Source organism: Cryptomeria japonica, chromosome 5, assembly GCF_030272615.1.
Source record: "Cryptomeria japonica chromosome 5, Sugi_1.0, whole genome shotgun sequence".
Taxonomy (NCBI): domain Eukaryota; kingdom Viridiplantae; phylum Streptophyta; class Pinopsida; order Cupressales; family Cupressaceae; genus Cryptomeria; species Cryptomeria japonica.
This window is the reverse complement of record NC_081409.1, coordinates 177,611,176-177,899,533: the sequence shown is the minus strand read 5'-3', so window position 1 is coordinate 177,899,533 and position 288,358 is coordinate 177,611,176. Positions and strand designations below refer to the sequence as shown.

Genomic DNA, 288,358 nt, shown 5'->3' with positions numbered 1-288,358 from the left:
AGTCCTATTTCGAACTTGGGGGCTTGATTTCGGGGGTCAAAACATCTCAAAATCACCTGTAACTTTGGAATTCTCTCTAAAATCATCATATCCGATGGCCCTGAAAATTTGGTGAAAAGTTGTCGGGACCATGGTGCCCGGAGTGCACATGGTCCCGGACATTTTTCCCAAAATTTTAGGAGCGCGATCCAATCATAAAATAAAGCTTAACCCCAAGAAATTGGCAGGAGATTCAATCTCTAGGTCAGCAAAAAGTTGAAATTAAGACCTAGGGTTTCATATATAAGAGCTCTCTTTCTTCATTTGAAAGGATCTGGATTTTTGGTTTCAAGGACCTTCTATGCAGTGAAAGAGCAGATCTTTGAAGACTTCAATAACATTCAATATCCATCCATCAAGCATTCATCAATTTCATTCATTTAGGGCTTTGAAGGCATTGAAGAGCAATAAGGGATCACCAACTGAAGATTGGCTTGTACTCCTCTCTTGGGGTTGGGTATGATTTCATGTTGTTTTCATGTCTTTGCATAAGCCTCATTATATCATTTGTATTCATGCTTTAGATCACTTTGCATCTTGATTTGGAGCATTTACATTATCATTTACAAGCAATTAGGGTTTACTTTCTAGGTTGCTCTAGTTTGCTTACTCGCATTTTAGGATCTTGCACACACACAAGGTCTGCACACACAATACTTTTTACAATACAACTTGGCTATTCGTGGAGGTGGAAATCACTGAAGCAGGGGTTTGACTAAGGCAAAACCCTATATAGCCACCCAAAACACCTTTTCAGATATAAGTGCAGATTTCGGGATTCGAACGACACCGCAAGTTACAGATCCGGAAGAAGCAGACGGAGACCGGACAACACACCAAATTTCTGGGCAAAAGACCAGGACAGGGGCATGGGGCACCCTGGTCCCTGGGACAGGGGCGCTGGGTGCCTTGGTCCCTCTGTCAGACAACAATTTTTAGCATTTCCGACAGCTTTCCAGGTTGTAAAACAACAGTTTCCGGAGTAGTTTCAGGGGCAGAATCAGGACAGTGGTGCCCGCACCCCCGTCCTGAACATTTTCACTTAGATTTTAACTCCGGGTATGTATCTGCATTCTTGTCTTGTTCTTGTGTTTACAGCTTTCCATTGTTTAATCTCAATTCTGTAATCTTGTTCATACTTGCACTTTGGGTTAGGAATTGAACTTGCATCATTTTATCTTTCAATTACAACAAAGGAATAGAAATCCTAATAGGTAGCCCATGGCTCTCTCTTCCACAAAAAGAAGTAGCCAATTGTGTGCTACCTCTAGGCTCTTTCGTATTCCACAAGTGTGTGGTTGAAAGTGAGATTAGGGCATGTTTGCTTAGTGTCACTTTTTCCCCTACACATTTTGGTGAACCCGACGTGAACTCCAATCTTCTCTAAATTCTGATTTATGTTTTCAAATTTGAGTGTTTATGCTATTTCAAATTCAAATTTGTATTTACAAGTCCTAATTTCTTGCAAGATTCAAAAAAATTAAGAGGAAATTTTTGCTAAAACCCTAAAGTTGGACTTGTGGATAGCTTAATTGGGATCAATAATTTCAAATCTGATTTAGGAACTCATTTGAATCATAAATTTCATTTTCTAAATCTACATTCTAAGTGCTTGCATTGGTTAAAATTAAAACATTTCCTTCTATTTTGCATGTGTTATCATTTGAAAGAGGAAAAGTGTTGTCATGATGCATTCATCTCATAGATGTGATAATGGGTTAGCTTCCCTTGTTTCAATTTTTCCTTCTCCTAAAGAACCTCCCCCCATCTATAACAACATTTTAGTGCCTAAAAGAGTTGCTACCAATCCCTTTGAGACTCTCCCATGCTCTAAGGATGAAGACTTTAAGAGTGATCTTGACAATTCTCCTAAAATGTGCCCTTCCTATTTAGCTATCCTAGAGGAAGAGAATGATATCGTAAACACCTTTCTTAATGTTACTTCACCTTCCCTACAGGATGCCTCTTTAAGTGAAAAGGTATTGATGGACATTGACTTGTTTTCTGCTAAAGTTGGTCCTTCCAATGGGGGCATGTTAGTGCAACAAGAGGTTATGAACACTTCTTTCAAAGATCTCCTTCCTAAGCATGAATCTTTGGAGAAATATGTTCATGTTCCTCCTAAAAGACACTCCCTTCATGAGGATCCTTTTGTGCAAGAAGATGACATTATCCCTACATTTCCTAGTGATGGCATTTCCTTTTCCAACAAAATTCCCACTAGAGATGATGAATTAATGCTAAATGCTTACCCTTCTCCTAAAGTTTGTCTTACCCATAAGCATCCCTTAGAGAAAGAAGATGAAATAATAAGCAATTTCCTTAATTCTCTCTCCCCTAAAGATCATATTGAACATATTTTGAGGAAAGAGGATGATTTTAACACGTCTATTGATGCTCTCCCTCCTAAGGATGAGGAATTAATAAACAATGTTATCTCCTCTCCCGAAATTAACAATACTTCAAACATTCCTTTCAACCACTTCACTATTTGGGATGAACCATTAGAAGAAGGTGTAGATTATTCTCTATCCCATCAGAGAACCCTAGCCAAAGGGGATGAAATCGAGATTGAAAACTCCCTTGATAGTTTCTCACCTTCCTTGAATCTCATTTATTCTCCCTCTAAAAATAAAGCATCTCCCTCTCCTCAACTTGGTTCTACTCATAAGGATACCCTAGTTCAAAGCAAGATGGTTAACATCTCTTTCAAAGATCTCCCTCTCAAAAGTGAGACTTTAGAGAGTAATGTTGATCCTTCTCCTAGAGAGTTTATTCCCCATGTAGATCCTTTGATGATAAAGGATGATATGACCTTTCCTAGTATTACTCTTCCTACTAGAACATCAATGCCTATCTATTGTCTCTCTCCTAAAATTGATTTGATCCATGATAAGATTTTAGTGCAAGAGAAGACTATCAATAATTCTTCCAACACTTTTGTTCTTTCCTCTAAACCATCCTCAATCAATTTGATACATGTGAATGAAACACCTAACAAACCTCTCTTCACTATCCAAGGTGCTTGTCCTTCTCAAAATTCTCAACCTTTAAATAAGCCTATCTTTGTGGTACAAGGTGGTTATGCTAATGATTCCTTTTGCACTCCTAAGAAACCTGTTATTACTGTGCAAGGAGGTTATTCTTCTAAGAGCCCTTATGAGTATGCTAAGCAACTGACTAGAGAGAGTTATAATGCGGTTGCTCATACCTATAACACAAGAAACAATAGGCAACCTAATCCTCCTCCAGTTATCCCAACTTCACTTCATCCTTCCCAACCTATTCTTCCTCAAGCTCCACGTATTTCACAAGTTCTTGGTAAGGAATATGATCTCATAGAACAACTTAAAGCTACTCCGGCAAAGATATCCCTTTGGGATTTGATCCAAACTTCTTTCGCTCATCATGGAATGTTACAAGATGCCTTGAAAGATTTGAATGTTCCTCCACCTAATACATCTAGTAATATAGTGTCTTTGGTTAACTCTGTGATGAATCCTAAAGCTCAAATTGTGTTTACTCAAGATGAATTGCCTACTAGTGAAATTCAACATCAATATGATCCCTTGATGATTGTGGTTATCATAAATGACACTGCTATAAGACGAACACTGGTAGATAATGGCTCTGGCCTTAATGTGTGTAGCATTAATCTATTGCATAAGATGAATGTGGATACATCCCTTATTGAGCCTGCCTCTCATCCCATTCGAGGCTTTGATAATGTGGCTAAGTCTTCATTAGGTATTATCACCTTACCCATCACAGTGGGGCCTGTTACTTTGCCTACTCCTATCCATGTTATGTTGGGAAATCTAACATACAACTTGTTATTAGGGAGACCTTGGATTCATAGTATGCAAGCTATCCCCTCTACATTGCATAGACAAGTTAAATTTATTTATAACAATAAGACATATACCTTGATAGGTGATACTAATTTTCAAGCTTGTTTGCAAACATCTACTTCTAAAGGGAGTTCTTCTAAACCTTCCTCTTCTAGTGATGATTCTTTAAACAAGATACCTATGGACGAATCATCATCTTCTGATAATCAAAATCCTTTGGATGAGCCTAAAGTTCCTGAAGAAGATTCTTCTCAACTTGAATCTACACATGAAAAGGCTTTTGATCTTGAGAAGGTTCTTGCAGAAGACGATTGGGGATCTTTAGACTTTAACCCTACTTTTATAGGAGAATATAGAGTGCCTAAGATTGAGAAGGGAAAATCTAAGAAAGAAACTAAAAATCAATCAATCTCACCTGAGCTTATGAACAATAATTTTGTGGCTGCTTCTCAAACTTCTTCTCCTCACACCTCTAATTCTAAAGGATTTGATTCTTGGTCTTATGAAAAACCACCTTTTTTTTCTGAAATGGCTAATCGTTATGGTCGTGGTTTTCATATTTTGGCTAAGAGTGGCTATAGTGGAAATGGTTGTGGCATAAATGAACAAGGAATTAAAGTTCCTTTAGAACATAACATGCATGAATATTCATTTGGACTTGGATATAATCTTTCTAAGCCTACCAAAGCATCTAATAGACCATCTCTCAATGTGAATGCTATATTTAGTAGTGATGATGATCTCACTTCAACTAAATCATCTTCTACTTCTGTCAACTCTCATTCCCCTCATAAGGAAATCTTGGCGATGAACAAATCTCTTTATGAATCCCCTCAAATTTCTAAATCTACTTATGAATCTTTATCTCCCATTCATCATAAAGTCCTTTCCTCTAGGGATAAGGCTCTAATAAATTACACTCATCCCTCTTCTAAGAGTTCTTGTGACTTTTCTTCTTCAATTTTATACATGTTTTTGATCTCACTTATAGTTGAGCATTTAGCATGTCATATTCAAATACCTCATTCAATCTATCATGTCTTTAAATAACATTAATGGCTATTATGTTGCTCATCATTATGTGACATTGGTAGCTCATTTACTGGGGGCTCATTGTCATTCATGATGGTACAATTTCAAGTGCAATCATATTTTTGAAGCAACATAATAGCCTAATTTTCTATGTTATCTCTTGTTCCTATGGGGACAAGAGTGATTTCATACATCTCTTCTTTATATGGTTAAAATTTCCCTTTGGGGTAATAGTGTGGAAATATTGATCATCTTTTCTTTAGAATCCTCTTTTCCTAGATATGGGAGAAGATGTGTATTCTCTTTCTTATCCTACCCACTTCTTGTGAGGAGCATTTTACATACACTAATGTCTTGCTTGCATGAACTCATATGAGTATGTGGTACATTTTGCTTATGTCTAAATCTCTCCCTAGAAGATTGTGTAAGTCCTTCTCATTGTCCTTATCCTTGGGAGGCAATGATCTTTCCTTATTTTTATCTAAGGATCCACTTTTTCCTATTTCGTGGATGGTGTGAACTTTATTACTTGATGTTATTCCTTGTATGCATTTGTTGTTGTTTGTTCAAGGATTCTCTCTTACAAGAGGTGTAAGTCCTTGACTACAACCTCTTTTGCACTTGGTAAAATACATCCATAATGAATTCACTCTCTCAATTGGGTTAAAAAGAGCGTCATCCTTCATTAAGAATCACTTTCACCTCGCAAAAGAAGGAAGTATTGCATTCTTATTCTCTTCTTTGTCTTATTCTAGAAGATGTTATATTTGTCTAAGACAATTCCTCTCGGGGATAGGTGTCTTTTGTACAAAGATCTCTTCTCCTCTAAGGATCTCCTTTACACATACTACAAGATATCCCTTTTCAACTATCTTATCCTTGCTTAAAGAGTGCAAAACTCTCTTGCTTGGATCTATGACATTGTTTCATTTTTGGGGTATCTTCTTTTGTGATGAAGGTAGGTATCCTTGTTCTACTTTGCTTATGACATAAACATTACACTTTTTGAGCAATGGGTCATTCTCAGAACTAGAGCACAGACTCTTAGAGCGAGATGTCTCCATTTTTCTTTTATGCAAGGTGATTATTCTCAGAACCAGAGCACAGACTCTTAGAGAGAGATGTCACGCTTTTGTACTATACATATACAGGTTGTAGCATACTCAGGCATAGACTCCTATGAGGTGCTTCTAACTTCACTTACACACACATGCATGAGGTTGAGTGGAACTAGCGGCATAAGGCTAGACTTTCTCACTCTCCTCCCTTACATGGATCACCTAGACAGACTCTAGGGGCTAGTTTTCCATGTCCTTTTTCCCATGGATCACCTAGACAAGATCTAGGGGCGAGAAGTCCATGTTTTCTCTCTCACTATTCTTCTCATGGATCACCAATGTGTGTATTCATGCTTTTTTTCCTTTCTTTTCTTCTCTTTGAATTTTGTTTCCATTTACATCCTTCATCTTGTGTTAGAGAACTCTCAAATCCTCACACTCTTTGTTGTGTTGGAATTGAGATTTAGTCCCCTTTCTTACCAAATGATACTCCATTAGTTTTTGATCTCATATCAAATCTTCTTGTGAGCATTTGTCATCAATATTCTTTAACAATTTGAAGTGGTAAACATGATACCCTGTTTCAACTCACTAAAATTAGCAAGCCGAAACAGGGGGGGGCATATAGCTACCCTCAAATTTTCATCACCTTCCTTAGTAAGCATTAGGTGATTTTGTGATCTAACATGTGTTTTGTAGGGTGCGGTTCCTAACTGTGTACTGTAGATACCGCTGGGGGCTTCGTTCGACAGACTTATGGATATATCCTTTTTCAAATAATGTTTACTTTTTTGTACTTTAGCTTGCATATGCACATAATGTTCATATGACCGCTAAAGTGGGGGCTAAATGTAGCGTCGTAAATTGTACGCACTTGCTAGGGTGGTACAATTTCACACCTAGTTTAGCACCCGCCTTGGCACATTTTGTATTTTGCATTGCATTTCCCCTTTAGCACTTAATTAATTAAATTAATTAGGTCTAAGGTTCTATTTTATCATCTCCCATATCATAAAGTTGGGCCCTTTTCATTAAAGTGTGCCCCTTTCATTTTATTCTTCCAATACATCATTTAATCAAAAACCCTAATTAAGTCCTATTTCGAACTTGGGAGCTTGATTTCGGGGGTCAAAACATCTCAAAATCACTTGTAACTTCAGAATTCTCTCTAAAATCATCATATCCGATGGCCCTGAAAATTTGGTGAAAAGTTGTCGGGACCATGGCGCCCGGAGTGCACATGGTCCCGGACATTTTTCCTGAAATTTTAGGAGTGCGATCCAATCATAAAATAAAGCTTAACCCCAAGAAATTGGTGGGAGATTCAATCTCTAGGTCGGCCAAAAGTTGAAATTAAGACCTAGGGTTTCATATATAAGAGCTCTCTTTCTTCATTTGAAAGGATCCGGATTTTTGGTTTCAAGGACCTTCTATGCAGCGAAAGAGTAGATCTTTGAAGAATTCAATAAAATTCAACATCCATCCATCAAGCATTCATCAATTTCATTTATTTAGGGCTTTGAAGGCATTGAAGAGCAATAAGGGATCACCAACTGAAGATTGGCTTGTACCCCTCCCTTGGGGTTGGGTATGATTTCATGTTGTTTTCATGTCTTTGCATAAGCCTCATTATATCATTTGTATTCATGCTTTAGATCACTTTGCATCTTGATTTGGAGCATTTACATTATCATTTACAAGCAATTAGGGTTTACTTTCTAGGTTGCTCTAGTTTGCTTACTTGCATTTTAGGATCTTGCACACACACAAGGTCTACACACACAATACTTTTTACAATACAACTTGGCTATTCATGGAGGTGGAAATCACCGAAGTGGGGGTTTGACTAAGGCAAAACCCTATATAGCCGCCCAAAACACCTTTTCAGATATAAGTGCAGATTTCAGGATTCAGACGACGCCGCAAGTTACAGATCCGGAAGAAGCAAACGGAGACCGGACAACACACCAAATTTCTAGGCAAAAGACCAGGACAGGGGCGTGGGGCGCCCTGGTCCTGCTAGGACAGGGGCGCTGGGCACCCTAGTCCCTCTGTCAGACAACAATTTTTAGCATTTCCGACAGCTTTCCAGGTTGTAAAACAGCAGTTTCCGGAGTAGTTTCAGGGGTAGAATCAGGACAGTGGCGCCTGCGCCCCCGTCTTGAACATTTTCACTTAGATTTTAACTTCGGGTACGTATCTGCATTCTTGTCTTGTTCTTGTGTTTACAACTTTCCATTGTTTAATCTCAATTCTGTAATCTTGTTCATACTTGCACTTTGGGTTAGGAATTGAACTTGCATCATTTTATCTTTCAATTACAACAAAAGAATAGAAATCCTAATAGGTAGCCCGTGGCTCTCTCTTCCACAAAAAGAAGTAGCCAATTGTGTGATACCTCTAGGCTCTTTCGTATTCCACAAGTGTGTGGTTGAAAGTGAGATTAGGGCATGTTTGCTTAGTGTCACTTTTTCCCCTACACAGGATTTTAAGATGGGTTGATTTTGGATCAGTGGTAAGATTGATTTGATTCCAAAAGGGTTGATAATCAAGACCTTAGGCTAACAATTTGATTTGATATGAGTGGTTGATTTCTACACTTAAGATAGGCAAAGTTCTTAAGTAATATTTTATTTAGATTGGATTTTCTGATGGTTAGACAAAAGACAAGCAAGTTCTTAAGTAAGCTTGATTAAGGTTGGTTTTGGTGGCTTGATTTAGTTTGGTTCATTTGATTTAAGTTGATATTCTATTCAAGATAGTCGAAGTTCTTAAGTGATATAGGATTAAGGATGATGGTTGGGTTTGATTGAGGTCTTTATTACAGATGTGATTTTTGATTTGGGTGGATGGGGGTTGTGATTTGAATTGAAGTTTGGAGTATAGTTCAATTTTGTTACTAGTCGTGGACCTTGAATTTGGACATTTATTTTGGTTTCAAGGTACATACAAGTATGCATGCATGAGATCAAATTGATCATGTGCATGGTGGTGTTTAATTATGTGAATTCGGATGAGTTAATCAACATAGATCTTTATGTAATCTATATGCGACTTATGACTTTTTACAACACATGAAGTTAATTTGTTAAGCAATAGAAATCTAAAGTACATTGCTATAAAATTTATTCATTTAGAATTGAATATTATCAATATGTTATTTTGACAATAAATTGAATTAGATTGAATGATGATTCAAATATATTATAATCTCTTGTTACTTAAGCTATGAGTTTCATCATGATTCATTGATTTTCAAAATTGAGTGTGCAAGAAGTCCATGGCCAATGAAATTTCAGTAGATCATATGGTGATCTTATTGTATAAAACTAGTTGAGTTGACCTAGCCTATTTGGAGAGGCTAAATGTACCAACAAATTACTTCCTATAAGACCAAGCAACTGAAGTAGAACTAAGGCAAAAAAAAGTTAAAAGTGGACTTCCCTATGTTAAGATCACCTGCGTGATCTTAGTCAGTGGAGAGTACTATTTATGAAGTTCATGGTGTGTGTTGGTGTAAATAAATATTCATTTTGGATATTATTACACTTTACTTAAGTTAACTTAGGATAATGCATCTCTTCGTAGTTTGGATTTGAGACACTTAGGGAAGTGTGCACATAGGGATAGAGCTTGTAGGAGAAATTCCACCTTTTGTGGTCTTATTTTGCTGTTACACTCCACATTCGGTGGTTCATCCACCTCTTGTGGAATATTATATTATTTCTCCTACCTACCCCTAGTATTTCTTACCTACCCTTGTTTCTCATTGAGCCACATGTCATAATTGTGTGCTCGTACATCTATATGGCCTTGCCTATATAAGCAGGCCTATATTCATTGTATTGGTTAATCCAGTTGATCATTTGCATATTGATGAGAATACAGTTTTTTCTTGTCATTCTATTGTCTCTCTTTTTATGCTTTTCATTGTGCCCTTGATCTTGGCAAAATCCTACATGGTATCAGAGCCATTGGGGCTTCATTGATTAGTTTTTTGGAGACATTTTGGAGGCTTCTATTTTCGGATTTGGGGATCTTCATTTTTTGGGGGCATCGTACAACGATTTGGACATCACCGTTGAATCCGGGAGGCCATTTCCATGAATTTCGACTATAAAGTCAACCTATTTTGGTGAGAAAATTTTTTTCCCCATTTTGGCTATTACCGTATGGATTTCGAAATTTTTTTTTATTATTTTTCGGAAAATAAAAAAATTTGAAAAAAATAAAAAATCATCAAAAATAAAAAATAAAAAATATATTGGTTGTTTTGGGGGTCCGTAGACCCCCCTGTACCCTGCGTGTGTTGCAGGTGTTGCAAGTCGTACCTGCGCTATCGGACCCGCCGTGTACCCGCCATCGCCGTCATGACTCGCACCGCCGTGACCCGCCGTGTACCTCCCATGCCGCTGGGACCTGCGTTGCCCAGCTCTCACGCCACTGGGACCGCACCGGCCGCCCAAACTCCCGCTGACGCCCAGGTTTCTTGCCACCGCTGCCTCCGCCGGCTGTCCAGACCTCCACCTCCGACAACTCCCTCCTTCTTCGGTGACCCCTTCCTTCCGCCGGTGGTCTACAAAACCGGCAGACCCACGCTCGCCACATGGTAGGCGGCCACTGGCCCGTGGTCGACTACCATACGCCCTGTCAGACCGCCACGTCATTAGACCGTACGCACAGTCAGCTACCCAGTCACAACGCCCAATCAGCAGTCCGTACGGTACAGATGCCCAGTCAACAGGGAGGTGAAGTTTTCATGATGGTCATATAGCCATCAAATTTAAGCTTGTGAATTGATGACATCAGCACCACATCAGCAGCTTTTTGAAAATTTTCAACCCCTCTCCATTGAGCTTTTCAATTTTGTAGTCCAACTTTGAAAGGCCATATCTTGCTCATTTTTGCTCCTTTTTTGGTGCAATTTTTTTTGAAATGGGATAAAATTTCATGATCTTTGCAGTGGTGTGGTTATTTTCTGAGTTTGGTGCACAATTTTTTCATAATTTTTGAATTCTCTCAGTTGTACATATCCAATCCTCAATTCTGCAACTTCAAAGGCCTCGTTTGAGCTCATACGACCTCCTTTTCAGGTGCCGTTTTTTTTGAAAGTGCATGTTTTTTCATCTACTTTCATAATATATGATCAGATTTTAAATATTTTGAGTGGAAATTGTACTTTCAGATATTGGTCTTATTTGGCCTATTAGGTACTTGTAAATTGCTTGGATCTTAGTTAGATCTCTTGCATTATCAGTTTGAGCTTTTGGCCTTATTGAGGTAGTTGTAAAATTGTAATCAGAAGTCCACTTTTCCATTTTTTGCAAGTGGCCCATTGTATACGCACTAATTATAAAGTGCCAAATCATCACTTTGGGGGGGGGGGGGGGGTTCTTTGATTGAGTGAATTTGAGGGGGTGTCTTATGTGATTGTGCCTCTCTTTGTGCTCTTTCCATTTTTGTTGCAATTAGTCCTCATAAATTTCCACCTTTAACTCCACATAATTATGCATCATGGAAAATTAAAGTATGGAGTAAATTAATGGAAAAAGGTCTCACGCATTACATAGATGGAACAATAGCAACACCACCTGATCCTAAGGCTGAACCTAATGCTCAGTTAGAATGGCTCACAAAGAATTGCATGGCTCTTGGAACTTTGTGCAAGTATGTCTCAGATGACCTCATCTTTCATATTGAAAAGTGTAAAACAATCAAAGAGGCTTGGGATATGTTTCAGAAATTGTATGGTCAAGTTGATGAAATCATAGGCTATCAGATTGACAATGAGCTCACCAACTTGGATCCTAGGAGTTTTGATACAATCCAAGATTATGTCACCAAAGCAAATGAGCTAAGAGCAAAGCTTAAGGATTGTGGAATTGACAAAAAGGATGCTCAATTGATATTCAACTTGTTGGACAAGCTTGCACCAAAATATGCAGCATTTGTATCTAGCTTCCAAACTCATCGTTTGACAGTGGGGAGTTCCTATGTTATGCCTTCATTTGATGCTTTCACATAAATGTTGATATTGGAACAATCTAAGTTGTTGAACATGGGGCTTCTCAAGTCTTCAAAGTCCAAGGCTTTGGTGGCCAATCAAGGGAATCAAGGAAGTCAAGGCAAAGATTCCAACAAGAAGAAGAAGCAATCCAAGTCTAAGCCACACTAGGAAAAAGGACAATCATCCTCTCCATCACAAGGAGATTTTTCATCCTCTTCCAAGAAGGGGACACCACCTAAGAAGGATAAACCAACTTGTGCATATTGCATGAAGTATGGTCATGATGAGCATCGATGCCATGCAAAGCAAGTTGATGAGTTAACTAATATTCTTAAGAAAAACAACATCAACTTACCATCCACCTACACAAAGAAGGATTCATCTCCTTCCTCTTCCTCACAGTCTAAGGGAAAAGGGCAAGCTTTTGTGGCTACAACAGGTTCTTCACAGCAATGGATACTTGACTCGGGTGCCTCATATCACATGGGTTCTACAAAGGAGCAGTTTTCTTCATTGGAGCCATCTAAGGTACCTCACATTTACATAGTTGATGACACACAAGTAGAGGTTGAAGGGAAAGGTTCAGTTGACATGGATGATGGAACATTTGAGAATGTTCTCTATGTCCCTAACTTGTCTACCAACCTTCTCTCCATCTACCAAATCACTCACTGTGGGAATGGGAAAAAGGTTGAGTTTACACCAGATTCAGTTGTGGTAAAGGAACTTAATGATGATGCCTTGGTAGCAGTGGGACAAGTCAATGACAACTCAAGGCTTTATTCTTTCTCTCACTTTGTGCCAAGTTCTCCTTCTAGAGCCTTGCTTACTCATTCAAATTTAGAAAGTAAGCTATGGCATGAGCGGTTTGGTCACCTCAACTACTGCTATCTTCAACAACTAAGCTCTAAAGACATGGTCACAGGTCTACCTCGAATCAGTTTTTCAGAGGGTGTATGTTCAGGTTGTTCCATGGGAAAGCATCTCGAAGAGAATTTTGATAAGGGGAAAGCTTGGAGAGCTTTGGAAGTTCTTCAACTTGTTCACAACGATGTAGCAGGTCCCTTTCCAGCACCTTCATTTAGTAAGGCCTGCTATGTCCTCACCTTCATTGATGACTACTCCTGCTTCACTTGGGTCTACTTTCTTATTCATAATAGTGAAGTATTTGACAGATGTTAGGACTTCAAGACTTGTGTGGAGAAGCAATTAGGGAAAGTGGTCAAGATTTTTCGCACAGATAATGGAAGGGAATATGTGAACAAAAGACTTGAGGATTTTTGTACATTTGAGGGGATTGATCTTCAGCATTCTGTCCCATACACTCCATAGTAGAACGCAAGAATAGAACTCTCAAAGAAATGGCTAGCTATATGATACATGCACATTCTCTTGATCCTGCCTTTTGGACAGAGGCTATCAGTTGTGCCACACACATCCAGAATCAGATTCCTCACAAAGCTTTGCAAGGTATTACTTCTTTTGAAGCTTGGGCTGGTAGGAAACCGATTGTGAGACATTTCAGAGTCTTTGGGTGTCCAACATGGGCTTGCATACCTCTGCAGAAACGCAAGGCATTGGAACCACAGAGTCGACCTTGCATATTTGTTGGATATCCTGAGGGTGTTAAGGCATACAAATTGATGGATCCAGAGACACATGAGGTGTTCATTGAGAGGAGTGTTCACTTTGAGGAAAGCTCTCCTAGCTTAGCCTCTCTACCTCCTCCACCTTCCTTCATTGTGGATAGTGATGTTAGTGATTCAGATGATGAGACTCCTTCAACTCTGACTCGCAAGGTTACAACTCCGCAGGGTCCACTTACAGTTGAAGAGCCTCGTTCTCCACCTCCACCTCCACCTCGTTGGGCTCGATAGACACTTGAGTCCGCGGGTTCTCTTGTTGGGGATCCTTTAGATATATGGAGAACTCGATCACAGCATTAGGATCTACCACATGCATTCATTGCTACCGCTTCCAATCCACAAACATTTAGGGAAGCATCAGGGGTTCCTGAGTAGGACCAAGATATGGAGGAAGAGTATAGTTCCTTGATGAGGAACAACACATGGGATTTAGTCCATCTCCCTAAGTAGAGAAAGATGGTTCGATGTAAGTGGATCTATCAGACCAAGTTTGCAGCGGATGGTAGTGTGGATAAGTATAAGGCTGGGCTTGTTGCGAAAGGTTTCTCTCAGGTTGCAGGTGTTGACTATACTAAGACCTTTGCACCCATAGCCAAGATGAACTCCATTCGTTTGACACTTGCTATTGCTGCAGCTCATGGTTGGGTTGTACATCAGATGGATGTGAAGAGTGCTTTTCTTCATGGTGATCTTGATGAGGAGATTTATATGGAGCAACCATAGGGTTTCATCCAGGATACTTCCTTGGTTTGTAGACTAAGGAAATCTCTCTATGGCCTTAAGTAGGTCCCCAGGGCTTGGTATGCCAAGATGGATTCCTTTCTTCTCTCAGTAGGGTTCACTAGGTGTCATTCCGATTTGAATGTCTACATTTTGCGACAAGATGACTCTCACTTGATACTTGTGCTCTATGTTGATGACTTGATCATTATAGGGAGTACTTCATCCATCATTAGCAGGGTCAAATATGCTTTGCATGACAGATTTGCTATGACTGACTTGGGTCTTTTGCACTACTTTCTCGGGATAGAGATTTCACAGTCACCTTTTGAGATTACACTATCGCAGCCCAAGTATGCTCTTGATCTACTTGCATGCTTTCATATGGCTGATTGTAAGCCTACCCCGACTCCCTTTCTTTCAGGAGTCAAGCTTGAGGCTTAGTGTTCTTCTCCACCAGTTGATGCCACCTTGTATCGTTAGTGTGTGGGTAGTCTCATCTACTTGACTCATGCATGCCCTGGTATTTCATTTGCAGTTGGCATGGTTTCCCGCTTCATGCAAGAACCACATGAGCTTCATTGGAAAGCCACCAAATGCATCCTTCATTACATCCAGGTTACACATCACTATGGGATTCACTATGCAGCAGGCACAGGACTTTGCTTGGTTGGTTACACAGACTCCAATTGGGCTAGCAATCTTGATGATCGTAAGTCTACTTCTGGTTACAGTTTTCACCTTGTTTCGGGCCCCATTTGTTGGCAGAGAAAGAAGCAACATGCTATTGCTCTCTCTTCGACTGAGGCTTAGTATCAAGGTGCTGTTAACACAGTGACTGAGACCATTTGGCTCCAGCAGATTCTCACTAAGTTTGGGTTCACCACTCCACGGCCGACAGTTCTACATTGCGACAATCAGAGTGCTGTTGCAATCTTGAAGAACCCGGTCCAGCACCAGCAGACCAAACACATCGAGATTCATATGCACTATATCCGAGAGCTCATCCAAGAGTAGGTCATTGATTTGTAGTATTGTCCTACAATAGAGCAGGTTGCTGACATATTCACCAAACCTTTCACCGAGAGTAAGTTCCAGCAGTTGTGAGCTCTCTTGGGGGTGCGGGATGTGTCATTAGGGGGGGTCAGCTGACTTCTCCTTCCTCTCTTATGGGGGGGACTTTTTCCTCTTTGAGGTTTTGTCCTTCTTCTTTGAGAGTCTTTTGTACATTCATCTCTCTTTTGGGGGGGAGTTTTTTTCCCACAGGGTTTTCTCCCTTTCTCCGTTTGTGAGAGATTGCATTGCATGGTTTTGCTTGCATTTGCATTTTGTACATGGGTACCTATCATGGCCTAGTAGCCAGGACCCATCTTGCATTTTTGCCTTGAGTCTTCATTCCCCTAAGTTGCAATTAAGGGGGGGTGTTGGTGTAAATAAATATTCATTTTGGATATTATTACACTTTACTTAAGTTAACTTAGGATAATGCATCTCTTCGTAGTTTGGATTTGAGACACTTAGGGAAGTGTGCACATAGGGATAGAGCTTGTAGGAGAAATTCCACCTTTTGTGGTCTTATTTTACTGTTACACTCCACATTCGGTGGGTCATCCACCTCTTGTGGAATATTATATTATTTCTCCTACCTACCCCTAGTATTTCTTACCTACCCTTGTTTCTCATTGAGCCACATGTCATAATTGTGTGCTCGTACATCCATATGGCCTTGCCTATATAAGCAGGCCTATATTCATTGTATTGGTTAATCCAGTTGATCATTTGCATATTGATGAGAATACAGTTTGTTCTTGTCATTCTATTGTCTCTCTTTTTATGCTTTTCATTGTGCCCTTGATCTTGGCAAAATCCTACAGTGTGTTTGAATGTCAAAATGTGTAGTTCTATAGATATACCTCAAAATTCACTCGGTTTATTTCTAGTGACTCTCATGAGGATCATGGAAAAAATAGGATATGTACCCAACAAAAAAGGTGATATTAGGACGTGTGTGTCAAATACAAGAGACTACCTACCAATTATATATATAGTGGCATCAATTATAGGTGTGGTTCAAGTGGAAGTTAAAATGACATTTGATTCAAATGGTGTAGGAGTTGACTTAAAATTATCCATTCTAAAATGATGAAACAGATCAATGGCATATTTTTTCTAATGAATGGAGATTCTATGAGAAAATTAAAAACCTAGAGACTGAGGAAGAAATGTAGAAACAATGATTTGTCATGTCAATATAATCATCAATAAGTGTTGTATATATTGAAGCATGAATGAGAAGCTACTAGTGAGAATCAAATCGACTCATATATGTATAAAACAATATCATAAGATCAAATTAATGCCTCTAAATATACATAGTGTGATCATGTTGGTAACATGCGAAGCTTGATGCAAGAAATGAACCATCCATATTCACACACTAATCCTTAGAGGTTTGTTTAAGACCAAACACAAAATGTCATAGCTTGAAAACAAGAGAAAAGTCCTACATGAAACCTGGAGAATTTCTCATGTAGATATCCTTCAAAAGGTCATCATGCAAGAAAGAACTCTTTAAATCCATATAGTAAATATGCCAACCTTGAGATACAACCAAAGAAATAATAGGGTCCTTTATATAGGGGAAAAATTATGAAAGTAGTCTATACCCTCAACCTATAAAAATCATTAGAAATAAGATGTGTCTTTTATTTCTCAGTAGAGGCATTAATTACATACTTGGTGTAGTACATCCACTTGTACCAACCCACAATTCTCTTTGGAGAAAGAAAAACTAAATCCTATGGATGATTCTTCATCAAGGAAGAATAGTCGTCCAAAGAATGAACCCACTCTAGAATACTTGAAGCCTCTTAAAAATTATGGATAAATAGATATGGCATGATTAAAAAGTTTGATGCCAAAAGACTAGCAATGTACATGATGAGAATTCATAGGATCACCAACTAAAGACTCAACCTCTTGAACAATAATACTATAATTACACTAAGTCAAAATATAAGTGGCAAGAGGCAAAAGTGGTGGAGTAGGAGTTGGTGGTATATAACCATCATCTCAAGTATCGTATGGTACATATCTATCTTTATGAGATACAAAAGGTAGAGAAATAATTGAGAAAGAAGAAGTGGATGTACAACCCAAATGTGGGAAAGACTCATCAAGTTAGACAACTCTATGAAATTAGAAATCTCTTATCAAAGGATCAAACATTTGGTAAGTCTTCACATCCTAACAATACAAAAATGAATTGTTTACTCTTCTTCTCTATTTTCTTACTTTACAATCCAATATGAATGCCTAGGCCTCACTTCCAAATACCTTGAAGACATCTAGCTTTATATTAGACCAAGCCTCCTTTGGAGTGATATTCAAAACTATCTAGTGGGTTATGTGGATCTAAATGTAGTTAGAACAATAGCTTGCCTCAACCCAAAAGGATGGAGCCATAGATAAAGACTAAGGCATACAACTAGCCATCTCCTCGAATGATTTTCTCTTTCATTCAATAACAATATTTTATGGAGAAGTATAAGGAATTGAGTACTAATGACAAATACCATGCTCAGTTTAGTAGTCCTAAAATTGTTGGTTCACATATTCCCCCATTATCTATGTGTAGCTACCAAATAGAGGAACTCGATTTCTTCTCTATGAACACCCTAAATGTCTTAAAAGTGGCAAATAGATCACTCTTGTACTTGAAAAACTACACCCATGTGTAATAAGAGTAATCATAAATGAAGGCAAAAATACAATTATCTCCTAAAATAAGAGTGGGAAAGGACTTGAGGTCAGTATGTACTAACTCCAATAATATAGAAGCATGATGGGCCTTACCCTTAGGAAAGGGTTTTTGATGATGTTCAAGGGAAGAACATAGCCTCAACAAAAGTGTGAGGCCCTACCCTGAGCCGTCATAACATTTCAGTTATTTTCATGTTGGACCTATTATTGATACTATATTTTGATGCATTATGGACATAGATTTTATATGATCCAGTGTTGGGATAACATTGATATGATTATACCATTTACCTTGATTTGCAGTACTTTATTTTGATGCTTGGAATTATGGATGCATGCTCTATAAATGATTTAATTCTGTGTTTATGACGATGATGCCATTTAATAGATTGTTGTATGTGGATGTTATCAGATAATTGGATACTTGATTTTTATTATTTTAATTTTATGCGATGTTTGAATTGTATTCTTTTTTGATAATATTTTATGTGATTTTTGGAATTACTAATGTGCAAGTGAGATGTGCAGGAAAATTATTCCATGTGACCATGGAAACTATTCGGAGAATCAAGCCTAGGCCTATGTGTGATTGTGAAGCCAGGGGTTGTCTATTTGGAGAGAAACACTTCATTTGTAAATGTGTTTTAATTTGCAAATGTTATGCTTGGATGTGTGTTTAATTTGGAAATTGTTTAATTTATAAATTCCAAAAAAATGGGACATTTGCCATGTCTAATTTAGTGATGTGTAATTCTTTTTGTAGTGTCACTTGACACGTGTTGTAGGATGATTTGGCATTGGCATATCTCTTTTGAGGAAATTTATTTTACCAATGCATATATTTTCAATTATTCTAAAATGGTCCCAAGAAAACCTTGGATAGGGAGCCATTAGAAAGGTCAACTCAAGGTTGACCCGTAGGTAAACTTTGGGTGGACTTCTAGGGGGTTAAACTAACTCCTAGGGTCAAGTTAGGGGCATTTTTAGTGGGCTATATGATGTACCTATAGATGAAGGCCAAATTTAGCCATGTGTCCACTCCCTATGGCCTGTTTAGCCTCCCCAAAAATTGAGTTTCCCAAGTTGATTGAATTTCATCTTTAGAAGAGCCTTCTTAGGTTAGATAACCCTCCTCATGAGTGACATTGCTCTTCCCCATTCCTTTTACCCTTTTTGAGGTGTCTTGGATAGAGAGTCTGTAAGGTATTGGGAAGACCAACCAATGAACATCCTTCACCCTTCCCAAGTGGGTTGGAAAGAGTGAGGAGTGTCTTCATAGGGAATAGTTTGGGAGGGAGAAGTTTGATCACCCACTCTCCATTTTGGAGACTTGGATTTTTGAGAAATTTTTTGGGTAAGTTTTTGGAGGATTTTGGCTAAGTCTTGAGAGGAAAAGGTTGTGGATTTGGGCATCTCTCCTACAACTTCATTTCACCCTTTTGGCAGATTTAAGGTTGGTTGGACTCCTATCTCATGTATGTTGTTGATTTTGAAAAGATTGTTGTTGTAATTGTTTTTCCATTGTTTTTTTTTTAATATGTGTAGGAACATGTTGAGTTCTTCCTTATGTGTTTTTGGTTGAGTTTTTATGTTATTATTTTGGGAGTTTTCAAGGACAAAATCACCCTTGGGAGGGTAGAGTGGCCTTGGGGTGAAGGGTTATTTGACAACCTATGAGAGAGAGGCTCTCTTAGGAAGAGAGTGAATCACAAGGGTTTTTGTGACCCTTGCTGCATAGTGATTTGTTTATGCAATGGGGGTCATAAGGGGAGTTTTGTTGGCTTGTACGCCTTGGGGGACATAAGATATTATAGGGACAATTGGAACTTGTGGATGTGTTTATTTGCAGCCTTGTTATGACATTATGTTCTCTACTTGCAGAATTCTCCTCGAGGTACTTAGTCCACCTTCACCCCACTTGAAAAGTCACATATGTGATGTTGTTTAGCCTTGGGTTAGGAGTGTCTTTTGTTGTTATGAGTTTTTTGCTTATATGTGTTTGAATGTGTGTTTCCCATCTAGCCTTGATTCTCCTAGCTCGGGGGTGGCTTCTAATATGAGCCACAACCTTCAAGTTTTATTGCAGGTTTTGCTTGGGAAAAGATTAGAGGAAAAAACTTGAGATGATCCTATTGTTTATTGTATTTTAGTTGCAAAAAAGAAAAGGAGTTTATTTTTGTATTTTAGTTGTAGAAAAGAGAAATAATTTCTTATTGTATTTTAGTTGCAGAAAAGAAAAAGAGATTCTTATTGTATTTAAGTTGCAGAAAAGAAAATGTATTTATTTGACTAAGTTTTGCCATGAAATATAAAGAAAAGGCATTGTATTGTAACCTGGAGTATTTATCCTTTAAATAAGATGAATGCATTTTTGGATTATTTCTGTATTGATATAGTTGCTGGAAAAAGATTGGAAAATGGTATTTTATTCTGTTTAATTATTTAATGCAGAAAGAAATGAAATCATCTAAATGTTAATAGTGCAGTTTTTAATAAAAGAGGTGTTGGCATTATAACAGACAAAGAGAGATTGTTGGCATTCCAATTACAATGAGAGATTGTTGGGATTTCAATAAGGATATTGAAAAGGTTGTTGATGATTATGGATATAACTGATTAAGGATGTTTACTATCTTAATATTATTATTTTGTCATTGATGTCAAGAAATAGATTTTCTAATTTAGTATGATGTTGCCATATCTTAGGAAGTATGTTTTGAAGAGGATTAAGATGTCGGTAAAAGACATAGAAAGAATGTGATGAATAAGGGGAGAAATAAGTTATTCAATGGGCAACTATTACCGAGTTAGACAATGATGAGATCATGATGTTTAGATTGTTTTGATATCCTACATATGTTGTTGATTGTAAGGTTAATACTATACTATGTTACCAAGCAAAGAACCTAGTCGGTAAACCCTAAGGAACCTTGTTGGTAAACCCTGAGGTTATCGCTATCGGTTAATGAAGGTGGAATGTCTACCAAGTGAAGTTTAGTATTTACCGAGTTGCAACCAAGTAATAACAGAATGAATTGAATGAATAAAAGCATTATTTAATGAAGGAAGCTGATGAGCTAGAACTGATTAAATGATTGGTATGTTGTGCATGAAGTTTGTTAAAGAATCTATGGCAAAGGAAAATCGGCAGGAAGATCTACAACTCAGATTAAACCGCAATACCCTAGCACAAGTTCCAAGAAACGTATGCAAGTTCCAAGCTGGGGTAAAATGTTTTCAGATCGAAGGATACATTGAACTTGGTCAAGTTTGAAGATCTGATGGCTATGATTGATCATGGGAAATTTGATCAAGGATATTAAGCGGTTGGCAAATTGTTTATAAATAAGGAACTGTTGATAAACAATGTATGCGAGCAAGTGTAAGCACATGGATGCTACACAATGTTTATCGAGCACAGAAGCTTGAAGACATGTTTGAGAAACAAAGTATAGAGCCCAACAGAAGGACAAGATAAGTCCTATGACTAGATTGTATTGAGAAAATAAGAATCTGCTTTAGCATTTTAGATGCAAAGTTGCAGATCCTAACAAGGTGAAGATCCTAACAAATCTGAGGGAAATCCCTTAACCGGGTCACATCTAGCAATGTGTTTGTAATCTTTAACAAGATTTGCTTTTAACCGAGCATACTCTAGAAGAGTATATTTCTTAGTGGGTCCAAAATCCCACAGTGGTTTTTCCCTATTTGGGTTTCCATGTTAAATCTGGTGTTATATGTTTTGTGATCTTATTTTTTTATGAGTTTGCATGCTTTACAATTTTTCTAATAAGGTTGCCAAGGTTGAATATGTTGATTTTATGCAAGATTAAGTTTGTATGATTCACCCCCCCCTCTCATCTTGTTATCTTGGCATCTGTACTAAACATTTAGTATCAGAACTATTAATTGGTATAAGAGCTTTGGAATTCGGAAGAAAAAGTTTAAAGGTACTTGAGGCAAAGATCCAAAGATGTATAAGAGGGATGCACCGAAGTTGAACAAGTCAAGTTTCTCTACATGGCAGAAAAGGATGAAGGTGCACCTATCAGGAATTGAAGAATATGCTGTATATTATCTAGAGAATGATTTCATCACATCTAGCACCTATCCATTGACAATGGAAGAGATAAAGGCAAAGCAAGAACATATCCAAGCAATGATTGAAATAACATCTGCATTGACCGACTCAGAGTTTAATGATCTAGAAGGCTACAATGATGCAAAGGCAATGTGGGATAAACTCATATATGTGTATGGTGGAGATGAACATGTTCAAAGAGCAAAAGTGGATAGTCTAAGAGGACAACTTGAATCTATGAGGATGAATGAAGGTGAGAACATAACCCAGTACAGTACAAGATTAAAGGAGATTGTCAATCAAATCAAAGGAGCAAGTGGAACTATTGAAGAAAAGGATATAACAAGTAAATTGTTAAGAACCCTTCTACCAGCTTATGCAATCCGAGTCTCTGCAATCAATGAATTGAGGTCTGTACCCAATATGCCAGTTTCTTTACATGCTACTATTGGTAAGCTACATGCATTTGAGTTAAGTAATTTTGATAACAGTGGGTCATCGGTAAATAAAGTAGAATCTGCTTTCATTATTTTCATATTGGTGAATCTGATGATTACAATGATAGAATGAGTAAGTACACTGAAGGGGATCATAGTGGAGCAAGTGAGAAATTTCACAAGAACATGGAAAAAGTGCACAAACTGTATGAGGAAATCAAGAAGCAAGAAGAGTTTGATGCACCATTAGCCAGAAGGTTACTGAGAGGAAAAGCTAAGTACAAAGGAAAGTTGCCTTTGAAATGTTTCAATTGTGATAAGATAGGACATATGGCCTCAAACTGTCCTGACAAAGAATATAGTGAAAAGAGAGATTACCAAGATGACAGACAGAAAGATAATCATTACAAAGGACACCAAGACTTCAGAAGAAGAGATAAAAAGACATGCCTAATAGCTGATGAGGAATCTAATGATGATAAATCAGATGAAACTGATACAGAGGAAGTTGTTTATGTGGCTATCAAAGATGGATCAGATGAAGAAAGGTATGAAGAAAAATCCCTACTATCTCAAATAAGTAAAAATGATTCTTGGATCATAGATAGTGGATGCTCACATCACATGACAAGTGATAAACACAAGTTTGTTATGTTAGAAGATTATGATGGAGGCTATGTAAGATTTGGTAATGATGCACCATGTCCAGTAAGAGGTAAAGGATCTATAACACTTCTTGACAATGCAAAATGCAATGATGTTTATTAGGTTGAAGGTTTGAAATACAATTTGTTGGGTGTAGCACAACTAAACAACACAGGTTACCGAAAAGAATTTCAGAAAGGAATTGTCAAAGTTCATGACAAGAATGGAAAGTTAGCTACTACCGGGACACAAACAAAAGGTAACACATTTCACCTTGACTGAACTCAGATAAGTGTCTATATGCAAAGATAGATGATACCTAGTTATGACATAAAAGGTTTTGTCATGTAAATTTTGATAATCTGATCAAAATAAGCAAGAAACACTGAGTAAGAGGTCTACCAAGTCTTGAGAAACCTGAGAATGCTATGTGCTGAGGATGTCAGATGGGTAAGATGACAAGATCAAGCTTTACAAGTAAGTCCTACACTTCTAAGGGAATTTTAGATCTTGTGCATACTAATCTTTGTGGTCCTATGAAAGTTCAGAGTTATTATGGTGATAAATATTTCATATTATTTGTGGATGATTACTCAAGGATGATGTTAGTAATGTTTTTAAAAGAAAAATCAGAAGCTTTTCAAATGTTTAAATGGTACAAGGCAAGAGTTGAAAATGAAACAGGAAGACAAATGAAATGTCTTAGATCTGATAGAGGAGGAGAGTTCACCTCTAATGAGTTCAACTCATTCTACAATGATCATGGTATTAAAAGACAAGTCTCTACACCAAGAACTCCACAACAAAATGGAATTGCTGAGAGAAGAAACAAATCTATTGTGGATTGTGCCAGAACCCTGATGATTGAAAAGAAAGTGTCACAAACATTTTGGAGAGAAGCAATAAGAACAACAATTTACATCCTGAACCGAGTACAACTGAAGAAAGGAGCTTTGAAGACACCATATGAAATCTGGTATGACAAGAAACTCAATGTAAGTTATTTTAAAATCTTTGGAAGTAGATGCTATGTTCACAAAGATGATAGAAATGACAAGTTTGATCAGAAAAGTGAAGAAGGAACATTTCTAGGTTATTCTTCTAGAAGCAAAGCATTTAAATGTCCGATCAAATCATCTAACAAAATAGTAGAAAGTGCAAATATGAAAATTGATGAATTTGCAAAAAGAAATGATGAAGGAAATTCCAAGGAACCAGAAGATTATGATAAATTTGTCTATGTTCAACCGACAAGTCTTACTGAGAGATCTGTTGAAGGAAATGAAGAGAATATCCTGTTACCGAGTGATGAAGAAGATCATACAGAGCCTACCGAGCCTGTATTAGCCAAGTATGTTAGAAGGAATCATGCATCAAGTTAGATTATAGGAGATAAGAATGATCCAATGATGACAGGGAACAAAATAAGACAAAACACATGTTTGATATTTGAATTTGAACCAAGGATAGTGAAAGAGGCATTTAATATTGAAGATTGGATAAATGCTATGACAGAAGAGATTGATCAAATCAAGAAGAATGACACATGGACACTGGTCCCAAGACCAAAGGATAAAAATGTAATCGGTACAAAGTGGATTTTCAGAAACAAGCTGAATGAAAAAGGTGAGGTCATTAGAAATAAAGTAAGACTAGTTTGCAAAGGTTATGCTCAAGAAGAAGGAATTGATTATGGTGAGACTTTTGCAATTGTGGCAAGACTTGAAGGAGTAATAACATTGTTGGCATATGCTGCTTACAAGAATTTCATGGTATATCAAATGGATGTCAAATCTGCATTTGTGAATGGCATATTAGAAGAAGAAGTTTTTATTGAACAACCTGAAGGATTTGTTGAAAACAAGAATAAAGATTAGGTATGTAAATTGAACAAAGCATTATATAGTTTGAAACAAGCACCTAGAGCATGGTATGAGAGATTGTACTCTTATTTAATCAAAATTGGTTTTATAAGAACTAGTGAAAACAGTAACATGTACATGAAGAATGATGAAGACAATGGAATATTGATCTCAGCCATATTTGTTGATGACATTATATTTTGTGGGAATGATTCTCTATGCAAAAACTTTGGTAATGAAATGTGCAAAGAATTTGAGATGTCATTAATCGGTGAGATAAAGTATTTTATAGGTTTACAGATTCTACAAATGAAAAATGAGATTTTCATTACTCAATCCAAGTACATAAAGGAAATCTTGAAGAAATTTGGAAAGGAGGATTCAAAACCAGTAAGTACTCCTATGACTACCAACTGTATACTATCAAAGAATGATGAATCTGCATCTATTGATGAGACACTTTACCGATCTATGATTGGAAAGTTGCAATATGTTGTTCATAGAAGACCAGACATAGCACATGTAGTAGGTATAGTTGCAATATTTTCTGCAGATCCAAAGGAAACACACATGACAACAATCAAGAGAATTTTTAGATACCTGAAAGGCACTGAAGATTATGGCTTAGTATATTAGAAAGGAAATGATTTTGATTTAAAAGTTTATACTAATGCTGATTGGGCAGACAACATTGATGACAGGAAAAGCACAAGTGGAGGAGCTTTCTTTTTAGGAGAAAGACTAGTAAGTTGGCTTAGCAAGAAACAAGGATGTCTTTCACAGTCAATAGCAGAAGCTGAATATGTTGCTGCAACATTGAATTGTACCAATATAGCATGGATCAAACAACTGTTGGAAGGACTAAATGAGCAAGTTACCAAGCCAGTAACTATATTCTGTGACAATACTAGTGCCATTAACATTTCAAAGAATCCTGTTATGCACTCTAAGACAAAGCACATCTCTATCAAATATCATTATCTTAGAGAAGAAAGTGGTGTTGGAGTATATTAGCACAAAGGAACAAATAGCAGATATCTTCACCAAGCCACTGCCAAGGGACACTTTTGAGTATCTCAGAAGCAAGTTAGGGGTCCTACCCCTATCTTCTACTCACTGATCGAGTTCGGTGAAAGCATCAGTTCGATGACTCTAAAGAATACCTTTTAAGAGTTGATGCTGATTTACACACTTTAGGGGTTTTCTAAAGGTGTGCAAGAAAAAATATAGGGAATAGGAATTGTAGACATAATGCTCTAACCGAGACTGAGTTGACATATAACAGCAAGGAATTCACTTCTCAGCGGAAGAAATCATGTTTTAGTTCTTTACTTTTTGGCATTGTTGTCAAAGGGCGAGAAGACTAATGTATGGGGGAGAAGACTGATGACAGGAGGAGAGCATTTCAGCAATCTAAGCAATCAATCACAACAATCCAAATCTGAATCATTAGGTCAAATCAATTGGTTTTTCCATCAATGCCAAAGGGGGAGATTGTTGGCATTATAATAGACAAAGAGAGATTGTTGGCATTCCAATTACAATGAGAGATTGTTGGCATTTCAATAAGGATATTGAAAAGGTTGTTGATGATTATGGATATAACTGATTAAGGATTTTTACTGTCTTAATATTATTATTTTGTCATTGATGTCAAGAAATAGATTTTCTAATTTAGTATTATGTTACCATATCTTAGGAAGTATGTTTTGAAGAGGATTAAGATGTCAGTAAAAGACACAGAAAGAATGTGATGAATAAGGGGAGAAATAAGTTATTCAATGGGCAACTATTACCGAGTTAGACAATGATGAGATCATGATGTTTAGATTGTTTTGATATCCTACATATGTTGTTGATTGTAAGGTTAATACTATACTATGTTACTGAGCAAAGAACCTAGTCGGTAAACCCTAAGGAACCTAGTCGGTAAACCCTAAGGTTATTGCTATCGATTAATGAAGGTGGAATGTCTACCGAGTGAATTTTAGTATTTACCGAGTTGCAACTGAGTAATAACAGAATGCATTGAATGAATAAAAGCATTATTTAATGAAGCTGATGAGCTGGAACTGATTAAATGATTGGTATGTCATGCATGAAGTTTGTTAAAGAATCTATGGCAAAGGAAAATTGGCAGGAAGATCTACAGCTTAGATTAAACCGCAATACCATAGCACAAGTTCCAAGAAATGTATGCAAGTTCCAAGGTGGGGTAAAACGTTTTCAGATCGAAGGATACATTGAACTTGGTCAAGTTTGAAGATCTAATGGCTATGATTGATCATGGGAAATTTGATCAAGGAGATTAAGCGATTGGCAAATTGTTTATAAATAAGGAACTATTGATAAACAATGTATGCGGGCAAGTGTACGCACATGGATGCTACACAGTGTTTACTGAGCACAAAAGCTTGAAGACCTATTTGAGAAATAGAGTATAGAGCCCAACAAAAGGACAAGATAAGTCCTATGACTAGATTGTATTGAGCAAATGAGAGTCCGCTTTAGCATTTTAGATGCAAAGTTGCAGATATATTATATTACTGTTATTTTGTAAAGTGATAGAAAATCTCTTAACCGAGTGGACTTAACAGTCTTATTTGTAAATCCTCTAGCAAGGTGACATTCTGATTGAGTGTTTGAAATCGTTTAACAAGGTCACTTCTAAGAAGGTGAAGATCCTAACAGATCTGAGGGAAATCCCTTAACCGGGTCACATCTAGCAATGTGTTTGTAATCTTTAACAAGATTTGCTTTTAACCGAGCATACTCTAGAAGAGTATATTTCTTAGTGGGTCCAAAATCCCATAGTGGTTTTTCCTTATTTGGGTTTCCATGTTAAATCTGGTGTTATATGTTTTGTGATCTTATCTGTTTATGAGTTTGCATGCTTTACAGTTTTTTCTGATAAGGTTACCAAGGTTGAATTTGTTGATTTTATACAAGATTAAGTTTGTATGATTCACCCCCCCCCCCCCCTCTCATCTTGTTAGCTTGGCATCTGTACTAAACATTTAGTATTAGAACTGTCAAGAGGAAAAATATTTATTTCTGTCTATAGTTAAACACCAAAACAAATTAATAGGCAAATGCTTCTTGCTGTTATTAAACCATTTTAGAAAGATTTATATGGCAACTATAAATAGATTAGTTTATGCTGATCTCCTTCTATTCTGTAAATGCATACTAAGTAGAAAAATAACCAAACCTAGATAATGATAATACATTAGATATTGTAGTTTATTGTATTAAATGTTTTTTGTGAAAATGATAGTTGTAGCTGTAAATAGAAATATTTTGTCACATTTTACATTCTGTAATAGCATGTTAGTGAAAAAGATATAAATGTAGTTATAGGATTATTAAATCAGAACAAAAAAATTTAACTATATGTTATTGATATAAAAAATAGGGGAAAAAAGATCTACTCTATTCTGTTATTCTTCATCTATTTAATATTCTTGTTTTAAAAAAAAAAAAAAAAAGAGAAATAGTTTATCAAGTTTGTACAAATGTTCTATAACAATTATACATTCAGGTTAAATATATCAGAGTATTCAGAACGTAATAAACATATTGTGCTTGAGTATAGGTTATTCTTCATATATACCTATAATAAATATTCTTATATTCAAAATTTATATATGCAAAAATGCTCATCTTCCCTTAACTATGCTCCTGTACACACACACACACACACACATATTTATTTTCATTTAAAATTAAAGAAATATATATAAACAAAAAAAAAAATGCATGCTTTCATCCTAGCCGAGACACTGTGGTTTACCATGGTGGACGACACGGGGCTACCACTGTGGGTATCCACAGTGAGCGGCACCGATTACCACTGTGGGTATCTGCAGTGGTGCCCGAGAGCCTCCTCTGCCCTGCACCTTCGGCCTCCCTTCTTCACCACCATGAAACCTTGCAAACACACACACACACACACACACCAAAAGCAAAGAAAAATAGGGATGTGTTAAGATAAGCAACCCTAACCCATTTTCAGGTTAGGGTTAGCATTTGGAAAGAAATAAAAGAATAGGTTAAGTTATAAGAAATAATCCAACCCTAGTTAGGGTTCAAAATTTAATATGATTAAAATTGAAAAGAGGGGGGAAACTCTTTTCAATTTGAGATGAGTAAAACCCATTTACATTTTAATTAATTAAATAGGAAAGTTATTTTAAAACCCATTTTCATTTTAATTAATTAATTAGGGAAGTTATTCCTACATTAGTTTTTGAGGGATTAATTTTTATATGATAAAATTATTCACATAATTAATTTAATTTTATTAACAAGGGTTATTAATGAGAAATTTTATATAGTTAGTTTTCATATTTAAATAAATATGGATGTTTGGGTTAAAATTCCTTTGGGGGATTTTGATAATGAAATTTATTAATTGTATAATGTAAAATTTTAGCCTATGAGGTCATTATTGGCCGAATATTTAAACAGTTGAAATTTAAATGTCTAAGGGGTCTTAAAATTTTGACTTTAGCATAAAATGAATTTATTTGGCAAATATAATAATTGATTTGGTTAACTTTAATAGTTATATTTAAAAGTGTATTTCACGTATGATCAATTAATTATTTTAATATGAGTTAACATTATTTTATTTAGCCTTGAGTATCTTAAATACTGTTGAGATAGTTAATACCTCTTGATTTATTATTGGTGAAATTTTTAATTAGAGAAAATTAAATTAATTTAGTTTAATTAATTAATTAAGTTGTGATGACCCCTTTTAGGGAATAATTAATAGTCTTCTCTAATTATTGTCGCCATATTGATTTAGTCAATTAAATCAACTTTAGTAAACCATTCTTTAATCCCGAGTTAACCCTTAGTTAAGACAAAACTTATTTATTCCATTTTAAATATAGATTATTTAATGTATTTATGTTGTTATAAAAAAAAATTTGTTGCTCCATTTTTGCCCAAAATTTTGGGCATGACAAAAAGCTCTTTGTACATGGAACCTTAGGAATACCAAATATTATATCACGTGTACTCACTTCTATAGATACATATAGTTGAGATTGTTGGAGTTGATATGAACCCCATAGCTCCTAAAAATCACTTGCAACCAACATGCCTATCACATCTGAAGAGAAAAAAGTTATGATTGAGTGCTATGAAACCTTGAGATAGATTGATCCATACAAGCATCTAATATTGATATTAACCTATACTAAATTTATTCACCTATTGGAAGAATGTTTCAAATATGTGCCTAAGAGATATTTGAGAGATGTGTTATCATTGATGTCAACATATTTCTCTGTCTAAGATAGTCATGCAGTGAAGTTCAGTGAGTTAGTTTATTCAGCGTAGTAATATTGATGAAGATTAGAGTTTATGGATTAAAGGGTTTGTAGAGGGTTGTCTGTAGTTGATTTAGTTCAAGTTTCAAAGGTTTGCATGGAGATTTGATTGAGTTATGGGTATCAGTGTTGTGGTTGGTTTTTCAATTGTTCAGTGGTGACAAAGTGACAATATTTTGATCAACATTGCTCCACATTGTAATATCTTGTTTTATGGATTTGGAGGTATGTTTGGGATGTTGGCACATGTCCTCAATTTGAATGGTTTGTGGTTTGGAGGTCCGCAAGTGATTTTTCAAGGTTGACAGTCACTATAGTTAGTGTTCCTGAGGTTTGGTATGAAGATGCTAGTGATTCTCGTAATTTATGTTGGTGCGGATGTTGCTATGGTAATTCATGATGCTTGTGGATGTCTCTAGATCATGTTCCTTTTGTGTTGGTGGTCTGCATTGATCGTTGAACTCATAATTGATGTTTTTATTAGGTATGTTGGTGTTCTTCATAATCTTGGCGGACTAGATGCTTGTAACGAGTTGCGGATGTTCGAGGTGTAATGTGTTCAAGCTGAAAGATTTGGGTTCGTGCTATGTCTTGACTGATATTGCTTGGTACACATGTAATATTGTATTGAGTGTGGTTGTATTTTTGTAATTAGTTCGTGAGTGTTGAGCCAACCTTGATGATTCCTCCAAAGTTGATGTCATGTATAAATAATTATAATAGTTCTGTATTCAAGGGTTATCTGTTTGGGTGAGTGTGAGTGTGTATGTGTGTTGCATGTCTACATCTTTTGAAGGCAGAGAAGAAGTGTGAATAATAAATTTGTTTTGTGCTTCAATGGAACTGAACCAAGCATTAAGGAGATGCTATTTCAATTCATAATTTTCGGAAGTGATCTGTGATTGCTTGTATAGGCAGTGAGCCTTTTTACTTTGAGCAATGAGCTCTAGAAAGTGATCCTTAATGCTTGTGCAATCCCCATTGTAATACTTATAACAAAGTATACCTATATTGTGGGTACATCCCCATTGTGGTTTTTCCCCAAACAAGGTTTTCCACGTACAAAACCTTTGCATTATGGTGTTGTGGTTGTTTGTTTTACATTATTGCATATTTATTTTGATTAAATGTATGAAGTGGTTGAAAGAAAAAAATAATAATAAAGTTTGCAGAACATTGATTCAGCCCCCCCTCTCAGTGTTCCTTAATTCCAACATCAACTAGATGATAGATCCTTATAAAAGGGAGATAGAAACCCTAGATAAGGATTAAATTATCTTGTGACGAGTTTCCTCATCTTATGCAATGAGACAACATGACCTATATTTAGTTTAATCTAATAAAAAAATCCTAAGTTTTACTTATTGAATAAATAGGACCTAATTAATTAATGATTTAATTAATTAACTAGGTGATAATTCTATTACTCGAACACGCACCCTTAAGATTAACTTAGGAAGAAGTTGAAAATGTAATGATGAATGAAACTATGGATGCATGAAAAGAAGAATGGATGTGAATAAATTTGAAATACCTTTCAACTCTGCAAGAATTATGAAAATTAGAGATATTGATGAAATGTTGTGAGATCAAAAGTAGAAAATGAAGATATAACTTTGACTAAGCATAAAATGTATTAGTAGAAAAATATAATGATAAAAAATTCACCAATGGAAATTTCTCATAACCAAATTTTCAACGATATCTAATTTTCCCAACTTTAACTCCATATATAGCCAATTTATGAAAACAAGTTAAAAAAGGCCAAAAAACCTAAGCTAGTGGCTAGTGGGTAGCAACCTAGCAACAACACTTATAGAGGTGGCAACCTAGCAACAACTAGGAGGAATCATGAAATGATGTTAGCATGCCAAAAAACTAAGCAAATCACTGAAAAAACTATTCTCAACAAAAATATCACCAAGTTTGTTGAGAAATCCAGAAAATGGTCAAAAAATAGAAAATGAGGTAAAAAATGGGTGCAAAATAGCCAAAACAATGCATAGAAAAAGTACAAAATAGTGTAACATTGTGAAAACATGGTATGATTATTTGGATTTTTGCCTTGAAAAACATGCAACCCAAAAAAATCACCTCAAAATTTTCCACTCGGATTTTGGTGAATGAATAGTCAATCTTAAGATTTTTAGGCATTCAAGATGTAATGGTGAGGTTTGTTTTTCTCTAAGATGCATCAAATTATTAAGGCTATATTTTGGCCTTTGAATCTTATACCCTTGAATATATATATATATATATATATATATATATATATATATATATATATATATATATATACTTCTTAGATTTGACAATTTGGACAATCGAGCCTTATATTTTTGGTCATTCTAGATCCAATGGTGATGCCCATTTCACTCCAAGATGAGTTGAATTTTCCCTCAAGGTTGGATCTCTTAAAATTTGGATATCAAATCATAGATTTGGCTCTTTGCTAGCATTTTTGAATTGATAATAAACCCCACAACTCATAGAAATCACCTGCAATCAAAACACATATCACATCTAAAGAGAAAAAGCCATGATCGAGTGTTATGTAATTGCGCGAGAGAGAGATTTACCCACACAAGCATATGATATTGAGATTAAACTATATTCAATTCAATTGGATGATCATTGCTTATAAAAAGGAGGTAAAAATCCCAGGTTAGGATTAAATTAGCCTATGAAAAGTGTCCTCATCCTATGTAATGGGACAACATGACCTATACTTCACTCAATATAATAAAAGAAAAAATAACTTCTAAGTTTAGTTTAAGTTAATAAAGTAAAGGAGACCTAATCAATTAATGATGATTAATTAATTAATTAGGTAATTATCCTATTGCTTTTATAGAGATGAACAAAATTTTACAAGGAATCTGCATGCACAATATTTGATGAACCACTGGATGACTCAAATGTATGAACCCTAAATAATCTAGACTCATGATTATCTCTACCTAAGCAATAATTATTTTTGGATGATGAAGCTCATGAATTATAATATCACCATCGATTTACCATCTCCTTATCCATAGCCCCTTTATTCATTGTTTATTTCATTTGCTTCTAGCCTTATCACCATCTTTCCTTTTGAGAGCACATGTGTGTTCTCCTAACCCACCTATGCTCTCGAAGAGGCATATCACCTCCCTATCTTTCGCTACTGGGGCATCCTAGGGCATGTACCATTTGAATTTTCTTTCTTTGAAATAATGTGATAACTACATTAAATCAAAGAAGGGCAAAATGTAGACACCTAAAATTATCCTCAATTAAATAATTTTTTTAATTTATTTAATTAGAATTCAACTATTAATTAAATACTTTTATTTATTAAATTAATTCATTAACCCCTTCTATCTAATTGTAGCCCTCCAACTTATTCACATGGATCATAATCTTAATTCGTAGTCATGTGACAAGTGCCTCCCCTTCACATGTCTAGCTTAAGCCTTAGCACTCATTCATTGAACCTAGACTCCTTTATCTAAATAAAAAGTCAACTCATCCCTTCATCCATTTTAACCCTCTTAATCTTTTTCAATCTCCTTTCATCTCCTAGTCATGACCATTCATCTTTTAACCTCTTAATCTTAGCCCTTGATTCTCTTGGAGATTTTTATAAAAGAGGCTTCTACTTCTATTTTTATTTACCTAGTATCTACCTATCCACTTAGTATCCACTTAGTATTCACATAGTATGCACATAGAATGCTTTTTTAGGGCTTCATAGCATGCATCTTAACTATCATTTCTTTCTTTATTGTAATTGTATCATGCTTGCATCATCAAATAACCACACTTCACTCTTTTATTCCATCTTGTGCTAGTTCTTGCAAATAATAAAAAATACTATTATCCACAAGGTCTTAAAGGATTGGAGAAAAATTATGTCAAGCTTATCATGTGTGTGAAGGTATACATTATTTGTTTCATTTTTATGGGGAGAGTTCCCAATAATGCTTTTACCCATGAAGGAAAAACACAATGGTGAGAAATTTTTTTCGAAGGGTGTTAGTTTGAACTAGGGATATTCCTATGAACTACCCTTTGGGGTTCGAGCGAACCCCCCACTTCGCTCGAACCTACCTTTTCGAGCGAAACCCCTTCAATGGTTATTTTTGTCAATTTTTAATTATATTGGGGGGGGGGGGGGGGGGTTCACTTGAACCCCCTTCGTTTGAACCCCTTGTTCGTATGAACTACCTTTTTTGAGATCTCTCCCCAAATTCTTCAAAATTCTGAAAATTTTTGGCCTTCAAACCTCTGGTTCAAGGCTCAAATGAAAGAATCTTGATAACCCAAAAATATAAGATGGTAGTGCTCAGAGCAATCTTTCCATGAGTATAATTTTATTACATTGTGAATTTATTATGTTCATGTTTTTTTAATTTTATGAAATATTGGTTTTTCACCAAACATGAACTTCTATGTTCAATGCATTGGGAAAAATAGGAATTCTGAAAAATATCTATGCCCTAGGCATTGATGTCTTAGTTCTAAAAAAAATAAAAAAATAATTTTGATATATATAGAACAAGTTATGTGTTCAAACCTAAACCTATATCTGAATTATAACTAGTCGGACTTCAAAACTTAATAAAATGAAAAATATTCAACATATCACTATCAAACCAACAACAAGCCCTAGATATTGATGTTACAGAACAAAATTTGAAAGAATTGAGTTTTTGTCATTTATAGAAAAAAAATTTATGTGTTTCGGGAGGCACATCACTCTTAAAAAATGTAGTTTGCTGTAAAAAAACTAGTTTTTGAGGGAGATGAGAATTTTATAAAAAAAAATCTTCAAAAAAATTTAAAAATATATATATTTAGAATCTATAGACAAAATGCTAAAAATAACTAATTTACATCATCTTCAAATTCTTAATAGTTTAAAAGTTATAGTTGTCGGAAGTTGAAAATTATTTTAAAAATGTTCATCTCAGTGTCAAAAGTGGCAAAAAAGTGGGAACCATTATTGTGAGTTCACCCTATGCAGTTGATTTAGAGCTCTATTGGTGTTTTTTATTTGCTTGTAGATTCTAAGCTCGTGGTTGGGATTTTAATGAGTTTACAATAGAACTACATTTCAAATTTAAACAATATTATATGAAAATAATAATATGTCTTACCCCCTAATATGATAAATATGATAGACGAGAGAAGATTTGCAAAAATCACAAGAATAAGGATAACATCCTTACTGTAATCATTGATCATTTGTAAATTCCCTAATCACAAAATTAAAATCTTGTGAAGAGTTACCAATTGAAATTTGAGAAGTACTTCTCTTGATTTATTATTTGCCGTATATGAAGACTCACTAGAGTTAGAATATTTAGGATTGGATTGAAATATTTTACCATAAATCTCTTGCTTGGAGGAACTCTTAATGCTTGATGTGTACTTCTTCTTAGGCTTCCTTAACTTCTTACCTTTCTCTTGGATGATTGGGTGACCAATGTATTTCTAGAATTTGAAAGTGATTCTAATTGTGCTAGCTTATCTTTCTCATATATCACGTGATCATAAAAGACCTGAAAGAAAGGGCATGTAAATGTATCTATGAATGCATCCATAGTGGAATAAAAATTAGAAGAGAACACTTGAAATGGTCTTCAAAGCTTAGATAAGAGTACAAAAATTTATGTCATCCTTATTCTATCCACAACTTTGTAAAAATGATTTGAGTAACTTGAGTTTTACCATAAAGTACTTAATAGAGGGAAATTGATAAGATGCCATTTTAGTAATTTCTTGTCAACCTGTAATTCTTGGAATCCATGAAATATAACAAATAACTCATTTATTTATCCCAAATCTTTTGTGAAACAATAGGTTGTTTGAAACATGCAATGCAATAAGACCCATAGATTCATTCATATTATTATCCTATGCAAATCTTCCATATTTCAGAGTAAAATCTTGTGTAGTATGTATACATAGTCCCTTAGACATGAGAAATCTAGTCATTTGATGTTTTTTTTTGTGTGATATCATGTGGTGTAAGGTGTTCAATAGAAGAAATTTTTGCCATGTGTGTTTGTTTTGAGTTTTACAAAATTTACTAAATTTGTTTTTAATTATTTTTTGATTCCTTAAGGTACTTTAGGAAGGAATTTAACCTCCCACAACAAGAAAAATTAAACTCCTTTTTGAATTTGACAATGAAATTTTTTTTAAGAAAATGAAAAAGTTCACTTCATATTTGATCTTTGTGTTCCTGGTTATTTTTTGAAAAAATAGATCTGACTACTATGTAGATGGATGGACTATCTTTCTAATATCCTAAGAATCATACAAAATGGAGATGTGAGCCAAAATTTGTAAGTATAGAAGCAAAACAAGGAATACTGACTTCAATGGGATTAAAAAAACTCACCTATAGTGATATATTGGAAAAATACTAGGAACACTAGAAATTTCCTAGAACTAGCTTTCTAAAGACAATTTATTTCTAAACAATTGACTCTATATGCCCAACAGAAAAAAATAAAAATATCCCATTGATGATTAGTGGGTAGTGATCCAATGACTAGGTGGTTGTGGATCTTTAGTGTTTCTTAGATGGGTGTTGACTAGGTTGGGCTCATGTGACTATTAGAGAAAGTTTAGATTAATGCAACAAGAGAGTAGATTATTTGGAAAATATGGCCCTTTATGAGTGGCTACAATGTTTTAGGAAGTGTCACCTATTGGAGTTAAACTTTTTGCCCCCTAGTAATTGAGGTCACTAAGGTTTTTTCAAACCTCTATAAAAACCATAATACCAAGAAATTCATGATTTTTATGGTAAAATAATAATGAAATATCGTGAGACTCTATTGCACTTAGATATTTGTGTGTAACACTAGTATTTACCAATTTACCAATTCTTACTTAAAAAAGCTCTAGACACAAGAAAATTAGACAAGAATAATAGTTGAGAGATCAAAATTAGGATAATTGACAACACAAAGCTAAGACTTTGGCACCATGGGGGAAAGGTTGAAGAAATTGGATAAAATTACCTAAACACAAATTAGGATATGTGGACACAAAAGTAAATACAAAATATAACATGAAATTATCACAATATGCAATTTTTTATGTTACAAAAATTATAGCCATCCACTTAACCTAGAATATTTACACCATCCATTTTTATACATGTGACTCTCACATATGTGTGAAAGATCTCACTTGTTGAATCTCACATCCCATGAGTGGGACAATGTCATGTCCCCTTTTTAAAAATAACACTTACTATTTATAGTAAGTCTAGTAATCCAAAAAAGTAAATCAAGACCTACGAATAAATCGAGAAATATCATCCTTTGTGGTTTAATGATGAAATCAGATTTATTGTTGAATTTATAAATAATATTTGAAATATTTTGGAGGTAAAGTATGGAGTGAAAAATTGGAAAGTACATTTGAGAATGTAAAATGACAATTGGAAGCTTTTGAAAAAATGGCAAATGGCAAGTTATAACCAGAAAAGTTAAGAGGAAGACAAGTGGAGGGCAAGTTAGATTCTTGGAAATGCAAAAAATCTTCCTTCTTGGTAGTGATTTTTGAGTATGAATATTTTTTATTAAACAAAAAACCTTAACTAGGGCACTGACCCTTTACATAGCTAAAGACTATCCAAAAAAAAATTAACCAAAAACAAGGGAGCAAGTCTCGAACAAACAAGGTCAGACAAGAGAAAGAAAAGGCTTGTCTAACCACTAACATCCCAAACCCAACTTAAGGAGGGGAAGCACCCAAGCCTTGACAAGGAGGGGTTTGGGGGGGTCAGGGAGGACATCCCCTTCCGCTTGCGATAAACAACCGTCTAGGCAATACTGGAATTTGGATCATCAGGGGAATGATCAAGTGGTAAGGATTCCTCACACATATCATTAGTAGATCCAACAGAGTGTTGTTGTAGGACAACAACCAACTACCACAGAACAACAAGCTACTATGAAGGAGCAATCATAGGCGTAGATCTAGTAGGTGTAGGGTGAAGTTGTTGGTCAAAAGTGACAGAAGTTGAATCCACAAGAGTAGGAGGAGCCATAAATGTGGAATCAACAACAACATTAGCAGTAGTAAGAGGCACCTCAACATCCTAAGAGGAGCCATCTGAATCAAAATCAACATCATGGATGGTCAAGTGATTAACAGTAGTATCCTTGCACCAAGTAGCAACCTTTGTGGTGAGAAATAGAGAAGTTTGAAGCAAGGTGACTCATATAGAAGCATTTTCGATAGTGAAAGGGGAGGCCCTCAAAATCTAGCAGTTGAGTCCAAGGCCGATCCCCAAGCATAATAACCACATCTCCTACAAGAGGCGAGGACATGTTAATATCAACTAAGATGCGGGCAAAGGTAGTATGGTCCATTAAAGACGTAGAATCATTGACCTTTAAGAAACAACCAATAGAGTTACCGATAGCCTCATAGCAAGAATACTCCCAAAAATGAAGAGGGAGTTTTGGAAGGCAAACCCAAAATGGATGCACATTAAGTGGTTCGGTGAGAGATTTGAAAGAAGTAGTCCAAGGATTAACAAAGAGGGAGTGCACTCCCCTAGCCCACAACTTGCCCAAGACCAAATATTGATCAGTCAAACATGTAAAAGAAGTAATGAAAAAACCTTTTGCATAAGGAAAAAGCTCAATATTATGAGCCACCAAAGGCCTCCAATAGTCACTCACCTAACAATGAAGGTTCAGTAGAGAAGACTAGAGCCCAAAGAATTTGCACACTGAAGCACAACATTGGTAGAACCCAATGTTGTCCACCAGATCCTATCCACAAACCACCACAGGGATGGATTTGGTGTAGGGAAGAGGACAAACCCCCTTGGAGGGCTAGGTAATAGATCTAGCCTCATGAGAAATGCTATGCCTACCTACAAAAGAAGGTATGGGTGGGACCTGAGCATCCACAACATGAGTAGTGGTCAACTGAGAATCATTACTAGAGGCACTCCACTCGGAAGAAAATCCACAGGCGGGTGAGGGCATGAACGAACCACCCTACATGCAGCCACAACATCCACTCGTGAGGGAAAATCCCCATGGGGAACAACAGTAACACCCTCCACTAGGGGAGCATCATGCTCAGACCCAGTGGTAGAAAGCGAATGGAAGGTAGTGGTCAAGGGCACAAAGGAGGAGCCAACCTGAGAGACTACTCCACGACCCATGGGAGGACAAATAGTAGCAACGCCATGCACAAAGACAGAGTCCACAACACCTGAAGGGAATCCACCATGTGTAGGAGAGTTGTTGCGAGTGATATAGGAGACTTTCAAACTTGCAGGTTGGGGGGAGGCATCATTTCTTTTGGTATGAATGTTATTTAGAGGGTTTTACCACCATTTCTCATTCATTGACTTGATATTTTATTCATTGTTTTGCTATTCTTTAGAGGTTGTCATCCTATAGAGAAGGAGACTAAATAATGGGAGTTTTAAGGTTTCTAGGAAGGCTAAGGATGTGAGTTTAAGGCTCTTCGAGGTGCAGATCATACAAATATTTTCATTGTGCACATTGGTATCAATTTCATTAGTTTATTTCAGCAATTTGTTAGGGTTTGGTTGTGGGTTTGTGTGAGTGTGCATTTCTAGATTTTGTTGAAGCTCTAATAACACCAAAGGGGTCATATGCTACTATTATTTCAAGTTAGGATTAGACATTTTATGTTTTATAACTTTGGGTATGATTTAGGTGGATTTTTATGCATTTTGTGTTGCCGAATAGTTTTATGATCCGCAAGTATTTGTGTGATTTATATTTTTAAGTGTGAGTAAACCATTTTTAGCCTTGAGGCTATGGGTATTAATATTATCGAAGTTTTTTATCATGTTATTTTTTTGTTAAGAAGATTTATTAAGAATTTGGGAAGTTCATATGGAAGTTGCAGTGGTTTATCTCTATGTTTCAGCTCCAAATTTTGGGTTCTCTTTGATGTACTCTGTAACAAAAGTATAAAACTATTATCTGATGTATTTAGTAGAATATATGCTATAGAAAATATCTCCCAATAAATAATATAAATTTTTCATTGGTTTCATTGAGTTTTAGATCCATTTCGCAGTGTTTTGATGCACATTTTGATATACTTGATTTCACCATTTATCCATTCTTACATAATTGTAATAGAAGTTCAAGGAAGTCTTCAAATATGATTCAATATTTTAGCAAGTTTTATTATAGGGGTATCAAAGATGTGATCTTTCCAACTTGAGGATTCAATAGAATTTATGCAACCCATAGAAAGAGAAATAAGTATTTATAATGTGAGAGGAATAAATGGCTTTTGGGCAATTCTTCAAAAGAAACTGAAATAGAAGCTCCCAAGAAAGTAAGAATGGGTGATACTGGGCAAATGCATAGAAAGTTCTTTTAAGAACTCCAAAATGGTCAAAGGAAAATTTCAGAAAGCCTAGTGGAAACCAAAGACGTGATGAGATTACTCATAGAGAAAATATAGAGTTTAGTGTTTACTTATGAGAAAGCGAGCTCTTCATAAGTATCTACACTAGTTCACAAAGTATTTTATTACCTGAGGATGAAGTACCCACTTAAAACCCATTTTCCAATCCTATGGAATAAATTATGGGAGATTTGGTTGCAATGAGGGAAACCTATAACTATCTAGATAAATAATGATGAATACTAAGAGAGAGCGGTGGGGGGGGGGGGTGAATTAGTATACCAAAAATTACTGAACTCAAACACTTAAACAATTTAGCAGTAAACCGGTATAATAGTTTTACTAACAAACCAGTTAACACAAATGTAAACCAAACAACAAATAAGGCATTCACCCACAGAAGCACAATCACCATAACACAAAAGATTTTGATGTGGAAACCCAAATGGGAAAAACCATGGTGAGATGAAACTCACAAGTAACTATCTGCAGAATAGTAACTGGACCGGTTAAGGTCATACAATGTTCTTTCTGAGAACAGATCCTGTTAGGAATCTCAATCTCTGTTAGGAGATAAGTCTGATTAAAGACTACCTTTGTGAGAGGATTTTAGGTCCACAGTTGTGAACCACCTTGTTAGAGGATTTACAAAGGCTTTGCCAGGCCTACTCGGTTAAGGGTTTTAGACTTGTCGAAGATGTGAGTAATCAACAAGTGAGTGATCTAAATACTAGCACAATATGCTTGGTTAGATCCTTGATAGCTCATTGTTAATGCATTTCAGCATTACTTCAGTCTTCAAAATCTCCACACTCTATTTCTTCACACATACCTATTCTTCTTCTGTGATCGCACATGCAAAAACCTCATCAACCACCTAAAACCCTAACTCCTTCTAAAACCCTAGACATGATGTCCTTATAAAGGAATCTGATTTCATGTCGGTCCAATAGGATTACATTGCAAGTTCCTAGGTTCAGTGCATCTGGACACATTTGGTAACACAACACAAAATCACCGCCAAAGTATCAGTGGATGATAACTCATCACAAAAATAATACCGGTTGGTAACTCATCGCAGAGTAATACCAGTTCATACATTTTCCTATTACCAGTTCACATATTTTACCGATTATCTGTTTGTCAAAATGAAGACTGGGAAAAAATGATAACAACCGCTTTGTTTCTTCGTACTGCTTTGGGATCCTCGAACCGCTTGAGGTCTTCATACTGCTTGGGTCTTCATACCACTTGAGATCAGTAAACACTTTCTGCAAAACACCAATAGTCTAAAGACTATAATACATAATACCAGTTGGAACAAATACTGGTTGAGCATAACTCCTACATACAAAAAGTGATCTCAAAGCAAGTGTGTGTCCATAAATGACAATCACAACATCATCATCAAAAATGCCAACAAATAATTCAGGAGTTCAGTTCCATTCAGAGATTATGTAGACATGATGAATATCTTTCTACCAAGGTAGGGATCTAAGAAGGAACGAGATAATAGTGAGAAAGAACTCAAGAATTATTTAAATAAATTTTTAACCCTTACCTTTGATGGTTGCACAATATTTTAGCAAGAGCTTGGCTACAAAATTTATAAAATTTCTTCCCTCTCAACATCATTATGAGAAGGATGTTGTTCAATATGCAACTTTACACCTCGAAGTTGTTGCTTATGATTGGTGGTATTATGGTATATCTAATCAAGGTCATAATCAGGTAAATACTTTTGATGAGTTTAGTCAATGGTTGATAGATAGATTTAAACTTTAGGATGAGGAAGAGTATTTCAAGGAGTTGTCAAAGTTGAGGCAAACTAAATATGTCAATGAGTATGTAGAAGATTTCCAAAAAGTTGTTGTTATGGTACGTGACATGTTTGAAAAGATAATTATTTATATTTTCCTTGAAGGCCTTGGAGAACTTTTTAGGGGTTTGGTTAAGTATTTTTCACCTTCAACCATTTAGGAAGGTAACATAACAAGTTTGCATCTAGAAAATTTTATGCCGAAGAGACCAACGACTAGTTAAAAGCCCCCTAATTCTTGGCAACATAAGGGAATTTTTTTAGAAAAAAGACATTTCCACCTCTACCATAAAATAATGTGCCAAATGCAACACATAAGAAGGTGGATGATGAGACAAGGAGTGAGCTTAGAAGTAAAAATCTTTGTTTTACTTATAGAGAACCATGGGCTCCAAGACATATGCTTAGGCAAAGGACAAGGACACTATTGAAGTTATTTCAGTTTTTCAGATGGTAATGAGGAATTGCATGATACTTAAGAGGAATAAGGAGGGAAAGAAAAATAAATTATCTTAGGAGGAGCTCCGAGGTATCACGTTTTCAAGATTAGAGGAGTGCCTATTTGACAAACGATGACTATTCTACTTGATAGTAGGGCTTCCCACAACTTTATAGATAAAGGATTTGTTATGAGAAGAGGACTTAAAGCAGAGGAATTTGAAGGATTCAATGTCACTATTGTGGATAGGTTCACTACGCCTTGCACCCAAGTGATGTGACAACACAAGATGACTTTGGATGATTATGAGCTATGTGATTACTTCTATGTTGTGGGAATTGGAAAACAAGCATTTTTTTAGGTGCATTGTGGTTGTACTCTATTGGAGGCTATTTATGAACTATCAAACCACGAAGTTCAAGTTTCAATCCAATGTCAAATAAGTGTTGTTAAGAGGCCCATCAAATGGAACACGTAGAGTAGTCATTGCAAAGAAGATGGAGAGGAATTTTTGAAGAGGACAAGTACCTTGTGGAACACAAGTCATAATCCATCCAACAAGCTATTCCAAGAAACAAGGTAATTTCCATTTTGAAAATTCAAAACTTCTTGATAAACATAGTTTAGTTTTCAACGATATACCTCCAGTATTGTCTCTAGGTAGGGAATTTGATGATTTTATTGAGTTATAACATGGTTGCAAACTTGTTATAACTACTCCTTACCATCATCCAAGGGGTTATAAGGAGGAGATAGAGAAGACTATCAAGGAGCTCCTTGGTATGGGATTCATAAGCCTAGCTCTAGTTGATTTGCTTCCTAGGTGGTACTTGTGAAGAATAAAGATGAAACAATGAGAATATGCATAGACTATGGGGATTTGAAAAAAACAATGAAAAATAGATATACCATACCTAGAACTTATGAACTTATTGATGAGTGACAAGGTGTAGTGTATTTCTCCAAAATTGATTTGAGATCGGGGTATCACCAAATTTACATGAGGAAAGAAGTGGAGAAGACTAATTTTATGATGTCACTTTGGGAATTTTGAATTTCTTTTCATGCCATTGGTCTCACCAATGATCCAACAATATTCCAATTTTGCATGAATAAGGTATTTAGTAAACATGTTAGGAAATTTGTTTTAGTGTTTTTTGATGATATTTCAATTTATAGTAATATATGGAAAAAGTACTTAGAACATCTAGATATTATTTTGGCCATTTTGGAGCAACAATATTTCTTGCTAAGTTGTCCAAATGTGAGTTTGGTTTGACTGAGATTCTATACTCGGGATGACATAAGTTCTAAGGGAGTGTAGGTTTACCAATAGAAGGTTTAGGCAATACTGGCTTGGCTACCATTAATCAATCTTACTTAGTTGAGAGGGTTCTTTGGTTTGTGTAGTTACTATAGAATATTTCTCAAAGGTTTTTCTTATCTTTCTACCCCTTTGACTGATTTAACTAAGAAAGGAGCTTTCTCTTGGATAGAAGAAGCACAAAAAATATTTGACAAGTTCAAAGAGGTAATGAGCTTATGCCTAGTGCTTGTAATTCCATATTTTTCTCTACCTTTTGTTGGTGAATGTGATGCATCTAGAGAAGGTATAGGGGTTGTCCTAACTCAAAAGGGGCATCCAATATATTTTGAGAATAGAAAATTGAGCTAACTAGAGAGAGGATACTCCATTTGTGACAAATAAATTTTAGAAAATATGCATGCTCTTGATAAGTTTAGGCAATATTTGGTATGTTGAAAGTTTTTGGTTAAAACAAATCATAACGGTTTCAAGTTCTTAAACCAAAGAGATTTGAATGAACACCAACAAAAATGGGTGATTAAATTGCAAGCTTATGATTTTGAGATTGAATATATGAAAGTGAAGAAAAATGTTGTTGTTGATGGTTTTTCTAGGAAGCCTATTCTATATTCTCTATCTTCTATTTCTATTGATAGGAAAGTATCCATAATTTTAGAATATGGTAAGGATTATTTTTCCTCTAATTTATTCGATGAATTAGTGGAGGATGATAAGTATGCAATTATTGATGGGTTGATCTACTACAAGAACAAAGTATTTTTGGTACCAGGATCTAATCTTCAGGAGAGGATGTTAATATTTTTTCATGATACACCCTTGGTTGGTCATCAAAGGTATTTCAAAACATATAGGTAGATTTGAGAGATATTTTTCAAGGAGTGTATGGCTTGTCAACAAAACAAGAGTGAGCATATTTTTCTAGTAGGATTACTACAAGCACTTCCAATTCCTAAAAAAGTGGGAAAACATCTCCATGGACTTTATCACTGGCTGGCCAAAGGCGCAAGGTAAAGATTACATATATGCTATGGTAGATAGATTGACCTAGTATGCACATTTATTTCTTACCACATCTGATTTTAATGCATCCCAACTTGCAGAGTTGTTTTTAAAAGGAATTTTTCATATTGCATGACTTACCCAAGAATATTGTCAGTGATGGAGATAGTAGATTCCTTAGTTCTTTTTAGAAGGAACTCTTTCATTTAGTAGGTATAGAACTTACACCTAGAATAAGTTATCATCCTCAAACAAATGGGCAAACAAAAATAGTTAACAAATGGATAGACGGATATTTGAGGAACTGTGTTTCAAATCAATAGAGTGCTTGGGTAAAATGGTTGCATCTAGGGGAGTATTGCTATAATACCTCACATAATTTATCTATTGGTATGCCTCCTTTACAAGCTCAATATAGTTATGATGCACTTTCATTTGCTGATCTATTAATTTAAGGTAATAGAGTTCCTAGAACAAGTGATTTTGTCAAACAAAGAGAAGGGATTTTGAGGTCACTAAAAGACAATTTGCATCATGCTTAAAATCAATAGAAGATGCATGCTAATAATAAGAGAATAGAGAGATTTTTTTTATGTTGGGGACTTGATTTTTGTTAGATTTCATGAATATAAGTAGAGGTATTGAAGAGAAATAGATTAGAGAAACTCAATCCAAGGTTTTATGGATCCTACAAGATTACCATAAAGGTAGGGGAGGTAGCCTTTGAATTGGAGCTACCATTGACTAGCAAAATACATAATGTTTTCCATGTTTCTTATATTAAGAAGGTTGTGGGACAACAAGTAGTAATTTCATCTAATCTACCACTTTTAGATAATGAAATAAAGCTGATTTTAATTCTTGAAGGGATGTTGGAAACAAGAGATACAAGCATAACAAAGCAATTGATCAAATGAAAAATGTTTGCCTATTGAAGATGCAACTTGGGAAGGGCCAAAAGTTCTTGACCATTCAAATATCCATTACTTTATGAAAAACAATATTTGGGAGGGAGGACTTGCCATATCCTCTTTCCAAAAATAGTACTTACTATTTATAGCATGTTTAATTATCTAGAAATAGTAGACTAGGACCTGTGGATAAATTAGGATATATTGCCCTTTATGGTTAAATGATAAAATTAGATTTAATGTTGTATTAATAAGTAAGATTTGAAGTATTATGGAGGTAAATTATGGAGTGAGAAATTGGAAAGTGCATTTTAGAATGTTAAAAGGCAATTGGAAGGTTTTGACAACATGTGCAAATGGAAAGTTATAACCAAGAAAGTTAGGAAGCAGAAGACAAGTTGAGGGAAAGTTGCATTCTTGGAAATGAAAAGAATCTTCTCTTTTGGTCATGAGTTTGAGCAATGAATGTTATTTAAAAGGTTATGGTACCATTTCTCATTCATTGACTTGATATTTTTCTTATTGTTTGTTGGGGTTTCGAAGGTTTCTAGGAAGGTTAAGGACGGGAGATTGAGGCTTTTCCATGTGCAAGATCATATAGAGTTTGTAATTGTACAAATTGGGATCAAATTCATCAGTTTATTTCAGCTGTTTGTAAGGGTTTGGTTGTTGGTTTCTGCATTTCCAAAAAAAAATTAATCTTTAATAAAAACAACTAGATCGTATGCAACTATTATTTCATGTTAGAATGAGACATTTTATGTTCCAAAACTTTATGTACGAGTTAGGTGGAGTTTCTATGCATTTTGTGTTGCTAAATAGGTCTATAATTTACAATTATTAGTGTGATTTATATTTGTGATTGTGAGTAAACCCTTGGCATCCTTGAGGTTGTGGATATTTCTATTATTAGAGTTTTTTCTCATGTGATTTGTTATTCAGAAAATTTATAAAGAATTTGGGGAATTTATTTGGAAATTGTTGTAAAGGAAGACATTTGTTACCTCTAAGATGAAAAATCCTAGAGAAAAAAATTATATGCCGCTACCTCACTTAAACTGGTGCTAAGGGTGAGCCAAGGGGTGAAAAATGTGAAACTAAACTGATAGACTGCAAGTGAGACTCCCAGACGTTGTTGCTAAGCCTCTGTCTCGAGGACGAGCGCGAAGATCTAGGTCACCAGCACGACGCACTATCGTCCTATACGACCAAGGTACAAAGTGTATGAAAAGTCACAAATACAAATATATTATTGAATAAGTTCAGAAAATGACAAAAATAATCTAGAGGCATAGAGTACGAAATGCTAGCACTAAGTAATAAAAAAGGAGTAAGGGAAACTCACAGCCGGTTAACGTTGAAGCCTCCCACAAGATGATAACTTTCTCACCACTACAAACTTGCACACAAATGAGAAAGAAAAATGTAGGGGGTTGTGTTTTGGAGTCTACCTCAATCAGAGCCCATTTTGGTGTTTGCACCTCCATAGACAACCCAGATAGTAGCAACGGGGAAAATCAAAATGATCGAAATAAAAGAGATACGATTAAGATAATAAATAGATCGAAAATGGGAGACTTTAGATGCACAAATGAACCAAAAAGTGTAATAAAAACTCCCCCTAACACTTGTGAAGATGGCTCTGTGATTTCTTTGAAAGGTTCAACAATGGCGGTCTTGTGATATCTTGTAAGTATTGCCCAAGAAGATTGCTAAAATCTCCAACCTACAAGAATTGATCAAAATTCCAAAAAGATCCTTCAAAATGCCTTCAAACGAGAGAGATATAGGCTCTAGAAGAAAAACTAATGTCGGTGGGCACATCCAGGGGCGTTATGACTCCTTCTAGGCATAGGCATAATGCTCAAATGACCACTTGTGAATTGTCAGATTCACAGGACGTTAGTGCATCACATAGACATCTCCACACCACACTAATGTCTTGAAGATGACAAGTTGACAGAGTTGGTAAAGGTCCATATTGGAGTTGACAAAGTGATCCATGTGGGCAAAAAGACAAAGGTGGTAGTACACGACCTTTGATGATGTGGAAGAAGGTGCCATTTGTTGTGTTGAATTGTACATGGTGTGAATTTTTTATCTTACATTTTGCCCTCACTTTAGCGAGCATGTCTTTACTGAGAGTTGCAAAGCTAAAGTAGAGGAAGATGAAGAAAAGAGTCATGACAAGGAGGCAAAATTTTGTTGATCAGACGATGTTGCCCCCAACAAGATGAAGCTGAGATTTGAAATAGATATTGCTGACCAGTACATTGCAAACACACTAGTTGCAGACTAACATATCAGATGATAAGATAAATGATAGATTTAGATGGGTGATAAGTTAGCATAACTCAAATGAACCTTGCTTTGGAGGAAATCCCCTTATTACAAAAAAGATATAAGATAAGAAGTCGTCGTGATATGAGATGCACCGATATGGATAGCAAAGTGTGTTATGCTAGATATTCATACAATAAGGTGATGATGTATACTAATATGAATACCCATATGATAGAGTGATGATATATGCAAGTATGGATAACCATACGATAGGGTGAGATTTTTGTCAGCATGCATAGCGATACGCTAGATAGCCATGTGATTGGGAAATCAAAAATAAATTTGATAAGTAGTAGATTAGCCCCTACAAAGGTGAACAAAAGAGAGATCAAATGGTTTGGCCCCCATCAAGGGGAAAAAGATCAAGTGGTTTGGCCCTCACCTAGGCAAACATGATAAAGAGGAAGATCAAGTGGTTTGGCCGCCACCTAGGAAAAACATGATAAAGTGATCGACAAGAAGCATAAATGCAAGAGGCTAAATAATAATGTAGATGATGCAGAAATGCAGATATGATGGCCCCCCCTTAGAATGATAGGCATGAAAGGCATGTCAATCTAAGGAGAAGCGGAGTCGTGGCACATCAACATGGAAAAATGTCTTCGTGGAATTCCACCACTAGTGAGTGACAAATAAATGTCGACACCATCAATGATAAATGCAAGAGCATAGAGGGATCCAATAGTTTGGTGTCAAATTCCATAGCAGTGAGAAAAATTTGTAATACAAATGCAAGATGGGTATATTGTCATGGTGCTAAAGTTCTCAGATCTAAAGAAGAGCACATGAAGATAAAGATAAAATAAAAATTCAAGTCAACATGGAAGAAGGCCAAAAATGCCCCCAATGCTTTGCATCATTCTCGAATATTGAAAAGAAAGATACAACATATAGAAGAAGTGGAGAGACAAATATAAGGTGTACGACAGAAAAATATCCTGTATCCAAGAACCTACAGGGTAACTCGGGTCCTCCAGGAGAGAACAACAGATAAAGATAGTCAAAATCCTTATCCAAGCACCTACGGAGTGACTTGGGTCCTCCAGGAGGGAACAAACATATAAAGCAAGAACAGGGGAACACAATCAAGTTCACATGCAAAAAGATGGAGAGAAAACAGAAACATCCTAAAGGTTATCCCTTAGGAGATCATCATCCTCCCAATCTAGATTATAGGGAGAAGGAGGACGAGCTCAAAGAGGGACAACAATAAGAGTAGTACCGGGCATCTCACCAACAACAAGGGTAAGGGACAAAGAAGAAACAATGTATACGTCTAGAAGCTTGGAGGAGGTAAGGGTCAATGATCGTGAAAAGATCATAGACAATGTCAGGATGTCCTCCAAGGAGTCAAACATGCAAGCTTCCGTAGAGGAAGCAGGTGAATCATGTTGAGAAGATGAAACATAAATAGGATTGCAGCACTCTGGAAGAGGGGTTGTAATAAACTCAGGAGAAGGCAGAGCCTTCTCAACCACACATGCAAAAAGAGGCAAAGCAACAGGAATTGAAATAGATAGAGAAAAGGATGAGGAGCATACCTGAGGATTTCCATCACCTAAAATCTAGGATAGGGCCTTGCTCAAACTTGTGTTTGGGTTGAATAGGAGGAATGGGCCACCTATCAGCCGTAGAATACTGAAGGACCCTAGGAAAACTTTGATGTAGGAATGGTTGTAAAATAGGGGGAGCAAATAGAGCTACGTTGGACATCACTTGTGTATGCAACATTTCAATAGGCCGAGATAACAGAGGTACATTCGATAAGGAGGTGATGAGGGGAAAAATCCAAAGGAGCTATGAAAACAAGAACCCACTTGGGGGGAGGTTCATTGATGGGCCCCATAGTAGCAGGAAGAAGAACCAAAGATGATGCAGAAAGAGGAGTCATTGATGAGACAGGAGTTGATGCGACAAAAATGGGTGTTGTAGATGCACCAGTAGATTGTAGAGAAGCATCACACTCTCGAGCCATGGACCGTCGGTAGAGCTTACTCTCACACATACACTGATTACGATGGAGAGGAGGGCCACCAACTGAATCCTGAGAGGACATAGGAGCATCATACTCTATGGGAGAGGTCTCTGAAACCTTGTCAGGGACATGAGAAGGCCTAACCAATGGAACAAGAGGTGCAATCAAGATAGGAACTACATTCACAACAACCGACGCTCTATTCCACTTCACATGGGGAGCAGTGAGAGGAAGAAAGGGTGATGATGCATTCTGTTAAATAGGAGCAAGTGGTGATGAATGAACATGAGAGGAATTCCTCCCTTTATCATAGAAAGAGGTCAAAGGAATATCATCCATGATAGGGAGCTCGAAGGGAGGGCGGGCCAGAGACTTTGACAACATGGGTTCCTTTCCCTTGTTTTCACTTGGTGCATTGTAGGAATAGAAGACACCACCAGAGGTTGTGTATTCCTAGGCTGACGAGATACTCTATTCGAAGGGACAGGCTTAGCCTTAGCCCTGAATGATGAGGGGACATGGGGAACTACTTTCTCTAACATGAGAATAGATGGAGTAGAGGTTGATGCATGGAGAGGAAAGAATAACTAGGCTAAGCCAATTCAGGGGCCAACTTCCCCCTCTTGTATAAATAATATGCATGGTACATCAAATCATCATAGGGAAGCAAGGGCCCCACCAGAGCATGCCAAAAATGATCTATTGAAAAATCCCCATGGGTTACCAGGGGTTAATATCCAGTATCCTAGATGACATGCACCAAACCCGCATGAGGAAACTTAAGAAATTTTATGAATGGATGAAGGGACTACACCCATAGAAAGCAACGAGGGAATGCCTAGTTTAACCTAAAATAAATCTGATTAAGAAATGATCACAAATGTAGAAGACACAACCTTGGGTTCCACGTGGACCATCAAGGTAATGCTACCCAAAGGAGGGATAGAAAAAATATCACACGCCTTAGATTTTCTCGACATTCATCATATGTAGGACTATGCCAACTGTTCACGAATAGAGTCTCCTCCATAATGACATCAACTCTGCATGATGGGTCAACCATCACACCTATGATAGTTTGACCATTCAACCTAGCAGAGATATAAAAAGGAGAAGGCTCTCCACAATACAAGGCATCTAGAGTGGTGAATGATAATGACACATCAAAAACCTTCCCCTTCTAGCTAGGAGGTGAACAAAAAAGAGTGATGGTGACCATGTTCACAAATGGACCATCATCTGAAGGAGGATCTGATGTAGAAATGAAATTTGTTGAATGTGGGGGAAACAAATCAATGTAGATCTACAAATATTTTTTAATCTTATCAACAAACTTGTTCAACTTATGCTTCCGCTCATCAACTTTAATCACACCACTATCGATGTGGTCTTGGATAATATTTTGAAGGTGATAACATTGTTCAATGTCATGACCATGCACACAATGGTAATGGCAAAATTTTGATCCATCGTACAAACGCGGATAGGGTCTATTATCGAATAGTGGTCTAACCTCAGGAAGGGTAATTAGATTATCTTTTAATATTCATTGCATTATGCCTAGATAGGACTCATTCAATTTAGTGAAGAGTCTATTTTGTTGTGATCCCTGCAAGACAACCACAACATTATCTACAACCTTGTTCTTTCTAGATCCTTCCATGTATGTGCATGTAAAAGACCCACCACGAGGATTCAAAGTAGAATATCTGAACTACGTCATGGTGTGTTGGTAGTCTATGAGTGTTGAACACATATTAGCAAAGTTCTAGTAATGATTAAGAGATAGTTTCTCCCTCAATGTTGGTTGCAGATTGCCAATGAACATCCTCTACAGATTGCTATCTAGCAGGGAAAAGGGGATCCTAGTAGAGTGACTAATATCTCGAGATAAAATCCATGATCTCTTCGTTGGGCTTCTGCTTACAGTGAACAAGGTCAATGATAGTAACCTGGGCACCAATATTAGCCTAAAATTGTCTAAGAAACAAATCCATGAGTTGGTCAAAGGTACACATGGAATGATTTGGCAAGGAGCGATACTACTCTAATGTGTTTTCCTTAAGGGACCATGAGAGTGGTTTGAGAAACATAAAGTCTAGGTTTTGCTAATCGCTACACATGGTCATGAAAGAATTTATGTGTACATTAGGGTCCTCATCGCCATTGAACCTATCAAACTTCAATGATTTAGTCGTAGGAGGAAGGATGGTGTTCAAGATAGTGATGTCATGGGGACTCTTCCTATAATATGCAGACATAGATGATTGACCAAAAGCAGAGGCTAGGTTTGTGAGCTGTAACTATAACTACCCCATGTTCTATAAGATAGTGTTCAAGATAGGATTATTAGGCGGAAGAGGTGGAGGTGGGCCAAATGCACCAACACCTCCACTAGCACATCCAAGAGAACTAGTGCCACCACCTCCACCGACACCCCCAAGAGAACCAGTGCCACTAGAAGAGGTTGATAACTCAATGATGAATGGATAGTACCAAACTGGTACTGAGAGGGGGGGGGGTGAATCAGTACAAATAAAAACACAATCTTAAACTGGTTTGTCAGCAGACACTATGCATTGACAGACAAATAATAACACCGGTCTTAAATAGAGTACTATCGGCAAAACCTAGAATAACTGAGACAAGCATAAACCGGTTGACACTTATCTTCTCATAAAATCTAACACTTCATTTCCATTTCACCCTATTGCATGAACAGACAATCTACCATCAAATATATACATATAAACAGCTAGATCAACTTGATTCACCACTTGACAGAAAACAACATAGCATCACATGAAAAGGACATCACATATGACACATATTTTTCACGTGGAAACCCAACTGGGAAAAACCACGGTGGGGATGAATACCCACAAGCTGTTTTTTGAACTCTTTAGAAGTCCACTCTATTAGGAGCCTTGTCCGGTTAAAGACTAATACAATAGGTTCTGTTAGGAACCAATCCTGTTAGAGATCACCCGGTTAAGGGATGGCTAGAATACCCGGTTAAGGGTTAAACCCTGTTAAAGGTTACCTTGTTAGAGGATTTCAAGAACTCAATAGTTTTGAGTCACCCTGTTAAAGGATTTACAGCAAGTCGGTTAAACCTATGCTGTTAAGGGATTTCCCAACTATTGAGGTGGTTAGAGATCAACAGGTATTACAATGATCTTGTAACAACACTCAATGCCAATGCAGATCTACTTTAGCTCCTCTTCACCTTCTGCACTTACACTCTGCAAGTATCACTTCTCTCCTCTGGTCTAGCAAGAATCACGTATCTCTTCTCTTGGATACACACACACAACTTTTGTCAACAACCTCAAGAAAGAAACACAACATCGACCTAATAGGAAAACAAATAGGTCGGTAGCATAAACCCTAAACCCTAAACCTGTTAGGTTAAGGAATTCAAATGGTTCAATCCTGACCATTGTGAACATTGCATTAAATGCAACAATCTTGATCCAATCTCAAGACGTTCTCCATCGTTAGTTTTCCACCGATTTCATGGCGGCTATTAACCCATCACGCGTTATCACTATTTACAAACTTTGCACATTCCCGAGGTAGATGGGAACAATCTCCTTCATGCAAGATCCTTCATGCGCACAAGGCTGACGTGGCAACATGATCTATTCTTCATTACAATGCTAACTCATCACACATAGTCACCAATTGAGCCACACAAACTTGAAGCACTTCAACTGGAAACCCTGAAGTTGAGACTACCAACTAGTAGTCATACAAAGCTACCATGTGTCGGTTCCCATAACCACAAGCTGGTTCACCTTGAACAAACACACCACTTCACTTTGGTACAAATGTCGGTTCGTAGTGTTATACCGATTCTCACATATACCGGTTCTCACCTCTTCAACATATTGACATCAATGACAACATACAATGTCATCATGTCCTCATACCAGTTCAAATAATGCCAACAATCTCCCCCTTTGGCATTGATGGCAATATACAAAGATATCTTTCCGCTTCACATCTTCTCCCCTAATTTCTACAGATATCTTCTCTCTTCTCCGCTTCACATCTTCTCCCCCTTTGATAGTAATGCCAAACTGGAGGCACAAGCTTCCCCGTTCCATTATGCTACTCCCCTTGAGGAGTAGCATCCTTCAACACACCAATCCAAAGAAAAATTTGACTATGCAGTACCTGACTGATGTGGAGCATATACCTTTAGTTCACCTCCTGAAGGGGCAATGCCCTTAATTCACCTCTTAAGTACATAAATGTAGCCTTTGGGAGAGGCTTGGTGAATATGTTTGCTAACTGCTCCTTATTGGAGACATGTTCCAGTGCAATTTCTTTGTTCTGAACCTTTTCCCTCAAGAAATGATACTTAAGTTCAAAGTGCTTGGTTCTTGAATGTAAAACTGGAATCTTAGAGATGTTAATTGCACTAGTATTATCACAAAATATACTTACCGGTTCAGATTTAGGAACTTTGAAGCCATTTAATACATGCTTCATCCAAATTATCTGAGTGTAGTTCATGAAAGCTGCAACATACTCTGCTTCTACTGTAGACTGAGAGATACAACTCTGCGTTTTACTCATCCATGAGACCAGTCTACCACTGAGAAAGAATGCACCACTGGTTGTGCTCTTCCGGTCATCTATATTACCAGCCCAATCAGCATCTGTGAACACTTTTAGGTTAAAATCATTATTGTATGGATACCATAACCCATAGTCAATAGTTCTCTTCAGATACCTAAGAATCTGCTTGACTGCAACCAAGTGGGATTCTCTTGGGCTTTTCTGGAACCTTGTAGTAATGCCAACTACATGTGCAATATCTGGTCTGCTATGCACTACATAATGCAACTTACCAATCATTGATCAGTATTCCTTCTCATCAACCAATGCTAAGTCATCCTCTTTGGATAATTTACAACCAGTCACCATCACTGTACCAACCGGTTTGCTATCTTCCATGCCAAAGGTCTTCAACACCTCTTTGACATACTTGGACTGAGTGATAAAGATTCCATCTTTCATCTACTGGATCTGCATTCCAATGAAGAACTTAATCTCCCCTGAGTGACATCTCAAACTCTTTCTTCATCTCATCTACAAACTCATGACTCATCTTGTCATCTCCACCAAAGATAATGTCATCAACAAATACCTCATAGATCAGGATCTAATCTCCTTCAGACTTCAAGTAGATATTGCTATCTTCACTTGTTCTCTCAAATCCAATCTTCACAAGATGGGAGTGTAGGCATTCATACCATGCTCTAGATGCCTGCTTTAGACCATATAAGGCTTTATATAGCCTACACACCATGTCATTGTCTTCAGATAGGGCAAACCCATCTGGTTTCTCTATATACACCTCCTCTTCAAGTACACCATTTAGGAATGCAGATTTTACGTCCATTTGATATACTTTGAATCCTTTAAAAGCTGCATATGCAAAAAACATATGAACTCCTTCCAATCTGGCTACAGGAGAAAAGGTTTCTCCATAGTCTTCTCCTTCTTCTTGGGCATATCCTTTGCACACCAGTTTGGCTTTTTTTCTAATCATTGTGCCATCCTCATTCAATTTCTAAAAACCCATTTGGTACCAATGACATTTTTATGCTCCGGTCTGGGTACCAAAGACCATGTACCATTTTTCTCTATCTGGTCAAGTTCCTCTTCCATTGCCTTGATCCAGTCTTCATCTTTATGTGCCTCTTTGAATTATTTAGGCTCAAATTCGGAGATCATACATGAGTTTTCTCTGACCTTTCTTCTTGTAAGGATTCATGCATCCTTATCTCCTATGATCTTATTAGGATCATGATTCAACTTGACATACCGAGGAATGGTCTTGATAGATTCCTCTTGCTTTTCTTCTTCATCCTCATCTCCATCAGTATCAGCATCTACATTTACCGGTGTTGGAACACTGTTACTGGGACTCAGTTGATTGACAACTGGTTCATTTACCGCTTGCTCACTGTCGGTTTCCTTAGTTTTCTCAGAGGTTTCATCAACTCTTACATTGATGCTTTCCATAATTCTCTGAGTCCTATTATTGAAACACTTGAGAGCTTTGCTCTTGGTGGAATACCCTAGGAATATTCCCTCATCACATTTTGCATCAAATTTTCTCTGGTGTTTGCTCCTCTTGATGTAACATTTGCTACCAAACACTCTAAAGTAGCTAACCACAAGTGTCCTACCGGTCCAATACTCATAAGGATTTTTATCCTTACCTTTCTTGATGAGTACCCGGTTCATTGTGTAGACTAGAGTGCTCACCACTTCTCTCCAAAAGGTGTGGGAAAACTTTCCTTGAATCAACATAGTTCTAGCTGCTTCAACCATAGTCTGGTTATTCCTCTCTACTAGGCCATTTTGTTGTGGAGTCCGGGGGGCAGACAGTTGTCTCTTGATGTCATGTTCTTCACAGTACTTATTGAATTCACCAGAAGTGAATTCCCCTCCTTGATCAGTTCTCAGGCACTTGATTCTTTTACCACTTTCCTTCTCTACTAATGTTCTAAAAGCTTCAAACTTATCTTTCAAGAATGTGACCCACATCATTCTTGAGCAGTCATCAGTGAGAATCATGAAGTACCTATCACCCTGCACACTTCTAGTTTTCATGGGACCACACAAATCAGTATGCACAAGATCAAGCAAATTGTCAGTAGTGAAAGGTTTACCTTTAAAGGTTGAGGAAGACATTTTCCCCAATTGACACTCTCTGCACAAGGTATTATCTAGTTTTCTTAGCACCAGTAACCGTCTAACTACCTTGATCTTACTAGCCTTCGCAATGTTATCAAAGTTTACATGGCAGAGTCTCCTATGCCATATCCATCTATCATCAAATTTAGCCATAAGACATGTACTTATATTTGCATTCAACTGAAATAGGTTACCTTTGGTCTGCATGCTGGTGGCCACCAATTCACCATTCTTTCCTTTGATTCTGCACACTCCATTCTTGAATTCCAGAGTGAGACCACTATCATTCAGTTGGGCAACACTCAGAAGGTTGTGTCTGAGACCATCAACCCAATACACATTGTCAGCACTACTCTTTCCATTCAGAGAGATGGACCCTCTACCTTTGACCATACATGGTGCATCATTACCAAAGTGAACCACACCACCATCATACTCTTCCAACGATAGAAACTTGCTTCGGTCACCAGTCATATCGTGAGAACAAACACTGTCAATAAACCACTCATTGGAATTATCAAACCGAGAGACAAGAGCCTTCTTGTCTGACACATCTTCCTTGACAGCAACAAACACAATATCTTCATTTTCTTCATCTTTTGATTCCTCATCTGTGACACCTTCATCAACTGCCACAAAACAGTTTCTTCGGTTTCCTCCTTTGAATTTCTTGAACCTTTCCAATTTGTCCTTGTTGTCGCCATTAGGACAGTTTACAACAATATGTCTTATCTGGTTACAAGAAAATCATTTCAAAGGGAGCTTACCTCTATATTTGTCGGTTCCTTTAGGAAGTTTCCAAGCAAGAAGAGCTTCAAATGCCATCAGAATCTCCTCATCATCCATTTCTTTGCTCTGTCTTGGTTCACCACTAGTGCTGGCTTCTTTTCCTTTTCTGGATGGTACAACAGAAGCTTTAAAAGTTGATTCAGTCTTTTGAACACTGCCATCAAACCTATTTAGCTCATAGGCTGTCAACTTTGCAATGATGGAGTCTAGGGATACCTTAGTCTTGTCTATTGATCTCAGCTCCTGAATAGGAGCAACCCTTATTGCATAGACCGGTAATAAGGATCTCAAGACTTTTCTTACCACAGTGGAATCTTCCATTTTACACCTGCACTCTTGATATCTCCAACAATGGTTTTGATTCTTATTCAATACTGTTGAATGGTCTCACCTTCAACCATCCACATGTCTTCAAACTTCCCTCTAAGGCTTTCTTCCTTAGCTTGTTTTACATGCTCATCACCGCCATAGATATTTTCAAGAGTATCCCATACCTATTTGAGATTTACCTTATCTTGAACATCAATAAACTCAATGTCAGATAAACTACTAATTAGGGCTTCCATGACTTTCCCATTCTCCTGCATCTCTCTCTTTTGGTCATCGGTGAGAGTACCAGTAGGAGCAATGTAGGCATTCTCAACATAACTCCAATGTTGAGCACCCATGCTTCTGATGTATATCTTCATTCTATCTTTCCATATACTAAAATTTTCTCTGTTGAACTTTGGACCTTCCCTTTTCATCATTAGGCTGGGATCTTTACCTCAAGCGGTTAAGCTTATAACACAGAGGACCTGGAGGATGCTCTGATACCAATTGATAACTCAATGATGAGTGGATAGTACCAAACCGGTACTGAGAGGGGGGGTGAATCAGTACAGACAAAAACATAATCTTAAACCGGTTTGTCAGCAGACACTGTGCATTGACAGACAAATAGTAACACCGGTCTCAAACAGAGTACAACCGGCAAAACCCAGAATAACTAAGACAAGCATAAACTAGTTGACACATATCTTCTCATACAATCTAACATTTCATTTCCATTTCACCCTAGTGCATGAACAATTAATCTACCATCAAAGATATACATATAAACAGCTAGATCAACTTGATTCACCGCTTGACAGAAAATAACATAGCATCACATGAAAAGGACATCACATATGACACACATATTTTTCATGTGGAAACCCAACTGGGAAAAACCACAGTGGGGATGAATACCCACAAGCTATTTTTGAACTCTTTAGAAGTCCACTCTGTTAGGAGCCTTGTCCGGTTAAAGACTAATACAATAGGTTCTGTTAGGAACTGATCCTATTAGAGATCACCCAGTTAAGGGATGGCTAGAATACCTAGTTAAGGGTTAAACCCTGTTAAAGGTTACCTTGTTAGAGGATTTCAAGAACTCAATAGTTTTGAGTCACCCTATTAAAGGATTTATAGCAAGCCAGTTAAAGCTACCTTGTTAAGGGATTTCCCAACTGTTGAGGTGGTTAGAGATCAATAGGTATTACAATGATCTTGTAACAGCACTCAATGCCAATGCAAATCCACTTTAGCTCCTCTTCACCTTCTGCACTTACACTCTGTAGGTATCACTTCTCTCCTCTGGTTTGGAAAGAATTGCGTATCTCTTCTTTTGGATACACACACACAACTTTTGCCAACAACCTCAGAAAGAAACACAACATCGACCTTATAGGAAAACAGATAGGTCGGTAGCATAAACCCTAAACCCTAAACCTGTTAGGTTAAGGAACTCAAACAGTTCAATCCTGACCATTGAGTATATTGCATTAAATGCAAAAATCTTGATCCAATCTCAAGACATTCTCCATTGTTCATTTTCCACCGATTTCATGGCAGTTGATAACCCATCACGTGTTATCACCATTTACAAATTTCACACATTCCCGAGGTAGATAGGAACAATCTCCTTCATGCAAGATCCTTCACGCGCACAAGGCTGACATGGCAACATGATCTGTTCTTTGTTACAATGCTAACTCATCACACAAAGTCATCGATTGAGCCACACAAGCTTGAAGCACTTCAATCGGAAACCCTGAAGTTGAGACTACCAACCGGTAGTCATACAAAGCTTCCATGTGTCGGTTCCCATAACCACATGTCAGTTCACCTTGAACAAACACATCGCTTCACTTTGGTACAAATGTCGGTTCATAGTGTTATATCGGTTCTCACATATACCGGTTCTCACCTCTTCAGCATATTGACATCAATGACAACATATAATGTCATCATGTCCTCATACCGGTTCACATAATGCCAACATAGGTAGTACTATTGGTGATAGTAGAGATATGAGCTGCAACAGAGGAAGAGGTCGAGCTACTAGACATACCTATATACCCCAAGGGAGTGGTGGAGGTGTTGATGTTGGGAATGGTGGGTTCGGGGTCAACCATGTATACTATGAAACTAGGTATGTCAGTACCCAACTCAGAACCACAAGTTTTAGACTAGCCATCCCGAGGGGTTGCATCTTCCAAGGGTGTATGGCTTTTGAAAATCATAGATAATGCCCTCAACATCTCTAAACCTTTCTTATCTGAGATGATCATGTCTCTTAGAGTGTTAACTACATTCCCATCTTGAGGGAGGATATTCTCCCAATTAAGGAACCCTTCGAAGTCTCTCTGGTTCTCCTCTAGAGACTAAATCTGATCAAAGTCAATAGTGATTGTGAAATCATGGTCAACAATAGGAGGAGAAGGTGGTAGAGAGTTGGTCAGGGAGATTTTTTGAGAACTAGCATCTATCAAGCCTCCCATGAAAAGTATTTGGAGGGTATAAGAGGGGAAAGGCTCACTTGAGTTAGGAAGAGGGTTTTTGTGTTGGCAATATTGCATTATAACAGACAATGAAAGATTGTTGGCATTTCAATAAGGATATTGAGAAGGTTGTTGATGATTATGGACATAACTGATTAAAGATGTTTTACTATCTTGATATTATTATTTTGTCATTGATGTCAAGAACAATTTCTAATTCAGTATGATGTTGCCATATCTTGAGAAGTATGATATGAAGATTATAAAGAAGTCGGTAAAAGACATAGGAAAGAATATGATGAATAAGGGGATAGGTTATTCAATGGGCAACTACTACCGAGTTAGACAATGATGAGATCATGATGTTTTAGATTGTTTTAACATCATACATATGTTGTAAAATGTAAAGGTTAATACTACACTATGTTATCAGGCCAAGAACCTAGTCGGTAAACCCTAAGGTTATCGCTATCGATTAATGAAGGCAGAATGTCTACCGAGTGAAGTTTAGTATTCATCGAGTTGTAACCGAGCTATAACAGAATGCATTAAATGTTTACATGTGATATTCAATGAAAGAAGTTGATGAGCTGGAGCAGATCAATGATTGGTAAGCCGTGTATAAAGATTGTTATAGAATCTATGGTAAAGAAAGATCGGCAGGAAGATCTACAACTCAGATTGAACCGCATTACCCTAACACAGGTTCCAAGGTGAAAATGAAAGTTCCAAGGTGGGGTAAAATGTTTTCAGATAAAAAAGGATACATTGAACTTGGACAAGATTGAAGATCTGATGGCTATGATTGATCATGGGAAATGTGATCAATGAGATTAAGCGGTTAGAAGATTGTTTATAAATAGGAAACTGTTGATAAACAATGTATGTGGGCAAGTGTATGCACAGGGGTACTACATAGTGATTACCAAGCACAAAAGCTTGAAGACTTGTTTTGATAACAGAGTATAGAGCCCAGGAAATAGACAAGATTAGTTCTATGTCTAGATTGTATTGAACAAATAGGAATCTACTTTAGCATTTTTAGATGTGAAGTTGCAGACATATCTTTATTACTGTTATTTTGAGAAGTAGCAGAAAATCTCTTAACCGAGTGGACTTAAAAGTCTTATTTGTAAAATCCTCTAGTAAGGTGACATTCTGATTGAGTGTTTGAAATCCTTTGACAAGGTCACTTCTAACAAAGTGAAGATCCTAACAGATCTGAGGGAAATCCCTTAATCGGGTCACATCTAGCAATGTGTTTGTAATCTTTAACAGGATTTGCTTTTAACCGAGCATACTCTAGAAGAGTATATTTCTTTGTGGGTCCGAAATCCCACAGTGGTTTTTCCCTATTTGGGTTTCCATGTTAAATCTTGTGTTATGAGATTTATATTTTTCATATGCTTTTGAGTTTGTATGTTTGACAGTTTTGGTTATATGACTGGTATATATGTTACCGAGGTTGAATCTGATGTTTTTATGAATGATTAAGTTTGTATGATCCACGCCCCCCCCCCCCTCTCATCTTGTTGGCTATTGGATATGTACTTATATTAAGTATCAGAACTATCAATTGGTATCAGAGCTCTGGACTCCGAAAGGAAAGTTTAAAGGCACTTGAGTTAAAAGATCCAAAGATGTATAAGAGGGATGCACCGAAGTTGAACAAGTCAAGTTTCTCTACATGGCAGAAAAGGATGAAGCTACATCTATCAAGAATTGGAGAATATGTTGTCTATTATCTAGAGAATGATTTCATCACACTGAGCACCTATCCATTGACTATGGAAGAGATAAAGCCAAAACAAGAACATATTCAAGAAATGATTGAAATAACATCTGCATTGACCGATTCAGAGTTTAATGATCTAGAAGGCTACAATGATGCAAAGGCAATGTGGACTAAGCTCATATCTGTATATGGAGGAGATGAACATGTTCAAAGAGGAAAAGTGGATAGTTTAAGAGGACAACTTGAATCTATGAGGATGAATGAAGGTGAGAACATAACTCAGTACAGTACAAGACTAAAGGAGATTGTAAATCAAATCAAAGGAGCAGGAGGAACTATTGAAGAAAAGGATGTGACAAGTAAGTTGTTAAGAACCCTTCTACCTGCCTATGCAATCCGAGTCTCTACAATTAATGAATTGAGGTCTGTACCCAATATGCCAGTTTCTTTAGATGCTACTATTGGTAAGCTACATGCATTTGAGTTAAGTAACTTTGATAACAGTGGGTCATCGGTAAATAAAGTTGAATATGCATTTAGTTCTTTTCATCTTAATGAATCTAATGATTACAATGAAAGAAAGTATAAGTACTCTTAAGGAGATCACAGTGGAGCAAGTGATAGATTTTGGAAGAACATGGAAGAAGTACACAAATTGTATGAAGAAATCAAAAAGCAAGAATAGTTTGAAGCACTATTGGCCAAAAGGTTACCGAGAGGCAAAGGTAAGTATAAAGGAAAACTACCTTTGAAATGTTTCAATTGTGATAAGATTGGACATATGGCTTTTAACTATCCTGAAAAAGATTTTACTAAAAAGAGAGATTACCGAGATGACAAACAAAAAGATAACCATTACAGAGGACACCGAGACTTCAGAAGAAGAGATAGAAAGACATGCTTAATAGCTGATGAGGAATCTGACGATGATAAATCAAATGAGACTGATACAGAGGAAGTTGTTTATGTGGCTATCAAGGATGGATCAGATGAAGAAAGGTATGAAGAAAAAGCCATAATATCTCACATAAACACTAATGATTCTTGGATTATAGATAGTGGATGCTCACATCATATGATAGGAGATAAACACAAGTTTGTTATGTTAGAAGATTATGATGGAGGCTATGTTAGATTTGGTAATGATGCACCATGTCCGGTAAGAGGTAAAGGATCTATAACACTTCTTGATAATGCAAGATGCAATGATGTTTATTGGGTTGAAGGTTTGAAATACAATTTGTTGAGTGTAGCACAGCTAAACAACACAGGTTACCGAATAGAATTTTAGAAAGGAATTGTCAAAGTTCATGACAAGAATGGAAAGTTAGCTGCTACCGGGACATAAACAAAAGGTAATACATTTCATCTTGATTCAACTCACAATAAGTGTTTGTATGCAAAGATTGATGATACCTGGTTATGGCATAAAAGGTTTTGTCATGTTAATTTTGATAACCTGATCAAGATAAGTAAGAAGCACCGAGTAAGAGGTCTACCGAGTCTTGAAAAACCTGAGAATTCTATGTACCGAGGATGCCAGATGGGTAAGATGACAAGATAAAGCTTTACAAGTAAGTCCTACACTTCTAAGGGAATTTTAGATCTAGTGCACAATGATCTTTGTGGTCCTATGAAAGTTCAAAGTTATTATGGTGATAAATATTTCATATTATTTGTGGATGATTACTCAAGGATGATGTCAGTAATGTTTTTAAAAGAAAAATCAGAAGCTTTTCAAATGTTTAAATGGTACAAGGCAAAAGTTAAAAATGAAATAGGAAGACAACTGAAATGTCTCAGATCAGATAGAGGAGGAGAGTTTTCATCTGATGAATTCAACTTATTCTGCAATGATCATGGTATTAAAAGACAAGTCTTTGCACCGAGAACTCCACAACAGAATAGAATAGCTAAAAGAAGAAATAGATCTATTGTGGATTGTGCTAGAACACTGATGATTGAGAAGAAGGTGCCACAAACATTTTGGAGAGAAGCAATAAGCTCAGCTATTTACACCCTAAACCGAGTTCAATTGAAGAAAGGTACTTTGAAGACACCTTATGAAATCTGGTATGGCAAGAAACCTAATGTAAGTTATTTCAAAATCTTTGGGAGTAGATGCTATGTTCATAAAGATGATAGAAATGGCAAGTTTGATTAGAAAAGTGAAGAAGGAATGTTTCTAGGTTATTCTTCTAGAAGCAAAGCATTTAAATGTCTGATAAAATCATCTAACAAAATAGTAGAAAGTGCAAATGTGAAAATTGATGAATTTGTAGAAAGAAATGATGAAGGAAATTCCAAAGAACCAGAAGATTATGATGGATTTGTCTATGTGCAACCGAGAAGTCCTACCGAGAAAACTGTTGAAGAAAATGAAGAAAATATCCAGTTACCGAGTGATGAAGAAGATCATACGGAGCCTACCGAGCCTGTATTAGCCAAGTATGTCAGAAGACATCATGCACCAAGTCAGATTATAGGAGATAAGGATGATCCAGTGATGACAAGGAACAAAATGAGACAGAACACATGTTTGATATTTGAATTTGAACCGAGAATAGTGAAAGAGGCATTTAACAGTGAAGATTGGATAAATGCTATGACAAAAGAGATTGATCAAATCAAGAAGAATTACACATGGACACTGGTCCCAAGACTAAAGGACAAAAATGTAATCGGTACAAAGTAGATCTTTAGAAACAAGCTAAATGAAAAGGGTGAGGTCATTCAGAACAAAGCAAGACTAGTTTGCAAAGGTTATGCCCAAGAAGAAGGAATTGATTATGGTGAGACTTTTGCACCTATTGCTAGACTTGAAGGAGTAAGAACATTGTTGGCATATGTTGTTTTCAAGAACTTCAAGGTATATCAAATGGATGTCAAATCTGCATTTCTGAATGGAATATTAGAAGAAGAAGTTTTCATTGAACAACTTGAAGGATTTGTTGAAGACAATAATAAAGATCAGGTATGTAAATTGAACAAAGCTTTATATGGTTTGAAACAAGCACCAAGAGCATGGTATGAAAGATTGCACTCTTATTTGATTAAGATTGGTTTTATAAGGACAAGTGAGAATAGCAACCTGTACATGAAGAATGATGAAAATGGAATACTGATCTCAGCCATATTTGTTGATGATATTATATTTTGTGGAAATGACTCTTTATGCAAGAACTTTGGAAATGAAATGAGCAAAGAATTTGAGATGTCATTAATCGGGGAGATAAAGTATTTTATAGGTTTATAGATACTGCAAATGAAAAATGAGATTTTCATTACTCAATCCAAGTACATAAAGGAAATCTTGAAGAAATTTGGAATGGAGGATTCAAAACTAGTAAGTACTCCTATGACTACCAACTATAAACTATCAAAGAATGATGAATCTGCATCTATTGATAAGACACTTTACTGATCTATGATTGGAAAGTTGCAATATGTTGTTCATAGCATACCAGACATAGCACATGCAGTAGGTATTGTTGCAAGATTCTCTACAGATCCTAAGGAAACACACATGATGACAATCAAAAGAATTTTCAGATACTTAAAAGGCACTGAAGATTATGGCTTAGTATATCAGAAAGGAAATGATTTTGATTTAAAAGTTTATACTGATGCTGATTGGGCAGGCAACATTGATGATAGGAAAAGCACAAGTGGAGGAGCTTTCTTTTTAGGAGAAAGACTAGTGAGTTGGCTTAGCAAGAAACAAGGATGTGTTTCTCAGTCAACAGCAGAAGCTGAATACGTTACTGCAACACTAAATTGTACCAACATTGCATGGATCAAACAACTATTGGAAGGTATAAATGAGAAAGTTACCAAGCCAGTAACTATATTCTGTGACAATACTATTGCCATTAATATTTCAAAGAATCCTATTATGCACTCTAAGACAAAGCACATATCTATCAAATATCATTATCTTAGAGAAGAAGCTCAAGAGAAGAAAGTGGTGTTGGAATATGTTAGCACAAAGGAGCAAATAGCAGATATCTTCACCAAGCCACTACCAAAGGACACGTTTGAATATCTTAGAAGTAAGTTAGGGGTCCTACCCCTATTTTCTACTCACTGACCGAGTTTGGTGAAAGCATCAATTCGATGACTCTATTGAATATCTTTTGGGGAGTTGATGCTAGAGTTATACACTTTAGAATGTTTTCTAAAAATGTACTAGAATTAATACTAGAATATTACAGAGAATGATACAGGAAATGGGAATTGAAGACAAATGCTCTGACTGAGACTTAGTTGATACACAACAGCAGGAAATAACTTCTTACAGAAAGAAATTATGTTTTAGTTCTTTTCTTTTTTGCATTGTTGTCAAAGGGGGAGAAGACCTACCAAGGGGGAGAAGACTAATATATGGGAGAAGACTACAGATTGGAATAAAGACTGAGAAAACAAGAGAAGTCTAATGTATGGGGGAGAGCATTTCAGCATTTTAGAATCACAGCAATCTGAATCTTTTAAAGGTCAAATCAATAGGTTTTGCCATCAATGCCAAAGGGGGAGATTGTTGGGAATATTGCATTATAACAGACAATGAAAGATTGTTGGCATTTCAATAAGGATATTGAGAAGTTTGTTGATGATTATGGACATAACTGATTAAAGATGTTTTACTATCTTGATATTATTATTTTGTCATTGATGTCCAGAAATTGATTTTCTAATTCAGTATGATGTTGCCATATCTTGAGAAGTATGATATGAAGATTATAAAGAAGTCGGTAAAAGACATAGGAAAGAATATGATGAATAAGGGGATAGGTTATTCAATGGGAAACTACTACCAAGTTAGACAATGATGAGATCATGATGTTTTAGATTGTTTTAACATCATACATATGTTGTAAAATGTAAAGGTTAATACTACACTATGTTATTAGGCAAAGAACCTAGTCAGTAAACCCTAAGGTTATCGCTATCGGTTAATGAAGGAAGAATGTCTACCAAGTGAAGTTTAGTATTCACCGAGTTGTAACCGAGCTATAACAGAATGCATTAAATGTTCACAAGTGATATTTAATGAAAGAAGCTGATGAGCTGGAGCAGATCAATGATTGGTAAGTCGTGTATAAAGATTGTTATAGAATCTATGGTAAAGAAAGATTGGCAGGAAGATCTACAGCTCAGATTGAACCGCATTACCCTAACACAAGTTCCAAGGTGAAAATGCAAGTTCCAAGGTGGGGTAAAATGTTTTCAGATCAAAAAGGATACATTGAACTTGGACAAGATTGAAGATATGATGGCTATGATTGATCATGGGAAATGTGATCAATGAGATTAAGCAGTTAGAAGATTGTTTATAAATAGGAAACTGTTGATAAACAATGTATTCGGGCAAGTGTATGCATAGGGATGCTACATAGTGATTACCGAGCACAAAAGCTTGAAGACCTGTTTTGATAACAGAGTATAGAGCCCAACAGATAGACAAGATTAGTTCTATGTCTATATTGTATTGAACAAATAGGAATCTGCTTTAGCATTTTTAGATGTGAAGTTGCAGACATATCTTTATTACTGTTATTTTGAGAAGTAGCAGAAAATCTCTTAACCGAGTGGACTTAATAGTCTTATTTGTAAAATCTTCTAGCAAGGTGACATTCTGATTGAGTGTTTGAAATCCTTTGACAAGGTCACTTCTAACAAAGTGAAGATCCTAATAGATCTGAGGGAAATTCCTTAACCGGGTCACATCTAGCAATGTGTTTGTAATCTTTAATAGAATTTGTTTTTAACCGAGCATACTCTAGAAGAGTATATTTCTTTGTGGGTCCGAAATCCCACAGTGGTTTTTCCCTATTTGGGTTTCCATGTTAAATATGGTGTTATGAGATTTATATTGTTCATATGCTTTTGAGTTTGCATGTTTGACAGTTTTGGTTATATGATTGATATATATGTTACCGAGGTTGAATCTGATGTTTTTATGAATGATTAAGTTTGTATGATTCACCCCCCCCCCTCTCATCTTGTTGGCTATTGGATCTGTACTTATATTAAGTATCAGAAATATCATTTTGATCATCATGTTGGGTAGAGGAGGACTGCAATGATTAGGAGGGAAACTCCATCTAGATGTCCTCCTAAATACAACTCTTGTGGTCGTTTGGGTCATAAAGCTCATAGACAAGCCTTGTGACGCTAAGACCACACTACAAGGACACGAAGGGTTTTTTATTCTAATAAATTTTGCTAAACATAAAGATGAAGAAACAAATGCTAGATCAAAGATGCAAACTATATTCCTTTTATTATTATTATATTTTAGATTTTAAATGTATGCAATGAACTTAATGATGCAAAAAGAAAACTAGCTTCACATCAGGATCACCAAAATGTAGAGGAGGAAATTTGTTACCTCTAAGATGACAAATCCTAGAGAACAAATTTATCTATCACTACCTCACTTGAATTGGTGCTAAGGGTGAGCCAGGGGATGAAAAAAGTGAAACTAAACTAACAGACTGCAAGTGAGACTCCCAGATGACTCTGCTAAGCCTTTGTCTTGAGGACGAGTGCACCAGTATGCGACATAAGAAGGACGCACTATTGTCCTATACAAATGAGGTACAAAGACCGTACAAAAAGCCATAGATGCAACTATAATATTGAATAAGTTCAGAAAATGACAAAATTAATCTAGAGGCACAAAGTAAGAAATACTAGCACTAAGTAAAAAAAAGGAGTAAGGGAAATTCACAGTCGGTCCACGATTGAAGCCTCCTACAAGATGATAACTTTCTTACCACTACAAACCTACACACAAACTAGGAAGGAAAATATTTGGGGTTGTGTTTCGTAGTTTGCCTCAGTTAGACCCTTGTTTCTATTGGCATTTGATGTTGTTCCGATGGAGATTGGTGATATTTGATGCATGTAGATTCTTAGGATTCATCATTGATGACAACTCGGCCTATTGATTACATCTGGTATGGAGTTTTTGGTGCAAGCCTGTTAGCATTACTCTCTGTACAACCGTTGTGAGCATTTCTCATTTCTAGTGAAGTGGATTTTGGTTTAGGTGATCAGGGTGAGTTGGTTGAGTGTGAGAAGAAGATTATTATCTATTGTTATCCTCTAGTGATGATTCTTTAGCATGTTAAGAGATCTTGTATCTTGTTGAGCAGTAAAATAGGGTTATCTCCATTTTTCGGTGGTGTAACGTGTGGACAGGTTTTCCTTGAGTTCATTCTGGTGGTTATTGGCAAGTTCGAGGTGATTGAACCGACTTATGGGAAGCGTGTGATCATGTGTCTTGGATCTAGAATATGGTTTTGTGAAGAAGTGAGCCAACTTGAAGCTACACGTTTCATATTTTGATATTTTGTGAAGCAGACTTATGGGAGATTAATTTTGCTAAGTGCGGATACATAAGATAATTGGGATAATTCTTTTTTGATGATAACATGATATGTGTGATGATTTTGGAGTGATCAAGCACAATATCACGTGCGCACCTTGAGTTTTGTTGATATGGAAATTAGTAGCAGGGCAAAACAAAGAAGTTTATCAGAGCAGTGCAGTGGATCACTTTGTGCCTAACCTGAACTATAATTTGGCATATTTAGATGCTTCTAATCAGTTCATATATCATTGTAATCATTTTATATTAGCCTATAAGGCATTGAGCCTTCCTCCGGGGTTGTAGCCTTGATTTTGTAACTGAGGAGTGAGCTCTAGGTAGTGTGCCTGAATGCAAGTGCATTCCCATTTTTGTAATATTGTTTTGCTACTGGCCATAGTGGAATAATATTGTGGGTTCAAATATTGTCATGGTTTTTCCCTTTTCGGGTTTCCACGTAAAAATATTGGTGTTATGGTTATATTCTTGATTGGTTTGTGTTTCTGTATTTCAGTTTCTTATTTGTACATCTGGTTGATTAAGAATCAAATTAATAAATTTATAAATATTGAAACATTGATTCACTCCCCCTCTCAGTGTTCATTGATTCCAACAATTGGTATCAGAACTTAGTTCCTTCGAGGAAGACTAACAATGTGAGGAAGATCCAAAAGATTGAATCAATGGACTCTAGTTTGCAGAGATAGCTTGTTGTGGCTCTTGAAGATCTTGATGCAACAATGAAGGAAAATAGTAGCTTGAAAATTGTAATGTCACCAAAGTGCAATGGTGGGTGAAAAATGTGTGAATGAGTGATCAAGAGTTAAACTAACATTTCCCTCCAAGGAGAGATGAGAGTTTCACTAGGGATTTCCCTTTAAACACTTTTCACGCATTACATTGGAAGAGGGGGGAAAATTTACTAGATTCAACCTCCAAAGAAGAAGATAGAATTTTGAATGAAATGGGAATGATAAGTTAATCCCCTCTTCTATCTGGAATGGAAAGGAATTGATTGAATTATGTATAGAGACTAAGTGCAAAAGTGACAAAGAACTAATTATAACTTGAGATCGAAGCATGGGATGAAGTTGTGCACCTGGATCTAGCAGTAATATGTCAAGACGAAGCCGCCCTACAAATTTGAGGAAATGTTGCCCGGACGGTGGCGAAAGTGTTCACGGTCCTTCGAAAAATCCATGAAATGAAAAGGGTTTTTCTACCTCTAAAAATGGAGTCCAAATCTCAAAGTACAGTTGCGCACCTACAACCTACACACAGAAAAGAGAGGAAAATGGGTTGGGATTGGGGGTTTACCTTCAGGTCAAACCCCAGTTTTGGAACTAACCAAGTAATGAAAGAAAGTACTTGCAAGTAAATGTAAATGGAAGACTGAAATGTAAATCACCTCAAGGAAGGTTGTGATAGAAATGTTGATAGAAATGCTTGTATGAAGTTGAATGTTTAAATGGATCTCCTCTTCAATGGTTGAATCCTTGACATGAATGCAACACCTAGCCTTGAAGGGAGACTTGAGAATGCTCAATGCTGGAAAGGAATGCTTGAATGCTCTTGAATGCTTGATCTCATGTAAACTTCCCACTCATCCAACCTTATCCAAATGAGAGGACAAATGCAACTTATATACTTGTCAATTAGGGTTAATGAAACTGATTTTCATCACGAGTCCACATCAGGGAATTTTTCCCACTCACTGTACAACCTTCAATGCAGACTTAGGAGGGGTCCTGCCCCAAAATAGGGTAGGGATAGGGGCACCACGCACCTGTCTTGGGAGGAAATGGGTGCCACACTCTTGTCCTACCCTTTTCTCCAAGGCAGAGTGCAGATAGGGTAGTGCGAAGGGCAAGGGAGAAGCAGTTTTCAGGGGTTGAGCAGTCTCTAGTCTTCGATCAGGCTAGGGGATTCAATTTCACGTGCATGAGGACCCTAATGTGGTCAAAAATTTCTAGGGTCACAATTTTATGACACTACATTTAGCTCCCACTTTAGCATGAGTATGAGTGTAAGCCAATACTGTCAGTAAAGCACAAGGAAACAAGATTGAAAGACTTTTACCACGTCAAGGAGGCAAGATGCGCCATGTGAGGCCCTACCCCGACTCAGTTTGATAGTTTCAATTATTTGCATATTGAGACTATTATGGATGCTTTATTTTATGCTTTATGGATTTAGAACCTATATGATTTCATGATTTGGATCACATTGACATATATTGATGCTTTATTTTATGCATGATGATTATGAAACTTTATATGTTGCTAGAATAGAATTATTTTGAAATGGTGAATATCATTATTGGAATTGCAGGACTTCATTTTGATGATAAAAAAAATGATGCTTATTTATGAATGGTTCAATTTTGGAGAATTATGTTAATTGCTTATGTGGAATCGAATTTAATTGAATGAGATATTGAATTATTGTTGCCAATGTATGAAGTGTTCGATGTGCAATGAAATCCATGTATTTGATTATGTATAATTGTGATTATTTGGAATTACTAATGTGTTAATTGAGATGCGCAGGAAAATTATCCATGTGACCATGGAATTTATATGGAGAACCAAACCTAGACCAATGTACGTTTGTTAAGCCGGGAGTTGTCTATTTGGAGAGACAACACCCCATTTGTAATGTATTTTATTTGTGAAGTGTATGATGCTTGAGTGTTAAAATTAATTTTTATGTATATGTGTAATCCTACAAGAGACAAATTCCATGTGTGATTTTTATATTGTATTTTTATTGTGTCACTTGACACATGTGTTGATTAGTGTCATTGATTTTGACTTGTCTCTTGGAGGGAGTTTTGTTTCTACCAAAGCCATTCAAAAAACATGAGTGTGGTCTCAAATTTGCCTTGGGTAGGGAGTCTTGGGAGTGGTCAACTCAGGTTTGACCCGTAGGTAAACTTCAGTTGGGTTTCTAAGGGGTTAAATGGACTCCTAGGGTCAGTTTTAGGGCTTTTCCAAAGGTCCAAAGGGTATACCTATGGGTTAGGGGTATTTTGAAACATGTGACTACTCCCATGTGACTATTTAGTCACTTCAAAAAGTGGTTTTTTCAAGGTGAGCGAAAATTCAACTTAGAAGGTTCCTCCTAGGATAGACAACCTTCCCTTTTGATGTCAAACTCTCTTCCCCATCTTCTCTCACCTTTTCCCTTTCCAGTTTTAGTAATGTGTAAGAGTTTGGGAAGAGCAACCAATGGGAACTCTCACCTCACCCAAGGGGTTGGGAAGTGTGTGAGAGGCCTTCTTAGGCAAGAATTGGAGACTTAGTGAGTAATCACCCACTCTCCATTTTTGGAGATTATGCTTTTGTTTTGAAAATTAGTAGTAGAATATAATTTTTGGTAAAGTTTGGAGAAAAGTTTGTGTGGAATTGGGTAGCTCATCCCCAACTAAATCTAGCATACCTATTGGCAGAATAAGGTTGGTTTTTATCTCCTCTTATTTATGTTGTTTATGTTTGTTATGTTGTTTTGTTGAAGGAAAGAAATGCTTGTGGAAAAGATGTGTTTATGTAAATTGTTGTTGGAGAAGAAAAATGTGTAGTTTTCATTTCTATGTTTTGTTTATGTGTTCTTATTTGTTTTTTGGGAGTGTCCAAGATCTCCTACTCTTGGGGGAGTAGGATGGTCTTGGGGTGGAAGGAGCATGACAACCTTGGGTGAGAGGCTCTCCTTATGGAGAGTGATCTCAAGGGTGTCCTTTGTGACCCTTGTTGCATAGCCTTGTGTATGCATATGGGGGTCATAAGGGGAGAAAATATGGCCTTTGAGCCTTTGGGGGGCATAAGGTATGGCGATGTATCTTTTGTTGCATTTTGTATTGCCATGAGGTGGCTTGAATTGTAGTTTCTTTTGGCTTGCAATCTCCCCAATGGTACTTGGTCCACTTCCACCCGTGGAATGAACATCACAAAGTGTGGTGAAGTGTAGCTTGGGATGGGAAGATGTTTGTTGAGTGTATGCCCTATATGTTGTGTTGTTCGCTTGCTTGTAACCCGTCTAGTGCTTGGTTCTCCAAGCTCGGGGGTGGCTTCTAGTAAGCCTAGGCTAGGAGGTGAGCTCTCCATGGTCAGTTGTGTCTTATTGCAGGTTGCTTTGGATGGAAAAAGGAAGGAATAAAGAATGTTGCTGCTGTTTTGTGTTGCAGAAAAGTGTTGTAAAAAAAAAAAGAAATGTATTCAATGTTGTAGCTTGTATAAAAGAAAAAGGGATGTGAGCTATGTGGTATTTATTTTCAAGAAAAGAAGTGTATTCATTTTATTCATATTACCATGAAAAAGAAAATATTGTTGGGTTTTCAAACCCATTTGCATTCATATTTACTTGTATCTACATTGCTAAAGAAATATGTATATTTTTCCTACTTTAGTTAGTGTTGCAAAAGAAAGAAGAAATGTACTAGATTGTATTTAAATCTTCATGTTTTACAAAAAAAAAGTAAATGAATTTTTATGAATTCTGCAAATAAATGTATCTTATTACCGCATGTTCTTTATGATATTATGCTGCTGCAAATAATAAATCAGTCATTTATTTTTTTTATGTAAAGCAGAAATAAATCTTATTATAGCTAGTCCATTTATTTTCAAAAAAAAATTACTATTTAGTTTTTTAGTTATTTTGTTATCAAATATATATATATATATATATATATATATATTCCCATTATTAAATCTGCAAATAATATTAGGAAAAATGTTGTATGCATTTTAAAGATACACAGAACTATTAAACTCAAATAAAAGCCTAAATGGGTCATAGATTGAAAAGCAGCATTATATATATATATATACATTTTATTTCCTTAAAAGTTATTCTGATAATCTGTTATTAAACAAATAAAGAAACAGAAATGTATTATACTAAATCTATTTACACACACACACACACACACACACACACACACACACACACACACACACACACATAATCCTATGTTTGTGTGATTTATTTTACATTTTGTAAACACCTTAAAAAAAAAATACATGATAAACGAAGTTAAGAATTTTTTTAAAATTAAAAAAAAAAATACCAAAAAAAATGGTTTTATGCATACTGCAGACCGGGGAAAGTGCCATGAAAACCCCACCCCCGCCGCCTTTCGTAACCCTGCGGGTGCCGCAGTGAGCAGGGCGAAGCCCGCCACTGCGACAGCTCACAGCGGCGGTGACTGCCACTATGGCCACCCGCAGTGAGCGGCAGCCGCCACTTATAGTGAATGGTGGCCGCTCCCTACGGGGTGCCACAGAGGCCACCGCCCGGGTTCCCTCCGCTCGGTCTTCCTTCATCCCTCCGCCACGCCAACAACCAAAAAAAAAAGGGGACGCCTCCGTTTCGGCCCTGCGCATCGCCTCCCATGGCCGTCCTCCAACCTTCACCTGCACACACACACACACACTCACAAGCCCTAACCCAATTTTCGGGTTAGGGCAAAATGATATTAGTTTTAAAAAAAAAGATGTGTATGTTATATCACACTAGCCCTAACCCTAGTTTCGGGTTAGGACAAACATACTTAGAATTTTGAAATAAGGCATTTGTGTGAGTGGGATGTTTTAAAAGGGGTTCAACAATATGATAAAATAAAAATAAAAACCCCTCCCTCCTTTTGAATATATTTATAAGCATGTGTATAAGTTTATTGATAATTATATATATATATATATATATATATATATATATATATATATATATATATATATATATATATATATATATATATATATATATATATATATATATATATATATATATATATATATATATATATATATATATATATATATATATATATATTTATTTATTTATTTATTTATTTATTTATTTATTGGAATCAAAAAGTTATTTGTAAAATAAGAATTATTCTTTTAAAGTTAAACATTGGATAGGATCAACCTTGGGTAAATATAACGATTTATGTAGTGCCTTGTTGGTCCATTTATCTTGAAATTTATTAGACTCTTCTTCATTTATGAATATTTTATTTAGTGGGTTAATTTAATCAAGGAGTTAGGGGGAATTAAATTTAGACCCTAGGTAGTTAAGGACTATAAGAGATCATTAGTCAAATAATCTTGGAAATTATAATTTAAGCTTGAGATTAATTGCTAGAGAGTGTAATTACTTAATATTGGAAGATTAGTGAAAAATTATTTTGGGGAAATATTAGCTCGCTTATAACTTGGAAAATTTTATCGCCCGATTAATTTAATTGTTTGATTCATTCAAAACATAGTTAAGACCAAACTAGTTTGCATTAATTTAATTAAGTAAGTCATACTAAGTTAAGTATTTAAAAAAAAAAAATTATTCTGTTTTTGCCCAAAAGTTTGGGCATGACACGCCAAGCCCCCAATGGACTTAGGATCTTACCACTTCGATTGACAAAGTAAAAGGGAAGATCAAGAAAGGGAAAACCATGACTGCAAGTAGCAAAGTTCCCCTCACTATGAGTCATGAAAGCAAGGATACCTGAAATTACAAAGCAAAACAAAGTTCACTAAGTAATTCTTAAGTATCAAGAAGGAAAATATGAGCGGAGTGTATGCCCCCACATTAAAGAGATCATGCACGCCTTATCGGGAGCGATTTCTTTAAGCTAGGATACACCCAAGAGAGAGAGAAAGATAGGGAGTACATTATTGTAAGGATAATGAATACAAAACACGAGGTAGTTTCACTTTCCTCGGGGTCAGTATGTTGTATGATACCTCATGTATAGCATATATGTATGTGCATTTAATAATTGTCATTCTTGAAAGAAGGACACTACCTTGGAAGAAAGGAAAGAGAGGATGTCTTTCGAGTCAACATGAAAGGGACCAAGAAAAGATCTCAATGCTTTGCATTATCCCCAAATAGAAATTAAGGGAAAAATAGAACAACAAGAATACACATAGAAGAATGGTCACAAAAGAGCAAGAAAGGAGATAGAGAATATCTACAGTGCTAATATTGCTAATCTAGCATGACATCCACCTCTCGATCTTGTTGATCACTATTTCAGGAAGGCAGGAGTCATGGGACAGTAGATTTAGCTATCACAAGATCCAAACAAGGACTATGCTCATGTTGTAAGTCACTTTGTTCGATTCTAGGAGCTAGGATTAGGGTTTGTGAAAATTCAGTTGATAAATGCTTGTCCACATAAACATATTCATACTCACTATCAGAAGCATTAGGACTTGTATTGCCATCATGAATAACATTTTCACCCATTTTTCATCAAAGTTTAGAGAAAGAGGAGCAAGAACACAAATTGGAGAAAAACCATCACATGTTTTGTACAACTTATGATTTGGAGATGTAGGATGAACATCTTGCTTAGGAGAAAGGGGAATCATGTCAACTGTTGGAGTTCTAGGAGATTGAATAGTTTGAGGGATGGTTTTACAAGCTCAAACACAATGTCATTGTCATTGTTCTTTCGCACAAAAATTTCGTCGAGTCCTAGTGGAAGGCTAGGAAGAAGGAGGATCATTTGAAAAAGTAGGAATTTTTCTCTCCTTGATAGTTGAAGGTTTAGGTTTAGGTCTTTGAACAAGAGGAGAAGCAAGCCTCTTCTCTCGATAAGAGGAAGGAGGTGGAACTGCACCATATAAAGAAGGAATGTTAGGTGTAGGAAGAAGACTGGGTCCATCATGAGGAGGAGTTACAGGTCTAACCTTAGGAAGAATATTGTTCTTCTTCTTAGTGGAAGGTATAGTCACATCCATAGGATAGGTTTACGATCTTCCTTAGGAGGGAGATTAGTTCTATCCGTGAGGCGAAGAACTTTATCTTCAAGTATGATAGGAATGTCAATTGTTGGTGATCTAGGTTGACTTAAGGATAATATCATGTCTTTCTTCCATTTTTGATAAGATTGAAAATGAGCATCGCTCCTTGATGGAAGAGATTGAAATTTCTTAGGCCAAAAGAAATCAATAGGAATACTAGGGCTTCTTTCGGATGGACAAAATAAGCTATGGTTCACAATTATGATTTATCCATTGTGAGGAAATTTAAGACACTTGTGGATTGGAGAAGAAATAGTCTTCATGAAAGATAGCCAAGGATATCCAAACTTCACACAGAATTGCTCGGAAGAGGGTATGATAACAAAGTCAACATCTATGGATTTAAAATGAACTTCAACATGAAGGGTGATAGAGCCAATGGTAGGAAAAAAGAATCTAACAAATAACTTCACCACTACATTAGAAGCATCATATATTGGTTTATGCAATTGTAAAGAGAAAAGATACTCCTCGGTGATGACATTAACCATGCAAGAGGGATCAACAAGAGCTCCACGACAAGGGATATCCTTAACCTTCATAACTATGTATAAAGGGCCATTAGGTTCTCTAATGGTCTCACTAGGGTCAAATGTAATACAAGGATCCTTAGGCGTATCTTGTTTTTCTACCATATTTACCAAGTTCGGAGCCATAGAGGTGAATTCCTCAAAAGAGAAATAAGTAGGCACAATCTCAATCACGTTAGAGGTATGAGAAGGTAAGGAATCAGTGAAAATCTTAAGATTTCAATTAGGAGCTACTTATTTATTCCCTTTATCATTCACACCTGCCATAGATATAGTATTATTATCAATCAAATCTTGAATCTTATTTTTCAATGTGAAACATTTATCAGTATCATGTCTAGGCTGACGATGAAATTGACAAAATGAATTGTTCTGAAAATAAGGGGATGCAAGTTAAGAAGGATAAACTGGTTTTATAGGAGGAAGTTTGATAAAATTTCTTTGCAACAACTAAGACATAATACTATGTAAAGATTCATTTAAAGGAGTAAATTGTCTTTCTCTTTGGAAAAATCTAGAAATAGAAGGCATACCTGTTGTAGCATTCACATTGTTGTTGTTGATTGTATCATTGAACTTGATGAAGCTTTTTGTTGGTTTTAACTTCGCAAATGATTGTTGAACACTCACCCCCTTATCACTCGGAGCCATAGGAGTAGATTGCTCCATTTGACTCACAGCCAGTCGATAATTGTGGAGTGTTGTGCACAACTGCGGAAAGGAAGTAAACTCAGACAAAAGAAGCTTTTCCCTGATATCTTTTTGTAAATTAGAAATGAAAATTCTTTGAATATCATTATCAGGTATATGAAAATAAATTTGAGCACACAAATTCTTATATCTACCAATGAAATCAGTCACATTTTCTTTAACACCTTGTTTACAATGCATTAAATCAATCAAAGTGATTTTAGGACCAATGTTGTTCTGAAATTGTTGGATGAAAGCATTTACTAGTTGTTGAAAAGAAGTGATAGAATAAGAAGGCAAAGATAAATACCATTGTAAAACCTTATCTCTTATCGTTCTTATAAACAATTTTGCAAGCAATCTTTGATCATAAGCAAAATCAGTACACAAGGTTTGAAATGTTTTGACATGCATAAGAGGATCATCTTTTCCATTATAGAGTTGTAATTGAGGAACCTCCACATGTTTAGGTGGCATGACTTTAACAATATCAAGAGAAAGTGGGCTCGCAACATCAAAGGTGGGCACACTAAACTTGGATTGACTCATAGAAGCAATTTGTTGTTCTAAGGAAGACACAATTTGAGCAAGACTGTTAATTGTCACTTCAGTAGAAGAATTGATGTTAGACATAGTTGATTGAGAAGGTGTTGTGATGTTATTGAAAGAAGGCATGGATTGAGAATAATGTGGTGGGCCATTATGATAAGTAGGCATAGGGATGATTGGGTAGGAAAAGGGACACTTAAAGGAAGAACAAAGTTGTTGAAGGAATCGCCCCCTTGTGTCACATTGATTGGTTGAGGGATAATAGGAACACTTATTGAAGACATAGGTAAAGATGGAGGATTTAATGAAGAAGAGGGATTTCCCCCATGACTAGTTGTTGTAGAGATGACATTTTGAGTTGAAGTAGCCATGATGTTGGAGGTAAAAGTAGGAATACTAGCCATAAGAGTAGTCAAAGGAATAGAAGGATTGACTTGTGTTGAAGGTTGTGAATAACCTAGGGTTTCGACATAACTCTTGATAGGCATGAAATTAGAATCAACAATATGTGCAATGCCACACAATATATCAATTCCATTCTTATCACTTTGAATTGGGTGCTTAAGGCCTTCGATTAATGGAAGAGCTTCACTATTAGGGTATTCTTGGGACATCTAGTGTTGAAAGTTATCAAATTGATTGTTCAATTTGGAAAGTTGATCTATGGAAACTCTAGTCAAAGCTTCTTCGTGTTCATCATGGGATTCATCAATTGGATAAAGAGGGACATGATTAGGATGGGAGCATGAGCATTATCCTCATTAAAGAAGTCACCCAAATTAGGCTCCATCTCCTCAATAATTAAACCTTGGGAGGCCTTAATTCTAATGCTTCATCTAACGAGGATAGTGTAGGTAGGACTAAGAGTGGCGAAACTCATTCACTAGAGGGAAAATTTTAATTTTGAAATTTGAATTATAGGAACAAAGCTTACAAAATTGAGTAATGCAAAATTTAAGAAAATAATGACTAAACAATTTGAACTTTGTTGGAATAAGAGAATGACACAATGAAAGGAAATTGGATTTTTTAAAATTAGGGCTAAGGGAATACCACGTAATTTTAAAATCAGAATTTTTAAAATCAGGGCAGACTATAATTAACCTCTTAATTTTAAAAAAATTCTTGAAATTTGAAATGTTGAATTTTCGAGGAATTTTTGATTCTAGAGGGATAAAAAATCAGCAAAATCAGCCAATCTTCTGGATTTAGGCTATTAAATATAGTCATAGCAGTCTCCCAAAATTTTGGGAAAAAAGCCAAGAACCGTGGCGGGAATGCACATGGTCTGGCTAACTTTTTTCAAAATTTTTAGGGATGAATATTACGATGATTTCAAAGTTAACCCCAAAAAATTGGCGAATTTTACAATTTCTAGATGGGCGAAATTAAGATTGTAATGTAAAAATAAGACCCTATTAGGGTGTTGAAGAAAAAGAGGAATTGAATTGCAAATTTGAAAAAGGTCAAACCTAATGAATAGGGACACCTTGGAAAATTTTTAGAAATCTGAATTTGAATGAAATTGATTGAAATTTGCACAAAATCCAATTAAATTTGAAAATTAGGGTTTTATGACCTAACCACTTAATTTTGAAATTTGAATTTGGGGAAAAAGGAGGGAAATTGAAATTTTGAATTGTAGGAATGAAAACAAGTCTGAGAACAATTACAAATCTGAAAATTAAATGGAAAACCAATTTTTGCACAAGTTCAAGATGATTTTTGAAAATTAGGGGTTTAACAAGTAACCACTTAATTTTGTAAATTTGATTTGCAAATTGAACAAAACAATGAGGAAATCAAATTTGACAAACAAAACAATTTTCAGATCTAAGCAATTTTTACAAATCACAAGTTCAATTTTAATTTTAAAAACTATGGTTTTTAATGATTTTACCACTAAGTTTGGAGAAAATTTAAACTTGCAAATGAAAAATATGTAATTTTGTTCAAAGGAAAGCATGCAAGACGTCAGGTTCACCAAAATGTAATGTCACGAAAATGTAATGGTGGGTGAAAAATGTGTGAATTGGAGATCAAGAGGAAAACTACCCTTTCCCTCCAAGGAGAGATGAGAATTTCACTACGGATTTCCCTTCAAACGCTTTTCATGCATTACATTGGAAGAGGGGGGAAATTCACTAGATTCAACCTCCAAAGAAGAAGATAGAATTCTGAATGAAATGGGAATGATAAGTTAATCCCCTCTTCTATTTGGAATGGAAAATAATCGATTGAATTATGTATAAAGACTAAGTGCAAAAGTGACAAAGAATTGATTATAACATGAGATCAAAGTGTGGGATGAAGCTGTGCACCTGGATATGGCATTAATATGTCAAGATGAAGCCACCCTGTGAATTTCAGGAAAAGTTGCCTGAACTGTGGCGAACGTGTACACGGTCCTCCGAAAAATCCATGAAACGAAAAGGTTTTTTTTTCCTCTGGAAATGGAGTCCAAATATGAAAGTACAAGTATGCACTTGCAACCTACACACAGAAAAGAGAGGAAAATGGGTTGGGTTTGGGGGTTTTCCTTCAGGTCAAACCCCAATTTTGGAATTAACCAAGTAATGAAAGAAAGTACTTGCAAGTAAATGTAAATGGAAGACTGAAATGTAAATCACCTCAAGGGAGGTTGTGATTGAAATATTGATAGAAATTCTTGTATGAAGTTGAATGTTGAAATGGATATCCTCTTCAATGGTTGAATCCTTGACTTGAATGCAATACCTAGCCTTGAAGGGAGACTTGAGAATGCTCAATGCTGGAAAGGAATGCTTGCATACTTGAATGCTTGATCTCATGTAAACTTCCCACTCATCCAACCTTATCCAAATGAGAGGAAAAATGCAACTTATATACTTGTCAATTAGGGTTAATGAAACTAATTTTTGTCACAAGCTGACATCGGGGAAGTTTTCCCGCTCACTGCACAACCTTAAATGCATACTTAGGAAGGGTTTTACCCCAAAATAGGGCAAGGACAGGGGCACCGCACCCCTGTCCTACCTTTTTCTTCAAGGTAGAGTGCAAACAGGGTAGTGTGGAGGGAAAGGGAGAAGCAGTTTTTGAGGGTTGAGCACTCTTCGATCTCCGATCAGGCTAGGGGATTCAATTTCGCATGCGTGAGGACCCTCATATGGTCGAAAATTGCTAGGGTCACAATTTATGACACTACAAAAATAAATCTGAGTGTAGGTGAAGACTTCATTGAAACCCTGAAAGATCAAGTAAACACTTCTTGGGAAAAGAGAAAGGATCTAATGGACAAACTGAAGGAAAAAGAAGAACAAAGTGTTGACAATCAAATTCTGCAAGACAAGACTGATGAATGTGAGAAATTGGCCAGGGAGAATGCAATTTTGAAGAATGAGATGCAATCTATTGTTATTAAGCTAACTAAGGAGACTGATGACTAGAAGAAGAATGAAGAAAGCTTGACTCAATCCTTGAAGGATAGATCTGATCAATGTTGTAGATTGGCATATGAAAATGATCAGTTTAAGCTTGAATTGGTGCAAACAAAGAATGATGAACATGAACTTGAAAGGCAGATTATAATTCTGAGAGATGAGTTGACTACTGCTAATAAGTACAAAGAAAAGTTCAAAGCTAGTTCAGCCTAGTTGGATGAGATGTTGGATAGTCAGAGACATGGGAAAGACACAAGAGGACTTGGATATGAGAAAGGAGAATCCTCTAGTTCTTGATAGAGCAATGCAAAATCAAATCATCAACAGAAGAACAAGAAACCTCTGGTAAGATAGCCTAATGCCTATAAATTCAATGGCAAATGTTTTACTTGCAATAAATTTGGTCATATGGCAAATAAATATAGAAGTAGGATGAATAATTGAATGATTAATAATATGAACCATGGTTCTACCTTTACTGGTATGTGTTTCATATGCAACAATTTTGGTTGTAAGTCAAACATGTGCAGAGCAGTGATAAATAATTTTCAGAACAAAAGATGTTATGCTTGTGGGATGTTTGGGCATATATCTAACCAATGCAAGATAAGACCAAATCAGATGAACTTTGGGCCTATGCAAAGGAATGTTGTTTGTCATGCATGTAACAAAGTAGGTCATATTGCAAGACATTGCAGAAGCACGAATGCACCGGTGAACAAGAACAAACCTAATGAGAAAGGAAAAGCAAAGGTGGATAAAATCAAAGACCAGCATAAGAAGATGTGGGTGAAGAAAGAAGATCATAATGTGCAGAATGGCTCCACACCTGAATCCGGTGATGGAACCTCATTTGGTAACTAGGGTTTTTTCACCTTAGGGGGGGTTTTTCATGCAAATCAAAAGAACCCCTTCTTCAAAGATCTATAATCGGTTTCAAAAAGTTGTAGAAGATCTAGCTTGTGTATGCATATATTATCCGGAATATCTCATGGAGTTTTAAGGTTATGGTAAGTGATTTCATGAAAAACAAGGCAACCGAAAGCTTAAAGGTTGAAGCATTTATTACAACTTAAAATTAGGTTTTTAGAGGTTAAAAGGGCATCTCAAAAGTTCATTCTTCACAATGCGATCAAGAGAAAAGAGCAGAACTACAGAGTAAAAGAGATTTGACAGCAAAACCGAGCTTGAAGCGATCACCCAACAATTTCCTACGCCCGGTTGAGAATTAAAGGTATTTATCCATTTTTCATGAGCTATCTACTTCAAACCCTAAATTTGATATGGCATCCACGTCTAGTATAGCTACTCCTCTGGTTGTTGATGTTTCTAATAGAGCAAGACCCATTTTTAAGAAACATCCTTTCAAATCCATTGAAGACGATCCAAAAGAAGCTTTTTCTTTGGTTCCATATGATGTTCTTCATAATGAAGACATTAGGGCATATATCCACTGTGATATTGAGGAGGAGCTTGGAAACGCAGACATGTTATCCCTTTATAACAAGTATTTGGTGGATAATTTGGGGAATTTGAAGTCAGAACACAAAATTATTCATGACAAGGGTTTCAAACAATTCATTCATTTCACATATTCGATGAAGCGGAATGGGTCCGGTATGTCCTCAACAAGGTCCATAATGAATTCATATGGCTAGACAAATCTTAGAAAATCACCAAGCAGGCTATTCAAGCAGTAATATGCTTAAGTGCAACCGGTGAAGTGCCTAGGCTAAGAAAATTACATAATAACATAGTGATAGCCATTACCGGTTCTAAAATTGACAACAGGGAAATGACTATTAGTGATATCTTGGAGCATGAGGTTAGACTTTCCTCGATGGTGATAGGTTACAAATTTTATCAATCAAGCAAGCAGAACTCGATCTCCAATACTGCAATATATTTAGCATATCAGATGCTCAAGGAAAATAAATGGTATGATCTGTGCACAGTTCTTCTGAATGAATTGATAAGTAACTTGAAGAAGATTAAAAGGACAAGAAACACACTTTCAAGTTTGGGTCCCTTCTTATTTCTTTGGCATTATACTTCCTAAATGAGATCCCCAGAATAAAAGGGAAAGTTCAATGGGCCTATGATAAACCGGTGGTCATGCAAAACAAGGAAGGATTGTGGGGCATAGGTGTTGCTACAATGAGAATATCTACTTTATGGGGCTATTTCAAGACCTTTCAAGCCTTGATGAAAGCAAAAGATAGAATTCCAAAAGATATAGTAGAGAAATATGAGAAGACAATTTGTTTTATGGTTGACAAAGATCAATGCCATATGGAGGCGGTTGAGCTGAAAGTAGTATGTATCATGCCCATGGGTTATTAGGTTGATGCTATTACGCTTGAAGCATATGCTCAACATCTACTAAGCCAACCAATAGATTCAAAGGAATAAAGATTTTGAACTTTTCAGGAAAAGGACCTTAATCTACATAAGAAATTCACTAAGGCCGGTAGGAAAAGGAAGGTGAGAAAGGAGGTAGAGGAACTGGCTGAACAGATGGGTATTACTTGGGAAGCAGTGCAGAAGGCAAGGGAGAAGAAGATTCTGAAGGAGGAAGATTTGGTGAATCCATAAACTAAATCGGTTCCTACCAAGCAGACCAAGGCCAAGCCTAGAAAATCAGCACCTGCCTTCGATATGCCAAAATCAGTACCTCCACCTAAGACCAAACCAATAGTGTCTACTGGTGGAGCAAAGAAAAGAAAAAAGGAAAAGTGTACAAGACAATATATTGCAATTGAAGAAGAGACAGAGTCGGACGAAGAGGTAAGGAAAGTGAAGAAGATTGCTACATATGCAAGGATAATCTGGAAGCCTACATCTACTGATTCTCCTCCATCTAAGAAAGACAAGTCTCAATCAAATCCATCTAGAAAGGCTAGGGTGGGTAAGAAGAAATCAAAGATTGATGAAGCCCTCAAGTCCGGTAAGATAGGAAGCCCATATGAAATTGTGTCTCCTTTGACCTTGCAGTAGTTAATTGATGAAATTTTGAAAGATGGTAATTTGAAAAATGTTTATGTATATTATGAAAATTTTGAGGACAAAGACCAGCGTGCAGTAGAAGAAGCAATTGTACAATATATGGATTCTTTCAGCAAAACTTTGATTGAATTGTCATCTCTTATTCCAAAACAGTTGTATGATATCTTGGAGGCCCAGCGACACATCACCAGCATAGAAGATGAAAGGTTGAAAGAATTTACATTAGTAAAGATATGTTCAAAAATATCTAGAGAAGAAATACCTAATATTTTGGGACTTGCAAAGGAAAACTTCTGAAGCAAGTATAGAGTGAATAAAATAATGATTGGAAGGGTAGATGAAGTAGTGAAAGACACTGAAGTCATTTTAAGAAAAAAATTGAAAGAAAAAGGCCATCAAGTTATTTTGAAGTAGAATGATACCCAACCTGAAGGACATTCAAGTAAAGACAATTCACCTCCAGCAATTCATGTGCAGACAAAAGTTCAACAAGATCAGCCAACTGTACATATTGATCCGGTTGAATAGGTAACTCCAACTGATGCCACTGAAGATCAAACTGTGGATAACTCTGATGATGCTACTCAAGATCTTCCTAAGATAGAAATAATGGTAGAGATGATATCAAAAGATTTAGGTGAAGCTATAAATATTGCATATGTTGGCAAAGTTGGTGAAAAAGGTGAAGAGGATGAAATGGATAAAAATGCAGATCCGGTGAAGGATAAGGGTGACGAGAAAATAGATAAAGCTCTGGCAACCATGACCAAAGTTATTGTTCCTGACAAGGGAAAAAAAAATTCAATTGAAGATGATCTTTCTCATGGTCCGGTAGATCTAAGCACCTTATCCCCTCTTCAAGAATTGAAGTTGGCCACTCTTGCACAGATCAAGGCCAGTGAGGCTTACAGAAGTCCACATCAGAAGAAAAAGAGGTGATATGTTTGGCCACTATCGCTTTGGAAAAAAAATTGTCTGACCTTAAGAAGATTTCAAATAATTCATCATCCAGTAAGCTTAAGGCTATGTTGAATAAGGTAGAATATGATTTTGTATCTTTAGAGAACGCATCTGACACAAAGGTTTTGAACAAATTCAATGAGATGGAGCTTCAAACCTATCTGAAGGCAATTGATGATGATAGAGAGGTTTTGAAGACAACGGTAAAGAGTGTACAAGATGCATTAAGTGAAGGCAGTAAAATATTTAAATCATGTCTATATTTTCCTAAGTTTACTGCTGACATTGATAAGCAAATAAGAGGTTTTGAAGGGAAGATTGCTAGTATTGGTCATTCTTTCACCCCTCATTCAGTTTTTCCTAGCTCTCTTGAAGCCCAAATAATGGATTTTACTGACAAAATAAAGGGTTTGAATAAAGAAAAAGAGCAAATGTTGAGCAAAGTGGGAGAACTAAGAAGTTTGATTACTCCTCGGATGGACACCTTGCTCGAAGCTTAGTAGGATGCAGTCGATGCACTAGGTAAATAGGTGTCATCTGATCTCAAAGGAGTCAAAGCGCATACATACATGTTTAGTGCTCTGATTAATGTATTAGACTACTTTTTGAGAGGATGGAATGGGTACCTACAATCCCTGAAGGTTACCTATGTAGATACTTTCAATTTCATGTAAATTATTGCATTCTTTTGTACATAAGTTTTGGCAGATTTTTACCCTTTGCCATTGATGTCAAAGGGGGAGAGAATTGGATAGAGAAGTGAAAAATGATGCTTATTCTTATGGGGAGTTAGTTGGTCTCAACTGGGTGTACATATTTCAGATTGTCGGATTGTTTGCAGTTTTTGGAGCTTTAGAACACTTATCATTTTCACAGTGTTGCCATCAATGCCAAAGGGGGAGATTGTTGGCATTTGATGTTGTTTCAGTGATGCTCTGGTGAACATTGGTGATATCAGATGAATGTATATTTTTAGGGTTTGTCATTGATGGCAACTCAGTCTATTGATTGCATCCGATATGGAGTTTTTGGTGCGACTTTATTAGCATTACTCTGTGTACAACCTTTGTGAGCATTTCTCCTTTCCAGTGAAGCAGATTTTGGTTTCAATGATCAAGGTGAGTTGGTTGAGTGTGAGAAGAATATTATCATGTATCGTTATCCTCCGGTGATGATTCTTTAGCATGTTAAGAGATCTGATATCCGGTTGAGCAGTAAAACAGGGTTATCTCCATTTTTGGTGGTGTAACGTGTGGACCGGATTTCCTTGAGTTCATTCTAGTGGTTATTGGAAAGTTTGACATGATTGGGCTGACTTATGGGAAGTGTGTGATCGTGTGTCTTGGATCTGGAATGTGGTTTTGTGAAGAAGTGAGCCAACTTGAAGCTACAAATTTCATATTTTGATATTTTGTGAAGCCGACTTATGGAAGATTAATTTTGCTAAGTGCGGATATATAATATCGATTGGGATAATGATTTTTGATGATGACATGATATGTGTGATGATTTTGGAGTGATTAAGTGTAGTTTCATGTGTGTACCTTGAGTTTTGTTGATCCAAAAATTAGTAGCAAGTCATAACAAAGCAATTTATCAGAACATTGCAGTGGATCACTTTGTGCCTAACTAGAACTGTAATTTGGCATATCCAGATGCTTCTAATCAGTTCATCTATCAATATAATCATTTTATATTATCCTGTAAGGCAATAAACCTTCTTCTAGGATTGTAGCCCTATTTCTGTAATTGGGCAGTGAGCTCTAGGCAATGTGTATGAATGCAAGTGCATTCCCCTTTTTGTAATATTATTTTGCTACTGGTCATAGTGGAATAATATTGTGGGTTGAAATCACACCATGGTTTTTCCCTTTCCGGGTTTCCATATAAAACTATTGGTGTTATGGTTATATGCTTGATTACTTTGTGTTTTTGCATTTCAGTTTCTTATTTGTGCATCTAGTTGATTAAGAATCGGATTAAAAAATTTATAAATACCGAAAAATTGATTCACCCCCCACCCCTCTCAGTATTCATTGATTCCAACAGTTTTGGTGTTTCCACTTTCACAGACAACCTAGATAGTAGCAATGGGGAAAATAAAAATGATCGAGATAAAATATACGATTAAGATGATAAATAGATTGAAAATGAGAGACTTTAGATGCACAAATGAACCAAGAAGAGTAAGAAAAACTCCCCCTAACACTTGTGAAGACAACACTGTGAGTTCTTCGAAAGGTTGTGTAATGGTGAAAATTGGATTTGGCAACTTGCAACATAGAAGGGAGAAATTACCAAATCAATTTTGCATAAAAACCATTACATTCAAAAGAGGGAAGGGAATTCACTAGATTCAGCCACAAATCAGATAAGGACTGAATACTGAGTAAATTGATTAATTTTATGAATGTTTTTCCTCTCTTTTGTAAATTGAAATGATGATTTAAGGTAAAGTGTTGAAAAATGAAGATAAAACTAAGAAAACAACAAGCTATGAATGTGGGATTTTTGTGTGCACCTAGATATAAGTAGTATAAGATGGCTCGGATCTGACCCTCAAAAATGCTCCTAAAAAGCTAGAACCATGACGTGGCACCACGGTCCTTCAAACTTTTTGCACGCCAAATAGGGTTGATTCATCTTTATGAATGAATCTTATTCTGAAGAATATAGCTCGGTACCTGTTTCCTGCACATATAAAGAAAGGGAAATAGGTTGGCAATAGGGGCTTGTCTTAGGTCAAACCCCAGTTTTGGAATTAACCATGAAATTGAAATAAAGATAATTGAAATGACTGCAAGGAAACGTTCTGCTTTTGAGGGAGATTTTGAATTATGACTGAAAATTGAATGATGATACCTCCTTGTAAAGTTTTGCTTGTCTCCACATGGAATCAGAGTTTTGTGGAATAGGATGTAGATCTCCACTTCAACCCTTGAATTTTGACTTTATTGCTACTCCAAGGCTTGAAGGAAGACTAAAAAATGCTCTATTGCTCTAAAGTGCTTGATTACTTGATTTCTTGATGTCATATGTGTACTCTTTCTAATTGATGGATATCAAATGAGAGTACAAATCCTCTTTCTATACTTGTCCATGGGGAAAATTGGCTAATTTTGACATGAGCTGACACAAAGAGGATAATCCTACCCAAATTTGAAATGTTGCATTGGTTTTTGAGGGGTCCCAAATTAGGGTGGACCATGGTGTGCCATGGTCTTGCCCTATTTTGGGGTAGGCTTAAGGTGCATAATGAGGTGCATTTTGAGTTAAATGACATTTGTGATGTGTATGAGCATAATCAAGTCTTCAATTAGGCCAAGGGGTACAAACACTAAGGTAAAGACCCAAATGTGGTCAAAATAGAAAAGGGGTGCAATTTTAGGATGCTACATTTAGCCCCCTCTTTAGCGAGAGTATGAATTCAATCATACTCTTGGTAAAGTACAAAGGGTTCACATTGAAAAAATTTCACCAAGTCATCAAGGAGGCAAGATACACAAAGTCCCCAATGGTCTTTAGGATCTTACAACTTCAATGATAAGGTAAACGAGAAGATCATGAGAGAGAGAAAGAGAGAACTATGACTACAATCTAGTAAGGTTCTCTTACTGTGAGTCATGAAAAGAAAAATACGAAAATTTACAAAGCAAAAGACAAAGTTTGCTAAGTAAATTTAAGTATCAACATATGCAAGAGAGGGAATCATTGAGCGGAGTGTATGCCCCCACATTAAATAAATTGCACACACCTTATCGAGAGAAATTGCTTTAAGGTAGGATACACCCAAAAAGAAAAGCACATTATCACAATAATTTATCCCCCAAGAGAGGAAAAATCAAAGGATAATGATCACAAAACACAAAGCACAGGGTGGTTTCACTTAACTTTGGAGTCGGTATTCTTTTTATGATAACCGATGTATATCACGTGTATATATATGCATAGAATTTTCCTCATCCCCCAAAGAAAGGAAACCACCATGGAAGAAGAGCACGTGTCTTTTGAGTCAACGTAGGAGAGACCCAAAAGAGATCTCTACACTTTGCATTGTCCTCAAGTAGACAACACAAGGGACAACAAATAAAAGAATTGAGAGAGAAATAGAAGATCACAAACAAGAAAGAGAGGAGAGAGAGAATCTATGGGGCTAATCAAGCTAATCAAGCACGTCATCCGCCCCTCGATATTTCTCATTACTATTTTGGGAAGGTGGGCAACACACAAGAGGACCAACATCAAGCATAGTAGATGGAGCTATCACAAGTTCCAAACAACGACCATGCTCTAATGATGGATCACTTTGTTTGCTACTACAAGCTAGGATTAATGATTTTGAAAATTTCTCAGATAAATCATTGTCATTATCAACATATTCATATTCATCATCAGAAATATTAGGATTAGCGTTTACATCATTAACAACATTCTCACCTATTTCTTCATCAAGATTAACAAAAATAGGAGTTGTAATAGGATTAGAACTTGAACCATCATTTGTCTTAATCATTTTGTGTCTTGTAGAATTAGGTTGAACATCTTGGTTAGGAGAAGGTTGAGAAAATGGAATTATGTCAAGAATGGGTGTCTAAGGGGAAGAAATGCTTCGGGAAGGAAGTTCACGAGCTCTCACACAATGTCCCCGTCAGTGTTCTCTCAAACAAAGGTTTCTTTTGGTTTTAGCTAAAGGTTGTGAAGGTTTAGGTTCATTAGGTATAGTATTATTTTCTTCTTTTGAGGAGGGATGCATAGGAGAAGCTCTTTTAGGTCGAACAATAGGAGATGTCGAGTGCTTTCGTTTGTAAGAAGTAGGAGGCAGAACCACACCATATAAAGGAGGAATGGGAGGTGTAGGAAGGAGATCGTGTCCATCCTGAGGAGGAAGAATAGGTCTACCCTTAGGAGGAATAGATTGACGCTTAGGAGGAAGATCATTTCTATCCTTGGGAGGAAGAATAGTATCATTCTTAGGAGAAGAAATAGGTTCCTCTTTGGGGAGAAGATTATTTCTTTCCTTGGGAGAAAGAATAATCTTGTCCTCAAGAAGAGGTATATGATTATCAAGAGGAAGGCTAAGTGTTGGATTTATAGGTTTACTTAAGGATAAAATCATCTCTTTTTTCCATTTTGGATATGATTTAAAGAGAGAATCACTTCTAGGTTGAAGAGTTTAGAATTGTTCAGACCAAAAATAATCAAGACAAACATCTCCATACTTCATCGTAGGCTGATATATGCTATGATTAATAGATGATTTTATCATTATGAGGAAATTTAAAACACTTATGAACAGTATACGTGATCACTTTCATGGAAGAGTGCCAAGGATGTACCAACTTCACACAAAATTGATAAAATGTAGGAATGATAACAAAGACAACATCTAAGCATTTAGTGCCAACATCAATAGGAAGTGTGATAGAACCAATAGCAGGACAAGAGAAGCCATAAAAAATAGTAACTACCACATCAGTTTTATTATATGTCACTTGATGCAATTCCAAATTATAAAGAAATTCTTCAGTTATCACATTAACCATGCAAGTTGGATCAATAAGCACTCCTCAAGAAGGTAGGCTTTTGATTTTTGCAATTATGTAAAGTGGGCTCTCAAGTGCTTTAATAGTCTCACTAGGATCAAATGTAGTGCATAAGTCCTTAGGAGTTTCATTTTTATCAATAAGGTTCACCACATTATTAGACTCAAGGCCAACATCATCAGGAGAAAAGGCAAGACGATCAGTCTCAATCACATTAGTGGAATGGGAAGGTAAAGGATCGGTGAAAACTTGAAGGTTTTCATTAGGAGGAGCTACTAAATTGTTTCCTTTATCATTCACACCAGCCACATATATGGTATTGTTATCAATCAAGTCTTGAATCTTACTCCTTAAGGAATAACATTTTTCAGTGCCATGACTGGGTTGACGATGGTAATGGAAAAAGGCTTTTGCATCATAGGAAGTTGGCAAAGGCTTAGTTGTGTCAATTGGTTTAATAGGGGGAAGCTTCAACACATACCTTTGTAATAATTGCGACATAATACTATGCAATAAGAGAAGTGAATTATTTTCTAAAGTATTTGGACAAAGGAGGCACACCTGTTGTTGCGGTTACTACTTGAGTGTTGTTGTTGTCATTGAATTTGATGAATCCCTTATTTGGTTTGAACTTCGCAAAAGTTTGTTGAGCACTTTCACTTTTATCACTCAAAGCCATTGAAGATGTTGTTCCAATTGACTCACGATAAGTTGATAATTGTGATGTATTGTGCACAACTACGTAAAGGAAGTAAACTCATAAAAGAGAAGTTTTCTCTAATATATATTTTTGCAAATTAGAAATGAAAATTCTTTGAATATCTTGATCAGGCACATGAAAATAAATTTGAGAATATAAATGCTTATATCTACCAATAAAATCAGTCACTTTTTCTTGTAAACCTTGTTTACAATACATCAAATTAGTAAAAGTAATTTTAGGACCAATATTATTGTGAAATTGTTAAATAAAAGCATTGGCCAATTATTGAAAAGAAGTAATAGAAAAAGGAGGCAAAGAACAATACCATTACAAAGCTTTGTCCCTTAATGTTCTAGTAAACAATTTAGCCAACAATCTTTTGTCATGAGCAAAGGCACTACCAAAGTTTGGAATGTTTTAGCAAGAGTCAAAAAATCACCTTTTCCATTATAAAGTTCCAATTGAGGGACTTCCACATGTTTAGGAGGGACAACTCAGACAATGTCATTGGATAATGGTCTCACTACATCAAATGTGGGCACATTATACTTAGATTGATTCATAGTGTTGAGACATGGACCAACTATGACTCAAACCTAGGACCTTCCATAAGTTGTTGGAGTTCTCTACCACTAAGCTACTGGCCCCTCTTGGACCAGTCCATCGTCGGTCTCTGTGTGGCTTATTTCCAACACCAACACCCCCCCTTAAGCCACACCTCTTGTGTGCTTGGGGCTCCTAGCCTGGACCTAGCTCTAATACCATGTTGTGACATGGAATAGCTAGGACTCAAACCTAGGACCTTCCATACGCTATTGGAGTGCTCTACCATTGAGCTATTGGCCCCTCTTGGACCAGTCCATCGTCGGTCCGGGTGTGGCTTATTTCCAACACCAACACATAGAAGCGATTTTTTGTTGCAAGGAAGACACTATTTGAGCTAGACTATTAATGGTAGCTTCGGTGGAAGGATTGAAATTGGACATGTTGGATTGAGGAGGAGTATCATTGTTGAATGAAGGAAAGGGTTGAGAATAAGGAGGGATATTGTTATAGGAAGGAGGTGGAACACTATGATAGGTAGGCATTGGAGAAGACTAGGTAACAAATGGAAGACTTGCTTGAGGAGGGATGAAAGAATTATGATTAGAGGAGTTGCCCCCTTGACTAACACTTGTAGGTATGACATTTTGAGTAGAGGTGGCCATGTTGTTGGATGTAAAAGTGGGAACACTAGCTATAGGGGTAGTCAAAGGGATGGAATTATTAACCTGACTAGGAGGTTGTGTATAACCAAGGACTTCAGCACAACTCTTCAAAGGCAGAATATTAGAATCAATAATATGAGCAATACCACACAAGATATCAACACCAAGTTTATCACTTTGAACCATTCTTTTCAATCCTTCAATCAAAGGTAGAGCCTCACTTTCCAGGTATTGTTGACTCATCCATTGTTGAAGATTTTTAAATTGATTGCCAATCTTCTCCAATTGGTCAATGGAAACCCTAGTTAGTGATACATCCATATCATGAGAATTATGAAAAGAATGAGGATAAATGGGGATGTTTGTAGGATTGCTAGAACCACCAACATCCTCATGAAACAAGTTATCCAAATTAGGCTCCATCTCCTGGGTAATTAAACCTTGGGAAGCCTTAATTCTACAACTTCTTCTCATAGGGATATCATAGGTTGGATTAATAGTAGTAAAAATCATGCACTAAGGGAAGGAATTTTAAATTTTGAATGTTGAAATTTAAAATTTGAAATCTAACTTGCAAGATAATTGAATAATGCAAAATTCTAGAAAAAGATGATTATTCAATTACACAAATTGATTGAAAGAATAAAAAGCAATAATGTAACCCTCTAGGAAATTTAAATTTAAAATTAGGGCTTTTCTAAAATAACCTCTTAATTTAAATTTAAAATTAGGGCCTTATGAAAATAACTTAATTTTAGAATTTAAATTTGAAATGGTTGGAATATAGAAATTGGAAGAATCAATTTAAATTTAAAAATTAGGGTCCTTTTAATTAACCACTTAATTTTAAAATTTAAACTTGAAATTGAAATTTGACCCAAGATTGTAATTTTGAATTGGAATTGAAATTAACAACCAAATTTGAAGAGGGAAATTTCAAATTTAAACAACCCACAAGCTCAATTTTTAAAATTAGGATTTTTGAAATTAACCACTTAATTTAAAAAATTTAAAATTTAAACTTGCAAGTGAAAATTTGAATTTTGAAATTGAAACAAGATACTCGGATCTGAAATTATTATTCAAAATTTAGAAAATTCACAAGTTCAAATTTAAAATTTAAAATTAGGGTTTTTGAAATTAACCACTTAATTTTTAAAATTTGCAAGGAAAAAAAACTTGTAAATGTAAATTTGAATTTTAAACTGCATAAACACTCACATCTGAAAACAAAAATCAGAATTAAGAGTGTAAGGAGTCGGGCTCACCAAAATGTAATGGTGAAAATTGGATTTGGCAATTTGCAACATAAAAGGGAGAAATCACCAAATCAATTTTGCATAAGAACCATTACATTCAAAATAGGGAAGGGAATCCACTAGATTTAGTCACAAATTAGATAAGGACTAAACATTGAGTGGAATGATTAATTTTATGAATTCTTTTCCTCTCTTATGTAAGTTGAAATGTTGATTTAAGGTAAAGTGTTGAAAATTGGAGATAAAACTGAGAAAACAGTGAGCTATGAATGCAGGATTTTCGTGTGCACCTAGATCTGAGTAGTATAAGCCGAGTTGTATTTGACCCTTGAAAACCCTCCTAAAAATTTGAGACCATGACGCAACACCATGGTCCTCCAAACTTTTTTGCATTCGAAAAGGGTTGATTCGTCTCTTTGAATGAAGCTTATTCTAAAGAGTACAACTTTGTACATGTTTCCTACACATAGAAAGAAAGGGAAATAGGTTTGGAATAGGGGCTTTCCTTTGGTCAAACCCTAGTTTTGGAATAAACCATGAAATTGAAATAAAAATAATTGAAATAACTACAAGGTTCTCCTTTTGAGGGAGATGTTGAATTATGACTGAAAATTGAATGATGATACCTCCTTGCGAAGTTTTGCTTGTCTCCACATGGAATTAAGGTTTCATGAAATAGGATGTAGATCTCAACTTCAATTCTTGAATCTTGACTTTCTTGTTGCTCCAAGGCTTGAAGGAAGACTAGAAATGCTCTATTGCTCTTGAGTGCTTGATTACTTGTTGATGTTGTATGTGTGCTCTTTATAATTGATGGATGTCAAATGAGAGGGGAAATCCTCTTTATATACTTGCTCGTAGGTAAAATTGGTTAATTTTTCGACATGAGCCAACACAGAGAGGAGAATCCCACCCAAATTTGAAATATTGCATTGGGTTTTGAGGGGCCCAAAATTAGGGTGGACAATGGTGTGGCACATGGTCCTACCCTATTTTGGGGTAGGCTTAAGGTGCATAATGAGGTGCATTTTGAGTTAAATGATATTTATGATGTGTATGAGAATAATCAGGTCTTCAATCAGGGCAAGGGTCGCAAACACTAAGGTGAAAACCCAAATGCAACCAAAATTCCAAAGGGATGCAATTTTAAGATGCTATAGGTTGCAACAATGGCAGTCTTGTGATATCCTATAAGTATTGCCCAAGAAGATTTCTAAAAGCTCCAACTTGGAAGAATTGATCAAAATGCCAAAAAGATTCTTCAAAATGCCTTCAAACGAGAGATATATAGGCTCTAGAAGGAAAATCGACGTTGGTGGGTGCATGCAAGGGTGTTATAATTCCTTCTAGGTGTAGGTGTAATGCTCAAATGGCCACCTTAGAACAGTCAGATTCGTGCGATGCTAGCAAATCGCGCAAACGTCTCTTCGTCGCGCTAATGTCCTGAAGATGACAAGTTGACAGAGTTGATAAAGGTCCAACCTAGAGTTGACAAAGTGATCCGAGTGGGCGAAAAGACAAAGGTGGCAGTACACAACCTTCGATGACATGGAGGAAGGCACCATTTGTTGTGTTGAACTATACAAGTTGTGAATTTTTTATATTACAATTGTAGTGGTTTATCTCTATGTCTGAGCTCCAAATTCTAGATTCTATTTGATGTACTTTGCAACATAATTTTGTTACTGTTACCCAGTGTATTTAGCAACAAATATAATGTGAAAACAATGTCCCAAGTTGTAATATAAATTCTTCATTGGTTGCATTAAGTTTTAGATTGATTTGGTGGTGTTTTGATGTACATTTCGGGATACTTGATTTCACTATTTTTTTCATTTAAGCTAACCTGTAATAGAAGTTCAAGGAAGTCTTCAAATTTGATTCAATATTTTAGCAAGGGTTATTATAGACAAGGTAATCCCATGTCATAACAAAAAAGAGAGATTTGGATAGGAGATTTTTTTTTTGTTGCCAAATATAATCTTTTGCAAACTTTTGAATTAGACCAAAATATTTTTTAATAAAATTACAAACTACTTTAGATGTAGCTTATTTCACTAGAATAGCTTCTACCCACTTTGTAATATAGTCAATTTCAATTAGAATATGAGTATGCTGAACAATAGAGTGTGGATTAATGGGTCGAATAAAATTGATCCCCCACTATTAAATGGTCCCTCTATTACCACTAGCCATATAGGGAGTTCTACTAATTATGGTTTGCTAGAAAATTGCATACACTTTTCATATTTAGCTATTCATAAGTATCCTTAAACATACCCAACCAACAATAATATTACCTTAATATGTGAAGGGTTGTCATTGAAGAAGAAGAATGTCCAACGCAAGCCTCATGGTGAAAAATTTCCAACTTCTTCACTTACTCTTTATCAACACATCTTAGGAATGTTCCATTAAGACCTTTATTGTACAAGTATCCATTATCTTTGAAATTTCTCTTTTCCTTGGATGAAAAGTGAGTTGGAAGTTCCTTGTATGTTAAGAATATGCAATGTTGGAAAAGAATTCATCATTTAAATCCATGAAAATTGTAAAAGGAATATCATCTACTATATTTTAACTTAGACAATCCTCTACCTACCTCTAGCTAATTTAATTAGTTTAATTTTTTTATATTATTAAAGTTTCAAAAACAAGCTCCTTTTTTATTGCAACCTATCTCTTGTTGAGTTAATATCCTCTTAACTATTGGGTCATGCACATACACAATTATATATGAATATAGGATATACAATTTGTATTGTTTCATTGCTTCGACCACACCAAAGTCTTGCTTTTCAATCTGGGAACAATTTGAATTGTTTAATGAGAGGAAAACTTGTGGAATTTATAAGAGATTCTACACCATGGGCATTATTTTGTATTGATATTGAAGACATTGTATGCTTGGATGTATAATTATAGGTGATAAAATCTTTCTCAAAATTAAGATGAACCAATATTGGTGAATGTGACATGACTATTTTTACATCTCTAGAGTACTAATTAGCTAAATCAATCCATTTAAATCCTTCTTTATGCTTCATCATATCCACCCTATGTTTAGTGAAGTCAAATTATTTAGGTATAAATCCTCTTATAAAGTTAACTTGTTCAAAGAGGGATCTAACTCTAACCTTTTTCAATGGCAAAATGAGTTGTTGAATAGTTTTGATTAATTCTAATACCTTCTTTGAAGATGATATATTCCAACAATTTACCTGCAACAACACCAATATTATTGCTTGGGATTTAATGATATGCCTTGTTGTCTACTCCTTTGCAATATAAGCTCCAGATCCTTGAAATAATTCCCTATTTTTAAAAAAATATATAGTAATATCATTAGATATATGACAATACTTTTATTTATTAAAATATCCAAATGATAGATCCATTACTTGCTAGAATGTGGAAATTGCATTAATTAGACCAAAAGGCATGTGGTTCTAGGTGTAGGTAAACATAATCTAAAGAATGAAGTTAAATGTTGGTCTTCTTTAACCACATTAAACTAATTGTAATTGGGGAAACCATCAAGCATAAGCACCAACTCTAATTTGGATATGATTTGTAGAACATGATCCATCATAAGCAAATGATGGTTATCTTTTAAAGATGACTAGTTCAAATTCTTGAAGTTGCACATTTTTGTCTTTGTATTCTTCTTATGCACTAGAACTATGGTAGCTACTGAAGTGGAATAATGAATAGGATAAATGATTATTTTCTTTAAAATTTTATCTCTATCAATAATGAATAAGAATAATGCTAGAACTATGATCATTAGATATATGACAATAATTTTATTTATTAAAATCTCCAAATGATTGATCCATTACTTGCTAGAATGTGGTAATTGCATTAATTAGACCAAAAGGCATGCGGTTCTAGGTGTAGGTACCCACAATCTAAAGAATGAAGTTTTATGTTGATCTTCTTTAACCACACTAATCTAATTTTAATTGGAGAAACCATCAAGCATAGGGACCAACTCTAATTTGGAGATGATTTGTAGAACATGATTCATCATAAGCAACGGATAGTTATCTTTTAAAGATGATTAGTTCAAATTATTGAAGTCTACACATTTTTGTCTATGTATTCTTCTTATGCACTAGAACTATGCTAGCTGCCCAAGTGGAATAATGAATAGGATAAATGATTATTTTATTTAAAATTTAATCTCTATCAATAATGAATAGGAATAATGCTAGAACTGTGATCATTATACATATGGCAATACCTTTATTTATTAAAATCTCTAAATTATAGATCCATTACTTGCTAGAATGTGGTAATTGCATTAATTAGACCAAAAACATGTGGTTCTAGGTGTAGGTACCCACATTCTAAAGAATGAAGTTCTATGTTGATCTTCTTCAACCACACTAATTTGATTATAATTGGAGAAACCGTCAAGAATAGGCACCATCTCTAATGTGGAGACGATTTGTAGAACATGATCCATCATAAGCAAAGGATAGTTATCTTTTAAAGATAACTAGTTCAAATTCTTGAAGTCTACACATTTTTGTCTCTATATTCTTCTTATGCACTAAAACTATGCTAGCTACCCAAGTGGAATAATGAATAGGGTAAATGACTCTATCAATAATAAATAGGAATAATGCTAGAACTATGATCATTAGATATATGACAATACTTTTATTTATTAAAATCTTTAAACGATAGATCCATTACTTGCTAGAATGTGGTAATTGCATTAATTAGACCAAAAGGCATGTGGTTCTAGGTGTAAGTAACCACAATCTAAAGAATGAAGTTTTGTGTTGATCTTCTTTAACCACATTAATATGATTGTAATTAGAGAAACCATCAAGCATATGCACCAACTCTAATTTGGAGACGATTTGTAGAACATGATCCATCATAAGCAAATGATAGTTATCTTTAAAAGATGACTAGTTCAAATTATTGAAGTGTACACATTTTTGTCTTTGTATTCTTCTTATGCACTAGAACTATGCTAGCTACGCAAGTGAAATAATGAATAGGATAAATAATTATTTTCTTTAAAATTTCATCTCTATCTTAAAAAATGGCATCTGCAACCTTTGGGTTGTAAGGACATTTTTACTACTTAAGAGGAAATGCACCAAGCTTAAGTGGAATGCAGTATTGCATCTTCCCAACCATAAAATTGTTCATCTCATCATAGTATCATGCAAAGACATATTTGTATTTGATCAACAAATTAATTAATTATTTTTCTTTCCTTTGGGGTGCAACACTTCCTAATGAAAATCAATTTAGGATCATCTATTGTTCTAATGTTTAGTTTTTGCATTTGGTAGAAAAACTTGTGGCTTCATTGATCTTCTATTTGATACATCTATCATTTTTCTCAAATAAATATTCTAAAGAAACTACCCCTTTTGGTATATCATTACCCTAAAGCTGAATCACCTCAATTGTATTTATTTTTCAAGATTTGGGAATAAATTCTTTACACTCAGAAGAGCTACCTCAATATATGAGTTGGCACACATTTTGGACACCTCAAGAAATCTATAATTTAACTATCAATCTCAAACACCAACTAGTGATCATTTTTTTTATTAAAATAAGCAACAAAACAAGGGTGTTGGACCTATATACAATAGTCTGTAGGTGACATGAAAGAAAGGCAGCAAAACTAGGGTGCTAGCCCTATACAAGCTTAGGTCTAACATGCCATTAACAACTAGTTATAAGACCATTGTTAAAGGGCCTGCAAAACCAACAATACAATAGCAGAAAGCTATAAACCCAACTCAAGAGTGGGGAGAATCACTTGTAACTCAACATGGAAGAGTTGGGGGATGGGGGGGGGGAGGTCTTACCTTTCTTCTTGTGACAAATAATAGTCCAGGCAATACTAGTGTTAGAGACATCATAGCAAGTAGGATCAAGTAGGGAAATCCCCTCAGAGTTCCCGACAACAACATGAGTAGACTCTTGTTGTAGAACAACACCAAAAGTAGATTGCAGAGCAGGAGCAATAGGAGTAGAAACCTCAAGGCCATCAAAGGCCCCACCAGTAGGAGTAGGATCCAGTGGAGCAAGAGAGGCACCAACAATCAGTTGAAGAGTCATCAAATTCAGAAGCATCAACAATCAAATAAACTTCATTCACATCTTTCCACCATGTCATATAACCTTTATGACGCGAGAGAGAACAATCAGTAGCTAAGTGATCAATTGAGAAGAATCTACAATAGCAAAAGGGGAGACCCTCATAATCCAATGATTGGGTACATGACCAATGCCCAACCATAAGAACCACATCCCTAAGGAGAGGCATAAAGATGTCAATTTCAATAAGGATTCAAGCAAAAGTAGAATGATCAACAAGGATGTGGTATCATCCACCTTTAAAAAGTGTCTGATAGAGTTGCCAATGGCCTCATAATAAGAAAGCTCCCAAAAATGAAGTGAAAGTTTGGGAAGATGAACCCACAATGGACGCACATTGAGTGGTTCAATAAGAGGGTTAAAAGAAGTTGTCCAGGGTTTGATTAAAAGAGAGTAAACTCCCCAAGCCCACAACTTTCTCAGCACCAAGCCATGATCATTAGAGGAAGCAAAAGAAGTAATAAAAAAAAAACCCTTAGCACAAGGGCAAATCTCAATGGGATCAACAACCAAAGGCTTCCAAGAGTCACTCACCCAACGATGTAGATCCGAGAGGGAATGCCGAACCCCAACAAATTTGCACACCAACCCACAACGTTGGTAGAAACCAACATTCTCAACCACATCTTGGCCACAAACCATAATAGGGGAGGTCTTGGCACAAGGAAGAGGATGAGATGTCCCCTTGGGGGGAAGAGTAGTAGCATTGCCACACAAGCAAAGCTCCACCCACTAGAAGTACTAGTGATCATTGTTATTCAATACATTGGGATTATTAAAATTAGTTCCACCTTGTATGAACCCTCTTTGACCTCGAGACGAGGAAGTAACAAAGATGTAGATACAACTAAATGATTATCCTTGGAATTTTCTTCTCCAAGAATTACTTCTATGGAGAAAGAATCTAAGAATTGAGTGTTATCTCAAACCCTATATTTGTAATTGTAGACACATAAATCTATCTACGAATTAAATGAATATTTAATATTTATTTAATACACTAATATTCCTCTATTAATTAAATTTATATTTAATTAATTCACCATTAGCCTCTTCTTCTACCCTAGTTAAATAAATTTAATAAATTTATTTAATTACTAACTATAGTCCCATCTATTAAATAAATTAATAAATTTATTTAATTCCCCTTTCTTCTTATTTAAATAAATTAAACATTTATTTAAAATCCACAAATCAAATCCCCTTTTAAATAAATCAATATTTATTTTAAAATGCCTCATCCACTTGCATTCTCCTACAAAGGCAAGTTGCATATTTTAGTTGAAATAAATGATTTTATTTTAATTAAAATTTCTCTTTATCCTCACCCACTTGCTTCTAGATTTTTTTAACCTCCTTCTAGATTCTTCTAACCCCTTCTAATTTAGCCTAATCTCTCTTCTAATCATTTGCACAATCCTAAACCAAAATTAACCCCCAACCCATCATCTAAACCATTTAAGACTCTTACAAAGTCATAAATGCTTCCCTTCTTCAACACAATAACCCACATGGGTCTTGACCCTTTGGTCAAGGCTTAACCATGGGTAAACTTTGCCCAAGAGTTTACCCATTGGATAAAAGCATTATCCTTGGATAAAAGCATTATCCTTGGATAAAAGCATTATCCTATAGCCCAACCTACATGAGGCCACCCTCATGTCTTCTCAAGCATTAAATGATCATTCCCTCTCCTCTCAAGCCATCTCATGTTGACACTTTTCATCATGGAATTGGGTTGAAAACCATCACATGGATCATGAATCGTGCAATTTTGGCCCTCCAAAAACCAGATCAATTACGACCATCCAATCTTCTATTTTGCATATAAATAGAACCCTTCTCCTCAAACAAAAGAGAAAGCATTAGAGCATTGTTATTATACTGAAATATTGCATAGATACTTAGAGATTTCTCATAGCATCACTACTTGCATTTGCATAGTATATGTTTTTTTTATTTTCAACCATCTTGAGTCTTCATTTGGCATCCATGGTTAGTGCTAAAAGCTGAGAGCTCTATTCATTTGGAACTTGGAGAGGAAGGAAACAAGGGAGGATCAACAAAGGCATCATGGAAGCATCTTAGCGAGACTTTTTTCTTCTTATTATTTTGTTAAGCTTCTTTCATGCTTTTTGAATCTCCTTTGATATGTTTTTGGAATAGTTTTAGTTCATTTTTTTGGTTTTATGGTTGAAACTAACATACTAATATTGAACTTTGTCTTTGGTAATTATCCACATTTCCATGGCATTAGTAATGTGTAATCCTTTCATTCTTAATTGTGAAGATTTTATGAACTTGTTTCACTACAAATTTGACATCTTGACATCTCCTTAAGCTCTTAATTTTCTAATCCCTCTTTCATTTTCTATGTCTAATTCCAATGATAAAGTATCATATTAAATATTATTATTTAAATTCTTGAACTATAGCTTATAAGAAAATGTGGAATTATCATTATCTAAGGATATTAATACAACACCTATCCCAAAACATAGAACAACTATCATTAAATTTTCAAGTCCATAATTTGGAAGATATGTGTAGACAAAGTAAACCCAAGGTTTTATCACTTGCAGTTGAATACAACATATATAATCCATGACCTATCTCCTCATACAAAATTTTAGACATACGATCATCTAATTTAAGTACAACAAATTTAACCTTAGGTTTTGGGTAAATATGAACCTTTTGTTACCAAGAGGAAAATGTGCATGTGACCAATCCATTTAAATTTCCTCATCCAAGTCTTTACAAAAACTTTTACTTAGTAGCATGCCATAACTATTTCATATGCCAGCTACGAAGATAGTTTTAACCTCTTATTAGGACATGTTGCAAGGGACTCTTGAGTGTCTACTGCCTATCCAAATAAAGCTACTTGATTTGATTTTATGCAATAAAATTTTCCCCGGTTTCGTTAAAAAAAAACCAAGGGCTTAGATAACCTTCAATGGCATTATGTTATTGGATGCTCATGAATCTATGACATAATTACTCAATCTATGGCCAACAATATGCGATGGGATATAGAAAGGATTTGGTTTTTCATCAAGATTCAAAGGAACATTATTTTAGGTCTTGGAGGACAAATTAGAAGAGAGTACTTTTGGCATTAGAAAATTGATTAGTAGAGGAAGAAGGTTAGGAATCAAATTTCACTAGGCTTCAACCTTTAGGTATTTTGCTAGGGATGTCAGAATTTTTTTTTTATATTAATGTTATTTATAGGTAAATAAATAGAAACAATGGATAGACATGCATACCTATAAATTTAAGGAGATTGGTTGAAGTAGAGGCAACATCTTTTGAAGAAAAAATTCTTCATAATATATATTTTGAAGCAACACCATCATGCATATTCTTTTGATTTCTAGCTTCTTTTGATTTCTAGCTTCTTTTGGGAACAATTTTTTTTTACTTCTAGTAAGGACGTGTGATTGATCATCCAACATGACATAGACAATGTCTCCTTTCTTTGAATCAAATTCATATTTGAGGAAAATTATAATAGTCACCATAACAATCAATATTTTCTTCTTTAGTTGGTTGTAATTCTATAATTCCTTCATGATTGTCATTTGCATGTGGCAATTCATTTCTAGACATAATGCATCATAATGACCAATTGTCAAGTGATATATACAAAATTACTTTGTGCACTTGTAGAGGGATCTTCCAATGCCAAACTTTACATATAAGTGGGAAAAAAAGGCCTTATAATTGTTATTAGGTTACAACAAAAGGTTGTTACTTTTGTATGGGGAATTCTCTTTTAAATACATTTAAATCATTTGCTAAACTCTAAATTACTAGTTTGAAAGAACTAGTAACATGATATTTACCTATTTGCAATTCTTTCTTCCACTTCTTAATTTTGATAAGATCATCTTCAATTTTTATTACCATAATTTGGGTAGCCTCTAAATTAGGAACTCTTATTATTCTCAAGTGAAAATTAATATTTGGTGGTTGTGAATTAATAAACAAGTATTTTTATATTTTCTAGAGTATGCATGTCTTTCAATTTTGTCAACAATTTTATTAACCTTACCAACAAATTCTAGCATTGGTTTATGCATATCCTTTTTCAATTCAATAAATTGAATCAACAAACAATGTTTATCTTTAGAACTTTTGAAGCAAACCTCAAACTTAGTTTTCATCATATTTCATGAATTAAACCCATTTTAATAAAGTGATAAAACCATTCTATTGCAACATCAATTAAAGATTCAATAAAATAACTATCTATTACATCTTTATGTTGCACCCTTAATATTATTGACTTGGATATTTTATCTAATATCATAAAAAGGTGCTACAGTTTTATGATAAGTCTATATATGAGACTCTAGCTCGATGCTAAATCCATTTATGAGACTCTAGCTCGTCTGCCTATTTTTGTTTTTCTCATAAGACATTCTATATGTTATTTGAAAGTTTATTTCCTAAAAGATAGTTGATTAAGAAGAGCTTGACAATAGTTTCTTAAATATGGTATAAATAAATTTGTATTTAGAATTGTTCATCCATCTAAATAGATCTCCTACCTATTCAAAAACTGGATATAACCTAAAATTGAAACTAAATGATCGATATAATTAGTAATAAGTTGAACAAATTATATGCCAACAATATTGAATATGAGATTCTCTAAACACAATGTACCAATCAAGTGTGGAGACAAGATTGTTAAGTAATTCCAAAACTAATGCCTTATGCATTGTTAACTATGATACCATTAATGTTCCATTATGCATTGTTAATGATGATATTGTTATTGCTCCAAACTTTAGCTTAATAATGTGTGGCTATATTTCCCTTTAGATTCGATTTTATTATTGATATTCATTTGCCTATGGATCATTATGCTTGGGATTCATCCCTAGTGGCTATTTCAAAAAAAAACATAAAAAATTATTGGTTACACTTCTTCAATTCTTTACCGATTCTTTCTTTACATCATTTATTATTTTTTATTCTTTAGGGTTCATTTACTTTGCTTTTTCTTATTAGGAAATCGCACTTTCCAGACCTATTACATGACCACCTTTGCTCATTCGTAGACTAAGTGATTGAGACTAATGAGTATTGAAGTGAATCTTTACTTTAAATGTCATTACTAATACTTTTATTTTCCTATATATGCACTACGATCACTATATTTACATAATGTATTCGAGGCATAAATAATGTGTCTTGTCTTTTCAACAACTGCTGATTTAAACTCTCATATTCATATATTTTACTTAGATCATAATCCTGAGTAAAAAATAATAAGTTACAAAGAAACTATTATAGAAAGAAAATTATTGGAAGCATAGAAAAAGAATGGTCCTCATATTAGTCTTTATCATAGGATTATGACTGCACTCTATTTAATGTAGTCGCAAGAAATTCATCTTGTTAAAATGAAGATTTAGTCATATAAAATTTTGAAAAACCAATGCTTTGGCAACTGCAGTGCCTTTAGTATGTGCATTATACGAAGTAGTGTAGTTACAATGAATGCAAGGCTGCATAGCATATATTAAAATCCTTTCGTAAGAAAATTCATTCACCCACAATGCTAAATTAACAAAGGCACTCTTGTTTTGGTTTTACAAGTCTCTTTCTTCTACACGCCCAATTTCAGAGAAAACATTTAAGTGTTGACTGAGAAAACTTCTGGATGTTACTACTGTGGTAATTTTTAACATCAATGTTTAAAATTATTGGAAGCATAGAAAAAGAATGGTCCTCATATTAGTCTTTATCATAGGATTATGACTGCACTCTATTTAACGTAGTCGCAAGAAATTCATCTTGTTAAAATGAAGATTTAGTTATATAAAATTTTGAAAAACCAATGCTTTGGCAACTGCAGTGCCTTTAGTATGTGCATTATACGAAGTAGTGTAGTTACAATGAATGCAAGGCTGCATAGCATATATTAAAATCCTTTCGTAAGAAAATTCATTCACCCAAAATGCTAAATTAACAAAGGCACTCTTGTTTTGGTTTTACAAGTCTCTTTCTTCTACATGCCCAATTTCAGAGAAAACATTTTAGTGTTGACTGAGAAAACTTCTGGATGTTACTACTGTGGTAATTTTTAACATCAATGTTTTGAATCACACCCTGTGGTCCATAGTAAAGACAAGGAAACCTGGAAAATATTAGTGGATCTTAGAGTGTGATCCAAAATGTTGATGCTAAAAATTACCAGAGTTGCATTCAGAAGCACTCACAATCACTGACATGATCTATGGTAATATTATGTCTCTTTTAATGAATGCTGGTTTCAAACTGTATAATTTATTAAATTTGTATACAACTTAAGTTTTATTATTTTATTACAGTATCAGCATTCTATGCATTTTCATAAACCTTGGTTATTTCTTTAAAATGTAGAAATGTACGGACATCACACCAGCAAGCTCTTCAAACACCAAGCCAAAATCTCATCGAGTTAGTGCATTGTAGCATACTGCAAATTCAGGCACTCCTAGCCGGCCATTTAAATACAAAATGCAGATATTGTATGGCAATAATATCCAAGCTTTTCTGCCCTTGACTATTAATGGGGTAAAGATCTGTGTGTCATTAGAACATTCACATGCAAAAAGAAAATATTACAAGTGATATAAAGACTAATCAACTCTGCATACCTCTTAAAGCATGCTTGCTACTTCAAAACAACACAACAAATCATCTTATGAAGTTTAATTAATGTTACCATTCGTCACTCAAAAATGTTAGCTGAAATCCACTGAGCTGGAGTGTCAATTTAGGCATTTGTAGTATTTCCATTTTGCAACAAAATTCTCTCAAGAGGCCTTTTCTGCGTGTACATATTATATGTGCAGACTTCTACAGTAACTCTCAACCAGATGAAGGGTATAATCAATGAACAATACGATTGTATGACTCAGAAAAGATGTGCTGAAATCCCTCTAACAAATGAATTCTTATAGTTGAACGGGAGCCTAAAAAATAAGGAAGAAAACAATCCCCTCTACAATATTGATACACAACTGAATGGCATTATCTAAACTACATCCTATCCACTTTCCCAACTTACAAAAAAAATCTGTGAGGAGCCAAGGAAATAAGTTGTTACTTCGACACATATTCATTGGTCTGTCTGACTTAAAATTGCTTGCCAAGCTCCATTTTTCTAAGCAAACGCATCCCATTGTACCACACGGAGTCCAGGATACCTGCAACCTGTAAGAAATGTATTCAAAGCAAGCTGAAGTCAGAAGTTGTGAGCAGATAAGCTTCCTATCATAAATATCCAGACACTGGGGAAATGAGGAAATGCCATGTACTGTCCATGAAAAAAGACGTACAGAATTGTTAAAGATAAGATCCCCCTTTTTTCTGATAAAGTTTGATTGCATTATGATAATACTAATCAAAATGCATTTCAATGAGATTAAGGATATATGTCAATGAATCTGTTTTTAACTTTTCTGATTGTATCAGAAGATAATTATCTATCAGCAAGGCCATTACAATATAATGCTTCCTGATCTTAGGAAAACAAAAAATGTACAGGTTAATGAAATATATCTAGTAAAACTATCATAACTATCTGAAAGATCTGAAATCTGCATCAGCTTGCTTGTGGGTTGGGGGACAAGCCTACGATGTCATGATCTGCTGCTTCTTAATCTCAAATTTCTTCCCTTTATAGGAATGCTTCTAATAGCTTCCTGGGTGGGTTTTGTTCGTTTATTTGTTGGGGGTTCAACCAAAAATATTAAGGTTCCATATTTTTTGGGGTTTTGTTCTTGCCTTTAGTGGCCCTAGTACACTTCACTAGTTCAGAATTGGCTAACACTTCTAAAAAAACCTGATTTGTTTTGTAGGCTCTGACAGATTACATGATTTTTACGCTCTTCCTCCAATGTATGTGTTGCAAGTTAAACTCTTAGTGGCTTTTCAACTCCCTTCCCCCTCGTCCAGGTGATTGGAAAGGATTTGTCCCTTGTTCCTAGCTGCTTTGTATACCTTCCATTTTCATCAATCTCCAGATAGTTAAGTGCCTTACAGGATTTGAAGTGCTGACATGTTTGGCTGGCTGAGTTGTTAGCTTGCCTTTCTTTGTGTAGCCTCTATTTTTTTTCCTCACTAACCATTTTTGTATTGGGTATTTTTCCTGGATTAAAATTGATTCTCTCAATTGTCACCTTCTACCATGCTATCTTCATCATCTTTTCTTTTGTTGTTTTTCTCATGATCTGCTGCTTTCATCTGCTTGTGTTCTTGTATGGTGAGGCAAAGACAAGCCCAATGGTAAAGTTGAAGGGAAATCTAATATCTGAAGTGAATGTTCTAATAGTCTAGAAGTTGTTTCACTCAATTCCTCCCATGTCCAGTTATATTTCATCTAGTAATGGTTTCACCAAGTCAATGCTGGCACTTACTCTGGCATATTTGAGAACTCTCGATCGCTTTGTGAAGTCATTTAATGTGATGCATCTTCCAATAGCACTGCCTATATTCTTTAGACTAGTATTGTCGATGTAGACTTGGGAGAAGTGGAAGTCTTAACAACCTGAATCCATACTTGGGAATTCTTCAGCTGGGTTGAAGGCAAGGGACTACAATTTCATAAAAACCCCTATTTTTTTTCATAAACCATACAACATGTTGGAAGACTTGATCTTTCTCTTGTTATAAGGAAGAGATGGCCACAAGTCATCCTTTGGAAGTGATGTGTATGTTGACAAAACAAGCAGGTTTCCAATTCTCACATACCTGTAATCTAAGTATTTTCATTCCACGGAAAGTTCCCATGAATCAGCATATAAGGGCCTTATCCTTAAGCAGCCATAGCCTATTTTCTATTTCATCTATTGAAAATTTGAGCAATAGTGAGGCATACATTCTTAAGTGCTCACTATTTCATTTATGGTGTAAAATTTTAAAAGGGTCATTGTTCAATGAGCATGGTGGTGAATCAACTGGAGTATGTCATCTCTGTGAATTTGATTTTTCTCATTAGAAACCACAGATGTGATATCAAACCCTGATCGTAGAGATGGTTAGCTTTGTGGAGAGGCCTCTCCCTAAGGGTTTGTTTTTAACTCTAGTCAGCCTTTGGCTGGTTGGAGAATGATCTTGCTGGTTAGGGGTGGTTGGTGAGGAATGATGCGAGACTGGAGAGGACATAGCCAGGGAGGTACCAGATGGGAGTTCTAGGAATTTCCCTCTGTTTCCATCTAATGCTCATACAGCATTCTTTAATACAACAACCATAGAATCAATGGAAGGAAGCCGAAGCCAAGAAAAATTATATCAACATTGGTATAATGGCAGGCCAGTAATAATAGCTAGGTTCAACATCTGATTGTTTATATTCTGCTATATGCTATTATGGCTTCACTTTACAACATACATGCCTGCCAATTGAAATTTACAATGTTATCCAATCCTAAGATTACATGCCAGAGTTTCAAACATTAAGAGTATATATAAACATTCATTGCAAACTGCTAATTCCTTCCTAAACAACAAATTTATACAAAAAATTGAAGCTACAATAAACTGAAAAAAACTAAATACAAAGTAAACTAATTAAATACAGGTAAACTAATCAAGTAAAAGTGTTAAACATAATACCGTGAAAACACCACCAATGATTGCACAAACATTGGTAATAAAGTGTGAAAATGACTTCTTGTTTTCTGTCACTAAGACCTGGTGCAAAAATTAGAAAAGAATGTTAAAGACAACTAGCAAAAGATAAAATATTAAAAAGTAAATCTAAGTTCACTTGAGCAAACTTGGATGTAAAACAAATAGGACAACTATTTCAGAAACATAGAAAATAATTCTAGATGACAATAAAGACAGTCCGCTTAATTTTGTATGAAAAATGTGCCCAAACCAAATGAATGACCTGCATTGGTGAGAGTTCAAAATGAAACTTTGCAGCAGGGACAGCTGCAGTTTGCATCATACTGCTATGTGCAGTATATTCATACTCCTCAAGCAAAACTTTATTTTTGTCAATTCTGTTTGATACTAACTCTGTCTTAACAACTTGAAGATAATGATCAACCTGCAATCCAGTAACTTACTATTAGCCAGAAGGTTCAATGTTGCAACGACATCCAAAAATTAAATTCCAAAAGTCAAAGTATGAATCTTGGAATAATTGTGTATATACATTAATTTATTCTATGAATATCAATATCCTATATGCATGTATCATCAAACATTTGTATCCATACAATTCAGCCATTAAATACCATACAAATTTTGATAAGATTACCCTCTAGCTCACTGCACTTTGGTTTCTACACAATTGATGACACTAATTAACATAATCTTGTATAATTTTCAAGTAAATAAAACATTAAAAATGCAAGACCCTTTAAATTTTCAGCAAAATCTTACCCATATATTATTTATTAAAGTCAACCCAACAATCTGAAATTCTTTAGGATACATGTCCATCCAGTATATTAGAATTAAGTAATTTTAGCAACTATCAGCGGCTTCACTGAAGAGATAATTGATGCAGAGGGTTTGGGATGTTATATCAATTGCTTGGTTTTTTCTCAAAAAAGGGTCTCCACTTGGTATCACCCAATGGACCAATGTCTTTAACCTTCTCAAGGTTTCTAGAGCTTGCCCTAGATCCTTCCCAAGGATCTCTTCGCTCAAGACAACTCACAACTGACAAGGAGTCTCCTACCCCTAAGGTTCCAACCCTTCAACCAAGGACACCTAACAACCCCAAACCCCAAGCAATGGGATCTTTACTTAAAAGGTGGAATCTAACCTATGTGAGTGTTTACACATGTATTATATGGTATTTGCACTGATCTTGACCCCTTAGATGGGTGTTTACTAGCCCTTTGTATCTTTTCCCCTTTTGGACCTAGGAAATAGGGCTACAAGCAATTAGCCCTCCATTTGGACTTTCCTTGATTTGTCTCACAACCTACCTGAACAACCTCCTGAATAAATTTGATATTCAAATACCCTTTTGGGCATTCTACAAGATTCCAAAGTTCTGCATCTAGGTTTTGAGTACGGATGGTCAAACCCTACTGACCCTATTTAGTCTCTTCTAGCCGGTATTGGGGTTTAAGCTCTCAAAAGCTTCACCAATCACAAAGGAATGAAAGGATAACACTTGCCAAGGGTCTGCACTTGTCCATGGGTCCTTCTCATGCCAAGTTTGACCATCCTTCAATCTGTTGTTCAAGGTTTCCACCCTCTTTTCCTACTGCACAGGCTTGCCACATGAGCGAAGTCAAGCCTAAGGCTTCATCTTAGGAAAGGCAAATGACACTTCCTACCTCCAAAACCACCAGGAACATCTAGTATACATGTCAAATCAACATCCTCCCAAGTTTCAGGTTGATCCCATAGAGAGATGTTGATTTGTGTCACTATTTGCATCCAAACCCTGGTTTTGAGGGTTTTGTCAAGCCAGTGGGATAGAAAATTCAGTTTCTTCCAAACCTGAAAGGCTTCAAAATGTCAGATCAACTCAAAATGGACGGTGAACCTCTGCTACAACTTGCCAAATGTTTAATTCATGCCCACCATTCACAGGGAATTATGCAAAAACATAAAACTCAAGGAAAATGCAGGAAATCACAATAACCATTTGCTTTGAAGACAAGAAATTCATTCAATATTATCTCCAACGAGTACGCATCGTTCCTCTAGGCTTATATCACGCCAAGGAACTCCTCCAACTACCTCCAACGCATACAATCAACCAACTAACCGTTGGGATAACCACATTTCAAAATCTTGCAAGAAAAGTTGCTTAAGACAATAATGCAACTTTGCAACTTTTGTCAACTTCCTACAATTCGGTCTTGCCTTCACACCAAAGGTCAAGAATGAACCTACCACACATTGCAGACCCCTAAACACCAAAAATACATATAAAATGCCCATACAAGGCCTTTGACCAAGTTGACACACCTTGAAGCCTCAAGGCTTATTACATTGTCTAGACCTAATCAATAGGCCTTCAAACCTACATATTGCACATTCTATTCCTAACATAATCATGAATTAAAATGATGTAGACACATGTCAAAATGAAGTAGACACATGTCCTAGTGCCCCTGCACCAATAATACTCTCAATTGTGGTCAAGTTCCTGGTCGAAAACGTATTGTTAGTTTTCACATAATGTGAGTTGTTAACACAACTCATGTAGCTATTTGTGATAATTTCTTTTGTTTTGTTTGTTTGTTGAGTTGTTAGAACAACTCTAATAATTAGTGAGTTGTTCCTACAATGTAGGAACTAAAACTCCTATATGTAATTCATTAATTGGAGTGTATTACCTTGAGTAATATTACTTTGCTTTTGTCCCATATTTTCTAATATGGTATCAGAGCTATGCTATTCTATGGGCCCATTATTTAGTGAGGGAATATTGGCATTTTGTATGCCTTGAATCTCGTAGCAATCAGGAATTAAGCATTGGAGATCTATACCAGCAATACCTTTGGAGATTGATAACAGCATCCATGCAAGATCAGCTACACCTCTTGGATCCTCAGCGACATTCATCATAGAATGGAGGCTTCAATATATCAGTACACACGACAGTAGCATGTTCTAATTTGAGATCGGTTCTTAACCCATCCATGGAGCACTATGTTACCCCGAGTTTCCGGGACAAGGGGACGGGAGGATGGGGGAACGGGTTTACGGGATGGTTGTTTTTTCTCCCGGAACAGGGGACGGCAGGGGACGGCTATATATATATATATATATATATATAACCATTTGAACTAGACAAATTGACAATAAGCAGATAAGTTTCTGATCTTGATCTTCTTAATATTATAATGGCTATAAGGTTCTTTCAATATTGGCCAAAACTAACATACTGAGCATAAAGGGGAAGCTGCACTTCAAACTAGAGTAATGAATTTTTATCCCGGTTATCCACATTACCATAAAATCATGAACAAAAGCTGCAATTTATCTTAATCTTTTAAAGAATTTTTCTTGGAAATTTCAACACGCAGCACTTGAAACTAGAGTTATTAATTTTTGTCTGTATCATCCACATTACTATAAAAACATGAACAGAAGCTACAGTTCGTATTTTTTTAAGTAATAATACGAAAAAATTTAATCGCTTTCTATCAGCAATTTTCATTAAAAAAATTTAATTGCTTTCCTTAATTTTCAATTGCAGCTACTGGGTTATGAAAAATAATTATTAATTTTTAAAAAAAATGTTTTTTAATTGTGCCTGCTGCTGGAAATGGCCATCCATCCCCAAGACAGCTTGGGCATCCCTAGCCGTCCCGGGGACGGTCAACGGTCCCCCCCAAAAAAGGTTGACCGTTTCTGAGTTTCCGGGACGGTTTCCGAAAATTTTCGGAAATCGGTGACAGCTTGGAAACGTTTCCGGCCGTCCCCAGGTCTTCGAAACGTTTTCCATTTCCGAAACGTGTGCCTGTAGGCCAGAAATGCATTTCCGGGTAGCACTGTTGGAGCATTGACATGGCTTCTATAATCTAGAGATTCATGTTTTTGACTTTGGCATAATGTTAATTTAATGCACATTCTCTATAGTCAAACCAGCCTTTATTGCCGGTGACTTGGATTGGTAGAATCTATTGGGCCGTGATCTAAGTTAAGAGGCTCACTTTTGCCGGCTTCAGCTTTCGGCCTTCTCTCATTCATTGTAGGATTAATTGGCGGTGTTATTTTCTGTGGAGCTCATGATTATCGGTTCATCATCGGATGCATTGTTATGAGGCTCATGTAGATTGTAGTCAACATTATTGTTGTATGCACGGCTTTGGTTTGATATCAATGGTTTGAAGGGATTAATGCATGTAATGGGCTGTGAATTGCTGCATTGTGTGAGAGGCCTGCATATATCTTAAAGCGCAGAATCATTCTCACATTAATCGAGCTTCTATTTTGTGCTCGGCACTTGAGGCTCCCATATTTCCTTATCTCGTGGGTTACTATCATTTTGTAGATTTAAGTGTGGCTATTTGGTTGACAGAGTTATGCTTTGGCATTGCATGCGTGAATTGATTGCGGAGTGCTCCATGCATATGTTGCGAGTGATTTGCTCACGGTGATCTTCGGCGACCTCATATATTCAAGATCTTCTTCAGCTACCCAACCACAACGACTTGGATCCTTTTTTGGTGTGCCTTCGTATATTAATTGGAAGTTTATGTTTTGTGTCATAGTTTAGAAGTTAAGTAACATTATCTTTTTTTAATATGGTCCTTTCTTACAATTCATTAATTATAGTGTCCAATTGATATTGTTCTTATAGTGTCTTAAAATGAGTTAGTGGTAAATCAAGTCATTAGTAATGTCTTAGATTTGCTGTCTAATGATAAGTTTTTTCAATTAAAATCAATTGTTCTTGTGTCAAAAGTGTTATAGTCAAGGTGCATTATCGGTTGAGCCCGACACCTTTGATTAAAAGTTTAGTCATGGATAAATTAAGTTTCATCGAGAAATTCGATGGTAGAGACTCTCATACATGGCAAATACAGATGCAGCTACACTTGATAGAAAAGGATCTTTTGGATGTTGTCAAACCGAACTCAGTCACACCAACTGATGCAGATGAACTTGCTAAGTGGAATATCAAGAATCAAAAAGCTTTAGAAACTGTCGGTCTTGACTTATCAAAAGCATATTTACACCATGTAGATTTTGCGAAGTCGACAAAAGAGATTTGAGAGTCATTAAACAAGCTCTTTGGATCCGAAGCAAAGATTGTACGGATTGAAGATGGAAAAAGGTACAAAAATGGCAGATCATATCTTTAAGTTTCACTCTCTCCTAAATCAGCTAGCTGGGATTAATGAGAAAGTAAAAGATGATGATGCCAAAGCAATACTTCTGAATAGTTTGCCTAAAAATACGTTTGGAATGGTGTTCACATTAAGCAAGGTAACCATTAGTCTTGAAGGAGTAATATCTACTCTACTTGATCATAATGAAGACTCGGAATCAGAAGAGGTCTTATTTGTACATAACAAAGCAAGAAAAGGAAAGTACAAATCTAAGAATATTCCTTCAAAAGAAAAAATCAAATATTTCTATTGTAATGAAATAGGACATGTAATTTTAAATTGCAAGAAGAGGGCACAAGATCTACTAGATGATAAACCAGATCATCATGCTTCCTTGGCTGAAGAAACAAATTGGAAAGAATATGCCAGTAATGAAGAGTTGTCATGTCCTAGTGATGAGGAATATGTGCTTTAAATAATCCAAGATTGGAGGTAGGCGGCAATGGAGGAAGGAGGACACTCAACATCCTCTCGTCAATCACCAACGACGAGGCCTCTTATCAGCTCTGGTGGCATTTCATTTTCTATTGTAAAGTGCGCTTTTGTTTTCTATGCTTTTTAATAATTGGAAATTTCACAATTGAGAGGGGGGGGGGATATAACATCAATATTCCATCTTCAGTTGCAATGAAAATTTCCTTTGTTGTTGGAGATCGAGTGACACATGTGGGTTATTTTCTTATGTTAACTCCTTAGTGTAAAATATTGTAATGAACAAAAGCACTAGTATAAAGCAATTCATGGAACTTGAAAGGGTTTGTGGGAGGATCCAAAAAACCACATGAGATGAACAGATGAGTGGGTTCCTGTTCATGTCCAAGTTTGTGGTAAACCTGTGTCAAAACCATGAAAGGTTGAAGGGAGGTGCCTTTCATTTTGAATCAAGATCATGACACACGAGAGTTGGGTTTACTGTAGATGAAGGGTGTGAATTCTTACCATAATCACACAAGGGGGGGAATGTTGGAAAGCGAATTGTTAGCGTTCACATAATGTGACTTGTTAACACAACTCATGTAGCTATTTGTGATAATTTGTTTTGTTTTGTTTGTTTGTTTGTTGAGTTGTTAAAACAACTCTAATAATTAGTGAGTTGTTCCCATAATGTAGGAGCTAAAACTCCTAAAAGTATGTAATTCATTAATCGAAGATGTATTATCTTGTGTGATATTATTTTGCTTGTGTTCCATATTTTCTAATAGTTCCAATTAGGTATTTCTTAGCATTTTGTATCAGGACTATTATAGTAAACAGTTTTCTGCTTCTTGGGTATTTTGTAATCCTCAATATAATTCCAATGTTTTATTTATCCAAAAAATAAACAGAGCTTGAAACTTGTGCCTAAGGAATATTAAGCGTAATTAGTAATTAGTCTAAAAACACTAGCCAAAATGACAACTATGCCAACAAATCCAAGACACAAATGTATAGGGTTGATTCATTACGAAACCTATAAGGCATGGACATCTTGATGTTGTAATCAATTAACTATCCAACATGTTTTTGGAGTACTACAGGCCATTTTCTATCTAGACATAGTTTACTCAACACAAATATTTCTTCAATTTTTAAAATTCTATATGATATAAATTATAGAAAATACATTTACAACATATCCATATTCTTCAATACCAATATTTTTTTAAAAATTGCCACAACCAAAAGACTCAAACATAAAACATCATAAAACTTGAACAAAAGAGCTCTAAGAATGAATAAAATTCACAAATTGTGCACAATAATGTATTCTTCTCTTTAACTGAATAACACCACAGAGAAACACAAACATCTTTTTTACCTGTTCTATGAAATTTTCTTCTTTGTAGATAAGCATTTCTTATTTCATGTATTAGTTAGGCTTTTTTACGGCAAGTTTGCATTTTTTAATGTTTTTTAATATGTATAGGTTTTTTGGTAACTTAAAAAGTTGCAGATGGTGGGAACTGCCCTGGCATCCCCAGGACAGCCAAGGGATGTCATAATGTCTCTCCACTCTCCCAGGGATGTTAGGACATCAGTCATATAAGTTTTCAATTTACCAAGCAAAAAGCCATTCAAAATTTTAAAAACACTAAAAATACAAACTAGACCCTAAAACAATCTAGCTAAAACATGGACTAAGGGAGTGGTTATCCAAAAAGTAGAATATTACACAGATCAAAGATGTTGAGAAAAATGTCTCAACCTTGAACCTAATGATAAGATTACACAAATGCAATTTTTGGGTCATAGAACAAAAAATTCAATTTCTAGGTTATACAGGTCATTTTTTGCCAAAATAAATACTCAAGGTTGTTCAACATTGGTTTCTTGATAACCACTACATAAATCCCTTTGAGCTCTACAGTTAAAAAAATAAAGAGCCCAAATGGCCTCTCCAACATTAGAAATGTAAAACAATCTATGATGCATAAGACAGCTATAATAGAGAGTTGCACTTGTTGACCAACTTATGACGTGTCATTAGACATCTTTGAATGGAGATAATAAAATGGAGCTCTCAAATTGGTGAGTAGATTATGATGAACTTATGGCAGGTGGAAGGATGTTATTTTAAGCCGATGGACTCATCTTGGGATTTGGATGTTCGATTTTAACTAGGGATTTGGGCATCACATTTTGGGTGGTTTTAATTCATAATTTTCTAGTTAACAATTATTAGTTTCATGTATTTTGTCTCCTATTGATTGAGTGCTTGAAATAGAGGTTCTAATAGTGTCATAAATATTGTTATGCTAACAAAATTACTCAAGATCTCTAGTTGGTGATACCTGTGTAAAGGGTTAGACTTTGCAAGCGTATTGTAACATTTGAATACTAAATCAGACATTGAATTGCTTTGGAGTGTGGGTTTCTCTCCCAAAAGGGTTTTCCCTTTGTAAGTCACTATTGTTATGGATATTGCTTTTGTGTTTATTTCCTTTTCAGTTGTGTGATTAGTTCATTTTTTGCTCATATTTCCTCTCATAGATTAGTATATGAAATGTGGTTTGTACCTTGCTTCAATTTAATTTGCTATCACAACAAGGTCACCTATGATTCTAAGTGTTAGGGATAAGGGTTTTTTGTACTAATTTTGAATTAAGAGCTTGCACAAAAAATATATCGTTGTATAAAAAATGGCAAGCATATCAAGGATAGAGATGGAGGAGTTCCCAAGCACAAACTTTGAGATTTAAAAGCTTGAGATGAAGGATATGCTCATGGATAGAAGTCTATAGGTTGCAATATTCAGATCCAAACCAACTGTAATGAAACAAGAAGACTAGGACACAATGGATCAAAAAGCTAAAGGTCTCATTACACTCTATTTAGCCAATTCAGTATTGTTCAATGTGCATCAAGAGACTACTGTGATGAGCCTTCGAAAGAATCTAGGTGAGATTTATCAGGCTAAATCCCTGGTAAACAAGTTTTTATTAAGAAAGAAGTCATATATCCTTAGGATGGAAAATGGTGGTTTTGTGGCCAAACATCTAAATACTTAGGATATGATTGTGTTTCAGTTGCACTCTATTGGAATAAAGATGGAGGAATGTAGCAGGACTTTGTTATGTTCTTTGCTAGACTCATGGGATCACTTGGTGAGGGCAACTGGGACTACTGCCTTTAAATTCAAAATGGATGAGACAATTGCATCATTACTTTTGGAGGAGATGCAGAGAAAAACTTCTAACTCACCTAAGGAGGCCCTATCTGTTCATGGAAGATCCAAAGGGAAGGGCAAAAAGAAAAACAATTCTACATCCAAATCCAATTTGTGATTCAAATTTCCAAGAAAGACCAGGGAAAAATTTTGGAATTGTGGCAAGCCTAGCCATTTCAAAAGAGACTACAAGGAGGATAAAACAAGAGTGATGCTAATGATAAGCCTGAAGAGTCCCCCCAAGATGACGGTGATGCCTTTGTTGTGGCCTTGGCCACACATCCATCAGATGTTGTGTCATTGATAGACTCTAGTGCCTCTTTCCACAAACCTTACATCTTGGTTGGTTCTTAAAATATTTAGAATATAACAATGGAAAGGTATAGCTTGGAGATGAATCATCTAAAGATTGCTGGCTAGAGAAGAGTCTTGATTTAATTAAGAGAACTAACTAAAGGGGTAAATGAAGACTTTTCCAATGCCCACCCATTTTAGATAGCTATGGTACTAGCATGGAACAAGAAGATTGGAGAATACTTGTCTACATCCTCATTTCCGAAAGACATGACACCAAGAGAAAGAAGGTTAGCACTTAAAGACAAAAGCATTTCAATTAAATAATAGACTATTGTATAAAAAGGGTCTGGATCATGTTCTACAAAGATATGTGATGTGTGAAGAAGAGGTGTAGTTGAAGCACGTGACGGACTTGTAGGTGGCTATATGGGGCCCAATGCCATATGACAAAAAACTTTTGACAAGCCTATATTGGCTAACACTTCACAATAGGGCTGAGTGGATAGTTTGATGCAATACATCCGAACAAGTGGGTAAACCCCTGAAAAGAGACTTCATGTCACTCCACCCATCTCAATTGTAAGAGTTATATGAGTAAGAGGAGCTAGACTAAAACTCAACCATATGCATAGGTGCAAGTACATAGCAATGGCCACAAAATATATGACAGTGGGCAAGGCATGAGTCATACCAAACAACACAACATTGAGCAAAGCTAGGTTTATCTATGAATAGATAGTTACCAAGTCTGGAATTCCAATCCAAATAACAAGTGATAGCGGTGGACATGTCCTTAACCATGTAATCCAATTAATGATAAACAAATTCAAGGTCTTTCATACCCTTCCAAGTCCATACTACGCAAGAGCAAACAACCAAGCTGAAGCTACAAAAGTACTCATTATAATCATTCAAAAATCATGCAGCGTCAAAGGCACAGATTGTGAGGAATGTTTATCAATAATGTCGTGAGCTTACTAGACAACAACAAAAAGTAACTACTCATCATACACCATTTCAATTAATTTATGGTCAAGCAGCAATGATACACATGGAATATATGGTGCCAAGTATAAGGATAGCTATGGAAAATCGACTAGGAGATGATGAGAGCTTGAAAGAAAATCTTACAGTTGAAAAAGTTGGATGAATGAAAAATAATGGCACAATGGCAAACAAAAGTGATGAAAAGATGCATGAAATATTGACATGGGAATCACTTGAAGAGAATTAGTTTTAAGCCTCATATGTTTGTGCTCAAGTGTAATGGTTAGAGTGAAATAAAACCAGATAAATTCAAAATAGCATGGTTAGGATCATTTGAAACCTAGGAAGCATTGGCAATGGGTCAATATGACTAGAAAAACTTAGATGGAACAATGCGTAAGGATGCAATGAATATTTCAAAGTTAAAAATTTATCAATTAAGAGAGGAAGCCATAAATATAAGTGACCTAGAGGACTTCATTGAAAGAAACAAAGCAATGGAACCAAACTCAATTAATGCTGATTTAAGGTATGATTAGAAATAGAGAAACTATTAAAATCTTTGATTTTGAGTCAATGATTTTGTGTTGCTCTAAAGAATATTATAAGGGACAAATTCCCATTGTATAAATCAACATGAAAGTGAAGTTAAAACACAGCTACTGCCGACTTTTGAGAAAAAACAAAGGAAAAGGCACCATGCAGAGGGTTGAAAAAATAGAAGGCACAAATTAAATATTGGAAATACCACATGGGTCCAAAAATATATTGTGAAATTCAATCAAAAGGACAAAAGAAGAGAACGTGAAGGGTTTGACAAAATTGCATTCTAGCCCACCATACCTTCTCATTGTCCAACTATATGACCTAGCTAGTCTATTGCATGCTCAAACCATTTCCACTATATGAATGCTTCACTAAGTTTCCACTATATGGCCTCTTCCTTTGCAACCACTGTATTGTCGCATTTGACAATCCTAAGTCTAATCATATGGCCTCTGCTAGACTTTTACCCCATATGGTACCTACTATTGGCTTTTTCCATCACACAATCTCTTTTGACAATTCTATTTATGATCATACAACTACTACTAATCCCTTGCATCATACGACCTATTCAAAAGCATTTCATTATAGGTCATGCTTGACAAATCAAATCATACAACCACTACTTCATCATCATCATCCTACAACCTTTTTCATGTTGTCATACACCGTTATGTAGTGTGCCACTTTCCCATATGTCCTAATGAAGAAAAGTCAATCATACAATCTATGTGAGAAATCAGTACATTGCAATACACTAAAGTTTGTGCTAATAATTTAAGTAACTACCTATATGGCCCACAAGAGTTCATCAAGGTTACAAGAATCAGTTGATTCACTTGCCTTATACCACAAAGAATTCAAGGACCAAAAGAGGGTAACCGTAAAAGTAATTCTGAATTAGCTAGAGGTTTTTTCAAATATTTTGTGGTAGAAAACTCAAGATTCATACAAGTAGTGTTGGCCATGGCTGAAAACGGTAAGATTGTAATATTAGATAAAGGGAAAAGTGCACAAGTTAATATGCCCCCTTCTTCACATATACCAAAAATATGGATGACAACATTGGATAAAGCTTTTGAAAAATATGTTACAACTAGGGAAGATTGGCTACTTCCAATTTCTACAATTGTTGTAGGATCAAAGATGGTGCGAACCACATCATAGAACACACTTGGCATCAAAGAAAAGAGGGAGTCGAGCTGCACAAGGGGAAGGAATAAATACTACACATGCTATCTCTTTAGAGAGCCTCATTATTACTGAATGTCAGCTATGGTGGACAAATAATCTTGACTATCATCCTCTAAAGTTTACAAATATTCAACACAAATAGACAATATGCTCCAGACATCTTATTTTGATCCTAAACATTGAGCTTTATTTGATTCAAATGGTCTCAAATTATGATAGGGGAAAGAAAGAACTCATGGTTCAGTAAATGGATTATAAAGTAACAATCACACACACCCCTGACAGTTTTTAGAGCGTTTGGGGTGCCATGTATGGGGCTTTCTATTAAATAAACCACCATTGGTATCACAAAGCATAGAAAGTACTTGTTGTTCAAACACTTTGCAAGGATGATCTGTCCAACAAAGAGCTTTATGATACGTAAAATATGGGGAACCATGGGCTGAAAAAGGATTACTTCGCTAATGAGGGGTGCCGATGCATTTTCAACCTGATGAAGAGTAGATTTATAGGAGGTACTCAGGAATATGATATTGCAGTGTAGATGAATGACTAGATAATTCGATTCCGCAAAAGGGAGGTGCATAATCGGCCAAAATCTTGTCCCTCCAAATCCATAAATTTCTCTGCCTAAAACATAAAGGCTTCTATATGATACAGCATGCCAATGGACTGTTCTTAGAAGTTCCCTCTTTGCCAAATAAAAAGTTCCACACCAGTTGTGACTTATAATTCCACTTGGCCATCCATCTTTAGGTGGAAGTCTCTTGGCATTCAATGGCTTAAGTAAAGGGCGAAGAACCAAGGAGTGGGCAAACTTCACATAAAAAAAACTGATGCCAACTGAATCATCATCTAGAGAAACAACACCCACTAAGATGAGGACAACAAAGTAGAGGAAGTTGAGAAGAGGAGAAATAACTATCATCTCTTCTCAACCTACTTCAAACAAATGCCTGAGTCTACTAGGGGCTCCTGCAGATACATTGCTTTATCCCCTTGTAAGCCCCCCACAAGATGTAGAAGAGCCCCCTCTTCAAGTTGAATGTTGAGGAACCATATAGGATAGCACTATGCATGAGATAAGTTCAACACAGCAAGAGACGAACCGAAACCAATAGCATGATCCTTTGGATATTTTATCGTCTACAAATTTAGACCCACATAGTACATCGTCTAGCAAAAAAGAAATGATTTCCATCCAAATTTCAAGGTCAAATGCTAGAAATCCAGTTTGTATGATACTACAAGGTGTACGAAACTTAGAGCCCATGGCACAAGTGATGCCTGAGGTAGTTAAGATGGTACAACTAAATGGTTCCCATTCTCCTTTGGTGTCTTAGGAAACTTGGCAGATTCAATAATTTGTAGGAGAGTGTCATATTGAGTTTATAAAAATCATCATCTCTCATGGGTGGCTGAATACAAGAACTTCTCAAACGAAATGTAGTTGGCTTCTCTCCATTGGGAACAGATTTTGTTATCTTCATCTCATACTACAAACAGAGATGGCTGCCCAACATGCAACTACAGCTGAAATCTATGAAGCGGATACTACTAAAAATCTGTACAAAGCTCGAAAAACAAGGGCAAAGATTTCAAGCACGCCTTGCCCAACAAGCTCAATTGACAAACTTAGAGAAGGTTAAGTTGGCACAGAAATAACAATAAGTACTAGAGCTTAGAGCAGCCAATAAGAGAGGCAAATCACAACTTACAGAGGCAATGCAGATGGTCCAAAGTGCAAATCGCAAGATGAAGAAAGCAATTCAACCCTAGAATCAAGGAAGTGGATGTTCCAAAACCAATGGATGCAACATGAGATGACTGGGCACAAAGGAATTGCTCAAATGGATTCAACCCCAAGATTCAGGGAGTGGACATTCAAAAGGCAATGGATGCAGTGAATGAGAAGACTGAGAAGACAAAAATCAGTCAGATGGATCCCAGATTTTTAGTAGACACCTCTTGCTATAAAAGCTATCTTCACAATGGCCACATATAAATTCATACATCTTAGTTAACACTACAAGTTATAAAATTTTACGTAATTGAACATTAAGATAAGTGTGAATAAATGCTTCCTGAACAGAGTATCTTTTGTGAAATTGATTTGTGATTCAGTTTAATTGATAACAAAACCACAAATATTAGATGTCATCAATAAAAACCTATGCATTTCCTACCAATGATATACATGATAACTATTGTAATGAGTTAGGCGGAAGTGGTATGGAGAATAATTCAACACCCATATTCTAGGTTATCCATATATTTTGAAAGACTAGCAGCAAAAGGAGAGCAGTTCACATTAATAGAATTTAATTAAAATATAAAGGATTCCATAGATTAGGAGAATGGTGATACAAGAAGGCTTCAGATAGATCCCACATCAACAAATAGCACTTGTAGTGAGTCCATAATACTTGATATAAAAAGTTAAGTTTACATTGAGCATTTATCATTAATATTAAAAGAGCAAAACTCACATTAAGATCAACATACAGATCACAGCCATGCATTAGGAGAATGGTGATACAAAGGCTTCAGATGGATCCCGCAACAACAAATAGCACTTCTAGTGAGTCCATAATACTAGATATGAAAAGTTATGTTTACATTGGGCATACATCATTAATATTAACAGACCAAAATTCACATTAACATAAAGATCAGAGCAATCTGGTCTCAAAATAGTAGCTTCTTGTGGAATTCCACCCTCCACTGAAACCAGCTTGTCAATGCTTATAATAGATACAAGAATGCAGCACCGATTTATTCACAAAAGACATTGGTATAATGAAGATATTATCATATTAATTTCTCTTTTCCGTTTTGAAAAAAACATAAAACACACTTGCCCAGTGTCAAATAATTCTCTGAGGATATGAGAAGGCTATAAACAGCTCACCAAAATTTAACAGAGGATCACAAAGAGAGTAAATGAAAACAAAAAAATTTGCTTGTGTTTATCTTAAAACATACTTACCGTAACATTTTCATGAGTTGTAATATGGGATTTCCCAGACAACCGATCAACATTTAAACCAACATAAGGTGACAAACGACTTGCTTCCCTCAACAATTTCACAGAAAGCTTTTTCCCAAAAGAAAATTGACTGATGACATGTGACATATTCATTGTTGCAGCATCAAAAGAATGTGATCCAGAGTGAGCTGATATGATAAGGTTTCCAGGCACCTGCACCAAAAAATTGGTTGAAGACTATGCATTGCAATTCAATTCAATTGGAAAGAACGACAGAATGATGCTTCCCTCCAGACAGATTTTTATGGAAATATTAGAGAACAGAAAACAAAAAGTTATCTCAATTTGCAAAGGAATATATATGCAAAAGCAGGCTTCATCCATTTCAACTAGTAAACCTAAAAATCAGGCCAAAATTGGATTCTCCGCATATGGCCATCTCATTTTTTGATATGGGTGTGCATAGATATTTGCATACACAGACAAGGCATATCCACAATGACACACATGTATGAAATAATGAACATACCAATATAAAACAAACTCAGACAGCAAATCAATATTCAATATTGGATGTATTGAATATGGTGGATTGGACTTGAATGAATACAGGTTTGTGGGGTCCTCCAAATGTATTTAGATGGATTATTCTTCTCTCACATCTGGATACAAGGTGAGTTTATACTTGGTGATCTTTTTCAGGGATATGATGACCCTTCGATTGAATTGGATCACTTGGAGATTCATGTCTTGAAAGCTTTTTACAAGATCTAAGTTGTCAAATCGTATACAGTAGATTTAGTGCACAATTATTATACATGTTCCAAATTCTTGATGATAGATTTCTTCAGCAAAAGTCATTATAGCTGCGAATTCACAAGACTGGGAGAATCAATGCTCGATATTCATCACAATCAAATTACATGTTTTGAACTCATTTTGAAGCAAATCAGACTGGAAAACCAACATACATATGTACAGGTTTCCACAAGTTTTGTGTCAAACAATAACATCTTGTTGCATGAGGATGTCAAGCTCATGCAAGAAATTAGCATCATTTCAGGGAATAGAACAACCATGAGGATCAGACCAGGAGATATCCATCTTTCACAAAGTTGAAGCAGTTTTAAGGTGTCCCTCGTAGCCCTCACAAGGATTGAGATCACATACCAATGATAAAGGACAAGTTTGATTTAGGTTATAGAAAGAGACACAACAACTTAGATCTCCATTGTCAATATCACAAACTAGAATTCTTTATATCGACTACCCCATATTTAAAAATTAATTTTCTTTCAATAACTCCAGCTCTAAAGAAAACAAAGACCTACCAAATCACACCTTACCACATACAAGTTGGATGTAATGTCCTCAGTTTCACACCATCCTATAATATGGGTGTTAGCCAGTTCTGAAGGTTTTATATAGGTTTCCTAATGCATTGGGAGGGTTCCAATGTTCTTTTGGAAATATTGTCATGGATGTCAAAGGTATACAGACGATTTAATGTTGTAATTTATGTCATGGGTATATAGACGATTGGAAGTTGGCATTGATGTCAAAGGTGAGAAGACATATTGTCATTGATGTCAAGTGTATGAGCGAGATTGTTGAATTAACTACCAACGATATCAAAGAGTTCATATAGAAAAGATTGATAGACAAAATAGTTGCCATCATTATCATTGATGTCAAAGGAGAATTAATATCATTGAGATTTAACGAGAGAAATTACAGTTTATGAGAGCAATGATTATGTTTTAATTATATTTAACAAGGAAAAGATTAATATGATTGATCACCAAAGCAATACCAAAGAAAGCACTGGTATATTGTTTGAAGAGAATAAGCCACAATTACATTTTAATAGATAATAACAATTATCATTAGTATAAACAAACAAAGATATGTTAAGAGGCATCAATCAAGCAAAGACAAATCAATAAAGGACAGAGATCAAAAGAAAACTATACAAGACAAAAACAGATACAACAAAATAAGAGTAAGACAAAAAAAAAAAAGGAAAGGGCAGCAATTAAGTTAATAAACAATTAATATCAAAGGAGTTTGTGAAAGGCGGTGATTAAGATTATAGGATGGCAGCGATTCCTTACAAGGCAGCAAAGTAGTTACTATTGAAGTTCATAAAAGGCAGCAGTTACGGTAACGTGAAAGGGTGCACAGTTAACAATTATCTTTGAGATAGCATTTGAAAATAAATATTAGTATAAAGGATTTGTTAACAAAGATAATGACTTTTCAAAGGGTCATCTCTATTCAAAGGGATGCCTCTCTTCATCGAGGCAAGAAGGTATAAATAGTAATTGTTAGTTGTAAGAAGAATGTGAGTAGTGTGGAATACAATGTAATATCATTCGATTTTAGCAGATCTTAAGAGCAGAAATATATGTGAAAGATTCGCAATCAGAATTGTGAATGAGAGCATTTGTGTGAAAAATGTTGGATCATCTATATGCAGATTTGTGAAGGAGAATAAATGAAGATTTGAGAAGAGTCCATACAGATACAAAGATATTTATTCAGTTAAAGAGGGTTTTATGGCAGATTTGAAAAAGAAGTAAATGCAGATCTAAAAGGAAGATATATGGAAATGATTGTATCAAATTTTGTGAAAAGATTTACATCTACAAGATCTTTAATAAAGGCAATTTTATTGATCATCATTTACTAAAGAAGGTATATTCAAGAAGACAAGACTTTGTTAAGTTAAAGCTCAGTGCCTCATATGGGAAAGATTGGTGCCTCTCACTAAGCTAGTACCTAAGAGTGGCAGTTGGTGCCTATGAGTTGAGGGGATTGGTGCCTCTACTAAGTTGGTGCTTACAAAGATAAGTGGTGGTTGATGACTCCGGTAGGTTGGTGCCTACAAAGTTTCTGAAACACGTTTATATAAGCAATATTTTGCCGTGGTTTTCTCTAGCAAGGGTTTCCATGTAAATCATGTATTCTACTTGTGTTATTGTTGCATCTAATGTTGTTATTAGGGTGCAATTTATATGCCTATGCTATTAAGTTTGAAAAAGTAAAGATTGTTGTTATACTAATTCACACAATCCCTCCTCGGCCCCCCTCCCTGTGATGTCCCATCTAAATAATCAAAACATGATAATACCGCTCTAAAATAGAATTTAATAATAAATAATAATACAATTAAAATATAAAAAATATATTATTGAATAATGAATAACATTTATCTCTATAATAATACACTATTAAATAAAATATTAATTTGCAGTTAATACTAATTACTATTAAATAATTAGTAAATAAACGCATAATGGCAGAACAAATCTGACGCATGTCAGATTTGCTGCCTTTGCATACATGTATAAAAGAGACAAGGGAAGCTACGTAGCAAAGATGGAAGATAGTTTGTTTATAACTCTTATCCATATTTGGCTCACGAACGGGGAGTTCATTTTTGGCGGCACTGGAAGTAGCTGAAGAGATGGGAGAATGCAGCAATCTTCAGGAGAAAAAGAACACCATGAATATTAGTATCGATACTGTAGACGTCTAAAAATGGTCAACGCTTGTGGAGTCATACTTTAACATTTGCGCATTGCCTTATTTTAGGGTTCTTGCGTCACATTAACATTTCTTCTATGTTGCGCACTTGGTCTTTATCATTTGCAAGCATCGAGTCCTTCCTCTGCATTCTTCATTTTTCTCGCTTTCGAATTAGGTCTTGTTGATAACAATCTTCAGTCATGATTTTGGTCGATCTTATCCTGTCGAATCAATGTGCGTGCTTCTTTATCATCATTTTGGACATCATCAATCCTAATCGATAATAGAATTAGGGTTTTGTCCTCTTGTCAATCTTGTCATTTTGCGATCGATTTGTCATTGATCCTTGTCCTTTTCAATCATGTCAAATTGAATCGATTAGTTATTGTTCCTCGTCAATTGGCGCCTATCAATTTGGTCTCCTTGTCAATCTTGGTCAATTTGTCATTGATTTTTTGTCAACCAATCTCAATCATTTATCAACACTGGTCCTTTGTCAATCAGAATCATGATCGAACCTACATTAATTTCTTGTTGTCTTGACCTAATTCCTTGTCCTCTTATTTCTAGGGTTTTATGATTTGTTCATTTAATCCTTTTCTTCTTCTTTGTGGGTTAAATAATTTTATTTATTTAGTCCTAAGTCTCTTTCATGAATTAATTAATGGATGAAAACCTATTAATTAATTCATCTAATTTCTATTTCATCATTTCTAATTTTCCTAATTCCTAATTTCCACCTCATTTTCTAATTTGCTAAATTCAATTTCCACCTAATCAATTCCTCTCTAGTCTCTCCCTATTTTTGTGCTTCGGTGGAAGCATGAATTTCTCATGCGTCATACCATTGGCATGGCAGGATGTCATAGGCTTTTAGTCCTCTAACCTTTGCATTGGCAATATGTCATAATTCATGACATAGAAGGTGTCATAACCTTCTTCCTTCAACTCAATTTTGCCATTTTTGAAATCAATTGCCTCTAATATCAATTTCATGCTAATCTTGTCCTCTCTCCAATTTGTCTATAAATTGGATGAGTTTCTGAGATCAAAGGACCATGCTTCTAGTATCCTTATGCTACAATTTTCATCTTGTCAATCTTGCTTGCTTTCATACTTGCATTTTGCACTTGTAGGTGAGATCCACAAACAAAATAATTTGAAGGAGAAAGAAGGACAATGGAGGTCAATTGGAAGAGACATTGGTGATGGATTTTCATTTATTTTGAATGTCTTGTTTTCAATTTTTCATTGATTGGATTAGGATTTATTTCATTGTAATTTGGCCTTGTGGTTGGCTAATATTTATTGCTTTGATGATTTCCAAATTTCTTGATCTACATTTTGGTGAACCCGACGTGAACTAACCATTTAACCATGTTTTGAGTGCTTTTTGAGCTGTTTGCAGGTGAAAAACTCAAGAAACTGGGCAACTCAGAGCTTTCTGGACACTTCTGTGCCTGTGTAGAAGGGATCTGCGCCTGTGTAGATGGGATCTGCGCTTGTGTAGAAGGGATCTGCGCCTGTGTAGATGAGATCTGCGCCTATGTAGAAGGGATCTGCGCCTGTGTTGATGAGATTTGCGCCTGTGTTGATGAGATCTGCGCCTGTGTAAGGCCAGAAACAGGGGTAAAAATTAGTTGTTTTTCTTGCAAGTTTGTTTGTTTGCAATCTATTTCTTGCGTTAGGGTTTTTCTTTGGTACTAATTCTCTGTGCAGCCTCTTGGCGTTACGTGTGATGAAGACCAAAAAAAATGCAACTACTAACAAATCTTATGCAGGACGCGATCAAAGACTCACATTAAAACATCTTGCTTGCACAATTTTTAAAGTAGTTGCACATTTCGTTTCTTAAAGGATAGTGAACACCATGCATGCTTTGTTTGTTTTCAATTTGATTGTATGTTTTAAGCCTTATAGTTGGGCTTGCCTCCCGATTTGCCTGGCACTTCGCACAGGCATTGGTGAGAAGGAACGACCCAAAGTGGTGACGGGCTAAAGCCAAGCTCTTCCGAACCACTCTAAATAACTGTGGATGCAACGAAAGTTGTAGACAACGGGTGTTGGAATGGTATTGCGACGATTTATTCGCCAGATCAATACCCACCCGAACGGATGCCCTTACTAGAATCTCTTGTTTTTAGATGCCAAAATCCTTCTATCTGTTGGCTCAGGCGTTGTGATACGCGCATGCCGAAGACACCTCTCATGTACTCCTCAGTTAGAGATAGTAAGTTCTTGGGAAGTGATGCCCCTTGAACTCGAAGCTTGGTATGCCCGACAAGTGAGTGCACTGTAAGGGGGAGCCAGTGCTACCAAGCGTCTAGCTATCCGGCTGAGTGTTGTATTTTATGGTTAGAGGATTCAACAGATATTGCCCTTGCCAGCCATAGGATTTGTTGTGAATGTGCTTGATTGTCTTGAGTCAAAGTCAAACAAACATTTTGTCTTCCGTGATTGTCAAAAGTTAAATCAAAAACAAACTTTCAAAAGTGCTCATAATCAACTTGGGTTTTCAAAATCAACAACCTTCAATTCAAAAACAAAATCCAAAAAGTCCAAATTTGTCCAAGTATTCATCCAACATTTGAACATGGCTTGTCAAAACATTGAATGTCTTTGTTTCAAAATTCATGTCACTTTACGCTAGGTTTTGCATAGTCCAACTTAGGTCCTAGGACATATTGTCATCTCCCTTCATTTTAGTCCTTTTCATTGCACGCGTCCTCATTTTGCACTTAGGTTCAAAATCATTTTCCCTAAGTTTGCATTTCATTGTCATATCCATGATAGATTTCCATTTAGGTGACATTCGTGCATTATCCTTGTCATGCTAAAATTAGGTCTTGCCTAGGTTGCATTTTGCATATTCCAAGTCATTGGTCTTCGCATATCCTTATCATTGTATTGTCATCTTGTCTTGGCTTCATCTTGTCATATCATATCCTTAGATGATTTTCATGTCATATCCTAAGTCATTGTCATAATCATTGCCTTCTTGCATTTAGTCTCAAATATTTGGTTTGTCAAACTTGAAAAATCAAAACTTTGGATGATACCCTAAGTTGGTTGTTAGGGAGTCTTGACCTTGTCTAAAATTTGTCCTTTCATTAATATCATTTTTGTCAAACCTAGCTTAGTATCCAAGCATATAGGTGAGACATTGTCAATTTGTCCTATTGTCATTTGGTCCTTTGTCCTTTAAGGTCTTGGCTTCATGTCAACTTCCCAAGGTTGAGTCTTTAGGTTGCATTCCAAAAAGTTTGTCCAAATCTTGAAAAACAACAAAAACATAGGTTGCATTCTTGCCATAGATTGCATTTTCATCTATTTAGGTTGCATTTAGTTGCATATCATACATCATCCTTTTAAAATCAAAAAATTCCAAAAATATTGCATTTGCATAGTGACATGCCTGTTGAAACAAGGTCAAAATCTAAGAAGATGGGCGAACCAACATATCAACCCATTGACAACGTATCAAACTCACAGTTTCAACCTACTCAAATAGTACAAACTGAAGGTTCGTCAAACACATCATTACCACAATATGGAATGGTTCAACTTGGACCACCTCCGTTATATGAGCCAGTGTTTGTACCCATGAAACCGGGATATGGAAGTGTTCCACCAACACCAAGGGAAAATGTACCTTTTGACTGGAATCAACTGAACCTGCAACATGAAATTCAAACTCAAACATTACATGAGGAACAAACTCTTTCACAAGGATTTGGTTCAGATCAAGGTATTCAACAAGAAATACATCCAAATGTTTTACTAGATTCTTCATCAGATTCCGATGCTTCCGATGATGTTGATATGTTCCTTAAAGATCCAAAGTTGACAAAAAAGATGGATAAATTCTTGAACAAGGTCTTTAAGATGTTCCCACAAAAATATCTTGACATGATGAGTAATATGACCTCCTCAAGTGAGCAAATTAATGTGCACAAACAACAAGGCGGTGAGCTGTTAAGTTTCTCTCCACATCCAAACGAAGAAAATGTGCAACAAGAACCTCAACACACCTTGATGAGTAAACGTGCTTCAAAAACGCTGACAGTGACTATTCCACAAAAGTCACCATTCGAAACAATAAACAATCCATTATTTAATACAACACCTTTAGTACAAGATCAAATGATGGCCACACAAATGTTGACAACTGTCCCTCAACAAGAAACGATTCCTCAAATGATTGCCAGTGGATCAAAACCTAAGATGCAAGAAAGCTTTACGACTGGAATGCCTGATCTTACTAATGTTCAAAACAATCCTACAATGCAACAAAGTTTCTATGTCCCATCAAGTTCAATATGTTTGGCAAATACTCAAGTACCCGTTATACAAAATATTGTGACAGAACCTTCGATAGTGGCAACACAAAGAGCCACAGATAGTGGTGTGCACCAACAACAAATGTTGCAACAATTGAGGAATGCACAAAAGGCACAATCGAATGCGCAAACAAGCAATGCACAACAACAACAATATCGCATTCAACAACACGTTGCAGTGTCTTCTGCACCATTACAAGTTAATTCAAACTTGCAACCACCACAATGGATTGGACAAACAACACAGCAAGTCAATGCAAGTGCCATCCCCCATCTCAAGGAGAAACAACAGAAACCTCTCAAACAAAGTTTTTTGCAAATGATGGGATTTACATCAAGACAACAACAGTTGACACAAAGTCAGCGAATTCCGATTCGTCAGCATCAACAACAACATGTGCCTCAATATGGGCCAGGCAAAACAAGTTATCATACATCACAACCACAACTGATGTCCATGCAATATCAACAACACCCTCAACTGCAATATCAACCTAGGCTACAAATGATGATCCCACCACAAGAAGCACAGCAAAAAGGTCAATGTCAAAACATGGCACAACCACAGCAACAAGAGCTGTATCAAGACCTTTATATGCCAGAGACACCAAAGACAGCAATTTCAGAGCGTCAACAGCCAATAGAGAGCAGGATGTATCGACAAAGAGTACATCCAAGAGTGAATGATGAACTCCCAAAATCTTCGTTACCTGACACATTTGCACAACAGCTTGAGAAGTTGTAACGACAAGTCGACGCATTGGAAACCAAAGGGACAAAGAAATTATACACAGATCAAGATTTGTGTCCTAATCCATTTGACAAGAGCTTGTACATGCCTCCCTTTCCTAAGCATTTTGAGGCACCTAATTTTGAGAAATATAAAGGGAACGGCAATCCAAAAGACCATATTCGAGCATTTTTTGCAGCATGTACTGAAGTGAGCTATGAGGAAACATATTTGATGTGCTTATTCGCCCGTAGTCTCACAAGACAAGCCATGGATTGGTATTCGCATTTGCCAGGGAACATAAAGACATGGTCAGAATTGGCTCAAAAGTTTATATCCCACTTCGCATTCAACATTGACAGTGAAGTGACCATGTCAAATTTATGCAACACCAAGCAAAAGCAAGGTGAACCATTAGTGACTTTCTTACAAAGATGGCGAAACTTGTACAGTCGTTCTTCCCTAGATATACCTGAAGAGCAACAAGTGAACTTATTCATTCAAAATTTGGTCCCAGAAATGATGTATGAGCTCAAATTGAAAAGTCCTAGCACCATTGAGAAGCTCATTAAGAAAGGAATGAACATTGAAACTGTTCTTGTAGCTAAGGGACTCATTAAACTCAACAAAGACAGTGATAACACAAACAATTCAGGGGAGAAAAATAGATTTTGGTAGAAAAACAAGAATGTCACTAATGATGGAGTTGTCGACGCAAGAGCAGTGAATGCAAATCAACCTACGTTCACGATAAAGAAATTGAGCACTCCTAATGTGTCGGCTATGCAACAAAATCAGACACAAGCAAGCAATGTTACTCAACAGCTGCAATACCAACAGTATAATCAACAACAAGGTCAGCAACAAAACCAGCAACGAAAACCTTTCAGATCAAGGGATGGACCCCCTCAACAATTTACGCCATTGGGAGAGCCTATTGAGTCAGTAATGAAACAATTGATACAAGCAAATTATATCAAATTGCCAGATGTCAAGGAAGAACCATTGGTAAAGCCGCATTGGTGGAATGATAATGCATATTGTGAATACCATCGGTCAAAAGGACATAAAACCGCATCGCGTTTTCAATTGAAACATATGATTCAAGACTTGTTAGATCAAGAAGTAATTGAGGTAGACCCGTCCAATGCGACCTCTAACACTGATCATACAATTTTCAAAACTCCTTTACTTGATCATGACAAGGGTAAAGCGTCTTCTTCAAACTCTACCCAAACAGCGAATCTTAATTATGCAAAAACTGGTTATAACAATGTCATCAATTGTTTTCAAGCGTCAAATGAGTATGTTTCCACCATAAGAATAAAGGGACAAGATCCTTCTTGCGCAGTCACCACTCGTCGATCCAAAATAGTCCTGAAAGGAGCTCCTGCAATTCCTCCCAAATCAACTCCTACAATTCAGTATAATCTCCTAGATCATCTGGGGAAGACACCTGCACAAATATCAATTCTTGAATTGTTGAAAATGTCCCCTATGCATCGCACAATCCTAGATAAAGCTTTAACTGAGTCCATTGTCCAGATAGACATTGATGTTGACCAGTTTCAAGCCCGAATTGGACATCTAGCTATTTCCCAACACGTTGCCTTTTCTAATAACGATATTTCCCCTGATAAGCTCCCTCATAATGATCCTTTACATCTTGAAGTCTTTCTCCATAATTGCAAGATCCGACGAGTCTTGATAGATGGCGGAGTAGGTCTTAACATTTGTACCTTGAGAGTAGTCATTGGTCTTGGTTATACAGAAAATGACATTGATTCTTCCAAAAGAATAACAATCAAAGCATATGATGATGCTGAGCGCCCATCTAAAGGGGTAATTTCATTGCCTATCAGAGTTGGTCCAGTGACAGAAAACACTTTCCTGCAGGTCCTAGACCTCGATCTCCCTTACAATATGATTCTTGGCCGTCCGGGGATCCACTCAATGAAAGCAGTTCCATCTACTTATCATCAGTGTTTAAAATATCCTTACAATGGGATTGAGATAACAATTCCGGGAGATTGTAATCCATTTCAATTTTGTGCTAATCTAAAGGATTCCCCGCAGCAACAAGTCCCAGTTAATAGAGAGGCCCACTCATATAATTATGTGGATCCTCATGAGTTGTTAGATGCCGTCAAAGGAAAACTGAAGATACAGGACCAAGGATGCGGAGAGTATTCAATGGCTCAAACATTCCTCATTGGGAATTTACCGATATCTCCAAAATCACATGGCAAACCACATTTGTTGCAAAAGGAATCTAAGATAGTCATTCAATATCAGCCCCCCACTACATTTACAAGATGGGGTGAACTTGACAAGGAAATTTTGGATGATGATGTCATAGATTGGCTTTATAAGGATCCAACTGATACACCACCTGTCAAGTTGCCAGTGGAGCGGTATGGCAAAGGGTTTACTATACTACAGAAAAAGGGATATGATGGCTGCAGTGGTTTGGGCCCTGACAAGAAAGGAAGACTAGAACCTATTATTCCCAAGATGCGACATCCAACTTTAGGATTAGGTTTTGTACCATTGCGAATTGGACCCTCGTCTACCAAAGTGACCACGTGTGGAAAGGGGCGACTCTGATGATGAAACAACACCTCTGGATACCCAACCTAAAACTGATTCCAATGAATGGGAGTGGAGTTCTTTTTCTTCTAGCTCCTATGCCCTTGAAAATGTTTTCCTTGACCCTGATGATTTGCCCATGGAAGACAAACATGAAATAACTTCCCCATCCAAAACGTGTCCTAATGCTTGGATAGAGTCATTCTGGGACCCAAGCTTCGAATCAAATACGAGCAGTTCAGACAGTGATACTACAGACGTTTACATCTTTACCATCTCGACCCTCTCTCTCCTTAAAACTGATGATGACATGCCCCTTGTCTATCCACAACTTATCCAACATGACCAACAAGAACCACTCATATTAGATTGTTTTCAAAATGACAAAGCAATTGCCGAATTTCTTGGACTACGAGAAGGCATGCCACAAGGTGATCATAAGGCAGGGTTTACTATTGATTTAGATTCCACAGCATATTTTGGGGAGACAACTCCATCTTCTAGTCATAAAAACAAAAAAGAAAAAGCAACAGTAAAAAATCAAAAGAATGAGTCTTTGAATGAAAACCGTAAGGCGCTCTCTGACCATGGAAAAGTAAAAATACAAGACGTACTTGCGGATGAAAACCTCTCTGAGGCGCCCAAAGGTGGAAGATTGGACATACCCTCGTCAAGTCAGGATAAATCAACATTGCTTGTGGAAATGACCGAAGAGATAAATTTGGGTACACCTGACAACCCTAAGGTCATTAATTTCGCTGCTTCTCTATCAAAACAAGAAAAGACAGATTTTGTCAATTTCTTTCTTGAGAAGAAGATCAGTTTTGCATGGTCTTATGCAGATATGCCCGGCCTAGATCCAGAATTAGTCCTTCATCACTTACCATTAAAATCAGATGCCAAGCCCGTCAAACAAAAACTCAGAAAGATGCATCCCCAGGTGGCTCTCTTAGTCAAAGTAGAACTCAAAAAATTATTAGATGTGGGCTTTATCAGACCAATTGATTATGCAGATTGGATTTCAAATTTGGTACCAGTTAGCAAAGTAATTGGGGGCATCAAAATCTGTACGGATTTTAGGGATCTCAATAAAGCATGCCCTAAAGATGACTTTCCACTGCCGAATATAGACATCATAGTTGACATGATTGCCGGATATGAGATGCTATCATTGATGGATGGTTTTTCCGGATATAATCAAATTCGCATTGCTCCTGAAGATCAACACAAGACTGCATTCACATGTGCTTGGGGTACCTACTGCTGGAATGTGATGCCTTTTGGCCTTAAAAATGCTGGAGCAACATATCAAAGAGCTATGACAACAATTTTCCATGATTTTATGCATACTTTGATGGAAGACTATGTTAATGACCTATTATGCAAATCCGTCACAAGAGATAGTCATTTAGCCATCCTTGGCCCAATTTTTGATCGAATGGAAACCTACAAGCTCAGACTCAACCCAAAGAAATGTGTCTTGGGTGTTACAGCTGGCAAATTATTAGGGAACATTGTTTCTCACAGAGGCATCAAAGTAGACCCCGAAAAAGTTAAAGCAATAATGGATATGCCTCCTCCTTCCAATCTCCGTCAACTAAGAAGTCTGCAAGGGAAGCTACAGTCAATCCATCGGTTTATAGCTCAATTGGCGGACAAATGTCATCCCTTCCAACATTTATTGCATAAAGGTGTCACTTTCAAATGGACTGAGCAATGTCAATCAGCGTTTCAAACTCTCAAGGATTATCTGATGTCGCCACCTATTCTAATGCCTCCTATAGTAGGGAAGCCATTCATATTGTATATCTCTGCAACTGAAACAGCACTGGGAGTTCTCTTGGTCCAACAGGATGAGAAAGGCAAAGAGCGGGCTATTTATTATATCAGTCAGACACTAGTGGGCTATGAACTAAATTATTCAACTATTGAATGGGCATGTTTAGCAGTGGTATTTGCAACACAGAAGCTTCAACACTATATGTTAAATCATCAGACATTGCTAGTTGCAAAAATTGATCCCTTGAAATACTTGCTTAGTAGGGCAGCTTTGACAGGTCGCCTGGCAAAGTGGGTTATGATCCTAAGTGAGTTTGATATTGAGTACATTGAGAGAAAGGCAATAAAAGGACAAATCATAGCGGATCAACTTGCAGAGGCACCTATTCATGATGATCATCCAATGTTGACTGATTTTCCCGATGAATCAGTCTTTGCTGTCACATCTTCTAATGAATGGAAATTATATTTTGATGGATCCCATACCAAATTTGGCTCAGGAGCAAGTATATTGTTTGTCACCCCTCAAGGTGATGCTATTCCTAAATCCTACAGAATAACTTTTGATTGCACCAATAATATTACAAAATACGAGGCTTTGGTCACAAGACTCCAAGTAGCAATCCAATGGCACATTACACATTTGCAAGTCTATGGAGATTCCCTGTTAGTCATCCGTCAAGTGAATGATGACTATGAAACGAAGGATGAAAAGCTTCTTCCCTACAAGCATATGGTGGATTTCTTCAAGACAAAATTTACTGATATCCATTTCGGTCAAGTTCCAAGAATACAAAACAAGTCAGCAGATGCTATGGCAACTATTGCTTCCATGTTAAATATGCCCCATAATATGGACAAATGTGAATTTTTGGTCGAACAGTTGCTTGTCCCTTCTTTTGAAATTTCGACAGTAGATGTGATGTGTGTTCTTGTTGGTCCTAATTCCCTGTGGTACAATGACATCTATCGGTATTTGCACTCCCAAACCTTACCACCTAACCTTTCCTCTAACCAACGCCGAGCCTTCATACGCCAAACCATCAAATATGTCATCATCGCTAACACTCTTTATCGTCGTTCCTTTGACCACACCCTCCTCAAGTGTTTGGATTCTGACGAAGCACAAACGGCTTTACGCGAGGTTCATGATGGTATATGTGGGGGCCATTTCAATGGTCTGAGTCTAGCTAAAAAGTTGGTTCGTGCTGGATATTATTGGCCCACTATGGAAAAGGATGCTCATGATTTTGTCAAGAAATGCTACAAATGTCAAATACACGGAAATTACATTCAGGCGCCAGCCCAAGAACTTCACTCTGTCATATCTTCGTGGCCCTTTTCTCAATGGGGATTGGATCTTATTGGCAAGATTCACCCGACATCTGCAAACGGACACAAATTCATCATCACAGCCACAGAGTACTTTACCAAATGGATCGAGGCTATCCCTATGACCTATATCACTGGTGTTCAAATTTCAAAGTTTCTACTGAATTATATCATATGCAGATATGGGGTTCCTCTTGCAATAGTCATAGATAATGGCCGTCCATTCAAAAATAAAGATGTCAAGGAACTCTGTGAAAAGTTTCGCATCCAACACCGTTTCTCCAGTCCTTACTATCCACAAAGTAATGGTCCAGCCGAAGCATCCAATAAAACCATCATTAAGATCCTAAAAAGGTTGTCAATAACGCTGGTCGAGATTGGCATGTACAGTTGAATCCAGCACTATGGGCTTATCGCACTTCCATCCGCACCCCTACTGGCGCAACACCTTATTCCTTGGTGTATGGTGCAGAAGCCATTCTACCCTTAGAAGTGGAAATTCCTTCTTTGTGTGTTTCCCTGCAACATTTGATTGATGATGAGACGCACAGAGTCTCTCGGTTGCATCAGCTTGAGATGTTAGATGAGAAACGTCAGACAGCCCTGACACATTTGCAAGCATATCAAAACCGTCTCCGTCACTCTTATAATAAGAAGGTCAAAGGGTGACACTTCGAAGTGGGAGATTTGGTCCTCAAGGCGAACCCGAAGAATACACAATCTACTGACATCATCAAAGGAAAGTTTGAGCCTAATTGGGTTGGACCTTTCATAGTTACTGCAACCTATGGCTCGGGGGCATATCAGCTTGCAACCCCAGACGGTGAACCTCTGTCTAATCCTGTAAATAGCATGCACCTTCGAAAGTACTGGACATAGTTTTCTGTCAGCAATTCTTCAAATATGATACTGAAAAAATACAAAAAAATCAAAAAGCTCAAAAAAATACAAAAAAAAACAAAAAAATCAAAAAACTCAAAAAAAAAAAAAAAAAAAAAAAGTGAAAAAGTGAAAAGAACAAAAGTAAAGAAAAATAATTCGCCTTCTAGTGAAAACCTAGCAAACAGGCGCTTTGGGCAAGTACCGTGGTGAAAACCTGGCAAACAGGCGCCATGTGTAAAAGACTATTGCTCCGTTATCTATCATGACTCCTAGCTGTACTGTCCCCCCGCAGGTTTATCACGATTATCCTTGCCCTGACCCAATATTCTGTTCCAGGCCTGTGATTGGTCAACATCATTGTCTTGCATACTAAGGTTTCCAATCCTTGTGCATATGTTTTGGTCCTGGTCGCTGTATATGTCTGTCAAATTTTCATTGGGTGCATGCCTTTGTCATGATCAATTACTGGAGTTATTCCTGCGTGCGGACTGGAGCTTTCTAATCTAAAATGTCCTGAAAAAATCCCTAAAAATCAAATAATGTTCTGAAAAAATCCCTAAAAAATCAAATAATGTCCTGAAAAAAATCCCTAAAAATCAAATAATGTCCTGAAAAAATCCCTAAAAAGTCAAATAAAGTGCTGAAAAAAACGAACAAAAAAAATTGTAAAAAACTCAAAATTCCTACAAAGTGAAAAACATCAAAATCCAAAAACAATTTCTTTGGCATTTTGCATTTTGTCAATAAATGGTCCCCTTTGTGTATAGACAGATTGCTGAGCATACATCCAACAACAATCAATCATTGTGCTTTAATGAAATCACGCATTAACAAATGAACTATTCGACCAAGCAAGCATTCAACTTGATCACAGTTGTCACATCAATCAAAATAGCATCAACATTACCATTGGTCCTTGTCAACATTATCATGGGTCTTATACAAGGTGTGGTATACTTGAAACCAAACTGTGTCCTGTCTTAGACGGGGTACTGCATTCCCTGAAACCAGACAGCATGATCATTCTTGTTTTCCACTTTTGACAATGACGATCAAACTGTTTGTTTGACTTGGTTGAATTTGTGCGTCTTATCTTTTTACTGATTTATCTTTGGCTTCGATCATGTTCCTATGTTGCTCGATGATGTCACTGAGTGATTTAGAGTAACCGGGATGGTTCATGGCCCCTTTTCCTTTGTTTGTTGTGTTTGTTGTTTGTGGAATGTTTGTCACAAACTAGGGCAACTATATCATTGGGTGTCTGTGATAAGTACGTTCGCTCTGTGATAAGTACGTTCGCTTTGTATGCCTCACATACCTCGACCCTTGATGTATGCACCCTAGGATGCTTCACTCATTCCTTGTATGAGATGTGTCCGTCTTTTGCAAAAAGGGTTGTGTTCCAGCTCTAGCCTTCAATGCCATGATGCTCTGCATCCGCTTTGCTACATTAAATAAAGGTTCTCACCTACTTATGTGCATTTGTGAAAGCAAGTTTTCCTTCATCTCTAACTGTCCTCTGTCTAATTTCTGCTTACTAACATTTCTTCCGTCAGTCTTGGCAATCCGTTCAAATCTATCGTCCTCTGTCATTCTTATCGATCACTTGGCCTCTTTTCTAGATTTTTTCGGCCAATTCCTCGAGGGGGCATGCATATGTCATTATTATTGTCTGGGGCATTTTCATTATTGTTCTTTGAAACAACGCTTAGAATCACATTGTCTCAAAAAGGGGCAAAATGTAGACATCTAAAAATGGTCAACGCTTGTGGAGTCATACTTTAACATTTGCGCATTGCCTTATTTTAGGGTTCTTGCGTCACATTAACATTTCTTCTATGTTGCGCACTTGGTCTTTATCATTTGCGAGCATTGAGTCCTTCCTTTGCATTCTTCATTTTTCTCGCTTTCGAATTAGTTCTTGTCGATAACAATCTTTAGTCATGATTTTGGTCGATCTTATCCTGTCGTATCAATGTGCGTGCTTATTTATCATCATTTTGGACATTGTCAATCCTAATCGATAATAGAATTAGGGTTTTGTCCTCTTGTCAATCTTGTCATTTTGCAATCGATTTGTCATCGATCCTTGTCCTTTTCAATCATGTCAATTTGAATCGATTAGTTATTGTTCCTCGTCAATTGGCGCCTATCAATTTGGTCTCCTTGTCAATCTTGGTCAATTTGTCATTGATTTTTTGTCAACCAATCTCAATCATTTATCAACATTGGTCCTTTGTCAATCAGAATCATGATCAAACCTACATTAATTTCTTGTTGTCTTGACCTAATTCCTTGTCCTCTTATTTCTAGGGTATTATGATTTGTTCATTTAATCCTTTTCTTCTTCTTTGTGGGTTAAATAATTTTATTTATTTAGTCCTAGGTCTCTTTCATGAATTAATTAATGGATGAAAACCTATTAATTAATTCATCTAATTTCTATTTCATCATTTCTAATTTTCCTAATTCCTAATTTCCACCTCATTTTCTAATTTGCTAAATTCAATATCCACCTAATCAATTCCTCTCTAGTCTCTCCCTATTTTTGTGCTTCGGTGGAAGCATGAATTTCTCATGCGTCATACCATTGGCATAGCAGGATGTCATAGGCTTTTAGTTCTCTAACCTTTGCATTGGCAATATGTCATAATTCATGACATAGAAGGTGTCATAACCTTCTTCCTTGAACTCAATTTTGCCATTTTTGAAATCAGTTGCCTCTAATATCAATTTCATGCTAATCTTGTCCTCTCTCCAATTTGTCTATAAATTGGATGAGTTTCTAAGATCAAAGGACCACGCTTCTAGTATCCTTATGCTACAATTTTCATCTTGTCAATCTTGCTTGCTTTCATACTTGCATTTTGCACTTGTAGGTGAGATCCACAAACAAAATAATTTGAAGGAGAAAGAAGGACAATGGAGGTCAATTGGAAGAGACATTGGTGATGGATTTTGGTTTATTTTGAATGTCTTGTTTTCAATTTTTCATTGATTGGATTAGGATTTATTTCATTGTAATTTGGCTTTGTGGTTAGCTAATATCTATTTGCTTTGATGATTTCCCAATTTCCTGATCTACAGATACTATAAAGAAGGAAACAACGATGGCAGAGGCTATCAGTTATGAGGATGCCGTAAGGTATACAAACCATTGTCAAACAACTATATTATTAACCGCTAATGATTAATAAAATCGACTCTTCTACAGCAACCAAAGGATATTAGCCATGGTCCTCTCAACACAAAACTTCACATTCCCGATTAAGGTTGGCAACAATCCAATCAATCACTTTCAGACATATCAATAATTCCTTTGCTATGGGGTATGTGATCAAATAGGAAATCAAATTGATGACAGAAATTCATTATGTGAATGCATCGATTGATGACAGTGATGAAGATTCGAATTATTAAAGAAGCATACAAGTTAACGTTATCGAGGAGTAGCCATTACCATTATCAAAGATATATGTATTAAGGTGACAGTCATTAAGGGTCAACAATACCATGAGATTCGATCGTATTAGGAAGATCAATAAATCAATATACAAGGACAATGATCTTCGATATTAAGTCCATCACTTAAATAGGACCGATGATTACTTAAAGTCTAAAGATAATCCATTAACTAATGACCTTGTCAATAGTAAAGGGGAGGTGCGAATGGTATATAACTAATTCAGTTTGTTTGCAAGGATCATGAATGTGGAGATGCACCTTCTCACGTCATGCCCTTTAGTTGCATATTAAAGGGAGGGGAATAATAGGAATCGAGAATAGGAAAGGAAGAGGAAATAAAAATGAGGAAAGTATTGCCAGCAAGAGCACATTGGAATTTTCTTCTACTCTACCAAGGACAGGTAAGGAGTTACGTAACAGTATTAAAATATTAAATATGAAATATTTATGTATTTATTAGATATGACAGTTTTGATATATACTACTGTCTGTATATGACTGGGACAGCATAACTGATATATATTACCGTTTATATATGACTGGGACAGCACGACTGATATATATTGCTATTTGTATGCGACTGAGACAACATGACTGTTATATGTACTGTAAATTTCAATTACAATTATTGCTGTATATCAATTAGTAATTAGATTACTGTTGCATGTAACTGGGTGAATATATGTGTTAATTCATTTAGGTTACTGCTGCACCTCTTAATAGTTAGAGTAATGTTTTCAACTCTATCTTGGAGAGAGCATTGGACATGGTAATCAGTGGCAACGAGGGGCTATCATGTGGTCAGAGACCCATGAAGTCAAGATGCCAGTTACTATCTCCCTGCCAGTCTTTTCAAGACAGAGAGGTTATTTGTGTGTCTGAAAGTATTAAGGTTTAGAAGGAAAGCATAGGGAGACTACCCATCTAGCAAGAGGGTTAGAAGCAACCAGCCCTTGGATTTGGTAGACAAGCAGTCCCTTGCTCTCCTCTTTAACCTATGATACTTTCTTGCTATTTGCATGTTAGTGCTGATGGTTTAGGCTAATCAGTAATATGTATATGTTTGTAGGTATTGTGTGTCTATCCTTGAGATTGCAGGGTTATCCATAATCAAGCTTTCAAATGCATGCTAAAGTATGATCTTACTTATATTATGAGTTTTCTTTTAATTGTGATCATGCACGATAATCAAATTAATGTTAATCAATGTGTCATAACCCCTCTTTGGACATTGGATTAAATAAATACGATAATTAAAACATTTATTAATTAACATTTAATAATATTGGAAAAATCGTCTCATTTATGAGACTTCACGATTTTCCTCTAATATATGATTATTAATGTTTATTATTTGTTATGACTATTATTTATTATTATTGTTTTATTTTAATGTAACGTTCATATTTCAATTATTAATATTATATTAACTATTAAAGAAATTTTACCATAAAATACTATTAAAACATAAAATAGATATATTGAATATATTACACTTATCATATAACGTGCTATTTAATAAATATAAAATATAACATAAATTGTCAAAATACATTATAAATAATATCGTATTAATACGATACCATAAATAGAACCAATATTAAAATACAATACAAATTTTGATCAGATTATGGATAGCTGTACAGAATACTCATACACTTTGTTGAAGACTCAGATACATATTCTGAGTACACAGTATATGAATATAATCTGCAATGTATAAATAAATACAGTTGGAGTATTATACACTGATGCATGCGGTAACCCAGACATAGATATATGGTTCTGTGTGACAGCTACGCAGTAAATAAATAATTAATACGTAGTTGACAAAGTTATTCACAACAGCAAACCAAATGACAGTCGACTATATGAATAAATGACCATAATACACAAGCGATATGTCAAAAGTAGTGGTTCTTCTCTACACGGGAAAATAAGTGGCAGATCATGAATATCGTATTTATAATATGGAAAGAGCAGTCAACGGATATTTTGGAGAGGACCAAGTCATTCCCTAGAGGGTGGGAATTCACGAATTTGTTTAGCATTAACAAATCAATATAATCAAGGCCGATTCCTTAGTAGTAATCAATTCACTTGGATAAGGTGTGTCTCTTATAAAAGGATGTGTCTTTCTACATAGACACCAAGGTATAAATAACATTTGAAGATCGTAGGGAGAACATATTGGGGAATATATAATATGGGCAACTATGGAAGAGATTGAGAATTATAGTCTGTGTGCATAAAGGGGGAAAAAAGAACACATGCTGTGAGAGAAGTTGGGAATATCATATCGGACAATCTGAATCTATTCACGCCACGCACAAGTAAGACAATTTTCTCAAACCAACGTATGTTCACATAAGACCACTTGCAGATATTAATATTCTATAACAGGAATATCGTCTTTTGCCAAAAGAGTACTGGGTAGATACTTTGAAGTTTATATCAGAAATTAGTATGGTTCTGAAAAATATTTATATGATTATTTATAATAGATTTAATTCTGCTTGAATATACACACTATGTTAGTAAGACCCGGTGGGCTTAGCATGGGTTGGCTCGGCAACCCAATCATTACTCCATTTCCAAAACATTAATCGGCAACAAAAAATATTTATAATGAAAACAACTATAAGAATTCAAATTCAATATGCCAAATGAATATAATAATTTGGATGTGTTCTGCAGGGTATTTTATAGGGAATTTTTAGAGGTATTAAGTAAGAAGGTAATTTGTCTTGTCTTAGTTCACCAACTATTTGTATTCTTTCCAAGGTACTAAGTAGGGACATTACACAATGATTAATACGGAATCATATTTTCTGATTTAATAAGGAATGTTCCCTTAAAGTAGAATTGATAGATACTATAATTATATTGAATAGAGTTATTACTGTTAATCTGGCACCATACCGGTAGGGGACATTACACTCCCCTCTCACTATAATTGTGTGCTCATCAAGTTCTTGGTGAGCTCAGTTCTCATTTTCAGTGGGTTTCAACAGCAATTGCTATTTTTATTAAGTGCTTGCATGACACCAAAGTTTCTTTTTTTTTTGGTTTGTTCTCTTTAATCCTTGCAAAACACTGCTATTCATAGGAAGTGGTTGCATGGCACCAATCCTTTTGGGTTTTTCTAGGTTTGTTCTCTTTGGTTCTCAAAGAACACTAAGAATGATTGCATGGCAGCAATCTTTTTAAGTTTTTTTGGATTTGTTCTCCTTGGTCGTCAAAGAACAAACACTGCTATTTATAGTATGTGCTCATCCTGGCATTAAACATCATTCTTTAACACTAGTAAATCAGTAATGTCTCGAAATGTTTGCTTTCAATTTTTGATTCTTTGGTGGGCCTTTCCACAATGTGCTTGGAATTATTTTAATTTTTGCACTAAATTTATAATATTATGTTTCAATATTTACTTTAGAGTTGAACATTATAAAGTTATGTTCCTCAAAAGTGGAGAGATGAGGAGGAAGGAGGGAGCCAACTTTTTTTAATGGAACTTTGCTTTTCCGAAAAAGCAAAAAAACGTTGTTTTTTAGAAGCAATAAAAAACAATTTCTAAAAAATAGAGGAATAAAATGCTTTTTTGAAAAAGCTTCAAAAAACGTTTTTCAAAAAAATAGCAAAAGCAAAAAAGTGCTTCAAAAAAGCGACAAAAAAGCAAAATGCTTTCTCTTAAAATAGCTCTCAGAAGTTATAAAAGGAGGATTGGAGCCCTTATTTGCACTATTCAAAGTTTGCACATTCAAGGAGATGTTGCTGGAATGAACAAAGAAATTCTTCTAAGATTGATTGAGGAGGGAAACCCTCATCAAATACACTAGTTTCAGTGGTGAAAGATCCTCCCTAGCTGGTTTGGTGTTTTCACACAAGAAACACATTGGTTTTTACAAATTTTCTGAAATTGAGTTTTGAAGAAAATGAAAATATACAAGGTATTTTGATTGTAGATGTGTGGGTTTGCTTTTTGGTGATTAGCAAAGATTTTTTGGTGTTTTTTACTGATGGTTTCAGGTGCCCTTATTACTGTCCATGCAACTAAGGGTTTCAAAAAATCCCTTAGTCGTAGAACCTTCTTTGGCATTAAAAGAAGAAGCTAGAAAGAGTTTAGATTATGTGGGTATCTTGCTAGAGGTGTTCTTCAGACTTGTTCCATACTCTACTTGTCATTTTGGTGATGTTCCACTAAGTTGGAGGTACTCTTACCTATTGGTTATCTTTGCTAGGTGATAGTAGAGTGTTGGGCGGTGTTGACTGGCTCCATTGCTTGTAGCAGCCCTCAGAAGATTTGCATCAAACCTGCAACCTTCAGATTTTTCTTCAAGATAAAGTACTTTTTAGGTTGGTTTTGTGTATTTCTCAACCCATGTGTTCAATGTACCTTGGGGCTTGTTTATCCACCAACGAGCATGTAATAATGTATAACAGTGTATGTGAACTGAAATAAAATCAATATTAGACTATTGCAGCCAAGTGTTCTCTTTTCATATTATGCATGAGTTTCATTTGCAGATAATTTCTCCAAAACAAAAAATAAAGAAAAATGACGAGGTAACAATTACAATGGTAGCAGAGCAAGTTTTTTCTACTAGCCTGTTGGGTAGTGGTAACTTGTTACAGTTTAGCAGTTGCATAACAGAGTTGAAAATATGCCTACAGCTAATAAGTCTATATTTGAGTTGATGCAAAAACTCTCTAATCCAATGAAGGACCCATACATTAAAGGGTATCTTAAGAGCCAAGAGGTATCTTAAGACAACGATAAAGCCCAAACATGTGAAGTCAAGCATGCAAAAAGATGGACAAAATACTCTGCAAAAAAAAAACACAATAGGAACCCGAAATCACAATAAATGAAGAAACTAGCACAATAGAAAAGTCTGAAAAGAAGGTGTTACAAGAAGATTCAAATGATGCATCAGCAAGTGAAGAAGAGTGCTTAAGTCTTTCTGATAGTGTAGGGTCTGCTGGGTATGCTGATTTCGAGTTTGCTAAATCAGCAACTTCTAATAAGACCCAAGATGATTCATTAGATATGCATGCAGTTGGCATTGATGAGTTTGTGAATGAAGGAAAAGACAAAACAGCAGCCTTGGGTTCGAGTTCAAATATTTTATGTGATGATAGTCCAGATGGATACTGATTGGATGTCCAAACAGAGCCTTTTGAGAGGAGAGACATTGATAGTTTAAGTCTATTTGACTTGGAGAAAGACTTGTTCAGAAAGACAACCTCATAGGAGGAGCACGATGAACATATTTTCTCTGAACAAAGCAATCAGCCCTTAAGCACTTCGGATCCAGGCGTATTGGCACCTAAGTATGATGAGGATCCATATTGAGATGAATTTCTTTGACTACAATGCTGTTCTTTCATCTCAGGAGTCATGCATAGAGGATGGCATCAAAGATGTTGATTTTGAGAAGGGCAATCTTGAAAACAAATCAGATTTGTAATTGCATGGAGCTAATCTTGAGCAGAGGCCTAGTAATTTGGTTGAATTGGATCCTCAACTTACTATTGGAAATGGTAATAGAGAGGTACATTAAAAAGGGTTTGATTTTGGTTTTCATCATAGCAGCAGTTCACTATCCTTGCATGAACATGATTGGAAGAGTCAATTTGTGGTGTCCGCTAATAGCCCATTGTTTGAGATGTGTGTAATGTCCCCAAATCGGGATAGACCTGTTCTTGTCCAAAATTAACAATTCCAACAATATAATTCATTTTACCAACAACATTCTAAAGTTAACTAATTTAAAGTTATTGAATTTGAGAGTTAATGAACAATTAATATCATATGAAATGATAAATAAATTTGCTACCAGAACCTAAACCCTAGCTTATTCCCATAACCAACCATAGTAGAATTTGGAATGGAAAACCTCAAAAGGGGCACCTGGACACTGTTCAGCCCAATTAAGCCCAAGAGCGCAGTGCATCCAACTATAACAGATTGCCCCTTGGCCCACAAGTGGCAGGAACATCCAACTAAGACAATTCCATCACTTGGAGTGGCCTACTTAATTTCAGGGAACCAGTCTACTGCCTATCCCTAACTTATTTCCTTCCATTCCGCATATGATTGCTTGTGGGGGCAAGGATTAGATAGATTAAATCAGTTATTTGAGAATCTAAATAGTTTAGTAATTCTCTTTGCATAATTATATCAAATTACATATGAGAATATATTTTAGACATTAGCATCTTATTGTATACCATAATAGTTGTAGATCACAAGTCTGTTATTGCAGTTTATTGAATTCCAGTCTGTTGTTGCAAGCTCTGTAAATCTGATCTGATCCGCTTTCATTCCTTCCTGTCCCTACACATGAATTCTTCTTCTTTTTATACCCTTCAATATACAGGAGAAGTCATGCCTCTTCACAATTTCTACCCTTTGAAAGAGTCACGACTCTTCCTCCTAACCGCTGGCATAACTTAATTATATTTGAATAATTCTTTATTCCTGGGAAATCGCTGCCTTATACAGTTTTGATTTTCTCCTAATAATGATCAATGCCTTAGAGAGGTTATCGCACCTTTCTATTTCTTAAATACAAGTCCTTTGTCATTGTTCAAAATGGAGTTGGCCTTGAAGTAATATAAATTTAATTTAGTTTAAACACAAAACAGGTCGGCCATAATACAGGCTTAGTCTGATTTTATTCATCTTTATTTTGAGTCGGCCCTCCTTATAATTAATCAACCCAAATATTAATTGTCTTTATCCTAGGTTGGCCCCTTGCATTTATTTAATCATTCATACTTAATTACATAAATAAGCAACTAGGTTTATGACTGCTGCGACTAGGATTTAAGACTGCTGCAACTAGGGTTTAAAACTGTTACGACTAGGGTTTAAGCCGAGGGCATGACAAGGTGTTGATATGACATATGACAATCCACTTTTTGAGTTGGATGATGGAACAACTCCTGATTGTAGGGTCGCACTTGGTGAAAATAGCAAGGAATGAGATCCGAGAGAAGATTCAGGACTTGTTGGAATGTGGTTTTTAGCTTGGTGTTGTAAAAACCCCTGCTTATTCTGCCCTTAATTTTCAGTTTTGATGGTTTGGCATTTTGTCAAACACTTAGCATGCAAACCTCGGAATTCTGATTTTTTTGGGTTTGATATGAATTTATGAGTTTGCTGTTTGAATTTGGATTGATTGTGTTGCAATTACATGTACCAAATAAGAGAGAACAGAACAAACAACTTAACAATACCAAAGGAACACTTTATTGGTGAAATATGAGGTCTGATTACAAATAAATCAAGTATTTATCAGACTGTAACAGCAAGTACAAACCCTAAGTATTTGAGTGTTCAACAATTACAACATATCCGGATGATGCATAGCTCCAATGGCAATGAGATGAGCAATGTAGAAGAACATATGATGATGAAACAAACTCAAATCTGGACTCCAACACGTCTGAGATTTCTGTAGATAACTGGAAGGTCTGAAACACAATGCTGATTGCAAATTTGGTGATGCCAAACTCTCCAAAATCTCCTCCAAACCCTAGCATGACTTAGCAATGAAAATAGTAACAAACCTTTGCTCAAACAAATCTAAACCTGCTGCAAGCACTATTCACGTCACTGTAGCAGCACTGTTCACAGCACTATTCACGTTATTGTTCATGGCACTGTTCATATCACTGCAAATAAGCCCCAAACTGAATTCTGAATGAATTCACCTCTTCAAGGAATGTTGGGGTTTTGTCCAACCTTTCAATCTCCACGGAGTTTTCGTTCCCAGAAGTCTGTTCTACTGTTGAAACTCTTCTCCAAGCTCAAATCCAGTTTGCTGTTGTAAAAATGAATGACTGAATTCCAAATTGAAGCCTCCTCATGTTCTTTAATTGACTCCAAACCCTAATCGTAGCTTTAGGGTTCCAATACTTTATTTTAATAAAGTTTATTAAACTTTCTTCTTCTCCACCTTTTTATTTACCCAAATTTTAATAAAATAATCTCTCCTCAAGATGTGCATTGCAAATTGGGCTCAATTTATTTAATAATTCATTTTTTTATTTATGTGTTCATACCCCTCAATGGCCCCCTTTTTAAAACAACTTTATCTCACTAGGACAAGAGGTCCTTTTCTTATTTTAATAATTTATAATAAGTGACATTATTAATCACTTTATTTTATTTTAATTAAATATTAAAGCCAATACTTTAATATTTAATTTTTATTCAAACCACATCACCTAGCCATCCTGAACTAAAAATTGATGTTGCACATGCCATCCTAGTGATGTCCAAATATAGCAGGTGAACTGGCGGTCCCTTCCTTAAAAATAGGGATCCTCCCTAAAAAATAGGAACTGCGACCCAAGCCTCCAGAATGATCCCTGAGGCCTCCTGATGCATTCCAGTCAATTCCCATTTAATCCCTAAAATTTAGGAACCCCTCCTAAAAATAGGAGACTGTCACAAACTGCCCAGAACGGCTTATAAAGCCCCTGCGTAGCTCCACAAACCTCTGGATGGGTCCCCTATCCACTCCACTGGCCTATGGGAACCCTAACGATAGGCCAATTTTGTTCAACTGCCTATCAACTAGAGGGGACATTACAAGTGCTGATCTAAGTTTTTGCACCTACATTGTGTTGGAGTGTGGTTTTCAGCTTGGTGTTGATCTAAGTTTTTGCACCTCTAAATTTGTTCCATTTCTCAATTTTTAGAGTGACTTTCTAAAAATGATTTGATCGACAAGTGATGAACACTACCAATGGCTTCCTCTTACAATTGCAAGTTACCTACATACAGATTGATGAATTCAGTTTGAGTTGCCAGCTGTATTCCTTGACACGTCAATATATTGTGAGCAGCTGACAACAGCAATCTCCTTTTAATTTTTGAGTATACCTCTAATTCCAGCGATTCTTTGGTTTCTCCAAGCCAGCCCTTAGGAGAATATGCAAATACTTTTTAAAATATTGGCAAAAACATGGTGTTAAAAAAGAAAAATGCAAGAATGTGTTGCATAATTACTATTTCAAAGACTAGGGTTTTGTTTTAAAATCCTTGACACCATGGCAAATTTGAGTAGGATGGCTTAAGGAAAATTTTCACATTCAAAGTTCAAATGATTTGAAGCTTAACAATGCCAATACAGTTGATGGGCAGCTCCAGCTTGTGTGCTCCACTTAAGTTGGCAAGTAGGTTGATTGATGTGCTAACAACAAACGATGTCATCAATCAAGCTTTCTTACTCTGAAAATCCCAATTTCTTCATGGCTTCTGCTAAAGAAGAATCATTGTAGGCCTCAAAAGGCCTCTAATTTACCAAGACATCTTTTACACTGCAGAATTATCATTTAAGGATCCCAGAGGATATACATCTTTGTAAATTTGAATGTCCTTTATATGCATATTCAGCAGACTGCTCCACTAGAAGGTTCTGGCAATGAATTTTTTAATCAGCAGAGTTACTGAATATGAACAACTGGAGGGGAATTGGAATAAGTGCTGAGTTGTTTTCTCTTCAGAACGTTGATGAAGTTATAGAATGTAAAAGGAACTTCTTCTGAACGCAACAAACACAACCTAGAGATCTTGGATGCATACACGCAAGCCCTCTGAGAGCAAAACAAGGACTAGACAGTCTGAACTCTGTAGTACACCAGCCGATGCAAATGTTAAAAGCTCCATAAGAGAATTAACATAAGGAACATGGAGTACTGATTAACAAATTCGTGTGAGAAGCCAATCTGCAGAACTTGAAATGAGGCTTAACAGAAACACACAAATGTTTAGATGACACAATGTTTGCCTCGAGATAGGCAACTGCACATAACAGACATATTACACAACACAATTGTGGCAAGTTTATTTCTTTTTCAGATAGGATTGACAATGGATTTTACAAGAGATACATCCACCACACAGCGACAGCATCAACCATCAATGACTGCATAAGATAATCCTAGCAGGCATAAATCCTCTTTAGAAAATATCTATGGTCAAGTATGACATTCTTAGCATTTTGACAAAATATCACTTAGTTGCCAGGTGTACCATGTTAGATTTCGCCTTATGCTCTTTACCTATGGCTTGTGTGCTCATATTCTTAAGAATGCCTTAGCTACTTTGGAGAAGATCTGTAAGTATTGTATGGGTGCAACCTAGAATTCTTCATTTGAAAGTGTTGGAATTACTTTATGCAGAAATCATGTGGACAGGACAACTTGGGAGGAAACAAGCATACTATGTCAAACATTTTAATCCCACATTAAACCATACTCAAGAACTACATAGGAGCAGAAATAAAATGGAAAGCAAAAATATTAATAGCCCAGTTGAGAACTAGTTCACACCAACTCAGATGTGAAACCGGAAGATGGATGATACCTAAAGAAGAATGGACAGATAGAAAATGCTGTTGTTGCACCCAGGATGTGGTGGAACGGTGTGGCATTACATTATGGAGTGTCCGGCTTACAAGGATATTCGGAGCAATTACAGTGAGACATTAAACGTGAACAGCTTGGCTAGCTTATTTGAAAAAGAAAGGATAACAAAAGTTGCTGACTACTTGATCAAGATACATAGTAGAAGATCCAAGATACAGAAAGAAAAAGAAATTAGGTAGACAGGGATTGTTGGTCTCTTCTTCATGGTCCCTTTGTGCCTATCCAATTTGCTGGTTATCTGTGGATCCCATAGGCTGTTCGGCCTTGTGGAAATCATTAAAAGCATTCATTCATTCATTTCATTCTTCTTCCAGCAATTTAAAATGAGTTTACACTGTCAAAACATACATTAAATAAATAAATTAAGAAAACAAAAATTACAAGAAGCATGACCAAGTTAAGCATTTTCATAGGAGACTTGCCTTCTTAACTCGTACAAAGCCCTCTATTCTGCAAGCTCCCGTCTTTGGTGCAGGCCGTTTGGTTTCATTTGCAGAACCTGATTTATCCTCCAATGCCAATCTTGACTCCACGGGAATACTTGCAACCAATGCCTCCATAGCCTGTTTGAGGTGCATAAGAAAATAAAGAAAATTAAGCATCAACTAAGAATTGGTACAGGCATACCAAATTGTGTAGAATGAAAATGCAGAATGACAGAAATACACTTCAAATATTTTCATATATGCTTCTGTGCATACCGTAACCAATGAATCAGTATCCCGATCTCCATAATAAGATTCGTGATCATGGTGTCCATGATTATCCCTGAGAAAAATGCTATCTATCAGTGCATAAAAAGTAAACTGAGAGAATCAAAGAGTTTCTGGAATAGATATAGAACATCCAATGCAACTGCAAAATTGAGAGTCCAGGAATTTCACAGCAAATTAATGGAAAAAAACTAACTGATAGATCTAACTGATATAAATGGACGAGAACATATAATGCATTTAAAATTTTAATCAGTTGAGAAAGTAAGCATGGTATTTGTTATTTGTTATGATTACGTACAATGTCACTCAAGACCATTGTATTTTATAGAATTATAACCTGCAGAATGTTTGTTTTCTTGTGCATGTCTTCTGCTGAAAATGCATTACAAGAAACCATACCACAGAATGACCATATATGATTCCTTTTGCTAAATGGAAGTTCTGACCTACCAAAGGAGGACAATGCAACAACCAGAAAAAACATCAGATATTGAATGCTTTAAACAATTTGATTTACCTTACGTCATTTCCCTTGCGGAAGATCCTAATAGAGGGGTATCCTTGAATGTGATGCCTGTTAAAACAGCAACCATATTAGTTTTGAGTTCACAATGCTGATGAAAACAAAATGAATCTGCATGAATGCATTTAGAGCAAAGTTGCATGGACACGGATATGGTATCGGATACAGATACGGCCATTTTTTGAACCCCAATATGGATACAGCTAGACAAGACATTCATAAAAATCACATATACATATATTTAACACAAATTTCTAATTTATTAGAGGAGATTTTCATTACTTTCAAAGCAATATGGACACATAATTGCTACATAATTATAAGTTGATTTAAAAATTTACAATATGCAAAAATAGTAGAGTTGCACTAGAAGATAACCCAAAAAAATGGGTTGCTGAAATAGAAAAACATTTCATTGTCTTTCTCATTTGGCATAGGTTTTGTTTATACCAATTTCTTTTTTTAAATTGTATGAATGAAGTTTTTTTAAATTAAATTTAAGAAGATTTACATCAATTTTGAAAAAATAAAATCACATAGTACTTGGCACAATTGGAAATCAAGGTTTTGGGGGCTGTATTGGATATGTATCCATTTTGGATACAGGGATATGCACGCCCAAGGAAGGGGCATAGGAGTTTCCGGCTACACAGATTTAGAAAAAAGGAAAAGAAGTTAGGGCATAAAATAGGATAGATCAGAAGGGATTCAACTGGTCTTATATTGGAAAATTAATACACCAGAGCCTTATCATATGGGAAGAGGCAATATTGGAAAACAAATCAAAGGCCTTTTTGATAATCAAATTAGGAAATATAACTCATAAGTCAGAGAACAAAAATGTAGGCAATATTGTCTGGTGATATTTCTTAAATGTCACTAAGCCATTGGCTTGCAAACAAAGAAATACACGTCTAGACCAGTAACATAAACTAATAAATTTGACAAAGGTGAGAGCCATCATGAATATTATATGCATAATTATAAATAGGATATATTAACCACTGATGGATTACATTGAAAATCCCAATAAGGCATATTTGAGTACCCTTTGAATCTGTAATTATCTAAAACTTTACCTTTTAGTCGATTTTGAAGGGAAAAATTGATCCAAGGACAAAACAATAGCCTGAGAACCAAGTATCCATAAACCTAGGCTACAACTGTTATATAGCATACAACTCTACTGACTGGTTTATTGTCCAGTCTCCTTCGCATGAATTTTATCTCTCCTTCATATGACCCTCCATCTGTACAATAAAATAGCCATGGCCATGTATTAATGGCATCATTCCTACTTTTACAAGAGCCACAACAAACCCTTTTCAAATACTGAGTGGGCCTAATAGTGATGGCCTCTCATAGGAAAAGTACAGTTTTGAATCCACGAGGGAGTAGGGTATGCATACCAAATACAAAAAAAATATGTAGTAAAACAATATACATCCCCTTGTGGGCTTCCAAAAAGCATATCTCGAACACAAGTTAATGGCACTGACGACACAGAATCCTTTAGAGTATAGCAGAATTTTATTCTTGGTAAACCATAAGCAAAGTTGAAGCTAAGGAAAATAGGCAATACCTTCTACATAAATCAGCTTCTGCAGTGCAGTCAACCTTGCCTAATAAGATTCTTCTATCCATCTCAGGATCGTATCTGAAAATCCACTTGGTTTAAAAGCCCATTAAGAAGTAGATATACTCAATCAATAAGAAAGACAATAATTGAAAAAACTTTGAAGGCACGTGATCAACTTCATATGCAGAAAAAAAATTGTCCAACAAAAGAGAAAAACATGTAATCACCTCTCTCTAATAATTTTGGCTGCTTTTTCCCATGAAGGTTTCTGGAAAATTCAGAATAGAGCATGCAACTTAAAATCGAAGAATATGGAGCTAGTTTTTGGCAACATACAAATACGTTTATTTACATAATATTTGGCAGATCAATCACAAAATCAACTTTGTTCATAGAGTGAATCCTTTAGTTAATGTAAATTCTCAAAATTCAAATATAAACTATTCAAGAATAAGCTATTAAAATCAAAGGAAATAATTTATTCCTGACAACATAGCAAATAACATGTGCCTCTATAAAATTTAGCCTGAAATTGATTACCAGGCGAATGCTCCATGAACACCAAGGAGCAAAAAAATTGACCACAAAAATTGTATACCTGGCAAAAATAAATCAAACCAATTAGAAACATCGATATTGATGACTACTTTCTTCAAATATTAGCATTCCTAAACTCAGTAATGTTCACAAGGCAAGCACCTGTGCCAGTTGGCATAACTGAAAACAATGTTCAATGAAGAAAATTTACTCAAGTTTTAAATAACAACTCAACTTGACTGGCTTTTTGAATTTCAAAAACTACAATGTCAGAATTAAATTCTATTCTGTAATCCAAAAAGAGAAAAAGTTATAAAATCTCCTCACCAAAACATATTTATGTATTCTCCAGCATACATAATAATCACCACAGTTGGAGTCCATTGCTAACCCAAAAATAGAAGAAAAGTTGAAAAAAAAAGACTCGGTTTGTAAGAAAATCAAGACCATTTTGCAGAGAAATTAAAAAAAAAGATTTGAAACAGAAAAAAAAAATTTAAAACATCTGGGCTAGATTGGATGAATCCATTACATATGAAAATCTTGTACTTTGTATCCATCAAGATCCTAGTCCCTAGGCCAGATACAGAAAATTGGGTAGCTATTGGGTAAATCTTATGTAATATCTTGCAGTGCTCATGCTCCCGAACAATCTCTAATGATTACTGTGGAGAAAAATGAGGGTTTTCACTAGCTTCTAACAAGTAGAATCGTGCCAGCACATTTCCTAACCCTTTTCTTCGAAGTTTTTCTATTCAATAGGAGCTACTCATCTAATTTAGAGGACTCAGCAAGCCCTTGAAAAGATTCAAATTTCATTCCAAAAAACAGATGAAAATTTCTTGAATATTTATTGGAAAAGTGCGGAACATTGCAAACCCAAAGAAAACCTCCATCCCATCAAAGAATACATTGGGTTTAAAAGTCTTGATGACAATTGCCCATAGAAAGTTTCATGCAAAGGTATTTCCACGTGTGATGGATTTATATTACTAATTGTGACTTGAAAATTGGACATAAGATCCCGCATTCAAGGGGTAAGAGAATCAGTTATAATGGAACAAGCACTACTCTGATCATGGCATAAGTTTTAATCAGGCTGAAAAGGTAAGGAGGTTTGACATAATCCACCTGCTTTTACCAAGCTTAATCTCAATAAGGCATTAAGAGGTAATCCAGGGCATACAAGTCTGGGGGTAATTTTGTATTTGGAGTATGGAAGTTTTATTTAGGGTGGTTCTTAGTTGTTGAGCTAGTGTTGGCTTCTTTAATGGGAATTCATCAGTTAGAGATAGGAGATTCCATTGTAGTGACCAATGGGCTTTGTAAAAGCAATTACCATGACTAGAACCTTAATAGATCTCTAGAGAAAATGCAGCCTTATGTGAAACTTAAGGATGTTTTACTCAAGGCAGATGGAAAGCAAATTCAATAGTAGACTTATTCGCCGACTTCGAAGCTGGTCAAGAACCTCTATTGGTTATTTATAGTGCTTGTTTTGATTCTAAGCTGGTGTTACATTTTTTTATTTCCAAGACCCCTTAAAATTATTTGTTGGTATTTATAGTTGGGTACATGGACCTATTCCCACATTCAGTTATATCAAGTTAATTATAATCTGTTTAAGGGACGATAGTAAGGAGATTTAAGTGGTTAAACCAAGAGTTTTATCTATGTAGGGTCAAGCCTTCTTGGTGGCATGTGGAGGTTCCTATTATTTATAATGCCTTGGTGGTTTTTTGTAGGAGCATTGGTGTTTTTGCTCTTTGGTGTGTGGAGGTTGGTTGCTAGGTGTTTGATACTAATGGGTGCATTTTTTCCAATGTGTTATATTGCAAACATACACACCCCATTGCAAATCAGGACCCCGTTTTTTCGCATGTTAGATTAGCATTTTGTCTTAACCTTGGCAATAGTTTTAGTCTTTGACCTTTGTGAGAAAGGCTTTTGTCTTGTCAGTCTGGGAAAGAGTGTGTTGTTCCATCCTTGAAGTGGCTTAGAGTGCAAAAGTTCATCCTTAAGAGTGTGATTAAGTTAGGATTCAAGTTTCGAGTCCGAAACTTATGAATAGGTGTCAAGACTGATGATTGGTGGTGGAATTGTGAGAAATGTCAAACTTGTCCAAATTGCTAGAAGTTGTCAATGTTGTCAATGTTGCAAAATGTTGTCAAAATTGCAAGAAATGTTGCTAAATATGGAAATTTGAAAAAAGATGCTAAGTGTCGGAAAATAATGATGAAATTCAATACTTGGACAAGGAAATTCCTTGTCAAGGTCAAATTTTCCAACCATGATAGTAAGGGAAAATAAGGAAGTTTTGTGAAAATCCTTGAACAAAAATATAAAATTCAAGTGCAATCTTCGTGCAAGGTGTGAAATTTTGGAATCAAAATTCAAAGGCTAACTCTCATCGTGGATTTGCAAAATTAATGTTGATTTTTCCTTACAAAATCCACAAATTTCACTTAAAATTTCCTCACATAGAATTTTGTCCATGTCAAGGTGGTTTTAGCGCCTCACATTCCTTAAGGACTTCATCCTAGCATTCAATTATCCTTGCACTACCCATTTTAGCGCTCATCACTCTTTGCTCACCGTTTGGAAATTCCTTGAGAGGGTGATTCTAGTGCTCTATATTCCAGGATACCTTGTCTCTAGTGCCTGGGTGTCCTTCACTCACCCTCCCTAGCACCTTGATATTTTGGACTATCCTTTGCAAATTGTACCTTGGTTGAAATATTTTCTAACTCAATGGAGGGAGTGCTCAAGATATTTTTTGTCTTCGAGATGTTTGCATCCTTGATTCCAGAACTATAGGTCCCATGGGACCCATATTCCAAGACAACCTCATTTTAGCACCCACCTATCCAAGGAATTCAGGGTTTAGCGCTCTCCTTTGTCCTTAATTCCCCCTTAATGCCACCAAGGTAGAGTTTTGGTCTAGGTCAGCCCTCATAAAGGAAATTGAAAGCCTTAAAAAACAAAACAAATCATTTTTCCAAGTCGGCCTGTTTAGAAAATGTTCAAATTTCAAAAATATAAAATATAAATCCCTAGGTCAGCCAGATTAAGGAGGGGTTAGTTTATCGTTAGAATCCTATAAATGAGAGGTCTGATTTCATTTCAAAACATCACATTCAATTCATCCTAAAGCAAATGAGGAGCAGAGATGAGTGAACTTTAGGAGCAGAAATTCACAAGCGAAAATCATTAGATTTTGGAGCCAATTTCATCCTTAACTTGGAGCGATCTGATTCTCAGACCAGCAGCAAATTTTAGGAGACTGAAAGCAAGTTTGTCCAGCAGTTTTAGTGCGAAATTACAGACTTTGTGATGCGAATTTCATCAGCCTTCATCAACTTACAAAGTGAATTCCAGATCTGACCTGATTGAAAGCAAATTTTCCAAGCAAGCCAGAATTAGGGCATCCTGATTTAGAGGAAATCTTGTCTACAGTTTGACCAGATTTCAAATCAACATCATCATTTCCAGACCTAGAGAGATATTTCCAGATTTGAAAGGGGTTTCAAAAACTTGATTGACGAAGTGTTGACGATGTTTTCATTTATGAGATAAGAGTGTGTAGGATTGAGTTTATTTTATTATCACATTCTTCTTGATTCATAATGTTTCCTCTTTCAGGTTTGATGCAAGGGTGAATGGGTGAAATGAGGACTCAATCACATGGAGAAGTCAAGGTGTTCACATTCAAGAAAGTGGATACATGGAAGGACTCACCAATGCAAAGACAAGATCCACACATTCAAGGCAAGGAAGATGGAGTACTCAACAAGGTCATGCAAAGAAATGGATGGAGATGAAAGACAAGATCAAGAACTTCAAGGAAAATAACAAAGAAGGAAGGCTTACAACACCAAAATCTAAACTTCATCAAGACATTCAAAGAATATCAGGACATCCAAGGAGTGATTACAAGGATCAAGTCATGCAAGGGAACGAGTGGGAATTCTCTACAAGAAAGAATTTTGTAAGAACCTACCAAGGGTTCTCAACTCAGACAACGGAGGTTTAGTTGAACCTGTTGCGTTTTATGTTTTGTATTTTGCAATTTTTAACAAGAAGCCTAGTTTTGAACAAATAGTATGCAAAAAGCAACATTGGAAAGAGCTGGAAATTAATTGAACTTCATAAAATTAGGATTATCAAACCCTTATTACATCCAATTTGCATAAACACCTTCAATAAAGAAATCAGACAAGAACAGGAAGATTTATTGTCAAATAACTCAAATTTATGAAACCCCTTATTTATCCTTGCTGCCGTACAGCAGCAAATAATGACAGCAAAATTATTTATCAGTCCAAACTACCCGGAATGGTGAGTTTAGCAGCTCAAACTGAAGCTACCAGCTAGGCGTCTCCTTTAGGATTTATTTCAAAATTTTTGGACGACTCTTTCAACAAAATCGTACCCTTTCAAGGAAGAAAGGTACGGCAGATCTGCAGGCTGTACATGCACAAAAACCCCAGCTGTAAATACACTTATTTCTGCCTCTGTTCTGACTCTGTGGCTGCAATCAATCCTTTGCATAAAATGAATAAAACCCTTTATAATCTGCCCAATCTTGGTTTCTGGATAAAACCAACTGAAAGCAAAATCAACTGATATTTCACACCCTCTAATGCTGATGCACAGAAATCCACCATTTTCCTGTACTGATACTTTCAGATCATCTGCAAGAAGAAACCCCTGCTGAAACCCTCAAGCCAAAGTCTCCTCAGAGCAAACTCAATATCAAAACTTCACATAATGAAAAGAAGACCTAAAAACTTCTTTTATCTCTTCCCTTTAGGGTTTGGCACGATTCCCAAGAAAAGTATGATTTGGCATTAAATGATGTTTTAACTTTTAATATTTATTTTTGACTATTGAAGCTTCAAAGTTTAACATAAAAGTGGCCCCATCCAATGAGAAATAGACCCTCACTTAAGTTATAACTTAAAGTGAGTTAAAAATATTAAAACATTAAAGTTCGCCATTTAATATTTAATTAAAGTAATTAAATATTAATATCTCTCTAAGTATCCATCAGAATTGCCTACCATCAGAACTGGAGACTGCCAAGCCATACTCTGCCTTGCCCAACCCACTGGCTAAAAATAGCAGGACTGCTAAAAATAGAAAGTGTCTCAAACGGCGTCCTGGAGACCTCAAATGAAAGCCAGTCCTATAATGCTCACTCTGAAGATGAAGAATCAATCTCCAGGAGACCCTCTAACCAACCTCATCAACCAACGAGGGTCAGTGATAGGCTAATCTACTCAGCTGACAGATGTCAACTAGAAGGGGACATCATAGTCCGCCCCTCCTGAAATTGCTTGTCCTCAAGCAATCTCAACTCCGGATGTTGTAAAATCTCCTCGCTCTCCCAAGTAGCATCCTCTACCGGCAAATCCTTCCATTTCACCAAGTACTCTATGATAGTGTGTCTTCTGAAATTCCTCTCCCTAAACTCAATGATAGCCTCAGGTACAAGTATCAACTTCCCCTCATCATCCAGGGGTGGTAAAACTATAGAAGGAACAATACGGTGTCCCAACGCCTTTTTGAGACGTGACACGTGAAACACATTGTGTACTTTGCTATCTATCGGTAAATCCAACTCATAAGCCACCTCACCTATATGCCTGGTCACTCTGAAAGGGCCATAATATCGTGGCTTGAGCTTCTCTGCTCCACTCCTCCTGAGAGTAGGCTGTCGATATGGCTGCAACATCAAATACACCATGTCTCCTACCTCAAATGACCTCTCTGTCCTCTTTTGATTAGCATATTGCTTTTGCTGATTTTGTGCCTTAGCTATATTCTCCTTAAGAGTCTTCACAATGTCCTGGCTCTCCTGTAGCATGTCTTTTGCACTAGGCACCCTACTGTCACTTAGCAATAAGTCAATGAAACTAGGAGGCTCATACTCGTACAGCGCTGTAAATGGTGTCATCTGAATGGACATGTGGTGAGTGTTATTGTAACAATACTCACAGAGGTAAATCCACTTCACCCACGCCTTTTGCTGCCCTCAAATATAGTTTCTGAGATATCCCTCCACCCATTTATTAACTATCTCAGTCAAACCATCAGTCTGAGGGTGGTAACTGGTGCTCGATGTAAGCTCGATCCCACAGAGTTTGAAAAGCTCCTGCCAAAAGTGGCTCAAAAACCGAGTATCCCTATCACTGACAATAGTCTGAGGTAAGCCATGTAATCTAAATACCTCTCTGAAGAACAACTCTGCTACCTGAATAGCTGAATAAGTGGTGGTAATCGGATAGAAGTGGGCATACTTTGTCAAACGATCCACAACCACAAATATGCAATCACGTCCCTATGCTCTCAGCAACCCTGTGATGAAATCCGTAGATAGACATTCCCACTTCCTGTCAGGAATTGGAAGTGGCTAAAGTAAACTAGCAAGGTATGTATGCTCCTGTTTATTCTGCTGACAAACAAGGCACTCTCTAACATACTATAGAACATCCGCCTTGAGCCCTTTCCAAGTGAAGCGCTCACAAACCTATCTGTAGGTTTTGAAAAACCCAGGATGTCCTGCCATCGGTTCATCATGAAAGAACCGCAGTACCCTACTCCTCAACTCTGATCCTGGGATCAAGTACACTCTCCCCTTGTAAATGATCAAGTCATTTACACCTGTATACCTATTGTCCACTACTGATCCCTCTATCACACCTGCAACCCAGCTATCTTTGGCATACTCTGCCAATATAATATGTTGCCAATCCTCTGCTATCTGGACCATAGAACTCAGGTGGAGACGACATGACAAGGCATCTGCAACTACATTCTGTGTGCCTTTGATATAGGAAATATCAAAGTTATAAGCCCGAAGTTTGCTGACCCACTTTTGTTGCCTGTCATTTAAGTCACATTGCCCAAGGAAATGTCTCAAACTATTGTGGTCAGTCTTAATGCAGAACTTGTTGCCCACTAAGTACTGTCTAAACTTGGCCAGTGCATGCATTATGGCCAACATTTCCTTATCATAAATGTTGTAAATCCTCTCAGGTCCACGAAGTTTCCTACTCTCATATGCAATAGGGTGCTTGTCCTGCATAAGCACCGCCCCAATGCCCTCACCAACGGCATCACATTGTAACTCAAATGACTTCGAGAAGTCAAGTGTAGCAAGTACTGGACATGAAATCATGAGCTCCTTGAAATTATCAAAACACTCCTGGGCCTCAGGAGTCCATAAGAAGGCACCCTTCTTCATCAAGTCTGTCAAGGGTGTTGCATGGCATGAATAACCGTTAACAAAACGGCAATAGAAACTACATAGGTCCAAGAACCCACACAACTGAGTAAGGTTCACTGGAGTAGGCCAATCTACAATAGCGCAGATCCTCTGGATCCATCCGCACTCCCTTTGCACTAATAATATGGCCCAAGTACAATAACTCAGTCATTCCAAGGTCACATTTGGATTCCTTGGCATACAAAGACTCCCTACCCAGAATGCTCAAAACTGTATCTAAGTGACTGAGGTGCTCCTCCCAAGTACGACTGTAAACCAGTATATCATCAAAGAACACCAATACCGATTTCCTCAACTGGTGTCTGAAGACTTTGTTCATTGTGGACTGGAAAGTAGCAGGTGCATTGGTTAGCCCAAATGGCATAACCACAAACTCAAAATGTCCATAATGACAACGAAAAGCAGTCTTCTCAATATCCTGCTCACGGACACTAATCTGGTGATAGCCTAATCTCAAATCAATCTTTGAAAAGTAACAAGCACCATGTAACTCATCTATGAGCTCATCAATACGCAGAATGGGATATCTGTTTTTGATCGTCCGCTTATTAAGGACCCTGTAATCAATACACATCCGCAATGTCCTTCTTCACCAAAACAACTGAAGAAGCAAAGGGGGACTTACTAGGCCGAATATGTCCCATAGCTAGAAGCTCTTGTATGGTTTTCTCTATTTCATCTTTCAAGCGCTTTGGATGTCTGTATGGAGTAATCATTACTGGCTTCGCACCCTCCTCTAACTCAATGATGTGCTCAAAACCCCTATCTGGTGGCCTCCCTGATGGTATGTCACTGAAAACCTTGTTATGTCTGGTTCTCAGTATCTGAATGTCAGGATGATATTCAACTTTCTGAGCATCCTGCTGTATGGGCATAATCCTACACTCTGCTACCCACTTAGTCTAATCGTGGCGTACAAGCCTCTCTATCCACCCGAGTGTAATCATCCTACAGTTGTTGTCCTTAATAGCTTTCAGCACATGTGTCTTCCCATCAACAGTGAAAGACATCTCCGTCTCCTCCAAGTCAAGTGTAAACTTGCCTAGCTCATGCAACCACCTCATACCAAGGACCAAATCTGTATCACCCATCTGAACCACATAGAAATCAGTTTTGAACTCATAATTATTTACACGCAATGGGAGTTGTGTAATCATCCTGTTACACTTTAAAGTGTAACCATCTGCCACCCTCACACGGATGCCCTCAAACTCCTATGTTTGGATTCCTCTCTTCTCAACTAACCTGGCATCAATAAAGTTATGTGTGGCTCCAGTACCTTAGGGTAATAACTTTTTGACCAGCAAGTACTCCTCTCATTTTGAATGACCCTTCCTGCTGAATACTAGTGAGGAGTGTCTCCTTAAGGTGTTCATCACCTTCTGCATCCATCTTGTCAACTCTCGGAGGACCCTGTGTGTCATTTTCAGCCCCAAAATCATCATAACCAGCAGGCTGACCTTCTTGATCAGATTCTGAATCTTCATAACATGCCCACATTACTCTGTTTGCCTTGCCCTTAGGCCTCAAAGGACAGTCATGGTTGGCATCATATGGACCTTTGCAATAAAAACATAGTTTTTTCTACCTCAAATCGTTAATTGTCTCACGATCTAAGGGGGGAGCTATCGTCTTTCCTTTGTACTCATTTCTAAAGTCTGATTTTTCCTTCCCTTTGCTGTAATTCTTATTATCTTTGAGAGACGTTGACCCTTTTGACCCAAATTTATTTTGTGTGGCTGTTACATCCATACTTCGTGCCTTTTTAATGGCAAGTAGAAGTGTTGGGAGATTAAATGCTTTGACCCAACCTCTCAAAGGCTCCATGAGTCCCTCTATAAACAAGACTACTAACCGCTGATTTGACATGTTATTTACCACGCATGACAATTTCAAAAACTCTGAAACATACACCTCCAAGTTCCCTGTCTGTTTCAGCTGTGCTAACTCACGGAAGTAAGACTCTGGATCTTTCTTATCAAACCTCTCCACTAACAAATCAGCAAACTCCTGATAGGTGGTAATCTCATCATGTTGGAGAGTGATGAGTCCATTATGCCACCACTCATGTGCAGTACCGTCCAAATGTAAGGTTGCAAACTTAATTGCATACCTTTCAATCATGGGTCTCAGTGTGAAGTATGTATCCAGTTTATGGATCCAGGACCTAGCTGTAACTGCACCGCTGCCATCATAATAAGGTATAGTGAGCTTGCTTGTGGCAAACTCAAGATCTCTATGTTGGAAACAAGGCCTCCTCTATTGCCTATTTCTCTCTACCTCCCGTTTTTGCCTCATGAACTGATCAAAATTCAGATTCTGCCTAACATCAGGTGGAATAAGACTCCACTCATCATGTATAGTCATGACATTATCAACAAAGACAAGCTCTGCCTCAGCTCTAGCAACATCCTCAGGTTCCTCTACCAAGAAATTAGGCCTTGAAGGCCTATCAACTGTGCGTGTAGCTGCCCTGTGAGGTCTAGGAATATTGGCTACACTCCTATTATCATCTAGTTTCTGATTGTGTCGGTATGGAGGATTCATACGCTCCATCATGGTGGTGAGTACCTGTAGAGCCTGAGCAACTTGCTGCTACCCCATAGCCATAGTCCTAAAAAATTCTCGTCTCGTCATCCTCAACTCTGTGGCCTCTGGGTGGGCTGCCTGTATGCCTATCACCCATAGTGTCTGACTACCTGTTAAGACTCTGTTCTCCTTCAAGGAGGTCTCTTCTACATGTGTAATACCTACATGTAACTTCTAAACCCTTAGGATGGCAAGATTTAGCTTTGATACCACTATAAAAACCTACCAATGGTTCTCAACTCAGACAACGGAGGTTTAGTAAAACCTGTTGCGTTTTATGTTTTGTATTTTGCAATTTCTAACAACAAGCCTAGTTTTGAACAAATAGTATGCAAAAAGCAACATTGGAAAGAGCTGGAAATTAATTGAACTTCATAAAATTAGGATTATCAAACCCTTATTACATCCAATTTGCATAAACACCTTCAATAAAGAAATCAGACAAGACCAGGAAGATTTATTGTCAAATACCTCAAATTTATGAACCCATTATTTATCCTTGCTGCCGTACAGCAGCAAATAATGACAGCAAAATTATTTATCAGTCCAAACTACCCGGAATGGTGAGTTTAGCAGCTCAAATTGAAGCTACCAGCTAGGCGTCTCCTTTAGGATTTATTTCAGAATTTTTGGACTCCTCCTTCAACAAAATTGTACCCTTTCAAGGAAGAAAGGTACAGCAGATCTGCAGGTTGTACGTGCACAAAAACCCCAGCTGTAAACACACTTATTTCTGCCTCTGTTCTGACTCTGTGGCTGCAATCAATCCTTTGCATAAAATGAATAAAACCCTTTCTAATCTGCCCAATCTTGGTTTCTAGATAAAACCCACTAAAAACAAAATCAACTGATATTTCACAGCCTCTAATGCTGATGCACAAAAATCCATCGTTTTCCTATACCGATACTTTCAGATCATCTGCAGGAAGAAACCCCTACTGAAACCCTCAAGCCAAAGTCTCCTCAGAGCAAACTCAATATCAAAACTTCACATAATGAAAAGAAGACCTAAAAACTTCTTTTATCTCTTCCCTTTAGGCTTTGGCATGATTCCCAAGAAAAGTACGATTTGGCATTAAATGATGTTTTAACTTTTAATATTTATTTTTTACTATTGAAGCTTCAAAAATAAATCTCTTTTCAATTTAATATAAAAGTTGCCCCATTCGATGAGAAATAGACCCTCACTTAAGTTATAACTTAAAGTGACTTAAAAATATTAAAACATTAAAGTTTGCCATTTAATATTTAATTAAAGTAATTAAATATTAATCTCTCTAAATATCCATCAGAATTGTCTGCTGTCAGAACTGGAGACTGCCAAGCCATACTCAGCCCTGCCCAACCCACTGGCTAAAAATAGTAGGACTGCTAAAAATAGAAAGTGTCTCAAATGGCATCCTAGAGACCTCAAATGAAAGCGAGTCTTGTAATGCTCACTCTGAAGATGAAGAATCAATCTCCGGGAGACCCTCTAACCAACATCATCAGCCTACGAGGGTCAGTGATAGGCTAATCTACTCAACTGACAGATGTCAACTAGAAGGGACATCACAAATTCACAAAATCCAAGATCTAGGTCAAGGGTATCTGAAATATCAAGAAGATGATGGTGAAACATGGACAATATCAAAGCATGTTTCAACAACAACAAGAGGTCAAGCTCCAAATAATGCAGGATAAGGTCATTAAGACATCAAGGAACTACAACTACAAGGCTTCCACAACATGAAGTCAAGAAGTACACCAAGGAAAGACAAGTTCAAGACATGATGATGATGAAGGCAAGATAACATTCAAGACAAAGAAACATTTCAAGATTCCCAAAGTAAAGAATGAAATTCAAAACATCATAAGAAGAGGGGTTCCCAAGCACGGAGATGTGAAGTTAGAGACTTAATCAAGATGATTCAATTTGGGAATGTGAACCATCACATCAAGCAATTGGATGACATTGAGTATCAAGAGATATTGCTAGGTATACATGCAAGCTAAGGTGGCGCCCGATCATCATCAACCAATTCAATAATGCCATGTCAACATGTCCAAGTGCATTGAACCTATTTTATTCAAGGAAGGAGCAAGTGACATGTGGCACTACCTCAAATATTATTCAATGTACCTGTTGACGTGTATTTTGTACACAATCATACACAGAATAAAATACCCAAAGGCATCTTATCCTCTCTTGAATAAAGTCGCTAACTGCTAAAGATTTCGCAAGAAGGATCAGTTAGGATGACTCCAATGTTCTTTTTAGTAGGGTCTCTACGTGTGGATAAGCACCAGTGGTCGTTGTGATTGCTGTGTCATCAAGGGGCCTTACGTTGCCGAAAATTTTGCTAAACTAAACAAGCTTTCAAAAAATGACAAAAGAGTAGGGTTTGTAAGAGGTCTAATCTAGTCTAACCCTAAGAATGACTTAATGCGGACAAAACTTGGCAAGATTCTACCAACTTCAATATTGCCATGAATTAACAACTCAATTGAAATTGATGCGATCTTCTAAGGTAACAAATGATTTTTCAATACATCAAAGATCAAAGACACTACCACGAAGGTACATATCCAAGATACAACAATGATTGAAGGTTAAGTGATTCAAGTATTCTCCAGTCGACCACACAAGGCGTTCCTACAATCAGCAAGAAGCTAGTGGTTTGGAAAGCGAATCCTACCAAAGATCAAGTCCCACACTTTGTCCTTCAAATTAACACACTACTTTGATTGAGAATGATTCAAGAAAAATGAACAACCATGAAGATAACCAAGAGAATTGCAACAAAACACCATAACTTCAATATTTCATTGATCTCAAAGCCATCATGTACAACAATTGTTTGAATTCCTTTCTCAAAGCTCAATCTTGCTACAAAAATAACTTACTTCTAAACTCTAATCTCTCTCTAATGTTGATATCTAATCTTCTTCTAATAATCTAATTACAAAATGAAATGAAATGAGGGTATAAATAGCATCCTCAATTACAATGAACGGTCCAGATCAAAAACAGATCAACAGTCAAGATCATGACACCTAAACCCTAATTAGGGTTTGTTACAAATAGCCTCCTTTTTACTGAACAATATTAAATGCATAGCCAAATATTAAATTTGGCACAAAAACCTAAGAGACATAGACCAATGACAATTAAGGTGCCATGTCATCTATAACAACCTCTCATCTAGAATCTTATTCCCTTTCCAATGCTCCTTTTTAGCATATGCAATGAATCTTGATACGATTCCTTCGATCTCAGCAATTGGAATCTCAGGAAGATTCTTCATTCTTTCTTCCAAGTGGATGACCTGATCAAATGCCTCGAGAAGAGCTGCATCCCATGTAGGTTCAAGTTCCTTAGTCTTTTCAATCAGGAGCATGGTGCCAAACATTTGGTCCTGTTGCTCATCTGTGATATTAGCGTCCTTGCAAAAGATGACCTTGATTTTATCCTCCAATTCCTGCAAGTCACCATCTGTCTCAACCTCGATCCTCCTGCCAAGAATGGTACGAAGTACCTCAAATACTCTGTCCTGGATCGGGTTGATCACCTCCTCAACATGGCTACATCTAGTATTAATGTCCTCAAAGAGAACTTCCTTCATCTGGAGTAAAGTAGACCACTGAAGTAAACTGTGAGGTCCTCCATCCATAATCTTTTCCTACGCTAAGACCTTCCTAGATGTTTGTCTGATTACTTTCAAGACAGGAATGATAACATCTTTGGTATGAGCAAAAGCGGCTACTGTTATCATCAAGTTGTGGATGATCTCAAGAACCTGGATAGCCCTATGAATAGTCTTCATCATCCTTGTTGCAAATTCTACGGCAACTGTATGAGATTTGTCCATCCAAGTACTCATACGCTGGACCATACTCCTGAATCTCTCTGCCTCATTAATTGATTGAAGGGGAAGTGCCTGTACGGGTGATCTTGCTGGATTCTGACGTCCCAAAGGCTCATTGAGATGGCTGAAATATGTTCTCCATGCACCGACCTCTCTCTCAAGCTTTCTATTCTTCTCCATTTCTTCTCTAAGCTTGTCTTTCAAGGCCTCAAATGAATCGGTGGCATCATCCATCGACTGTTCGGCTGTGGATGGACCTAGCTCAAATGTCTCTACATCATATTCCTTTGCTAGGATCTCCCCTTCATACTTGTCCACTGCCGGTGTAGCTATCTGTAATTTCCTGGATCCAGTCTCATCTCTAATCATCTTGGACATCTTGGTAGCCTTCCTCTTCTCTGTCACTTCCTGAGAATGTCCAACAAGGCTCTCTAAATCAATTACATTGTCTTCGTCCTCAATCACGATCACCCTCGTCAATCTTTCCTTCAACCAATCTGGGATGGCCGATCTTGTCTCTTTAACCTGTATCTCCTTATGCAATGTTTCTTCTTCTCTGGGAGGAGATGTTACTTCGTTATTTTCTCTATCTTCATGTAGCTCATAATCTTGGAGAGATCCATTTGGTGACCCTTGAGGTGCCTGTCCTTCTTTATCATTCTGTACCATTGACTCCATAGACTCTTCCACTTCAAGTGTCCTCTTCTCTGGTCGAGAAGATGTGCCGGATGAACGATCTCGATTGGCCCCTTGCTTCTTTTTGGAAGATCCTATCTTTTCAGGTCTCTCTTTCCTCTTCGAACCTCTTGGATGGAGATTGCCTTCACTTGCACTTCGAAGGTTGCCTTCACTTGTATTTCTGGGATTAGGATTGCCTTCGCTCACACTAGCTCCACCTTCGGCTGGTTTCTCTTCCAAAGTGAAAGTCATAGCTATGCCTTGCTCTCTCAACTTCTGATGTTGCACATCAACCCATCTGCGAGTACAAGACAAAACTGGAGCCATCAAAGCATCTAGATCCACGACCTCGGGCTCATTCCAATCTAACCTTACTGATTTGCTTTCTCGATCATAGGATGACTGGAGATGTCTGCCACTGTCCTGAGCTTGGTCGGCCACTTTGTAAATCTTGCATTTCCTGATGAAATCCAAAGGCAATCGAGAATGCATCTTTCTTTTCACTTCAAGATCGTCTAAGAGATTCATCATAAAATCTTCTATCTGAAACTCATGCTTAAACTTCCTACCGACTGTCTCCTCTATATATCCATGTGGATCAAAGCTTTCTCTCAAAGCAAAGAATGAAAAAGAATACAAAGCTAACTCCTTCTCTGCGTCATCCATGGCTAAAGCATTAGGACATACCTCAACTGAATTGCCTAAGATAATAGGTACAGGAACTCCATTTCCATGTCTGTGTCTGAATGCCTTCGCATAAGCTGCCAACTATCTTGTTACCTCAAGTAACACAATTCTGTCTGTCGGATATCTCGGCAACATATATGGAGGTGAAGGACATCCATGAACTCTGATATAAGTAAACTTCGGAAATTGGATAAACCAAGCACCGTACCTCTTTACTAGTTCCTGTGCATCCTGAGATAATCTGTTGTGAATCCCACCTTGTATCGTCCTTGTGATGTTCATCGTGAAGGTATCATTAACTAACTTGTAGTTGCTTCCTGGTGGATGATGTAAGTGGACATAGGAATCACAAACTCTAACCTCGCCGGGTCCTCTTCCAATCACTCCTCTATGAGGTAGTCCTGCGTACTCAAAGCTCCTAATCAAGGCATATATGACGTATGAACTCATGTGGAAGGACTTGGTAGCCTTGAGTCTCCTTAACTGTACGTCCAAGCAATGGCTAATCATTCTAGCCCAATGAATTGTTCCTTTTCCCTGAACTATCACCTGGATAAAGTAGAACATCCACTTCTCAAAGTAGAAAGCCTGAGGGGCACCTGTGACTCGGTTGAGCATTGTAATCAAATCTCTGTACTCCTCCTGGAAATCAATCCTATGTGGTGTGTTCGGGATCTTACTCAGGCGAGGACGACTCTTAAGTAACCAGTTCTTGTTGATGATGCTTAGACAAGCATCTGGATCATCTTCATACATGGACCTGGCTCCTTCTATGCTCTTGTAGATCATATCTCTGTGCTCTGGAAGATGGAAAACCTCACTTATAGCTTCCTCTGAAAGATATGCCAAAGTGTTTCCCTCATTGGACACGATCGTTCTGGACTATGGATCATAATGACGAGCACACTCGATCATCAACTCATGGCACTGAACTGCTGGAGGGAAGCCGGCCGCCTTAATGATGCCACTTTCAATTATCCTCCGGGCGACAGGTGATGGCTTACCAATGTAAGGGACCTCTCGAAACTTCTTCGTGCTGAAGTTGCCCAAATTGGTATCTCCAATGTTGCTCCACTTAGACACGATCTTGGTCTCCAGTTCTTCGTTCTTTTGATCTTCCTTCATGAGAGCTGGACGACTGGTGGATGCTCCCGCCTTCGGGGTCGCCATACCTACACAACATTTCATAATAAGTAACTAGATTTTGCAATGTATAACATAGATTAGATTAAATTTTAGGAAACTTCATGATAAGTCCTTGAGTTATCATTTCCTAAAAAAACAATGATTGAGCTATTGGAATTCAAAATTTCAAAATTCAAAATTTGAAGCTATGACGATCAACATTCAAAACAAAGCAAGAATTCGCCATACCTCACTTGAGAGTTTAACTCTAAAATGCAAAATAAAGAGAATCGCCTAGGCAAAAATCAATGCTTGATACTTTCAACGTGATCTCTTTTCAAATGAACATCCACTTTAGCAATTCGCCACCCTTGGGGGGGGGTCTTCAATGTCTTGATGATAGCAAATTCGCCTCACCTCCAATCAAAGTTCGTATTCCCCTTTGATGATGTTCGCACCACTTTGAATAGAAACTCGCACTTCTCCTTTATGAAATTCGCTCTTCCTTGTCTTCTCCAAAATCGCATATGAATGAAGGTTGAAATGATGATTTAAAAATGAAATAAACCACTCCCCTTTATAGGTGCTTACCTCATTAATCCCATAGGCCGACTTTTGCAAAATGAGGCAATTTAAAACAACTTTTTAATAAAAAATAAGGCCGACTTTGCAAAAATAAAAGAATTTAAATCCCAAGCGCCCCACTTTATTAATAATTAATTGATTTAATGCCTTTATAACTAATTTTTTCGATTTTTAAATAGGCAAAATTAATTAATAAATGTTCTGCGCTATATTTAAATGCTTTTAATTGAATTTTTAAATTTATCGATTTTTCTAGCATTTAATAAAATTCAAAAAAATGTTTTAGCGCCAAAATTGGGAGAGGTGGAAAGATACAAACCATTATCGCCCCGCCCTGGTCCCTGACTGAGGGACAGGAGCGAATTATCATCTTAGCTCAATTTTGCGATCTTTTGACGTTCACTTTTTGCTTGTCACCTTCCAAATGATGTCCTCGATCTTGTGTACCCTTGCTTTGTCATGATTTTGAAGGAAAACGAGTGATTTAATTAAAATCGCCCTGGTCCTTGCCTGAAGGATAGGAGCGATTTAGCTTCTTGGCTCAATTTGATCACCTTTTAACATTTAACTTCTTCGTATATCATCTTCTTAAGCACACTTTGACCCTGTGCAACCTTGTACATCCCTGACTTGGCGTGATTTTTGAATGAACTAGCCAATATAGTGAATATCGCCCTGGTCCTTGCCTGAAGGACAGGAGCGAATTTTGGTATCCTGGGCTCATCCTTGATCACATCAATTTACAATCGCCTTCACAATGTAGAATGAGGTCCTTTGATCCCTCTTGAACACTTGAAACGTGATCAATATTCAAAATTTAAGCCTTCATGAAGATTTCGCTCTGGTCCCTAACTGGGGGACAGGAGCGAACTAGGGCATAGAGTATAAATCCTTCATCATATTAACTTGCAATTATCTTCAAGGCTCAAAATGATGCTCCCTACTCCCTTTCGAACACTTAAAATGTGAGTGGCAACTTAAGTTTGGACACATTTGAATATTTCGCTCTGGTCCCTGGGAGAGGGACAGGAGCGAACTTAGGCATTTTAGTGCAAATCCTTCATCTTTGGCGATCTTTGTAACTTCGTTCTTTGTCGAAACACCTCAAAACGTCCTCGCCACCTTATATCTTGACTTGGAGTGGTTTGAACTTGAGTGGAAGGCAAAATAACAAACATTTCGCCCTGGTCCCTGACTGAGGGACAGGAGCAAATTTTAACTTTCAAGCTCAATTACACTTTGCCAATTTCCAAATTTATCTTCAATGGACTCGTTGTGCCCCATTTCATTCATTCTTGGCCTGGAGTTGGTTCTAACTTGGCAAGAAATTGGTCTAAGGCAAAAATCGCTCTGGTCCCTGACTGAGGGACAGGAGCGCCTAGGCCAATATGGGTCTCATTTTGGTGTCTTGCAATCTTCAATTTGTCTTCAACGAGTCCGTTACACCGTCTTTGCTTGCCTCAAACCTAAAACTTGCTTGCTTTTTGCCCAAAACATGCCTTATGAGGAAATTCGCTCTGGTCCCTGGGAGAGGGACAGGAGCTATCACTGAATTTCGCCCTGGTCCCTGACTGAGGGACAGGAGCGATTTTGCATTTTTGGTCCATTTTCCTCATGTTTGTGCTTTCAAATTATATTCAACTGATGAAGTGTATCTCCTTTGATCTCCTCAAATCTTCAAATCGTCCAAATCCTGCAAGGACAAGGCAATGTTTGATTTTAAGCTCCGGTTCTCCACTGAGGGACAGGAGCGATTTTTACTCCTGGCACATTTCCGTCTTTGCGAAATTCTTCAAATTATATTCAACGGAAAGATCATACCTCCCTTTATCACTTCCAATTCGAAATTCGTCTTGATCCTACAGAGACAGTAAAATTTTGAGAAACAAGCTCCGGTCCTTCACTGAGGGACAGGAGCGATTTTGCTCCTACAGGCCAAAATATCATGATTTCACGAGTTTAATCACTTCATAAGGCAAAAACAAGTCATTTCCAATGCCCGGGATCAATATCAAAATTCTCAAAATTTGGTCAAAATCACTCAATCGGACAAAATTCACAATTCCCTTATTAACACTTAGACAAATTTGAACTTTGTATTCAAAATTCTGACTGAAACTAGACCAACTCACTTAGCCTCTGGCGAATTCACTTTATTCAAAATTGCATCCTGCGAGAGGAAGCTCAAAAAGCTCTCAAGATTGACTGGACTCTGGCCTGAAAACGTCAAAATGGAAACCCTAAGGCTTGACCCTAATCCAGACAACTGACAAACTAAACCAAAACCCTAAAAAGCAGAAAGAAAAACGAGCAAAACGAGCAAAAAGAGGGGGTCCCCATTTTAATGGGGCGATGTGTGAAATGGTCACAACAGTACCTAACCTCATTTCTCATTGGTCCAAATTCAAAGGAAGGAAATGTCCAAAATGTTGTAATTTTCTCATTGGTAAATATTAAATGTATGGTGTTGGTTGTTATAACTACCCCAATCAGGGTTTCATAGAATTATCTCGGTCATCGGTTTCAAATCAATCCTCGACCTCCATTTGTAAATTAGACCTCTCTATAAGGCTTTGCCTTCTCATGTGTAAAGGTTAATAGTCAGAGAATAGTTGATAATTACGTCGAAGGTGTCTTTCATTTGAGATGCACCACCTAATATCTCAAATCAAGGGTTAATATTCACTCAGAGGTGTGCAAGACGATCGGAGCATCTACCGCCGATGATTATTGAAATTGTCTTCTACAAACTCCGCCCACAGTAATATTTTATTTGTATCTCATCAGTTCATCGCTAAGTCATTTTTTGCACAGACATGATAGAATTCCTTCAAACATGCATTAACTATAAGGAAGTTAAGTAGCGGAACAACTTCCTACACTAACCTTGACAGGAGGGTAATGCAAAAACTTTTACAGATCGTTACAGCAGTCTAAGTCACCAAGTTTGAATTCGAAGTTCGACAGCTTTGAAATTCGAATGAAGTTCGATGAGGAAAAAATTTGAAATGTATAAAATTCGAATTAAATTTGCCATATGTAATTTTTTAAAAATTTTAATAAATATATGTAATATATCTATAAAATTGCCTAAATAGTTTAACATTGATAAATAGATTTGAAATCATTACAAAAAGATGACACATTTATAAAATATAAACCATAGGAAACATAAGCTTTCACGATTGCAAAGATGTTCTTTTGTCAAAAAGGTACAATAACAGTCAAAGACTTCGGAACTTTAAAATAACTAAGTCATCAAGAGCACTTGGCTGGGATGCCAAATCATCATTATCTGTATCACTACTCAGTTCATCATCTGCAAAGTCAGGCTCATCTGCATCTGGCATTGCTATGCCTTCAAGAGTTTGTTCTAAAGAAGTGGTCTTTGCTGATTTGTTCATCAGCAATTTCAAACTGCTGCGAACATAGACAAGATCTCCCAACTTTCCAGTCAAAAATTTGTTCCTCTTTTTGGAATGGATGTGGTCAAAGCAACTCCAGTTCCTCTCACAAGTTGATGAACTTGCTCCCTGACTCAAAATTCGAATAGCAAACTCTTGCAGTTCAGGAGCTGATGATCCATAAGCGATCCACCATCTATATCCAGGCATATGTGGCGAGTCATATTTGGCTTCTGCGCCTCCAAACATCCCTTCTCCTCTCTTGTATTGCCAACTTTGATCTCGGATTAGTGTTGCAATTTCTGGATCTGGTGCATAACTGCTATTGGCTTGGTAAAGCCATGCCATGATTTCATTATCACCCCTTCTATCAATAGCAAACAACTTAGGCTCCAAAAAGCACTCCAAAAAGCAAGTTGCCGCATGTAAAGGTGTGTGCATCATTTTCCATCTGCAACCAACTGTCTCCCATATCTGCATATATTCTGCTTCTTCATTATTTAAAGCTTTTTGAATAGATTCCTTGCACCAGTCCATGCTTTCATAAAGCATGCCAAGGCAAGGAGTGTCACCATCAACCATACGAAGCACATCAACAATTGGTTCACGTACAAGCAAAACTTTTGCTGCACTTTCCCAGAAATTGTTGTTTAGGATGATTTGCTCTATGTTCTTCCCCTAAAGGTCTTTAGAAAGCACTGAACTTTCCCACTGATTGGAACAAATAACAGATCTCAAAGCTGTTTTTTCTTCAACCACTCTTTTCAAAGTGATAATATGAAGCAAATCTTGTTTCACAAGGCCTCAACAATTCTTTTGATGCATGCTGCTTATAAATACTCAATGTGAGACGATGATTCCGTATGAAATTTGCAATTGCTCTCCCTCTATGAATAGCTTCATTTACCCATGGGAATTTAGCCAAGTCATGAAGCAACAAATCGAGACAATGGGCCGCACATGGGCTCCAATATATCTGTGGGTACTTCTCTACAATTAGCCTCCCAGCTCCCACACAATTTGCTGCACTATCAGTTACCACTTGAACCACATTTTCCACCCCTACTTCAAGAATGGCTTCCTCTAACATTTGAAAAATACTCTGAAGTTTTCTTGTGGTTCATGGTGTCAATGACTTTCAAAAACACAACACCTTCAGGACAAGACACCAAAACATTAATCAATGGCCTTTGACACATATCTGACCATCCATCACTCAATATAGTGCACCCTGTTTCCTTCCAAGTGGCTTTGACATCAGCTAATTTTTCAGTCACTCTATCTTTTGACCTCTGCAAAAGAGTTGTCCTGATAGCCTCTGAACCTGGGGGTGTGTACCCTTTGCCAAACTCTGCAATTTTCTGAACTACATTATGGAAATGTGGATTTCTCGCAACATTGAATGGAATAGCACTTGTGTAAAACAAATCAGCAACTGCATCATCCACCTGTTGTTTCTCTACTGGTTTCCAAAAGTTGTTCAGTGTTCCACTCTGTTTTGATACACTCACCGGTTTGGATTACACAGAAGAGGAAGACATGATAGATGTGAATCTAGATATATCGCCTTCAATTCTCTGTTTCTTTTGTGCCTTCTTCATTTTGCCTACAGTTGAAGCAGCCAACTCTTTCTCTAGAATAGCTTTAAGTTCTGAAGTCGCAGCTATACATGCTTGAACACCTCCACCTAGACCCCCTGTATTAGCAAGGAAGTGGTCCCTAAGCCTTGTTAAAGTTCCAATTATAGTTCCCTCACATAGGTTACATTTGATGTGAGTTCCATTTCGGGTCACATGCTTCCATGCCTCAGAAGTTGATTTAGGAGGAGCCATTAAATGAATGATAATCAGGGCCTATCATTTATGAGCGAGACAATAGGGTAATGATTGGGGAGTTGGATAATGCGGAGTGAGGTCAGGTGGATTGTGTCACTCTCAAGAGGGATGCAATGTGCGGCAAGGATGAAGAGAAAGCTCACACGAGGGAAGTAACACAGTCTTAATTATAACAATGCGAGGGTGAAAATGGCGGCTAACCGAGAGAACAACATGTAAAGATCTCCGAATCCCTGACATGCATGACAAGTCATAATTGAAGGGAATGATCAAGTTGATTTCACACAAAGTGAAAGATAGTTCAAGGGGCAATCGTGCAAGTTTAAATGCAGTGGGATGGCGTCCATAGAACATAAAATGAGAGGGTGTAGGATGTTATATATCCAGGGGTAGCAGTTATTTCAACGAAGTTAAGAGAGGAAATCAAGCTGCAGGGGGAACTGAGCGGAGGCATCAGTGAGGGAAGAAGGTGCAGGAGTTGCTAACATGGAGGCGAACTTTACAGTCACAACCAAAAAGCAGCAAAAAGCTTCAAAGGGGCTGTCAGCAGAGACAGAATGTCAAGGCTCCTCCGTTTCAAGGAGGAGGAAATGATCAATACTGTGTTGAAGGTGGTTGGACCATATTTTATGGAGAACGTGTCTCGCTGGAAGGTTAATTTAGAAATCATCTCAATGGTGATAGCCTGGGGTTTAGAAGTTGGGGATGATATAGACATGGTGAAGTGGGCGGTCACGTCAATATTTGAAGATGTGTTGCTGGAAGGTCTAGATTCCATTCTGGAATGGGCTGTGCCAAGAGTAGGGTTTGATTATTCTGAAGGTTTTGCAGATGCAAAGGATGCTGATGAATTCGGCCTAGTCTCCTTTGTTCAATGGATAGGGAAAGTCAACAAAGAAACTTATGTGATAGAAAGGGCAAGAGCTTGGGAGAATTTGAAGAGACTGATTAGGTAGCACGAGCTGGAAGAGAACGAACTGGTTAAAGCTTGGCCGAAGGCACACCTCAAAGGCAGACACAGAGGAATGAGGAAGTGTCGAGTTTTTCAAAACAATCAGCAGTAGCAATAAGAGCCTGTAGGACTCCCAGTTGAAGGGGATGCGGTTGCAGCTGTGAATGGGATTTTTTTTTTTTTTTTTGGTTAGTAGTGTCCGCTTCCTTTTTGGAATGATCATTTAGGTTGCTCATGTTTGTAGTAAACTATGTAAACCCAATATGGGTCAGAATAGCATAGATATGTTTAAACAGCAATAAGTCTATCTATCATCCTGTGGGTTTCTAGGGAGATGGAGTGGTGGGTGACTTTTGTGTCTTTTTGAAGGCGGTCTAAACACCAAAGCCTAGAGTATAAGGCAAGTATAGGTTTGAAAGTTCTAGGAAAGGGCTAAAGATATTTATGTAAGCCTGAATTTTGAAGATGTAATAACCATATTTTATATAATGATAAATAAAATATTATTACCGATCAAAAAAAAAAATATTAAACAACGTTATAAAATATAAACATTATAAAGTATAAACTATTAAACATTATAAATAAATAAATGTGTATTATGTGTAGTTTGTACAAAATACACATAATACACATTTATTTATTTATAATGTTTAATAGTTTATACTTTATAATGTTTATATTTTATAATGTTGTTTAATATTATTATTATATAATTTATAATTTTATATTAATAGTAATATTATATAATATAATGGATCAGATTGTAATTGCATAATTTCCAAAGTTACATCAAAGACAGCGGATATATTACATCCAATCAATCAAGTTACTATTTGCAGATTATAGAATACTTGTATTATCATATATTGATTATATGTTTCAGAATTGATATACTGTCATTCTATTAAATATTATTATCAAAATTCGAAATGCGAAATCATTTCTCTGCGAACTTGGCAAGGTTTTCGGCGGGGGGTTGCAGACAAGTCTTCGCCACGCGCCCGAGGAGCATTACGGTCTTCAGTCCGCCATGTAAGGGATATTCGGCAACAAACGAAAGGCGTTCGGTTTACAGAACGGGCGCATTTGGCAAAAACGATGAAATTAGGGCAAAAAAAACCGAAGCCGTGTCACTTCCCTCCGACGGAAATTGGCAAGTCGCTCGATCGAAAATTGCCAAGAAGAAGATGGGCGAAAATAGAAAGTTGTCTTTAAACTTCGAAAGGCATAAAACCACAGCCTCGAACCAATATCCGGCAACTGGGGCAAACATGGTGCCGCTCGGAAAAGTAAGATATTTTGTGCCAAAACCCAGAATAAGGCCGAGGCGAGTTTGTAATATCCCGAAAGATTTAATGGAACCCCAATTCAAATTATATGGCGAATGTGGGGTTTTTGCAAAATGGGCTGGAATAGGAGAAGATTCAGGAAAAATTATCGATTGGTGGACGGCCCAATACCCGGGACAGGTAAGTATCTCTATCTTGGAAAATAATTTTCTTGCAATCTTGTGTGATAATCAAAACATAAAAAATGATATTCTCAATGGTAAGGTAAAACTGTACAAAGGCTATGGATTTTTTAGATGTGAATGGAAACCGAATTTTGACCCACACTCACAGAATGTAAATAAATGCCCTAGATGGATTAACCTGGGTCCTTTACCAGTCGAATATTTGGATTTTAAAATCTTAGAATATATAGGGGAACAGTTTGGCTCTTTTCTGGGCTGTGAAGGACTAGGAAAAGAAGTTTTAAACAAGAATATCAAAATCTTAGTTGAAACTGACATTAAATATACGGTCTTAGAACCCACCATGCTAGTTTCGAGCAGGGGGGAGTGGAGCATTCAGCCCACCTTCTATGATGGGGTTATAAATGAATCCGATATAAGACTGAAAACATGCCCAGTTCTGATTAATAGTATCGAGCATATGGAAAACCCTCTTCCAGATCAGAATAAAAATATCACATCAAATGCGTCCCCCACACATGATAATTGCCCTCCTGTGGCTATCAATGAGGAAAATAATAACAATAATTCCAGTAATATTAGTGATCTGGATAAAATTATAGATGAGGCAAATTCTATAAAAGATGATGCCCTAATGGAGATGACAAAAAGAATCTCCGATTCGGTGGATTCATTGAAATTTCCATCTGAATCAAAGTCAGTCGAAAATCTGGGACAAGATAATGAGGCAGAGCAAGATGAATTGACCTCTAGAATGGCTGCTGTTCTTGAGGCATTCGACAATAACGTAGTTGAAAATCTTTCCCCAGAAGAGGAAGCTAAGAAGAAGTTCCTAATTCAGGAACTCTTGTCTTCTATGGAAGAGGAAGAAAATATTGAGAATAGGGTAGGAGACATTATAACTATTCCTGTCAATGACTTCACAGTAGCTCAGGCCCAAATGGGAGAGGATGATGGAGATGGAGTGATAGTTTCCCAGCAAACCTTAGGGATAAAAAACATATATGACGGGAAAAACTTTCCTGACTGCGCTAGAGAAGCTAAAAGTAGAGGCAGAAAATCTTTGAGCGAATTAAGACTGCAGGATGGAAATGCAAAAGACCAAGGCAAATTAACAGCCTTCTTTGATGCTGGGAAGGGGAAGGGCCTTCCCATGGCCCCATGAAAATCTCTTCATGGAATGTTAGGGGCATGAATGCCCCTAACAAACAGCGTCTAATTAGACGCAACATTACAAAATGGAAACATGACATCGTTCTCATACAAGAAACTAAATTAGCCCAGGTTGAAGCTGAGGCTTTTAAAAGGAAATTAGGTCTTCTTTGCTGTGAATTTGTGGAAGCCAGGGGAGCTTCTGGTGGTATTGGAATAATTTGGAATCCGAGGAGTATTATTTTTCATCCTTTAGCAGGTAATAGAAATTGGCTATTAGGGAAGGTAACTAGCAAACATAGCAATCTCACATTCACCCTAATAAACATTTATGGCCCAATCCCGGATGTCGGAAAGCGCAGGGTTTGGTCAGAAATCTCGTTTATGATGGGGCTAGATATCTCCTCCCCTGTTATTCTAGGAGGGGACTTCAATGCCATCCTGAATTTATCAGAAAAAAAGGGTGGTATTCGTAGGGAACCGCAGTCCTTAAAAGACTTTAGAGAGTGGGTTGCTCATAACAACCTGATTGATATAGAAACAAGTAACGGTGTGTATACCTGGTACAATAGAAGATCAGGATTTACACAAATCGCTGAGAGATTAGATAGATTCCTTTTTAGAGGGAACTTGAGAGATCTAGCGGTTAACCTCTCAGCTTCGCTTCTCCCATCTTCAGGATCTGACCATTATCCTGTTATTCTTAATATTGAGGGAGAGGCTACACCGCGATGTTGCCCTTTTAAGTTTGAAAAAATGTGGATGCAAAATCCAGAGTTCTATGATCTCGTCTCCAAGTGGTGGTCTGAGGTAAGCTTCCAGGGATCAAAGATGTTTTGCCTGGTAAATAAACTGAAACATCTCAAGAGCATGTTACTGAAATGGAATAGTGAAGTTTTCGGAAACATTTTTGAAACCAAAATATCATTAGAAAAAGATATCGCAGAGCTTAATGAAAGAGTGTTTAGACTTGGAATGGATCAGGATAGCTTCCTCAAAGAAAAGGAGCTTCTCGGGAAATATGAGGATACGTTAACAAAAGAAGAAGTATTTTGGAAACAGAAGTCTAGAGAGAATTGGCTTCAAAATGGGGATAGGAACACTAAGTTCTTCCACAACAGTACAAAAATTAGGAGGAATACTAACAGTATCCTCAAGATCATGAGTAATAATGGTACACTTCTGGAAGATCAAAAGGATATAACTACTGAAGCGGTAAATCATTTTAAAACCCTGTTCAGCTCGGAATCTTCCCCTAAAGATGCCAATTTAACTTTGCTTAGGAATATTCCTAAGATTATAAATGAAAACCAAAACAAAGCGCTTAACAACAAATTCACTGAATCAGAAGTCAAATTAGCATTGGGGCAGCTAAATCCTGATAAAGCTCCCGGCCCGGATGGCTTTCCAGCTTGCTTTTTTCAAAAATGCTGGCACATTATTGGCAAGGAGGTTGTGGAAGCATTGGAAGCGGTTAGAAACTCTGGGAGTATTCTAAGGGAGATCAACAACACTTTCATTACCTTGATTCCAAAGAAGGAGGAATCAAGTAATTTTGAAGACTTTCGACCTATCTCCTTATGCAACACTATTTACAAACTTTTTACTAAAATTTTAGCGAATAGACTGAAAGGCATCCTTCCGTGCATAATTTCTGAGGAACAGACAGGTTTCGTACCAGGGAGATCTATCTTTGATGGCATTATTATTGCTCAAGAAGTCATGCACTCGTTACAACAGAATCGATCAGCTGCTATGATGATCAAACTAGACATTAAGAAGGCATACGATAGAGTCGATTGGAGATTTCTGTGTAAATGTTTAGAATCCTTTGGTTTTTCTAAACAATGGATCAATTTAATTTTCGAATGCATCTCATCTCCCAGGGTATCGCTACTTATAAATGGATCCCCTGCTGGCTTCTTCCAGATATCTAGAGGGATAAGACAAGGAGATCCTTTATCCCCTTTCTTATTTATCATAATGGCTGAGGGCCTTGGGAGAATCATTACTAGTGCTCGGTTGAATCAGATTATCAAGGGCATTAAAATTACTAATGGAATGGAGGCCATAACCCACCAGCAGTTTGCTGATGACACAATGCTGATGGGATGTGCGAATAGGTCTGAAGCCATGGCTTTCAAAAGGATTCTTGACATTTATGCATTAGCTTATGGTCAGGAAGTGAACAAGAATAAATCGGAAATCTTCTTCTTTAACACCTCGCAAAACATAGAGACAGATATTTGTAATATATTAGGGTTTGATAAAGGGAAACTTCCTTGTAAATATCTTGGGATTCCGATGGATAAGGGAAACAATATAAATTCATTATGGAAAGGAATCCTTGAAAAGATGGATCTTAGGTTGGACTCTTGGAAGAACAAATGTCTGTCTTCGGCTGGGAGGATTACATTACTAAAAGCTGTTATGGCGGCTATCCCGATATTCCAAATGTCATGTCAGCAACTACCCAAAGGTGCTCGTCTAGAAATGGTTAGAAAAATGAGGAAGTTCTTTTGGAATATGAACTCAGACAAAAAGAAATTTGCGTTAATCTCTTGGGATAAAATTAGCCAGCCTATCAATAGAGGGGGAGCTGGCATCAAAGATTTGAGGGTTCAAAACATGGCTCTGGGGGCGAAGTTAGTCTGGAAAATGTTCTCGGAACATGATCTTAAATGGGTAAGGATCCTCAAAGCTAAATATCTCACTAATTCCAATCCTGATAGTATACTAAGGACGGAAATATTGCCAAAGGGATCCAAAGTTTGGAATTTTATGCTAGAATGTAGAGAGGTGATCAGAGATTATCTAACTTGGGATATTGCGGAAGGATCTGAGGCATTGTTCTGGGAAGACTCGTGGGGGGGTTATTCAGCCCTAGACAAGTCAGGAATAAGCAAAGAAGGTATAGAACTTTGCAAATCGATCAGGGGCAGGTTTGTTAAGGATTATATCAAGCTTATTTCCAATGACCCCGCTTTGGGTTGGGAGTGGAAACCCCTTGATGAGATGAACTTAACAAATGCTGACAAGGAAATCCTCTGGAATAATTTGAGGCATAGGCATTTTTCATTACATAGAGGGAAAGACAGGATAATTTGGGCAGGTAGTTCATCGGGCATTTATAAAGTCAAAGAAGGTTACTCACTTTTGAAATGCAGAAGAGCTGCAACCGATCCTATTATTCCGATTAGCCTTTGCTGGAATAACGTGGGTCTCCCCAAAGCTGGTATCTTCTCATGGGCAGCTTCCCAAAAGAGGATTCTTACTGCAGATTGGTTCTTAAAATTTGGATTCATGGGTCCATCGAGATGCCCTCTTTGCGAATCTGAGGAAGAAAATGTGGATCACTTGCTTCTAAATTGTAGTTTCAGTCAGAAATGTTGGGATTGGCTTTGCTCATGCCTTGGATGGCCGACTCCGAGACCTAGGGACATTTCAGAATGGCTGATTAGTTGGCAACCTCCCCACACAAAGGATATTTATCACTTAGTGTGGAAAATAGCGCCGGCAATTCTCTTATGGGAAATTTGGAAGGAGAGAAACAGGCGGATCTTTAAAGAATCAAAATTGAGGGTGGAATCCCTTCTAAATAAGATCGAGGCAACAATTGTGGAAAAAATCAATAATAGACTTAGACATGTACAGGAAAAGTCTATTAATTTAACCAGATGGGATGAGGTTCTTCGATCTAAGTGGAGGGGTCTGATAATCCCCCCGTTTATTGGGAGAGGAGGTAAGCAGGCTGAGATAGATAGGAAGCTAACAAAATGGGTTCCCCCCCGAAAGGGCTGGGCAAAGCTTAACTTTGATGGTGCCTCTCGTGGGAATCCTGGTTTAGCTGGTATAGGATGCGCTATTCATCAAGATAACGGTGTACTGATTGCTAGCTTAAATAAGCCTATTGGCTTGGCTTCGAATAACTTGGCTGAGTTTTCTGCACTTCGGGAGGGTTTGATTATAGCCAAATCACTCAAGATTAAATATTTAGAAATAGAGGGGGACTCGTCGTTAACCATAAATGCAGTCAGGACTAGGGAAGTGTCAAACTGGAAATTGAAGGCGGAATTAAAAAGCATTCTGGATTTGATCAAATACTTTGAGGAAACTTCGGTTAAACATATTTATAGGGAAGGCAATTCTATAGCTGACAAGTTAGCCAATTTAGGGGCAGATGGTAATTCGTATGTTTTTAGGAAGGATAGCCTCACGAATTAAGTTTTGGCCGTGCCACCCCTTCATATCTCTCCTCTCCTAGTCCTCTCCTATTTTCGCATTTATATGCTCTAGGATGGAAGGCCACAGCCGCCTTTTATCAGGATTTTGGCATTTTAAGGCTCAGATATATATATAGATACATATATATATACATATATATATATATGTACTCACATATATAGATATGTATATATTTATAGTCAATCCCATATTCATCGGATTGATTCATGTTATATGAAGTATTCACATATATAAATATATACATATAAATATATTCATATATATAGATATGTGTATATATATACAATCATATATATATACAGATATCCATATTGTCATATATATATGTATATGTGTGGGTATGTATGGGTGAATCTTACACAATTGCATACACGCATATATACATATATATATATACAGAATCTATATATATATGAGTATATATATATATATAAATATATATATATTTAGATATATACATATCTGAACCTTCATATATGATTTTCTTTTTCCTGACCGTTTCCTTGACTACCAAGTCTGTGAGTGAGTGCCAGGGGTGTTTCAGTCGTGTAGAGGGGTGATTGGTAGTTGTCTGGTTTCTATGTTTTGGTTCGTGCAGGTCATCCCTCCAATGAATGAAATATGAATTTGGATGGTTCTGGGCTGCGAAGGTATAGTCTTTATTAAGGAGTAAATCATATATTTCAATGGCAATCTGGGTCTGCCAGGCTTTGTGTCTTTGAGCTATGGATTCTGGTTTTTAGATATTCGGTCTTCAAGATTATGCATATCGGTTATAGTTGCTAATAATCCTATATTTGGATTCAAGCCTTGTGGTTAAACTGGGACAGTTATTTCTGGTTTCTGTATCGTGGTTTGTTGGACAGTAGAGGATCTTACAGAACAACCTAACATTCGATTTATCTCGATTTGAGATACCCTGTCTATATAGTGTTGGGTTCAGTCGGTTTCTTTCAATCGATTGATGAATGGATGGCAGGTTTTCCGTTGAAGTTTTGTGGTGGGTGGTAGTGGTTATCTCTGAATTTTCATGGTTTCAGTTAATTAGTAATCTATATTGATGTAAATATCTGGAAAGACCCTCTGCCCTTATGTTGTTTCACTCCTTTCTCATGGCATATTGATTTCTGGGTACATCTGCATATTCTAATGATTCTAGCAGACTCATTGATAGTTTTTTTGCATATTGGCATTTAAATACACATACATATGCATATGAAAATACTTACGTTTGGGAGAATCTGATATCTGCAGAGTTAAAAGTAATTATGAATCTGAAAGAAATTGATCCTTTCCATTAGTAGGTAGAATTGTAGCCTGGATAATCTCTTAAATTGAAACCCAAAAGGTTAAGATGGTTTCAAGCTAAGGGATATCCAGGCTATAATCCTCTTACTTAAATAGAAAGATGTAACTATTCATTGTATGATTGCAGCAAATTATTATGTTTACTATGCTTCTAACAGTCTGGCAAAGTAAGTTGCAATAAGGTTTTGCAGATTCGGGAATCAGGTCAGAAGTATATACTCGATGCTTTTGTGGATTTGCCAAAGAGTGGAAGATGGATTCAACCGGAAAGTGCTGAAAGATTTAATGTACAGAAAGATTCTAAAATGTCTTAATATGTCAGCCTCCTACCTCTAATGAGGATTTGTAAAAATGTACAGTTGGTTATAATATCTGATCCCAGAAGGGATCTGGGGCTAGACCGGAGGTTTTCTTATCTCCATTCTTTCCTACCGGTGCCCACACTGAATGGAGATGTAAATTTTTTATAAAAATAATAATAAAATTTTGGCTTCGGCCTTTTATCGATCAAAAAAAAAATATTATATAATATAATAATAATAAACCTAAAAAATTTAATTCTAATGTTGTTTAATATTATTTAATTATTAAACCTTTTTTTTTTTTTTAAATAACAGGAGAAGTCGAAGCCTACCTGTGCAAGTCGGGACTCAGGAGAGGCAAGCAATGTCCGTCTGCAATGGTGGCGGTCTGGTGGGCAACGTCGGGTAGCTACAGCAACAACCGAGCTTTGGCGGTTGACAACGTCGGTTTGCAGTCGAAGGGGCGACTGGAACTGGTCTGCAATGTCGGGCGCCTGGAACTGGCGACTGCAAATTGAGCCTCAACATAAACTTTGCTTGTTCGGCGCCGTGGCTCGTATTTATTACAAAAACTCGACGAAACCCTAAAACGCGCAAGGGAAAAAAACGCTTTTCAGCAAACACGTCATCCCTAAATTTTTATTTGAATTTAATCGAATTTTTTAGGGATTTTATAAAACATTTCAAGTTCGGCGAATTTCGAACTTCAAGGTTGAAATTCGACCGAACCTGGTGACTTAAACAGCAGTTACAAAAACTTAAGAGAAATAGACACAATAACATGCATACCATAACACAGTGATTTACGTGGGGAAAACCCTTTCGAGAGAAAAACCCCACACTCCAAAAGTAGCTCAATATATTATTCAGCAATCAATAACAGATTACAATATACTTGCAGAGCAAGCTCTTCGCAAGAGTACCACTAATCAGAGACTCAGAGGTAACTCAATCACCATAAGACTCTTACACAACCTCTATCTCACGCACCTCATATATAGGAGATACAATACAAAAAACTGTCAAACAGTATTACAAAACCATGGGCAAAAACCACCCAATAAAGTAGAGCCGACCTTATCTCCCTTCTAGATGCCCTATGACGTGTTAAAACACTTATCAACACGTGTCCCTCCCTTTTACAACTCATTTGTGTGTCTGATACATTTTATATTTCCTATTTCAGGAGTACAAACTTTCGAAGGCCATAACTTGAGAACCATGTGTCCTATTGACGAACCGTTTGAAGCGTCGGAAAGCTCGCGAAGTGCTCTATTGCCATGTAAGTGCTACGCCGCTTATGCCCACTTTTCAAGGCATTTCGAGGCCTCTAAAGTCCTCAAAATTAAATTTAAACCTTTCATTGCACCCCTCCAAAACGGAAAATTTAATATCTTCAAAACTAGTTGTGATCTTGCAACGTAACTTTACCAAAATGTTTATCTAGCCAACCAGAAGCTTCAAAGAGAATTTCACAACATTTCGTGCCCAAATGAAAACTTACTATAAATAGTAACCTCATGTAAATGCAAGGTTGAGACACCATTTTCCCAACATTAACACTAACAGACATGATAGAATTCTTCTACACACACAACCAAACTTATAAATTATTGAAATAACATTAATACTTCATTGTATAATATAATTTTTAATTTCTATCAAAGGGATACAGTTACATTTAATGCAAATGTTGTAATTCTATATTCTTCCTCCCACGATAAGTATGATAGCCCACATTTTTTTTAAAGGAATTGGACTTAATAATAGTCGGAAAAATTATAAATATAATTATTATCCTATATTATAAGGTGGCACTTATTTATAATTTTGAATTTTTTTTTTTAATGTGTAGAATAATTTATTAAAAATATATATTAAAGAAAAAAATTAAAAATATATTATTTAAATATTATTCTAATAGAATTAATTAAAATAATTTATAATTTTGTATATATGAAAATAAAACTAAAAACCAAAATTATTATATAGAAAAATTTAGAAAAAAGATTTAAGAAAAAAATTAAAATATATTGTGCAACAATATTTTTTAAGTTTTTTTTTAATGTTTCACATTGAAATGTTGCTTTTATATTTAATTTAGATTTATTCTTGGCATAATGTAGCAATTCAAGTCAATGTGGTTGAATAAGTTATTTTTGTTTTTTTGTTTATTGTTTATATTTTAAATTAGAATTTAAGTTTATTTTTAAATTTTTATTTTATATTTAAAAATTATATTTATATTATTAGTATTATAATTAATTAAATATTTATAAAAATCTTAAGTTAGAACTATTTTCATTATAATTATTTTTAATTAAAATAATAAATATTATAATAAGTTTACAATAATATCATATTTAAGAATAGGTTCAGAAATAAGTTTAATAAAAAGGCACCCATATAAGATTATATGCATTCATGGTAATTTGTTTTGAAGCTTATTTAGTATATACATTTTTTTATGCACATTATTAATTATTCGTTATATTTATATTTAAACAGTGGTAATTCCAATAAAAAATTAATTAAAATAATTTATAATTTTGTAAATATGAAAATAATAATAAAAATTAAAAAAAATTATATAGAAAAATTTAGGAAAAAAATTTAAAATATATTGTGCAACAATCTTTTTGAGTTTTTTTTGTTTTCTTTATTATGTTTTATATTGAAATGTTTATTTTATATTTAATTTAGGTTTAATCTTGGCATAGTGCAGCAATTCAAGTCAATGTGGTTAAATAAGTTATTTTTTAATTTTTAAGTTTATTCTTTATTGTTTATGTTTTATATTAGAATTTAGGTTTTTTTGTTTTTTTTTTATATTTAAAAATTATATTTATATGATTAGTATTATAATTAATTAAATATTTATAAAAATCTTAAATAAAATAAGTTTGAACTATTTTCATTAAAATACTTTTTAATTAAAATAATAAATATTATAAAAAAATTTAAAATAATATCTTATTTAAGAATTAGATTTAAGAGGGTTCACCCAACAGTGTGACGGTAGTCATGAGCCCTGTTGATAGGGCAGTCCCTTGTTCGAATCTCATCCTCGACAGCTCTCGGTAGTTGCAGGTTTCCCTCGTGTTCTAGTAGGTGATGTGCGGTTTGTTTAGTCAGGAGCAATCAACATTGTTGGTGGTGTTCATGCCAGTTGTTTGGTGTTGATTCAGCGAGTGCAATAATGGTTCGATGGTGTTAATACCTTCGTCGGTTGGAGACAGGCTACAACAAACTCATACACGGTTAGTCGAGATGATGTACCGTGGACCCCGTTGATGGTGTTGCGGTGATTTGTGGTACTACCGGGAGAGAACTCGTTGGATGGTGATGGCCCAAAGGTACAAGGTGGAGCAAATGTAAGCATGGAGTGATAAGGAGAGATGAATGGAGAGATAAGGAGAGCTAGCAGAGAGATAAGGAGTGGAGAGATAAGGTGTGCATGGAGTGATAAGGACGATGGGATGATTTCAATAGAATATATATGGAGGTGTTAATGCCTCATCATACAAGATAATGTAATTGGGGATGGGGTCCCCGATGTGGCCCCACTAGTTCGTAGCTACAATCAAAAGCATTTACCGATCAAAAAAAAAAAAGAATTAAATTTAAGATTAAGTTTAATAAAAAGACATTCATATAGATGATATGCATTCATGGTAATTTTGTTCTAAAGCTTACTTAGTAGTTAGTATATACATTTTTTAATGCACATTATTAATTATTCATTATATTTATATTTAAACACTTGCAATTCCAATTGTCAAATTACGTTTTTAATTGGTCAATAGGATTGTAAGAAGGTACATTAGTTTAGTAATTTGAATATAAGTAATTTTGGAATCCATAAAATTTCAAAACATTAATAAAATGAAATTTAGTTATAATTATGTGATTTTAAGAAGACTGCCCTATTGTTTCAATTATTTTTCGATCCATGTAAGAGTATGCATTGTTGATTTCAAACTATCACTTTTCCATTAAGACCTTTTTTGCACAAACAATATTTGCTAAATGGCCTACCAATTGACCTCATGCATTACACAAATGTATGTAAAAAATATACCAATTTTTTCCTAATTGACCTTCCATACCTTTTTGGTGTACCCATTGCACACCAAGGTGCAATTGCTAGTTAGCAGTTAACAAGTAGAGGAGGGAGCTAGAGATTGTTGCCAAGACTATGTTGAAATCAATGCTTAACTTTCATTGAAGCTATGGTGGATCTTTGTGTTGTGTTTCTACATTTTAAATAGTCTCTTGTTACTTCTCAAAGTTAGTTGAAGTTCAATGGTTGTAATGGAGAAATGTGATGATATTCGATGGAATTCCGGTTCGCACCATTTGTAGTTTGCTGATTGCAAATTGTAGTGCATGGTCAGTCTAAACCTAACTTAGCACTAGTTTGATTGTGGATGTTCATTTGGATTGCGCCAATATTGGGTATTTGATGAATGCTTACAATATGAAAAACCTTCGTTACCTTTGGAGATTGCATCAGTTTTGTGTAGTTGTTTCCTCATGGCGAACCAAGGCTTGATTTATGGAATCCATCTATCTAAGCATTATTCCTTATCTTCATTGTCCTTAGTTTTTAGCTTAGATTCCTTAACCTTTCATCCTTTTGTCCTTTTACTTTCCGAGTTAGTTAAGTGTTCCACGTTCCAGTTAAATGTAAGTCCCTTTGTGATTACCAACAAAATCACATCATATACACTGAGTCTATCCAACATTAAAGTTGATTGTTCACATCGTAAACCTTGGGGTTGCCTTGTTTGATCTTAAAGCTTAGCATTCAAGGTTTCCTTGTTCAAGAGGGGATAGAATACTTAGTATTTTATTATGTGTTCTTAGTGCCATAAAAAAACATCAACATTGTGCTTCACCAACACAAGCACAAGGAAGGCTCTCAAACCCAAAAAACCCTTACCTTCGTGATAAGGTTTCAAGCAAGCATTTATGTTCCATTCCAACTACCAAGAGATAGCATCTCTCGGGTTCATGAAAGAATTTTTTAGTGATTTTGGGATAGGTGTTGTAGGACCTCCCTACTCCAAGGACTTCATTGTACTGAAATAACTTACACAAGTGAAGAATATAATACAAAATATGTTGCATATACTTGATAATACTTAAGAATAACAAGCCACTTTGAGGGGGCAAACCTCTCAAGGTTTCCAAGAAGAACACAATTCACAACATGATGATGATAAACTAACCATTAGCACCTATATATACCCTACTCATGCCTTGGATGTTACCCAAGCCAACTTAACCACCTATATAAGACTATTAATGATCATATAACTTAATTAAGAATAATGGTAGCCACACATTGACTAGTCATATCCCTATACACCCAATAGGATTAAAGTTGTAGCATGTCCCCCCCCCCCCTGCGCCTTCACACAATCATCATCTATGTTGATCAATTTTCAATGCTTCTACACAAAAATGTTCCCCATCCCTTAGCATATTTTTGACGATAGGATTTTTTACGATCTTTTGAACCATCCAACAAAGTAGCTTGCAAATTTAGCAATGTAGAAATATTTAACTATTGCATTTCTAACAACAATAATTGAACCAAACTTTATCCACCCCTTTGTCACTCATTGTTTGCATTGGATGTAATCTTACCATCTATGGATACTTTGCTTGCAACCCCTTTAGCTCAAATATTTTACCCTATAAGTGAAACCACACGAACAACTCCTAAAAGTTCATTTCAATTTTTCTTGAAGTAGTGAGCCACTAGAGTCCAAAAAACAATGTCTACTCAAACCATGGAATGGCAAACATGGAACAATCAAGCATGTAGTCTCCCATAGTGATTTTAATTTGTGGCATTTCGCTAAAATACTAATTTTAGCTCCATCTGCAATCATAACCTAAAGTTCTGGGGTCAAGTAAACAAACTAGTTCAATTGATTCACAAATTACTACTAATGAAGATGTGAGTATTCACAAGTCAATCAATATTGTTTCCTTCAATTTTTTAATGGAACCTAGTACCTTGTGGGTTTGTGGGGCATTTATACCTAACAAAGCATATCAAGAGATGCTTGGACAACTTTTGAGCCTTCTACCACCACTACTGCATCCTTTTCCTCATTATAGGTGCCCTCAATGTAGAATAGTTTCTTCTCAACACATTTATGTCCTTTACTGTATTTTTCATCACTTCAAACACAACCATTTGGCCCTTTCTTCTTCAATTTGTTGAGCTCTCAATCTCATAGGTTGAAGAAATAATGAAGCTAAGTAAATCCTCCCATAAGTTAACCAAGAATATTTTTTCTACATATCTTACCATATCATTGCTTGGAGCATAAAATTTGGATGGAATATATATACCTCATATTTGATGTGATCCTTTAAACCCCTTTGAAATAATTCCTTCAAATTCCCCCCTACAACTTGCTCCACTCTTAAAGACAAAGTTTTGAATTGATGTGTACAGTCCTTGACCTTACTACCTATAGTTTGGTAAGATTGTTGCTATAATATGTAGTTAGTTCCTCTTGAAAAACCAACCATGTGACAGCAAGTCCCTTCTTTTTCTTCTCTTCAAGTTCATATAGACAACGATACCAAATGAATTGATCTAGTTCCAAGTATAAGGATACCATTGCAACCTTCTATTAATGTACGATATAATGAAGATCAAAGAAATGTTCATTTGACAAAGCCAATTGGTTGGGTCCTTGCCATCAAACTTGTGCATATCCATCCATCTTAAATGTGAAATGTCCAGCCATAGAATTATTTAGGTAATGATCCATCTTTAGATCCTATTCAAACCCAAAATCATCATGCCCCTTAGTGTTGATGATAATAGCTATGGTCGGATTCCTTCAGGGCCGACATAGCAAATGCAAATGTGCAATTGGCCTATCGGCCTTACACATTTAACCTGATCGATTTATATGCCTTGCTGACTTTACATTGAATCGATTTTGTTAGCAAATGATAATTAACCGTTGATTAAGCAATGTCTCTTGGGATCGAATCAGTTCTAATAAAGACGTGTTTATTATGATGAAACTAATCCATAACAAAAGGACATGTTTATTAATGAAGAAGCCGACTTTTGAGATAAATCATGTTGGTTGGTAAGACGTGTTTGGTATATAGTGTCATTCTCTCCATCACCTTCAGCAATTCGTATCAACCATCAAGCAGATCGTGTTCTCTCCATAAGCATCGGCAGATTTGCACTTCTCCTTCAGCGATTCATATTGTGTATATCTCCATCAAGATTATCTTCAGCAGTTCGAAAGTTCCTTCAGCATATTGAAGTTAATCTTCAGCAGATTGTTGACTATGATCTCCATATAAAGCGAATCAAACCTATGTTGTATTGATTCTAGAGTGAATCTCCTTATTATAGCTTCAAGTGTGAAGCATTTGTAAAGACATTTTGCCAATACATTTCTAGAGATTAATTGCTGGGTTTTTCACCTTCAAGAGGAAGGTTTTCCCAGGGTAAAATCTGTGCATCTTTGTGTGAATTTTTGTCTATCTAATCTGATCACTAAAATTTAACATGATATCAGAACCACGGTAAAGAAAGATCGTGATCAGATTTCCCTACAACTGCGAAGTTTTCTCTCCTCTCTCACTTTCAAGAAGAAAATTTAAAGCCTCGAAAATGGTGAACGGTCTTAAAGTCGAGGATAGGCTTGAAGGCACATCAAACTTCACCTCAAGGAAGTTTAGAGTGCTTATTGCACTTGAAGAAAATGATCTTCTTCAGTTTGTGGAGGAAAAGGATTTAACCAAGCCAAAAGATCGAGAGAAGAAGCTTCACTTCAAGAAGAATGCCATAAAAGCAAAGAAAATATTAATCGACTCCGTGAGGGATCACTTAGTGCCTCTCATCTCCAAGATGACAACTGCAAGAGACATGTTCAAGACCTTGGAAGGTCTATATGAGATTAACAACACAAGTAGGGCTCTTGCATTGAGGCAACAACTTCATCAAGTAAAAATGGTGAAAGGAGAATCTATTATGTCATTCTTCATGAAGATTTCAAAACTAGGGGATCAACTAAGCACTATTGGAGACCAAGTGATTGATAAAGACGTTGTTATGTTGGCATTGAATGGTCTTCCTCATTCATGGGAGCCATTTATTCGAAGTATAAGCGGGAGATCCAAACTACCTAAACTTGATCGTCTGTGAGCGGATTGCATTCAAGAAGAATCAAGGTTGGCGGCTAGGGGAATTGTCAAAGGTTCTCAAAATGAAAACACTCATGTTCTTGCCACCTAATCTACCAAGAAAGGAAGGAATTGGAAGAAGGGCAACTTCAAAAGGAATAGCAATCAAAGATCAGATTTTGCACCTAATTCAAAGAAGAAAAAGAAAGATCTCTCTCGCATCCAATGCTTTAGGTGTGACAAATTTGGTCACTATGCAAGGGATTGTTTGACAAGGCCTAAGCAACAAGGGGCAAACATTAATGAAGTCTCAACTCAGAAGGAAGCTGAAGACAACTAAAATGGATTCCTCTTCATATCAAGATTATCAAGAAATGTTCCTACGGATAGTGATACCTGGCTAATTGATAGTGGAGCCTCTAGACACATCACCGGCTATCAAGATCATCTTTCAGATTTGGTGGAGGAGTCTAATCTCCAAGTGATCATTGGAGATGATGGACGCTATTCAGTAAGAGGGTTTGGTGCTACATCACTCAACCTAGAATCTGGAGTCTCTCTTCATCTAAGTGATCGTACCAGGAATCAAGAGAAACCTTGTGTCTATTTCAGCCTTGGAGGATAAGGGTTATCAAATTGCATTTTCAGAAGGGAGAGTTCTTGCATGGCCAAAGAACTCTAGCATCAAGATTGCTTGTGTGATTGGGAATCGTCATGAGAGTTTGTATAAGCTCTCCACTCATCCTGTTCAAGCTCTTCTACATGATTCTTCTAGTTCCAACGAACTATGGCATAGAAGACTTGGGCGTCTACATTTCAGGGCTCTTCCATCACTGGAGAAGATGGTTAAAGGTATTCCTAAACTTATTCATGTACATGATGGTACTTGTAAAGGTTGTGCTATGGGTAAAAATATTAAGAGTCCATTTCATAGCAGTGAAAGTAGGTGTAAAGAAATTCTAGATCTTGTACATTCAGATTTATGTGATCCAATGTCAATTCCATCCCTAAGTGGATTTTTGTATTATGCAACTTTCATAGATGACTACTCTAGGAAGACTTGGATTTATTTCTTAAGGTCTAAAGAGTCTAATGAAGTCTAAGGTAGATTTAAAAATTAAGGCTCAAGTAGAAAATTTATCTGGAAAGAAAAATAAAGTTTTAAGGTCTAATAATGGAGGTGAGTACACCTCTGGTTGTTAGGGTTTCAAGCAGATCCGAAGCAAATATGAACTAACAATTATATGCAGATTTAAGTACAAAAGATAAAGAAATAAAATAGGACACGGATAACACAGAGATTTAACATGGTTCACCCAGAATGGGTTACGTCCACCATACACAGTCGTCCAATCTTTCTTATTATCCAGCAAAAATAGTACATCAACCTTACAATGCCTTAAGCATCCCAGCCGCTTATAACATGCATTTTTCGGGCAACAAACAAAGTCGGCCTTTTTTAGGGTTTTATTACAATGTCAGTTTTCATCAACAAAAACGGCAAAAAAAAATTTCTCGGGGGCTGCCGCCCCCAAACCCCCGCTTTTCTCAAGGGCTGCCGCCCCCGGACCCCGACGAGGATACGTGCTGAGTGTACAGTACTTTGTTGATCAGTCGCCATATTTCAACACTGGTAGCTTTTGTGATTTCTGTATTGAGGCAGGAATCAAGAGGGAGTTTTGTGTCCCTTACAACCCTCAACAAAATGGGGTTGCAGAAAGAAAGAACAGATCCATTGTTGAAGCTACAAAAGCTATGATTCATGATCAAGACCTTCAGACTTTTCTTTGGGCAGAAGCTTCTAGAACGGCAATGTATGTTCAAAATAGATGTCCTCATCGGATATTGCAAAATATGACTACAGAAGAAGCCTTTTCAGGGATTACACCCGATGTCAGTCACCTGAGAATCTTTGGTTGTCCAGTGTATGTTCATATTCCCAAGGACAAGAGAACCAAATTGGAACCTTCTGGCAAGAGAGGAATATTTGTGGGCTATAGTGAAACCTCCAAAGCCTACCGAATTTACATTCTTGGACAGAATCAAATAGCAGTGAACAGAGATGTCACATTTGAGGAAGATGTTGCATTCAGAAAATCAAGGGGATCTTGCATGGAGATAGATGATGAAAATCATGAGACTCCTCAAGACATGGACATTGATCATACTCTTGAGATTCAGAGTGAGTCCACTGAACCTGTTGCAAATGATGATCCAATTGAACCTTTGGATCCCACTGATGGGCCTAGAGAACAGACCTCTTTGGGCAAGAAACACTATGCAGGAGGCAGAACAGTTTGCAGCTCCTAGAGGCACATTCAAAGAAAGTAAAAGACCACAGAGATTCTCTAGCTATGTTGCATTGATGTGTAATCTTATTGAGACTGAACCTTCCAGTGTTGAGGAAGCCTCAAAACAGCAAGTATGGAAAGATGCAATGGATGAAGAGTATCAATCCATTATCAAGAATGATGTGTGAGATTTTGTTCCTAGACCTGAGGGGAAGTCCGTTGTATCTTCCAAGTGGTTGTACAAGATTAAGCATGCAACTGATGGAAGCATTGAGAAGTACAAGGCTAGATTTGTGGCTCGTGGTTTCTCTCGAAAAGAGGGAATAGACTATGAAGAAACATTTGCTCATGTCACTCACTATACTTCCATCAAGACCATCATTGCCATTGGAGCAGCTAAGGGATGGAAGTCACATCAGATGGATGCGAAGACAGCTTTTCTCAATGGTGTGATTGAGGAAGAGGTCTACATTGAGCAACCTAAGGGTTTTGCGATTCATGGGAAATAGTCTCATGTATGCAAATTGAAGAAAGCCTTATATGATCTTAAGCAGGCTCCTCGTGCATGGTATGAAAGAACTGACATATACTTAACAGGTTTGGGTTTTTGCAAGAATGATGCTGATCCGAATCTTTACTTCAAGCTATTCAATGGTGAAATGTTAATTTTGGTACTATATGTTGATGACCTATTTGTTACCGGGGAAGATCATCTCATCCTTAGATGCAAGGAGTTGAATTTAGAATTTGAGATGGACCTAGGACTCATGCATTTCTTTCTAGGTTTGGAAGTATGCCAAAGGCTTAATGAGATTATCCTAAGTTAAGGAAAATACACCATTGACATCTTGAAGAGATTTGGAATGTTAGATTGCAAATCTATGTCCACACCGATGGAAACTAACTTGAAGAAATTGAGGGAAGCTGCAACTAGTTCAGATCTTGTGGATCCTACTATGTACAGGCAGTTGATTGGATCCTTGATGTATCTAGTTAACACTAGACCGGATATTTGCTATGCAGTGAGTGCACTTAGTCAGTTCATGTGTGAACCGAGACAGATACATCTAGTTGCAGCCAAGCATATCTTGAGATACTTGCGTGGCACAGTTGGATATGGCTTGAAATATTCTTCCAGTGTGGACCTGAATCTAGAAGGCTATTCTGATTCTGATTGGGCAGGGAGTGTTACTGATCGGAAGAGCACCTTTAGTTGTTGCTTCAGTTTGGGATCTACTATGATTTCTTGGTGTAGCAGGAAGCAGTCTTCAGTGGCACTGAGCACCGCAAAGGCAAGATACATTGCAGCATGTGTGGCAACTCGCAAAGCAGTATGGCTTCGGAAGCTCCTTGCAAGATTCTTTGGACAATCGTTGGAGCCTACTACCATTCATTGTGATAACCAGAGCTGTGTGAAGCTTTCGGTCAATCCAATGTTCCATGACAGAACAAAGCATGTTGAGATCCAATACCACTACATCAGAGATATGGTACAAAGGAATGTTGTTCGGTTGAGATACATTTGTACTGAGGAGCAGACAGCTGGCATTCTCACCAAGCCTCTTGCCAAAGTGAAGTTTGTGCATTTTCGAGACAAGCTTGGAGTTGTGGAGAATGAAGCCCTTGCTGAGAGGGAGTCTCAGCATCAGTGATTTCTTGTGATGTATTATAATGCATTCTTCTCTGTGAGAGAAGTTTGAGGTGCAAGCCCTTGTTAATGCATTCTTCTCTGTGAGAGAAGTTTGAGGTGCAAGCCCTTGTTAGTGCATTCTTCTCTATGAAAGAGAAGTTTGAGGTGAAAACCCTTGGTCCACCCTCTGGGAGTAGGTATGATTGATCCACCCTCTGGGAGTAGCCATGGTTGATATCATGTGAGATACTCCATGACTCAGCACTTGTGTTTATTCACCCTCTGGTAGTAGCCATGGTGAGTGTCATCATGTTGAGTGACTCCGTGATGAAGCACATGTTCATTTGCATTTCCATTCATGGAAGTAGCCATGATGGACCCACCCTCTGGGAGTAGCCATGGTGGATGTCACTATGTGACTCAGATATTGAGAAGGATTCCTCCCTAGCTAAGAGGGATTGTTGATGATAATAGCTATGGTCGGACTCCTTCAGGGCCGACATAGCAAATGCAAATGTGTAATTGTCCTATTAGCCTTACACATTTAACCTGATCAATTTATATGCCTTGCTAACTTTACATTGAATCAATTTTGTTAACAAATGATAATTAACCGTTGATTAAGCAATGTCTCTTGGGATCGAATCAGTTCTAATAAAGACGTGTTTATTATGATGAAACTAATCCATAACAAAAGGACGTGTTTATTAATGAAGAAGCCAACTTTTGAGATAAGTCGTGTTGGTTGGCAAGACGTGTTTGGTATATAGTGTCATTCTCTCCATCACCTTCAACAATTTGTATCAACCATCAAGCAGATCGTGTTCTCTCCATAAGCATCAGAAGATTTGCACTTCTCCTTCAGCGATTCATATTGTGTATATCTCCATTAAGATTAGCTTCAGCAGTTCGAAAGTTCCTTCAGCATATTGAAGTTAATCTTCAGCATATTGAAGTTGATCTTCAGCAAATTGTTGACTATGATCTCCATACAAAGCGAATCAAACCTATGTTGTATTGATTCTAGAGATATGTTACCCCGAGTTTCCGGGATGAGGGCATGCGGGGACGACGGGACAAGTTTCTGGGACAGCAAATTTTTTTGCCAATTTTGGGGACAACTAGGGGTTGCCTCTTGTTGAAGCCCCCACCATGATGCCACCAAAACACTTTTCACAATAACTTAATTTGACTTACTAGGGCCTAGATCTCAGTTAGCAGAAATAATCTCCAAGAAATTTCTTGATTTGCAACCTTGAGAGTAAATTTAGTAGAGACTAATTTCATAATATTTTTTTCGAATCTACTCCAAACGACCTCGAATATAGACTATAGCACCCTCAATATATCCTTGATCATCCCTCCATAAATCAAGAAACCAATCGCTGATTTGCAGCTTTGGGAACGAATTAGGTGGAAACTCTAATGATGCAATAACCCCATCAAATCTGCTCCAAATGGCCTCAAATCTGGACAATGATAGCTTCAATATGGCCTTGAAAAACTTGCCAAAAACCAAGAAAAAAATTGCTAAATTGTGATTTCAAAATTTGACCTCTTGAGTCAAAACAAATCGCCTTGAATCTTGCTTTTGAGCGCCAAAATAATGCCCGTGTACTTGTAATGAAATAGCCTACACAAGAGAATATAATAGACATATGCTGCAAATGCTAAATAATACTTGAGAATAATAAGCCACTTTGAGGGGAAAACTTCCTAAAACTCTCCGAGAAGAACACAATTCACAATATGATGATGATAAACTAACCACTAGCTCTTATTTATACTCTACTTATCCCTCGCATGCGACCCAAGCAGACTTATTTAACTATATAAGATTATTTCAATGATCATATAGCTTAATTAAGAGGAATGGTAGCCACAAGTCAACTACTCATATCCCTATGCATGCTATGGGATTAAGGGTGAAGCATTCGTTACAAAAAATGGCAGTATTAATGCCTAACCTTGTAAACTATATATTGCTACTATGAGTATTTTTCTCCTTCCATTTTGAGGATTTTGATATGTTGAGGGAAGAACTAGAACCTTCTACAGGTTTAAACCAGGAAGTATCTTTGAAGGCTCCTTTGGTGGACTTGCAAGATGTAGGCATGAAGCAATAAGCAATTTTTCAGGAGCTATAGGAACTAAAATCCTATAGCATTGACTTGAGGAAGGTTGTCAAAAATTTAATGGTTACTCACATTAAGGGGCATTTGGAAGTGTCCAATGCTTTCATAGTCTTGTTCTATTGTATAGAGAAGTTAGTTAAGGCACAAAAGCACCTAGAAATATTCCATGGCATAAAATTCCCCTCTATACATCTCAGCTCTAGGGACTTCTTCCTTAGCGAGGAGATAAGTCATGGACTCTACTACAATGCAGGATTTTGCAGTGTTGGGGCATGGAAGTTGATTGGGGGATAGATGACTAAGGAGTCTCACAAGTTCATTTTTACTTGATGGCATAGAGGGTTTTGGCTAGTGGGTATTGGCTGGTGCAGCATCCTTTTCCTTTGGTGTGTAGCTTTCAAGTAGTAGGTGGTTGTCTTTTTGTAATATTGTTGGTTTTTTGAATATGATCTCCTTGTCAACCATTATGTTTGTTTTCATTGTAAAAATGTTTCATTTCTTGGTCAAAGGCCCCTATAGATCACTCACTATTTAATAAAAAAAATTGGATGTAAGATGGGCGAAGCACTTTAGATTTCACTATTTGTTTCCTCTAACCAAAACTGTACATACTTCACCTTTCAATAGATCGACCTAGTTCTTGATGAATTGTTCATGTGCATTAGCTTCTTCCTCTAATTTCTCTATTGCTAGTCCATTGGCCATTGAGTTCTCAATGAACACAAGATGCTTGTGCCTTTGTTTGCGTTGGCTGGTATTGGTTGTCATTGATCTAAGGTTCCTGGAGACATGTATCGTGATCAACACCACAACACAATTTCAATGGAATAGGTGTCCAACAACAGTATTGTTGGGACCCAAAATTGAGTTACGTCCAAGAGGTTACAAGTGATGTATATTTCTAATCATCTCATTCAGATGAACTGTAAAATCCCTTAAGGATTTGAACCAATTTTTACCTTTCACTCTTTGTTGGAGACAATGTTGAGTTTCAGAATTTGCAGAGATTAAAAATGGATTGGTTCTGATGTTCATAAACAAGTAAGAGATGCATTTATTAATAGTAACAGCTCAGTTCTTCCCATTTTCACAACAGCAAATGCCACTCTATATCTGAACACAGGCATATCATTATAAGACTGCACGTACAGATGATCTACTGCATATTCAACAATCTGAGAACTAAGAACTGAGCTTTCTCCCTGATCATACAAAAAAAGAAATACCAGATAATACTTCTCCGTATTCCCGCCTAGTGTTTTGCAACAATCAACATGCTGCAGCAAATTTAGTCTCAAAATGTGACTTTACAAAATTTCCAAACCTCCACTTTGAATCCAATTGTGAAATCTGTGTGACTCCACCAACATCAGCTAGGGTGGATAGTTTCACCACCAAAACTGATCTTTCCAAGAGGGTTTGCATCCTCATGAGGCTGAGTTGGATCAAATCCAAAGTCTGGAACCACAAGGGTTAGAAGCAAAGAAAGAATAAAACTCAACATGCCTCCAAAAGAGCCTCTCAATGCTCTTTTATAACCTTCTGAGAAACTCTCCCTTTCAGCATCCCTCTTATTCACATTTCCCTTCCTTTAATTTTTAAAACTTTCAACTTGGGAAATAATAAAGTGGCCCATTGACATAAAAGTGGTCACTTAACACTTAGGAATTAATGACCATACTAAATAATTAAAACATTATTTTAATTGTTTAATTATAAAAGGGGACATTACATGAACTAATGACCATTAATTTCAGCAACTCTTGGAGTGCACTAGTGAAGTTAGAACAACAAAATACACCCCACTTTGAAATAAGGTTTTTTTCCAAAAGTTTTGACTATCAAGAGCCTGAAAATGATAATCAAGATTTCAAGAGGTCTGAAAATGAGCAAAAAGACAGAAGAACAAAGGTACAAAGAATGAGAAGGGCATAATCCCAAAAATAAACTTAATCATGGAAAACATTATTTAAAAAGAAAACCTGATTTTTCGGTCACACCTCTCAATCATTGCCTCTCCACTGCAGATTTGTTGTCCAAATTGTTGCTTTGATACCACTCATAATGATCTTTCTATAATGCAAACCACCCAACAATTGACTAAGAGAGAAAAATTACAATAAAAGAACATATTTGAAATAAGAAACAATTGATATCACGTAATATGAAAGGTGGCCTGTCTCAAGGGGGTGGCCTCCACATATAACACTCCAAGATAAAACTCCCCAATGATGATCACAAAGTGAATCCCTAGTCCCTGATTCTATATTCATAATTGAGTATAAGAAATCCATAAGTTCCTTATTAGGACAACTTAACAAGAGAAAACCTAAGAACCTACTAAATACCACTCAATGATTACGTACCATTATCAACTGCTCTATAGCCCAATCTTACAAAGCAAATGTAATGAAGCATGTGGGGATTAAAGTTGTAAACCACCTTGCAAATCTCTACATTTATATGACCACCAGTGTTAAAGAGACTCAAAACTAAATGTTTGCCTGTGTCTGTGTGTGTACAATCATGCAAATGTATTTGCAGTGAGAGGATGTGACAGCAAAATGTTACAAAATTGCACAATAAATTATAATATATGCAATTAGACTCTAATTCATGAATTAGACTCCTATTTAGTAGAAGAATCAAAATCATAACAAACAGGGAATATACAGAATTTTGAAAACAAGCAAACAGCCTGATCTCTATCAGCAACCATTGAATGCTGCTCTCTTAATTAACAGATAAGCTCCAAAATTGTAAAATATTTAATGAACTTAAAAATGCAATCAAAGAAACTCTTTTCATGTTCTTTAAAAAATACTTAGACACAAAAGATCATGATCACTAATATTACTAGATCAAGAATATGCATACTCATGAGAATATCGATCAAAGTTTTTCCCATTCAGCTCAACAGATCCATCTCCAAGGTCCTCAGAACTTCCATCGTCATGATCTTCATGTTTTGAAAGACCTGGAATAGGTCCTGGATGAAATTCTGGCCCAGTAACCTTCATGTCAGGACTTATGGAATATTTGCGAACTGTTTTTGTAATATTCAGCCTATTCTGCAACTCAAAGATAAGTGGTGAAATAAAACCATATTAGACCAACAAATAACAGAGTGGGAAAAAATATAGTCAAAGACTCAAAGCCTAAATAATAACAAATATATCATAAAACTTAAAGCAATCGTGCTTTGCTAACTTTATATATAAAGTACTAATGCAACAAGATTGACAGCCTTCATTTATGGCATGTATGGAAGAAGACCACTACAAAATAACTGGATACCATGCAAACCATTTGTAACCTATCAATAGGTAATTTTCAAGTGACAGTTAAGTAAGATTGGAGAATCATAAAAGGCTAATAAATATATCATGTACAGAATAATAGTGAAATACAACACAATAACAGATTAATGTTTACCAATAGAACAATGTATGAACTCATAGCTAGCAAGAAGAGAAGGTGAGTTTACAGGAAAGAATAAGAGAAAGGCTGACGCAACATACCTTAATAACATAGATGGCCTAAGTTAGAATTCTGAATGATATTTAGAAAGAAATAGTCAATCAAAAAGGCATAACCCTCATCAAGGTTTCCTTACTATCCACAAAATATTGAGATACATACAGTTTTGGGAATGTCGTTCCCTGTTTCCTAATGAGCAGGGTAGTAGGCATACATAAACATATCATATTTGTTAACACAACTAAAACGTTTCATGGGCATCTTTGTCCCCAATAAGATGACCAGACATTCTCCAAATTTCCAAAGTATGTATTAGGATCAACTGGCCCGTCAAATAATTACTTGTAAATGATAACAGAACCCTTTCTTTCTGTGTTACACAGTACACATCCCTACCCCTCAAACCACCCTCCCCATCCCCTAAGGCATTTCAAGGACAGGGGGGATGTTAGGGACATCCCCTAGCCGTCACCCTGAATTGAGAAAATGCAAAACATCCCCAAACACATCCCCAAAATCAGGGATGGCGGGAAATGCGTAGGGGATGCCTAGCCACCCCTGAGGCAGCTGGGGACGTCTCAGACGCCCCTCAACCGTCCCAAGGACGACCATGCATCTCATGCAAAACAAGACTTTTTATAATGTTTTAAAAAAATCATTCACAATGTTGTCCTCATTTTTGTAAATCAAAAATTGAGAGCAACCCCTTTGAATTTTTGTTAAAATTCATCCTTTTGAGTCTTTTGGCATGCTTCCCAGGGTTGAAATTTGTTTCAAATCTTGCCTATTTTGGGTGTGTGCCTCTTTTCAATCTTCTTTGGATAGTTCCCAATTGTTTTTAAGTCTTCTTTTTGCATCCTTAGTGCAAAATTGGGTTTGGAGGCCTGGACTGCAAGTTGGGGGTCTTTTCCTCTACGTAACAAGTTAAGTCACTTTTGGGTAAAAACAAGTAAAAATTCACTTGTAATGAGTCATTTGAAACCCGATTCTTTTAAAAGGCTTTAAAAATAACTTCACTTGTAATCGGGCCCTTGAGACCCGACTACAATTGAAGCCATTTTTAATAAACAAGTGAAGAATGCACTTGTATCGGGCTTCTTATAACCCGATTGTGGGCTTCATCTTATTGTTTTGAAAAGAAGACTCTTCATCCACTTGTATTGAGGCGTTCATAACCCAATCACAAGGGTTTTGAATGAATCCTTTTTTTCCTCTTTTCATTCTATGGCGAACTCCAATTTTGTTGGAGAATTGGTTTTGCATTCATGAGCAAGGAAATCGCTTTCTAAAAGGAGTCTCCCTTCCTAAATCGGTTATAAGAGTTCTTGGAAGTTACATATCCAAGAATCATTGCTCTTCCTTCAAAGTTCGCGTTTTTGGTTTAGACGTCTTTCTCTTTCAGGTATGATTTTTCTTGTCTTTTCTTTGGTGGTTTGTGTTATGATTTTTGTGTTTTCTTGTGCATTTTCATGCTTAGCTTTGTAGCGGATTTTGTATCTTTCCCCTTTGCTTTGTTTTGTTGATGAAGCCTGCATCTTTGCATCTTCTTTTTGTGTTTATGAAATATGCAAGTTTAGTTACTTGTAATCAGGTTCACTTTACCCGATTACAAGTGTTCTTCTATCAAGTGCAATCAGGTCTTCCATTTTCAAGTGCAAGTCTTTTGGCATAACATAAAAAGACTCATACTTGTAGTTGGGTCTCTGAGACCCGACTACAAGTATGCCCTTTGTATATCATTCCCCCCCACATGGAGTTCTTGTTGAAAAGAGGAACTATTGTGTTCCATGTGTTTTGACGTCTTAAAGAATCGAACCTACTACATACTATTGCAAGTTTTTGAATTGCAAATGCATATACCTTTTCCCTTGCAGTCAGGTCTCTGAGACCCAACTACAAATAAACTCTTGATACATTTACTTCCCCAAGTTGCCTCAAAAGTAAAATCGGGTCTTCTTATGGCAAAGGCAAGTATTTTTTGAAATACAAATCATATCCACTTGCAGTCGAATCTTGGAGACCCGACTACAAGTAAAATATATTGCTTTGCCCTCCTTGTACACTTGCAATCGGGTCCCCAAGACCCAACTGCAAGTGCATAAAATGATCATTTCCCCTTTGCCATATCACTTGCAGTCATTTCCCTTCATGCCAAGATGTTTTTCAAAATGTCATGCCATGTATTATCCCTTTGTAGTCGAGTTTCACACCTCTTATTGCAAGTATGCATCACTGTTTGCCTTCAAACTTCATTATTTCACTTGCAGTTGGGTCATGGAGACCTGATTACAATTGCGAACTGTTTAAGTTCTTCCACTTGCAGTCATCCTCACGAGATCCGATTTGCCTTCCCATCGCTGTTTGAGATTATCCATAAAGCATCTTTGAGTCAAACCAAGTTTTTTCATATTGAAACCCTTCCCAAGTTGTGATATGAGCATTAGTTTTCAAGGCTTAAAGACTATGGAATCTCCAGTTGCAGCAAAAGATGTTCTTACCCTTTCGAGTTTTCATCACAGTATTGCAGATTGTTGTTCAATGTTGGGAGAGACATCTTCACCATCAAACAAGAAGATGAAATACAAGTATGACAAGTACTAGAATGAGGTTGCTCCCACACAAGTGGTCTCTCTCATTGATGAGATCCGGGATACACAGATCGGACACGTTGACATGTCTGAGTTTTTGGAAAGAACGGAATGTTCGCCAACACATGGGATGCAGCTGCTCCTGAACAGTCATATCCATCTAATGTCTTCATTTCCAGTGGCTACCTTAGAACTTGAGTTCGTTCTCGCATGTGCTGCTCACTTTGATTGAGAAACGAGAACAATCAGAGATGAGAACGGGAATGCAATTATAAGACTAGATCCAAAAACAATAGACAAAATCTTCAAAGTTCCTGCATCTCCTGTGTATGCTGACATAACCATGAAAAGTGCCTTGGATCATTATAATCAGAGGAGATCAGAATGTATGAGGCACATTAATGCAAAATGGCTGAAAACTCCTCGGACTTGTTTCTCGAGATGGCCTAAATTGTATAGATGTGACTTCATTGAAGAAGTGGGTGACGTGATCACGCTTCTTAGCATAATCATGGGTTTGAAACATTCTAATGTATTTGAGATCTAGATGTACAAGTACATCGTGGTCATGAGGAAGAATGCATCTCACATCTTCTGGGGAGAAATTATCAGTGACAACTTGTGTGATCAGCTGTCACAAGTTCCTAACACTCTCACTTTCTATATGAATTCTTACTTGGTTTATATTGCAGCGTCACTCAAACAGTTTCCTGGTCTTTCTACCAAGGGTGAAAGATCTTTAATGCTATTATGGAAATATTATGATCAGTTGACTCTGAGGCCCAATAGGCTTCTCATTACAGAAGAGTGCAAGACGTATTTTTCGATCATTTCATGTGTCTCTTTGATAAGATGCTCAAGAACAGGAGGCTTTCTGAGGCTGCATGGAAGAAGGTGAATGAGTATGGATGTTTGCTTTTGCAGTTCCCAACCTTCACATATATGAGGGTTGGATGTTTTGAGGGACAGCCATACATGTTACCTCGTATCCTACAGATAAAGTTCTCCTGATGGAATTGGCAAGACAATTGATGGCAGTTCATGTAGTACAACTCGCCAATCATAAACTTGGTATAAACATTTCCTCACATAATCCATTGCAAATTGGTCGATATTCTTTGAATACCTCAACGAGGGCTAAGGCAATGGAGACATAACTTCAAGAAATCAAGTTGAGGAAGTTTATAGCCAGAAAAGATTTTGACTCCCAAGGCATGAAAGACAAGATCAAAAGGGCCTTCACCCATGTCCATCATCTGGAAGACATCTAGGTTGATCTCTGCACTGAAGAAGAAATCAGGAGAATGACTACAGCAGGTTGACTTTGGAGCAAATTGTGGATCTTGATTTAACTAGAATTCCAGAGGGCATGCTAGATGATGGAAAAATCCTCGATCTTGAATATGTAGAGCAAAGAGTTGCAGAAGCTCCGCTTCCTTCCCCACAATATTCGAAGAAAGAATGTGACTATCATTGATAGGTTTCAACCCATCCTTGCAAATACAAATGCTTGGCTGAAGCATAATAAGGTCAAGACTATTAAGATCAAGGTGGAGAATGGAAGTGACTTGGCTGGGCCTGTTGGGCAAAGATCTGAACTTAGGATCAAATCTAAGGAAGGTGCTTATACTTCTGGCACAAGGATCAAGCTGCGAGTGAGTAGAGCCTTGGTTATCCCTCCACCAGAAGTGTCATTGAAAGGGAAGGAGAAACCACAAGTGCAGATCCATGTTGTTGATGCCGAGGATAAAACCAATGATGAGAATGTTGCAGAATCACCCCCTTTAGTTGGCTCAAATTCTCTTCATACGGCCATTCCACAATTGTAATTGGATGTTCCTATGTCTCCGGTTGACACAGCTGTAGATTCATTTTCCACCGTATATGTAAACCCTGTGGAACCAAGTATATCTGTTGGTATTAACATAGGATTATCTGCTAAAATGTCTCATGGCAGCCTTGAGAATGTTTTTGAGATAAATCCTTCTTATGTGGCCATGTCCAGTGTTTCTCTTCCAGAGGTTGCTACTTCTTCTTTGAACTTTGAGAAGTTCATGACAGAGGCAAGTAGTGAGTTACCACATGAGCAAAAAATTGTTGTTGTGGTATAGGTAGAGCTTGTTCCTTTAGAAACCACAGTTGTTGTCTCAAATACAAGCTCATTAGAACTAACTCCTTGGCTGAGTTTGATCACACCAAAGAGGAAGAAGCAAGACATTTCTCCAGATATCTTTGATTTTTCGCAAGTTGCAAAACTTAAGCCCAGAGCCATGAAGAAAGCAAAGACAGTTTCGCAGGTGGTGGTGGATAAGAATAAGATAAAGTATGTAGAAGTAGCAGAGCCACTAGTTGCAAAGCCACCAGAAGAGATGCAACAGTTAGATTATAGGCTCACCAAGATAGAACTTGGTAAGAAGACGCATACAGGTGTCAGGCGTGATGCCACAGATTCAATAGCCCTCTTGGTCCAAAATTATGATGAATTACTCGCAAAGAAGAATGAGCTTAAAGAGAAGAATTCACAGCTCATTACAGTAATTCAAAAGATAACAAATTCTTCAGAGCAAGTTGATCCATTGACCTTCTCTACTTCTGAAGAATTCATCAAACAATTGGAAAAGGTTGCTCAGAAAGCCAGAGCAATTGATACCTGGGTTGATCAGTTGATTGATCAAAGTACCCAAGTACTGAAGAAGGCGTTGCATGTTTTGAGCAGCATTAGAGCAGCAAGAACCAAATTGAATGAGATTCTGGAAGTTTTTAGCAAAGTCTTAGCTCAATTGAAGAAGATTTGAAGATCTAGCATCAAATGGATCAGATTAAGTTAGCGGTACTGTGCAATAATCTAATTATATCTGACAGAAAATAGTACATAGAATTTGATGAACTTTTGACAAACAAATCGTTGGTTGTTAAAGAACTCATCAAAGATGTTTTGGTAACACTTGAGATGAGTGGCAAGGTTGAACAAGACGTACTTTCTAATTTTGATAAAATGTCTTGTAAGATTCTAAATTCAGATGGAGAGTTACTTGCAGTAGATGAGGTACTTGCAGAGATGGTTTCAAGACTCCGCAAGGAACTAGAAGCAGAACAGTTTGTTGTGGATTCAATCCATAAGTTTGTGAGTTGTCAAGTATTTTTTGATAAGATGAAAATTGTTCTTGAAGAACATAAGGAAGCAACAATGAGGTATTTTGATGTGATTATCAAGACTATTGCAGTTGCCAAGAATACTTCAAGGCCCGATCCAAATAATTGCAAAGGTCAATCAGCAGTTTCCAGTCTTTCATGTCTACAAATGAGAAGGAATAAAGAGTGTCCCATGACACTTGGTTTTTGTTTTATGTATTTTGCTTTTGACAAGTTACATGTAAAGACATTTTTTGTAATTGCAAGTGAACTTTTCACTTGCACTTTTGTAAAATGTAATTACATGTAGAGCAACTACAAATTGAGTTAGATTAGGACTGTAGTTGGAATAAGTCATGGTGGTTGAGAGAATTTCACAAGTTAGTTAGGATCCTCCCACCTTTTCTCAAGGCTCCTCTCCTATATATATTAGAGAGGACCTATTGTATTACTTATCTTTTTGCAAGCAAGTAAATTCTGCAAGATTTTATACTCAAAGACTTTGAGCTTTATAGTTGTAAATTGTCATTTTCTAAGTAATATAAAGAAGCGTAAGATTTCAGACTTTGTGTTGAAATCATGCTTAGCTCCCATTGTGTTCTTGTGTCATTGAGGGATATATCATATATCTTTGTGCTTACTTAATATTGTAGAAGGCTATTGGAAAGAGCTTCACCCCAAATAATTGCAGACTTGTGTGTTGAAATCTTGCTTACCTCCCATTGTGTTCTTGTGTCATTGAGGGATATATCTTTGTGCTTAGTTAAGATTGTAGAAGGCTATTGGACAAAGCTTCACCCCAAATAATTGCAGACTTTGTGTTGCAGATATCAAAGGTGAAATTAGTTTTAGTTCTCAATTTGAAGTTGTGAAGTATTACAAGACTTTGTGCTTGTGATAATTTTCATTTTAGTCTTAGAAGCGCGTTATATTTGTAGACTTTGTGCTATTGTAACTTGCACTTGTTCTTGAAAATTATTGTTATAAAAGGGTAGATAGGATTTCAGATATTCAAGACTTTGCGCTTGATATTGTTTTCCTGTCCCGGAGGAGGTGACGGAAGCCTTTGTGCTTTCAGAAAACTTCATTTCCTCTCTCTCATTTTACTTTATAAGTTGCTGTTGTTATTTATTTCCAATTGCTATTACTTTTCTATGAAGAGAAAAAAATATAGTTTTTCTTGAAAGAAGAAGAAAGACTGTTGTCTCACCCATATTAGATTAGTTTAGTTTGTAGATAGGGGGAGTCTTCCCTAAATTAGGAGAGTATCATACTCACACACTGTGGCTGAAATCACTGCAAATCCCCAGGTGTACAAAATTTTCAACCAACACACAACATCAAAAAGACTATTAATATATCATGACAGCATTATAACAGCATTAATAAACATACCATGTCAGCATTATAACAACAGTAATAAACAAATCATGTCAGCAATAACAGCAAAATTAATCATGATAGCAGTGACAGCAACAACTCGAGTGTAACAGCAACAAATATATCATGATTCAGATCCATTGTTAATGATATAACAGTTAACACTAACAGTAATAATTTGGATTTCTGATTTCATTGTTCAAATCAACCTCAAACTTCAAAATTCTTGATATGGTATTAGAGTCGGTTATTATTGTCAGATGCAAAACAGATTAAAGGTGCATTTGCCATGGTCTGGTAATGATTCAGATCCATTGTTAATGATATAACAGTTAACACTAACAGTAATAATTTGGATTTCTGATTTCATTGTTCAAATCAATCTCAAACTTCAAAATTCTTGATATGGTATTAGAGTCGGTTATTATTGTCAGATGCAAAACAGATTAAAGGTGCATTTGCCATGGTCTGGTACAGTGCGGTATTGTTGAGAAGTACAAATAAACAATTTAGTTTTGGAATATGGTTGGCATGCCGGCTTCTGCAGACATCATCTTATATTACTGTTGTCCTGCTGTTCATCAACTTGTAGAAAAAATCTCTCTCTCTCTCTCTCTCTCTCTCTCTCTCTCTCTCTCTCTCTCTATCTATCTATCTATATATATATATATATATATATATATGTTGCTGTCCCACCATCCTTGTCCTGGAAATGCCATCAAACACAGCTTTTTCTGAAATACTTCTCAACCATTATACCCTATATAAATATTCCCGTGATCTTACTTTGTGTAGCACTACAGATTTTTCAAGATCCTTGAGAATACTGATACTAAAATTACGGTGGTTCTGATTAGGCTTCAGCTTTCTCAGAGCACCTAGATGCAAGTAAAATTATAAACTTAGATAAATTCGACATAGCCAACACATGCATTTTCACAGTGTGTAGCCATAGCCATCACTTTTTCTTTTGTTAGAAATTACAATCATAAAACTAACATCAATGTTTGTATTTAAGTCTATATTTGGTGTCAAACTCGTAATCCTGTGATCAAATTGTCACATAGGATTCTTGCATATTTTGGTCTAAAATTATTTTTTATTTTTTATTTCAATGTTGTCATGGTAATAAGTCTTATCAGCACAATTATACACTAGAATAATAAATCGTAAATATAAGGGAAGAATTCATAATAGTGTAGGCAACACATGAGAGCCAAGTACCAGTTCTTCCAATGAACAGTAAGATATTGAAATGTCACAATTACAGTCACAAGAAGTAGGATGCAGATTAGACTGATTTGCATTGTTAGTAGAGGATTAGACTTACAAATTTGGGGACCAGACCTGATTTCAAAGCCAAATTCCGTCATTAGATTGTCATTTCCAGATTGGAGTTGTCTTTGAAAGCATAATTAACAATGCATTATGGGTATGAAGAGTAGCTTTTGTTTGCATAGTTCTTGATTTATGTTTTGTCTTTCAGGATAAGAAGCAGGGATGAAAGACTCCACCCAGATGTACAAGATCAAAGATGAAGATTAGCTGGGACATGAAGGAGACTTCAAGGGATGGAAGACTTTTCAACGCAATTCTAATTACTCTACCAACATGGCGAGGATGCAAGATCATTATGGCGACATTGCCTTACATCAAATGAAGGTGGTGAATCAAGCAACATAGCAATGAGATGAGGATTTACAAAGGAAGATATGGAACAATCTTGAATTTCCTTCGGAAATCCAAGAATAGTTGTCAGTATAAGGAGATGATCCCGACTGAGGAAGAAGTTGCATCTAGGCAAGGTATTCAAGTCAAAGCTACAAAAGAGATCAAGGTCGAGTACACCATGAACAAATGGGTTCTACATCAAGCATTGGTATCACAAAGTCAGAGTCAAACATAATTAGGGTGAAGTGCATCAAGGAGGTAGATTCCCAAGTTAGAGGATTGAAATACAAAAGGTGATCGAGAGATAGTTTCAGAAGAGTTATGCAAAGTTAGAAGGTTTGCTTGATCACTTAGATGAAACAATTTGGGAATATGCCCCCATCATCAACTCATCATGTCGAGCTTGGATAATGTTGAGTATCAAGAGATATTGCTCAACTACAAACACCTTGTGAAGATCTACATGCTATGTGTGTGTTGAGGTGGCCTCCTACTCATCATCAAGCCAATCAAGTTGTGCCACATCAAGACGTCCAAGTTCGTTGAACCTGACTCATTCAAGAGATGGAGATAGTGACACATGGCAAACTATCAAATATTATTTTTTGTACCTAAACTCAATTCCTATTGGTGCACACTCAGAAGAGGACGTGTATCCAAATCATTGTAGTATCTTCATTGGCCAAGAGGGAATTTGTTATAACTAACCCTAATTAGGGTTTATCTTGTAATCTTGGCCATTGAATAGTATTGAGAGCACTATAAAAGGCTTGAACCTCTAATTGTAAAGATTACTAATTATTAAGAAGATAGTAGATAGCTAGAGTAGATTAGGAGAAAAGGAGATTGTTGCCAAGACGACGTTGCAAGAAGCATATTATTTTCATTGAAGATATGGTGAATTTCATGTATTGATTCAACAATTTGCATGGTCTCTACTTCTCATTTGCTTTAAAATTGGTTAGATGAATGGAAGATATCATTGTTGATTAATGGTGTACCTAATGTTCATAATACTTGTAATTTGTTGATTGCAAATTGCAATGTGTAGTCGACTGAATTTGTGTGAAAGCTTAACTTCTATTACTTCATGCTCATTGTTTGTGCGGTTGATGTGCATTGGTGATGTGAAAATCATTCGTTTATCCTTAGGAGATTGCACCAGTTTTGTGAGGTTGTTCCTTGATGGCAAAACAAAGCTCAATTTGGTCACACCTAATCAACAATTAGTTCCTACATTCTTAGGATTAGATTAGCTTTCTTAAACCTCAATTCCTTTTGCTATTTGTTTTTTGAGTTAATTCTTCATGATCCAGCAACATTCATGTACAACGTAAGTCCCCTTGTTATTCCAACAAATCACATCAACCATTGAGCTTATACACACGTCAAGACCTGACATTTGAAACCTTGGAGTCACCTCGTATGATCACGAAGTTTAGAATTTGAGGAGATTTTGTTCAAGAGAGGATAGAATACTTAGTATTGTATTCTGTTTTGCATGGTGTCACAAGAACACATCAACACTACTGAGTGATGAAATTTGTGAAGTTTAAGGGGCCATGCCATGTTGATGAGGTTGTACCATACAAGAAGGGGGCATGTGAGTCTCCAGGTGAAGCGCTGCAGTTTCCTTCTGATTTTTGGGTGTTTTGATGGCACCTAGGAATCCTAACCTCAGTCCTATCACTTTGGCGTTGAACTTGTGAGTTTCCATGAAGTTTTGATGGGTTTCTAAGACCTATGTTCCTCTTGTACTACATGTACCAGCAGCAATTAACCTCAATTTCAAACCTATATCTAGTCTGCTATCTACTTCAGACTTACAAAGATTCATTCTAGTGCATATGGATGTCGATAGTTTGGAGAGCCCTTTCAGTTGTTGCTTCAATGTTGGGTGTGTTTCCTTCAATTTGGGAGTGTTGCATCAGCAAACAGTAGTGTTTGTATTATGTTTCAGTGTGTATCAGACCTGTTTGACAAAATGACAGCAATTACAGAGCGATATCAGACTTACATCAGCCTCGTGTCATCATACTTCATGCTGGGTACTTGAATACATTGTTATCTATGTTTATTTGGTTTCAGTTTGGATGTTGCAGCAATCCAAATTTGTAATCAAACCTTTGCATCATTTTATCTAAATAGTGTAAACCCTGGGTGCTAGTACCACTGAAGTCTTTCATTTGAATGCATCTTCATTTTGTAAGTTGATGGTTTACAGCCAACAGCTATAGTATTTTACATTCAGCCTACTTTGGTATGAACAAGCTAGCAATATCGACCAATTTGGTCCGAATCAAGTTAGAAATTCTGCCAGTGGAGTTGCATGCATACACGCAATCCTCCAAAGAGGTGTCGATAGGATAGCTTTGCCACTTGTGTGTCATTTTGCGCAGTCCACAGAAGAGGCGTTGATTAGGCTAGCTTTGTTGCCTGCATCTTCCAATCGGCTTGTCGCCATTTCATATGTAATTGCATTCATCTAGATAAGTTGTTTGGTTGGAGCACGGTATGCTCTCACCTCCCCCGTCGATCAAAAAGTGTTGAAGACAGTGCATTGCATCTTAATATTGCAAAAATCAAAAGAAAGAGTACGGTGGTTTGTTAAAACACTTGAATAGTGGATTGAAAAATATTCTTGTGATCTTCCAACATTTTTCTCAATTGCAATTCTGTTGAAGGGGAGGTGGCATTAGCATGTACTACAAAAATGTCTTTCTTGCATTTAAGTCTCACCCTCAAGAGCCAAAATTCTTACTAGAGTTGATTAGTTGTTGCACTTTGGAATTGATGAGTGAAAATATATGATCTACTCCCAATAACCAACATCTATCCTTATCAATATTTGTGACTAAATAGATTGCATGGCACTTGAAATGATATGGTTGTCCAAGTAAAACATTACATGCCTCTAATGGCACTACAACACAAAGGGCTCCATCTTGAAAAGGTGTAATCTAATACACCAAGAGACACTAACAAGTAACGTGCTTCTCAAAATTGGAGATAAAACAATCAGCAAGTTCAATCTTGAACCACCAACATATGGGAAATCAGATTATTATTGGGACTTTGAATCTTCAGCCTTAGACTTATGCTTGGCTAATGCTTCTGCTTTTCAAGTATCCTTGTAGGCTTCTCCTAAGAAAAATGGAAAATGTCCATATCAGTCTGAATATATGGCCTCAAGCCTACTTTAGTTTAAATGGAGATTTTATAGACTCTTGAATATTCAACTTGGAAATCAGAAGTATGGAATATGTCAGTATACTCTTGAAAAACTCATCCCAACCTCGAGGAAATAGGGATTACTTGACATACTAGTCATCATAGATTCAAATAGTTAATCGGTTTCTTTCAAGGCTATGACAAAACCACTTTAGGTACCCACAAGTGTAAGATCATCCTCATGAATAGTATAGTTATTACACCATTTTTATTGACAATGAAACTCTAATGGGGGAAAAAAGGGTGATCTTTTCTTCACAAAAACTGATTGACTGCATAATATGAACTAATGTGGTTAATCCTAGGTTTACCAAATCAGCAAGTGTGATTCATCCCAGAACCAGATCTTGGTTCAAATCATTTGTGGATTCAAACAAGGTTCGGATTTTTGCCCGTCAAAATGGTTGGATTCATCATCCATCAAACCCAAGAAATTCTAGGCCATGAAATACGATTCTTACATTATTCAAAACTCCAATTACAATTTTTGAGGTGTTTTTGTTTGACTTATGTTGTGTATTTGACTCCCCAAAAAGCCCAAAACAACAAAATTGTTTGTGATTTCATGAGTTTTATGTTCCACAGATGAAAAAAGAAGTGACAACAAAATAAGCAACAGAATTTTCAAGGGATGGCCATCAGATTTCTTCAATAAACAGCCTAATAGGTACTAATCATTAATATTTATGCTTTAAAGTTCAAGGATTAAAAATTTAAAATCTACACAGCTCAATAACCTCCAACTAAACTAAAATATGAATAATATAATGAGCTGCAGATAACTACAGCTAAACTATAATAAATAGAATGCTCTTTATAACATTTTAAAATTTATGTGATATTTTAGCTTTATATATTATCACATATGTTTTACTTTTGTTGTACATATAGACACTTACAATTTTATATTATATGTATTATAATATTTTAGCTTTATGTATAGGTATTTTAAATATATTAGTATATTGTATTTCAAATTTGTAATATCTATGGTAGTTTTCTTTAGCATATGCATAATATGCAGTATTTTGAATTTAACTCCAGATTTTGAGCTGCAAATATATATATATTTATGATTTATAATTTTCATATGCTTTTTGTATGAATGTATCTAGGAAGTACCCACCCCCACTAAAAAAATTTGCCATGCCAGCATACCATACCCATCCCCTATTTTGATTCAGTAACTTAGGATTAATTTAATCATTAGAGCATCAACATCTATTTTTCCTTAAAGAAAAAGGAATATCAAAATTGACCTGTACCTTACATGGTATTTGGCCTCCACATGGTTATCTGTTAATAAAAATGGATGTGATAGGGATTGAATGCACTCTACAATGTATGAATGATTAATGATCCCAGATTTTTCTTGTGAATAGTTATGTTCCAAATCATACCTGTATCGCTGAATTTATACTCTTATCATCTTATGAAACATTTCTGGAGTCGGTGTCTTCAGCATAATTTTTTCTGCTTTCTTCTAAGATCAGAAAGTAAGGTAGGATAAACAGTTGCAAATCTCAACACCAAAAATGCTATACTTAAACCTTATGTGAGGAGCATTCAAAATCCATAGAAGGATTCATATGAGAAGCTCCAATAACACTACAAGACGATGTGAACATTGCTTTATAATACTGAACTGGGCATGGTTTGCCCACTGGATACACACTTAAAAGGATTCAAATGTGTTATGAACGAAAGCAAATGAAAGAATATTACATTACGAATATTAGTCAAGTGCTGTTCAATAGGGAGAGTTCAAAAACAGTAAGACACCATGCTAGAATTGCAAATTGTAAGATTGTATTATGGAAAAGTTCTATACAAAATCCAGGAGGTCAACTGTATGCCATAAGGTGCCTATCTTCCATAGTACGCTTCTCTCTATTGATGAATTGTCATATTATATTATTAATAATCATACAGTGCAGAAAATGAGAGGATGTTGTGACAATTACAAGAAACACAATTGGTTGCCTTCTATCAGATAATTTTTTTTTTCTCGACTTTTTCTAACAATGCTACTGAATATTTGCACAGAACAAAGCTGGCATTGTCACAGTTGTGCAGCAAACACAAAGAGGTGTTAAGAGCTTTCTAATATGACCATGTATTCTAGTGAAGGCTCTGAAGCATGTAGTGAAGGCAGTATATGGCATGAAGTACCACCATTGCACAACTCAAACAAAATGTCAATTTCTCTTAGGTCCTGGTCACTTGTCACACAAGCATCCCATTCCTACTTATTGCATTCAAGAGCAAATCTAGTCACTAAGGTAATTTAAAACACAAAACTCTCAAGATTAAGTTGTGACCTTACTAATTACAATAAATAATGATTAACAAGGTCATCCAGATCCCAAAACAATAATTATGCTAATCACTCCCTCTCAATGTCTAGTTCATTATCCTTTACTCCAATTACTTAATACAATTGAAAAGGTCAAACTTTTCATCATCAAGGAGAAGATGTCTGCCATCATTTCATTCATTGGGTTGAAAACCAATCCACCATAGACCAATTGGAGTCTTGGACCTGCTCTCAGCCATTTATATCTTACCTTTATGCCTGGAATACTATGTGTATACCTTAGATAAATCCTAGTTCATGTCATCATCCACAATGAGGACACAGTTGATCTAGCAGTACTCTTTTCAGATTCTCCTTTCCTGCAGACATTTTTCCTGGTAGACTCACATCACCTCCCATGAATAAACTGTTGTTGGTGTTCAGAATCCAATGACCAATGTCCTAGATGGTTTCATTTTTTAACTCAACAGGAATGTATACAGAGGCTGATAATATCTTATGGAAGTGAATTCTCATGCTAGTCCCCAAGAAAACAGAAACTTAATAAAATTTAAGCTTACACTTTTGCAAGATTCAATAAACTGACTAAACCTCCTGCCCAATTTCTTACTTACATGCATACACTTGCTGATCTCCTCCAAGTTGCTGATTCAGGTTTCTTCAATTAGGATTACCTCTGCTTTACTGGATTTGAATTTTTAATTTGAGAAGCATTCAATTCCACTTATTCTCAACCCCAGCCATCTCGCATACAATATATATTTATAAGAGTTGCATTGGAAACTTCCATACTTGAATATGTCAAGCATCTGCTTTGGGGAGGGATCTTTTCCAAGAGCTTCACATGGTTTGCAGGATATCTGAAGCCTCTCAGCTTCCAACAGAGTTGCAAAAACTGTACCATCATTCAGACTATTGGTCGAAATGGAAATCTCGGACTTCTTAGGATGTTTTTTATTGCCCTCCAAACTGTTTTGTTGAGAGTTTTTAGTTTTCCTGTTTTCATAAGGTACATTTTGAGCTTCAGCCAGTTGCAAGGCCTCAAGCTCCTCTAGGGTAAGAGACTTTCTTGTTTTGATGCTGGGTACTTTATTAAAAGAAAATGTACGGTTAAATAAATATTAACTCATCCTCATCAACAGAACCACCTCAACAGGTTCCTTGTTAATGTTGGTTTTAGTCCAAGCAACATTGACAGATTGTATTCTCTGTGAGAGAATTTGCCATCCCATTATAAAAAATGTTCAACCCAAGGGAACAGCTTTATGTCATGAGTCAATGTTAATTGCTCACAAGATGGATCTCGAGCAGCTTTAAGGGGGATTATCCTAGTTTATAAAGCAGCCTGTCTGGAAGGAATCAACTCCAGGATCTGTGCTGTCCTGTAGTTATCATGTATGGGGGTACCACAAATAGGAACTATCCTGTTATAAATAAATCTTATTTACCTTTGAAAAAAGGAATCAAGACTGTGTGGAAGGAATGTAAGAAAATAAAGTATCAATCTAACCTGGTTTAAATAATCAGACAATGGAATAGAAAATGACTTACCGTGCCTAAAACATCGCTCACATCAACTGAAGCAAACTCACACGACAAAGCTAGAAAACTGCAACAACAGTCACCAAAACAAATAAAAAAATGATGAATCAGATGGCTGAAAATAGGTAAAATACTTCTACATATTAACATAACTATTTCTTGAAAATTTTAAAGTGCAGATGAAGATTAGAAAGACATAAACAGCATGCAAATATGGAACATAATGCATCATAAGCACAAGTGGCAGACCATAGAAAAATCTACAGTCACCCTTCTCACTTTTCAACATGGTTAACTTATTGTATTCTACCATGAGGACAATATATCTTGGCTCAATCTTTCTCACTTTTTAATGTAACGTGTGGTTCAAAGAGATTGATCAAAACTATGTTTCAATGGTTCAAGAAATCTACAAATGCATTCTCTTGAGAACAAAGACAAAGATTCCAACCCAAATTATTAAGCAGTATTATACTGAATGTTTATCCTTAGATACTGAAATGTTATAAAATATTTGCTTTAGAGAAAGCTATCTATTTCTACACAATATAACAGTCATAATAATGATATGAAATAAAAACAGTATATATTTCTGCAGCATCCACCTTCAAGTATTCACATTAAATACAACGGAAATAAACAAAAAGAAACTATATAAGCAAATTCTAAAATAGATGATCTATTTAAGAGAATCTACTTAAGAAATTATTAAAAAAAATATGGGCAATAGAATAAATTTGTTAAGAAGATAATGACATGGTACACAAGACCAAGATGCTTTGCACAGGAGATAAACAAAAAAAAAATAACAGCAGAGGGGGAAAAACCTTAATACACTTAAAATTTCAACAATAGATATAAATAAATTAATGCACTTCGAGTGTATCTCAAGTTTTCTTAGGCTTCAATATACCTTATATTGAAGTCAATTCGTAAATGTTCTCCATCCTGGCTTCTATCAACAACAACATTCGTTGTAGTACTAACTGACAAGTAATTGTTCAATTCCTGAAAATATAAAAGATAAAAAGTTAAATTAAACATTTTTCTGATGTAAAAATATAGGCAACACATTCTTTTTCCATGCCTCTCAGATCATAATATAAGTCAAATGGTTTTCTATCAACATGCAAACGTATAAATACACTGCCTACTGGAAACAGAACCTAAAAAAAGCTGTACAAGATATGATGAAAACATGCAGTAATATGCATAAAATCTCACACACAAATAAAGCAATCCAAAAAACAACTAAATGTGGCATGCCTATTGATCTCCTAACTATGAAAGGCATAGTTACCAGACTATTACCACTAATGACTAAACAGTTATGCACTCTCAAAATCAGCCACGTAAGTTAAGTAATGAAAGTACTCCGATAACATGATCCACAAGATTACATTACCATTCCAAACAGAAATATCATACAAAATGCTGCAATTATGGATAAACCTGCCCCGGATAAAGATGCCTCCGTTAGATCTCGAGGAATTTTTCTGCAGTAATACATAAATATATTTGATATCAATATCATCAAATGGACTTTCTAAAGGCATAAAACAAAAACAATTGATAAAAAGTCTAATACAAGAAAACTATAAAATCACAGATTTCCATATTTATATTTGTCATTCTCTTCTCTTTCTGGACCACAGAAAGGAATACAACATTAACCAAGTAGTACATTTCAATTTGAACATAATTTGATAATAGAAATTGCAGCTTCTGCTAACAGTCCTTACAAACATAGTTGCGTTAAAAAATAATTAAATGCTCTTTAGGAGCCTGTGAAACAATTTTTAATTTTATAATAGCTTTCAAAAAACACAAATAATTGAAAGTAGAAATATATATTAATTAATTCAAAACTACAGTACCAAAAAAATGTTGATTCAATCTAAAATAAAATTAAAAAGAATAGGTTAGAAACAGGAAATTTATACTATAAAAAGCAAATTTTCAAAATATGTAGACATTCAAAAGATTAAAAAGAATCAAAACCATTAGAAAACATGGCTCTGAATGGCACTCGCAGAGAAGGTAAGGAGCCTTCCTCCTCCCTCCAAATATTATGTTTCTGACATTCAAGTGCCAAAGATATTTTAAATATCATTTGCGAGGAGGCCTGAAGCTGGTTGAGAGTTTGACATACTTCCTCAAATAACAGATCCCTGAACTTTTCAATGAAGAGATGTAGACAGATTTAGAAGAATACTCACATATTCTGAATCCTTCACGTCTTTCCCTCCTACAACCCTAATCTCACTGTGCATTCTGTTGAATTACAAAAGAAACCCTTTCAATAAAACTAAAATCCAGAAGCCTGAGAGTCCAAATTACTATTTTTAATCAATTTATTTGGGAAGTGTTGTTGATACAAAGAAAGCTCTTTTAACTTGTCCTATAATTTGGTTGGATCAATCTCTATGATGCAGTGGCAGTGAAATATATCATTCACAGTAGTGTGATGATTTATGGATTATTTCCTTGTATTGTCTTTCCCTGATCTTCAGCTTAGCTATGTCTTTGGGGAGTAGATTATCTCAAGAGATGTGCACCCATAGTCCCTGACTTTTAAGATAATCCTCCAACTGGATCGTCCATGAAGCATAAATCAATCTGTGAAGCTTGTCTACATTGAAGTTAGACACCATTGAATCTATTGTTCCTGATGCAGGTTGAGTTGATAAAAGCTACACCATTGAATCGGGGATAAAAAAAATGTGTGAAATGAAAAAGAAGGAGCTCAAAATGATTTTGCATGGTGAGGCTATGGCCTTTGAAAGTTTTGGCCTGTAAATAGTAAATTTGCACCAATTTAGCCTTGGCCAAAAACTTATGTCATCTGCATGCTGATATGGAACTTGCATTGACATGGCATTTGGTGTCAAAACCATCCAAGCAGATATATTTAAATATGGCAATATTCCAATATATCTTTTCTTGGCAGAATTCCCAACATTTTCTTGAAAATATCGCAGTTTTTTCAAACAAAATATCTTTGATCACAACTTTGACCAAAAATTTCACCAATTTATTGTGATCTTATCTGCAATATCACAATAACTTAGCTTTTATTTGTTTTTTCCTATATAAGCATTAGACCGCAATTTTTCAATCGTGCTTTCCTAAAACTTTTATAAACAGGTTATACACCTTCAACAATGTAGTAGCTATTAAGATTTCAAGCTACCATTATTGAATGCCAGTTAGATCTGTTGCCAAGGGTCAATAGCAGTTATTACTGTTTTAGCTTTTTATTTCCAAAATGAACATAGTCATCTACAATTGTGAAGACACTTGGTATAATTAAGTTTGAAAATATTGTGAATAGGGAGCATACATGTTATTGTGATTAGTGATTATCAAGTTGTTGAATTTGATGACAATGAACACCACTATCATTCTTTAAGATTCATGTGCATAGTCGTTTCTAGACAAAACTGCAGTGAAACACGGGGACGCGTTTCCCCCCCAGCTCCCACGTTTCCAAGACAAGAACATCTCTGGGACATGGGGATGGGGACGGGGCATCCCCCCGCCGCCACCACTGAGACGTCCAAAGACACCGGAGACATCTAGACGTCTTGGGGATGCCCAGGCGTCCCTCAATCATCTCGAGGATGGCTGGAAGTCTCCCATCACTGGGAGCCAAAAAAAATGTTCTTTTTTTTAAATTTCAATTTTTTGGGGGGTTTTATGTGCCCTAATTTCCTAATTGGATGTGGGCCACATTCATGCCCTCTATCCTTTACAAAACCCCCTCAAATCCTCTCTTTCTCTCACATTTGGTTTATTGATTTTTTCAACAGCTAAGTGAAAAGGAGAGAAAAGAGTGATTGCAGGAGTGAAAAGGGATAGATTGAGTGAGTGCAAGTGTAAGAGAGTGACAAGGAGCAAGAAGAAGAGGAAGAGGATTCTACACCAACTTGGAGAGATTTTTCAAGCCCAAGGTAGGATTTTTGTTGTTTTTTATTTGTTTCATTTTCAAAATCTAATTTGATGTTGAATCTTGAGGGAAAAATGAAGAATGATTCCAATGTTACATTGAAATGAATGTATGAATATGAATTTGCAGCCATTTCATGAATTCATTTCAATGTAACATTGGAATCATTCTTCATTTTACCCTCAAGATTATGGCTGCAAATTCAAATTCATACATTCATTTCAATGTAACATTGGAATCATTCTTCATTTTGTCCTCAAGATTCAACATCAAATTTTAAATTTTGTTTTCAAATTTGTTAAACTAGGCTGAAACTAAGTGCTCATTGAATTTAGTTTCATTTTGATTTGTGAAAATGCAATGTCACAATGAGCTCTCATGACATGAGTGAGGATGAGATAGGAATTCATTCTCATAGTGGAAATGAATCCAAATATGAACCTGAGGCTAAGGGGGGTGACCATGGAGCTGATTATGGAGCACAATCTAGTTCCATGGCTAGTGCAGCTGCTAGTATAGAGTGCCCTTCCGAATTACTGGCATAGTATGCTAAGGGTCCTTTTGATCCTAAGTCTCCTTTCAAATAGTTTGCATCAAAAATACCAAGCACATTGGGGACAGGTGATGGCCCAAGGAAGTGGAAATGCAACATTTGTGGTGTACAATGGTTTGGCAACATTAGTAGAGTTAATGCACACTTACTTTTTATTTGAGGAAAAGGTGTGGACCCATGTCCTTTTTTGGAAGACCCTACAAATATCAAATATAGAATTGAGATCAACAAGCTTTGGGATGTTCCTAATGACAGTGTAGTTGCAATGCCTACTACTATTCTGGTAGGTCGCAACTTCAGCAGAGCCAACCAGCTGCTTCTAGACATACATTGCAACCGAAAGGAATGATGTCTGGACCTTCGTCCACTTACAATTTTGTGGCCCAATCACAAGAGAGTAAGGGGAAACACGAGATGCAAAGTAACCCCGTAGCTGAATCATCCAAAGTGCAGCTGAAGGATGACATAGATGATGCCATTGGTAAGTTCTTCTTTGCCAATGGCATCCCATTTCATGTAGCTCAATCTCCTTATATAAGAAGATGATATTGATGGTGGTGAGGGGAGGAACATCATATGTGCCACCGAGTGAGACCAAATTGAGGACCACGGTCTTGGATAAGAACTATTCCAAGATCAATGCTTTGATGGAGAAGATGAGGGCATGTTGGGTGGAGTCTGGATGCAGCATAGTTATGGATGGGTGGACAAACATTAGCCATCATCCCCTCATCAAAATCATGGTTACATGTGCAAAGGGCCAATACTTTCTCAGGGCTGTTGATTTTACAAGGCATCACAAAGATGTTGACTTTCAATTTGAGGTCCTCAGGGAGGCTATTGAGGAGGCTGGGCCACAAAAAGTGGTCCAAATAGTGACAAATGTAGCACATGTGTGCAGAGATGCGGGGAAACTTATTAAGGCAGCTTACAGATATATTTGGTGGACTCCATGTTGTGTGCATGCCGTGAACAATGCACTCAAGGACATGGGGAAGATCTAGTGGATTAGAGGAGTGATCAACGAAGCGAGAGATGTGCAAATGTTTATCTACAACCACCACACTTCACATGCACTCTTCAAGAGCTTCTCGACAAAGGAGTTCTTGAAACTTGTTGGGCCCTGATATGCATCCTATTTCATTCTCTTGGAGAGAATTATTGAGTTGCAAGAACCACTACAACTCATGGTTATGATAGCAAATTGGAATAGGTGGGCCGAGGCCAAGATAGAGCAAGGGAGGAGAGTGAAGGAGATAGAGAAGAGGGATGTGTCTTGGATTGATGCAAAATACAATCTCTATCATTGCTCCAGTTTTCCAAGTCATCAAATATGGGGATAGGGATGCACTTACCCTTGGAGAGGTGTATGAGTGCATCAATTCTATGCTTGACCATATGAAGGTGGTCGTGCGAGTGAAGTACTCCACTTTAGCATTCTACAATGAGCATATTCAGTCGATCATTCAACACAAATGGGACAAGCTCAACATTCCCTTGCATATGGCTGCCTATGCATTGAATCCTATGTGGTACAAGGCTAGGTAAGGTAGAGTTACACCAATTCAGGATGATGAGATGTAGGAACGGTTCTTTAGGTGCATTGGTAAGATGCATGATCCTAATAATGTCGGTACGATTTGCACTGAGTGGACCAATTTGCTACTCTTAGGGGTTATTCAAGCGCAGCTAAGATGGATATAGGAACTATGGCACAGGAGGACCCCATTCATTTGCTATCTCAGTTTCTAGTTCTTCAGCTGCTGAGAGGAACTAGTCTACAAATAGCTTCATCCACTCTCTTAAAAGGAACAAACTTACCTCTAGGAGAGCAAAGAAGCTTGTGGCTATACATAGTGCTTTGCATCATCGCAAGACACTTGTGTACAAAGAGAGTCCAACAACAAGATGGGATGTAGAGCCAGAGGAGCAATCATAGGTTGATGACGATGCTATAACTTTAGATGCAGGACTGGTTGGTGTTAGTTCGCCAGATCTTGACACTGAGGAGTCCAGTAGTTCCAGTGATGAGGAGTTTTGACATTTTGTACTTATTTTGATATCATGCTACTCATTGTAATCATCTTTATGATATTTTCGATATAACAGAAATCTCCAATTTGATAATTTCATTTGTCAAATTTTATTTAGTATTCAAGAAATCTTAGTATTTAGCATTTGCAATTTTTCTATTTTACTAATTTGCCAAAGTTTCATTTGAAATGTAATTCTTATACATCTTTTCATAGCTAGTTTTTCAAGTACTATATGTATATCAGCACCGCCACCCCACCACCCCCCTCTCCCCCCGTCCCCAAACTTAGGCCCTTTGTCCCCTCGTCCCCAAAAACCCATGCCCGCGTCCCCCCGTCCTGAACCTCCATGGAACACTACAAAACTAACAAATGATTATGTCATCATTTGACTTGTCCTCATTAATTTCTGTGCTATCAGCTGTGTTTTCTACTTATCAATGTCATTATTATTACATGACACATGTTAGTGCTGCGGTTGACTTGCTGTCCTTTCTATTTATCAATGGATATTGTTGTCATTACCAAATTTGTAAATATAAATGCATTATTAAGGTGATTGTTTGGGAATTTTCGTTGTTACATATCAGCTGTTAATAATATTTTACGTTGTGATTGCTGTGATCCTTATTGTCTTTTGACATAACTATCCTTCTCTGAGTTGTTATCTTCTTATGATCACTGATTAGTAGCATTATGTCATTATTGTGATCTGTATCATTCTTGATCAGTATAGTGTTCAGTAGCATCATTATTAGTACAGTGATCAATTAATAGGGGCATCAATACTGCTGTAAACATGATAGGAAATGTTGCTGATTAAAATGATTAATATAATACATTGATAAATCAGGACATTGCCATCCTGAAATGCAAGGTATGATTGTTGCCACTGCTGTAAATTTAAAAGGTGTTTGAAGAGGTTGGGGAGAATGTTCTTGTCAACCGTAGTTACCAATTTGTGTATAAATTAGTCTCTTGGACTTTATAGTTAACGAGAACAGTAGGGTTAACAGGCTGTATTTATCTTAGTTGTGTTTTATTGCATGAAGGGTTCATTACCATTCTGCCAAAATTATTTAACATTGTTAAAAGAGATTATTTGGCAATTATCTGTAATCAGCAATCTCAAAATTAACAAGAACAATGCATAGTTCAAAATTCATGGTGTACACTTTCATTTACTTTCAATCTCTTACCCTCTATGCAATTAGGATGTCTTTCAATTTAAAAAACATTAATTATTTCTCTTCTTTCTTTTATTTGACTTTTAATGCATGTTTTGGGTTCCCGGTTTCTTCCATATAATATCTTTATCTCTTGGTATGCTGAGAGACTCCTAAGAAAGATAATTGCTTCTATGGGACTCAAAACTATTGATATGGTGCATTCAGATTTGTCCGCTGATTGCTGTTGTGTTTGCTGACCGGCCAAGTGTTATCCAATGGACCTTTAACAATTAATCAAGTATGATTGGCTGATCTTGTTTATATGGTACAAAACTTGTACTCATTCGAAATCAAACTCTAAAATAGCCAATGGAACAAGTTGGACTTGGCTTTCTAGCTGCAAAAGCAGATGGCGCTTGCTCAATATACACGGGATTTAGCTCCTATTTTCATGGCGTAGGCAACCCTATAAAAGATTCGTCGGGACCACAGAAAGAAATGGAATCTTCTCCTTAAAAAATTAAGAGGACATGTTCTAGCAGGAAAGTTTATGGGTACGGTTTCAGTCAACGGCTAGAGCTTTGCAGCATATGCTTGTGAAAAAATTTGTTGCCAAACGTCACTTCTTTGATGTTTAATGTTTATCTCTACTGGCATTGGCATTGCTTCATATTTATTCCAAACTCTCTGTACGATGGCAGAAACTTAGTAGAAAGGGACCATGTAATCTACAAGATCTCTGAAATTCTCTCAGCAGTAACCAGTGACTACTGTTCCGAATACCCTTCAGAGACTGGATAATTTATTAAATGGAAGCTGCCGTCTGGCCCAAAATCTTTCTCGGAATGACTGTTTCTCAGAATCCCCTACCATAGAACCACTAGACAATTGACCAAATGAAAGCTGCTATCCCCCGGAAAAACGTAAAATTCCTGTGTGGATACTGCAAACTTTAAGCCTTGCATTGTAGCAGTCCGTTGCAATTTCGACTCCAGGGATTCTGCATTTAAAGGTTAATAATGATACTAAGTTCGGATGCTGGAAGCAAGCGCTCCCGCTATAGAAAAGAAAGAAGAAGCTGAGACCCCATCCATCAGACTCAATCCTTAAAACTTAGACCCAAGATCAATGAATGCAAACTCTAAACAAGAATAGCTAAAATCCACAAGAACTATTTATCATCACGTTCTCCAATGCTTCAGGGAAAAAATTTAACCATTGCTGAAAAATATAAGGGGTCTCTATATATAAAGCTCATATGTGGAATCCAATACACATTCTACTCGTGACAGTAGATCTCACAACGTCTATGGTTAAAATTTCGATTACAAGTTTCTCCCAGAAGCAGTCTAGTACCAAAAACTCGTCCGCCTAACCAATGATCTCCAAAAAGATCGATCAACTAGCCACATCGAACGTCAATTTCGCACGCTTTCTAAACCAAACCTCACGGCATACCGGGAATCAAAAAAACATTCTTAATCCTTACATTAAGTATATAAAAAATTAATGTCAAGAAATAAATTAAACCACAACAAGAACCATATTCCGTGTTTGCATGTATAAATAGGTCCACTCGAATATAAATTGCTTGAAACATTCTGCTTCAGAACTTTAAAAAATTGAATAAATAAAAGCAAAGTTCAAAATTATATTTACCTGTAAAAGTCTAGAGCCTTGATCTTACTCCCTGAGATCATGGTTGCTGCTCAAATTCACCCCACAAAATTATTCCAAAATCACCACAAAATTGATTCGGAAATATCCACTGGAGAAAACGGTACAATGAATAAGGGTTTTAATATGCCCGATCTGTGTTAAAACTAAAATTTGGGAGTCAATTTTCAATTGCTGTCTGTTTTACACGCAATGCAGTATGAATTCAAGCAGCAGCGTTTTAGACGGAAGAAATAGGAAATTTAACCGATTGCAGCATTGATTTGGAAATCTGTTAAAGCGCAAGCAAGTTTATCATTGATTCGGCAATGTGGGAATTTTCGTTGGTTAAGATACTTTCTAGTCAAAATAAACGAATTAATACTACGGTCAAGTCAGATTTAGGAAGCCGTAAAAAATACAAAAAATTAGGAAGGAGAGTGCGAGGACCCTCCATGAATCATTCAAAACGGCACTTACAGGGTTCTAATTTGAACATTAGCAGACTCTAAACCTTTTTTTCATACTCCCACTTTTTTCTAGATTTAGGTTAAGTTTAAAAGGGAAAATCATGGTCAATCTAAATAAGGTTCAGTAAAAGTTTAGTTATAAAAGGTATTTAGTTTTTTCAATTGTGAAGGTTTAGTTATGAAAATGTTTGAAGGAGAGATTTCTATTTTGTCCTTATTTATTTGATTAGATTGTTTTAATACAATAATAAGTTCAAAGTGGTATGTTCTTATGGTGACTTTTATACACAATTTTATTTTAGTTTGATTTCATTGTCATTTTTTAAAGAATTGGTTTTACATTTTAGAATTTGTCATCTCAATTTAGATTTACATTTGTAGAATTGATTAGAGACTTTCATATATGTGGATCCAACCTTGAACTTTTAAAATTCAAAGTTTTAAATTGATTATTGTCACCCTTTTCCTTCTAATTTTTGTGAGTCAACCTAGTACAAGTTTGTGTGAATTTGTGTTATGTGGTTATATGTAAGAGAATTCCTTAATCATTTGAAAATGAATACCTTTGAGATGTGTTATGTCTTAAAAGCAAGAACATTAATATGAAAGAATTATTGTAATTTCAAAGAGTATCTTAACTACCACAACAACTTGCATCATTGTCTTAGGCATACTACATGACTACTTGTCTTCAATTGTTATTCATTGTCATTAAATTAGCTTCTATAGGGGTTTAATAAAAAGAAGAGTTTATCCTTTAATAGCAAGCTCCATTACAATGCCCCTATAGACCACCTCACTTTAGACACAAGACACATTTACAACATTGATCATTTTTTGTCACAATCATTTATGTGAGTGAAGTTTATATCTGGATGTCAAGTTCGGTCCTATAGGTACAACCTTGAACCTAACAATTTATACAAGATTTTGTCATTCTTAAGGATAAAGTCCTTATTTCTGCGTATTGGTAAATCAATTATGAAAATCTTCAAAAGCATATTCCTTGATTTAGATCTCAAGCAAAATATAAATATAAATTTATTAAAATTATTTGTTTTTAATTAGGCGTTTATTGTTCCAAACCTAACATTAAAATCCTAGTGTGGATTGACTATTTAATTATTTGCTCTAAGTACATTATAATGAAAGCTATCACTTTTAATTAAAAAATTTGGTGAACCTAACTTTCCTAAGCAAACTAAGGTTTTGACCTTAAGAATTTTTTCTTTATTAGGTTTTCATTTTTCGCCTTTTTTACATATTTTATTTTTTAAATCTTATTAGAGTTTGAAGTATCCTTTTGCTTGTGCTTCATTGATATACTTTCTTTTAGGTTCTTCTTTTTATTATGTGATCTTGTTTTCATCCTACCCTACCTACTTTCATTTTAGCCTGTGGGGTTTCACCTATTGATTTATTTATAAATCAAATAACTTATTTTTTAATTAGATCTTCCTTCCTTTTTGTATTGTTTATCCTTTAGGTTTTATGAGTTATATGCATGCTAGGGTCTCATCCATATCCTCACTTTCCCTTAAAAAGAAATCTTCACTTAAATCCCCAAATGGCCCAATCTACAAAGAATGGTATTTTTATGTTAACATCATTATTATTATTGTTACTACTATTATTGAGCCTAAAGTTGAAGACTTTGATCATGAGGCACACATAGATCAACACAATTTTGTATTTACTTGACTAACTTTACTCATGGGATTGCCAACATGATCAATGTTGATAACCATATACATTTAATTAAGGTATTTCATAAAATATTAATCAACTAATGGCTTAAAGGTCCTCCAACATATTCGTGTTGATTTTGCTCCTCCTAGTTTTACACATGAGGCAACTTCCTTGGCATGTCCCATTTTTCAAAAATAGATACTTACAAAGAATAGTAAGTCCCCACTACCTATAAATAGTAAGTCAAGACTATAAGACAATTCGAAGAAAAAATATATATTAATTTAATATATTATTTGTATTGATGCAAAATAAGTTTATCAAACAATAAATATTAAATTAATGTCCTATTTGGTGGCATTGATTTTTAGAAAGTTCCCTTGACATCTTTGGTTAAGTTTGAATTTGTTTCCTTCTCAAAAGATATTTAATTTAAATATATTTCCCCTTTTTGGCATGAGGATTTGGGGAAAATTCACTTGGATAGTTTGTTGGCTTGTAGTGTTAATGGGCGGTTTGGTAAAGTTGGCAACTCATGGGGAATTTGTAGACATTTGGCAAATGAAAGTTTCCTTTTCCTTGGAAGCTAGATTTTGGCACCCATTTTGGTATGAATTTAGAATTAGGCTTTTATAATCCATTCATGTTGTAGTTTTTATCAAAGCTTGTTCTTGTTTTTTTAGTAGTTGATAAACCAACAGAGAAGGAGATTGTAGAAAGAGAGCTTGAAATTTTTTAGGTGATCTAAGGACAAGAGTCAAAGGATTACCAAGTGTTCTAAGGATAAGAGACAATGAATACCATAGAATAATCTCATTCAAAGAATGTTATTGTGTTAAGATTTGGCAGTATCAACATTTTTCAATATTTTGGGTTATAGATTGCAAGTAAGAGTTTGAAGCTACATAGTGTTTATGAGTGTGTTGAGTATTGCAAAAGTTTGTGGCATCCTTGAGGCCATACTATTGATGTTATTTTTTATATTTTTATGATATTTTTTCATTAATTAAGTTGGTTTGAAGTTTAGGGAGTTTTTCCTAAAAACTTGTGATCTAGCAATACATTTGAAGGTTCATATTTGCTCATTATTTTGGGCTAATTTGTTGTAGAATTATCTTGTTATTTAAATGATATTTATGCTTAAAAATATTATGTATTTCATGCACATTCATTTACATATCATTTTGTGTGAATTTATTGCATTTTGAGTGTGACTATTCAAGCAAATTCCTTGCCAGTGTTTAAAGTATATATCCAGTTGTTGGCAAAGATTTTATAAAGAAGTTAAAGAGTTTTCAAATCTAGTCTTGAAATATTTTCAATGGATATTGTATTCCCTACCTATATATTTTATTGATCCTTCTCCTACTTGTATTCCTCAACTTAGTATGTATTCTCTTGCACCCTCTTCATTTATGCTAAGTGATGTCATTATTATGCATACTTCTCATATTGAGCTTTATACACTCACTCCTTTGTCACCTCCCATGAGTGTCTCACCTACTTTCAATGTTATCTCATCCCATAACTACTCATGTTCCTAGTGCTACTTTCATTATTCATATCCCTATGTTCATGATTAACTCCTATTACACTACTTATTTCTCTATTCCTTATTCCAATTTTCCATACCTTATCATAAGCCACATTCTATTCCTCCCACCATGTTGTGTTTATGTATTGGCATCAAGTTTCTCTTCTCAATCTACATACACCTCACCTTATGTGTCTCATGTCCCTATTAGTATCATTCCTACCTCTACCCTAGGTATGTTTATGCAAAAGACATATCAAATGAACTTCATGATATATAATGTGTTTGCATGAAATCTATGAATGATTTTTTCTAGGCTTAGTATTTTGACTCGCATTTGAGATTGTTACTCATCCTTCAAGTCTAGCAATTTTACAACAGTTCTTTTTAAAATATACAATAAAATTGGTGATCCTAATACACATTTAAGTTCCTTCATTGTGGCATGTTTAAACTTATGTATGTGAAGATAAGGTTTTGATTATGTTATTTCCACATACTTTAAGGATCATGTTTTTGAGTGGCTTTTCTCTTTAATTCATCAATCTATTCATTCTTTTTTAGAGTTGACCATAGCATTTCAAAGTAAAAGGCTAAATATTAATATTTCATTTTTTTTAGTGTACCCAAGGACATAGTGAGTACTTACATGATTGTATTATTAGATTCTAATTATTATGTACTAAGGTATACCATCAATTTCTTAATGAAGAGCTAGAGAAAAAAATTATGAGAATGTTGCCACCTATTTGAGGCATTGTGTATCTAAATAATTTTGTTTCTTTATGAACTTATATGCTTATGTGAAGAATATTGAATTGAATTTATTTGCCTCTAATGCATTTAATTACAGTTTATCTCCTCATGTTTATTCATCTTCTTTTCTTTTTCAATTCCAAAGTATAATACTTTCTCAAAGTGAAATGATTATAAAGACAAAAAGGATAATATGCATCATGTTTCTAATACTTCAAGTACACTTTCTTTTGACACATGCTTATAAAATTTACTAGCTTACATGAGCCCTTAGGTAATGTGTTTTTAAATTTATTGAGCTCCGATTTGATTATTATTCAACATATCTATCTAGTAGATCCAACTAGGGAGCTCCCTAAGAACTATGATGATAATGCATTTTGTAAATTTTGTAAAGTCAATGGTCATCATACTCAAGGGTACGTGGATTTAAAACATATTGTGCAAATTTGGTAGACAATGATATGATTCATGTTGAAGGTATCAATAATGGGGGAAGTCCTTTAATTTCTCCTCCCAATTAAAATTTTAAAAATTTATATTAATCAATTTTCTTCAATTCTAACAATATTGATGCATTGATCGTTTTGCTATATCACATGCACATATTGGTAAATATTTTATGAATAACTATTATGTTGATTCTAATGCACAATCACATACATTTTATTTCAAGGATATAGTACATCATAGAGATATACCCTATTCTTCTCATAATTTTTCATTGATTACATTTTCTAATACAAGATCTCCCACAAAATAACTATTTTGGTCTATTGTATGTACCTCACATGTCAATGGCCATTCACCTGGTCATTTCTCATTAATCCTAAATGTCAATGTAGCATATGTAGCAAGGAGTTATTATTTAATCATCTCAAAAAGTGGACATGCATATAGATAGTTTTGTTGAACTTCACTAATGATATTTTGATCAAGATGATGACTTGCATCCTTGTATCTTTCAACATTAGTCCTAAGAATTTTCTAATGTTGTGTCACATGACATTTCATCTTAAATAGATTTGGGATTTTTCTTAGTAGACCATGGATATAATAGTACAAACTCGTTCCTTATGGTCTACATTTGTTGGGTGAATATGGTGTATTACCTAACTAGTTTACCTAGTAGGTCCTATTCGCAACATGTTCACATATTAAGTTTTCCCAAGGCTCTAGGAATCTTTTTAGAAGTCACTAGTACACATGCAATCTTTTTTTTTTAATCTTTAGTTGTCTCATGACATACAATTAATACACTTGTCACAATCTTGTCTTGTCAAATCTCTCAATCTTGCCTATACAAGCAAGGCCCCGTGTACATTATGTAATTAGTATCATTAATCCGTTATTGATCATTGTACCATTATTTCATCCATAATCAAGCAAATTATCCTCTTTCTCTTCTCTCTTATGGAAGGTTATCTTTGGTTTTTCAAACGATCCTAGGTATTAGAGCTCACTATTAGCTCTTGGATGGTACAAAGCAATCGATCTACAAACCCTTTTCAAATATAAGGGTGATTTGAGCATGAGCTTTTTTGGGGTACATTTTTGGGCAAAAAGGATCTCAACATTGAGTCCAAAAAGCCCAAAAACTCTTATTTTCATATAAAGCACTTCATATTTTGATGGCAATAGTTTTTTTTTGTTTTTTGTTTTTGTTTTTTCGGGCAGGGGTTCAAGTTTGGCAAAAAATATTGTTTGTACATCTTTATATAATGTATATGGTATACATGTGTGCATTCTATGTGATTTGTATGTGTCGAGGATGTCAACAATCAATTGATAAGAATCTAGTTGGAAAGAATTAGCATCTTTGGAGGAAATATTCATAATTTGTGTAAAGTGTACACTACCTATGTCACATGTCATGTTGGGAGAAGAGGTAAATATTTCAATGATTTTTTTATAGGTTTTTGCATCATTTTAGAGGATAGTTGCTTAGTAGTTGGTCCTTGGGGGTTTCAACTTCTAGTCGCAACCAACCTAAGGGGCCTAAATGCCTAAGTGATGCTTAACCTTGCCGCCCAAAATTTCCAAGTCAACTCCTCTTGCTATCAACTTTCTCTAAAAAACTAGTGCCAAATCCATTGCTCAACCAGTAGCATAGCCTAGGTGGTACCCATCCATTGCTAGAGGGCCACTAAACCCAAATTTAATGATTTAATTAGATTTAAAAAATTGGTAAACTTCTTGACCAAGTATTAGATCTTTAACTTCTTATAGTTGTCAAAAAGATAATTATGTGTACTTTTTAGTGGTGTAGGCCTAATTATTAGAACTTTTTAACTAGTATATTTTATTGTTGGTTGAAATCTAAATCATATTAATTAATCTTCCAGCTTATAACTTTCTTCTTGTTTATCTATTTTTTGTGATTCTTGCAACATGGCATTAAAGAGATATTGAGGAGCTCGTCAAATTTATCATGCACTTTTTCTATATTCAATCTCAGGTATCTTTTATTCATTTTACTACATATATCACATTATGATTGATAACTTGAACATCCTAACATTGAATTATTCTATGGGGGATTCATTTATAGTACTAAATATATTAGAGAGATTATAATTATTGTTAAGGGTTCTCATCTTTGTAATTTGGAGATATATCATAGTTCATTGTGGGTTTTTCATTTCATCCTTCTTTGATCATCTTGAAAAGAGGAAACTATAAGAAATAAAGAGATTGTATATTGAAACATCTTCATTTGCTTCATATTTTGCCACATTTGTATGCTCTTGTTCCTCAACCAAAAACTTCTTGCAAGAAATTTATTTGGATAGCTTAAGACAAACACATTTTGGGATTGATTGGTCTACATGTAAAGATGATACTTGGAATGTCATTGCACACATTGAGTGTCCTCTGTTCTTTGGGAGCCATATGAAGATAATGATACATAACCATTCTCGAATGATCCTAGTTTAGCTATCTTGTGCCTCTTGATGATTTTGATAATATACCATACGAATTTGATACTATCAAGGAGTTTATTTTCTGGAGCACTTTGCATATTTGGGTGATGAGGATGATGAGGTTTCTCTAGATTCTTCTTCTCCTCCCACAATCACATTTGTTAATCCTTTACCTTCATTCATTAGACTTGTGTAGAATCATTGATTGAGAATCCCCTTATTCTTGCTTCTTCATAGTTCACTTTAGTTCAACAAGATCATCATAGTCTTTTGGATTTATCCTTTTGGGATGCTTTCTTGACATGTATATCAATTTTTTTCTCATATTATGGATTTGGAATACTACTTGATGATATTCATCTACTATTTGATGATATTCATCTACTCTTTGATGATAGTTATTGCACTAATGATGTCAAACCATCATTGTCATTAAAGTATGTTCTTCATGTGTTTCCACATAGTCTTGATTTTTTTTATCTTATTTAATTGGGGTAGCACTTGATTTTGTTGTGGAATAATCTAGCATGGAGATATTTCAATAGTTTTTGGAGACACACATTGTGATACATCATCCCTCATATCTCTTCTTAGAGTTTAAGTTTATTCTACATCCATCATTGGAATTATTTCTTCCCAAGGGGAGGAATGTTGTATACAAGCATTAGATTATATTTTTTCTTCAATGATTCACCATTAGCATATGAGCTACTTTTCTATGGAAGTTCTATAGTCTCACTCATTATCTCCTATTTGGAGGATTATATATTTACGATAGATTTAATCTTTGGAGGGTCATGTTTCATCCATTCATAATTTTTTCCATCACTTATACATGTTTTTTTCTTGCATTCTTTCTTTTGGAGGGGTTTTTACATAGGTTTTTAACCATTTACAACTTTGGTTTGGAAATCTATTAAAGCATATGCATTTTTTTATTATCGATTCAACTATGTGTGAATTTATGTTGGTTAAGGTACTTCCCATTAAAAAAAATGAAATCATAACTACGGTCAAGTCATATTTTTGTGGAAGGTTTGAGGACCCTCCATGGACCTTGGCAAATGACACTTACAAGTTTCTAATTTGAACATCTTGAACTTTGAACCTTTTTTTAGTAGTTGCCTTCTAGATTTAGATTAATTTTAAAAGAAAAAATCAAGATAGATATAAATAAGGTTTATGTAAGATTTGAAAGATGTTTTATTTTCCCACTATGTAAATGTTTAGTAAACTTGTTGAGAAGAAAAATATATTTTGTACATTTATTCATTCCATTAGATTATTTTGTTGCAAGGTGTGCACCCTTGGTCTCCTTGTGTTGTGCAACACAACGCTCGGATTTGTGACATGGAGTAACTGCCTCTTGTGGATTCATTAAGTCTCACGGTTGTATCAGGCATTAATAGGTCAATATTTTGGTGCAATGGCAGCCATGTTTCCAACAAGTGGTGTCAGAGCCTAGGTCACAGGTTCAAACCCCTCACTTACGTTGGAGGGGAATTGTTGCAAGGTGTGTGTCCTTAGTCTTCTTGTGTTGTGCAATGCAATGCTCGGGTTTGTGACATGGCTTAACTGCCTCCCATGGATTCATTAAGTCTCGTAGTTGTATCGGGCATTAACAGGTCGATCTTTTGGTGCAACGACAACCGTGTTTCCGACATTTTTTAATATAATAATGTTTATAAGTGGTATGTTTTATGTTGAATTTTCTCACAATTTTAGTTTGACTTCATTGCCACTTATTCTTAAGAACTGGTTTTAAGATTTGTCATCCCAATTTAGATTTACAAGTGTAGAAATTGACTTAGTACTTTCAGATTTGTGTGGATCTTACCTTGAACTTTTAAAACTCTAAGTCCTAAATTTATCATTGTCACCATCTTCCTTCTAACAATTGTGAACCTAGTACAAGTTTGTGTGTTATGTTGTCATATTTAAGAGTTTTCCTTATTGATTTTAAAAATAATGCCCTAGAGATGTGGTGTGCCTTAAAAGAAAAGAACATTCATATGAGAGATTTATTGTAATATCAAAGAGCATTTCAATTACAATACTAACTTGAATCATCATCTTAATAATACTACATGTCTACTTCTCGTCTTAAATTTTCATTCATTGTCATTAAATTATGTTGTATTTTTGCTTGATCAAAGAAGATTTTTTTCTTGCACAACAAGCTCTCCAAAAATTTCCCTTGACAACACCCCACTTTAAACATAAGGCACATCCACAATATAGTCATGTTTTTTAATCCAAATCATTCGTGTGAGTGAAGTTTAAATTTGTGCAATGGAATATCACTTCCATAGGTGTAACCTTGTACCTAATAATTTATAGAGTATTTTATGATTCTTAGGAATTCATTAGATAAGGTCCTTTTTACATATAATGGTGAATCAATTCTGAATGTCTTTAGTAGCATGAGTTTTGATTTGGATCTCATGCTAAGTATAAAATTTAATTATGTATTTATTATTTCAAACCCGACATTGATATCTTAGCATATATTTGACTATTTAATTATTTTTATAGTTAAATTGCAGTAAAAGTTGTTACTTTTAATTCATTAAAATGATGAACTTGGCTTTCCCACAAGACCTAGGCTTTTGGCCTTAGGGCTTTTTTTTATTAGGGTTTCATTTTTACCTTACTTTACATATTTTATTTTTAGGATCTTGTTAAGGTTTGGATTAGTTGGTTTTAATTATTGTGTCATAGGTTGTTTAATGTTTGTTGTTTCATGCCATAGGTTATGACACTTGTCCAAATCTCAACTAATCATATCTCTCACCTTGCCTACATAAGCAAGGCCCTATGTACATGTATATAGATATAAGGGTATGTAATATATTGATCTATTATTGATCATTGTGCATTAGTGTATCAATTATCAAGAGAGCTATTCTCTTGTCATACTTGTAATACCCTAAAAATGGTCATCCAAAACCATGGGCCCCTAATATCGACTAATGTGCTTAAATTCAATAAAATTCATCAAGGTCCTGAACCAAATTATCAATTTAAATCAATTATGAGAGCCTGATTAATTAATTCTTAAGGTATAAAAAAGCAACATGGCAATTACAATTAATTAAATTCTCATTTAATTAATTGATCAAATTCAAAATTCAAAATAGAAAATCTTTTTAAAATTAAATATCTCATTTATTTAATTAATTATCTTGTGCATATTTAATAAACAAATAAAAATTGCCATAAATTTTCAAAAAAAGGAAACAAATCAAGAAAGAGGAATTAATTTGAAAAATAAATTAGAAATTATGAGCACAAAAATTCAAAAAAGGAAACAAATCGACTGAACTCAAGAAAAATGGAAAGAATCTGAGTTGCTAATTTGAACTCAATCTCATCTCTCCAAAATGGAATTAAATTGTCCAATCAAATCATTTCACTTGGATTGTGCTTCCTTCAAATCAATCTCGACCATTCATTTAAGATCAATCCTGACCTTTGGTCTCCCTCTTGATTTTCCTATAAACTCATGCTCTCATTCTTCAATCAACATCCGAGAATTTTACATCGTTATTATGCTAATATTGTGTTGCAGTTTATCAAGGAAATTTTGAAGAAGCTTTGCATATTTAGTTCATCAATCAACTTAGTTTTCATTTAGCTTTCATTTAATCTTAGAATCATTTAGACTTCTAGTTCATTATCTTAGATTCACTTCTCTTGTCTAGATTCAATTTCTTGCATATAATCTAGCTTAGCTTCATTTAGAGCTTTGATCATTTAGCTTGATAATCTCATTTCTCTCAATCAATTAATCTTGCATTCAATCATTAATCTTGCATTCGCCTAGTTGCATGCATTTAAAAATCCTTCGTTTGAGTGTAGTCTAGTTACTGGACAGCTTACCAATCTGAGAGCAATCCACACTCGTACTTACTAGGAGGCAATAAGACGACTTGCAATGGATTTCAATTTGTTGTTTTTGATTAACTAACCCATGCAAATAATGGTTTATTGAAGTGTTTGTGCCCTTACAGGTTCCCCAAATTTTACACACACATTTCTGGCACCCACCGTGGGGCTCGAACCCACAACTACAAGATTTCTAATGTTTCTTGAATAGATTTGATGTTTGGTTTTTATAACTAATAAACATGTGTTAAATTTGCAAATAAAAATCTTTATTTTTGCTTGTTCTTTCTTGATAGTAAAAAATGGTCTTTGTTCGGAGGGCATAATTTTTTATTGAATTTTGGAGAGCTTGTTTCAAACCATGATTTTTGTATTTTCACCGGAGCGATTTGCCTAATTTTTTTGGTTTGAAAATTATGAATGATAGAGTGCAGTACTATCATTTTGTTTGTTCTTCCATGACAGTCAAAAATGGTCTTTGTTCCAAGGGCATGACTTTTTATTGAACCGTTGGATCTAAACAAATTTTTGATATGTTGTTTCAAACCAAGTTTTCTATATTTTCACTGTAGTGAGTTGCCTAAGTTTGATTGGTTTGAAAGTTATGAATGACAAAGTGCAATACTATCATTTTGCTTGTTCTTTTGTGACAGTAAAAAATAGTCTCTATTCGGAGGGCATAACTTTTAATCGAATCGTTGGATCTAAACAAATTTTGGATATGTTGTTTCAAACCAAGTTTTCTGTATTTTCACCAGAGAGATTTGTCTAATTTTTTATTTTTTAAAATTTATGAATGACAAAGTGCAGTACTTCCATTTTGCTTGTTCTTTTGTGACAATAAAAAATGGTCTTTGTTCAGAGGGCATATCTTTTTATTGAACTGTTGGATCTAAACACATTTTTGATATGTTATTTTAAACCAAGTTTTCTACATTTTCACTGAATAGATTGGCATTATTTCATCTTTTTTGCAAGTTATGAATGACAGAGTGCAGTACTATCAAAACTATCATAACTATGATAGTCATAAAGAATGGAAATTCTTGTTAGATTAGCTTAATTTATAGTTTTCATGCTATAATTTTCTTTTGATGATTTTTTATGTTATTTTGGCAACTAATTTTGGGCTTTTCATGTTTACACGTTCGCTTGGCAAATAATTCAATCATTAAACATACGCTTGCCAAAGATTATAAACTCGAACTACTGATATTTTGTTTTGCAGGTTGCCTCGAGAGATAGAAACAAACATTCTATCTTCTTAATATTTTTAGGAACACTTCAATTTGTATAAGGGAAAGAATTTTGTTTTACGTGTTTTGGGGAAAAATCTAGAGTAGGAGAGTATGCTCTTGTCCATTCGAACAATCAGAAATATAGACCTTGTGATTTTTTTTTCTATTAGAGTTTGAGATCTGTTGATACCTTTAGAGGGCCTACCTCCCAAGAAGCCCCTAAGGCTCGGTGAGAGGGAATGACCCAAGTGAGTTCAACCAAAGCCAGGAATCCAACTCACTATAATAAAACGCTTCTGAGGTGAAAGTCCTAGGAGACAGAATAATCGATGGCACTACTTCATTTATGAGGAGTGTCTCATGTTGAGCATCGTGTAGGGCCTTGCAGTCTAAATCACGCTTGTGTGACTGCATGGTTTCAACATCCTACTGGGTTTTATAATCTAAATCGCGTTTGCGCGACAATCAGGCGGTCCTTCTGAACGGAACCCTTACTACAAACTTTAGGTTAGAAGCTACCTGACTCACCTCCAAAAGGAGGATAATCTTTGTGCAAGGGGATAACTGGTTTTCCCCCCAAGATTACTCGCCATATCGTGCCCCCATTAGTGTTTGGAGTCGGCTAATATGGCATTGAGAATCCATTGCGTGAGACTCAACAACCATATTCTGATTAGCTATTGGGTGTGTACCTAAGTTGAGGGCAAAGGTTTTCCTTCTCAGCCAACTTCCATAGGGTTAGCGTGTTGTGCTTGTTATCATTTTACACCTACTATTTGATGTGCTTTTCATCCCTCAAAACAATTGAAACAAAACTTCAAGACAATCAAACATCAAACTGAAAACCAAGTCAATGATCAAAACTTTGTCAAAACTCATCTTGGGTCAGTCCTAGGTTGTACGAGCCAACAACAAGCCAGTGCTTTGTCGTTCTAGTCAAATTTAAACTCATACGGACAAACATCACTACTGCCAATTTGTCATTCTAATTAGAAAGGTCCTCGTATAAGTCAGAGCAGTAGCTCATACGAATCTATGTCTCCATCGTCTGACCCTGAAAGTTACTCATTATGGTCTCATACTCTGTTGTACGAAAATTTGTCCTTAAGTCCTGAAAGCAGTTAGTATCCTAAACCAGACCTTTGTTGTCCTTGTTGTCTGAACATCCTCTTGTCTACCATAGTTAGTATTCGTGTCTAATCCAACGTCAATATTTTGTATGTCTAATCCTTAAGTGTTGAGAAGAAGAAGCCTCAATCCAGAGGCTAAACTAAAAAAGAAGCGTCCTAGTCTGAGGCCAATCTATAAGAGGAGAAAGTTTTAATACATCAACTATTAGCTCTTCTTGTCACATAGGGTTTTATTGAGACATGTGCGGTTATACCTTCAAAGGAAATCTAACAAATTTGACGAAGAACCCCTGAGAAGTAGGGCTTTCGCTCAAAAATCTGCATTCAACTATCGCTTAAACAAGGGAGGGAAGATCAATCCCGCTCTATTTCCAGAAGTTTGCATCACTTACAATGAGGCTCAACCTGAACCTCCAACCCTTGAGAGAGAGCAAGAAGTCGATTCTCCCTTTGTAGGACAATAATTCTACTAAGATAACTACCTTGTCCACTTTTGTGTCAAAACTTTGTTTGTCCAATCTTAGTCTCTGTTAAGCTCATTGATCTTCATTCTTCAACATCGAACATAGAATTAAATTGAGAAAACTTGGATCTCGAGCAAAGCACTTCTTAATAAGGCACCAATGTGGTAGTGTTGTGTGATTTGTTGGTCACATCCTAGCTAGTTCATCAATCAATCATCAAATCAAACCTTGATCTTCTCGATCATCTTAGGTCACATCTTAAATGGGATAGATCTTTCTCAAAACCAGATTTTGACCTCATCTCTTTATCTGAACATCACATTGAACAAACTAACTATGATTTGATCTTGACTTCTGTATCACCTTCTATATTAGACACATCAATTTTCCCATGCCTGTTCGAACTAGAAGTTCTCATAAGAAAGCTGACGAAAGTAAGGACAACCTTTTTCATTACAAACTAATCCATTCTTGCAAATCAAAACTGTCATAAATCTCCATGGCTACCTTGGCCCAACAAATTCAAGATCTCAAGCGACAAATATATGAAATTCAAGCCCAACAAAAAGACCCGTCCATGCATCTTTGCATAATCTTTGAGTTTTTGCATTTGTTTCCTTCTCCTTGAGTTTCTCTTAAGGGAGAGTGCCAATTTGAATGCGGTTTTTGTACCTAATTCATTCAACTAGTAGGTCTTATTTACATGTTAAGTTTACTTAGGTTCTAGGAATCTTTCTAGAAGTCTTATTTGTCATGAGATCGTATCTTATACTATGTCATTTACTTCATGTTTCTTAGGTCATTTAATATTTGTTGTCACATGTCATAAGATTAAGACACTTTTTCAAATATTGTCCTATAGACACCTAAAAATGTGTTGTCAATCATGTACTAATTTATAGTCTTATTAGTTAAATAATTCTTTAATTAATCAATAAAGTAATTTGTTCTTCTAAACTAATTTGATCATCAATTTCAATCATTACTAATAATTCAATTTTTTTTCTTTTAATTAATTCATCATTAACCCCCTTTTCAAATGTTAATTAAATATTAATTATTTAAGTAATTGTGATTTATTCCTTGATTAAATCATCTTTATTATTTAATTAATCCTATTTTAATGATTAAATAATTTCATTTAAATTATTTAATTAATTAACTTATTCCTCCAATTCCCCAAATTCGAATTTCAACTCATTCCATCTACTTTCATTTTCCCAAATTCACATTTCACCAAATATGAATTTCAATAAATTTCAGTTAATCTCATGTGCATTTCAACATTTGAAAATTAAAAGTCAAATTCAAATCAAAATGAAAATGAATTTCAATTCAATCTCTTACAACACATGTTGAAAACCTTAACTAGTTCATCAAATAAGTTAACTAATCAGTTAACTCTCCAATCTCCCCTTTTCACTCCAAATCCATTTTTCTGACTAATCAAACAATTTGGTCATCTCCCTAATCAATTTCATCCACTAATCAATTAAATGAGTTAACAAATCAATCTATCCTGTTAACAGATCAATCAATTCACTTAACTGATCAATCAAAATTAGTTGAACTATCAATCAACACTTCAGTTCTAAATCTCAACCCATCTCACTTGAAAATCTATAAAAGCAAGGCTTATTTCCCAATTTCAATCTAGAATCACTATTTTTAAAACAATTGTGTCAATCATATGCAGGAATCCCGGTGCAAGACCTGAGAGCCGCCTACCACACGATTTGGAGAAGAGCAATGGAAGCCACAATGTAGAATCAGGAGTTTGATTAGCTTTATTCATTCAATTCTTGCATCTTTATTTCATTTTCATTTAGGAGTTAATTGTAATTGGATTTAGAGTTTGTGATTCACTCTTTCATATCTAATTATCTTAATTTATTCTTAATTTTAACCCTAAAAAAAATGGTGAACCCGACGTGAACTAACCTTTTGATGTCTTTTTCATGATTTGCAGATTCTGTACAGACTCAGAAAAATGTGCTACACATTTGTTTGTGCATAATTCACATTTGTTCATAAAAGTTCGCATTTGTGCAGACAACAATTCACATTTGTTAAAATTGATTCGCATTTGCAAGGCTTCTTCAAAATTTTAATTTTAATTGTCGTTTCTCTTTTTGACTCATTTGCATTGACAACCCATAAATCTTTTCCAATTCTGAAAAAATTCTTTTTTAATGCATAAGATGTGTCTAACCCTATGGCAGGAAGAATGACCTTCAAAATTTCAAGTTCCAGAGAGAGAAAATAGCACATAAGACACAGGAGAGCTGATCAATGACTAATAAAAGCAGAGAAGAGATTCCAAGATCTCGAAGAATTGGCTGCCCTATCTCAATATTATCATATTGAGTAGAGATATCTAGAAAGATTTGACGTATTTGATGGCATTGAGATTATGGGCAACATGATAATGGATCAAACTCATGTCATTTAAAAACTTCTATCTTCTGTCTTTTATTTTTGTTTAACTAATTCACATATGTTCAAATATAAGTTCGCATTTGTGCAGAGGGGTGTTTGCATTTGTGTAGATAGAAATTTGCATTTGTCTACATAAAAATTCACAATTGTGCAGATGCTAACTCACATTTGTGTAGATCCTGATTCAAATTTGTCAAAGGATAACAAAGGATTAATGTTCTATTTTTTCTCGATTCTCTGTCATTATAATGTTTTGTTCCAATAGATAGTGAAGTCAATCATGTAACCGAAAGAGAAAATTAGGCTTGTGAACCCACAATGTGCTAACACTTTCATGCATTTTTGCAGGAATAACTGGACCTAGTTTAGCTAACACTTACTTCGGTTCTCTTTAAAAAGAGAAAAAACAAACCTACTTTTATTTATCTCATCATTGCTTTATTCGCTAAAATGAACACCATGCTTTTTTGGAGCAACATCTCCAAATAGTTTAGAAAATTTTGCAATGAGGGGATAAAAAGATCTCTTGTTTTCCATGTTTTCAAGGTGATAAGCATATGCTCTCCCCTTAATTGGGTGACCAAAAAGCCAAACCCACCTTTCATTCTTTTTGTCAATTTTTGCAATAGGATAAAACCCTTAGCAAGCCTACCTCCCAAGTAGCCCATAAGGCCAAGTGAGAGGGAACAACCTAAGTGGTAATGGTTAACGCCAATTAATCCAAGCCACTATAAATAAATGTGTTTGTAATGAAAATTGTAAGAAATGAGTGTTACATGTTGTCATATTGACGTCATGCCTCCCTCAGTGCTTACATGGTATGAGAAAATCTATAGAGTGTAACCTCTACAAACTAGGAGACCTCCTTAATGGAGCGAAAAATGTTGTTGATTATGACCACTCGAAAAGAACACTGACTAATATCACAGTGCAAGGGTGGGGAATAATCTGTCCCCAAGAAACTCACCATATATCTCCCAAGATAACGAGCCAATTGAGGAGAAAGCCTCTTTGGTTTACTTTCTGAACAAAGGCAAAAAAATGGGTGCACCTTAGGGTGTGACAAGGTTGTTTGTGCTAACAGAGTATCAAGATGTGGGTTGTGGTATTATTCCTGACCTTCTGACCTTAGTAGAGTGTGACTCTTGTATGATTGAATGACCAAAATTTATCAAAAACAAAATGGGGTTTTGAAAAAGATTCCAACATTCATAGGGGGTTGAAAAAATCCTTTGAACAACGCTCTCTTTATGTCAGATTGGTTTTCTTGCATTGTTATTGTGTCTTTGCTACAAGATCAAACAATTTTCTAACATTACCAAAAACAAAGTGGAATATCAACCAAGTTTTGTCAAACCATCAACAAAAATCTCAAAGTTCAAAGAAAACTCCAAGTATCCATAATCAACAAGATCAACAAAGTTGCCACATTCAAAGATATGGAGAAAATGATACCTTTTGTGATCATAGGTTTCATGTATTTTGGTCACGCATAGTCTAGTTTTGCATCCTCATTTTGCACAAGTCCTCACCACATGCTTAGGAATTAAGGTCAACTATTCACATCCAAATAGTCTTTGCAAAGTCATAATTTGCGTCCCTCCTAGGATAGAATCAGTCGTGCACACTTCAATAGGTTGCCACCAAGCTCATCATCTTAAATCTTAAATAGTCATCATTTACATCAGTCATAGTCTATCAACCTTAGAAGTCTTAAGAGCATTTAATTTGAATGGATCTACCAAGGGATGGAGAATTTCTATTTGAGCAACCAAACCTTGGACCAGATGACGATCAATTAGAAATAATTGACATCTTACACAATCTTGCTTGGGAATTAAGAATTGACCTCCCATAGTATGAAGAGATTGAAGTTGTCCTAGATAACGAAGTCTGTAAGTCGGTTTGAATCCAAAGGCAATTTGAGCAAGAAATCAAGAAACAAAGAGAGCAAGAAGTCATTCAACAACTTGTCAGACTTACCATCGAAGAAAAAACTCCTCAGCAGTATAGAGTCCTCATAGTAGTTTAAGTTTGCATACATAATCTCACAATCCATAGATTAAAAGTCTTGCATATCAATTGTCCAAGTCCCTCATTCTCCTTTTTAGGTGCATAATGATGAATAATGATGAACAACAAATACCCTAACTGGTACTGAGAGGGGGGGTGAATGTTGGCATTTTACACTCTAGTAAGAAATGATGGTGTTATCATTGATGACAACCTATCGGCAACCTTCTGGCAACCACTCGACATTCATCTGGTAAAGACACCGGCAGGCACCGACACCGGTAGACACTTCACTGGCAGCGGCAATAATGCATGCCGACACCCCAGCAGACAAGAATAAACTTTTGTTTATTATATTTAATTGTAAATATCTTTTGTAAAGCCGACATGGCATATTGTAATAAACTCATATATGTATGAGATCTTGTAAATTATTTTCATATAGACGACATATAGGATGGAATAGGAGATAGGAATGAGCGAATAATAAGGGCAGATTTTGTATAAGGTTTACAGTTATAGTATGAGCTTAAACCGGTATTTAACCTGACATAGTTGATACTGATTTGAAGCAGTACATTGTATTGGATTTCCATAATCCATTTTTGTAAGTCAGTGAGACTTCTATCTTGTGATTTAGCAGTGAGTTTTAGGCAGTTGGCCTTCTTGCATGTGCATGCCCCTCATTGTAAGTAATATTTATTCATTGGCCAGTGAGTGAATATTGTGGGTCACAAATCCCGCCGACATTTTTCCCACACCGGGTTTCCTCGTTAAACATCTTGTGTTATGGTGTGTTTTCTATGTTGTCTTTATTGTTCTTGTTTACTCCATTTTCTTATTTACCAGTACACTGTTTTAGAATGCAAAATACTCAATAAGGTTAAATAATTTGTTAACCGGTTAGATACTGATTCACACACCCCCCCCCCTTCTTAGTATCTTTGAGACTATCGTCAATCCTAACAATTGGTATCAGAGCCTGGTCCTCTATTTTCAAAAGCCTGATAGCTTGAGGAAGATTCTAACACTGGTACAGATGGAGAACTTAAGAAAGCAATTAGAAGGAGCTCTTGTAGACTATGATTTAGAGAAATTGAAGAATATCAAACTTGAAGATGATCTAAGGACTGCACAAGAATTCATTTAAGGACTTCAAGAGAATCTTACTATTGCTAGAAATAAAAGAAAAGAATTTCACGAGAAGATGCAGAATGACAATGATGAAAAGGAAACTCTTAATGAACTTGTGAACAAATTGAGGTAGGAAAACATGACTATGAGGAATGAAATGCAAGATATGACAATGAGATTTTGTAAAGACATTGAAGACAGAAAGAAGAATGAAGATGACTTGACTAAGAGACTCAATGATGCTGGTAATGAAAATCTAAGACTCGGTCATGAAAATGATATGTTAAAGACAGATCTGATTCACATGCAACATGATAAAACTAAACTTATGAGACAGATGGGAATTCTGGAAAATGATTTGGCTATTGCAAATCAACATAAAGAGAAATTCAAGAAAAGTTCAGAAGAACTTGATGATATGCTGAAAAGTCAAAAACCTAATGGAGATACTAATGGACTTGGATTTGAAGTTAGTGAAAGTTCTGATATTGCAAACAATCACGATCACAGTAAACCGGTAAGACAACCTAATGCTTACAAATTCAATGGGAAATACTTTAACTGTAATAAATATGGTCATAGAGCAAATCAGTGTGGATCTAGAAACAATCAGAACATTAATGTACCTGCCGGTCAATGTTCCAAATGCAACAAAGTTGGCCACAATTCAGAAAACTACAAAATGAATGTAAGATGTTATGTTTGTGGAAGATTTGGGCACTTATCTAATCAATGCAGAACACAAACTGACATAGGATATGGAAAGGCTATTCAAAAGAATAATGTGACTTGTTATGCTTGTAACAAGATTGGGCATATTGCAAAAATTTGTAGAAGTAAGACTTCACCAACAAACAATAAAGGACCCAGTTTGAAAGGCAAAGAAAAGGTTGATGAGGTAAAGCAAGAATTTTCAAAACAATGGATTAGGAAGATAGATTAGAATGTTGATGAGACTATTCCTTCACCGGTAGAACAAAGTATTACTCCACCGGCAAGAGATTCTTCATCCAACTGAGAAGTAACCCTTGGGGGTATTACATCAAGTTGAATATCATGCAGATTACCCTCTGTAGATGGTGAGAAGATAGATTTCTTCTTTACCGACAGATGTGTTAAGTTTTCACTTAACCAACGAGAATTTATTGTGGTTGTTGAATGAAAATTTATTATAAATAATTGGTTTTCCTTTATTTTTAAATCATCGAGCATTCAAACTAGCAGAGAGCATGAAAATCTGAGTGAAGGAAGTCAAGGCGAAGAAGTGAAGCGATTTCTTTCAAGCACTCAAACATTATCAGGCAGATTAAGGTATTTTTCAAATGGCTTCATCTTCTACTCCCGAATTTATTGCAAACCCTACTGTTGTAGAAAATGTAAAATGCCCTAGGCTAGTTTTCAAAATTATTCCCGAGATAGCTAAGCAAGATGATTCCATAGGTGCTTTTTCAAAAATTCCTAAAGGTGTAGCTTATGCTGAAGACCCTAGAATTTATATTCACTGCAATATTGAAGAATTAGGTTATGTGGAAATATTAAAGATGTTTAAAACCGTTATTTGTGATGAAAATGGAAATGTTGAACCCGAGTACAAGGTTATTGAGACCTTAGGTTTTGTATAAATCTTGAACATCCTTGAATTTCCAAAGGAGGTAGTGAGAATTATCCTAAGTAGGGCACATGGAGAATTTCTTTGGTTAGATTCAGTCTGCAAATTCACCCGACAAGAAATTAGGGCAGGTTTACCCTCTACTGATAGCAGACCAGACAAAATAAAGAAGGTACCTAACAACACAGTCATGACCTTAACCAGAGCAATAGCTGATAGTATATCTTTGAGAGTAAATGGCATCAAGGATATCAATGTGAGATTTATAAGTATGATTTTAGGCTATAAGACCACACATGCAAACCGACTTAACTCAGTTTCTAGTCTTTGCATTAAAAGTGCTTATGATATGGTAAATAATGATGCAAAATAAGATGTGTGTGAATGGCTGAAAGATGAACTTGTAGATAACTTGAAAAGGATAAAAGGAGACAAGAAAGGAACATTTCGTTTTGGTAATATTTTGGTATGCCTTATGTTGTATTTCTTAAAACAAATCCCCGGTATTGGACAAAAAGATTTTGGATATGACATACCGGTAGGTAAACAATTGCAAGAAGCCTTCATCGACATGGGTACTACTAAGGAAAGCAATATAACCGAGTATTTCAAATCTTTCCAAACAAAAATGAAAGAGAGAGAGAGACTACCACAAAGTATTGTAGATAAATATGAAAAGGAAATCTATTTTGTGATTAAGAAAGATGAAATTTGGATGGAAGCAGTTCTTCCTAGAACTGTATGGGTAACTGAAATGGGGTATGAGGCTGATGTAAATATTATTGAAACTTATGCTAAAGCCCTATTAGAAGCACCTAGAGAACTAGTAGAAAAGGTTTTTGGTAGTGCATGATCAATTGAGAGTGGTGTACAAACACTGAAACAAAGGAAGAAAAGAGAAAAGTACATAAGGAGTGCATCAAAACAAGTAAAGGAAATAAAAGAAAATGTTTTGAACCTTACTGGAATTAAGGAAAGTGAACTGGAAGGATTACAACCGGAGGCACATATCTCACCGGTTGGCACATCATCTGATAGTGAGATACCTATTGAGTTTAAGAGAGTTGATAGGAAGAGAAAACCTTCGTCGGTACCCTATCCTCCACCCAAGAAAATAAGAACTCCGAGAAAGAAACAACAAGCGGTAAGACAATTGGCAAAGAAGTTGACACCCAAGAAGAAACAAAAACAAGTGATACCACCTTTGGACAACTTACTGAATGAAATCACTGATGACAGTAACTTGGCTAATGTGAGAAAGTTGTATAACACATTCACTGATGTAGAAAAGGAAAGTATTGAAAACAACATTATTCTACATCTGGACATCTATAAGAAAGTGCTAATTGAAGTTGTAGATGATTTACCAAATGACCTATATAGAAGATTAGATGTAAAGAGGATTGCAGTTATGGAGTTAGATAAGAAACTTAAGGTTGAAAAACTCCTAGCTATACATTCTATTAACTCAAAAGGGGAGATTGATGAATTAATTTGTGAAGCTAACAGATCAGTTTTTGCAAGTGGTCACCAACAAGTGAGCTTAATGGTTGACAGAGTAAATGAAATTATAGAGGAAACCACTGACAAATGGGATACCTTTTTTGTAGAAAAGGAAAAATAGGAAGAGTTGTGTTGGCATTATGTGAACCGGTATAAGGACATAATGATATTGTATGTTGTCATTGATGTCAATATGTGATATGAAGTGAACCGGCATATGCGATATGTGAGAAGAGAGAACCGGCATATGTGTGAACTGGTATATATGCCAAAGTGAAGTGGTATACTTATTCAAGATGAACCGGCACATGGAAGCACTGTGTGACTACTAGTTGGTAGGTAGTTTCCACTTCAAGATTTCCGGTTGGAGTACCTCAAGCCTGTGTGACTCAATCAGTGATCTTTGTGTGATGAGTTAGCAGTATAATGGAGAACAGGTTGAGTTGCCACGTAAGCTCTGTGCACGTGAATGATCTTGCATGAAGAAGACTATTCCTATCTACCTCGGGAATGTGCGAAGTTTGTCAAACGGTGATAATGTGTGATGGGTTATCAGCCGCCATGAAATCAACGGATAATGAACGATGGAGAATGTATTGAGATCGATTCAAGATTGTTTCATTTAATGCAGTATGATTCAACGGTCAGGATTGAACCGCTTGAATTTATTAACCTAACAGGTTTAGGGTTTAGGGTTTTTGCTACCGACCTATATGTTTCCTATAAGGTCGATGTTGTGTTTCTTTCTAAGGTTGTTGGCAAAAGTTGTGAGTGTGTATCCAAGGAAAGTGATACGTGATTCTTGCCAGACCAAAGGAGAGAAGAGATACCTACAAAGTGAATGTGTAGAAGGTGAAGAGGAGCCAAAATAGATCTGCATTAGCATTGAGTGTTGTTACCAGATCATTGTAATTCTTGTTGATCTCTAACCACTTCAACAGTTGTGAAATCCCTTAACAGGGTAGCCTTAATTGGCTTGATACAAATCCCCTAACAGGGTAGCTTTAACCGGCTTGATTCAAATCCCTTAACCGGGTAACTTGAAGTTAATGAGTTCTGGGTAGCTATAGAGCTCTGGAGATCCTTTAGCTATTGAGTTCTTGAAATCCTCTAACAAGGTAACCCCAACCGAGTTTAACCCTTAACTAGGTATTGTAACCATCCCTTAACCAGGTGATCCCTAACAGGATCGGTTCCTAGCAGAACCTATTGTAATGTCTTTAATCGGACAAGGCTCCTAACAGAGCAGACTTCTAAAGAGTTCAAAAGCAAATTGTGGGTATTCATCCCCATCGTGGTTTTTCCCAGTTGGGTTTCCACTTGAAAAATATGTGTGTCATGTGTGATGATTTTTTCTTGTGATGCTTTGTTATTACCTGTTGAACATATGATGGTTCCGTGTTTTATGCCTATCTATAAAACATACTGAACTAACTGTTGTGAAGATTAGATGATAGTTTACCTTTCATTCATGAGGGTGTAATGGTACTATAGTATTGAGCTAAGAGGAAAGCTCAGTGAGTGATCGAATTATGATTGTTTTAGTTATTCCAGCCAGTATCACTGCTTGCCAGTCATTTGGAGTATTTGTTGTCAAACCGGTTTTGGACTGTATTTTTGTTTGTACTTATTCACCCCCCCTCTCAGTACCAGTTTGGTACTATTGGTTCATCATTGAGTTATCAATTGGTATCAGAGCACTCTAGGTCCTCTGTGTTGTAAGCTTAACCACTCGAGGTAAAGATCCCAGTCAAATGATAAAGAGGGAAGGTCCAAAGTTTAACAGGGAAAATTTCAGTATATGGAAAGATAGGATGAAGATATTCATCAGAAGCATGGGTGCTCAACACTGGAGTTATGTTGAGAATGTCTATGTTGTCCCTACCGGTACTCTCACCGATGACCAAAAGAGAGAGATACAAGAAAATGGGCAAGTCATGGAAGCCCTCATCAGTAGTCTATCTGGCATTGAGTTTATTGATGTTCAGGACAAGGTAAATCCCAAAGATGTATGCGATGCTCTTGAAAATATCTATGGTGGTGATGAATATGTAAAATAGGCTAAGGAAGAAAGCCTGAGAGGGAAGTTTGAAGATATGCAGATGGTTGAAGGTGAGACCATTCAGCAGTATGGAATAAGAATCAAAACAGTTGTTGGAGAAATCAAGAGTGCAGGTGGTAAAATAGAAGATTCTACTGTGGTAAGCAAAGTCCTGAGATCCCTGCTGCCGGTCTATGCAATCAGGGTTGCTGCTATCCAGGAGCTGAGATCAATAGACAAGTCTAAGGTATCCTTGGACTCCATCATAGCCAAGTTAACAGCCTATGAGCTAAATAGTTTTGATGGCAGTGTTCAAAAGACTGAATCAGCATTCAAAGCCTCTACTATACCATCCAGAAAAGGAAAAGAAGCTAGCACTAGTGGGGAACCTAGTTAGAGCAGAGAAATGAATGATGAGGAGATTCTGATGGCATTTGAAGCTCTCCTTGCTAGGAAGCTTCCTAAAGGAACTGGTAAATACAAAGGTAAGCTACCTTTGAAATGCTTTTCTTGCAACTAGATAGGACATATTGCTATAAACTATCCTAATGGTGATAACAAGGACAAACCAGAAAGGTTCAGGAAATTCAAAGGAGGAAACCGAAGAAATTGTTTTGTGGCAGTTGATGAAGGTGTCACAGATGAGGAATCAAAGGATGAAGAGAATGAAGACACTGTGTTTGTTGCTATAAAGGAAGATGTGGCAAACAAGAAGGGTCTTGTCTCTCGGTTTGATAATCCCAATGAGTGGATCATTGACAGTGGCTGTTCTCACCATATGACAGGTGACTAGAGCAAGTTTCTATCTTTGGAGGAGTATGATGGTGGTGTGGTTCACTTAAGAAATGATGCACCATGCATGGTCAAAGGCAAAGGGTCTATCTCTCTGAATGGAAAGAGAAATGCTGACAATGTGTACTGGGTTGATGGTCTCAGACACAATCTTCTAAGTGTTGCCTAGCTAAATGACAGTGGCCTCACTCTGGAATTCAAGAATGGAGTTTGCAGAATCAAAGGAAAAGATGGTGAATTGGTGGCCACCGGCATGCAGACCAAAGGTAACCTATTTCATCTGAATGCAAATATAAGTACATGTCTTATGGCTAAGCTTGATGATAGCTGGATATGGCATAGGAGACTCTGTCATGTAAACTTTGATAACATTATGAAGGCTAGTAAGATCAAGGCAGTTAGAGGATTACCGGTGCTAAGCAAACCGGATAATACCTTATGTAGAGAGTGTAAATTGGGGAAAATGTCTTTCTCAACCTTTAAAGGTAAATATTTCATTGTTGACAACTTGCTTGATCTTGTACATACTGATTTATGTGGTCCTATGAAAACTAGAAGTGTGCAGGGTGATAGGTACTTCATGATTCTCACTGATGACTGCTCAAGAATGATGCGGGTCACATTCTTGAAAGACAAGTGCTAAGCATTTGTGAAATTCAAAGCTTTCAGAGCATTAGTGGAGAAGGAAAGCGGCAAAAGGATCAAGTGTCTCAGAACTGATCAAGGAGGGGAATTCACTTCTGCTGAATTCAACAAGTATTGTGAAGAATTTGGCATCAAGAGGCAACTATCTGCCCCCCGGATTCCATAGAAAAATGGCCTAGCAGAGAGGAATAACCGGACTATGGTTGAAGCAGCTAGAACCATGTTGATTCAAGGAAAGGTAGCTCACACCTTTTGGAGAGAAGCGGTGAGCACTGCAGTCTACACAATGAACCAGGTACTCATCAAGAAAGATAAGGATAAAACTCCTTATGAGTACTGGACCGGTAAGACACCTGTGGTTAGCTACTTTAGAGTGTTTGGTAGCAAATGCTACATCAAGAGGAGTGAACACCAGAACAAATTTGATGCAAAATGTGATGAGGGAATATTCCTAGGATATTCCACCAAGAGTAAAGCTTTCAAGTGTTACAACAATAGGACTCAGAGAATTAGGGAAAGTATCAATGTAAGAGTTGATGAATCCTTTGAGAAAACTAAAGAAACCGGTAGTGAGCAAGTTGTAAATGAACCGGTTGCAACCTTCTGGGAACCGGTTGTCAGTCAACCGAGTACCAGTAACAGTGTTCCTGAACCGGTGAATGCTGATACTGATGAAGATGAGGATGAAGAGGAAAAGCAAGAAGAACCTGTCAAGACCATTCCTCGGTATGTCAAGCTAAATCATGATCCTAAATAGATCATAGGAGATAAGGATGTAGGAATCCTTACAAGAAGAAAGATCGGAGAAAACTCATGTATGATCTCTGAATTTGAGCCTAAATCATTCAAAGAGGCCCATAAAGATGAAGATTGGATCAAGGCAATGGAAGAGGAACTTGACCAGATAGAGAAAAATGGTACATGGTCCTTGGTACCCAGACCAGAGCATAAAAATGTCATTGGCACCAAATGGGTGTTCAGAAACAAGCTGAATGAGGATGGCACAATGATTAGGAATAAAGCCAGATTGGTGTGCAAAGGATATGCTCAAGAAGAAGGAGAAGACTATGGAGAAACCTTTGCTCCTGTAGCCAGATTGGAAGGAGTTCGTATGCTTCTTGCATATGCAGCTTTTAAAAGGTTCAAAGTATATCAAATGGATGTAAAATCTGCATTCCCAAATGGTGTACTTGAAGAGGAGGTGTATATTGAGCAACCAGATGGGTTTGCCCTATCTGGAGACAGTGACATGGTATGTAGGCTACATAAAGCATTATATGGTCTAAAGCAAGCACCTAGGGCATGGTATGAGTGCCTACATTCCCATCTTGTGAAGATTGGATTTGAGAGAACAAGTGAAGATAGCAATATCTACTTGAAGTCTGAAGGAGATCAGATCCTGATCTGTGAGGTTTTTGTTGATGACATTATCTTTGGTGGAGATGACAAGATGAGTCATGAGTTTGCTGATGAGATGAAGAAAGAGTTTGAGATGTCACTCATAGGGGAGATTAAGTTCTTCATTGGACTACAGATCCAATAGATGAAAGATGGAATCTTCATCACTTAATCCAAATATGTCAAAGAGGTGTTGAAGACTTTTGGCACGGAAGATAGCAAACCGGTTGGTACACCGATGGTGACCGGTTGCAAATTGACAAAAGAGGATGATTCCGCACTGGTTGATGAGAAGGAATACCGACCAATGATTGGTAAGTTGCATTATGTAGTGCACAACAAACCGGATATTGCACATGCTGTTGGCATTTCTGCAAGGTTCCAGAAAAGTCCAAGAGAATCCCACTTGATTGCAGTCAAGTGGATTCTTAGGTATCTGAAGGGAACAGTTGACTATGGATTGTGGTACCCATACAACAATGATTTCAATCTAAAAGTGTTCACAGATGCTGATTGGGCAGGTAATGTGGATGACTGGAAAAGCACAACTGGTGGTGCTTTCTTTCTCGGTGGTAGACTGGTCTCATGGATGAGTAAAAAGCAGAGTTGTATCTCTCAGTCTATAGCGGAAGCAGAGTATGTTGCAACTTTCATCAACTGCACTCAGACAATCTGGATGAAGCATGTTTTAAATGGCTTCAAAATCCCTGTATCTGAACCGGTAAGGATATTCTGTGATAACACAAGTGCTATCAACATTTCAAAGAATCCGGTTTTACATTCTAGAACCAAGCATTTTGAGCTTAAGTATCATTTCTTGAGGGAAAAGGTTTAGAATAAAGAGATTGCATCGGAACATGTTTCCAGTAAGGAGCAGTTAGCATACATATTCACCAAGCCTCTTCCAAAGACTTCATTTGTGCATTTAAGAGGTGAATTGGGGATACTGCCCCTTCAGGAGGTGAACTAAAAGTATTTGTTCCACATTAGTCAGGTATTGTAGAGTCAATTTTTTTTTGATTGATGTGTTGAAGGATGCTACTCCTTAGGGGGAGCAACATAATGGAACAGGGATGCTTGTGCCTCCACTTTGGCATTGTTGTCAAAGGGGGAGAAGGAGTGAAGTGGAAAAGATATCTGCAACAAATGGGGGAGAAGATGTGAAGTGGAGACATATCTTTGTATATTGCCATCAATGCCAAAGGGGGAGATTGTTGGCATTATGTGAGCCGGTATAAGGACATAATGATATTGTATGTTGTCATTGATGTCAATATGTGATATGAAGTGAACCGGCATATATGATATGTGAGAAGAGAGAACCGACATATGTGTGAACCGGTATATATGCCAAAGTGAAGTGATATACTTTTTCAAGATGAACCGGCACATGGAAGCACTGTGTGACTACCGATTGGTAGGTAGTTTCCACTTCAGGATTTCCAGTTGGAGTACCTCAAGCCTGTGTGACTCAATCGGTGATCTTTGTGTGAATAGGTCAAGTTGCCACGTAAGCTCTGTGCGCGTGAAGGATCTTGCATGAAGAAGACTATTCCTATCTACCTCGGGAATTGCAAAGTTTGTCAAACGGTGATAACGCGTGATGGGTTATCAGCTGCCATGAAATCGATGGATAATGGACGATGGAGAATGTATTGAGATCGATTCAAGATTGTTTCATTTAATGCACTATGATTCAATGGTCATGATTGAACCACCTGAATTTCTTAACCTAACAGATTTAGGGTTTAGGGTTTTTGCTACCGACCTATATGTTTCCTATAAGGTCGATGTTATGTTTCTTTCTAAGGTTGTTGGCAAAAGTTGTGAGTGTGTATCCAAGGAAAGTGATATGTGATTCTTTCCAGACCAAAGGAGAGAAGAGATACCTGCAAAGTGAATGTGCAGAAGGTGAAGAGGAGCCAAAACGGATCTGCATTAGCATTGAGTGCTATTACCATATCATTGTAATTCCTGTTGATCTCTAACCACTTCAACAGTTGTGAAATCCCTTAACAGGGTAGCCTTAACTGGCTTGATACAAATCCCCTAACAAGGTAGCTTTAACCGGCTTGATTCAAATCCCTTAACCAGGTAATTCGAAGTTAATGAGTTCTGGGTAGCTATAGAGCTCTGGAGATCCTTTAGCTATTGAGTTCTTGAAATCCTCTAACAAGGTAACCCCAACCGGGTTTAACCCTTAACCGGGTATTGTAGCCATCCCTTAACCGAGTGATCCCTAACAGGATCAATTCCTAGCAGAACCTATTGTAATGTCTTTAACCGGACAAGGCTCCTAACAAAGAGGACTTCTAAAGAGTTCAAAAGAAGATTGTGGGTATTCATCCCCACCATGGTTTTTCCTAGTTGGGTTTCCACGTGAAAAATATGTGTGTCATGTGTGATGCTTTTGTCTTGTGATGCTTTGTTATTACCTGTTGAACATATGATGGTTCCGTGTTTTATGCTTGTCTATAAAACATACTGAACTAACTGTTGTGAAGATCAGATGATAGTTTACCTGTTCATGCATGAGGGTGTAATGGTACTATAGTATTGAACTAAGAGGAAAGCTCAGTGAGTGATCGGTTTATGATTGTTTTAGTTATTCTGGGTCTTATCGGTTGCACTTTATTCTAGCCAGTATCACTGCTTGCCAGTCATTTGGAGTATTTGCTGTCAAACCAGTTTTGGACTGATTCACCCCCCCCCCTCTCAGTACCGGTTTGGTACTATTGGTTCATCACTGAGTTATCAAGTTGAATAGACCTAAGAAAACATTCAAAGTCTATCAAAAAGACAAGGACAAAGGGAAAGGTAAAGTTGATGGAATACCAAACATTAAAATAACTGACAACTTACCACCACCCTTGGATACTACACTGGTACATGCTTATACTACACCGACTACTGAAAATATGGACATATCACATGATGACACTAACCCTGAATCAGAAATTCTATTCACTATGAATGTTGATACTCAGGAAGTGAACATTATTGTGGACAAGGACAACACAGAGGTATAAGATGATATTGTTGGCAGTGGAAACATTGCTGAGCAACTGACTGAAAATGTTGAGGTTGAGATACCAACAGAGCAAACAGAGCATACAAAGCAACCTTTGGATAGTGGAATGAATATTGGTAATATGGATACTGGCACTAAGAAATTGACAGAGACAAAGATATCAACAGCTGATAACACAAAGAAACCAACAAAGCAACTGACAGAGGCACAAGTACATGTTGAGATAGTAAAACCGGTAATCAATGAGAAATGCAAACCACTACAGGTTGAAACACAAACTCAGACTGATCCACCGACGGTTGATACAAGCAAATTGGTTACTAACACTGGAAGCACTAAAATAATAAAGGCAATTGGGTAGACATCAGAATTCAGACCTACTAATGTGACAGAGGTACTTTTGGATTCAATTAAGAAGATAACTGATTGTAATGCATTGGCCACAAGGCAATTGATGACACAATACCTATTCTTAAGATGATTGCACCAAAATGCAATGTAGATCATGTAAAGGATTCTTTAGGATAGTTAGACACATTGTCTAACTTTATTGTTGGAAATATAATAACAGTGGATAAGGTAAATGAGGATACATTCAGAGAGAAAATGGAAAAAGAAAAGGAAAAATTCTTTGAGGAGACAATAAAGAAGTGCACTGAGCATATCAACACACTTTTACTGACACTAAATACAACAATTTTGGAGTATAAGGAACTGTACAGAGAAACATACAAGCCACATCTGTTGACCAAGGACAATGAGAAAGAAATAAGAAGAGTACAAAAGGAAATAGATGATATAGCTGATAACATCATTGGTTCATCTGAACCTATATTAGTTATTGAGCAAGAAATAGCAGGATTTGAAGAAAAGTTGGAGAAATTTGAGAAGGAAAAAGCAAGGATCAAAGCAAATGCCAGAGAGCTGAAGTATAAAACTAGTCCTAAACTGGATAACCTTATCTCTCTGAGAAATGAGATCTCTAAGGCACTAATTCAAGGAGAAAGATCACTGGAGGAGCATATGCATCATCTCGCTAGCATGATCCAATGAACTGAGGCAACCATGAATGATAGCAACCGACTCATGTAGAGTTTAGATTTGGTTTTGGCTGATATATTTCAGATTGTAACCAATCGGTTACAAACCTTAAGGTGAAATTTTGCACTCGTTTAACAATTTTTTGACAACCTTTGTCATTGATGTCAAAGGGGGAGTAGTGGACAAAGAAAAATGGCTATTCAGAGGAGATCATCTTCTCAAGGGGAGCACATATTTTTGGCAAAATTTTGGAATAGTTTTTGGATTTTTCTCATGAGTGTTGCCATCAATGCCAAAGGGGGAGATTGATGGCATTATACACTCTAGTGAGAAATGATGGTGTTGTCATTGATGGCAACCTACCGACAACGTTCTAGAAACCACCCGACATTCATATGGTAAAGACACCGGTAGGCACCGACACCGACAAACACTTCACCGGCAATGACAACAATGCATACCGACACCCCAATCGACAAGAATAAACTTTTGTTTATTGTATTTAATTGTAAATATCTTTTGTAAATCTGACATGGCATATTGTAATAAACTCATATATGTATAAGATCTTGTAAATTATTTTCATATAGATGACATATAGGATGGAATAGGAGATAGGAATGAGCGAATAATAAGGGCAAATTTTGTATAAGGTTTATGGTTATAATATGAGCTTAAACTGGTATTGAACCTAGCATAGTTGATGCTTATTTGAAGCAGTACATTGTATTGGATTTTCATAATCCATTTTTGTAAGTCAGTGAGACTTCTATCTTGTGATTGAGCAGTGAGCTTTAGGCAGTTGGCCTTCCTGCATGTGTAGGCCCCTCATTGTAAGTAATATTTATTAATTGGCCTATGAGTGAGTATTGTGGGTCACAAATCCCACCGAGGTTTTTCCCACACTGGGTTTCCTTGTTAAACATCTTGTGTTATGGTGTGTTTTCTATGTTGTCTTTATTGTTCATGTTTATTGCATTAATTCTTATTTACCGGTACATTGTTTTAGAATACAAAATACTCAATAAGGTTAAAGAGTTTGTTAACCGGTTAGATACTGATTCACCCCCCCTCTCAGTATCTTTGGGACTATGATCAATCCTAATAGTGAATCAGTACATACATAAACTTCTCTGACAACTTATCATATTAAAATAATGCTAACCGGTTGTCTTCATTACTGAACTTAACCATGGCAATACCAGTTAAACACAGTAAGACTTCAGACAACTTGAACCTGTAAAACTGAATTCTTCAAATATCATTCACTACTTGATAACTACTTCACCCATAAACATATGCATGAGATGTATCAGTAATATCATAACCATTAGCTCTACATGCATAATCACTTAAACAAATAATACTTAATCATCACATGAAAAATGCACAACTCATGACACATAGATTTTTCACGTGGAAACCCAAATGGGAAAAACCACGGTGGGGATGAATACCCACAAGCTTGTTTTGAACTCTTTTGAAGCTTGCTTTGTTAGGAGCCTAGTCGGGTTAAAGACTTTACAATAAGGTTCTGCTAGGAACCAATCCTATTAAAGATCACTCAGTTAAGGGATGGCTATATACCCTGTTAAAGGTTGAAACCCTGTTAAAGGTTACCTTGCTAGAGGATTTAAAGAACTCAATGAAATTGAGTCACTTGGTTAGAGGTTTTACAATAAGCTTGTTAAAGCTACCCAATCAAGGGATTTTCCTTTTGTTGAAATGGTTAGAAGACGACAGGTGAAACTCTGATCTAATAACAACACTACATGCTAAGGCAAACCCTTTTCAGTTCCTCTACTCTGCAATCACACTCTGTAGTTTTCACTCATTGGTCTTGCAAGTATCTCATCACTCAAATACACACACAACTTTTGCCAACAACTTACAATAACAAACATCATCAACCTTATAGACAACAATTAGGTCGGTAACATAAACCCTAAACCTAAGTATTTAGGTTTACTATTACAAGCGGTCCAATCCTGACCATCCAAACACATTACATAGAATGAAACAATCTCAAACAAATCACAAGTCATTCTGCATCATCCATTCTTCACTGTACATAGAAATCAGTAACCCATCACGCTTTCTTCTCATACTGCTAAGAAGTATGTTCATTCCTGAGGTAGACATTAAATGTAGTCGATCTTCATATGCAATATCCTCAAGGAAATCCTTCACGTGCACAAAACTGATGTGACATCTCGATCTCATCCTTATTTCTTAGCTAACTCATCACATAATATTATCGGTTGCATCACACAAGCTAAATTGCCAAACCGGAAACCCTAAAGTTGAGACTACCAACTGGTAGTCACACTTAGTGAAACCCTAACACCGGTTCACTACATCGCTTCTTGTACTTATTGACATCAATAACAACATATATTAGGTTTATATTATCATACCGGTTCATCATATGCCAACACATTATAGAGAGTTAAGATCACTTTGAGGTTACATTCATGCTATTAACGCGATCTCAAAAGGAAAAACACCAAATCGATCCAAAATTTGACCCCGCAAAAATGGATCCAAATAGTGACCCTTATTACAATCCTACTTGGAATATGAGCCCACCTACAAGCTCAAATTCACAATCAAGAAGGGGAGCTAATTTACCTACAAACACAAATCAACTACACAAAATTGAGGAGCTATAGACCAGATTAATACAAGAAGAAATTGAGGCTGCTCAATAAGACCCTCAAATACTAACAATCCTCAACACTCTTATCAATAACAACAGAGATAGGTATCTCTCTCTTTTGATTCAAAATGGAGAAAAGTTACCCCCGAATGTTGATATTTCTGCAATCTTGCCACCTGGGGTAACTCTAAACCAAAATACAACTTAGATACCAACAACAACAACAAATTCAACACAAAGTGTTGCTCAAACTACGCCAACACAATCAAATGCAATACAAGCTACCATGGCTTCAACACAAATGTCAGGAACCACATATGTTACATTCCAAACAACACCCATGGTCTGTTCACAATTGGTGAATACTTCACAAGTGGCAACAAAAGTATCTGCAGGATCTACTCTTAGTGGTCAAGGGACACAACAAGGATCTACCAATCTCTTTGGGTCTAATCAATCCAATACAAGATAACAATTTGCCTACTTTATGACACCTAGTGGAGGTTTCAACTCACAATAAAGCAATGTCTTCAACAATTCATGTATATACAATAGCTCCAACATATGTGTCCAATACATACACATCCAATGTACCCTTAACACAAACATATATTTTGGCTCAACAATTTAAGAATCTACAAACGAAAATGGTGACAATGCAGTCAAGTAAAGAGAAAAATAATTACACTATGGGAGATCTCAAACCTTATCCTTTTGATTGGTCATTATACATGGCACCCTTTCCTCCTCATTTTGAAACACTAAAGTTTGACAAGTATAGAGGAAAGGGTGATCCAAGAGATCACATCAAAGAGTTCTTTACATCATGCACTAAAGTAGCCCATGAGGATACATACCTTTTATGACTTTTTCCCAAAAGTCTTGGAGGATCTGCACTAGAGTGGTTTTCACATCTACCACCAAGGATTACCTCATGGGGAGAGCTAGCGGAGTTGTTCATTACAAACTTCTCTCACAATATTGACAATCCAGTAACTTTCATAGACTTGTGTTCTACAAAGCAAAAGGAAAGTGAGACCTTTGCTACATTTTTGCAAAGGTGGAGATCCCTATACTGCTAGTATCCAAGCCACATACTAGAAACAAAACAAGTGGATATTTTTAGTGAAAATCTCATACCTCTAGTGAAATATCCTTTACAAATGCAATGTTTGAGTACCTTTAAAGAGATCACTGAAAAGGGATTAAAATGTAATAAAGGATTTCTAGAATAAGGCATCCTTAAAAGTGGCAAAGACAATGGTACCTCCAACACATCGGGTGTAGATAAGCCTAAATTCTGGTCCAGAAATAAGAATGTGACAAATGATGGAGTGGTAGATGCTCGCATGGTAAATAGAGTTCAACCAATAGTATCATTGCAAGGGCCAACAAGTTCTTCTTCGCTAAATGTGAATCAATCATAAGTTAACAATACCATAGCTACCAGCATAAATGCAATGCAATCCAACACCTTCAAACCTCCAAGAAAAAATGCACCAAAAAGAAATTTTACACCCTTGGGAGATCCAATTGACTCTGTAGTGAAGAAACTTGTGCGAACCAATGTAATAACATTACATGAGGTGTGGCAATATGAACCAGGTCCATTCAAACCAGTATGGTGGAATGACATTGACTTTTTTGAGTACCATCGAGCAAAAGGCCATAAGACATCTAGCTGTTATAAGTTAAAGAACCTCATTCAAGAGAATAGATCAAGGAGATGTCACAGTGGATGCAAATAAAGGATCTACAAATCAAGCCCACATCATCTACAAAGATCCATTTGCTAAGCACAATCAAGGTCAAGCTTCTAGTTCAAGAATGCAAGATAACACAACCAACTACACAAAGGTTGATTATGACTACATAACCAATACACTCAGTGAAGGAGATGCAGTAGTGGCCACTATCGATATTAATCCTAGAAACAAAGATTGTGTCGTTGTGACCTGCAAATCAAAGTTTACACTACAAGGAGTACCTTCTCATGCACCTCCTCAAACAAGCAACTTCAATGTTGTAGACCAATTAAAAAAAACTTCAACACAAATCTTGCTCTTTGAATTGCTTCGTATATCACCAAGTCATAGAAAAATCTTAGACAAGGCACTCCAAGATTCAGTTGTCTCAAGAGATATAGATAAGAATACATTTTAAGAAATGGTGGGAAACATAGTTGCTTTATCTCGGGTTGCTTTCACGGAACAAGATGTCCCCACAGATAGAATCATGTACAATGATCATATACATCTAGTAGCATACATTCATAAGAAAAAGGATCAAAAGCGTGTTGGTTGATGGAGGAGTAGGGCTGAATATATGCACCCTCAAATTACTTCAAGTACTAGGCTATTCTCAGTTTCACATATACCCTACAAATAAGATGAACATAAAGGCATATGATGATGGAGAACGTCCTTCAAAAGGGGTGGTCACACTGCCAGTACAAGTTCGACCTGTTACTACTAATGTTAGGTTCCAAGTATAAGACAAAGAACTAGGATATAATATGATATTGGGTCATCCATATATACATGCCATGTAGGGCATACCTTCCACATTCCGTCAATGCATCAAGTTTCCATTAAATGAAATTGAAATAATAGTACATGGAGACCCAAATCCTTTTCAGCACTGTAACTACTTGAGAGAAAGTACATACAACCAAGTCCCCATCAATCAAGAATCCATAATCATTCCATAGTTGGGATCTATAGTACCATTGGATGCACAAAATTCTACACCATACATTCCTACTGCACCTTCATTGCAAACCAAGGATGAAGGGTTGGGGGAATACTCTATTTCTAGATCAACATCAACAAGACCATTATCTCTATCTCCTAGAACTTTTGGGAGACCCTCATCCACTGTCACCAAGCAAGATAAAGGAAAGGATATTATCAGATATGTAGACTCTTTCTCATTTTTTAGATGGGGAGACATACAAGATGAAGCCCTAGAAGAAGACATGAATGTTTGGCTATACAAGGATGAAGAAGACTACCATGTTATCAAACTTCCATTAGACCTATATGGGAATGGATTCACAATGTTACAAAGACATGGCTATGGTTGAACAACAAGATTGGGACTAAATGCTCAAGGCATAATAGAACCCATCTTACCTATAGACAACCCAAAACACCAAGGGTTGAGATATTATCCACACAACGAAAAGTCTAAAAGATCGACTACTCTAGTAATTGTGAACATGTCACCAGTAATAGCACAACACTCAACTAATGAAATCAAAGTTCATGATAATGTTACACTGGGAAAATTGTCAACAACTACATGTCCACCATATTCACATGCCAATGTAGTAATAGAAACATGCATTGCACCTGCCAATGACAACAATACATGGATTGCTTCTTCAAGCATAAGACCACCAAATGAGATCAACACCTGGTTGGCCTTATCCTTATCTTCAAGTGCATCAACAAATAATAACATAACACCAACAAATGTGACAGTAACATGGCCAAAATTAGTCATCAAAGGAATAAGCAACACGTCAATAAATGAAGACACATCATCAAGTCATGAGAATATTCCACACATCATCAATACTGTAGAGTTCCCTCTAACTCCAATTGAAGAGGAACCATATGATGATAGATCAAATATATACACCTATACAGAGATGATCACTGACTCACATGACTATGAATTTCTATATCCCCATAGTAGCAACACAACACATGTGGACAAATATTATGATCGCCTGACACCTGTACATGATGGCATTGTTTATGAAGATATAGGAATAGACCCAAATTCCTTCACAAGACAATTTTATAATCAAGTCTGCATGATAACAATGAGCTCAAACTTTGATGATGAAAGAGATCTATGCCTTATGTACCTACATTTAATATATTGGGGGAAAAAAGAGGAACCTCAGGTAGACTGATTTGAGAAAGATGAGGCTATAGCAGAGTTCTTGGGTGCCAAAGATGGATTCCCATTAGATGACCACAAGGCAGGATTCACCATAGATTTGTATAGAACATCATATTTTGGAGAGGTAAGTTCTTCCTCCAATCCATGATTTAGAAAAACCAGAAATTATGACTAGAGGTAGGCTTGATGATCTTCCAATAGATCAAGAGCAATCAACACTCGTAATGGAAGAAACTGAAGAGATCAACATAGGAGATGTCAAGAATGTACACAAAATTCACCTGAAACAATCACTAAACCCTCCAAAAAAAGAGAAATTTATTCATTTTTTCAAGCAAAGGCCTATCAAATTTGCATAGTCCTATGCAGATATGCCAGGACTGGATCCTGAATTAGTTTTACACCATCTACCACTATTACCAAGAACAAAGCCCTAAAAACAAAAGTTAAGAAAGATGCATCCACAAATAGCTTTAATACTAAAAATTGAATTATAGAAATTGTTAGATGTGGGTTTTATAAGACCCATAAACTATGCAGAGTGGACCTCCAATCTAGTACCAGTAACAAAGCACACTGGGGGCATCATAATCTGCATAGACTTCAGAAATCTAAACAAGGCTTGTCCAACAGATGGTTTTCCAAATCCAAATATTGATATGATTGTAGATCTTACAGGGGGAAATTAAATAATTTCACTCATGGATGATTTCTCTGGTTATAATCAAATCAGGATTGCACCAGAAGATCAAGAAAAGACAACATTCACATGTCCTTGGGGAACATATTGTTGGAACGTCATGCAATTTGGTTTAAAGAATGCAAGTGCAACATATTAACAAGCTATGACAACATTGTTCCATGACATGATACATGATATCATGGAGGATTATGTTGATGATATCCTAGCCAAGTCATGAACAAGAGAAGATCACCTGGAACTTCTAGCCAAAATCTTTGATAGATTAGAACAATACAAAGTAATGCTTAATCCTAAGAAGTGTGTATTTGGTGTTACAGCTGAAAAGCTCTTGGGCTTCATTGTGTCAAACATAGGCATTGAAATAGATCCAGAAAAAAGTGAAAGACATCTTAGAAATGCCAACACCAATAACACTCAAGAAATTCAGAAGTCTACAAGGGAGACTCCAATCTATAAGATGCTTCATAGCACAATCGGCAGATAAGTGTCATCCTTTCCAACACCTTTTAAAGAAAGGTGTAACATTCAAGTGACCAGAACAATCCCAAGAGGAATTTCAGGTTTGAAAGACTATCTACTCACCACACCAATGTTAATCCCACCAATTCATGGAAAACCACTATTGTTATATATATCTACCACAAACTCTACTTTGGGTGCTCTCTTAGCACAACATGATGATCAAGGGAAATAAAGAGAAATATTCTACATTAGTAGAACCCTTGTAGGCCATGAACTGAATTACACTCCTATTGAGAATGCATGCTTAGCAACGATTTTTGCTTCCCAAAAGCTCAAACATTATATGATCAGTCATTAGATTCAGCTCAAGTATTTATTAAGTAGAGTTGCATTAATTGGAAGGTTAGATAAATGGGTGATGATCCTAAGCAAGTTAGACATTGAATATGTTGATAGGAAGACAATCAAAGGGAAGATAATTGTAGATCAATTGGCAGAGGCTCCAATGCATGACCATCATCCAATGTTGATAGACTTCCTAGATGAATTTGTCTTCATAATCACAACATCAAGCAATTGGAAACTATACTTTGATGGATTTGATACCAATGATGGAGTAAGAGCGAGAATCCTATTTATCACCCCTCAAGGTGATTCTATACCCAAGTCATTCAGAATAAGTTTCCCACGCACTAATAACATAGCTAAATATGAAACACTAGTAATAGGACTTCAGACTGTCATGCAATACAAGATAAAAGAATTACATGTCTATGAGGATTCTCAGCTCATCATCAACCAAGTAAATGATGATTATGACACCAAGGATGATAAAATCACTCTACAAACAGTTGGTAGAAGAACTCAAGCAACATTTCTCCAACATCTCTTTTGAGCAAATCCTAGAGTACTGAACAAAGCCGCTGATGTAATGAAAACTGTGGGATTTGTCCTTGATATGTTGAATAATGGAACTTGGTTTGAGTTCGTAGTAGAGCAGTTGATGGTACCTTCATATAAAATACCTACTTCATAATTGTCATAGTGGGACCTGAATCCCCCTAGTATCAAGAAGTCTACTCATATATACATGATCAGTATATGCCTCCAGATCTTTCATCCAATTAGAGAAAGACCCTCATACAATAGACATCTAGATACACACTTATTGCAGACACATTGTATAGAAGAAGCTTGGATACCACCTTGCTTAGATGTCTCAATTCTGAAGAAGCACAACAAGCACTAAAAGAAGTTCACGATGGAATCTGTGGCGCTCATGTTAGTGGCCCAAGTTTAGCCAAGAAACTGTTGAGAAAAAGATACTGCTGGCCAACAATGGAGAAGGATGTGTACAAAAATGCAAACAATGCCAGATTCATGAAGATCTAATTCACACACCTGCACAAGACCTTCAACCCATCACATCACCATGACCGTTCTCACAATGGGGACTTGATTTAGTAGGGAAAACCAGCCCCACCTCATCTAATGGACATAAGTTCATTATTATTGCCACAAAATATTTTGCAAAGTGGGTTGAGGCAATCCCTATGACTTGCACTATGAGTAAACAAATAGTAAATTTCATTCTTAATTACATTATCTACAGTAATGGAGTCCCAACATGCATTGTGACAGATAATGTAAGACCATTCAAGAACCAAGAAGTAAGTGGACTTTGTGAGCAGTTTCACATCTAGCAGTGGTGTGTAGCTCCATATTATCCGCAAAGCAACAAACAAATAGAGGCAATGAACAAAATAATCTTGAAAATTCTGAAGAAAGTTGTGACTGAAACAAGACGTGATTGGCACATTTAGCACAATCTTTCTCTTTGGGCCTAAAAAACTGATGTACGAACTGCAACAGGGGCTACACCGTATTCATTGGTATATGGTGAAAAAATATTTTACCTATTGAGTTAGAATTGACATCACTAAGATTATCTCTAAAGAACATCATATCCGAGGAAGATTACAACATGTCAAGATTGCAAGAGTTGGAATTATTGGATGAAAAGAGACAAACTACTCTAAATCACTAATAGGGAGATTCTCACAAAAGAGTTACACCTTTCTCAATAGATAGGTAAATGATGTTTTAGTGGTCTTCCAACACTCTTCACTTGTCCATTAACAATTCAAATAATCAAACTCCCTTGGAGTGCTCCCTATCAATTTGTTTTCTGCAGTTGCTCTCAAGCATGGCTAGGATTCACTAGAGTAAATCCAACCATTAGATCATTAAAACCTCCAATACACACTTTCAGGGGTCTAAAAGGGTTTTAGTAAGTTTTTCAACTCCATTAAAGTGGTTCATAAATTGGTTTCTCTCCATTTTCCCATTGCTTCCTCTTCTTCCTATTTTCCTAGGCCTAGTAGCCCTAGAGCCCCTATTAGCCCTACCTTACCAGTTTTTGTGCAATTACTCTGAAAAACTTCAAAGGACCTCCCAAAGGATTTGGTGATCCAAGTACCCTTTTAGACAAAATTTTTGGATTCCCTACGGTAGGCTATCAGGTCTTTCTATATCGATACGGATCCAAAAAATGGCACTTTTAAGGGTTTTAGAGTTAACAGTCTTCTCCAATGGGCCTTATTGCTCTATACACCCTATCACACCTCCATATCTTCACTAAGACTCTTCTATGCATCAAAATTCCATTCCAAACACTTGGAACATTCACATTTGTTCATCCTTGCAAGTAAAGACAAAATTGACAGTCATATTCCTAGTCGGGCTATGGTAGAGCTCACCTAGGATATGATAGAAAGTGGCTTCCAAACAACCTCCAGGACATTACAAACAATATATACACTATACATAGGTTCCATTACTTTAATCCCAAGGGTCATTGAGAAAACACAATGGATTTCAAGTTGGAACCATGTCTGGGGTCTTAAACCCTTGCTCAGACCGAGAGCAATGTAGTAAGAGACAAATTGTAAACACACTTCAAACCTGCACTAAGGAAAGATACAAAAACTTATTTAGCAACACAATATCATATAGTAAGCCATCATGAAAGAATAGTAACAAGATCAATCCATTTGGTACGGACCGCTGCTACCAAAATGACAAAATATATGGCAAAAATATGGAAATTGTCTTCAAATTCTATTCAAACTTTCTCTTGGATATTACAACCCATGTACAATAATTGAAAAATAATTTTATATGCTTCCTTGGTTATAAAAAAACTCCTCATCGGTTTCCTAACCACCAATTTGCTCAATTTTGCAAAGTTGCTCAAAACGTTGCAAAAAGTTGTCAAGCAACAATGACAACTTTTGCTCCATTTTGCATTTTTGTAACTTAGGCATTTTTGTCCATTCTAAACCTACTAGGATGGTTCCCTAACATAAAAAACACATGAACAAATTCCTAATAAGGCCTTACAATGAGTTTTACCCTATTTTGAAAAATAATGCCATTTTAGGCTTACAAGGGCAAATTGGCCAAAACTGAGAAAACAAACAAACCTTGATGACAAATACACTTAAAATAAATATAAACCACACTTGTGGACCTAAACACAATCCATTATTCATTCATTGATCCCAAACATGATCAATCACTCCAAAATTTGGAAATGCATCAACAAAACTAGTTAAAAACTAGGTGCTCCTGCACCATACTCCCCCAATGAGAAAGAAGTCAAGTGACTCCTTGAGGAAACAAAGAGAGGGGAATGCCAAACTTAGGAAAGTTTGCTTCATGTACCCAAGTGGCTTCAAAATTAGGAAGATTCTGCCACTTGACCAAATATTCCATATAGGCGGCGTGCCTAGTCTTCTTGAGAAACGTTATGTCCAACACCTTCTCGGCTTGAAAATTGTGTGTCGGTGGTAAAGGAAGGTCTACAAGTGATTGAGAGACCTCTGAGACTCTACTAAATTCCTCTATAAGTGTGCCTTTATACTGCACCAAGTCTGCAACATTCAAAATAGGAGATAAAGCCATGTCTTCAGGTAGATCAAGTTTGTAGGCATTTTGCCCATACTTAGCCAAGACCTTGCAAGGTCCAATCCTCCTCATCTAAAGCTTTCTAGGGACACCTTTCTGAAGCCTTTCTTTTTTCAAATGAACCATGACCAAGTCCCCAAAACAAAATCAAATATCCCTTCTCTTTTCATCTACTTTATCTTTGATCCTTTGAGAGGTGTCTAGTAAGGCTTTCCTAACTTGCTCATGAATCTCTTGCATAGACTGAGCCATGTCAATATCATGTCCACTCTTCTATTCCATATTCCCAATATCTCTGAGCTCCAACACACCTCTGGGATGAAGGCTATAAACCACCTCAAAAGGGCTCTTACCAGTTGAACTATTCACACTGTCATTGTAAGCAAACTCAGCTTGATGGATGATTTGATCCCAAGCTTGTCCATACTCCTTTTTCAAACACCTAATAAGGTTCCCAAGTGTTCTATTGACCACCTCTATTTGGCCATCCATTTGGGGATGTAGGCTGAACCAGAAGACAAGTTAGTACCCAATATCAACCATAAAGTCTTCCAAAAATGACCAATAAATTTTGCATCTTTATCTGATCCTATACTGATAGGTAAGCCATGAATCCTAATGACTTCCTTGAAAAACAAGTGAGAAATATGACTAGCATCATGAGTCACCTTACATAGAATAAAATGGGACATTTTTCTAAATCTATCTACCACAACATAGATGCTATCAACTCCTAATTTGGTCTTGGGCAAACCAACAACAAAATCCATACTTACAGATTCCCATGGCATGTTTGGGATAGCAAAAGGCTAATAGAGACCAACATTAGAAGAAGTGCCTTTGGCTCTTTGAAAAACCACACATTACTCCATATATTTTCTGGTATCCCTTTGCATCTTTGGCCAATAGTAGAATCTTTGGACAAGTTCCAAAGTCTTATTCAATCCAAAATGTCCACTTAAATAACCATTGTGCTTATCTTGCATCAAATTTTCTCTCATGGACCCTCTAGGTACACAAAGTTGTCCTCATTTAAACAAAATACCATCTTGTAAGGTAAAATCTTCATATTCACCATGAAAATAATTTCTAAACTCTTGACAAACCTAGTAGATGGCAGCAAAATCTTCATCATCTTGGTATAACCCCTTGAAACTCTCCACTCCAATGCTCTTGAGCTACACTTCTTGAACTGTTAGCAACCTTCTACTCAATGCATCAGTAAATTTATGGCATTGACCTTTCTTATGTTTAATGGTGAAAGTATAGGACTGCAAATACTCTACCCATTTGATATACCTATGATTCAACTTTTCTTGTGAATTGAGAAAACTAAGAGCTTGGTTATCAATATAAACCACAAATTATTTAGGCAACAAATAATGCCTCCATTTCCTAAGTGATTGAACAAGTGCATATAACTCCAAATCATAGGAAGAATACCTTTTATTGGCATGATTGAGATTTTCACTGAAAATGTAACCGGTCTATTATCTTGACTTAGTACCGCTCCAACTGCTATGTTGCTTGCATCACATTCTATGGTAAAGAGCTTGTCAAAGCTTGGAAGAACTAGTATCGGTTGAGTAGCCACATTTGTCTTTAAGAGATCAAATCATCTTTGTTCTTCTTTTGTCCATTTAAACTCAGTCTTCACACCTCCTTTGATTGTGTCAAGCATAGGTGCACATATCTCACTAAACCCTCTGATGAACTTCCTATAAAATTGTGCCACCATGAAAACTCCTCACTTCACTTACTGTCTTAGGTGTAGGCCAACTAATTATGGCTTCCACCTTGTAGGTATCCATTTTCAAATCACCACTTGAGATTACAAACCCAAGATATCCCAACTCCTGTTTCATCAACTCACATTTCTCCAAATTGATAGTTAGTTGCTTATCACATAATTTCTTCAATACAATCTTTATATGCTTAAGATGCTCATCTTTAAACTTAATAAAAATTAAGATGTCATCTAAATAAACAACAATAATTTAACAATGTAATCCTTGAGTACTTCATTCATGAGTCTCATGAATGTGCTAGGGGCATTTGTGAGTCCAAATGGCATAACAAGCCATTCATAAAGTCCTTCTGTGGTCTTGAAAGATGTCTTCCATTCATCTCTCTCCTTGATTCTGATTTGGTGGTAGCCACTCTTGAGGTCTATCTTAGTAAAGTACTTAGCACATCCTAAACAATCCATCAAATCTTCAATTCTTGGAATGGGAAGCCTATACCTGATTGTAATCCAATTGGTGGCTCTGGAATCAGTACAAAGTCTCCAAGTACCTCCCTTCTTTGGTGTCAAAATGGTGGGAACTGCACATGGGTTGATGCTCTTCCTTATCAGATCATTATCCAAGAGTTCTTGTATTTGTTTAGCTACCTCTTTATTATACTCCAGTGTCATTTTGTAAGCTACCTTATTATTCAAAGAGGCTCCGGGTATGAAGTCAATTTGGTGACTTATGACACATTAAGGAGGCAAAGTTGCAGGTATTCCATGACTTATAATATCATTGAACTAATTTAGTATCTGTTGTACTTCATTGGGAATGCATATTTTCTTATCCTCGCTTTCTTCTTTGGGTTTCACTACAAGTGAAAACCTCACTCCTTCTCCTTCTTTGAGAGTGTTAATTAACTCCTTCTCACCAACTAGCAGCACATTGGAACCTTTAGGTCTTCCCTCTTCTTGTTCTCCTATGGACTGAATTTTATAGGTAATCCCATATGTTTGAAAAGTATAGGCATTCTTTCTCCATGGTGTATTGCTTTCCTGTCAAATTACCAAGGCCTACCTAGGAGTAGGTGGCATGCATCCATTGGCAAGATGTCACACATGATTTTGTCCTTGTAGCCTCCTATAGTGAACTCCACCCAAGTTTTTTTATTCACTAGAACATGCTACCCCTTATTGAGCCAAGTAACCCTATAAGGATCACTATGTAGGATTCTTTACAGGCTGAGTTTACTTACTGCTTCTTCTGATACTATATTGTCAGTGGAACCTGAATTCACCAGCACTGTACACACTTTACCCATAATCTTGCACTTTATCCTAAATAAGGATCTTCTTTGGTTAGGTTCCTCCTTAACCAGTTCTTTGATCAAGACTCTTCTCATCATGAGATTCTCTCCAACCTCAGAATCTAAATTCACTTATGATGCCTTCACATTTTCTGCATCTTCATGAATATAATTTATTCTCCTCTCACCTCCTTGGGATGAAGAAGACTTCTTAGGACATCTATAGGTCAGGCGTCCAAGTTGATGGCAATTGTAGCACTTCATTGTGGAGAAATAGGACCCTCTTCCTGATCTACTAGACCTTCCTCTACTAGAGTTGCTAGATCCCCTTCCTCTATAGCTTCTCTTTCTATTGGAATCCCCACTTTGATCTACCAACTTGGATTCACCTTGGGATCTTTGGTCTACACTTCTTCCATCATAGATACCTCTATGACCTCTACCATCTCTTCCCCTACCTCTACCTTTGTTGCTCTACTCTTGTTTCTTTTTGCTCTTCTCTTCCACCTTGAGTGCCAAATGATAACACTTGTGGACAGTACTAGGACACAACACACTTAACTCTTCTTGTATATTCGATCTCAAACCATTTAAATACCTGGCTACCTTGATGCTTTCATCTTCCACCACCTTAGATCTTAGACACAACTTCTGAAATTCCTCAGTGTAGCTGCTCACATCTAGTTCTCTTTGTCTCAAGTTTTGTCTCCTCTTGTGTAATTGAATTTCATAGTATTCAGGGATATAGAATTCTCTCACCTTGGCTAGCATTCCTTTCCAAGTGGCAATTGGGTTCTTACCCTCCTTTTGCCTCTCCTCTTGGATGAACTTCCACCAAGTCAAGGTTGCTCCTCTCAATCTAGATTTAGCTACCTTCAACTTTTATGCTTCACTAATTCCATCACATTCAAAGTGATTCTCCAATCCTTCAATCCATTCTATGACTACTTCTGGTTCTATTTTTCCACAAAAACGTGGCACTCCTAGGGAATTCCCTCCTAAGCCTTTGATGGCTCTAAGAAAAGGTTCTTCAGGTAGAATAGGATCTGGTTTAGGTGTGCCATCCTCTTCTACTACTTCTTTATGCTTCCCTTCATTGATTTTGATTGTTACCTTCTCAGTCTTGTCTTCAACTTTGCCTAGTTTGCTCTCCAATTGTTGCAATCTTACCCTAAGGAGTCTATTCTCTTCCTCTTGATCTTCGACCTTTTTGGCTAACTCTACATTGGTCACAATCCTGAGGCTATTTTCTCCTACTGACTCAGTCTCTGACATGAACTGGTTTCTTCACAAATCTTAACTTGCTCTGATACCACTTTGATGGGGAGATTCTCACAAAAGAGTTACACTTTGCTCAATAGATAGGTAAAGGATGTTTTAGTGGGCTTACAACACTCTTCACTTGTCCATTAATAAGTCAAACAATCAAACTCCCTTGGAGTCCTCCCTATCAATTTGTTTTCTATAGTTGCTCTCAAGCATGGCTAGGATTTGTAAGGAAGTTAAGTAGCAGAAACAACTTCCTACACTAACCTTGAGAGGAAGGTAATGCAAAACTTTTTCAGATCGTTACAACAGTTACAGAAAATAGAAATAGATATAATAGCATTCATACCACAACACAGTGATTTACGTGGGGAAAACCCTTTCGGGAGAAAAACCCCACACTCCAAAAGCAGCTCAATATTTTATTCAACAATAAAAAATAGATTACAACATACTTGCAGAGCAATCTCTTCGCAGGAGTACCACTAATCAGAGATTCAGAGGCAACTCAATAGCCATAAGACTCTTACACCCAACCTCTATCTCACACACCTCATAAATAGGAGATACAATACAAGAAACCGTCAAACGGTATTACAAAACCATGGACTAAAACCACCCAATAAAGTGTAGCCGACCTTATCTCCCTTCTAGATGCCCTATGACATGTTAAAGAACACATCAACACATGTCGCTCCCTTTTACAGCTCATTTATGTATCCGATACAAATTATTTTTCCTATTTCAGGAGTACAAACTTCCGGAGGCCATAACTTGAGAACCGGGTGTCCGATTGACGAACCGTTTGAAGCGCCGAAAAGCTCGTGAAGTGCTCTATCACCTTGTAGCCCGCTGTGCCAGTTACAACCACTTTTCAGGGTGTTTCAGAGCCTCTAAAGCCCCCAAAATTAAGTTTAAACATTTTATCGCACCCCTCCAAGATGAAAACTTTAATATCTTCAAAACTAGCTGTGACCTTGCGACGCAACTTTACCGAAATGCTTGTCTAGCCAACCAGAAGCTTTAGGGAGATTTTCGCACCATTTCGTGCTCAAATGAAAACTTACTATAAATAGTAACCTCGCATAAATGCAAGGTTGAGACACCATTTTTGCCAACAAATCTCCCACTTGTCGAACACCTTGCAGGAGCGGAAGGGAATGTCAACACAATGAATCAATTGCTTGGGGCCATAAGGCCCATAGACTCTGAACACCATCTAAACTTCTCTGTGCTCAAAGCCTTAGTTAAAGCATCTACAACATTCATCAAAGTTTCCACCTTAACCAGCTTCACCCTACCATCTTCGACCATATCTCTAACAAAATGATACTGAACATCAGTATGTTTGGTCCGAGTATGAAATGTCGGGTTCTTAGCTAGGCTAATTGCACTCTGACTGTCACAGTAAACTGTCACTGTACCTTGTTTTATTCCAATATCCGAACACAGTCTCTTAAGGCAAATGGCCTCTTTACAAGCATGAGTAGCTACCATATACTCTACTTCAGTAGTAGATAAAGCAACCACAACCTGTCGCTTACTCATCCAACTAATTGCACCACCAAACAAAGTAAACACATAAGCACTGGTGGATCTTCTGCTATCAATATCACCTGCCCAATCTGAATCCACATAACCATGGATATCAAGGGAAGTCATGTCTCCAACTGAATTACCATGATAACACAAAGAATACTCTGAAGTACCCTTCAAATATTTGAAGACTCTTTTGACTGCATCCCAATGAACTCTACCAGGATTAGACATATATCTAGAAAGTACTCCCACTGCTTGGGCAATGTCTGGTCTAGTATAGACCATAGCATACATCAAGCTTCCAACCACACTCTGGTAAGGCACTCTGCTCATGTCTTCCATCTCCAATGGGGATGTAGGACAATCTGAAACAGATAGTTTCATTCCAACTGTAAAAGGAACACTCAATGGTCTACAATTCTGCATGTTGAACCTCTGTAACACTGAATTCACATACTTACTCTGGCCTAGCCATAGCTTTCTATTCACCCCATCTCTTCTAATTTCCATCCCAAGAATGTGCTTTGCTGCACCAAGATCTTTCATTTCAAATTTAGCAGCGAGCTGAGACTTCAGTTCTGAAATCATACCTTTCCCTTTACCAATGAATAACATATCATCAACATACAATGCAATGAATAAGAAATGATCACCATCAGATTTATAATAAACATAGTGATTTGATTTAGAACGTTCAAATCCCAAACTCAACACATATGTATCAAATTTCTGGTACCACATCCTAGGACTTTGTTTGAGGCCATACAAAGATTTCTTCAATTTACAGACCAAATTACTTTTGCCTTTCACCACATAGTGCTCCGGCTGTGTCATATAAATATCTTCCTCCAAATCACCATGAAGGAAAGTAGTTTTCACATCCATTTGCTCAACCTCTAAATCATAAGCAGTAGCAATAAAAAGCAAAAATCTAATGGATGTCATTTTTGCAACAGGAGAAAATATCTCACCGTAATCAACACCCTCAACCTGAGAGTAGCCTTTTGCAACCAACCTTGCTTCATACTTCTCAATGCTTCCATCTGAACCAATCTTTTTCTTGAACACCCATTTACAACCAACAGGTTTTCATCCTTCAGACAATGGTACAAGATCCCATGTATCATTCTTTTTCAAAGTTGTATTTCTTCCTCCATAGCAATCTTCCAGGATTCTACGTCATTCATACCTAATGCCTCTTCTACAAATTTCGGTTCATCCACACTAGTATTTAGAGCAAAAATACATCTCCAATCATTAGGTGAATACCTTTCAAGTGGTTGTCTATGTCTTGTAGACCTTTGAACAAGCTGAGTTGGAGGTTCTTCCTCCTCTTCTGAAGATTCAGAGCTAGACGAGCTCTCCTCAACTTCTTACCTATCTAGGGGTCTCGATTCAACTCTTTCAGGTGTAGAAGGAAGTTGAATCACATCTTCTTTTTTAGTCTGTTCTGGCTGCAATGTAATAGAAGGAGACTTAATTTCTCTAAAAATAACACTTCTACTATGAATTACTTTTTGTGCAACAGGGTCCCAAAGCTTGTATCCTTTCACATCATAACTATACCCGATGAAGATACATTTCACAACCTTGTTCTCCAACTTTGTTCGCTTCTCCTTTGACACATGTGCATATGCCTCGCAACCAAAAACTCTAAGATGTCTCAATGAAGGCTTGTGACCTGACCATGCTTCCATAGGCGTTTTATCAACAAGAGCTGATGTAGGAGACCTGTTAATCAGGTAGCAAGCAGTGGCAACAGCTTCAGCCCAAAACTTTTGTTCGAGACCAACACCACTCAACATACTCCTAGCCTTCTCCATCAGTGTCCTGTTCATTCTTTCTGCAACTCCATTCTGCTGTGGAGAATACAGAGTTGTCTTCTGCCTGTTAATTCCACAGTCTTTACAGAATCTATCAAAATCATTAGAGCAAAACTCACCGCCATTATCAGTTCTCAAACATTTTATTTTCTTTCCAGTCTGCAACTCAACCATTGCTTTAAATTCTTTAAAACGACTAAAAACTTCAGATTTACTCTTTAGAAAATATACCCATGTCCTTCTACTAAAATCATCAATAAATGAAACATAATATGTGGATTTTCCAATCGAAGAGACATCTACTGGACCAAACACATCAGAATGGATAAGATTCAAAACACCACAAGTTTTATGAGAACTCGAGTAAAACTAAACGCGGTTTTGTTTTCCATAAATGCAATGCTCACAGAAATCAAAGTCAAGATTACAATCATTCAAACCTTCAACAAGGTTTTTATTTTTCAAGGTCCTTAGACCCTTTTCTCCAATGTGGCCAAGTCTCTGGTGCCATAACATAGTCTTCTCTGAAGGTAACTTTGCTTCAGACGAAAGAGCACCCTTAGGTACCCAAAAACCATTTCCATCTGCTGAAGGTGAAACCTTCAAATCTTCCAGTGAAGTATCCGCAGATTTAATTTTTACAGAAGTGCTATTACACTCAACAGTGTATGCTTCAAGCTTATACAAAGTGCCAAACCTGACACCTCTAGCAACTACCATAGCACCCTTAATCATCTTACATCCTGCTTCAGAAAAGACTACCTGCACACCCGCATCTATCAGTTTGCTCATAGATAACAGGTTTCGTTTTAATCCAGGGATATGCAGCACACCATTAATCCTTTTTATTCTACCATCAGAAAACCTGATTCTAACTTTACCTCGACTAACAATGTCTAGAGGTGAATCATCACCCAATTACACCTTACCTCCATTAAATCCTTCATATTCAGAAAACCAATCTCTATTGGAAGTCATATGAAAAGATGCACTTGAGTCAATTAGCCAGGCATCATTACCTGCATGAGTCGCCAAAGCCGCAATAAATGCATCGCCATCTTCCTTGTCGGACTCAGAATCAGAATCAAACTTTTTCTTTTTCTTCTTCTTCTTTTCTTCTTTGCAGTCCTTACGGACGTGACCCGGTTTACCGCAATTCCAGCAAATGACTTTGGACTTTCTAGGAGATTTCGATCTCCCTTTGGATTTGGACTTGTCGCGCTTCTCATTCTTCTTTCCTTTCTCCTTAGGTCTTCCATGAACGGTTAGGGATTCCTTTGAACTGATGGATACCTTCCTTCGCATCTCTTCACCGAGTAGGGCACCCACCACGTCTTCAGATTTCAAAACAACAGAAGTACTACCGATAGCCATAACAAGAGAATCCCACGAATCAGGCAAAGAACAAAACAAGATCTGACATTTCTCCTCCTCGTCCATCTTAACACCGACGGATACTAATTGAGCCACCAACATATTGAATGCTTCCAGGTGGTCTGCAATTCATCCACCCTCTTCCATCTTCAAGGAATACAATTTCTTTCTTAAGAAAATTTGATTTAATAAAGATTTCGCTTGATACATCTCACCAAGCTTAGTCCATAGCTTCTTTGCAGAGTTTTCTTCATGGACATTGATTAGAACAGAGTCTGCCAGGCACAGTCTGATTAGACCCTTGGCTTTTCTGTCCATAACATCATACTGAGCTGCCGCAGTAGGATCTGAGGGCCTTTGGACATTCGCATCAACAGCATCCCAAAGATCTCGATCTATTAGCAGATCTTCCATCTTCAACTTCCACATCTCAAAATTACTTCCATTAAATTTCTCCACCTCTATTCTCCCTGACGAACTCGCCATCTGAATATTCCTGCAACAAGATCAAAAAGTGTCTTTTGCACAAGCTCCCACTCAAATCTGGATTAGTTCAAAAAACCCAACTGCCCACAATTGAAACCAAAGGTGATCAGGCTCTGATACCACTTGTAAGGAAGTTAAGTAGCGGAAACAACTTTCTACACTAACCTTGAGAGGAGGGTAATGCAAAACTTTTTTAGATCATTACAACAGTTACAGAAAATAGAAATAGATATAATAGCATTCATACCACAACACAGTGATTTACGTGGAGAAAACCCTTTCGGGAGAAAAACCCCACACTCCAAAAGCAGCTCAATATTTTATTCAGCAATCAAAAATAGATTACAACATACTTGCAGAGCAAGCTCTTCGCAGGAGTACCACTAATCAGAGATTCAGAGGCAACTCAATAGCCATAAGACTCTTACACCCAACCTCTATCTCACACACCTCATAAATAGGAGATACAATACAAGAAACCGTCAAATGGTATTACAAAACCATGGGCTAAAACCACCCAATAAAGTGTAGCCGACCTTATCTCCCTTCTAGATGCCCTATGACATGTTAAAGAACACATCAACATGTGTCGCTCCCTTTTACAGCTCATTTATGTATCCGATACAAATTATTTTTCCTATTTCAGGAGTACAAACTTTCAGAGGCCATAACTTGAGAACCGGGTGTCCGATTGACGAACCGTTTGAAGCACCGGAAAGCTCGCGAAGTTCTCTATCACTTTGTAACCCGATGCACTGGTTACAACCACTTTTCAGGGCATTTCAGAGCATCTAAAGCCCCCAAAATTAAGTTTAAACATTTTATTGCACCCCTCCAAGACGAAAACTTTAATATCTTCAAAACTAGCTGTGACCTTGCGACGTAACTTTACCGGAATGCTTATCTAGCCAACCAGAAGCTTCAGGGAGAGTTTCACACCATTTTGTGCTCAAATGAAAACTTACTATAAATAGTAACCTTGCATAAATGCAAGGTTGAGACACCATTTTTCCCAACAGGATTCACTAGAGTAAATCCAACCATTAGATCATTCAAACCTCCAATACACACTTGGAGGGGTTTCAGGGGGTGTTTAGTAAGTTTTTCAACTCCATTCAAGTGGTTCTTCAATTGATTTCTCTCCATTTTCCCATCGCTTCCTCTTCTTCCTATTTTCTAGGCCTAGTAGCCTTAGAGTCCCTATTAGCCCTACCTTATTGGTTTTTGTGCAATTACTATGAAAAAATTCAAAGGACCTCCCAAAGGATTTGGTGATCCGAGTACCCTTTTGGACAAAGTTTCAGATTCACTAGGGTAGGATGTCTGGTATGTCTGTACCGGTATAGATCCCAAAAATGACACTTTTAAGGGTTTTAGAGTTAACAGTCTTCTCCAATGGGGCTTGTTGCTCTCTACACCTTGTCACACCTCCATGTCTTCACAGATAATCTTCTATGCATATCAATTCCATGCCAAACACTTAGCACATTCACATTTGTTTATCCTTGCAAGTAAAGACAAAATTGACAGTCATATTCCTAGTCGGGCTATGGTAGAGCTCGCCTAGGATATGATAGCAAGTGGCTTCCAAACAACTTCCAGGCCATTCCAAAGAATATACACACTATAAAAAGGTTACATTACTTGAATCCCAAGGGTCATTGAGAAAACACAATAGGATTTCAAGTTGAAACCATGTCTGGGGTCTTAAACCCTTGCTCAGACCGAGAGCGGTGTAGTAAAAGATAAATTGTAAACACACTTCAAAAATGCACTAAGGAAAGATAAAAAGAATTCCTGAGCAACACAATATCATATACTAAACCACCATGAAATAACAGTAACAAGATCTATCCATTTGGTACAGACGACTACTACCAAAATGAAAAAATATATGGCAAAAATCTGTAAATTGTCTTCAAATTACATTCAAACTTGCTCTTAGATATTCCAACCCATTTAAAATCATTTAAAAATAATTTTATATGCTTCCTTTGTCATAAAAAACTCCTCATCGGTTTCCTAACCACCGATTTGCTCAATATTGCAAAGTTGCTCAAAAAGTTGCAAAAAGTT

At 36.4% G+C, this 288,358-nt stretch overlaps 1 protein-coding gene across 1 annotated transcript; it reads right to left on the bottom strand.

The window, feature by feature from the left end:
• Positions 1-108,594: 108,594 nt before the first annotated feature.
• On the bottom strand, positions 108,595-233,845 carry LOC131073309 (protein disulfide isomerase-like 5-4). The gene is made up of 15 exons (XM_058009716.2): positions 233,315-233,845; positions 225,357-225,447; positions 224,865-224,959; positions 223,961-224,018; positions 207,488-207,681; positions 158,899-158,956; positions 158,586-158,626; positions 158,362-158,436; positions 156,774-156,830; positions 156,242-156,308; positions 155,963-156,103; positions 126,447-126,659; positions 111,861-112,022; positions 111,581-111,658; positions 108,595-109,177 (listed from the first exon to the last, which is right to left on the bottom strand). Exons 1-15 carry the CDS (start codon positions 233,353-233,355, stop codon positions 109,100-109,102), a joined length of 1,449 nt encoding a protein of 482 aa, XP_057865699.1. The 5' UTR covers positions 233,356-233,845; the 3' UTR covers positions 108,595-109,099.
• Positions 233,846-288,358: the final 54,513 nt, after the last annotated feature.

Bases quoted from the DNA above. Each gene is read 5' to 3' on its own strand.
- LOC131073309 (XM_058009716.2), bottom strand. From the start codon at position 233,355: ATGATCTCAGGGAGTAAGATCAAGGCTCTAGACTTTTACAG. The intron at 156,309-156,773 runs GTAAATCAAATT...CATTTTTCTCAG, and splicing joins CGCAAGGGAAATGACGTAAG to GGATAATCATGGACACCATG. The intron at 112,023-126,446 runs GTAAGTATGTTT...ACTGGATTGCAG, and splicing joins CAACTCATGAAAATGTTACG to GTTGATCATTATCTTCAAGT.